At 39.9% G+C, this 248481-nt stretch overlaps 1 protein-coding gene and 1 non-coding gene across 2 annotated transcripts; one reads left to right on the top strand and one right to left on the bottom strand.

The window, feature by feature from the left end:
• Positions 1 to 61642: 61642 nt before the first annotated feature.
• On the bottom strand, positions 61643 to 227578 carry LOC124777298 (nuclear fragile X mental retardation-interacting protein 1). The gene is made up of 7 exons (XM_047252650.1): positions 227002 to 227578; positions 159142 to 159389; positions 148398 to 148540; positions 143294 to 143473; positions 107801 to 107989; positions 75780 to 76192; positions 61643 to 62639 (listed from the first exon to the last, which is right to left on the bottom strand). The coding sequence occupies exons 1-7, from the start codon at positions 227485 to 227487 to the stop codon at positions 62394 to 62396; spliced, it is 1905 nt and encodes a 634-aa protein (XP_047108606.1). The 5' UTR covers positions 227488 to 227578; the 3' UTR covers positions 61643 to 62393.
• On the top strand, positions 155637 to 155711 carry Trnas-cga. The gene has a single exon. It is a non-coding gene; the product is annotated as a tRNA-Ser (tRNA).
• Positions 227579 to 248481: the final 20903 nt, after the last annotated feature.

Here is a 248481-nt window from a genome sequence, read left to right as displayed (position 1 = left end):
TGAGAAGTTTGAGACAATTACACAGATCATTTTAGATAAGACAAAGGAACAAGTAAAGGGAGAAACAGATAATATTCAGAAAGAGGTACATAAACTTAAAGAGAATGTAACACCAAGTTCGTCAGTGATACCAAAACCCATAACAGACAACCAAAACATAAATGAGAATCATAATAATGCTAGACCCAGCACACAGCCGAAAATAGAATTACCAATGAGTGATACAAATCCCAATGAACCATTTTCAATGCTACCACAAGATCAAAATTACTATCAGACATCACCACATACTATGCACAGTTTGACACAAAATACAGGACCCATAATACCATCGGGAGTAGCTGATGAAACATTAGTACGACATGGATACTTTCAGACATTTTCATGTGATGAGAAAGACAAAGTGCATCCGATTGTTTTCATCCGCTCTTTTGATGGTATTTTCCCGAGACATTGGGTAGAAGCCGATAAAATTCGATATGTTACAAATTTGTCACGTGGAAGAGCAGCTAAGAGGGGAGCAGCAATTAAAAGACGATGTTTAACATTTGAACAGTTTGAACAAGCATTTCTTGAGGAATTCTGGTCGATCACAGAACAGCAAAGTTTAAAACGAGAAGTATACAATCCAGATATTTACAACCCGAAGTAAGAGACTTTACGACAATACTTTGAACGCTACCTGGACAAAACATTATATTGGACAAAACCAGCAGATTTACCAGATGTAATTAGAACACTTAAAAGCCACTTACCATTTCCTTACCGTGATAAATTAATAGGAGTGTCCGAGGACAACATAAAGAATTTTTTCAGTTATGTTGATGAGATAGATGTTTACAGAGGTGAGATCAGGGATTTCAATCAATTGTATCCGATCCATCCAAGCAATTCACGTACGCACAACAGAAATGACAGAGGCTATTGGAATCCGCCTCCGACACCACAACAAAACACTCAAAGAAACAATTCACACTACACTGGGACAAATCCATTCAATATTAGGAGAAACAACTCGCAGCATTGGCAAGGAAACAGTAATTATTACTATAGTGGTTATCCGAACAGTAATTACAATCAGAACAATAACAGTTATATTCAAAATAACAACAACAGAAGAAGGAACCGAAATTATAGAGATCAAAGAAGAGAGGATAACAGGTACCATCCAAGATATTTTCAGAGAAACAACATCCAAACATGTATTGCAGGAATAACAGTAATGACAATATCAGTTACAGTCATGGGCGAAATAATGTATGGGGAAATCACAATGGACAACCGCCATGACACATGCAATACAGCAACCCTCAATTTGTACCTAACGGAACTCCCAATGCGATGCGGGGTAATGTCAACAACCAAACAGCTGATACTTGGGTGACGCGCGACAGAAATGTAAATATTATTGAGTTGGGCAATGAACCCAACCCGCAGCAACCGAATTTGCCGGAAAACGAACGACAACCGAGCTAAGCGCTCGAGTTACGGTCAATAGGGAGCAGAGCGGAACGGAACCGACGATTTGTTTTCTCCGATATGATGACAGTAAGAAAATAGAAAAAGAATTATATCAGGATGTAGATTTTAATAGTACCAGTAAAACAAACAAGATTATTCAGGGTATAACACGAGTTATGATTGGTAGTTATGAAGTGGAAGTAATGTTAGATACAGGAGCAGCAGCAAGTGTCATTTCAATGTCCTTATATAATGAACTCAAACAAATAATGAACATATAAACATTGCCAGTACAGAATTGTCACATTATAAGTGCCACCGGTAACAAATCAAAGATTGTGAAATTTCAAGTGCTAATTAACTTCACATTTTCAAATATACCACTCAATTACAGTTTTCTGGTAGTAGACAAATTAGTTATGCATTGCATATTAGGAATTGACTTTATGAATGAATATCAAGCAATCATAGATTTAGGTAAAGGGAAATGTCATTTAACCGTAAACCAACAACAACTGACAATAGAGTTAACACAGGGTAAAAACTTAAACAGTAAACAAGGTAAATTTGAAGTTACATTTTGTGTATCCACCAGCAATAAACATATGTGATTTAACTTTTAATGAAGCTGTATCTCAGGGAATTAAACCTAATGATTTATATGAGAAATGCACAGAATCTGAATATCTGACGAAGGAACAACAACTTGAATTACTTGAAGTTTTGCAGCAATTTGCTGAGGTATTTGTGGAGAAACCTGGAATTGTTAGAGGCTATACTTCTGAGATGGATGTTAAACCACACAAAACATACTGTAGAACATATTATAATATTCCTTGGTCAAAGAAACCCGCAGTTTTGAAAGAGATTGAAAAAATGCAAGTTTGGGGTATCATTGAAAGGTCACATTCACCATATTGCAGTCCGATCCTAGCAGTTAATAAAGAGGATGGTAGTGTAAGGTTAGTGCTGGATGCACGAGAAATTAAAGTTATAATCCCAGTCAACACACGACCTATTAATTTGGAAGAACAACTTTTAAAATTTCATAATGTACAGTATTCAACCAATATCGACCTCCGCTCATCATTTTGGCAGGTGAACCTCCATAAAAACAGTCGTAAATACACTGCATTTCTATGTGAGGGACGTAGTTATCAATTTTGTGTTCTACCCTTTGGTCTACGAGTGAGTGCTGGAGTATTTATTGAAGCCTTAGATGCTGTTCTTGGACCACAATTGTTATCACAAATCACAGTTTACGTTGACGACATTGTCATTGCCACCACTACTTGGGAAGAACATGTAAATCTTTTGAAGCAACTTCTGACTAAATTTTCTGACGCAGGTGTCACTATCAATTTATCAAAAACGAAATTAGGGAGGAGAGAAATCAAATTCCTTGGTCACATCATATCAACTGAAGGCATTTATCCAGACTCAAGAAAAATTGATGCAATAAAGAATTTTCCATCCCCACAGAATCGTAAACAACTCAAAGCCTTTCTTGGTCTATCTTCATTCTTCAGGAAATTCGTACCCTACCACCTTCTTAACAGTCCACATCCTCTATCTTTACTCAAAAGAAATAATATTTGGAAATGGACAGAGTTCTGTCAGACAGATTTTGAAGCGATTAAGAATGCTTTAGTTAATGCACCATTGTTATGTCATCCTGACACGACGTCAGACTTTTGCCTAGTAACAGATGCAAGTTCCTATGGGCTCGGAGCATTTTTATTCCAAATTCATGTAGAAGATGAACAAATAGTCATCAAACCTATAAGTTTTGCTAGCCGCACGCTCACCGAATGCGAAAAGTCATATTCAGGGACCGAGCGCGAAACACTTGCCATAGTATGGGCGTTTCGCAAGTATCGCTACTTTCTATGGGGAAAACATACTAAGCTTTATATTGATCATCAAGCTCTTTCTTTCCTGCTATCATGCAAGTTATTACATTCACGTCTTGCATGCTGGTGTGCATCACTACAAGAATATGATTTTGATATTATATATATAAAAGGAGAATCCAACATTATAGCCGATGCTCTATCTTGTTTGCCACAAGGCCTACAAGAATTTTCAGATGTGACAGAACAAACATCAGATTTCAAAATTTTACTCATGTGTGACGGTACATTTGCACCTTACTACAAAAACATGTGCAGGAAGTTAGCCACATTGCAGGACAATGATCCCAGGTGGATCCAGATAAAGAATAAATTACGTGCAGGAACAGACCCACATCTTGAAAAATATTACACGTTACACAAAGAAGTATTATTTCACCGACGAAACCCTGAATCACAGCATTGGTGTGTTTGCTTATCTGAAGCTCATGTTGATGATTTTATTTTATTTACACACAGAACTTGGGGACACTATGGTGTAACCAAATGTACAGATAAGATTATACAATATTGCTATTTTCCAAATTTAAGGCGAAGAGTATTGAGTAAAATTAGGAAATGCATCATATGTCAGAAAGCCAAATATTCTAATCGCACAAGCATGAATGAATTGCACCCAATCATACCTAAGAGGCCATTACAGCTAATTTCTTTAGATATTGCAGGACCCTATACACAAACACGTGGAGGAATGAAATACATCCTTGCTGTGTTAGATGTTTTCACAAAGTATTTAAAAATTATATGCTTTACGTTCAGTTTCTACCACTGCTATTACCAGACGTCTATTAACAGATTATTTTGTAAGAATAGGAAAACCTGAAGTTATGATCACGGATAATGCAGCATATTTTACCAGTTTAAAATTGAAGACATTTATTGAAGAACAGAATGTTAAACATATTTTAATTTCAAGATTTCACGCAGCAGGAAACCCAGTAGAAAGAACATTTCGAGAATTTGGACAGTTTATGAGAACACACACACCAGAGAAGCACACAAAATGGGTAGAATACCTAGCACCATTTGAACAAATAGTGAACAATTTAATTCACATTTCTACTGGATACACACCAACTGAATTAATTATGGATAAAACAGAAAGAAATGAATGGACAGACCCTCTACCTAAATTTACAGCAACAACAAATCATGTTAGTTTAGAAGAAAAGGTAAGACAAGCTTACACAACATTATGTGACAAAGCTAAGGAAAGAAAGCAGAAATATGACAGAGGTGTCAGGAAAGCACAAACATTTCAAGTTGATGAGTTAGTTTTACTAAGAACACATCCTAAACCCACAAAACAAACATTTAAACAGGAAATGGCAGATCTTATACTCTGGACCATACTGAATTGCAAATATTCCACACCCTGGCTGTTACTCATTAGAATATCCATTAACACATAAACCCAGAGGTCTACATCCACACAGACATTTGAAAAAATACATACAGTAAAATGTTAGCTACTGAGGAGAAGATAATATGATATACAGTTATGATGAGCCTACATTTAAGTTACACAGATACTTACAATCTAATGAATGCAGGTAAGTCTAGAAAGCAATGTGAACCATCCAATAGCTAATAAGATATTTGGTTATAAGAGGAGTTGCTATTGAGGCATATACACATTAGAGGAGGCATATACACATTAGAGGAGGCAGAGAACTGAACAGAATTATTTTCTTTAGGAGGCATGTGATAATAGTAATGCTGATATGAGTGATGTGAGTGACTGAATGAGATGAGTGAATGTAATTTTAGTTTAATAAGAGGACAAATAGTAATACAGAGAGAGGTAAATGGTATATAAGATGAGAAAATGGTATTATTATTATTATTATTGTTGAAGTAAAACGTAAGTGGTGATGAATAAGAGGAAAATATAAATATATAATGCTGAGGAATAAGTATGTGTTATTTTGTGAAGAATGAATAATGGATAGGTGAGAATGTTATGAGTAATTGAGAATATGTTGAGAGGAGAGAAACTAGATTTGAACGCTGTATCACATGTACTCATGGAATACAGAATGAAAGTAGTGGAAAGAATATTATTTATTGAAAGATTGGTATGCCTGAGATAATAACTTATGTGATGTCTTATATATTCTTGTAACTAAAGGTGAAAGTATAGATTTATGTGGAAAGAATTATTTACAGCAGCCACTGTTGGAAATATACCAGAAGATTTAAATCTATAACACTTTAACACTAATCTAATGGGAACTTGTAATGAAATTTTTGGAGTTTTGTAGGCTTGACACTTCAGATTGGAAGAATTATTTAAGAGAACATATTTAGCAGTCATCTAATGACATAATTAAAGCTCATCTACTGTACTGAACTAATGCGCCATTAAATAGAAAGGAGAAAACAAAATGTCAGTCCTCTGTTGCGGCTCATACTCTCATCCCTCCCTTAGAAAAATTTATACATGTTGATGAAATATTTGACATTATATAATTCGTGATTATCTGACAGTATGGAGAGACATACACACATTTATTTATGAATAGAATTTTACAGGTACCACAAGGTAAATACAGAATGGATATACAGCATGGAAAGCAGCAGCAATTATCTAAGAAGATTTATTTTTTATTAAGTAAAACATTTATTTATATTGCTTGATACTCATGAAAGGAAGGAGATGAACTACACAAACTTTATAGGAACATGATTGACTTGAACTAATATACATATATTGTTTAACATTTTAGAGGAACTTGGACTTGACTCCAAAACACTAAGGCTTATCAAAGAATCACTGACAGACACTGTATCTAAAGTTAAATTCAGGGGAGAAATCTCTGAACCTTTTCTCATAAAAACTGGAGTACGTCAAGATGACGGGCTATCTCCACTTCTGTTTAATATAGTCCTGGATAAAGTCATTAAGGAATGGGAAAAAGAATTAAAAAATCAATCCTACTGGAAACCAATCGATCTTGGTACAACAAAAGACAACGTGGAGATATCTTGTTTAGCATTCACGGACGACTTGGCCGTACTTGCAGATGATGAAGAAATCGCCACCAAATAAATAGAGATCCTTAAGGAATGCGCGGATAAAGTAGGTTTACAAATTTCGTTTCAAAAGACAGAATTTTTCTGTACGAAATTCCATATACACAGTTTGAACACAAAATATGGAAAAATAAATAGAGTAAAACATTTTAAATACTTAGGTGAAATTTTGGAGCCAACCGGAGGAGAGAAAGTTGCACAGAAGATCAGACAACAGAAAATGAAGAGAGCATATGGTATGACACATGAAATATACAATAAAAAATGCATCTCCTCGAATACAAAAATCAGACACTACTGCGCAGTAATTAAGCCAGCAGCACTATATGCTAGTGAAACGCTCACACTCCACACAAAATGTGATTTAGAAAAAATACTGAAAGAAGAACGCAAAATTATGAGAAAGATTTTAGGTCCAAAATTAACAGAAGAAGGATACCGGATACAATCAAGAAGAACCACAGAAACTATATCAAACCTGGCAGCAGACATAAGAAGGCGAAGATTAAAATTTTATGGACATGTCACTAGACTTCCCCCCACACGACTCACCAACAGAATTCTCACTTACATAGAAAAAGTCAAATCAACAACACCATGAATTATCCAAGTAAAATTAGATCTACAAAAAGCAAATATTGAACTTAAAGATGTCAAAGATAGAAAAACTGTCAGAAATAAGGTGGAAAAGTGGATTGTATTGTCGGAGAAGGAAGCACTAAAGAGACCAGGAACAAAATGGACAGAAGAAAGAAAAAGAAAACATGGAGAACGAATGAAAGAAGTATGGAAGAAACGACGTCAGAAAGCTTTGCGTGATCCTTCTGGGTCCACTCGCGATAAAAAAAAAAAAAAAAAAAAAAAAAAAAAAAAAAAAAAAAATTATATATATATATATATATATATATATATATATATATATATACACACACACACACACACACACACACACACCACACTGATGTACATACTTGTAGGATCCTAAGATATTTAGAGGGGCACCACTCTTAGAAACGGTAATAGAGGGGTACCACTCTTAGAAACAGCAATAGTGGGGACACCACACTTACAAGGGAACCTCCCCATCGCACCCCCGCCAGATTTAGTTATAAGTTGGTACAGTGGATAGGCCTTGAAAAACTGAACACAGATCAATCGAGAAAACAGGAAGAAGTTGTGTGGAAGTATGAAAAAAATAAGCAAAATATACAAACTGAATAGTCTATGCATATGATATACAACATCAAGGACAGCCTGATCTCACGAGCGCCGTGGTCCCGTGGTTAGCGTGAGCAGCTGCAGTGCGAGAGATCCTTGGTTCACATCTACCCTCGAATGAAAATTTTAATTTTTTATTTTCAGACAATTATTATCTGTCCGTCCGATGCGATCACTTTTTTGGGAGTGATTATCACATCCACAAGAAAACCTAAATCGGGCAAGGTAAAAGAATCTTTTTACCCATTCGCCAAGTGTACAAGTTAGGTGAGTCGACAACATATTCTTGTCATATGACGCACATGCCGTCGCCAGTGTCGTATAGAATATATCAGACGTGTTTTCCTGTGGAGGAATCGGTTGACCTATGACCTTGCGATCAAATGTTTTCGGTTCCCATTGGAGAGGAATGTCCTTTTGTCTACTAATCGCACTGTTTTGCGGTGCGGTCGCAAAACACAGACACTAAACTTATTACAGTGAACAGAGACGTCAATGAACGAACGGACAGATCATAACTTTGCGAAAATAAAGTAAGTAAAAATTTTCACCCGAGGAAAGACTTTAACCATGGACCTCTCATTCCGCAGCTGCTCACGCTAACCACGAGACCACGGCGCTCCTGAGCTCGCGCTACCCTTGACGTTGCTTATCTTGCACATGGACTACTCAGTTTGTATATTTTGCTTATTTTTTTCATAGTTCCACACAACTTCTTCCTGTTTTCTCGATTGATCTGTGTTCAGTTTTTCAAGGCCTATCGAATGTGCCAACCTATAACTAAATCTGAGGGGGGTGCGATGGGGAGGTTCCCTTGTTAGAAACAGTATTAGGTATAGGAACTTTTACGTTATATTAAGTTAACATGTATTTTATTTATCATATTTTATTTTGTGTAGTCCATTGTAGGGGATGACTTTACTAGTATTTATGAAGTAGTCAGCAACCATCCCATGAACCTATCCTCCTACAGAGGGCTGTCTTGAAGCTTGAAATATGTGTAAATTTTATTCCAGGAGGCAAGATGAATTTTAAGTTAATGTTCTAGCGAGTTGCCACAATTATCTTCAAATGTTGCAAGTGTAACGAAAAAAAAGAGAGAGCTAACAAATAAAATGTATATTTCAATCTGAATGTAATGTAATTCACATGTCAGCACAATGATACTTAATGTAACGTAAAAATTTACTATATTTTTTTCATTTAATTCTGTATATGCGCTATATGACAATGTAACTATCTCATGTAATGATTAATTGTAAATATTTGTATATTTATGTACTTTACGTAAGAAGTGTATTTTAAGGAGATGTCAATGAACTGCAAAGGGCTTGTGCATGTAGCACATGATTCATATAAATGGAACTGAAAATGCAAAGAAGAAACCAACGTGATGGAACACTGGTCAAGCAATATTTACGTAGTGTCAATATGCTTTGAAGTGTATGGTGTTGTGGAAGCCGGCAGGTCTTCAGGTTGGTGTAAAAGACAAGCTCATCACCTGTCGTAGGCAGTGAGGTGTTTCCTGTGCCCTCATTGACCATTTATACCCCGGTAGACGCCACCAAAATTCGACTGCTGGAGATCACAATTTCGTGTTGACACATTGAACAAACTTTGGATTTTCTTCAAGTCACACGCAAGAGATCCAGGCAGTACACACACACTCAGAATCCGATACTACGTTTAAAGACATTGGAGCAATATAATAGAAACATTTATTGTTTGAATTAATTCGATTGTAAACACGAATCATGTGAACTGAATTCAAACGCTGTGCTAAGCAACGATAATACGCTGCAATTCAAAGACATTAATGTTTCGACTCCTAAAGAAGATACACACCAAAAAGACTGTATACAAAGACTGATATGCAAAGAGCATTGTGCACAGAAATATTTTTTGTAATATGGAAATTTCTTATTTTCTCATATATATATATATATATATATATATATATATATATATATATATATATATATCTGTGTAAATTTGCTATACTGCCGCGCTCGCTTGCGGAGCGTGTCAGTAGAGGAGGCATTGTAATGATACTTTGACTTCCGCAAAGTTATAATTTACGATCGCGCACGCAGAAGAGCGCTGCGCCAGCGACCGATTTTATAAATAATTGTTTTTTTTTTACTTTTGCGTAGTTTTTTTGTTTTTAAGAACTAATGGATGTCTCTCTCTCTCTTGTCTTGATACGAAAGACGTGTATTTTTCCGCGATGTGTTGAGTGTGCTTTTGGTGAAAATTAAAGTTACATTACAAAGCGATGTTGTTTCAATAGCTAATGAGGAGAAGATAATAAAAGGTAACACTACAATTCTTGTCTTGATACGAAAGGCGTGTATTTTTCCGCGATGTGTTGAATGTGCTTTTGGTGAAAATTAAACTTACATTACAAAGCGATGTTGTTTCAATAGCTAATGAGGAGAAGATAATAAAAGGTAACACTACAGCGGCTAAAACTGAAATGTCGCACGCAGCGAGCAGGAAGGGTCAGGTTTTAAGAGTGAGAGAGAGATGAAGCTTACCGACGCTGTTCACTACGCTGTCTGTACTTACACTCTCGCCACATGTTCTTGGGCTCCTGCTCCAAATGAGTGTATTTATGTGCTTCAAAGTGACGAACATTAATGTCAAAAAGCGGAATAATGTCACAAAGTGGAATAGATGTACCTCATCAACATTTTTTTTTTTTTCAATGATGACCAGCAAAACAGAAGTGGGATTACGCGTGACAAAGCTAGATGAGTTGTTACAGTGGGTTCTGTTTAAAATTACATTAACATACATAAATATAGAAACGAAGCACACAAGTATCATATCAAATTGTTGCAAATACCATATCAATAACTAAAAAAAAGTTAAATGTCTCCTAGGGCTAACCATCCAAGTGTAATAACATTCACATTTTGAGAAGAATTTTGTCGTAACTCAATATATTTGCTGAACACCATTAAGTGAGAGTGACAAAGAAAAGTGACACCAGTTTGGTGCAGGTGGGACATAGATTGTGTCGTAGGATGTCAACGTTGTAGCTAACGAGAGGAGAGAAATAAAACTCGACGAGAATTTAGAGATTTCCACAGTGAACACAGAAAGCGTAAGGAATTGGATTAGAAAAGACTAAGTTGAGCATAATTTCTGAAGGACTGTCCCTTTATGAAGGTATAGTGCATGACGCATCGTTGACACGACGTTGTTGCCTACTTAACTGTGTAAATGACAATTCTGTGACTCCAAGAGAGCTGCTTCATACTTCTTCCTCAAACTCTACTTCTCTCACATAAAAAAAAACTTTACTGTGCGACCAAATTTGCCTTCTTTATCCTTTGAACATTTTGCGACTAATTTTGCTTTGCCACCAAATTCGCCGTCATCATCCTCTCAACATTTTGCGACTAAACTCGCCGTCTCTATAACTCCATGGTGCTGGCCTCCTCAGGCCCAGCTGGTTGCTTAAAACTCCATCTATCATTGGTTATCTCGCAGTGTCCTGGGACACGTCATACAGTTAAATGCTACTACTTCAATAGTCGGTATTCCTTCGGAAAATACAACGGCAAAGCAGTGTCAAAGAAGGCTCAAGGTTTTGAACAGAGATTTCCGCTTACTGGCGGTTTAGCTGCGGGCTAGATGCGGTTCGCGTCTGATGTTGCCTGATCAGCTGTCGTCAGAGAGCACGGAACACTGTTCTCGTGAATTCTTCTTCGACATGAAAGATTAAAGTCTGGGCTGAATAGTTTTGTGTCTGTTGAAAGTTGACAGATGAAAGTGAGTAGGATGGATTATGTCGCGAAATGGAAAAGTGAAGAAACGACACAGACAGCTAAGGGTCCGCGTGATCGCCAACCGCATCACGTAAGGTACGTGCCCTTGCGGGTGTGGTTCTCTTGTTCATCCAACAGACTAGGTATATGGCCAAAGCTTGCCCGTTCTGTGGGTGCGATTCACTCTGTTTACGTTATCTATCACGGGGGTAGGCATGTGGCATGTCCCTCCAGATAAACATTTAAATACAAATGAAAATAAAGCATGGTTACATCCTAAACTACTCTTCCAAAACAATTTATTATCTAAGACATCATTATTACTAAACAAATAATTGGCAGTACTCGGGAACTTACTCTAGCATACTTGAAATCCTACAAAATGATTATCCTCGTCAGTCTAGTAGCACAGTGACACATGGAAACACTAGGTTGATACAAACACTAAATTACTGGTGCTGGCAAACTCTAGCAAAATTCTCTAAATATTTGATAATAGCATCAGTAAGACATGGACAAAATGAACAGCAGTAAAAATAATACATCGACAAAAGTAATTAGACATGATCAATTGGACATAAGTAATTGGCAACTCGTCATAGTGATATAAGTGGTGGCAAAACCGCAACAAAAGCAAAAGTTTAAAATATTATTTCCTTCAAACAAAACTTCCTTATTCTCCAGTTACATTTGTAGCAAAATGAATGCAAGTATTCCTTGGTATTCCTTTATGCTCTCGTTTGCATCTCCATACCAACTGATCTTTGGTACTTCTACCCACAAGAAAACTGTCATTAAGTAATGGCAATGTTGTGTGTAATGCTGTGGAATAGTGTGATGTCACGTTAATACTTCCTTTAACAAGATTCTGATGAAAAGTGGTTGTGTGTCTCCTTCAATGAACAGACCAATAATTATTAAACATGTGATATACTGTTTGCTGTGTTGATTTGTTTTTGCAAATATGTGTGATTATCAGTCGCCCAGTCAATCATTCAAAGATATGATTGTTGTTCATTTTGTTAATTCTCTCACCTACCTGCTTCCATATAATCATTATCGGTGGCTCGACGAAGCTAGTTGCATCTCGGAAGACGTCGATATGACTTACCTGTCGGCGCTTTTGTTTTTAATAAAATTAGAGTTCATTTGCCATATAAAAAGTGTGTAGGGGGCAAAGTAAGTTCCTTACTATTGAAAGTGTGTGCAAAGTTATTCAAAGGGTTTGTTATATAATGGTTAAGAGTTTCTGTGTTGAGATTCAGTGTAGCTTGAGGTGCTAAGGTGCGACACGCGTCGCGCTCGTGAGATTGTAAGTTGCTGACAGCACAGCTGACAGTACGGCTGCGTCCGGTTTCACTGGCTCGGCGGCATAACTGGCGTTCACGCTTGGTCCCTCCTCTTGCTACGCGTGGAGTTAATCTCTCAGTACAGTTACAAAATTTCCTTCCAGAGTTATCTTATGTTGTTCACGACAGTTATGCATGGAGGATGTTCTTTTCTAAGGGACTCTAATAACTTCAATCGCTAGAGGTCACAAAACTATCGGGTTCCAATTATTTTACTTAAACACTCTGTTCTTCTAAAATTTAGGTAACTGACAGGTGTCAGGCTTCTAGATAAACTGTATTTTGCGATGGCATTCCAAACCCAACTCCTTGGCTAACGCGTTTCCCACACAGCGGTCGTTTACAGGACAGATATAGCGGCAGGTGCCGGCTTCCTTGACGCCATATAGATCCATTTATTAACCGTGGTAGTAATACAACATAGGCGGAGGTCGATCTGAAATTCCAACGTTTTGTATTCCTGATGGTTTAGACAATGCGTACCAGGAAAAGTTCTCTCACGATTTTTGTTCCATACTGAAAATTCAAATACACAATACACATAGATTCCCGTCTTCAGATAAGACTAATAAAATCTGTAGGGCAATATCAAGCTGGTGATTTTATTTCTATAACCATCCCTTTAGGTTTGCTGTTTAAACTGCAATGTACGAATGTGTAGCATGGCTGAGGCACGTGGCCTGCAGGGCGATGGTATGGAGGTGAGGAGGGGCGAGGGGAGAGGTGCAGATGCTGCACGCACCAAAGACAGAGGCGGTGGGTGGGGAAGGGGGAACTGCAATGGCCGCTCTCTCTATGCAGGCTGTAGGATGGTGAGGGAAGGAAAGGGAAGAGAAGGGGACCGCATCGCCAGCTGACAGAGAGGGGCAGGGCTCGGCGCATGTGGACAGCTGTAGACAACAGCGGCGGTATTTACGCGACTGCTTCCATGGTATTTGATATACAGAAATACGTGGTACCAAAAAACTTACTTTGTTGTCTGTTCAACATCGCATCATGAAAACAATAAAACAGCACTTGAGGAAGACTCCTTTTACTTTAGAGTAACATATTGGTTGTTTAACTTGGATGTATTTATTCATGTTATTATCGTTGTGTGATCATTTAGCAAAACATACATGTAATAGGGCGTATTTCAAAGGACAGGTAGACGGCAGCATGTAGTCATTGATCTACTGGCAGTTACGAAGGCATATTACTATCATGTTTTTATGGTAAAGCTTTAATACCTGTGTTCGTGCACTATTCACTAAATTAACAGGTGAAATGTGAATCCCTTTGATATATTCTAGATTAACTGATTCTTTCTCTAAGTTTTCTGCTGACAAGGACAACTTTCCCCTTAATTCCATGATTAAAGAATGTTTGTGTTTTTAATTTTCGACTGCTACGATAACATTACTGGAGACGTTAAATGACAAGACAAAATGATTACATAACTTCAATCACTTCCATTAACATGTGAGTCATAAATTCTATTACTAGTTACCAGTGGTTACCAATTCTTATGTCTACTTATAACTGACATTCACAACTTAATTGAAGGTATAGTAACGACGGTGTTTTCCGTCAATTGATTCTCTTGCTGCATGTAGGACTTTTCCAACTGTTTACATACCACCTCAGATCTACTCTCTGGAACGTAAATCATAGGGTTTGACCTTAGAGCATATCTACGTTGCTATCTAGGCGGTTGTATTACCTTCTTTCTTGCTTTTTTGGGTGGAACTACTGGCGTAATAGGCCGAGCTTCTCCGGTCGGAATTTCGTGCTGAACCAAATCCGTAGCTGGTAGAAACTGCCTCTCTTCAAATAACCACGAAAATTCCTCTAATACTGGCTGCAACATCCTTTTCTCCTCACTGTTTAAATGACCTGACTTCTCTGATAACTGACTCCTTGACGTCGAGGCGACATATCGCACTTCTCTAACTGAACATTTGTTTCCTCTCCTTCCTTTCTCATCTTTATCTCGCTGCTTCTCAGCTCCTCTTATTTCCTCAAAAACTTCTTGTCCACTGGCAACAATAGTACCCTTTGGTATCACAACATCTTTTACACCAAAATTATCTATACTTACGGGTATCGCAAAACCCTTCTGTCTCCTTTCCGGTCGGCAGATACTTCTCTTTGTATGGACTGACTGACGATCTAAAACATCATTGTGGGTGAGCGGGTCAACCAGAATGTCTGTCTTAGGCTGTTCTTGACTTTTGATATCTATCCAGAGAATCTTTCCACTTCCGCCTTTTATCCTCACAGGGTCAGTGGTTTTTATCGCCCACATCTGCGGTTTTATGGGAGACTGAACGGCGCCTTTCACAGCTCCCTCACGTCTGACGGGGGTGCGCACTGCCAAATCGGTGAATTGCTTCGCCGAACTGCACAGTTCGCGTTCGATAATCCACTATCCCCTGATAACGGTGCAGGAAGTCATTCCCCAGTATGACGTCAAATTCACCCTTCTTTAGCCTTACTACTTCCATCCTCTGACTGTATTTACCCTCGCCTATTTGCAGATTCACTACAAACGAACCTGCAGGGACAATTACTTCCTCTCCAAGGCCACTGATATGGTACCAGGGTGGCTGTAACGCCCTTTGATCATTTTTCTCCACAAACAGTACACTAACTTGAGCACCAGTATCAACTAAAATTCTAACTGATTTGTTCCCGAGTACGCCAACTAGACTAACGTGTTCCACCTCTTTACATTTTTCGGTACTAACCGGGTGTATTATTTTTGTGGGGGGCGCGGGTGGGTGGCGGAACCTGCCCCCCAAGCGTTTCCCTGATACGACCCCGCATTGTGGCGGTGGCCGCGCATTAGATTAGAAAATGGTGACTTTGTGGGGCAAACATTATTAGTATGACCGACTGTCTGGCAAATAGTGCAATACGGCGCGCGACAGCGCATTGCCGTATGGTTGGGCTTCCCACAACGCTGACAAAATACTTCTTTTGCTGGGACCGGTACTGGGTCCGGCGGGTGTGGTGCCGCAGCGCAAAAACGCAATACCTCTTTGCGTAACATTGCCAAACGAACAGCTTCAAACAGAGAAGTGGGGGAGGCTGCTTTGACTTCTCCTCCGATGCGGGGGGTCAATACCGCAAACAAATGCATCAATTGCACGTGCTTCGGCTTCTGAGCGCAAAATTCTGTTTTCACTGGCATTTTCGCCTAGCTTATAGGTACGACAAGACACTGCTCGTATGCGATCTGCAAAGGCATCAAAATTCTCATTAGGCTTCTGCCTAAGGGTTGAACATTGATCTCTGTAATATCCGGTACCTCTGGCATCGGAATAACGCATAGTCAATCCGCTGGTCAATACTTCAATATCGTGCGTGTCACGCAATTCGTCCACCGTCTCTATAAACATTCGGGCTTCCCCTGTCAACTTCAGTCTGGCTACATTGACCAATAGATCATCCGGCCAGGCACACGTGCGACCCACATCACGAATATTTTGTAAAAACATAGTCACATTTTCGTGGGACTTCCCAGAAAACGTGGGGATGAAATCAGCAGCAGGAAAATTGCTTACAGTCGCCATGTTAACAGAAATTGTGGCGTTTGTATTAGAGACAGAATTAGTGTTAGTTGCGTCTGTTTGATCATTTGTTACAGGGGTGGAGCTGGCCACAGGTATGGAAGTTCGCGCACTAGCTTCCAGCGTCTGTTTCAAGACGCGGTTTTGCTCAAGTAGCTCCTGATTTTGTGTGAATAACTGGCGCATTTGTGCATTTATGGCCTCGAGTGGGTCTTGTGAGGCAGGTGCCTCTGCGAGGGTATCCCGTTCCGTCGCTCGTGTTCCTATCGGCATGTTTACAATTTTATGGGACGCTAGTGACCAAAAAAAAGTAATGATTGTTACAAAAAAAGGACGGCCACAAAGATTCTCAATCCAGTGGCGGAAGATCGTCGAAGCTATTGTTGAAAGCATCGCGGCGACTTACATGGCGATGGAGGCGGTGCGATGCATTGGTGGTGGCGACAGCGTGGTGCAGTGGCTGCGGCAGGCGGTGGTCGGCGAGCGGCGGCGGCGGCGTCGTCCGGACCCTCGGGCGGCGGCAAATGTGTTGGCGGCGGACGGCGCTGGCTCGGCCGGTTGGCGATGGCGGCAGGCCCCTGGCGCGTCGGCTGACGGCGGCCCGGCCGGTCGCGCAGCGCAGGCCCCTCGAACTCAGGCAGCGGGCAGCACAGGCGTCTAAAGCTAGCGAAATGAGGGATGCTCAACTACCGGACCTACCGATAGATGGCTCTACCAGCTGATTACTGTCGTCTGTATTGCCCGCCATATTTGAATTTGCCAAGAAGTTTCTCTCGGTCTGTACGGTGTATAAGGAATTAAGGATTATCGAAATGGTGATTTCTTGTTCCGCTTTCAAATGCACGAAGCGATGGAGTAAGGAAAGTGACTTACCATTTCACAGGTAATAGGACTACCGATACAATACAACAACAATACAGACTTAGTGCGTTTGCTAATTGGATGTTTTCGAACAGGTTTCCTCTAAAGCACCCAGAGCTGCTAAAGAAGTGGATTACTTCCGTGAAGCGGAAAGATTTTAAACCTACGTCTTGCAGTTTTCTTTGCGGAAACCTTTTCCGGCAAGATGATTACGTAGTGGGCCCTGGAACGTGGAAGAAACGTCTCAGACACGAAGCAGTGCCATCAATTTTTTACTTTCCGACACATTTGATGCCACCAAATAAACAGCCACGACGACATGTTAGGATTTTGAGTGACAATGATGCTTCTCCATTTGAGGCAGCTAATTAATTTCCTTGCTATGTGTGTGGTTTTGACTTTTGTGAATTTATTTCGTACGGACACAAATGCGCTACATAGGTCTAAGCAATGTTGTAATACAGTTCCGTATTTTTGTTTTTAGCGTTCTGTCCTGGAATCCGTGCTTGATTTGCCCTCTGCAGAAGCTACTGATTGCGTGGAGAATGTTGTCAATGAGAATTCTTCCGTGGAAAGCATGTCCCATTTATACAATGCAGAAGCTGCGAATTGTGTCGAAATCGTTAGTATAAGGATGTTTTCACACCCCCAAAGTTTTCTTATAATATTTTTTCATCAAGCCTTGAGTTATTTCAATCATATATAACGAAATTATTTCTTTATTTCAGAGTGCAGTTGGTTCTCAAGTAATTGATTGTGGTATACAGTCGAAAGTAGAAATGGAAGACAAGGCGACCAAAACTTGCAATTTTTTCTCAGACATTGTGCACGAATTAAAACGTAAACTGAAGTGTGAAGTGTGTCCGTGAAAAACTTCAAAGAAGAGAGAAGAAAGTGTATTCCATGGATGACATCATAAGTTCATTGAAGGAGAAGGGGCATCTTCCTGAGAAGTTACATAACTTCCTCAATCATCAGAAAGGAACACAAGTGGAATTAGTGTGCAATTTAGTGGACAACTCTCTCTCGTCAAAGGGTAATAGATACACGACAAATGTGAAAATGTTTGCGATGACTGTGTACTTTTATTCACCAGCAGCATATGAATACCTGCAAAAATTAATGCCTCTGACCCATAAATCATTGATTTCCAAAGGGGTGGCAAGTGTCGACTGTGAAACTGGCTTCTTAAAAGATGTTTTTAAGTACGTTGATTCGAACCCAATCGTAAGGGACCAGTTCAGCAATTCATGTCTAATTGTAGACAGTGTGGCACTTAGGAAGCAAGTAGTTTGGGACCAAGGAACTAAGCAATACACAGGTTTTTTAGAGTTTGGTGGGGAAGTGCCTCAGTCAAAAGATGTAATAGAGGCATCTGAGGCTCTGGTTTTCATGCTTGTCTCTATTAAAGGCAAATTTATATGCCCGATTGCATATTTCTTTATCAATGGTGTACAGGCAAATAATCAGGCCACACTGATGAAATCCGCTTTAGAGAGGCTGCATAGTTCTGGCATTAGGGTTTGGTGTGTTACATGTGATGGCTGCAAGGTAAATATAAGCACTTTACATACACTTGGCTGTACTTTAAATTTTTCCAAGGGTGATTTTAAGAGCTACAATGTTTATTGTATGTTGGATATGTCATATGATGAAGTTTGCCAGAAATGCTCTAGCAGAAGTATCTGCTATTGAGTCTCCAACTGGCATTATTAGATGGCATTTCATTGAGCAATTGAACAGGGTACAACAAGAAGAAGGTATGACATTTGCCAACAAACTATCAGGACAACATATAAGTTACGTAAATAGAAAAATGAATGTTTCATTAGCTCCACAGACTTTGAGTTCTAGTGTGGCAGATAGTATAGAATTTTTGAGGAGGGTTGGTGATCCAAATATTAAAGGAAGTGAAGCAACAGTAGAATTTTTGTATAATATTGATAGGATTTTTGATATTCTGAACTCCAGAAATCCATTAGGTAAAGGGTATAAGAGCCCCCTGAGACTTGACAACAAATCTTATTGGCTTGGTATTTAAAAAAAAATTAAATTAAAAAAAAAATGGTTCAAATGGCTCTGAGCACTATGGAACTTAGCATCTATGATCATCAGTCCCCTAGAACTTAGAACTTCTTAAACCTAACTAACCTAAGGACATCACACAACACCTATTCAACACGTTGGTATTTTCAGACACACTGAAAATTATATCAAAAGCTTAAAAATCATTGGTGTTCCATTGCTGCTCCATGCAAGAAACACTTTTGCTTTTGGGATAATTTTCAATATGCAATCAGTAAGGTACAGAGCTCTGACAAGTATGCTTCGTGTTGAATCTCCTTTGAAGCATTTGCTAACATATAAACTGTCACAAGACCACATAGAGCTTTTTTTCCCCTGCATTCGGTCCAGATGTGGTTGGAACAACAATCCAAATGCATACCAGTTCAAATGTGCCATGAGAAAGTTGCTCTTGGGTAACAGTGTCACTGCAATGAATGGGAATTGCTCAAATTTTAATGTGTGTTGTTTGCCACCTGTTTATGATTTTCATGCAAGAAAGCATGTAGTAGAAAGTGATGAAAGTGCTGCAGAAAATGAAGTAGAGGAGTGGTGTGCACTTCTTGATGATAAGATTAAGTTCTCATTTCACAAGTAAAGCATACTCTATTATATTGCAGGGTGTGTGTCATTGCGCCTTTCAAGGCAGATCACATGCAAAGACTGTCTTCACATACTGAAGCCACCAGTAGTTAAATCTGCATTAGAATGTGATTCTCTCTATGCTTTTCCCAATATGGCCGATAAAAATGCATTTGTAAATTTTGTTATCTGGGGAAAACTGGTTAAAACAAGTGACTGCGTGTACTCTGTTGTAGAATACTCAGAAACTGTTTTAGATGTTTGTGACTGCTGGGGATACGTGACAGAAATATATACAGGCCAAGATTTTGCATTGTGTTAAAAAGAAATTTGTAGATTACCCATTTCCTGCTCTTGGTCATGATTACCGTTATGAAATTAGGATTGAGGACTTACATCAGACTCAACTTGTTTGTAAGATTGCATCCCTATACTCCTGCATACGCTTAAAAACATGTGGAAAAAAAGCCTGCTGAGAAAATTTTAAACAACAAATCAAGTATAAGGCAGAAGTTAAATAAACTCATATTGTTTAATCATGTATAGTGCTCAAATTGGAAAAATTATGTAATGGGACATTCCATGCAGATGGGTGTGACATTTTGACAGATTTTTTAAAACTATTTTGTCCATAGATTTGTTGTTGTGTAATGATGAACTTCAAAAGATGAATCACATTGAAGTAAAATTAAGTCTTTACATCCTGTGTAGATATTGTAACAAAATTATAATTGTTTATTATATAAGCTTATTTTAAGATGTTTGGTGTTACAGAATATGCACTTGCATTAAAAACGGGTGATTTGTGTGAAATTAATGAAAAAAAAAATGTTCTGAGACTTATTTGACAGATGGCTTTCAGTGTGAGAAAATATGTTCCTCAATAACTATGTTAACTTGAATTTTTCACTTTAAGAAAACAGTTGTTTTAATACTTCCTATAATGAACACAATGTTCCAGTTGATCATAAGCATTCTTATTACTTTATAACCATTCTAGAGTAAGGGGACCTGAGTCAGGCAAAACCTAATTTTCTGAATTTTGTCTTTATTTTGCTAGGATGTCTTTCTATTATATTTTCCTGTGTTGAGGGGGGGGGGGGGGAGAAGAGAATGCAAATAATCATATAGAATTATCTTTCTAGCACTACAAAGTGCAGAATACAGTGATTACAGGTACACGTGGAAATCTAGGAAATTTCAGTAATGTTACATGCCTAATTTTCATTAACATTTACCTTAATTATACGGTTACACTTTTTGCTGATTTGAACTGTGTACTACATGTTAAAAAGATTTTGTTTGGTCATAGTAATAAAAGCATTTCATTTTGTTAGTTCATATGTCCCATACGGAACTGAAATTATCGAGTTATGATGACAAAGGAAGGAAATAACATTAAGGAATCTTACTTCCCAGAAATTATGTAACAATGGTTACACTTTTTGCTAGTTAACTTTAACATAAACCATTTAGTTTTCCATTAAGAGTGAAAGCAGTTGCACGAGTCACGTAAAGAACAAAGTTTCCCATAGGAAACTAAAGTATTATATGTTTGAGTTACTGCAGACCCAAAGTATTGTGATCTTCATATTTCTATTTAAAAAAGTTTGTAACTCAAATTCACAGACATTCTGGAATCTGTACATACATGCGTGTAGCAAGGTACTTTTCATGTGCCATGTGGAACCTTTAATACCAGCACTGTCTGAATGCATTATTTACCATTTAGAAGAAGAAATATTAGTGTACAGAATAACAAACCTCATGAAAAATGCGAGAGATTGTTCTGTACAGAACTTGGAATGGCTCTTTATCAATAGCAGGTAAAAAAGAAGGCTTCTATTAAATGTTCAAAGAAACCAGTCAGTACCTTTTAATTCGCCATAGAGGTGATACAGTAATAAAACAATTTACTTTTTTCAGAATTTCTGCTAAGTATTAAAAGTGTGAAGACGTATTCAATTAGTATTTGCTTTACCAATAACTTGTAGTACAAGCACACGTACAAGCAAATAATTATGGGAGTCAAGAGTTATGTTAAAATTAAAGATACTGTTATTACTTGCTCACAAAGCATTGTAGTTGCTGTACAGTTTATGCTGCATGTGGTGTACCCAATGTGATTCCTGGAGGACATAATATTCTGTTATCCCATGGGAGTGCACTGGTACCACACCTATTGAAAGTACGTTTTGTTGTGGAATAGTTGTATCAGATGTCTGTACCAGAAAACAAATCTCCACTGTGACACCCTTATGTTCTTGGTATGCTATTAGCTATTATTACAGGAATACTCTTCACATGGAGGAGGAAGCATAGTGAGATTTTCTTTTTCATCATTTCCAACATTGTACACAACTTTCTTGCACTTTTATGTTATCACATTTTTTCCCTTGATAATCAAAAAGAGAGAGGGGGGGGAAAAAAAATTAAGCGAGCTTTCATAACTGAAAACTGCACTTGCATCATTTGTTATTTTCAAAATGTTACTCTCTTTCCAAATACTGTCCTATTTCTTCAAACCAATTTTGAATTTCTCAGGTTATTACATATTATTTACTGTACATTGTCCACCAATACTTCGGGTCTAGTGCAGCAGGGGATACAACCTGTCGGCTTTGGACAAGGACGTCACAAGCCGCCAGAGAGCAGTTTCCCATTTTCGCTTTTGCTGTTATGTTTCAGTTTTGTTTTTTTACTGATTGATTAATAAAGTGGATCTGTTTATTCTATCTCGTGAGATTTTTTTTTTTTTTAAAAAGCCAAAAAACACTTATCAGCCACTGAAGGGAGCTACAACACTAAGAAGAATCGCTTCTCGATTGGCCACTTGTGACGTCATTGTCCAAAGCCGACGGGTTGTATCCCCTGCTGCACTAGTCCCAATACTTCTGTTATTACCAGATAGTTTGTAATGTGGCACTACCTTTGTGCCACTGGTATGGGCTAGTGTACTTTTGAAGATAAGAAAATCGACTGGACTAGATTGTCCTGTCAGTATAGGACAAATTCAGACAATATGGAACTTTTTACACTAAATTTGCAATATAATGTCACCCTTGTCTCACACAGATTGTAGCAGCCATTGGGGTGCCTGTCTGGCCAGCTTCTGCAGCTTTCACTTTCAGGTTTGTTTTTTGCTTGGGCCGTATACTGACAACCAGTCATTCCAGTGATTGACACCATGTCAAAGACTGGAACCAAGATTCACAGAAATAGAATTCTATGGTTGTAATTCAAAGTGTAATTAATTTTGCTCACTGACATGTTTTGAATCAATTTTAAAATTGTTTGGGTGTCAGGCTGGAAAATTACAGTTTTAAGACACCCCAACCTTAAAATTAACAGCTGTGATTGAGGTTATTTTCAACAAGTTCCTTCACTTCCTACATCATCATGGATCAGTCCAATATAATATTATTACTAGACTTAACTTCCAAATGATACAAGTCAAGCATTTAAGAGGAGCCTTAACGTTGGGCTTTGTGATTATCTCATTTAAATGTATTTCTTGTCTCGTATCAAAGACTGTAGCACTGTTAAAAACTGGTGCTTCTACCATATCACTCAGTTTAAATACACCGTGTCATGTACAGGCGTTAATAAAATCATGGCATTTAAATTACTGATCAAAGAGAGTGCCAAATTCGTAAGTGCATGTTGCAATTACAGTGTCAGCATATATGCAGATCGGTAATGCATCACTTCAGATAAAGAAAAAATAACGATTTTTTCTGTTCATACGTAAGTAATACTTTAATAGTTCAGTTGTAATTTCTGTTGTCAGTAAAGATACCCCTAAGCACACGATGTCAATTTTTTTTCAAGAGACGTCTTCACTGTTGTCCACACTTGATTTTTCGAATTATTCCAGTAGTTAAAACCTTCGGCAAGTAAGGTAATCTGTTGACCTCCATTGAATCTTAAATAGTGTTTTAAAATGGGCAAATAAGTAAAGCACTCATAAAATAGTAAACAATTTATAGGTCAGCTTGTCAAACTTTCAAAACACACTCGAATTTAGGAATTTCATAGCAGAGCTGTCACTGTTTTTTCTTGCTAGATTAGAAACAGTTCATTATGTTGATGTGTAGATATCTAGAACATCCAATATAAAATACTTATGAGGGCGCAGAACGAAAAACATTTTCATCCGTGTTTTGACACTTCGTTTTTTTGCCAAATTCAGATATGGCGGACACTCAATGATATAATCTCTTGGCGGCACGTGCTAGAGCCATCTATTGGTAGGTCCGGTAGTTGAGCATCCCTCATTTCACTAGCTTTCGACGCCTGTGCGGGCAGCGCGGCGGCGGCGTCCGGCTCACGTGGCTGACTAGCGTGGGCTGCCTCACTGCAGCGCGCGCCCTGTGCGTGTTTAGTGGAGCAGCCACGGCCCACGTGGAGCAAACGTGGCAGCCGGTTGGCGCATTCCATGCGCGAAGTTCACGGCGTCTCGCCGGGAAAAATTTTGTGTAGTGACAAAGTCACTACAGGAACGTATCCGCACTTCTGACACCAATTGTACAGGATGGCGGGTATGGGCAGGCGGTGGGCGTTATGGAATAATAGAGTAATTTTTAAAGAAAGGCCATTTATTGGCTAAAGCATGTTGAAAGGGGATACATAGGCCTAGGGAGGTGAGGGTGAGCCAGAGCTTACAATTTGGCGAACATTGTTCGCAAAGCTACCGAAAGTGGTTGTCTGCCAAAACTAAGTACACAGTGCCGCAGCACCGGGAGAAGCGGGAGATGTTCAGTGCTACAGGGCACGCATCCGACTTGCGGGTGAGCAAGAATACAAGAGAGCGGGCCCGGCGACGGGCGGCCAGGTATGTTCGACGCACCACGCAGCTTCCTCCGCCCTGATTGGTCAGGACCGAGCAAACCGTGCGGGCGGCATGGAACTTTCCAGAGCGTTGCCTGCTAAGCGACGCCTGGGGTGGCGTTACCTCGTAAGCACATGAAAGAGGCGCGTGATCAAGGTGCCCTTCCTTGGTGCTGACTTCCTGTTAGTAGACCGTGGGACGAAAGAATCTACAGGCAGCTAACACTGCCAGCCGTGGCTTGACCGCAATGGAAAAATGAAGTTACCGGTTGGAGGCTCATATAATAAAGTAAAATCACCTTATTGTCTGGCTCATCCTTTACAGTTATCTACTACAATATTTTAGAAACTCCATAGAAAAGTTTTCTTCTTCTTCGGCTCGGTTGGAGGCTTCTTCTTCCTCCTCCTCCTCCATCTCCTAAGTAGAATGTTGTTCTCACTTGTAGGTACATACAATGTACTGTTTTCAACCATCCACAGTCTCCTTTGTATTTAACAGTGAAATCCTCTTTGCATCCACAATGTGGATGCTTATTCTTTTAAATTCACGGAAACCTATTTTGAGTTTTCTGCATATTGGATCTGTCCTTCCAAAGGTTATGTACTTTTCATTCTCTTCCTTTGTTTTCTCAAACCGCTTAAGCTTACTTGCATTTTAGTTTTATTACATTTCTAAGAGGTTTACATTGCTTTATTTATTTCTTTTCCTGTACATTTTTATATTTTCATGATCGACTGAAGTATTTCTTCCGTTATCCAAGGTTTCTTCACAGTTACTTTTCTTATGCACACAATTGTCTGTCTGACTTCCTTGATTGCTCTTTCTAGGGATTTCCAATCCTCTTCAGTTTCTCAAATAAATATTTCATTTCAAAATGGTATTTGGTTTTTTGTCAACATGGTAGCAGATGTGTTTTGACAAATTGCTACAGTTGTAACTGATTTCTCCGATAACTTGATGTTGTAGCAGTGTAAAAGATGAGACAATAGCCAACAAAAGACAGCAAATTAGGGGCTTGGAGGATCATAATAAGAGCTACCTTAAAATGTGACAAAATCTTTGATGTCGTAAGCAGTGATCTGCTCAAAAGCCAATTCACACTGGCTGTCATGTCATGTCATGATACCATCAAGATTTCTCTGGAGGAAAGAGTTGACAGCTGACATCATCTGTCTAATGCTGATCACAGGACCCAAAAGCTCATTCCCTCCTGATACACAGTGGTGGGCATATCTCCACATTTCATTTCAGCATGGTTTTTGTGGTTGGTATCTGTTGTTTCATTTCATTATTTCATTTCTTAATATTTATAATAAATGACAACAGATTAATTGAAGCTGTGAGACAGAAGCCTGAACTGTACGACATGAGCATACTAAATTACTTGCCCTCTACTACATTTATAAAGTGGATTTTTATGGATACTGTTATCGTATTTCATATTTTACAATGAAATAGATTGCAACATGGCAGCAGCTTGGAATGCTAAAGTACTGTGGGTAGAATCAGATTGATTAGTAGGTGGAATTTATTTGTATCTTGTCAAGAATTTTTAGAATTACATAAAGAAATGCACTGAAATCTTTACACATTATATAAGTTGTTTGTTTGAATGTGTAATGGTGGCAGGCCTATTTATTGTTAAGCAGCTCTCTGAATTGTCTATGAAACATTTCAGCAAGCATCAGTTGTCAATATTTACGAACTTCCAATAGCTGACCCCAGTATAAATAAGGCATTTGAATTACTAAAAGCCAAATACATTATGCAAAGAAAACCTATATATCTTGAAGGGAAAGGTATTGAGGGAGATATGACCAATGCACAAAAATTTGCACTGGACTAGCAACTACCTTAAACCAAGTTTTCACAGGATGTGATGGCAGCACATAACACTGTGTTCCTTTTAGTAATTCTCAGTACAATTTGACATAACAAATGAAAAAACCAATGCTTCCACTTCCCAAAAATATAAAATGCAGATTCCTCTTCGTCATGCTCCTTGTACAATGTGTGAAATTCCCCTTTTGTACCATATAATGACATTTTTCTGGACCTACACACTTTCTTTGTGCTGTTTTACACTTCTGCCTCCCTTCTCTAACACACAAGCTATCCCACAAGCTGCAAACCATTTGGCTCCAATAAATGTCATTTTCATACAAATGTGGACTCCAGCATCCATGCATATAAGCTACCACATTGTGTATGTGCACTTCATGCACAAAAACAGTTGAAAATAATATTGCAAAGATAGCAATTCCTCCAAAAAGAACAGTTGAGGACAACAATGCCTTTTGAGATCATGAGACTTGAACTGACTTGACATGCATGACATGATGGCCAATGTGAATACACCTTTACGTGACAGTGCCTTGATGTGATGGTGCTGTGGTGGACAGTGTGAATTGGCCTTAAGCTAGAAGAAAGTGAACAAAATTATGAAACTGATCTTGCAAAATGGAGTGAGGCTAATGCAAAAGCAAGGACATGACTAATTCTATTGATTGACTCCAAGTCTTTACTTCATGATAAGTTACATAAAATTTATGATGTTCACTCAGCTGAAAACAGTGATCTGCTTTGACACAAATTTCATAACATTGTTGGGAAGCATCTGATGGTATACAAGGCCATTTAGCCAAATTTGATGAAGTACAAACTCAACTTTCATTGTTAGACAACCGATTGAACATGGTGACCTCTCTGCATGATTTTTGCAAACTTTGCCCAAAGAGTTCAATTACATTTATATTACATGGCACAGTTTACCTGCTGAAGAGAAGATGTGAAATAAATTACAAAAACAGTGTTTAAATTATGAACTGAGAATAACAGATCATGAAAACAAAAATGTTGCTACATTAGTGAGGTCGAAAATGAAGATTAACAAACAGCTACCAAGGCACAAACAATCTTAATCTGAAGCTGATACATTAAAAAATGTCTCATTATAAAAGGAATAAAAACACCAAATGCTTTTCACGTAGTAAATCAAAACACTTATCAAAACAATGTAAAACAGGGTTGATTTGTTTCAAATGTAAGATAAAGGGCCATCAGTCAAATGCATGTACTACCACAGACAAGAGAGAAGCCTGCTATATTGTCAAAGGTGTAGCATCAGTGGGACATTCAGGAAGTTGTAGTTGCACTGATAGGCCTACATTAAAAACTGCAAAAAGAAGTTTTAATGGCGGGATGCAACAATTTTTCTGTAGATGTAAATTCACAAGACTGTGATGAGTGGTACATTGACAGTGGTGCAACACATCACATAAGGGCCTACATGACTGGTACACTTTGTATGAACTATTTGAAACTCTGAGTAAGATAATAGTGCCACAAATGATGTGCAAATTGAAGCACATGATACAAAAATGGTTCAAACGGCTCTAAGCACTGTGGGACTTAACATCTGAGGTCGTCATTTCCAGACTGAAGCGCCTAGAACTGCTCAACCACTGCGGCTGGCTGCACATGGTATGGGTTGAATTGATGTACAGGTATTCAATGGACAAAAATGGACAGAACGATATTTTAAAGATGTTTGGTTTTGTTCTGATGGATCCCGTAACCTATTTTCTGCTTTATATATATATATATATATATATATATATATAAAGGAGACATGTCTGCTTGTGTCTGTATATGTGTGGATGGATATGTGTGTGTGTGTGTGTGTGTGCGAGTGTATACCCGTCCTTTTTTCCCCCTAAGGTAAGTCTTTCCGCTCCCGGGATTGGAATGACTCCTTACTCTCTCCCTTAAAACCCACTTCCTTTCGTCTTTCCCTCTCCTTCCCTCTTTTCTGATGAGGCAACAGTTTGTTGCGAAAGCTTGAATTTTGTGTGTATGTTTGTGTTTGTTTGTGTGTCTGTTGACCTACCAGCACTTTCATTTGGTAAGTCACATCATCTTTGTTTTTATATATATATATATATATATATATATATATATATATATATATATATATATATATGATGTCAATATAATAGAGGGAAACATTCCACGTGGGAAAAATTATATATAAAAACAAAGATGAGGTGACTTACCGAACGAAAGCGCTGGCAGGTTGATAGACACACAAGCAAACACAAACATACACACAAAATTCTAGCTTTCGCAACCAACGGTTGCCTCATCAGGAAAGAGGGAAGGAGAGGGAAAGATGAAAGGATGTGGGTTTTAAGGGAGAGGGTAAGGAGTCATTCCAATCCCGGGAGCGGAAAGACTTACCTTATTGGGAAAAAAGGACAGGTATACACTTGCACACACACACATATCCATCCACACATACAGACACAAGCAGACATATTTAAAGACTCTCCCTTAAAACCCACATCCTTTCATCTTTCCCTCTCCTTCCCTCTTTCCTGATGAGGCAACCGTTGGTTGCGAAAGCTAGAATTTTGTGTATGTTTGTGTTTGCTTGTGTGTCTATCGATCTGCCAGCGCTTTCGTTCGGTAAGTCACCTCATCTTTGTTTTTCTGCCCAAATAAGGATAAATCAAAAAATTGAAAATGAGGCCAGCCCTGATTATTTTTCAAAAACAATGCTCCAAATGCTGTTGCTACATCCAGTGGTGAAAATGAGCTTTAGTTTTTGGCTGTGAAGCTTGTTCATCAAGAAAAGTCTTGTGTTGTTGGTGAAACTGATGACACTTTACACAGACGGCATGAAAAAATAGGTCATCAAAATAAATGCTTTGTGCATCAGTATTTGAAGGATTGTGGTATACAAACAAAGACTGACAGAAGCTTTTGTGAGGGATGAGTCTATGGAAAACATTGGCTAGCATCTCATGAAAGAGTGCAGAAACCCACTAAACCTGGGGAATTACTTAATCTAGATGTTTGTGGACCAATGGAAGAAAATGATTTGCAGGGTCATTGATACTTTGCTTTTTTTAAGGATTATTTTTCCAGTTTCAGTGTAACATACTTTTGTGACACAAAGATGAAATTAAATAAAAATTACCACTGTTCATTGAAATGTTAAGATTCAAGCTGATGGTACTGTGAAAGAATTATGCACAGGAGGTGGCTAGGAGTTCCATAATAAAGATGTACATAAGTTTTCTGACTCAACTGGAGTGAAACATTGGATTACTGCACCATATACTCAGCAGAATGGAGTTCCTGAGCGGGAAAATAGAATACTTTGTGAGATGGGGTGTTGTTCTTGGCTTTGCTCTGTTGAATACCTACCAAAAGTATTGGGGGGGGGGGGGGGGTGAGGCTGTTATGGCTGCAACATACTCTTCGAATCAATCTGGTGCAATCGAAATATTTTTGAAGAAAGAAAGTTGTTTGGATAATTTTGTGATAATTGGAATGGAATGCTATGCTTGGATTCCTACACAAAAATGGAAGAATTTTGATGCTAAATCTTTAATAGGACATGTGGCTGGTTATGATGATTGTGGATGCTGTGTTTATTTTCCTGGAAAGGTGTGCATACATGTGCAGAGATGTAAAATTCAACTGCAAACAATTACAGAAGCTCAAGAGACTAAAAGGATTATTGATATATCAGATGGAGATGAAAATGAAAATGTTACAGAAAATAAAGATGAAAATGTTGATTTTGAAGAAGAAGGGATTGTATGAACCAAGAAGTAGCAATAAGTGATGAAAGAGTTACTAATCATCTGATGACATTGAAAGACAAGCTGAGTGCAACTTATAAACAAGAAATGAAGACATAGGAAGTTATAATTTACATGAATGGTGAAATTTGAAGAAACCATCATGTTGCTATGAAGATTCAGCCCACCAACCAAGACAAATCCTTCTTTGTGAGACACCATGAAACTATAATGAAGCAGTACAGTCAGAAAATTCTGAAGAATGGAGGAAAAAGTGAGTGCTCTAAAAGGAAATAAAACATGGGACTCGTTCACAAAACTAAAATGAACAAGACAATTGAAAATTGATGGTCTTTGCTGCAAAATTAAATGAAAATAATGAAGTAGTTTGATATAAGGCTACATTGATGGCAAAAGGATACACTCAACATTTTGTAAAATATTATGTTGACATGTTTAACTCTCTTGCCAAATTTGAGATGATGAGAGCCATGTTGAGTGTTGGAATTCAGAATGATTGGTGTATAAGGCAATTTAATGTAAGGACAGCATTTCTCAATGGTATTCTGTAGAAGAAAATATACATGTATCTGCATGAGGACATGGATGTACTCATAAGTAACTAAAGAATCTGTATGGTTTAAAGCAAATCTCAAAATGCTGGTATGAATGTCTTGTCAAATTTCTTAATGAATGTAATTTAAGGGAGAGTTGTTCAGATCCATGTATGTTCTATGATGAAAATCTGATACTGCTGTTTTATGTTGATGATGGATTGGCCATAGGCTGACATGCTTCTACAGTTTTTCGAATAAATGTTTTTATTTCAAAATGAAATTTGGTGTTTTGTCAACACTTGTGAATCTGAAGGTTGGTGTCTTCCCTTGTTCCCAGTCTTTTGCCAGGTGTAACTTCTCCCCTTGTGACTTTGGAGCAGTATGTTTTTTATAACTAGCTGAAATTTATTGCAGAAATAAAGCAGACTCCCTTCTCACTCGTTTGTGCTACTGAGCTCACATTCTCTTGAAACTGTGCCTTCTATTCCTTCCCCTGCTACAATATTCCAGTATCCCATGATTATTATGATTTTCATCTCCCTTTACAAACTGAGTACCCCTATCATTCACTCAGATACTCATTGTCTGCAGCTTGTGACAATGGCATATATACTCTAGTTTACATCGATTAGTTCAGCAACTGCCTCCACAGCCAAGGCTACTAACACAATTGTGCAGTGACACTCAGCTTAGGAGTTACATCTTCAAATTCTGGTGGTGAAATAAATTCTTATCATCAGCACTTGGCCAAAGAGGAGAAGAGGTAATGGAATAATGTCTATAATTGCTGCACTTTATGCCAATATCCTGGTTTAAATTCCAAGCATATCCACAGCATCTCATGAATTGAGGACATAGAACACTGTTGACAGTGATTTACCTGCTGGATGGGGTTGTTAAGTTCTGTGGTCTACTTTGTGCTATTTCAGACCAGTAGATTATGTGCCAGCACTGGGTTTCACACTCTCCCTTCCCTTTTATCAGTGATTACTAAAACAACAACAACAACAAACTCAACAACAGCACGCCACTGTATTCCCCCCCCCCCCCCCCCCACACACACACACACACTGTGCATGACTGACAGAAAATATAGGAAATTACCACCATCTCTCTCTTCTTACACCGTTTTGGAAGCGTTTGAAAAACTCACAAAATTCTATATGGTAATTTATTATGTCCAAGATGGCATAATAAATACAATGTTTACATAAATGGTTCCAGCACTTGATTTCCTGATTCAGATACTACTAGTGTGCTAACAGTTTCATTAAGGCATACAGCAATTCAAATTAAGCATTCTGAACAGCATGAAGTCTTATAAAATACATCAATGAATTACAAACCATATCATCAAAAATTAAGAGAGACAAAAATTAAAATATTGTCATGTGCTATTTAAATGGCTCTAAGCACTATGGGACTTAGCATCTGAGATCATCAGTCCCCTCATGTGCTATTTATATACAGATTATGGAAGATAGTATTATGGCAAATGAGAGAAAAGGGAAGAAAACTGAGGCCATAGGCAAACTGGGGCAGATAGCAGCATACTCTATGTCCACTTACACTGAGGTGACAAGCGACATGGGATACTTCCTAATGTCATATCAGAGCACTTCTTGCCTGGTGTAGTGCAGCAACTCAATGTGGTATGGACTCAACAAGTCACTGGAAGTCCCCTGCAGAAATATTGAGCCATGCTGCCTCTATAGCCATCCATAATCGTGAAAGTGTTGTCGGTGCACGATTTTGTGTGTGAACTGATCTCTCGATTATGTCCCATTAATATCTGATGGGATTCATGTCAAGCAGTCTGTGTGGCCAAATCATTTGCTTTAATTGTGCAGAATGTTCTTCAGAAACTGTGACCCAGTGCACTGTCTTTGATAAAAATTTCATTGTTGTTTGGGAACATGAAGTCCATGAATGGCTGCAAATGATCTCTAAGTAGTCAAACATAATCATTTCCAATCAATGATCAGTTCAGTTGAACCAGAGGGCCCAGTCCAGTCCATGTAAAAACAGCCCACATCATGATGGAGCTGCCATCAGATTGCTCAGTGCCTTGTTGATAACTTGGGTCCATGGCTTTGTGGATTGTGCTCCAAACACTAACACTATCAGCTCTTATCAACCAAAATAGGAGCTTGTCTGATCAGGTCTTGGTTTTTCAGTCACCTAGGTTCCAACTAATATGGTCAAAAGCCCAGGAGAGGACTGTAGGTGATGTCCCACTGTTAGCAAAGGTACATGTGTCAGTTGTCTGCTGCCATTCAAATTTCATCACACTGTTCTAAGGGATACATTCATTGTATGTCCCAAACTGATTTCCATGGTTATTTCACACAGTCCTGCTTGTCTGTTAGCAATGACAACTCTCTGCTAGCAGTGACTGCTCTCGGTCATTAAGTGAAGGCCGTTAGCCACTCCATTGTCCATGGTGAGAATTAATGCCTGAAATTTCACTATCCCACAACTTGTCACATCAGCATATGTTTGCTATATGCATTTAAAAAAAAAATAAATCTTAAAACATTGCTGTTGTTGTTGTGGTCTTCAGTCCTGAGACTGGTTTGATGCAGCTCTCCATGCTACTCTATCCTGTGGAAGCATCTTCATCTCTGAGTAACTAATGCAACCTACATCCTTCTGAATCTGTTTAATGTGTTCAGCTCTTGGTCTCCCTCTACGATTTTTTCCCCTCCACGCTGCCCTCCAATACTAAATTGGTGATCCCTTGATGCCTCAGAACATGTCCTACCAACCGATCCCTTCTTCTTGTCAAGTTGTGCCACAAACTCCTCTCTCCCCAATTCTATTCAATACCTCCTCATTAGTTATGTGATCTACCCATATAATCCTCAGCATTCTTCTGTAGCACCACATTTCAAAAGCTTCTATTCTCTTCTTGTCCAAACTATTTATAGTCCATGTTTCACTTCCAAACATGACTACACTCCATACAAATACTTTCAGAAACGACTTCCTGACACTCGATGTTAACAAATTTCTCTTCTTCAGAAACGCTTTCCTTGCCATTGCCAGCCTACATTTTATATCCTCTCTACTTTGACCATCATCAGTTATTTTCCTCCCCAAATAGCAAAACTCCTTTACTACTTTAAGTGTCTCATTTCCTAATCTAATTCCCTCAGCATCACCCGACTTAATTCGACGACATTCCATTATCCTCATTTTGATTTTGTTGATGTTCATCTTATATCCTCCTTTCAAGACACTGTCCATTCCGTTCAACTGCTCTTCCAAGTCCTTTGCTGTCTCTGACAGAATTACAATGTCATCGGCAAACCTCAAAGTTTTTATTTCTTCTCCATGGATTTTAATACCTACTCCGAATTTTTATTTTGTTTCCTTTACTGCTTGCTCAATATACAGATTGAACAACATCAGGGAGAGGCTACAACCCTGTCTTACTCCCTTCCCAACCACTGCTTCCCTTTCATGTCCCTCGACTCTTATAACTGCCATCTGGTTTCTGTACAAATTGTAAATAGCCTTTCACTCCCTGTATTTTACCCCTGGCAACTTCAGAATTTGAAAGAGAGTATTCCAGTCAACATTGTCAAAAGCTTTCTCTAAGTCTACAAATGCTAGGAAAGCAGGTTTGCCTTTGCTTAATCTTTCTTCTAAGACAAGTCGTAGGGTCAGTATTACCTCATGTGTTCCAATATTTCTGCAGGATCCAAACTGATCTTACCCGAGGTTGGCTTCTACCAGTTTTTCCATTTGTCTGTAAAGAATTTGTGTTAGTATTTTGCAGCCGTGCCTTATTAAACTGATAGTTCGGTAATTTTCACATCTGTCAACACCTGCTTTCTTTGGGATTGGAATTATTATATTCTTCTTGAAGTCTGTAGGTATTGTGCCTGTCTCATACATCTTCTTCACCAGATGGTAGAGTTTTGTCAGGACTGGCTCTCCCAAGGCTGTCAGTAGTTCTAATGGAATGTTGTGTACTCCCGGAGCCTTGTTTCGACTCCGATCTTTCAGTGCTCTGTCAAACTCTTCACGCAGTATCCTATCTCCCATTTCATCTTCATCTACATCTTTTTCCATTTCCATTATATTGTCCTCAAGTACATTGCCCTTGTATAGACCCTCTATATACTCCTTCCACCTTTCTGCTTTCCCTTCTTTGCTTAGAACTGGGTTTCCATCTGAGCTCTTGATATTCATGCAAGTGGTTCTATTTTCTCCAAAGGTCTCTAGTGAGATAACCCTCTACATCCTTACATTTGTCTTCTAGCCATCCCTGCTTAGCCATTTTGCACTTCCTGTCTCTCATTTTTGAGACATTTGTATTGCTTTTTGCCTGCTTCATTTATTGGATTTTTATATTTTCTCCTTTCATCAATTAAATTCAATATTTTTCTGTTACCCAAGGATTTCTACAAGCCCTCGCCTTGTTACCTACTTGATCCTTTGCTGCCTTCACTACTTCATCCCTCAAAGCTACCCATTCTTCTGCTACTGTATTTCTTTCCCCCATTCCTGTAAATTGTTCCCTTATGCTCTCTCTGAAACTCTGTACAACCTTTGGTTTAGTCAGTTTATCCAGGTCCCATCTCCTTAAATTAACACCTTTTTGCAGTTTCTTCAGTTTTAATCTACAGGTCATAACCAATAGATTGTGGTCAGAGTCCACATCTGCCCCTGGGAATGTCTTACAATTTAAAACCTGGTTCCTAAATCTCTGTCTTACCATTATATAATCTATCTGATGCCTTCTAGTATCTCCAGGATTCTTCCATGTATGCAACCTTCTATCATGATTCTTGAACGAAGTGTTAGCTATGATTAAGTTATGCTCTGTGCAAAATTCTACCAGGCAGCTTCCTCTTTCATTTCTTAGCCCCAATCCATATTCACCTACTATATTTCCTTCTGTCCCTTTTCCTACTATCGAATTCCAGTCACCCATGACTATTAAATTTTCATCTCCTATAACTACCTGAATAATTTCTTTTATGTCATCATATGTTTCATCAATTTCTTCATCATCTGCAGAGCTAGTTGGCACATAAACTTGTACTACTGTAGTAGGTGTGGGCTTCGTGTCTATCTTGGCCACAATAATGCATTCACTATGCTGTTTTTAGTAGCTTACCCGCACTCCTATTTTTTTATTCATTATTAAACCTACTCCTGCATTACCCCTATTTGATTTTGTATTTATAACCCTGTATTCCCCCCCCATGAACCATGGACCTTGCCGTTGGTGGGGAGGCTTGCGTGCCTCAGCGATACAGATAGCCGTACCGTAGGTGCAACCACAACGGAGGGGTATCTGTTGAGAGGCCAGACAAACGTGTGGTTCCTGAAGAGGGGCAGCAGCCTTTTCAGTAGTTGCAAGGGCAACAGTCTGGATGATTGACTGATCTGGCCTTGTAACAATAACCAAAACGGCCTTGCTGTGCTGGTACTGCGAACGGCTGAAAGCAATGGGAAACTACAGCCGTAATTTTTCCCGAGGGCATGCAGCTTTACTGTATGATTACATGATGATGGCGTCCTCTTGGGTAAAATATTCCGGAGGTAAAATAGTCCCCCATTCGGATCTCCGGGCGGGGACTACTCAAGAGGATGTCGTTATCAGGAGAAAGAAAACTGGCGTTCTACGGATCGGAGCGTGGAATGTCAGATCCCTTAATCGGGCAGGTAGGTTAGAAAATTTAAAAAGGGAAATGGATAGGTTGAAGTTAGATATAGTAGGAATTAGTGAAGTTCGGTGGCAGGAGGAACAAGACTTCTGGTCAGGTGACTACAGGGTTATAAACACAAAATCAAATAGGGGTAATGCAGGAGTAGGTTTAATAATGAATAGGAAAATAGGAATGCGGGTAAGCTACTAAAAACAGCATAGTGAACTCATTATTGTGGCCAAGGTAGATACGAAGCCCACACCTACTACAGTAGTACAAGTTTATATGCCAACTAGCTCTGCAGATGACGAAGAAATTGAAGAAATGTATGATGAAATAAAAGAAATTATTCAGATTGTGAAGGGAGACGAAAATTTAATAGTCATGGGTGACTGGAATTCGAGTGTAGGAAAAGGGAGAGAAGGAAACATAGTAGGTGAATATGGATTGGGGGACAGAAATGAAAGAGGAAGCCGGCTGGTAGAATTTTGCACAGAGCACAACATAATCATAACTAACACTTGGTTTAAGAATCATGAAAGAAGGTTGTATACATGGAAGAACCCTGGAGATACTAAAAGGTATCAGATAGATTATATAATGGTAAGACAGAGATTTAGGAACCAGGTTTTAAATTGTAAGACATTTCCAGGGGCAGATGTGGACTCTGACCACAATCTATTGGTTATGACCTGTAGATTAAAACTGAAGAAACTGCAAAAAGGTGGGAATTTAAGGAGATGGGACCTGGATAAACTAAAAGAACCAGAGGTTGTACAGAGATTCAGGGAGAGCATAAGGGAGCAATTGACAGGAATGGGGGAAATAAATACAGTAGAAGAAGAATGGGTAGCTTTGAGGGATGAAGTAGTGAAGGCAGCAGAGGATCAAGTAGGTAAAAAGACGAGGGCTAGTAGAAATCCTTGAGTAACAGAAGAAATATTGAATTTAATTGATGAAAGGAGAAAATATAAAAATGTAGTAAGTGAAACAGGCAAAAAGGAATACAAACGTCTCAAAAATGAGATCGACAGGAAGTGCAAAATGGCTAAGCAGGGATGGCTAGAGGACAAATGTAAGGATGTAGAGGCTTGTCTCACTAGGGGTAAGATAGATACTGCCTACAGGAAAATTAAAGAGACCTTTGGAGATAAGAGAACGACTTGTATGAATATCAAGAGCTCGGATGGAAACCCAGTTCTAAGCAAAGAAGGGAAAGCAGAAAGGTGGAAGGAGTATATAGAGGGTCTATACAAGGGCGATGTACTTGAGGACAATATTATGGAAATGGAAGAGGATGTAGATGAAGATGAAATGGGAGATACGATACTGCGTGAAGAGTTTGACAGAGCACTGAAAGACCTGAGTCGAAACAAGGCCCCCGGAGTAGACAATATTCCATTGGAACTACTGACAGCCTTGGGAGAGCCAGTCCTGACAAAACTCTACCAGCTGGTGAGCAAGATGTATGAAACAGGCGAAATACCCTCAGACTTCAAGAAGAATATAATAATTCCAATCCCAAAGAAAGCAGGTGTTGACAGATGTGAAAATTACCGAACTATCAGCTTAATAAGTCACAGCTGCAAAATACTAACACGAATTCTCTACAGACGAATGGAAAAACTAGTAGAAGCCAACCTCGGGGAAGATCAGTTTGGATTCCGTAGAAACACTGGAACACGTGAGGCAATACTGACCTTACGACTTATCTTAGAAGAAAGATTAAGGAAAGGCAAACCTACGTTTCTAGCATTTGTAGACTTAGAGAAAGCTTTTGACAATGTTGACTGGAATACTCTCTTTCAAATTCTAAAGGTGGCAGGGGTAAAATACAGGGAGCGAAAGGCTATTTACAATTTGTACAGAAACCAGATGGCAGTTATAAGAGTCGAGGGACATGAAAAGGAAGCAGTGGTTGGGAAGGGAGTAAGACAGGGTTGTAGCCTCTCCCCGATGTTGTTCAATCTGTATATTGAGCAAGCAGTAAAGGAAACAAAAGAAAAATTCGGAGTAGGTATTAAAATTCATGGAGAAGAAATAAAAACTTTGAGGTTCGCCGATGACATTGTAATTCTGTCAGAGACAGCAAAGGACTTGGAAGAGCAGTTGAATGGAATGGACAGTGTCTTGAAAGGAGGATATAAGATGAACGTCAACAAAAGCAAAACAAGGATAATGCAATGTAGTCTAATTAAGTCGGGTGATGCTGAGGGAATTAGATTAGGAAATGAGGCACTTAAAGTAGTTAAGGAGTTTTGCTATTTGGGGAGCAAAATAACTGATGATGGTCGAAGTAGAGAGGATATAAAATGTAGGCTGGCAATGGCAAGGAAAGCGATCCTGAAGAAGAGAAATTTGTTAACATCCAGTATTGATTTAAGTGTCAGGAAGTCATTTCTGAAAGTATTCGTATGGAGTGTAGCCATGTATGGAAGTGAAACATGGACGATAAATAGTTTGGACAAGAAGAGAATAGAAGCTTTCGAAATGTGGTGCTATAGCAGAATGCTGAAGATTAGATGGGTAGATCACATAACCAATGAGGAAGTATTGAATAGGATTGGGGAGAAGAGAAGTTTGTGGCACAACTTGACCAGAAGAAGGGATCGGTTGGTAGGACATGTTCTGAGGCATCAAGGGATCACCAATTTAGTATTGGAGGGCAGCATGGAGGGTAAAAATCGTAGAGGGAGACCAAGAGATGAATACACCAAGCAGATTCAGAAGGATGTAGGTTGCAGTAGGTACTGGGAGATGAAAAAGCTTGCACAGGATAGAGTAGCATGGAGAGCTGCATCAAACCAGTCTCAGGACTGAAGACCACAACAACAACAACAACAACAACAACCCTGTATTCACCTGAGCAAAAGTATTGTTCCTCCTGCCACCAAACTTCACTAATTCACACCATATCTAACTTTAACCTATCCATTTTCCTTTTTAAATTTTCTAACCAACCTGCCCGATTAAGGGATCTGACATTCCACGCTCCAATCCGTAGAACACCAGTTTTCTTTCTCCTGATAACGATCTCCTCCTGAGTAGTCCACACCCGGAGATCCGAATGGGGGACTATTTTACCTCCGGAATATTTTACCCAAGAGGACGCCATCATCATTTAATCATACAGTTAAACTGCATGCCCTTGGGAAAAATTACGGCTGTAGTTTCCCCTTGCTTTCAGCTATTCACAGTACCAGCACAGCAAGACTGTTTTGGCTACTGTTACAAGGCCAGATCAGTCAATCATCCACTGTTGCCTCTGCAACTACTGAAAAGGCTGCTGCCCCTCTTCAGGAACCACACGTTTGTCTGGCCTCTCAACAGATACCCCTCCATTCTGATTGCACCTACGGTACGGCCATCTGTATCGCTGAGGCACGCAAGCCTCCCCACCAACGGCAAGGTCCATTGTTCATGGAGGGGGTGGGGGGACATAGCAAGAAGTGAAAAAAAAAGTGTCACATTATTTTTTTTTAAACATAGCAAGTAGTGAAAAATAAATAATGTGACATTGCATATTTTACTTGTATGCTGTCAGATTCCAAAAACATGCAAACCACAAATCTCTCTCTGTTACTTTTTGAGTCAGTTATTCATGATGTAATGTTACGGCAGAATGTAACAGGTCTCACCAGGCTATTAGTAATGTAAAATAAAATAATTAAGTACATATGTATTGCCAAGCAAAGGATGTAAATTCATTCACTGGTAGAAAATGTAATCCATCCATTTCTTGTATATTTATAAGGTCTTTATTTTTCCACATAAAAAGTAACACACATTTCAAACTGTTTCCTGAACAATTACTGCACTCAACATAAAGAGAATTTTAAACTTTCTAGTACACTTTTTAAATCTCTATGCCCCAACATCAGAGTACCATATATGGTGTTAAAAACTTACAGTAAACTAATAGCAGGAATATATTACACAAGCAGAAGGAGGCACTGAAAAGGTGACACTTTCTCTTCTAGTGGAAAAGGGCTGATATTCTATTGAATTCATGGATGACAAACTCACAGCCGGAACAACGGAATTCTACAGTGTTTTTCAAAAATATTGATCCGATTTCACAACACTATATCTTCTACAAGAATGAACATAGGAACTTGGAGTAAATTTTAGCTCATGAAGCAAAACTAAAAGTTTACCTTGGTGGCAGTTGTAAGTTGCTGGTTCATGTGAGTGCAAGTAGGGTCTTCTTAGTGAATCTCACTGGTTCATTGTCCAATTTGCATCAAGTTAATATGTGATAGGCCAAAAACAAAAGAAATTTTGCTTTCACCATTTCAACATATGCAATTCAATTTTAAATGTGCAGTATGATTTTCATCAAGAGCATGGCACTGCAAATCCTACAGCTCAAAGCTTTCAACAGTGTCACCAGCAATGTCAAGACATTGGTTGTTCATGTACAAGGAAATCCACAGGTAAGTCCCAAAGTCCACCTTTGTACCTCCCATCAAACGACTGTGAATGAACTATGACAACACATAGAAACAGCAATGGATGCAGTAACTTCACACATGCTCACAAAATCAGGGGATGAGTTTTATTATAGTCTGGATGTTTGCTGTGCATACAGTAGAGGGCAAATGGGACATATGTGAAAGGTAAATGAAAACATTGATCCTAAATATAATTGAAAAAAGCATTCTGAAGTTGTATTTGCATGCATGTGACAGGTATACCGTTGTAATACTGGATGGCTCTTTTGGAAATGGAAACTTTATATATCTAGGAATAAGTTACAGTTTACTCCAGGTTCAGATCATAATATAGAAGATACATAATCTTGACAAGTCAGATGAATATTTTTGAAAGACACTGTATATTTTTTTGAAGACTGTGACACCTAAAGTAAGTACTGCACAGCTGAAATTTATGTAAAATAATGTTAAACTAACAAAAATTTTCATTGTAAATCTTTACATATCCTCTGTACAATAAATCAAATGATTTGAAAATTGTATGTGATGAAATGAGTAAATCACAATTCAGTATGAAGATTCTAGCAGAATGTACATAATTTAGGAGTAAAGAAGACCACACCCTCCACCTAATACTTCCCCCTTCCTCTGTCCTATCGCCTCATCCCAGCTCACATCTCCATGTCACCATCATGTGTTGCTCTCCATGGGCTCTGACACCTGTGCATCATATGCCTGGTCTGTGCATCTGCCACCCCTCTCTCCCATAATCCCTGCCAGCAAACTTCCTGCTGCACCCCAAGCCAATAGTTACCCATTCCAAACCCCTCTTGACTGCCTCACTCCTAGCTGACCAGCTGAAATGCACTCCCACCATTGTGTATACAGCTGGCACAATGCATAACTCAACACTTCTGCTTATGCTCTCTTCTACTCAAAACTTATTAAGCAAGCACGTCTCATGCACACACGATCATCAACTCCAGCATCTCTTGGGCCAAAATGCCACCTGGAGTTTCCATAGTTTGATTAAATCACATTTCACCAACATCAAACAGGCACAAGAAAGATACAAGATTCAGGCTGCATATCTGTCCAATAGGTGTGAATAAAAATACTAGTACCATTATCAACTGTTGATAAACCTCCATATCAGCTGTAATTTTTCTGATTTTATTGTTATACTCTTTTTACAATGGAACTGCTGATAGCAAAGAAGTTAGTGTGATGTGGGGTGTGTATAATATGGATTGCTGACAAATTCACTATTTGCAGACTTATAAAAGTTGAAACTTTATGCCAAAAGTTACATGACGTTTTGTGGTCACAATAACAACATGAACAACAAGAATTTAAATATGGCCCTCCACCATTTGAGATGAAACTATTTCTACAAATTGACTGAACTGAAAAAGTGAAGAACTGTTCATTAATTTAGAGATGACACATTGTTACGAAAAATGTTCGTGAAATTTACATAACTTGTAGATCTCCATTCTTGAGGTGTAGCTTCACTGCAAATACTTCTTAGCTCTTCTGCTGTGCCGCTGTACATGCAAAACTAATCGTGTAACGTACAAAATAAATTAGAGGTACAGATTTTCCACAAAATTGCTTTATTCATGTGCTAGATATTCGGTGGTGAAAAATATGTAGTCTCTTCAGAGGGTGGCAAAGGATCCCCCAGTGGTTGTTTTATTAAAATTTTATTAGATGTATATGGGAGGTAGTTGAAAGTTCCCTGTCTTCTTGAAATGTCAACAGTAAATCTCTCCATGAAGCAAAGTGTCACTTGTAGTTTTTGCAAAGGGAATTTGTTGTACAGCTCCACACATCTCACACTTAATGAACTAGCCAGTGATTAAGTACACCACTCTACAATGGCTCTTCTCTCTCTTGCATAAATCCAATTAGGTAAGTGTTCCATACAGATGACTTCTTTCATGAATGAATTACATTGCCTTAATAGCCTCCCAATGAACCTCAGCCTGGTATCTTTCTTTTCCTACTTCTTTTACATATTCATTCTACTTTAGGTTGTTCCAGATGGTTACTCCCAACGTATTTAAGGTAGTTACCGTTTCCAGTGTTTTCTTGCCAATAGTGTAAAAGAACAGTGGATATCTTTAGCTATTTATGATCAACAGATTCTATTTATTTACATTCCAGGTCAACTGCCAGGCCCTGCACCAACTGTTGATCCTTTGCAAGTCTTCCTGCTTTTTGCTAGTCTTCTGGCCTTGCAACATTCCTACAGACAACAGCATTGTCTGCAAATAGCCTCACAGAGCCCCCAACATTATTCACTAGATCATTAACATAAAATGTAAACAGTAATGTCCCTACAATACCCGTTCATATATTCCCAAAATTACGTTTACATCTACTGATTTTGTTCATTCTGTGTTTTATCTGCAAGGAAATCCTGACTCCAATCACTAAGATGATTCAGTGCTTGGTAAGCGCATATTTTGTTAACTAAAATGGCAAAGTGGAACTGTATTGAATGCATTCCAGAAGTCAAGGAGCACAGTACCAACCTATGTCTTTGGTGCTCAGGATATCTCGGACGAAGGGAGCAAGCCATGTTTTGCAAGATCTCCTTATGTGGAATCCCTACCGATTTTTACAAGAGAATTTTGTTCTTGAAAAAATCAATGTATGAGCATAAAACATGTTCCACAACTCTAAAAAAACAGGCTAATGGCAGTGATATGGCCTACAATTATGTGCATCTGTTCAATGACCCTTCTTGTAACAGGAATGACCAGCACTTTTTGCCGCACTGATCTTCACTAAACTACTGCTAGAAGGATAGCAAGTTCTTTCACATAATCTCTGTAGAACCTCACAGGTATCTCAGCGAGACCCATTGTGCCTTAATCAATCAATCAATCAATCAATCAATCATACATTGTGTTCTTGAATGTCATTGTAAAAGACAGCCTTCATTGAGGTGGAATGAGTTGAATTACAAGCTTGTGGATAGATATTTTTTCAGATAGGATGAATCATTTCATGGCAAAAACATACATTTACCTCTTGTATGACCTTTCAAATAAATCACTATCAAAGGCTCTTCTTTGATAGTAAAATTATTAATCATCATCCTCACAAAAATTAGCAACTGAGCAGCATCCATTGCATAACTGGACTCATCTAATTACATTGAAAAAGAATACTGCTCATCCAAGTCCATTTTCAATTGAGAAAAAGCATCAATAGACATTGTTTCAACTCTTCTTTCAACTGTTCTTAATGAAACTTGAAGAAATTCAATGGCAGCCGCCATTTCAGATTTGCTTTTGAAATTCTGAAACAACCAATCAGCAGCTTCTGGAAATGCTTCTTTTTACAAATTTATCACCTTCAAATGGTTTCTTTCTTTTTTCCGAAAGATTCAAAACATAAGAAGCAAGAGTGTCAAGAACAATTTTGTCAACCGATTTTGCAAACAGATTTTGCTCAAAACTTAATTGATTTTTATATTTTTTTCCTCAGTTCACTGTATGAAGAAAACTCTGCATTCACACTTCAGTGCACAGTTTCAAAATGTAACATAATAAACAAATACATGTGCCATTTCTTTCTGTTCTGAAAAATTCATGTTCCATCAGAACAAAAATGATAGATTTTACATTTTTTTAAGACACAACTCATTATGTGTGGTGTCATTGCCCTATGTATTATTTTATTGATACAAGATCACATTTGAAGATCTTAGTTACAAAATCTGCCTGATGACCAAACACATACTTTAAGATAACATTCACTTTCTCACGGTGAATTGTGAAATAGTTCCTGCAAAGAGCATCAGCATATGTGAATGCTCATTGCTGATAGCACACACACAATATTTACAGTGTTCTGTCTACACCCATTACATCGCAGTAGTTGGTGGTGCACAGTAATGGGATGATTTCTCTCGATACGTACCAAACCAATAATTCACAAAGATACAAGGTGTACAACTTTGCTTCCACCATTTTTCCCCAACATTTGAGGCTTTAATGAAAAAAAAATTGGTTACACATGTATCACTGTATCATTCAGTGTATTTTCCATTGCTGGCCACTACTTTTTCCCATCTTTTGGGCAGTGTACAAATCCCGCGTCAAAAAAATTTTTCATCTTTTGAAGCAAACCACGAATCAATCCAATTTGTGACTTCATGAGATTGGAAGTGTTGCTCAGCCAGGCCATGTGCCATTGATCTAAACAGTTGATAGTCAGGGGGAGCAATGTCTGGAGAATACAGCGGGTGGGGTAGGACTTCCCATTTTAACACTTCCAATTGAGTTTTGACCTCTTTTGCAACTTGGGATCGAGTAGTGTTGTGCTGCAAAATCACTTTATCATGCCTCTCGCTGTATTGTGGCCGTTTGTCTTTTAATGCTCTGCTCAAACACATTAATTGCATTTGATAATGAGCACCTGTGATTGTTTCACTTGGTTCTTAACACCTCATAGTGCACAACACCGAGCTGGTCCCACCAAATGCATAGCATGATCTTGGAACCATGAATATTGGACTTGGCCGTCAACGTGGAAGCATGGCTGGGATATCCCCATGATTTTTTACATTTAGGGTTATCGTAATGAACCCATTTTCCGTTCCTGGTCACAATGCGATGCAGAAATCCCTTCCATTTTTGCCTCTGAAGCAACTGTTCACAAACACACAAATGCCGTTCAACGTCTCTTGGTTTCAGCTCACACAGAACCCCAAGTTCCTTCTTTCTGAATCATGCCCATAGCCTTGAGACATTTTGATGCCAATTCTTCTTCAGTTTGACGTTAGTCTTCACTCAGCAGTGTCTCCAATTCTGCATCTTCGAAAACATTTTCTTCCACCACTATGCTGGTCTACGGCGTTAAAATCACAGTTCTTGAAGCATTGAAACCACTCACAACACGTTATTTCACTAATACCATCCTTACCATATGTACTTGAGAGCATTTGATGAGACTTGGCCACTGTTTTCCTCATAATGAAACAAAACAGTAACACCTGCCATAAATTACAAGAATTACGCTCGTAAACTGACATTTTCAATCAAGAACAACTTTATGATGCAGATACAAATTGACTAATGATTGCGTCTGCGATCTGTTTCTTTCAACTGCTACCTACTGTTGTCGCCACCTAGTGGCAAATGGCGGAAGCAAAGTTGTACACCTTGTAGATGAAATAATGTAGCAACGAGTGGCACGCTGGTGGCAGCTGATTGAACTAATACAAGAAACAAGATTCGGTATGATTAACATGGTTTTCATGCAGGTCACTCCAGTCTATCAGAAGGGTAAGAGAACACATTGCAAAATTACAGACCAAAGTCCTTATCATTGGTTTGCTGCAGGAATCTTGAACATATTCTGAGTTCAAATACAATAAATTTCCTTGAGATAGAAAAGCTTCTGTCCACAAATCAGCACAGATTTAGAAAGCATCACTCATACAAAACTCAGCTTGTCTGTATCTCACATGATCCTGCAAACCATGGATAAAGGGCAATAGGCTGATTTCATATTTCTATATTTTCATAAGGCATTTGACCCGGTGCCCCACAGCAAACTGTTAATGAAGTTCCAAGCATACAGATTAGGTTCCCAGATATATGAAGGGCTCGAAGACTTCTTAGTAATAGATTCCAATATGTTGTCCTCAACAGTAAGTGTCGATCACAGACAAGGGTATCATCAGGAATGCTACAGCGAAGTGTGATAAGGGTTGCTCTTATTCTCAATATACATAAATGATCTGATGGACAAGGTGAGCAGCATCTGTGGCTGTTTGCTGATGCTGGTGACGGTGTGGTTTATGAGAAAGTCTTGTCATTGAGTGACTGAAGGAGGATACAAGATGTCTTCAAGAGTCTTTCTAGTTTGTGTTATGAATGGCAGCTTGCTCAAAATCTAGAAAAATGAAACTTAATGTGGATGAGTTGGTATACCAGTCTTGTAATGTTCAAATACAGCATTAGTAGTGTGCTGCTTGACACAGTCACATTAATTAAATATCTAGGCACAATGCTGCAAAGTGATATGAAATGGAATGAGCATGTAAGGATGGTGATATGGAAGATGAATGCTCAACATTGGGTTGTTGGGAGAATTTTGGGAAAGTGTGACTAATCTGTAAAGCACCACAAATAGAACACAAATGAAACCCATTCGTGAGTACTGCTTGAGTGTTTGGGATCCCTACAAGGATGGATTAAAGGAAGACACTGAAGCAATTCAGAGGCACATTGCTAGATTTGTTACCAGTAAGTTCGATCAGCATGCGATTGTTATAGGGATGCTTCATTAACTCAAATGGGAAGTCCTGGAGGGAAGGCAATATTCTTTTTGCAAAATACCATTGATAAAATATAGAGAACCAGTGTTTAAAGCTGACTGCAGTACGATTCAACTGTTCCAGTGCACAATTCGTGTAAGGAGCCTTACATAGAGGCATACAGACAGTCATTTTTCCTTTGATCTTTTTGCAAATAGAACAGAAAAGGAAATGACTAGTAGGGGTATGAGGTACCCTCCACTGTGCCCCATATTCTGGCTTGTAGAGTATGTATGTAGACGTACATCCTGTACATGTCTGTTAGGAGGAAAACAGCTACTTTGAAAATAGCCACTGGACTTGCTTATACATTACTCAGCTGTTGTTTTAAGGAAATATTTCATACAAAGCAACTTTACACTGGCCACTACAGCTGTCTATATACTGGCAAAGTCAGTACCCAAATAACACAAATATTAACAATACACAGCATGATACATAACTACCCACCACATAGAGGTGGTTCTGAGCAGCCAGCAGACAGGCAAATTGAAAGAAGACTGATAGGTATTATAAGCTATCTGACTGAGTACTTCCTCAGAATATAATCCAGGCACCTATGCCCAATTGTGGTGAGCAGAAATCTTGGCTGGGATGAATACTGGGGGTAAAGAAGAGGCATGGGCTGGGCCAGGAGGAGGATAGCAATATAGAAGTGGGGGGAAATGCTGTAGTGCTGCCTGTGGGAATGTACAGGGGCACTGCAGAACAGGATGGTAGCCTGTTAAGTGCTGGTCACAAGGCATTTGCCTGGACCAATTTTGGGAAATCACAGAAAAACTAAGGCTGGCTGGATGCAGAATTGAAAGGTCATCCTGCTGAATACAAGTGTGGTGTTCTAACCACTGCACCACCTCACTCAGTACCATGGATGGGAAGGATTGTGGTTAGGGTGTTCCTCATTTCTGGGAATAATTATAAATTATCAAAGCCCTGATCAAGGTTATGGTTCAGCTGTGCCAGTCCGGGATTACAGAGTGATGCAAGAGGTGCCCCACTGCTGCGCCGAAAGTAGTACCTTCAGGTAGTTTTAAAGACGCGAGACCATTAAAGAGCGTTAAATGTCCATTACACATCTGCCTCTCAAATAAACGTAACATTTCCATGAACACTTTGATCTGGTCATGGATGTCAATGCCCTGCAATGACAGATTTAAATTATTCAGATGCATAGTTATGTCGGCTAGGAATGCTAGGGCTGATATCCATTTTATATCTTTCACACAACGCATTCTTCCCCTTTCATTTAAAGAAAAAGGGATATTTCCTCACAAATGGCAAAGAAAACATCAAGAGCTTTTCCCCGACTCAGCCAACGAACAGTACTGTGGTAAGGTATATCCCCATACTCCACTTCCATATCTTCCGGAATCCTTCGAATTGGCGATGATTCATACCGTGACGCTGCTAAAATTCACACACTTCACGACATCTTTCATTATGCCACCTAGCTCTACTGTTTCAGCACAGAGTGCCTCTTGGTGAATAAAACAATGAAGAGTCAAAATGTCTTTCCCGAATTCTGAGTTTATTTTTCCAATGAGAAGCAAAACCTTTGTGACACCTGATCATTTGTGATGCACCATCTGTCACTACAGAATGGAGCTTATCCCATGGCAAATTCATATTGTCCACTGACTCACAAACAGCTTCAAAAATGTCACGTCCTGTTGTGGTGTAATCGAGTTGTACCACATCCAAGAGTTCTTCAGTTACTTGCAGTTCCATGTTGACACCACGCACAACGACTGTAAGATGAGCACAGTCTGATGTGTCGGTGCTTTCGTCAAGCGCTAGCGAAAATGCAACACAGCTCTCCGCCTTTTTCCTGAGCTGTGTCTCTAAATCCGCTGCCATGTCCAGGATTCAACGAGACATTGTTTGCTTCGACAGGCAAACCCCTTCAATTGCCTGCACTTCCCTTGGAAACAAACATTCTGCAACTGCTACCATGCACGATTTTATGAGTGGTCCCACCGAAAACGGCTTGCCACTTGTTGCAATGATGTGAGCGACCCTGTAGCTTGCTCAAACTGCAGATTCAGTAGTGTTTTCTCCACTCTCATTCACCTGAAAATTATAAACGCATTACAGACACGAACTATGTTGCATGTTTTGATACCCTCCGTATTACGAAACCATTTTTAATCTTACGTCTCCTCGTATGTCGTTCTTAAGCCTGGCTACCAGTTCTCTGCGTGCAATGCCTTCTACCTGATCGGAGTGCGCTGCGTGAAGATGTGTATAATGTCGTCGTATATTGTACCTCTTCGCATAATTAAATACTTTATGACATACAAGACACTGAGGACGACCATCCCTCTCAATGAATAGAAAAGTATCCTCCAATAGAGGTGCAGGGCTTCCGCGGCTAGTCATAGCTGTAATTGAACACGGATTATTGCGTCAGTTGTGGCTGCATGCGGCCAGGGGGCAGTGAGTTCGCTTTCCCCCTCCATGCAGGCTCCGAGCTGTTGCAGTGAGCGCTCTGGAGCACTCCAGCTCCCTGGAGCTTGGTTGGAACAACCTGCTGTAGTGAGACCTTCAGCATATTGGACTAGGGAATTATAGTCAATGCAGATGTGCCATCCCCAGGTGGCCACAATAGATGGAAGTGATTTTTAGTTGTGGAAGGGATGACACCTGTCAAAATGCCAGTACTCTTTAGGCTTAGTGGTCTCAATATCAACAGAAATATGGAGGGGGCCATCAGGAGGTGGAGATCAACGCCAAGGAAAGTAGTACATTGGATTGAGGAGGACCAGGTGAAGTAAACAGGAGAGAAGATACTGAGGTTGTGGAGTAATCAGGATAGGGTGAGTTGGTCCAAGTCATGAAAATATCATTGGTCAACCTAAACAGATGAAGGTTTTGGGGTTTTGGAAAGCTAGAAAAGTGTTCCCCCAGATGGCACACAAATGAGGTGGCATAGACCCCATGCAGGTGCCCATTACTGTATGCAAATTTGTTTGTATATTTTCTTCTTAAAGAAGAGGTAGTTACGTCTGAGGATGTAGATAGATATATAAGGAATGAGGTGGTGTGTTTGGAATCAGAAGGGTGTTGTGGGAGGTGTGTTCAATAGACTGAAGGCCTTAAGAATGAACAAGGAGGATGCTGATACACAGGGAGGTACTGTAAACAGTGGTGAGTAGGGATCCAGATTATACTGGTGTGGAGGTGACTGCAAGTCAGTGAAATTAGTAGTTCGTATCTGTAATATGGGAGGTAGGCTGCGGCCCATTGATTGGAAGTGTTGGTTGACAAGAGTGGTCGGAAGGAGGGAAGGACAGATGGAAGGAAGATTATGGTTTAACATTCCGTTGAACTGATGTCATTACAGATGGAGCTCAAGCTCAGATTGTTTCAAGGATGAGAAAGGAAATTGGACTTTTCCAAGGAACCATAGTGGTATTCGCTTGGAGCAAGTTAGTGAAATCACAGAAAACCTAAATCACGATGGCCAGACATGGATTTAAACCATCATCCTTCCTAATGCGAGCTGAATGTGCTAACCACTGTACCACCTCACTCGGTGATAGGAGTGGAGATTCTTTGGGTGAGTGCTTGGATCAATGGGTCTGCGGGTTTTGGGGATGTAAGTTTGTGGGATTTCAGGGGGGGGGGGGAGGGGGAGAGAGAGAGGGAGGGGGGGGAGAGAGAGAGAGAGAGGAGAGAGAGAGTGTGTGTGAGTGTGAGTGTGTGTGTGTGTGTGTGTGTGTGTGTGTGTGTGTGTGTGTGTGTGTGTGTGTGTGTGTGTGTGTGCGTGCACTTTGGTGACTTGTTTCTAAATCAGAACTTTCTGTACCACAGTAGTGTTACATTTTAGAAGCTGTTTACAATATTTTTTTAATTGAGCAGGTGTTACCTTTGCTTGGGGTGGATTTGTCCTGTGTGTTCAGTGATATGACATTTATATCAGGAATATGACAAATGGGGCTACAGATGAGTCTAACAAAGGTCAAATATCTGATAGCGAATAGTGACACTAAAAGGCAGGCAGAAAAACATAAATATCTAGGGATATATACTTACAAAAGTGGATATGGTAATAATAATAAAAAAAAAGTAATAGGGCATATGAATTATTTTTGGTGGGACAAGAGCATTTCTAACACCAATAAGAAAAAGAGTGGGAAAGGTAATGATAGGATCTATCCTATGTTCTGGATCAGAACTATGGATTTTAATTGCTGCCTCAAAAGAAGATTATTTATGAAGCAGCATGAGAATATCATGAATGAGAGAGGAAAACAAACTCATGGTAAAGTAAGAGCTAAGCCAAACAAAACAGTGATACACAGAATTGGAAGAAAGTCATTAAAATGGTTTGGTCATTTGTTGGGAATGTCAAATAATCTGTGGCAAAAGAATTTTTTTTAACAAAAACCATCTGAGACTAAGATTCCTGGAACATCCACATCAATGAAATAATTGAGCATTGTGACATACACAAGGAGGATTCCCTGAATAGCGTGTCTTGGCAGAAGAGAAACGGAAAACAGCAAAATGTTATTACACTCCAAGACAAAAAACAATGCAGCATGAAGGAATTATCTGAATGGGACAGAATTTGGTAGGTATGATGAACATGTACAGACAAACAAATGATTACAATTTAGGAAAAAATTGGATGATCTATTTAAGAGAAAGTGCTTCACAAATAGAGCAAGTCAATAATGTGTTGGTCCACCTCTGACCCTTATGCCAGAAGTTATTCAGCTTGGAATTGGTTGACTAAGTTGTTGGATGTACTCAAGAATATTGTGCCAAATTCTGTCAAATTGGCACATTAGATCGTCAAAATCCCAAGTTGACTGCAGGGCCCTACCCATAATGTTCAAAAGTTCCAATAACGAAAGATTTGGCGACCTTGCTAACATTGTTAGGCAAGCACGAAGACAAGCAGTAGATGCTCTCGCCATACAGGGCTGGGCATTATCTTGCTGAAATGCAAGCCCAGTACAGCTAGCCATGAAGAGCAACAAAACAGGGCATGGAAGATCGTCGGCATATCATTGTGCTGTAAGGATGCCACAGATGACCTGAAATGGCACCAGACAGTCAGGTTGGCATCCCACTGCTGTCCAGGGTGCCTCCAGACACATCTTTGCTAGGGCTCAGTTGAAAGCAGGACTCTCACTGAATACAATTCTACTCCAATCAATGAGATTCCAGGCTGAATAACTGGTAGCATATGGGCCAGAGGCGCATCAACGCATTACTGACTTGCTCAATTTGTGAAGCTCTTTCTCTTGAATATATGATAGAATTTTTCTGAAACTGTAAACATTTGTTTGCTTAAACATGTTCATCACATTCTGTACCATTTGGATAATTCCTTCACAAGAGTGTAATTAATCTCTGTATTAATTAGTCTTGTAATAATAATAATAATAATAATAATAATAATAATAATAATGTTCAATCTGCTTACAGCTAGCTAGGTCCATGTTAAACTGACCAAAACAGTTCTTACATTTAACAGAGTACTATTAAAATGCAGTTAAATCATTTATTGCCCAAAACTAAGTCAAATCATTAAAAATTAAGGAAATAAGTAGAAAAATGGCATTTAAGTTTATATTTATTTCAACAACCACTAGAAACATAGTTCACAGGATAAAGCACTCTGTCTGCTCTTTTGGGCCTTGAACAATACAACACAACAGACCATAGTTATCTTCATAATTCTTCAAGGATGCTTAAAAATTTATCACAAAATCATTAATGGCCTGTATTTGGGGTTCCCTTTCTCTGTGGAAATAAAATCAACTGATCTAAATTTGCACTCCTCTGGCACTGCAAATATTTCATTGATATCAGCTGACTGTCATGCAAATAATCAGGATCATTATCTTCAGAAGAGTTTTGTCTCATATTTGGAGGTATAACTATGGCCATCGTGGTTCCCAGGCTAGCATGTCAAGTGAAGCCACCTTCTCTTCCTCCACACCCTATACCGCCCACCTGCCGGACTACTCATACACCCCCCCCCCCCCCCCCCCCCACACACACACACACATTGTATCTCACAGCCTGACCATTACTTGACATACAAATACTTAAATTAGCTATTTATCTCTAAATAAAGAATACTGTATACAACCCAAGGTAACTGAGTAAGGAGGAGCATGTGTTAAGACACTATGTTCGCATTCAGTAAGATAGCAATTCTGATCCATCTGGCCATCCAGATTTTGGTTTCCATAGTTTCCCTAAATTGAGTAATGCAAATGACAACACGATCATGGTTGCCACAAGTTTTCCCAAGTGAACTTCCCTGATATTTCCTCGATTTCCAGACAAGTTTTACCATTTTCCCCTGACAAATTTTGAGATTTCAAGGGTAAGTTACGATGTAATTTGACAATCTGTCTTTGTAGCTATGGTACAAGAAAGAATAGTGCAAATGAGGAAATATCTAAAAAAAACTTGCATGAAGATGGAGTTTCCTGATGTGAGCAAAAATCTTAAATACTAACATCGACGTCTTTTGTAATGAACTACTTCAGATGGAGAAAGCATGCCAAATGGTATGTGTGTTTCATAAAAACCACTGATCTTATTTTATTTCAATAAAACGAAAAACATTTGGTGACAAAAACACTCATTTCCTTGGAGTTGCAAGACAGATTTAAAATACCCTCACTGATTTCAGAAATAACCTCAGAAAAAAGTAGGCCTCTTGAAAGAAGTGTACAAGGCGGGGAAAAATTGTGTAAACCAACACTGTAGGCGACTGGCAATAAAATGTTGGTTGTCCTATGTTCGTTATTGTCAGTTATTGCCCACTATGTTATATCTATTATTTTACAGGTATTGAGTGATTTTTCTTCTGATAAATATATGAGTACATAGCGTACAAACCGCCAGTAACTGACACAATTTTCTTCTTCTTATCATCCATACTCCCTTAACACATAACCTGCTTCAAAGTGCCAAAATGTACTAGTACAAATAAAATGTTTATAAAATGCCACCCAGTACAATGTACTTGCGGTGAGACAGTCGCAATTCCTGAAATCCATCATCCATGGCCTCTGGCCTGCTGGGGAGCACTGCAGTCCTGGAGCCATGGATAAACCATGAAAATCCATTGCATTAAACCACACCACAAACAGACTTGGCCTGCAGGCAGACTGGTGAGATTATATGTGACGGGCAGGGTATGTGCATTAGCGGGAACCGAATGGCTCCAGATCGGCAGGTCCTATCCATTACAGATACCTGCAGTAATGGCCTGTGGTTTTCGCCCATCATGGAAATCCACTCACGTGGCCGGGAATTCATGAGCCATAGACAGCATGTTGATGAAATGAGGCCATAGTGATCAATCTATGCATCAGAAAACTTGTTCAAATACTTTGAGAATCAATAATGAGAATAGTCCCCCATTCGGATCTCTGGGCAGGGGCTACTCAAAAGGACGTTGGTATCAGGAGACAGAAAACTGGCGTTCTATGGATCGGAGAGTGGAATGTCAGATCCCTTAATCGGGCAGGTAGGTTAGAAAATTTAAAAAGGGAAATGGATAGGCTAAAGTTAGATATAGTGGGAATTAGTGAAGTTCGGTGGCAGGAGGAACAAGATTTTTGGTCAGGTGAATACAGGGTTATAAATACAAAATCAAATAGGGGTCATGCAGGAGTAGGTTTAATAATGAATAAAAAAATAGGAGTGCAGGTAAGCTACTACAAACAGCATAGTGAACGCATTACTGTGGCCAAGATAGACACGAAGCCCACGCCTACTACAGTAGTACAAGTTTATATGCCAACCAGCTCTGCAGATGATGAAGAAATTGATGAAACATATGATGACATAAAAGAAATTATTCAGGTAGTGAAGGGAGACAAAAATTTAATAGTCATAGGTGACTGGAATTCGAGAGTAGGAAAACGGACAGAAGGAAACATAGTAGGTGAATATGGATTGGGGGTAAGAAATGAAAGAGGAAGCCGTCTGGTAGAATTTTGCACAGAGCATAACTTAATCATAGCTAACACTTTGTTCAAGAATCATGAAAGAAGGTTGTATACATGGAAGAATCCTGGAGATACTAGAAGGTATCAGATGGATTATATAATGGTAAGACAGAGATTTAGGAACCAGGTTTTAAATTGTAAGACATTTCCAGGGGCAGATGTGAACTCTGACCACAGTCTATTGGTTATGAAATGTAGATTAAAACTGAAGAAACTGCAAAAAGGTGGGAATTTAAGGAGATGGGACCTGGATAAACTGAAAGAACCAGAAGTTGTACAGAGTTTCAGGGAGAGCATAAGGGAACAATTGACAGGAATGGGGGAAAGAAATACAGTAGAAGAAAAATTGGGTAGCTTTGAGGGACGAAGTAGTGAAGGCAGCAGAGGACCAAGTAGGTAAAAAGACGAGGGCTAGTAGAAATCCTTGGGTAACAGAAGAAATATTGAATTTAATTGATGAAAGGAGAAAATATAAAAATGCAGTAAATTAAGCAGACAGAGAGGAATACAAACGTCTCAAAAATGAGATCGACAGGAAGTGCAAAATGGCTAAGCAGGGATGGCTAGAGGACAAATGTAAGGATGTAGCGGCTTATCTCACTAGGGACAAGATAGATGCTGCCTACAGGAAAATCAAAGAGACCTTTGGAGAAAAGAGAGCAACTTGTATGAATATCAAGACCTCAGATGGAAACCCAGTTCTAAGCAAAGAAGGGAAAGCAGAAAGGTGGAAGGAGTATATAGAGGGTCTATACAAGGGTGATGTACTTGAGGACAATATTATGGAAATGGAAGAGGATGTAGATGAAGATGAAATGGGAGATACGATACTGCGTGAAGAGTTTGACAGAGCAGTGAAAAGACCTAAGTCGAAACAAGGCCCCGGGAGTAGACAACATTCCATTAGAACTAATGACGGCCTTAGGAGAGCCAGTCCTGACAAAACTCTACCACCTGGTGAGCAAGATGTATGAGACAGTCGAAATACCCTCAGACTTCAAGAAGAATACAATTACTCCAATCCCAAAGAAAGCAGGTGTTGATAGATGTGAAAATTACCGAAGTATCAGTTTAATAAGTCACAGCTGCAAAATACTAACGCGAATTCTTTACAGACGAATGGAAAACTGGTAGAAGCCGACCTCGCGGAAGATCAGTTTGGATTCCGTAGAAATGTTGGAACACGTGAGGCAATACTGACCTTACGACTTATCTTAGAAGAAAGATTAAGGAAAGGCAAACCTACATTTCTAGCATTTGTAGACTTAGAGAAAGCTTTTGACAATGTTGACTGGAATACTCTCTTTCAAATTCTAAAGGCAGCACGGGTAAAATACAGGGAGCAAAAGGCTATTTACAATTTGTACAGAAAACAGATGGCAGTTATAAGAATTGAGGGACATGAAAGGGAAGCAGTGGTTGGGAAGGGTGTGAGACAGGGTTGTAGCCTCTCCCCGATGTTATTCAATCTGTATATTGAGCAAGCAGTAAAGGAAACAAAAGAAAATTGGAGTATAAATTAAAATCCATGGAGAAGAAATAAAAACTTTGAGGTTCGCCAATGACATTGTAATTCTGTCATTGATAGCAAAGGAGTTGGAAGAGCAGTTGAACGGAATGGACAGTGTCTTGAAAGGAGGATATAAGATGAACATCAACAAAAGCAAAACGAGGATAATGGAATGTAGTCTAATTAAGTCGGGTGATGCTGAGGGAATTAGATTAGGAAATGAGACACTTAAAGTAGTAAAGGAGTTTTGCCATTTGGGGAGGAAAATAACTGATGACAGTCGAAGTAGAGAGGATATAAAATGTAGAATGGCAATGGCAAGGAAAGTGTTTCTGAAGAAGAGTAATTTGTTAACATCGAGTATAGATTTAAGTGTCAGGAAGTTGTTTCTGAAAGTATTTGTATGGAGTGTAGCCATGTATGGAAGTGAAACATGAACGATAAATAGTTTGGATAAGAAGAGAATAGAAGCTTTCGAAATGTGGTGCTACAGAAGAATGCTGAAGATTAGATGGGTAGATCACATAACTAATGAGGAGGTATTGTATAGAATTGGGGAGAAGAGGAGTTTGTGGCACAACTTGACAAGAAGAAGGGACCGGTTGGTAAGACACGTTCTGAGGCATCAGGGAATCAACAATTTAGCATTGGAGGGCAGCGTGGAGGGTGAAAGTCGTAGAGGGAGACCAAGAGATGAATACACTAAGCAGATTCAGTAGGATGTAGGTTGCAGTAAGTATTGGGAGATGAAGAAGCTTGCACAGGATAAAGTAGCATGGAGAGCTGCATCAAACCAGTCTCAGGACTGAAGACCACAACAACAGCAACAACAACAACAATGATAATAGGTAGCAACTCACCATAAAGATGATTGCTGAGCTGCAGACAGGCATGTAGAAAAGACAATCACACTTTCACAACTAAATTTCCAGCCAAAGCTTTTGTCAGAAAATGAGAGCACAGACACATTCACAGAGTCACTCAGACACAACTCATACACACATGACCTCCATCTCTGGTTGTTAAATTTCCAGCGAAAGCTTTTGTCAGAAAATGAGCGCAAAGACACATTCACACAATCACTCAGACACAACTCATACGCACGACCTCCATCTCTGGTTGCTGCATCTATTGTCTCTGAGAATCAGATCCAAACAAACCACTTCTCACACTTCCCTGTCTCTCATCGGCAGTTGCCAGGCTAGAAGCAGGAAGTGGTGGCAGCACTGACAGCAAGCTGAAGGAGTGGTAGGGAGGAGCTAAGCAGTAGAGTTGAGGGAGTAGGGAAGAGGTGAACGTATTCAGCTGCACCCAGCCAGTGACACTGTATGACACCCTAGTAAACAAACCATTTCATCTACTGAGACAAAAACGAGATTTTTCCAGTGTTTTTTCTTTTTCAAATTTCCCTGACGTGTTTGAAATTCTCTGATATTCCCCGATTTCCAGAACCTGTGGCAGCCCTGATGATTCAATTCCTTCCCCATTCTTCCACTATGCAAGCTTTTGCTGTCTCCACTTTGTCATCAAAAGGGCATTAAGCCCTTATGTTCTTTTCCTTCCTTACTGCTCAAGGCAAATTTTAATGAACTACATAAAAATTTTTATGAACTCTGTGTTTAACAAATAAGGTAAACTTCTTACATTCCGAATGAGAAGACTGAAATTAATTACTGACAACACACACTGTCATCAAAAACAAGTTTAATAACATACAAGACAGTACTGCAACTCTAAACAAACAAAAAAGTTAATTTGAAAGAAGTGTATATGAAAATCCATGTTAAAATAAAAATTGATAATGAAATGTATGTGGTTAATTCTTTGGTTTTGTACCTGCAAAGTGGTCAACTGTTTTAGAAAAATCGATATTTTTTAACTCTTTCATTTCTATTGTCACATCAGATAATCATTCCTGACTTACTATAGAAAGCAAATTGATTTTATTATTATTTTTAGCTTAAAAATGTTCAGTTTTTGCATCAGGCACAGGAACTGTTAGGCATATCAGGACTGCTATGCAAATGTCAGGGTAACTGAACATTAGTGAGCCATGTTTTACTAAAAATTACTATGCAAAGTCTTATACACCAGACAGTTCTTACATTCAACATTAGGTGTTTAGAAATAGAGAAGAAACAAACCCAAAATGTCATTTTCAAAATCATCATCACAGGTGACAGACATGAACAAATGTGTTATTGCTCAGTATGCATATACTAATTTGTCTGATTTCTTGAAACTGCCTATGAAGCAGAAAACAAATTGTTTTAATCATTGCGTAAAAAAGTATCACTTTTTTTTTATCACAGTTTGTGATGAAGCACTTCTATACTGTTTATGTTTATATGTCAGGTAAATTACACCCAATGTTCCATCTTGTATAGAGGCTGAAAGGTTCACTGAATGTTTTGTAGGAAATGCTTGACAGGGCTGTATTATAAATTTGTATCTATTCCAAGTGGTTTCGGTCCTTTATCATAATCCAGGAAGAAATAAAAACAATAAAACCTTTGTGTGTTATACATCATGCAACATGAAAATACCATCCTTATTACAACCATAATTATTATGCACAATAGAATAACAAAGCTTTGCAATGAGATGATGTTCCCATTCAATGGCAAAGGACAAACTGCTGTTAATTGTTGCCCAAAAAAATACTTCATCAAGCATTTTGACACATGATCCTTTGATGCTAGCCATTCTGAACAAGTGGACTGATAATGTATGCCACAAGGAGGTTCTCTGCAAAATCTGCGAGGAAAGGAATATATGGAAAACACTGACAAGAAGAAGGGACAGGATGGTAGCACACCTGTTGAGGCATCACAGAATAACTTCCGTGGTACTGGAGGGAGCTGCAGAGGGTAAAAACTGAAGAGGAACACAGAGATTGGAAAACATCCAGCAGATAACTGAGGATGTAGGTTGGGAGTGCCACTCTGATAGGAAGAGGTTGGCAAGGGAAAATTCTGAAAGTGCTGTTCCTCAGAGATCATATGCACCTGCAATGTCCATACTCTCAGACTGTAAGGCCTTAGATTATTATCATCAATTTTTCCTAGTACTCTGCACTGATTTATTAGAAGCTAATGGATCTATAGACCTAATGACATTCATCACTCATGTGAATTACATACAGGCTTAACAACTTTAGTGCAATTCTCTTTAAAACTGAGTTATACCTCCTAGCGAATTTAAGTGACCTTATTCTTACATTCATTAATGGAACAATGTTTAAATCCTGGTACCATAGCATACTATATAAATGTTCTTAACTGTTTCAAAAAACTGGGCTCTCTCTTGATTACTCTCTGCAGTGACCTTCAAAGACTAAATTTAAATTGTGACTTTTACAATGGACAAAATTATGCACAAGCCTCTTATTTCTTTATTCTGTTTTATACATCACTGATGATGGATGTTCCAAGATAGCTTTGGTCATGGAATTCATTCAGATCTAGCCCCTTTCATTCTAAACATTTAATGAGCTGATGTTTGAGGCCTAATGCAGACTGATGATTGACTTTAAGTGCCTTGGAAGGATTTCCTGGATCATCTTTGATTTTAATATAGCAAATGACTTCACTTAACTGGTATCATGTTATATTTCCATGGCTAGTGAGCAAATTTATATTTACTTATTTACTTGACACTTATCAATTTGTTTACAAGTTACGTGAAGCATTTTTACATCTTATAACAATTTTTTTTTAAAATGTTTTAGCTAATCTACACATCATTACTCATAAAAGTTTCTTTACTTACTCTCCATGATTATATTACATTACATGTATCCAAAATTCATAATTGAGTCATTCATTAATAAACAGATTTTGTTTATGTTTGATTGTCACTTTTTTACAAGCAAGCAAGCATGAGTAAGGGATTGGCTTTCTCAGCAGAAGCACGTGTTGTTTTCTCCCTTAGCAAACTCTCATCACCATTTTAAATTTGTCCAGTGTTTTGCAACTCAATTGTTAAGTTAGTTTAGATACTTCCATTTTCACTTTGCTTGGTAATGTTTACTCTATACCTTGGCAAATGAGATGAAAAACCAATGATCATGACACTACAGCATATTATAACTATTGGTTCTCTCTATAAGATGGCACCTGCATCATTTTCTGAGAATTTAAATTGTCTGGTTTTCAGTTATATCAAAGAATTATAGTATTATGTTTGAAAACTCTGCAACTATGGTATCTTTTTGGCTTATACTGTCGGAAAGGAAAAAATGCATGTTGTTTCAAAAGACTAACCAGATTTTACAACACTACATCTTCTAAACGAATGAAAACAGAAACTTTGAGATTTTAACTTACATACGACTAAAATGACAGTACTTTCAAAAGAACCATCCAATTTTACAAGAGTACATCTTTCACGTGCACAACTGTGTCTGAATTCCAACTCATGCAAAGATAAACTTTTGATTTCAATGGGCAAGTTAAAATCTACTCCAAGTTTCTATCTTCATTCATACAGAAGATGTAGTCTTCTGAAATATGATGAATCATTTTGAAACACCCTGCTTATGAAATATGATGCATATGCTTCAACCATCTCAGATTTTGGATTTTTATATAAATAGTTAGGTCATCAAAATATCATAAATGAATTATCCACAACTAATATTTTATTTTTCTTGTGGTAGAAGTGTCAGTAGATATATTATAGCCAGAAGAATCTTCTTTGATGAAACAAGGCAATCTGATGACATTTGATTAAATAAGAATGTGTGGGGGATTCTATTGTCATACGGAGAAAGTGTCAATAAAAACTTATTCCTATACTTAATAGGAAACATCCATTCTTTAAGTATATTTCACAACCAAAATGGAGGGTGGGGAATAGGAAAAGGGACAGGTCTAACACATAAGAGATTAAGTGATCAAACTGCCAATTTGATATATCATAGTTATGTTCATTGATCTTTTTTTAAAAATCAACCAACAATTATTCCTTTATGACCACTAACAAAGCCATTCGAAAATCATAATGGTTATTTAGCTGGATGATTTTTCAGTGCAGTGTGTTTGATTATACAGCTAGTTTAAATAATCTTTTGATCTACTACATTTCGAATAGAAGTAAAACTAAAAATGAGAATATTATTCTACCTAGGAACAAAATCTGACAATCACATTTGAACTCAACAGAATGTTCTATTAAAAACGAAAATGAAAATAACAACATCTGTCATTTTAGCAAACTTTGTGCAAGATGCAGCCTTAAATTTTCACTTTGGCATCACAAGGATTCATAACAAGGGATTACACGTCAATAAAGCATTATACAATGAAGATCAACAGGTACGTAGCACAAATAACAAAGTTCACTTGATGGAAAGTGTAAAATCTGTATTGACAATATAGCACTCATGTAGATAATTTACTCATTCACATCAACATTCAGTTTCTACTGCTACTTCACTTTGCAAATATGTATATAAATATATCACAATAACACACAGTGACTTAGCACATTGTTACAGGAAAACAATTATAGATATCTGCAAGTTTTCAAGCAAACAATTTTCAGCTGTTACTAGCACAAAAAAAACACAATCACCATGTAAAAATCAATAACAGGCAAAATAACACAAAACTAACAAAACTTCTATTTTTATAGTACATTTAGTGTAACAAATTACTTCAATCATCTTTATCTTCATCACATTTAATGCCTTCACTGCATGGAACACCAAAAAAGTTTTTTTCCACCACATAATGATTACATTGCCTTACAGTTTCTAATTTGCCAAGTATTCTGTCATAAATCATCTGTTTTTCTTCATCCTGTGTGTACTCAGCTGGTACATCAAAGAAATTTTCATTCACCACATACCTGACGCACTGCAAGATAACATTCCTTTCATGGCGAATTTCACTGTTAAGGAGCTGAAAAATGAGACATTATATTTTATTAGAAAACTATGACAGTAAGGTGTAGTGTTTTTTACTTGCTTTTAGTAAATGATGTAACTAGGGGACTACGACTCCTCGACATCACCAATTTAGACCAAAGTTAAGGTGGATTCAAAAATGAATGAGACAAAAGTGGAAGCTCCAGATGGGCAACTGCTTTGAAAAAAATAGCATTTTTGGTGCAGGTTGGCAAGGCATGAGCCATTAATGTTAGTGTTGTTTCCATGCAGCAGTTGGTGGAGAGGAAACAATACAGAACGGTAATCTAGGGTCAGGGGTCAAGTCCTATGAAAAGGAAACCCAAAGAAAACTTTTTGATTCCAAATAAATTTCCAAGAAGTGACTGTAAGATGCACATGAGAACTTTGCACATAAAATATGTTAATTTTGTTATTCTACAGTTGATGATTTACACATGGCACAATGATATTCACCGTAAAAACATAGGACGCACTTTTGTAAACATTATGAATGGCACACTTTTATCCCACAGTTTGGCAGTGAACCACGTACAAGACAAACTTTTGCCAAATGTTGGCGATCATAGCTAGTGATGTACAATGTAATGTATTTTGATGCAGTCTCCTCCAAGGTCAAAATGAAACTAATGAAATAAGATGTCCTGAGCCTTTTAATTGCAGTCCTTTCTTTAAATGCTATTTGCAGATTACTTACGGGTGGCGTAAGAGCAATCCTTTTTTGGAAATCAATTTGCAATCCCAAATTTTCCTTTGCCTCTGTTTTTCATGCTTGTTATGAAAGTATTAATAAATACAATATATTGAGCATTATTTCAATTTATTTCCATTGTAAGTAACATAAAAATTGAAGCTAAAAAATAATTTCCACTCGGGGACTCGACCCCATGCGCTTCAGGTTACTGATCTGTAATCTTTCCACTGCGCCAACCACTGCCTAGAAACTGCAATTAACATAACTGGCTCCTCCCTTGCTTGAACCATGCCAAAAATGCTATATTTTTCAGAATGCTTGGAGATCTGGGGCACACACTTCTGTCACTTTCATTTGGACAAAATTAATGATGACGGGTAGGTGAAGTTCCCTTGTAAGTTAAAAAAGTTTGCAAATATAATACAACAATCTATCAATATAGAAAAAAGAAATCACTAAGAATACTCTACTAGTGTGATGACTGAGCCATTCTTCAAGCAACATGATAAGATTTGGATGTAGCAAAATGTTGATCATGATGTGTAGTGTTTGTGAAGTAACTCAGGAGACCAGAGAGTTCACACAGCAGTGTGCATAATGCCTCATGCCTCTGTCTACATGTATCATCTGAGCTGTTCCTTGCACCAATTATTATCAAAGTGCTCAGTATATCTTGTGAAAGTTTTGTGTAACATTAAAGGTTTTCAAAGTTTAAAATCAGCATTTGATAGGAAAATGTTTTCTAATGCAATATCTGTAGATCAGCTACAGGTACTGCCAAAACAGCTACTCACTTGCAAATTAAATAGAAGAAGCTGCAATGTTGGAAACACAGTTGCTTCTGTTACACATCAGTGGATTTAACCATTTAAGTTGAACAACTGTTACAAGTTCAGGGATTGTCAATAATGAGAATCACCTTTCTTTGATAGATGTCAACAAAGAAATACATAATAAGCACAAAAAGGAAATGTATTATTTTGAACTGCTGGGTATGATAATAGTAAACTTCTCAACAAAATGTTCAAATGTGCGCGAATTCTTAAGGGACCAAACTGCTTAGATCATCGGTCCTTAGACTTACACACTACTTAAACTAACTTATGCTAAGAACACACACACCATGCCTGAGGGAGGACTCGAACCTCAGGCGGGAGGGACTTCTCAACAAATTCAAGGATACTCATACATAAAACTCTTCTCATACATTACACTAACAAAATTAGGAGGCGATGAAACTAAAAACGTTTGAAAGGAACATTTTAAGAACAATTAGAGGAATTCAGAGAAGAATAAAGAAAGCCAACAAAAACAAAAGTCTTATGATTCATATGAAGAGACAGACATCACATCCTCAATTAAAGCCAGGAGTCTCCATTGGATCAGGTATGTACTTTAAGTTCCAGCATAAAGTGAAAAAAATCCACCAAGGGTGTACAGAGCACTTTTGAGAACAAAATCCTCTTGGCAGACCTTTGACAACATCAGAGAAGATATGAAAGTCATACACATGAGGAATTGGGAAATTAAATGCCAAGATAGAACACCTAGCACAGCACTGTGAAATCTGCAATGAACCTTGTTTCTATTATGTTATTATCATTACTTTGTGAATTGAAATATTCCCGGTGTAATAAGATTTTGAATCTTTCTAGGGTATTCAGTTAGGTAATGTAATCAAGAAGGTGTGATACTTCAACAAATTGATTTCTTGCCATCTTCAGGCAACCCCCCCCCCCCCCCCCCCGAACCCCCACCCACCCATCCATCCATCCTTGAGGTGGATGGGCAGGATGGTTGACACCTCTCAAGCTCTTGCGGCCTTTCTTCTTATATTTATTTTGTTTTGACACTGTTTATTTGTGGTTTGGGTGGGATGATTTGGGTGGGCTCATTTTCATAATATTGTCTTGGACTTTATTGCCTCCCCCCCCCCCCCCACCCCCACCTCCTCTGCCTGGCCATCTGGGGGATGGGCCTGGTGCAATAGTGGAGAAAGCAGTGATGATACATTCTCATCTTCCACAGCTACCATGACAGAAGTAGATTTCCACACAGACTGCCACTGTGTTTTGACCATACTCAAGCTTGGGGTGCATGCCTCACTTAAATGCTCTGCCACAATGGACTCTGTCAGTTGTTCGTTTTGTGTATAGAATTTATGGTCAGTGCATCTCTCCTATACCATCCAGGTAGTCTGGCCTGCCTACACACATTTTTCCACACTGGCAAATTATGAGATAGATTCCCAGTTTACAGAGACCTGCGTCATCCGTGACCGACCTCAACAAGGCTTTCATCATGGCTGATGGGTGGAACCTGCACTGTGTTATGTTTCTGCCGTAATTTTCTGACTTTTACAGATGTCTTCCCACAGCCTGCCAAAGATGAAGAGAAACCTATTGTGGCAGCAATTATCCTGTCTGTTGGGAACATACAGGATAATTGCTGTCACAGTAGGTTTCTCATCTTTGGCAGGCTGCAGCCTAGGCTTCTTCGGTCTTAGAACATTTTATCTGGTGGTTGCCATAACTGTTCATAAGCAACACAGCCTTCAGTTGCAGCAATTCGGCTGCTAGACTGTCTTGGTCTGAGATTTCATATGCTCTGTGCACTAGTGTCCTCCTCATTGTGAAGTGTCATAATAGCTGGAGCTATGCAAGTACAAATCCAGATGCACGAATTTAAGGTAAATGCAGTGTCCAAGTGTGTCATATGGCCTTGACATGCACATCAAGAAATGATTATTTTCTTCCATCTCCATCATTAAATGATGTTTTGGTGCAGAAAATTCAGGTGATGTCATATGCATGGCCAGATTATAAGTGTATCATCTACATGTAAATAAAGCACAAGGGCATGCAGATTACTGACTACAGGGTTTCTTCAACAAATGCCTCCATAAACATATTGGCCACAACGGGCCGCCCATTGCTGCCTCATCTGTTTGTTCATGGTAATTGCAGTTGAATAGAAATTAGGCTGATGTAAGCAGAAACCCAAGCAGTTTTGTCATCAGTGGCCCAAACTTTTCTCCTAGGAGGTTTAGGCTATCTCTTAAAAGGTATCATTGTGAAGAGAGAGACCACATTGAAGCTCACCACAAGGTCATCTTAGCCCAGTCAGAAGTTAAGATCCTGCTGGATGAAATGCATCAAATTTTGTATGTGGTACTGGTATTTGCCCACAAAGGGGCTTAGCATCACTGTCGAGTGTTTTCTAATATGACAATCAATCGACAGGAAAGCCTGAAGATGGCTTGCCAAAATATCAAACCCTCTGAATGGTGTCACCCTGCTGAGTACCAGAGAAATATGCAGAATTATTAATTAGACTCACTTATTAAAGAAACATCAAAATGGGAACTCAAAATAAGTTAAAACAAGCCTGTAGATGGAAATCACTTAATGGTCAACACCCAAACCACCTGGGCAACTTCAATATTGACACAGATATGATGCACCTACGGCATAGAATACTAAGACTGAGGGTGAAATCACAAGCTCTAATAGTAACCGCCCTAGATCAAGGCCTCAAGGATAAAGAACTTCAAAAAAAGTTATAACAAAACTGCCCAAGATGATGGTAGTCAACTTAATGGGGTACTCTCCAAGGCTGTACATGAATATCTCGAGATACAGAATGAAGTGTGCACATACCTTCACTGGCAAATATTAGGAGCTCTAGCAACATCAGATCTTTTCAAGAAAATGGTACAAGCACACAGCAAAAGCAGTCACAACAGCTGGATGTAGCACTATTCTGTATGACCAATACACACATTTCGACTTAATAGTTGCAGCTAACTAGCCTGACATTGTTGTACATCAGCCACATCCAAGAGCATGCCTCCTAATTGATTTATCAGCATTGTATGAAGAGAATATTAGCGATGAAGTGGTGCAGAAGGAACTGAGCATCAGGGACAGTCATATGTAGAGTGAAGGAACTAATGTCATCACCACTGTCACGGGTGCCATGGGATCTATACCACAAAACCTGAAGATGCTCTGTCTAGAATCTTAGGATATGTAAACACAGTGAAATACAAGATATAGTGCTGTTTGGAATCACCCATATCTTGCACAAAGTATTGTAAAACTGTTTAAGTCACCAGTTGTACTCCTACGGTAGATGGATATAACCTGAAATAGACCTGACTGTATCCAGAAATGTAATCTATGATGTGAAAAATAAAGATAAGGATGGTGGTGGTGGTGCTGGTATTAACAGTCCCCATTGTTCTTGTAAGCCACACTCTGTTTCCACAATAGCCAGAAATAGTCTGCAGCATCCTAGTTCGACAATTTGTGAAGGAATTTTGTGGGAATGATGTCTTTGCAGTCATAGAAAAAGGTTTCAATGTTTCTCCCTGGGGAAAGATGTGTTTTGAAGTTCACAGCACATGGCATGGCATGGCATGCCTCCACAATATGATATTCATTACTTTTATCTTAGGAATGAAGTGATGGCTTAGTATTCTCTAACCAGTAACTTGAAAAAATGAGCCTCTCATTGAAATTCTTTCTGTAGAGTCTGAAAAATGAGGTCAGTTCAACAACTCCATACCAATAATGATGAATTTTCTCATGTTGGCTATAAGAGAATGGGCCAGTACATACTAATGTGAACAAATGAAGCTCTTCTCTATATTTGTATAGGGTATCCAGAAATGTAATCTATAATGTGAAAAATAAAGATATAAGAATATAACTAAATAATGGAAAGAAAAAGAGAAAGAGAACACAGAAAATGAGCAACAAACAGTACACAAAAAATAAAAAAGGTACTTCTAGTTACCTAGCAGCAAAAATAGGCAGAAAACGAAGTGATTTGATAAAAGAAAGGGCAAACAGATGGAAATGAGTGATGAGAATTAACTTCGATACATCTGCTTAACCCAATCACAAACAGAACAAGAGGTATATGAAAACCAAAATGTTAGCAAAAGAAACAATCTGAAAATACAGGAAGTTACAAGTCTCAGAAAAATTAGCAAGAGCAAAAACATGGAAAGGACACCAGACGAAATTGGAAGGAAATACCAGTTGAAACAGCAAATAGTGAAGAGAAAGCGTCCAAGGACAGGAAAGGCAGGAAAATCCAGACAAAGAGATGGAAATGAAAAATAAAGTAAAATTATGACACTGATGAATAGAAAAAGTTAATGAATAGATACATCATCAAAGGTCACATTATTTCACGATGTATATTTTACCTTCTGCCATGCACTTCAATGTGGTGTGCAGAAGTTTTTTTAAATTGTTTCACTCTGCAAAAACAAGAGCATCTTCAGTTGCTTGTTGTGCTAATGGAAACATGGTGAAGTTTCAACGTTCTGGTCTGTATCATCGTCAACACAAAGCAGCGTATGTTAATGACTATGGTGAACAGACCTTTAAACCTTCAGTGTGATGATATCATGACAATAAGCATTTGAACATGCTCTCTTTTCTAGAGTCGAACTAATAATAGAGCAAATAATATACTTGTGGGAATCTATATGCACAAAAATTCCTAATGGTTGCTGCGCAGTTTGTGAACAGAAAAAAAAAAAAAAAAAAAAAAAAAAAAAAAGGTTCATACATATTCAAGCTGAATACAATGAAACACCTGTTTTACTTTTTCGTGCAGTCCACACTTAAAAAACACAAAATGGAGGAAAATGTACATTGGAAAAATGTTAAAGCCACCCAAAACACAAGCAAAAACACACGTAATTGGCATATATGACTAAAAATCACAATCCTGTCCAATACTTTGTATAAAATCTGTCTAAGTGAAGGAAATGAATTATACAATACAGTGTTTACAGTTCTTAAAAAGTCGGGTACAAGGTAATTCGGCTGTTTTTCAACATGCTACGACCAGAAATTATATGTTCAAAGCATGCATTTTTGAGAGATCATCCTTTGCGTTGACTCAGAAAAAAACAGAAATAAATGGACATGTTAAATTAAACCAAAAACATCACAGCAGTTACGCGGTTAAACCATAAGCATAAATGCAAACATCTGTTTAATGACAATTTTTGTCACCACTGCTGTTTTTGTTTAATGTTTTTCTTATGAGCCGCACTTCGAAAGCTCACTACCATTAAAGCATTATTTTAGGCTTGATGAGAAACAGAGACACCAAAAAAAATGGGTTTACTTCCCTAATTGGCATTACAACTTATTAAAAGTCAGCTCAGTTAATTTCTGTGCACTGTGTAAAATGTAAATTTGAAAGAAAGCTCAGGTGCTAAAGTTCCGTTTCATGCCCTCTATCACTACTGCCACTCTTTACGATCTATAGTTTGTGGTGTGTGTGGTACAAAGTATATATGTGAGCAATGTATGTAGTTCTTGTAACTGTATCATGTCAGATTTGAAGACAAAAGTCTTTAAAATGTGCTATCACAGAATCCTTCTTCTATTCCCACGTGACATCTCTCATAAAACATCATCAGCACGAAAAGTGTATTTTCAGCACTTCACAAAATGGTTTCACCCTTACCTGCACTCCTGTAGTTGAAGGGCCACTTGCCCTCTCCAGACATCCAGTAGGTGAGCTCATTTCATGTGTGTGTGTGTGTGTGTGTGTGTGTGTGTGTGTGTGTGTGTGTGTGTGTGTGGCTTCCTCAATTATGACTGAGCATATTCTTCAAGACTCAGTGTTTGAACTTAAAAGGTTGATGACTGATACTGATGCTGGATACACTAAATCAGAAATACATGCAAAAAGATGAGACTCAGTTGTGAGTGTACAAGAAACAGTGGTGGGGTGTGCCCCTTTGTCACGTACTGGTTCGGTCCAGAACACTTTGCGCTGACTGTCTTGGTTTTCTATTACCACTGCAGCCTAGCAGTAGTTGTATCATAACTGAGCAGTGGAGCTACATATTGCAAGCTGTGTTGGCAACACCAATTGTGGATTACATTAGCACTTTCTCTCTCATGTCTCCCCTCTCCACAACAGCGTAAAATATTTCCTTAACTCCACCACCACCTGAGATGTGAACCATTTGTGTTTTGTGCCACTTATAACTGCCCTCCCCCCCTCTCTTGGACCATGAACCTTGCCGTTGGTGGTGGTGGTGGTGGGGGGGGGGGGGCCTTGCATGCGTCAGTGATACAGATAGCCATACCATAGGTGCAACCAGAACAGAGATGTGTCTGTAGACAGGCTAGACAAACATGTGTTTCCTGAAGAGGAGCAGCAGCCTTTTCAGTAGTTGCAAGGGCAACAGTCTGGATGATTGACTGATCTGGCCATGTAACTTCAACCAAAACAGCCTTGCTGTGCTGGTACTGCGAACAGCTGAAAGATAGGGGACACTACAGCAGTAATTTTTCCCAAGGGCATGCCGCTCTACTGTACGGTTTAATGATGATGGCATCCTCTTGGGTAAAATATTCCCGAATTAAAATAGTCGCCCATTCGGATCTCCGGGAGGGGACTACTCACTAGGATGTTGTTACCAGGAGTAACAAAACTGGCGCTCTATGGATCAGAGCATGGAATGTCAGATTCCTTAATCGGGCAGGTAGGTTAGAAAATTTAAAAAGGGATTTGAATAGGTTACAGTTAGATAAAGTGGAAATTAGTGAATTTTGGTGTCAGGAGGAACAGGACTTCTGGTCAGGTGAATACAGGGTTATAAATACAAAATCAAATAGGGGTAACGCAGGAATAGGCTTAACCCCTCACCGCATACTGGGTCAGATATGGCACATACCATTTTCCTAATTGTGGAGCTCATATTTGAAAATCTATTTTGTAAACGCACATTGGGACAGTTATGGTATGCTGTTAAGAATATCTGTGCAAACAATGAATGCCATCTGTCGAGAAAGTAAGGAGCTATTAGTAAGAATCTTTGCTTTGCACTGCGAGCTGTTTATATCAAGTTTGGTCATACGAAAAGTTGTATTTGACGCAGTAAACATTTGAGTTCGGAGTTTGTATAATTTCTAGGGGTGAAAGGACATATGTGGATAATTGTAAAGATATAAGTTCATATATTTGTCAATTAAAATACAAATAATATTGAAACTCGGTAAGTGACACATATGGCACAGCATGCATTATTGGTGGCATAGAGTAAACATTCATCATAACATAACTTCTGTAGTAAGCTATATCTTTTCTTATCAGCTACGTTAGGGCAACGAATGTAACAAAGTTTTACTGCTTTTTTGCCACAATAAGAGTTATTGAGGATGGAAATGTTAGTGGAGACCCGGATATGTCAGCTAACAAAACATTTTCTACAGAACGATATTTTCAAAATGAAGATGACGTGCTTTGTTCAGAGTCAGATAGTGATGATGATATCAGACCTAAGAGCTATAATATAACAAAGAAAAGAACTGTGGTACCAGAAACGGAATCAGAGTCAGAAGATAACATTCAGATGAGGCTTACTGCTGATTGTAATCTTGATGATAATCGTGTTGAAGATAGGGTTAGAGCAAAGCAACGAATTTCAAAACCTGGTGCTTTGGAACTAGGAGTTAGCAACAATGCTGTTGTGTGTCTTACGCTAACAGTCCCACAACGTGTGAATCACAAGCTTTTTTTTTTTTTTTTTTTTTTTTTACTCGGTTCACTAGTATACCTTTGGAAGTGTATTTGCATAAGGAATGAATACAGTAACTAGGAACAGTCCGTGCCAATCGTGTACCAGGTTGCATTTTTCCTGAAGAGGCAGAAATGAAGAAGAATGGCCGAGGTAGCATGAAGGAGAAGGTAGCAACAGTAGATGGTGTACTATTGTCAGTAGTATCCTGCTTTGACAACAGAGTAGTCAACACTTTGTCCACATATGTTGGATGCAAGCCAGAAGGCGAAAATAAGAGGCTTTTCAGAAAGGAAAAGATGTACAAAATGATACCTTGTCCACGCTCTGTGATGATCTACTACATGGGTGGTGTCGATCTGTTAGATTCTATGCTTGGATATTACATAATTGAAATCAGATCAAAAAATTGCATCTGAAGATATTCTTTCATGTAATTGATCAAGCTTGTGTTAACAGCTGGCTACTATGGAGAAGGAGAAATACATACTACATGCCCCTAGTGGATTTCGAGGTAGCAGTTGCAGATGCCTTCTGTAAAAAGGGCAAAACATTATCCAAGAAACAAAGTAGGCCAAGCAACGAAGTCCAAAAACAGCAGGACAGTAATAAAAGACATTATTCAGATAATTAAGGGTTCTGAAAATGTAATAGTCATGGGGGACTGGAATTCGATAGTCGGAAAAGGAAGAGAAGGAAAAGCAGCAGGTGCATATGGATTGCAGGAAAGGAATGAAAGAGGAAGCTGCCTGATAGAATTTTGCACAGAGAATAATTTAATCACACCTAACACTTTGTTTAAGAATCATAAGAGGAGGTTGTATATGTGGAAGAGACCTGCAGACACTGGAAGGTTTCAGATTGATTATATAATGGTTAGACAGTGATTTAGGAACCAGATTTTTAATTGTAAGACATTGCCATGGGCAGATGTGAACTCTGCCCACAATTTATTGGTTATGAACAGCAGATTAAAACAGAAAAAAACTGCAAAAAGGCAGGAATTTAAGGATATGGGACCCGGATAAACTGAAAGAACGAGACTATGTAGGGGGGGGGGATGATCATCACAATAAAATACAGGAAATCAGAGCCGGCACGGAAAGATATAGGTGTTTGTTTTTTCTGTGCACTGTACGAGATGGGAATATTAGTGTCACATTGTGAAGGTGGTTTGATGAAATCTCTGTCAGGCACTTAAATGCGATTTGCACAGTATCCCTGCAGATGCAGGTGTAGATGTAGCAAGCAGTAAAGGAAACAAAAGAAGAATTTTGAGTAGGAATTAAAGTCCAGGGAGAAAAAATAAAAACTTTGAGGTTTGCTGATGACATTTTAATTCTGTCAGAGACAGCAGAGAAGTTGGAAGAGCAGTTGAACGTAATGGACAGTATCTTGAAAGGAGGATATAAGATGATGATGAACAAAAGCAAAACAAGAATAACGGAATGTAGTCAAATTAAATCAGGCAATGCTGAGGGAATTAGAGTAGGAAATGAGACACTTAAAGTACTAAATGAGTTTTGCTATTTGGGAAGCAAAAAACTGATGATGGATGAAGTAAAGAGGGTATAAAATGTAGACTGGCAATGGGAAGAAAAGCATTTCTGAAGAAGAGAAATTTGTTGACAGAGTATAGATTTAAGTGTCAGGGAGTATTTGTATGGAGAGTAGCCATGTATGAAAGTGAAACATGGATAATAAACAATTTAGACAAGATGAGAATAGAAGAAGTTGAAATGTCGTGCTACAGAAGGATGCTGAAGACTAGATGGGTAGATCATGTAACTAATGAGGTGGTACTGAACAGAAATGGGGAGAAGAGAAATTTGTGGTACAACCTAACTACAAGAAAGGATCAGCTGATAGGACACTTCTGAGGCATCAAGGAATCACCAATTTAGTACTGGAGGGAAGAATGTGTGTGTGTGTGTGTGTGTGTGTGTGTGTGTGTGTGTGTGTGTGTGTGTGTGTGTGTGTGTGTGTAAGGGGGGGGGGGGGGGGAACCAAGTGATTAGAGCAGATTCAGAGGGATGGAGGTTGCAGTAATTACTCAGAGATGAAGAGGCTTGCACAGGATAGAGTAGTATGGAGAGCTGCATCAAACCAGTCCTTGGACTGAAAAAAACAACAACAACAACAACAACGTAACTCATTCAGTCACATCAAATTTCAATAGGGAGAAAATGGGATGGAGTGAAGCGAGACATCGAGTAAGAACTTAGAAACAAGGCAAATCTATGAAGAAATGTAAAAATCAGGGAACTTTTAGCATTGATCCTATGAGTTCATCACAGGGGCTATGAATTTATAGTATACCATAAATTCATAGACCCTGTGATGAACCCATAAAATCAATCCTAAAAGTTCCCCAATTTTACATTTCTTCCTAGATTCGCCTCGATTCTGCAAAAAATGTAAAATTGGAGAACATAAAATCAAAGTTCTACTATAGTGGATGGCAAGAACCAGATACTTTAGAACACGTTCCTATTTTCATAGTTCTCAGGTATCAATGCTGCGAAAAAAAACTTAAAATGCCTGCAAGATGAAGCAGGGACCAACGTAACTGTCACTATATTACAGGCTCTGTGACAGCATAATGTGTGTTAACAATGCAGCCTGTCATAAGCACACTTTCCTCACTAATGGCAGAGAAAGACAAAGTGGTGACACTGAATTTGGGTACATGCGGCAAATCACTGAACAAACACATTAAAAGAATGGCAAGCCTCCACAACAGGGAGGCATCACACTGTCATAAATATGTGGACAATGTCTGTACCTCAGCTTGTCCCATAGAATGCTTTCCTCTTTATGAAGTCAAGAGACTGAGCGGTGGTGGGACTAGAGTAGATGGTGGTAGGTCAAATTTGTCAATGTCTGCAGTCATAGCAATAGCCACATGGTATGAATGCTAAGGCATGACTCTCATTGAGAGACTACCTCAGAAATAATAGGCCCGACACAGATATTTGATAGTGTGCCTGTGAATGAAGCTGGTGCATTGCTGTGAAAAGTGGTGACACTATAAAAATCTTGAATGCAAAAATCTTGAAAATTCTTGGTGTTCCACAGCTTTTAAATATTTCTTAAAGGATGTCTTCTAAATACCGCGAACTTCACTTGAAACGCTTATTAGTCAAATCAGTATTCAGGTTTACAGCCCATCACTATGACATATTATCTATCTCTTTATCAATGACATGAGTGTCAATTATAAATTCTTTGTGATTTTCAATTGACACCATTCCTGCCACTGACAATGAGTTATAGAGATGAATACCAGTTTAGCTAATAAATGTTTCAAGTGCCGCTCATGATGTTTAGATGTCGTTCAGCAAATGGTGACGTCATGTTCATGTAGTGAAGTATTGGACTGACAGACATTTCAAAAGAATGTCAATACCCTACGGAAGGAACTGCTGCCTATACAAAAAAGGTAGAGAACAAATATTATTTTTTATTGCTCCATATAACTTGCAATGAAATAATGAATTTACCATAAATTAGACAGAATCAACAATGAGGAATGTGGTATGAGATTCATAGATGAATTAACACAGTTGTCCTAGGAATTTCAGCAATTTCCTCTCAGCATGTATGAGAATGTCAAAGCATCAGAAAGCTGACAAAGGAAGCACTCTTCATGCAATGCACTGAAAGAAACGCTTAAGAGGGATTGGTTCTGGTTTTCACAGCTATATCCTTCATCTGTCTGTTTATTTCAAAATTCATTGCAAATTTTTCCCTGCTGTGTTACCAAGCTGTTCCTCTCATCCTGTAGTGTCCTGAGTGACTAAATGCTTCAAGAGATATAGCATTTCACAGTTAAAACTTTTTATACATAAAGATCGAATGGGAATGAAGATCATTACCTTTTCGAGAAGTGTTAGACGTCTTCGGTGTAAATGTATCTTCCGTTGAGGAGCTTGGGGCTGTCCAGTTTTCTCTGCACTCTGACCATTTTCTCCTTTTCCCTCAAACTTCCGTTTGCTAACCCGCTGCCTGTGAAAACGTTTTCTTTTTCGGCCAGTTGACCGTACAGGTGGTTGCTGCTGTTCTTCACTTTCAGACTGGTTTTCTGTGGGCTGAGTAGTTTCCAGAGCCTTCACTACAGGAACTTCTTCTGGTCCACTGCCTTCACTGTCATTTGAAACTGATGGCTTGCAAACTTTATTACTGGCAGGGGATTTACTTTTACTTTCAGCAGATATAGCTACAGCTGTTTCTGTATTTGTTTTCTTTGCATTGTTTTCAACTCCTTTAACATTGCTGTGGGATTCTTCTCCTGGAACAAAAAACAACAACAAATCAAACAACATTTTCCATAACAGTTTCGTTCAAACCTTTTGTTCAAAACTGATGCAATTGAGAGTTATTTGTTTGCATACACCATAAATATCAAATATTTAATAGAAATGCAAAGGCTTTTTACCATACAATTATGAAAAATGTTTATATAAAATAGTTGACTATGGGATTTGCAATGTTACACTGACACTGATAAGAATGGATGTCTTTAGTTTAATGTCATTTAATAAACCTTCAAAGGCAGTAGGTATAATTTAGACATTTAGAGCTACTTTTGTTTGGCAGGTAACTTGATGGAGCACTTCATTTACATATTGCTAAAAATATCATTTTTACGCAAAGCTTTACACATGAATCAGTTGGTTGGATGCAAAATAGTAGCTTCCCAGATTAGAAGTCATCTTTTAATAAACCTACTTTTGTCCACTCAATGGTTATAAAACTGCAACTACAAATATATGAATGAAGGTGAGCTACAATTTAATTAATATAGAATTGATCACACTTAAATAATTTCTACCAAGCTTTCTGAGCATGGATTTAAAATGAAGCACTATATAAGAAATACAGGCTGATGGAGTATGCCACTCATGATCATTTTCCATGAACAAAGACCAAATTTTTGGACAAGGCACTGCATTAATTACGATGACGATGATGATGATTGCTTTGATAATCTCAGGTAAATTTTCTTTGTTTCATGCTATGTTTCATGCTATGTTCATGGCTATGTTGCAATAAAAAAAATATGCTTCAGAGGGGGAAAAAGGGTGAGCTTATTTAAAAAGAGAAGAAGAAGAAGAAGAAGAAGAAGAAGAAGAAGAAGAAGAAGAAGAAGAAGATCAAGAAGACAACATTACTACCGCTAGTGGAAATGTGCAGGTCTACAACTGCTCATCTGTTCACAAAATTATTACATTCAGAGTTTAAAAATTTTAATGCACGATTATTTTCCACATCAGATTCCAAGTAATATCTCTATAATACAGAGCAGTTACATTTAACCACAGGGTAACTGAAATTTTTCAGAAATAGTGAAACAAGTTGTATTTTGTGTGTCAGGAGACACTGCTAACATTATCCGATGCTAAAATACATAGGGTAACTTGGACCAGATGGACGAAGGGAGACATTAGCAATAGATATACACAAGGAGGTTGGCTGATGTTCAGTAACTACTTTCAGAAGCAAGATGTGCAGGAATGGGAGAAAAAGCTACTCTATAACAATTTGGAGACAAGCCTGAGCATAGCTTGGGGCACAACTCAGTGTTAAAAAGACTGCACCTGAGTACAGGTTGGGCCATGATGAACTCAACTGTGAGCCATCTATCACTCAAAAATTGGACTCCTTCCATATGCGAACAATGTATGGTCATCTTGTGACCTGCCCATTGACTGGTGCTGCTTCTGTTGTCAACTTCCAGAATTATTAAAAACCACTAGCGAACGTGATAGCTGCTGTCATGAATGGCTCTGGCAGTATGATTGCATTGACATAATTTTGTGATGTACTCGCTAAGTTTTGCAGTTGGCTGTAATTCTGCTACAAATATGTCACGTCTGTTGAGTGAGCAAAAAATTTTGAAAACTCAAGAGGAGCAAATAAATTCTCCTTCCAATTTTGTCTTGAGCAGTAACTACTTTAAAATTTGTAATTTATCAATGAACTAAAGTAAATACAAATTTTTAAAAAAAATCTTGAAGCTTGGGCATTTTTGGTGTGTATTATTCTTGGTGATATATCAATATACATATGTACCAGTAAGACTTTAACTAACACCACAAATGGCCTGTTTCCTAGGCCCAAAATTCTTCTAAGTGGCTGGTCTCCAAAGTGTTAATGGAGGCTGAATGGTGAACATACGAATTAACTGTAACAGTGTGAAAATTGTATATGGTTTATAGTTATAATTGGATGGGACATGATAACGATATATCAGCTGTATCACTCACACTTACAAATAGATGGGCAAACCATCAGTAATGAATGTTGTCAGACATTTGTAGTTGGCAGTAAATTTTCCCAGTTAATTCACAAAATAAATAAAATGAAATGAAAAATTTACACTCACAACAGCAATTACAGGTAAAACTATCCTACTACTTTGAAGTGGTTTATGAGACCAAGAACCAGATTTTTGCATTTCTCTCTGAGCATTGTCACAAGAAATTCATTGTCACCATTTCTCAGCATTGTCACAATCTTTATGCCCATTATTCAATATTAAGCATGACTTCTAAGTTCTGGACACATTCATAACATTGCCATACTTGATTACCATGGTGAATGCCTGTAAAAAGTGAACAGTGCCTTACATTTCACACTTGAATGGAACTTCAATAGCATATCTGACTGTCATAACTTGTTCTGCTTTTGTAACTATGCTCACTGCATAAACCATACTGTTGTTGTTGTTGTTGTTGTTTTGGTCTTCAGTCCTGAGACTGGTTTGATGCAGCTCTCCATGCTACTCTATCCTGTGCAAGCTTTTTCATCTCCCAGTACCTACTGCAACCTACATCCTTCTGAATCTGCTAAGTGTATTCATCTCTTGGTATCCCTCTACGATTTTTACCCTCCACGCTGCCCTCCAATACTAGGGAGCTCTAAATGTCACAATATAACTGCTTAAACATTTATTTTCCAAATGAATTTCACATATTTCTAATGAAAATTTCATGTTAGCCAAACAATTAGATGTCTTCCTGAATAATAAATGACAAATGCAAGATGTATTCATCTTTTTGATCAGCCTCTTTTTTACATAAGTTAGTTGTGCTTTGTGTGAACACTTGTGGCAGCAAAAATTACTCAAGATTCTATTGTACAGTACTTTATTTCTTAATTCATCCAAGGAACACCTTAAGATAATATAGGATTTGTCATCATAATACAATGAAAACAGATAGATCAAAACAAGTATAATCATATATCAGTCACTTATCCATTAACACATATTTGTGACCATATGATACATTGTTATTCTATGAACCACAGTATGTAGTAGTTGAACTGTACTTTGTAATCTTGTTCACTGATTTATGTTAGGTAACCAACATACCTTTCTTTGCCCTTTTTTATTCTTCAAAATGGTTCAAATGGCTCTGAGCACTATGGGACTCAACTGCTGTGGTCATTAGTCCTCTAGAACTTAGAGCTACTTAAACCTAACTAACCTAAGGACATCACACACATCCATGCCCGAGGCAGGATTCGAACCTGCGACCGTAGCAGTCGCACGGTTCCAGACTGCGCGCCTAGAACCGCGAGACCACCGCGGCCGGCTTTTATTCTTCTTTCACCGTCAACCTTTCCTTCTTTTATCAACAGTAGAAATATACACACATCAAAAAAGTTTTGCATTACCTCAGTTTTGAGAATTCTGGAACCTGTACCGGAAATTGGAATAGAGATCAACATAAACATCATTTCTGCCCTTTTTACTGATCATGAAAACCACACATTGCTTGTTGCACAACCATACAGTGAGACCTTCCGAGGTGTTGGTCCAGATTGCTGTACACACTGGTGCCTCTAATACACAGTAGCATGTCCTCTTGCATTGATGCATGCCTGTATTCGTCATGGCATACTATCCACACGTTCATCAAAGCACTGTTAGTCCAGATTGTCCAACTCCTCAATGGCAATTCAGTGTAGATCCCTCAGAGTGGTTGGTAGGTCAAGTCATCCATACACAGCCCTTTTCAATCTACCCCAGGCATGTTCGATAGGGTTCATGTCTGGAGAACATGCTGGCCATCTAGTCGAGCAATGTTGTTATCCTGAAGGAAGTCATTCACAAGATGTACATAATGGGGGCGCGAACTGTCGCCTATGAAGATGAATGCCTCGCCAATATGCTGCCGATATGGTTGGACTAATTGGTCAGACGATGGCTTTCACATATCATATAGCCATTACTGCACCTTCCCTGACCACCAGCGGCGTATGTCAGCCCCACATAATGTCGCCCCAAGACAGCGGGAACCTCCACCTTGCTGTGCACTCGCTGGACAGTGTCTCTAAGGCATTCAGCCTGACCGGGTTGCCTCCAAACAAATCTCCGACGATTGATTGGTTGAAGACATATGCGACACTCATCAGTGAAGAGAACGTAATGACAATCCTGAGCAGTCCATTCAGCATGTTGCTGGGCCCATCAGTACCGCGCTGCATGGTCTTGTGGTTGCAAAAATGGAACTCGGTATGGACGACGGGAGTGAAGTGGTGCATCATGCAGCCTATGGCACACAGTTTGAGTCGTAACATGACATCCTGTGGCTGCACGAAAAGCGTTATTCAATATGGTGGCATTGCGGTCATGGTTCCTATGAGCAATAATCCACAGATAGTGGTTATCTACTGCAGTAGTAACCCTTGGGCAGCCTGTGTGAGGTATGTCATTGACAGTCCCTGTGTGTCTGTATCTCCTCTATGTCCGAACAACATCGCTTTGGTTCATTCCAAGATGCCTGGAAACTTCCCTTGTTGAGAGCCGTTCCTGGTACAAAGTAACAATGCGGACACGGTCGAACCACAGTATTGACCGTCTAGGCATGGTTGGAGTACAGACAACACGAGCCATGTACCTCCTTCCTGGTGAAATGACTGGAACTGATCGGCTGTCAGACCCTCTGCGTCTAATAGATACTGTTCATGCATAGTTCTTTACATCCTTGGGTGGGTTTAATAACATCTCTGAACAGTCAAAGGGACTGTGTCTGTGATACAATATCCACAGTCAACGTCAATCTTCAGGAGTTCTGGGAACTAGGGTGATGCAAAACTTTTTTTTGATGTGTGTATATTTGACATTCCAAAAGATATATCATCTTTTTAAAAGTTACTAACATTTCTCTGTTTACATATTCTTTGCAATACTTTGGTGCTGGATACTTTTGCTGTCCAAAGTATTTTAAGCACTCTGTGGCAAATTCACATTTCAAACAAATCGATCTTCCTTGCTACTTTTAAATGTAGCACCCATCCTTCAAAATTGCATAGAAGTGATGATGAAGTCCCATACTCCGTGATGGAGCGTAGGGGAACAATGCGGGAGACCCGCACCGCCGTACTAGGCAAGGTCCTAGTGGAGGTGGCTTGCCATTGCCTTCCTCTGACCGTAATGGGGATGAATGATGATGATGAAGATGACACTACAACACCCAGTCATCTTGAGGCAGGAAAAATCCCTGACCCCGCCAGGAATCGAACCCGGGACCCCGTGCTCGGGAAGCGAGAACGCTACCGTGAGACCACGAGCAGCGGACTGCATAGAAGTACAGACCAAATATAGGATCTGACAAACTGAACTTTAGATCTAGGTCTGTATTTCTGAGAATTTTCTCAAATTTTATGAAAGCAGCATGGGCATTCTCTATGTGACATTTTATCTCTGTATCTGATCTCCAGTCTTTCCAGAGCCTTGTTCCAAGGTACTTAAACTTGTCAACTCTTTGTATTAAGAAGCCATTGAATCATAGATCTGCATTTTTAAAGGAGTTGGGCTGTCATGTGTCTTTTTGATATTAATAGTGAGACCTAGATTACTACTTCAATCTCCTACTATTTCAACAAGTTGTTGAAGATCACCTGAGTTATCAGCAATCAATATTGTATCATCACTACAGCAAAATGATGCTGATAAAGACTACATTAACCTTTATGCCTTTTTCTATATCACCAAGTGCTTCCTGAAAAATAGTCCGAGTACAGATTGAATAACAGGATTGAAAGAACACATCCTTGTTGTACTCCACTACAGGTGTTAACCAAGTTGGTGACCTCATTATCAAACTTAACCTATGCTGTCCAATTCCAATACAAATTCTCTATACAGCTGATGCATTTATGATCTATGTCCATTCTTTTGAGGATTTCCATAATTTTTATGACATTACACTCTACTGAAGGCTTTTCCATGATCAATAAAACAAAAGCCAACATTTTTATCCTGGTACAGCAGTTTTGCAGTAGAACTTTGAATGCCACTATTGCATGTCTTTTATCTAAAGATTTCCCCAACCCAAATTCTGTCTCTCTAATCATTTTTTCAAATTTTTCATATGACCTTTGGTGGATGACTTCCAGAAATATTTTCAAGGCATGGATTATAAGACTAATGAGTCCATGACCTTCTGATTTTCTTGTATTATTCTTTTCTCATAAGGGAATGAATGATAATAGCCATCGGGCAGGATAATGCTCTGTATCGTAAATCTGTGTAAGACTCTGATACCTTCTTCACCAAGAAGTTGAATGAACTCCACTGGAATTTCATTAAGTCCTATTGCTTCATTGTCTTTTGGGTATTGTATAGCTTTCTCAATTTCTTTTTCCATAATTCCAGGTCCTGTTAGATTTTTGTTCCCAGAAATCTCAACATTTAGTCTATCATCCAAAAACACATTTTAGTATAGTCTTCCCATGTCTCTATCTTTTCCATAGCATTAACAGCTATTTCATTAACTTTGATGATTATCAAGGAGACATATTTTCTTCTATATATCTCTGTGGTTTCTTTTAGGTTTTTATGTAAGTTATCATTATGATGTGGAGCTTGCAGGCTTTCAATTTCTTCACATTAATGCTTCAAGCATTTATTTTTTGTTGCTCTAACCTTTGACTTTACGTGTTTCTGATAACCACATTACTGTAATGTAAGAAAAATTAGTGGATTGCAGCCATAGCAGCAATAATAAATGGTAACATAAAAATCGAATGTGAAAAACTGAGTTAAATCTGTTCAGGATCTATGCTTTTGGCGTTCATCAATCAATGAAATAATTTCATTATTCAACCATCTCTCTCTCTCTCTCTCTCTCTCTCTCTCTCTCTCTCTCTCTCTCCCCCCCCCCCCAACCCCCCCCCCCCCCCCCCCCCCCGCTCCTTCTGCCCCCCAGACAAGATTTCGTTTTATATCCAAGTTTATCTTGAGCAGTGGTTATCACAATGTTTTTCATCTCTTCCCATACTTTAGTACAGTTTTCTTGACCAGAGACGTCATTGTTATTACCACCTTACAGTTGATATCCATATCCATGCCCACTTCGCTTCTCAATTCAGGCTGTTTGTTTTTTCATAAGCCATATTTTTTTGCCGAGTTCATTTCCTGTGTTTTACTTGTTTTGTTTTTAGAGAGCTGCAAGTAGGTATGTGTCAGATGCAGTCAAACGGTATATCTGCTCTACGATAAGTGGATGCTCTTGTGATTTGAGTTTCAAAACACTTGTTGATCACAATATACCCTATATGACGATGATGATGATGATGATGATCATGGAGCTGGTTATAATGCTTGAAAGTCTGCCTAGCAATTATTAAAAAAAAAACCACCACCATGACGCACTACACTATGACATCGAAAAACAATTAATAAAAATGTGAAACTGCCTGGGTAAGCTATCCATCAGAACATACTGATTTCCCTTCCCCAGAACTTTAGGCACAAGGCCACACAGTACACAACACTTCAAAACTCGTGTTACACTGGTGTCAGTATCAATGAGGATGTGACAGATCTCTTGTCAAACTAATGGCTGCCCTAAATGTCGGAAAATAGAACACACTTAGCCAAAACATGCTAAATTGAATGTGACATATCACAAACTTCACAGAATGGGGAATCCTCCCAACACAGGAGGAAACCGTGCATTAGTGGGCAACACCCTATGTGCAGTCTCATGAGCAGCTCTTCATTCCATCAGTGTGGTTGGTATTAAGCCGACCATGCCTGTGTGGTCAATTTGAGTGACCACAGTTTATTGATTGCCACTTCCAATCTTTTATTTGCCACTGATACCGGATTATTCTGTCAGACAATGAGATAACAGCATTCCAGGGAACAGCATATAAATCCACACCACCATTCTTACATTCTCCTTTGGCTGCTTTGTCAGCTTTGGCATTTGCCTATACCCCAACATGCCCCGGTATCCCGCATAATACCACCTCCTTGCCTTGGTGTCAGATCTGTAGGGTGTCATGGATGATATGAGTCAACTGGCCAGTTTGATACATGTGGTGGACCACTTGTAGTGCACTGAGTCAGTCAAGAGTAGTTGAGGAACTTCATACTGCAATACTTTTGAATTCACTTCAGTACTGACATCATATTCTGGAAGCCGTACTTGGAAAATACTATCATGGAAAACAGCTGAAGAACCTAGTGCATTCCCTTGCTGGGAGCCATCCACAAACATAATGATAAAATTGAAGAAAATGGATTTGTAAAACCATGAACTGGTGTTTTCGTGTCCTGTGTCAGGCATAAAATCACTTTCGGCCTCTCAAGATACCAGGGTTCCACACCTGGCTGCATATTCAAAGATCTGACATATCCCGATCCACGAGACAGTTGGTAGCACGTGTCCCAAATGACTCCGTCACATAGGACCAATTCCTAAATAGCCATTCACAGTTGGGGTGGGCCACTGCATTAAATGCCAATGACTGAGGCAATGCTAGGATTTTCAGGGCTTGCTGAGACAGAAGGGTGCACTGTCGAATCTGGAGTGTTGGCTCATCACCCCCTGTACATATACTCTGAACTGGGTCAGTCTAATAGTATCCAGTTGATATATGAATGCCCTCATGGTGGACAGCATCAAACATTTCGAGGTAGGATGGATGTACTGATCTGTGAATCATGCAGCCACATTTTAATCATGCTTTGACAAACATCCTGTAACACTGCGGGACGTGGGCCTGTCAGCTCCCTGCACCTTTCCACTGACGCGTTTCAAAATATCCAATATCCAGAATGGGTAGACTTGAAACAGGGTTCAAACATGGAGCAGAAATAGATATACAGTTGGAATTATTAGATGACAAGGCAGAGGATCAGTTACAATGCATACAGTCCATTAAGACAACCCAAGACATTATGAAATGGCTCCGAACAGTAGAAACCACGGTTTTTTCTTTTTCTTTCTTTCGTCATGAGTCTTCTAACTGGTTTGATGTGGCCCGATATGAATTCCTCTCCTGTGCTAACTTCTCCATCCCAGACTAGCACTTGCAACCTACATCCTCAATTATTTGCTGGATGTATTCCAATCTCTGTCTTCCTCTACAGTTTTTGCCATCTACAGCTCCCTCTAGAACCATGGAAGTCAGTCCCTGATGTCTTAACAGATGCCCTATCAACCTGTCCCTTCTCCTTATCAGTGTTTTCCACATGTTCCTTTCCTCTCCGTTTATGTCCAGAATCTCTTCATTCCTTACCTTATCAGTCCACCTAACTTTCAACATCCGTCTGTAGCACCACATCTCAAATGCTTCAATTCTCTTCTGTTCCGGTTTTCCCACAGTCCATGTTTCACTACCATACAATGCTGTACTCCAGATGTACATTCTCAGAAATTTCTTCCTCAAATTAAGGCCGATATTTGATATTAGTAGACTTCTATTGGTCAGGAATGCCCTTTTTGCCATTGCTAGTCTGCTTTTGATGTCCTTCTTGCTCCGTCTGTCATAGGTTATTTTACTGACTAGGTAGCAGAATTCATTAACTTCATCTATGCCTTACTAGAGGCTAAAACGAGTGTGCAAAAATTGACAAATAGAGATACAGAAACAATATCATTCATAACTGATGAAACTGAAGTTTGTTTACAAATGCTGGAATGCCATAATGAACACAAAGAAACTACATTACATTCAAAGCTGAATCATACCTGCAACACAAAAGATGTCCCCTATTCAGATATTGTAGAAAGAACAGGAAACGTCAATGCCTAGTAACAATAACAACGGGCTCCTGCAATTATTGTCCAATATTGACAATACATCCACTCAATACTGCCCAAAACCAGAAAGAAAGAGTAGGGATGAGAAATCAATTAAGAGCAATCAACACAGTAGTGTATGTAATGGTTTATGTCAACACTTAGTAAAGTAATCAACAGTAAATTTCCTCAATTTACACTAGGTGGACATATACATCCGGTGCTATTTCTCAAGGCATTTCAAGGTATGTTACCCAGTACCTGGTGGGACCACAGCAAAATCAAATTCGCCGTAAGCCATTCATCAGGAAATGCTGCACAATGGCGTATGTCAAGGCTACACGATTTCAAGTCTTTTATTGATTTTGAAACAGAATTCAAAGCTACACACTGGAGTGTGGGAGCACAAAAGAACTGCACTTGAAATTATTGGGGTCGAAACCATACAACAGTGATGAATGGACATGATACAGAGGTTCTGTTGAATTCAACTAAATAAAACCAAATACCCTGATGATCCAATTCGTGAGGAGCACTTGTTAGAAGTTATGATCAGCTGCATACCATGGAGTGTATGTGATGAGTTATTAGGGAAGGGTTGGGGAAAAGCTGACAGCCTTTTAGAATATTTGGAACAGCCAGATATAACAAAAAGCCAATTGGAACATTAGGACAATAATTGTACAAACACAGTTAGGGACAGTAGACAAGTCCAAACTAACAGGCAGTTTATGGGACAAAGAGAACAGAGAAATGAATATGAAAAACAACATAACAATAGATTGAGATGTACATGGAGAGATGGTAGGTGACATACACCTGGTAGAGGTCAGGACATTTGAAAATTTCATAATAACATGCAGGGGGAAAACGAAGTTTCGGAAGAGAGGCTTGATCTTCTGAAGCAGTTTCAACTGAGCCAGTATCACAGGAAACCGAAATGATTAGGTATGACAAAGGTGATATGATGGATGATTTACTACATGTCAACAAATGTATACCTGAAAATTACATCCTATCAAAGTTATGTGGCACAATAGGAGAGGTACCAGTAGCTATAGTAATTCATTTGGGCAGTGTCATTTGTCCTTTGGTCCAGAATTTTTTAATGATTTATAATCTGATGTGTATATTCCCGGTGCTGATGGTCACTAGAGTGATGTTGATGGGAATTACAGGAAAAGCAGTAAATTGGAACAGGCAGGAATATTAATTTACTTCTCTATTGGCACATATAAGTTCATTTACCTGATGTTCCTTGTATCTGATTTAAACATCCCTATCCTTCTCAGAATGGGCTATTCTAATACTTCTATTACATTTTAATACTTAGACTAAAAAGGTTCACACAATTAAAGCTTTCAGCCATAAAGGCCTTTGTCAGCAGTACACACACACACACACACACACACACACACACACACACACACCTGCAGTCTCAGAGAGCTGAGACCACACTGCAAACAGCAGCACAGGTGCATGATGGGAGTGGTGACTGGGTGGGAGTAAGGAGGACGCTGGGGCAGGGAGGGGGAGGGATAGTATAGTGGGAGTGGTGGACAGTCAAGTGTTGCAGTTTAGATGAAGGGCAGGAGAGAAGGTGCAGAGAGGGGAGGGGGTAAGTAGCGGAAAGTAGAGAAATAAAAGAAATTAAAAGACTGGCTGCGGCGGTGAAATGATGGCTGTGTAGTGCTGGAATGGGAAGAGGGAGGGGCTGGATGGTTGAGGACAGTTACTAACGAAGGTTGAGGCCAGGAGGGTTACGGGAACATAGAATGTATTGCAAGGGAAGTTCCCAACTGCGCAGAAAAGCTGGTGTTGGTGGGAAGGATCCATATGGCTATGCCCTATGGACGCACCTGGTGGCCAGTGGGAATTTGTGATATGCACCCTTAGTGCTGATTTGAGATTGCGAGATCGTGTGTGTGTGTGTGTGTGTGTGTGTGTGTGTGTGTGTGTGTGTGTGTGTGTGTGTGTGTGCGCGCGCGCACACATGTGTTTATACAGAAATACATGTAAGGCTGAGAACTGAATTGCTAAAGACTAGGTTTAAGTAATAATAGTTTACAGGTAAAAGGAAATTAGATTCTGTTTATATTGGTGTGGTGATTTATGTTGGAGATCTTCCAGGGACACCAGATGGCTGCTCATGATGTCAGACAAGGCAGGGGCTCAGATTTGCAGAGCAGTGTGGTGTGCCATGACACTCCATCCATGGAAAAGTTCTGTAATCATGGAACTTGGAAACTATGGAAATCTATGTATAACACAAAACTGAACTTGACTCAGAACTGTACTGAGAGTCTATTCTTATTATTGCTTGTAAGAAATTATTGTTATTGGAAGTTAAATCAATCTGTAATTGGGCTAATAAACCTTGCTTGTGTACCTACCAGTGCTTGTTACTACATAATAGTAGTCATTTTACAGGAAAAATCTGGTGGAAGGCGGGCACCTCTGAAACGAGTGAGAAGATCGCATCAAGGAGGAGAGAATTCTCACACCTTCCAGGAGTTCAAATGGCTCTGAGCACCATGGGACTCAACATCTATGGTCATCAGTCCCCTAGAACTTAGAACTACTTAAACCTAACTAACCTAAGGACATCACACAACACCCAGTCATCACGAGGCAGAGAAAATCCCTGACCCCGCCGGGAATCGAACCCGGGATTCCAGGAGTTCCTCTTCCATTCTTTTATCAGTCACCTCATTTGTGCTCTCACTAACATGAAGGAAATGGCATTATCTGTAGTTGGATGGTATTTGAACTTGCACAAAGCTGCACACATGAGTGTGATTGCTGAGTGACATTCTTCATTTCATTGGCCATTACCAGTGGTGAGGAATGGGATCAGTGGCAGTTTGGTGGATCACACAGATGATATGGTCCCCCATCTACAGTCCATATTCCTGTTTGAAGATGGCCTGCTGACTGTCACAACCAAGTCAACAGGTTCCACACCGGAAGATGTTCCCTACAATATAGATTAACAGCCATCATCGGCGCTTTCAACGTGTATGTTCCCTGAGTAATAACACTGTCTTAAACAGTTTAGGACAGTGTTATTACTCAGGGAACATACACGTTGAAAGCACTGATGATGGCTGTTAATCAGTTGAAATCGATATGCAAAAGTAAATAAAGAAAAAATGATCTTGCGACTGGTTGCTGCTTATTTGGTAATTTTTAAGTACCTTACAATACTGTATGTAATGGGCTACTGTAGCTTGATTGTGACTACTTCTAACATTTTTATATAATTCCCACTTTGTTCTACATGATATCCTTATCCCACTAGTCAGCCACCCGGGCTGCCTATTACCACTAGTACCCCATTTAGAGCGTCCTAAAGGAAAGCAACTCTCAAATAACATGAGAAATGTGTTAAGGAAAGCATTATACTTATCTATGTTATCGGCACTATAAACATCCTGCCACTCTTGTTCCTTGACAAGGTTTAAAAAAACACTCTATTGCTGTTGGATTAACTTTCCTACATAGTTTGTAATAATATGTGACATTTGTTTGAGTATAAGAGCCTTTTAGTGTTAAAATTTGTGCATCATGATCTGAAAGGCCTTTCACCCTCTTACTAACAGAAGCCCATCTAGTAATGAAGAATGAATAAAATTATTGTCTATGGCTGTGCTACTGTTCCCCTGCACCCTAGTTGGAAAAAACACAGTTTGCATCAGATCATATGAATTTAGGAGATCTACCAACATTCTTTTTCTTGCACCATCATATAAAAAATTTATATTGAAGTCACCACATATAACTAATTTCTGGTACTTTCTATAAAGGGAATCAAGAATCCTCCCTAGCTTGAGCATAAATGCTCTGAAGTCAGAGTTTGGAGACCTATAAACAACAACAATTAGAAGTTTAGTTTCACTAAATTCAACTGCCCCTGCACAAGATTCAAATATCTGCTCAGTGCAGTGCCGTGATATGTCAATGGACTCAAATGGAATACTGTTTTTTTATATTCATAGCCACTTCCCCATCCCACAAGGAACTCCTTGAAAAACAGCCAGCTAATCTGTATCCTGGTAAAGGGAGCCTCTGAATTGTCAAATTATTTAAGTGGTGGTCCGATATACCAATAATTTCAGAGTCAACATCTATAAGCAGTTCACTAACTTTATCCCTATATATTCCATTGGAACTACTGACGGCCGTGGGAGAGCCAGTCCTGACAAAACTCTACCATCTGGTGAGCAAGATGTATGAAACAGGCGAAATACCCTCAGACTTCAAGAAGAATATAATAATTCCAATCCCAAAGAAAGCAGGTGTTGACAGATGTGAAAATTACCGAACTATCAGCTTAATAAGTCACAGCTGCAAAATACTAACACGAATTCTTTACAGACGAATGGAAAAACTAGTAGGAGCCAACCTCGGGGAAGATCAGTTTGGATTCCGTAGAAACACTGGAACACGTGAGGCAATACTGACCTTACGACTTATCTTAGAAGAAAGATTAAGGAAAGGCAAACCTACATTTCTAGCATTTGTAGACTTAGAGAAAGCTTTTGACAATGTTGACTGGAATACTCTCTTTCAAATTCTAAAGGTGGCAGGGGTAAAATACAGGGAGCGAAAGGCTATTTACAATTTGTACAGAAACCAGATGGCAGTTATAAGAGTCGAGGGACATGAAAGGGAAGCAGTGGTTGGGAAGGAAGTAAGACAGGGTTGTAGCCTCTCCCCGATGTTGTTCAATCTGTATATTGAGCAAGCAGTAAAGGAAACAAAAGAAAAATTCGGAGTAGGTATTAAAATTCATGGAGAAGAAATAAAAACTTTGAGGTTCGCCGATGACATTGTAATTCTGTCAGAGACAGCAAAGGACTTGGAAGAGCAGTTGAATGGAATGGACAGTGTCTTGAAAGGAGGATATAAGATGAACATCAACAAAAGCAAAACAAGGATAATGGAATGTAGTCTAATTAAGTCGGGTGATGTGGAGGGAATTAGATTAGGAAATGAGGCACTTAAAGTAGTAAAGGAGTTTTGCTATTTGGGGAGCAAAATAACTGATGATGGTCGAAGTAGAGAGGATATAAAATGTAGGCTGGCAATGGCAAGGAAAGCGTTTCTGAAGAAGAGAAATTTGTTAACATCCAGTATTGATTTAAGTGTCAGGAAGTCATTTCTGAAAGTATTCGTATGGAGTGTAGCCATGTATGGAAGTGAAACATGGACGATAAATAGTTTGGACAAGAAGAGAATAGAATCTTTCGAAATGTGGTGCTACAGAAGAATGCTGAAGATTAGATGGGTAGATCACATAACTAATGAGGAAGTATTGAATAGGATTGGGGAGAAGAGAAGTTTGTGGCACAACTTGACCAGAAGAAGGGATCGGTTGGTAGGACATGTTCTGAGGCATCAAGGGATCACCAATTTAGTATTGGAGGGCAGCGTGGAGGGTAAAAATCATAGAGGGAGACCAAGAGATGAATACACTAAGCAGATTCAGAAGGATGTAGGTTGCAGTAGGTACTGGTAGATGAAGAAGCTTGCACAGGATAGAGTAGCATCGAGAGCTGCATCAAACCAGTCTCAGGACTGAAGACCACAACAACAACATCCCTAATGCCTCTTACATTTTGATGAAATATGCTAATTCCTTCTCTACTTGGAAACATGATGTCCCTTGAAGGTAAGCCCTTAGTTAGAGGGACTTCCTTTAAGCAGGCATGCCTATCAGCTGACTTCAATCTAAAACAGGTGCAGCTCTAACACCAACTACTACAGGAGTTTTTCCATGAGTTTTCCCACCACCACCCACTACACTGTCACCTATAAGCTTTGCCAGCCTCCCCTTCCCATATCTATTGAGGTGCAGGTCTTGCCTAGAGAAACTCGATCTACTGATAGACTCAACTGGCACCACTGAAATGTGACCCATGCCCTCTGCCATCAGTGCCCCCTCCAGCCTCATGTTAATGCGTCTAACAGCTGCGTTAAGATGAGGCCGATCATGATGTTGAAACAGCTGCACAAAATGCACATTAGTGCCACCAGTTTGAGTAGCTATCTTTACCAGATCACCACCTACATCATACTCCCCATCCCTATCAAGACTGCTCCCTGCTCTACCCACTATCACTACCCGATACTCCATAAAATTCCTCCATAACTCCCCTATGCTGTCAGTCACCTGAGCCAACCCTGCACTAGGCTTCACAATGCTGGTGAACTGCTACTCACTCTCTAGCACTTCCTGCAACTGCTGGCCCACACCTCTACCATGCGAACTACCTAGCAGCAGAACCTCCTCCTTTCGGTTAGACATTGCAAACCTAGGCCTCCTAACTGCTGAGGACTGCTGCATGTTCCCAACATCTACATCTACAATAGGCTCCTCTCCACTCAATTCTGACAGTTGGTCAAATCTATTGCATATATGCAAAGTATAACTGTCTGAATACCTCCTCCTTCTAGCTGCCTTCTTGCCAACTGCCAGTCCCCATTCCAGTTTCTTGCCATAATGAAAAACTAAAAACTAAATCAAAATATTATGAATATGAAAATTAGCTGCATGTGAAATAACAACACAAACAAAAATAAAGTCTTTCAGGGACTCAGCTAACAAAATAACACTCATAACCACCCACTCTAAAAATTTATGCTGATTACAAAAATGTTGAATAATACACAAAAGCAAATCCAAACAGAAAACAATACTGAGCAATACAAGTAAGGCCTATGCATCCTAGAAAATGTGCAGGAAAGAGGAAAAATAATGATAGATACAGCACACATGACTTCCTGATTTTTAAAAACATTGATACTTATGTTGATTAGAACGTACTACTGAGCAAACCGAAATGGTGGGTTTTCAAAACAAATGTCTTCAGTTAGACGACAATAACCAAAAATTGGGAAAATAATGGAACAATAGAGAGGCGGAAGAAAAAGTGGAAAATTGGGAGTTTCCCACCAAAACTGGTAGAGTTAGCTGGTATGGACAAATGCATATACTTTTACTTTAATCTGTGGTCTGTGTTCATGTTGAGGTATCACACTTCACAACTGGCTTCTTAAAAGCAGATGAACAAGGTGTAGTTAACAATGGAGGTTGTGTAGCTTTGAAAGCTTTATTAGCTCCGCCATTGGGTACGTACTATATCTTACATCATAAGATGTCTAAGAGACAACACACTCCAGACCAACAACAGAAAGGTTTATTCACAAAACAACAGGGTACTGACAAAACAAAAACTTCTTTCCACATAAATTAATGCAAAACCCTCTCAGTCTTCTATCAGGTGTGCATCAGGAAAACAGAAAAGTGAATTAAGATGCAAGGACTTAAAGACTAATCCAATGAAGTTTCCCATCGGAATGAAGTAGAGTGTACTAGGCGGAAGCTGGCCAGATACCTTCAGGGGAGAGGTCCGAAGTCCCACTGCAGTGGCTCCTACTGGCCTCCAATTGAAGGGCTAGGATTAGCTGGCACATGAGTGGTCCAGCGCATCAGCAGAGAACTGCTGATGATTGAAATTGTACCACTATAAATAGCCACTGTACAGAGGTACACTTACAAATCTCTTTCCGCATACGTGACTCAGTGGAGGGAAGTATCCCCAGTGAGAAGTATCCCCAGTGAGAAGGACCTCCAGTGAGAATTATCCCCAGTGAGAACTATCCCCAGTGAGAAGGACCTCCAGTGAGAAGGACCTCCAGTGACTCTAGGCCTGTTGTCTACCAGTTTCAATATGACTGACGCTGGTGACCACAGTCCTGGGAGGTGACGCCCTGGAGTTACATGTGTAAGAATGTGATGCTGCTCCACTCAAAAGGTTGCCCATCCTACAGACGTACTGCTGATATATGACATCTCTCCCTGCAGGAAGAGAGATGGATAGAGAGGGGGGTAAGAGAGATAGATAGAGAGAGGGGGGGAGAGGAGGAGGGGGAGGGGGAGGGGGAGGGGGAGGGGGAGGGAGAGGGAGAGAGAGAGAGAGAGAGAGAGAGAGAGAAACTAGTCTCGAAGTCTGGGTCATCCTCCCTAGTGTCAGCAGGTCCCCCTGGCATGTGATGGTCCAGGGCACTCTGACCTACGTCCATCGGGGTTGACCAGAGGGTGTGTGCTGGATGGCCCCTGTGTGCTGTTAATGGCAGAGGGGCTGCCATAGGAGGCACTTGGGCAAAGCTTCTGGCTATTGACTAGATCAATCTGGTACAAAAGACAGGTGCCGAGCCTGCATTGGGATCCAATTGTGCATTCCAGTGATGGACTCGGTTCAGTCGTTTTCAGTTGCAGGAACCATCCGAAAGATGGACCTCTACCATTGCCTGTCCGAAGAATCACATTGTTACTGCCAGAGTCCAACAGTAACTGCGTTGAGAGAACATCAGGACCCACATATCATCACAGAAGGAAAAACAGTGCAAACAACCCCATGATGGTGGCACCGTTGGCTGTTATGCATGTAGATGGGAGAAGTGTGATAGCTGTGGCCACCCATTGAATCGTTCAACTGGACATGTCCCCTCCTGCAGGGTTGTCTGAGGCCAAAATGATGGAGAGTGCATCATCCAGTGAGTGGTGACTGTGGAGCTTCAACTATTGATCCTTAAACATTTGGATGAAATGCTCTGCCAGACCATTGGATGCAAGGCGGAAAGGTGTTGTGTGATGAGAGCAATTTCACTGGAAGCACAGAAGGATGTAACTTTGTGGATAAAATCGAGGCCCATTATCCATGACAATTGTTTTGGGAAGACCTTCAATAACAAAAATTCATGTCAAGGCTTGGATCACACATGTAGAGGACAGAGAAGACATCCAGCAGACATACGAAAAACCAGACCCAGCACTGACCATGACAAACCGTGAATGGCCCAAGAAAGGGCCCACAAAATTTGGATGAAGCTGCAACCAGTGTCAACGCCTCCTGCCATAGGCCACTAGAACCACTTGTTTGCTTTTGTAGGATGTGCAGGCTGCCACCATGGCAGCAATGTCAACATCCATCCCTTTTCGACACCTAATGCTGACATGCAAAGAATTTCGTTAGCATGATGCACCAACGACCACGGAGAAGTATTCACCTGCTTCACCGTGGTCGTGGGGGATGGAGAAGGAATGACCACCCTAGCTCGGCCTTTTATGGTCTGGAGCAGCAGAACACCATTGCAGTCAGAGAATTGGTGCCTACAATGCCAATAACTTTGAACTTCTGGGTTGAGCACCATCTGGTGATCCAATGGCAATTTCTACAGGACCATGAGCAGCAGCTCACAAAGAATGAGGTCTTCTGCCAAATGCTGGACCACTAGTTTGACATCTATAGGGAGCAAGGTGGCGACTACTTCGTAACTGACAACCAAGTAATAGCATATTTCTGGATCAGTCTAAAAGGAGGAGTCATGATCTATTGGCACTCATGAGAGTAAGTCAGATTTGTCATGGTCAGTCACAGAACAGAATGGTACTAGATATCATAGGAATAACTGTTGAGAAACAAAGCCCATCACTGAAGTTGGTGAGCCAATTTTGTGGGAATGTTCCCAGGGTAGCAAAGATTTGTGGTCTGTCAACAGGGTAAAATGGCGACCATACACTTAGTCATGGAAATTTTTAAAGCAAAGATATGGCCACACACTCCTTTTCTATTTGTCCATAACTGAACTGTGTCATTGTCACTATTTTTGAGGCAAAAGTGAGTGGTTGTTCCAGTCTGTCGAAGATGTGCGCAAATACAGCTGTTAATCCGTAATCAGATGTGTCTGACGAGACAAGCACAGGCAACGAGGGATCATAAGCTATCAGATGTTATTCCTCAGGGTACATCCCCATTATATTGGAGCAGTTAACAAAGACTTTACAGAAGTTACAGGTGTTATGCCATTCAGTCACTACAGGATCATTAGTTAAAAATCTTACATACCAGGAAGTTCAGGTATTTGGTGTGATGTGACAGTTTCAACTAGAGGTGTACCATTACAAAGTACTTTCAAATAACTTCTGGGAATTCAGCCTGGTAACACTTTCGGCAGGAGAACACCCCACCATTTTCAAGGCAAACTGCAACAGACAGCTGATGTACATGCAAATTCTCACACCAAAATATCGGCAGTCGCTGAATTCCCAGAGGTTATTTGAAAGTTGTATATGCCAGGAGAAACTCAGGTCTCACATTACAAAGTAATTTAACACTTTTTAAAGACCCAATTATCCCTTCGATCCAATGTGAATACAGAAAGGGGAGATCATTTCAAATGTTCCCTCCAATCTGTTGATTATAATGAAAGTATTATGGTAGATCAGTAATTCCGAGACTACTACTTGGGTGGATTGACCATCCAAGCTCTCTTCGTTGTTTAGTAAATTTCGTCTTTGAAACATACATAATAATGCTTGCCTCCAAAAGATTTCGTGCTCATTGGTCCATTTACATCCGCGTGGATTAATTCACCAGTACTGGTAGCGCGTATTGTTCGTGTTTTGAATGGCAGCCTATGCATCTTTCCAACGGCACAGCCGTCACAAAATTCACTCTTGGCATCTTCCTGGAGGCTGCCTCGACATTTCCACTAATTCTGATAGCAGACGACGTAACCAAACTAACTCTTTTGCTCCTTCACTAGCTGCAATTATTTCCGCCTCGGTTGTTGATGTGGCCACTACTTTCTGCAACTGACTTGTCCATGACACTGCACCACCTGAGTACTTTGCAAGAATTCCAGTTGTTGAGCGCCTTGTCCGGTTATCACCTGTGAAATCTGCATCAGCGTAAATCTTTAACTCTTCTTTTTTATTATATACAATTCCAAAATTTAAGGTCCCTTTCAAATACCGGAAAATGCGCTTTGATCTATTCCAGTCTTCAGTGGTTGGTTTCTCCATAGCTCGAGCAGCTTTATTGACTGCAAAAGTGATGTCTGGACGAGTTACTGTTGAAAGGTACATGAGACAACCAATTGCTTCACAGTAGGGTACAGATGACGAAACTTCTTCCTTTTGATTATTGTCCTCACGTCCAATAGGAGTTGAGATTGTATTCCATTCTGCCATTCGAAATCTTTGCAGAATTTCTTCTGTGTATTTCTCTTGACTTATCATTATTGCTCCATCTTCATATTGCTTTATTTTTATGCCAAGAAAATTGTCAAGACTGCCAGTTGTTATTTTGAATTCATGTTGTAAAACATCCATAAAAACAGCAATTTCTTTCTTGTTACTGCCGACAATCAGGCCATCATCAACGTAGATTACCACATAAAGGCTATTTCCATTTTGTCTATGATAAAATAGGCATGGATCTGCATCACTGTTTGAAAAACCAGCTTTCTTCATGAACTCAACAAAACGTTTGTTCCAGCAACGTGGCGCTTGCTTCAACCCATAAAGACCTTTTTTTAAGAAACATACTCGGCCTGTACCATCTTCGAAACCTTCTGGTTGTTCCATATATACTTCATCTTCAAGTATTCCATTCAAAAAAGCTGTCTTTACATCGAATTGTTCTAGCAGCATTTTCTTTGAAGCAGCTACAGCCAACAGAGTTCGTATGGTGTCTAACGTGCCACAGGGCTAAAGGCGTCGTCATAATCAATTCCTGCTTTCTGAACACAGCCTTTTGCAACCAATCTGGCTTTAAAGCGAGTACCTCCATTGACTGCGACCTTTCGCCGTAGAACCCAGCGGTTTTGCAATACTTTGGCATTCTTCGGACGGTCAACCAGCACCCAGGTATTGTTTTCCTTAAGTGATTGAAGTTCTTCACTAATAGCTTGCATCCATTCTTCCTTCTTGTTTGACTGCAATATTTCTGAAAAACAGTTTGGATCTTTGTATCCAAGTGCATGAACTTTTGTTGCCATACAAAATTCACCACTTTCCATCCAGGTTGGTTTTCTTCGTTGTCTTTTATTCTTCTGTTTCTCTCCATTAGAAGATTCAGCAGCTTCTGCTTTTAGAAATTCTGTTAATTCTTTATTTTCATCAGATTCACTTGACTCTTGACTTTCTCTAGAATCGAGAATGCCAATCTTTTCTTGAGTTTGACTTCCTCCAGAAGTGCACAGTCTAGGAGATTTACTTTGGTCATCTTCAGATGAATTCGGATCATTAAATTCTTCCTGAGGGACTTCAAATTCAACATGATCACTATGTAAATCACAAACAATTTCTGGCTTAAATTTCACATCGTGACTCAACACCACTTTTCTTTTAGATGGAATCCAAACTCTGAACCCATCTTTGTCATTAACATATCCAACAAGTCGTCCAAAAGCTGCCTTATCATCAAACTTGGAACGGAATTGTTTGTTAATGTGAACATAGCAGCCTGTACCAAAAATTCTGAGATGATCAAGTCGTCCTACTGGTCGATTAAACCATAGTTCATAAGGGGTTTTATTTTCAACTGAAGATTTTCCAGTACGATTTATTAGGTAGACTGCTGTGTTACATGCCTCTGCCCACAACCCTTTAGGTAATTTACTCGGATTTAGCATTGACCGGGCAGCTTCAACAATGGTCCTATTTTCCCGTTCAGCCACACCATTTTGTTCAGGAGTGTAAGGAGGAGGAATCAGTAGCTCTATTCCCCTGTCTGCAAGCAGTTCACTGACATTCTTATTGTTAAATTCTTTGCCACCATCACATCTAAATTGTTTGACAACATGTCCATTAGTTCGTGCTTCATTTAAAAACTGCTTAAGCACAGTACACACTTCACTTTTGTGTCTTAAAAAGAAAATTCGACGAAATTTACTAAAATCATCTTTGAAACATACATAATAATGCTTGCCTCCAAAAGATTTCGTGCTCATTGGTCCATTTACGTCCGCGTGGATTAATTCACCAGTACTGGTAGCGCGTATTGTTCGTGTTTTGAATGGCAGCCTATGCATCTTTCCAACCGCACAGCCGTCACAAAATTCACTCTTGGCATCTTCCACATTAATGTTCATTCCTTTTAAAATATTCTTCATATGTTGTTTATTCTGATGACCAAACCTTTCATGGTACACTTGCAATGTTTCGGATGAAGTCATCAAGCTCATACGATTCATTTTTGCATTTCTAACAACACGCATGTTCAACACATAAAGTCCATTTTTCACATAACCTGTCATAACAATATTGCCACTGACTTGTTTTCAAACACAGACATTATTATAACTAAAATTAGTACTGTAGCCTCTGCAGGCAATGGCTCTCACAGAGAACAGATTAGCACTTGCATAAGGGACGTATAAAACATTGTCCATTCTAGCATTGTACCATTTATTGTTTTGTCGGATTTGGATGTAAACTGTTCCTTGACCGTATGCACACATTTTCACATTTTGTTTTCCCAATGAAATTACTTGAGGAACATCAAATTCACTATACGAAACAAAATACTGTTTGTTGGGAGTGATATGATTTGTAGCGCCACTGTCGCAATACCATTTATTCGGGTCACTGTGATTACTGGTACACACACCCATAGCGTACGAAGTAAATGCAGCGTGTTCACTGTCTCGCTTCTTCTCTTTTCTTTTATTGCTTTCACGAGTGTTCTGTGGACACTCTGCTGTCCAGTGACCTAATTGTTTGCATTTATTACACGGAAACTTCTGTTTTAATTGTGACTTCGTCATCTTTACTTGCTGATTACTTGTTTGCCGTTTTCTTGTTTTAGAAACGACAAAAGCTGCACTTCCATTAACATCTTGTTCCCGCAGTTCAATAGTACAGAGTTTTTCAATCAATAAATTCAAGCTTTGCTTTTCTGTCGGTATCGTATCCCAGAGATCCTTAAAATTGTCGTAGTCTTTTCCCAGTGTACACAAAATTCGACCATTTAAGATTCTTTCAGATAGCGTATTTTCTTCATGTTTTGATAATTCATCGTTCAGGTCCACAAATAAGTTTTGCAGTTTGGCCACATGTGCACTAATATCTTCCGATTCATCAAGTTTAACACGGAAAAATGTTTCAATCAACATATTCAAACGCTGAGTACTGCTACGTTCAAATCGGGCGCGTAATTTGTCCCAGATTTCTTTAGCATTCTTGCACGTTAAGACGTGTTCTGCAACAGGTTTACTTAGCACACTAGCTATAAGACTTGCTGCCTTTGCGTCGTCCTTGAGCCATTCCACATACGCTTCTTTTTGTTCACTTGTCGCATCTTGCGGCAACTCTACACGTTCACGTGTACCGTTAATAATATCTTCTAGTCCATATGAACGTAGCACTATAGAAATATGCCATTTCCATTTCGCCCAGTCGTCAGGTCCTTCAAGCTTATCAATGCTGACCTTATAATCGCCACTAGCAGTCATGTTTCTTTACAGACATACGCTCATTTCAAATATTGTTTTAATGAAACTGTGTTGTTTGCCTTTACACGTGTACTGGGCCCATAACCTGATGAAAAATATTATTTAAAGGGAAGAAAACATTTAATTAGCTTTGTAATTACACCCTGGATACGAAAAAAACACATTTACTGTAAGAAAAAACACAGAAGTTACACACAAGCCAAGAATAAAGATATTGACAGCAGAGTCATGGAGCAGCACATAAATATAGACGTCAAGGAATTTTTTCTTTTCTTTTAACAGTTCGGAATAGGTGCATGACTGCACACCCATCCCAACAGGAGTAGATTTGAGTTTAAGTTGCTCTATATGAATCCCAGGAGTCACTAGGAAAACAAATTTTGACTTAGTCAGAGCCTCACATGTCTTATACAATATGGAGGCAGCAGGCTGCCGACTAGAGGTTGCCTTACTCAACAGCCATTCACCTCCCTCAACACATAGCACACCTCGAGGCTGAGTGGTTTTTTAAAGAGGTGTGTACCTTCCTTATGGTCTAGGCATCGAAGCCAAGGCCTCTGTTCAATGAAACAAGCAACGTTCCATTGCCTGAAGTACACACAAAGTTTACGGTAGAAGAGGTCTGGCAGCGCTGACCAGTTCAAGGCTCAGAAGTCTGGAGTCACTGGGCCCATAGCCAACTGCCGCTGGCAGAATTCCTTGGGAAAAACAACAGCCCTCCTTCCCTTCTTCAGGCTACTTCATTGAAGCCCCTCCAGCTTGGGTGGCCCTGCCGGTAGTTAAGCTACCGCATGCGTAGCTCTCAATGTCACTGTGGCACGCAAACCCTCTCATCCAGCACCGAAGGTGCCTATGCTAAGGCAGCATCCCCAGGCAGTGTAGCCTCTCCGGTTATGAACTATGTTTTCTTGGTTGTATGTTGGGGATTTCCATGTATACAGTCACTGAGGTGGTAATTTGAACTTAATACTAGTGCATTTAAATTTTTCTTCTTGGCAGAATTTAATGCGCCTAAGCCAAAAGGCCATGCCAGATCTCCATATCTGCCATTTCCCTGTCACCCATTATTATATTAAATTTGTAATGTTTCATCAGAATAAGTACTTCCTTGATGTGGTCGTAGAAAGTGTCCACTTCTTGCTCATTTGTATCTGCTGTTGGGGCATACACTTTAATAATGTTCAGTTTCACTGGCTTGGCACTAAGTTTTTAACAATACAAATCTAGGACAGCAGGGAAAAATGTGTAACACTCTCAGAAATGCACTCTCAGACTGCCAGGTGCACTGGTATCAAATGAGCGTTAAGATACAAATGTGTCGATAGGGAACATTTGTTGTGAATGAGCCTTATTTTTTTTTTGTTTGGTTGGTATGACACCTGTCAAAGATATTTTGTATACATCAAGTCATGGGACAAACAACATCATATGTTTTCATCGTGGTAACAATGTCGAATTTTGTACCAGAAAGTGATGATTTGCGGAAAGCATTAATTTTTTGTTTTCATTTGAAAAAAAGTGCTGCAGAGTCACATAGAATGCTTGTTGAAGCATACGGTGATCACGCTCTGTCAGAAGCAACATGCAAAAGATAGTTTCAACGGTTCAGAAATAATGATTTTGATGTAAGAAATGAAGAATGTGGACCATCAAAAAAGTTCAAAGACGCCGAATTGCAAGCAATATTGGATGAAGATGATACTTTGAGTCTGAAGCAAATGGCAGCAATGCTAAATGTTGCACAACAAACAATTTCTGACCGTTTGAAAGCTATGGGAAAGATCCAAAAGTGTAGAAAATGGGTGCCACATGAATTGAATGAAAGACAGATGGAAAACCGAAAAACCATTCGTCAAATTTTGCTTCAAAGACATGAAAGAAAATCAATTTTGCATTGAATTGTTACTGGCGATGAAAAATTGATTTATTTTAAGAATCCTAAATGGGAAAAATCATGGGTTAATCCGGGACAACCATCAACATTGACTGCAAAACCAGATTGATTCGGCAAGAAGACAATGCTCTGTGTTTGGTGGGATCAGAAAGGTGTGGTGTATCATGAGCTTCTAAAACCCGGTGAAACTGTGAATACTAATCGCTACAGACAACAAATGATCAATTTGAACTATGCATTGATTGAAAAAAGACCAGGATGGGCCAGAAGAGATGGTAAAGTAATTTTTTTACATGACAATGCACCTGCACACAGAGCAAAACTGGTTCAGGATACAATCAAAACACTTGGCTGTGAGCTGCTACCGCACCCGCCATATTCACCAGACTTGGCCCCTTTGTTTTCTTCAATGGGACACACATTGGCTGAGGAACACTTTGATTCCTATGAAGAAGTCGAAAATTGGGTGTGCGATTGGTTTGCTTCAAAAGACAAACATTTCTATTGGCATGGTGTCCACAAATTGCCAGAAAGGTGGTCAAAATGTATAAAAAGCAATGGTCAGTACTTTGAATAAAATGTTTTTACTTTTCAATTCAAAATTAGTGTTTCATTTTCACAAAAAACCGCTCATTCATACCGGTACACCTGGTATAACAGCCATTCCTGATTTTGGTCCTGATTCCCAGAATAAAAGAGATTACCTCCAACAGTAGAAACCACTCCACTGTCACACCACTACATTTCTATTATACCTGGGATATCAGTATTTAGCCTTGTTATTTCCTGGATAACATCTATTTTTCTGCTTCATATACACTTCAAGTAGTCTGTGTTCCAACACTGATTTTCTTCCTTGTATTTCACTTTAATGTAGATCCACTCAAAACTTTTCCCCTTGAAGTTCCAGTTGGGGAACTATTTAAAATTCCCAAATGTCTAGAGATGAATGCATCCATGTGGTTCTCTTGGAATTCTGTTGTGGTAGTATCCTATTGCATTCCCACACAATGTCAGCTGTTCTTAACATGGAGGCAGATGCTGTAAGCAGCTGCAAGCTTTGGACCAGATTCTGCTGCTGCTGCTGCTGTCGGTCTGCAGGAGGTATTAGATTTTCCTACTTTCCAGCATATCAAGGAGGGATCCCCAGATGATGGAAAACAGACATAGAATACATAAGAACATTTTAACCCTGCTGTTCTGTTCACTTTTACTTGACATATATACTGTTCGGGTCAATATGACCCGACATATCAAAATGCTTTAGAAACATAAATTTTGGTACAGTTTTAGCTATCGACATTGTTGTTCTATTCCAGTACCTTGTTAGTAATAATAATAATAATAATAATAATAATAATAATGGTAATAATAATAATAATAACAATGCATACAACTTTATTGAGGGATATTTTTCATTTAAATATGCACATAAATTTGAAACAACAGACAGTTTCCATTACAGGCATTCAACTTAGAAAGCACTACAGTTTTTCCATACTTCTATTCTTATTGTTGACAGTTTAGACGTAAGTATTGACATTTTCTAACAACAGACAGTTGTCATTACAGATATTCATCTTAGAGCACACTACAGTACAGAACACACTACAGTTTTTTTATTACATTCCAACATAGAAAGCACTACAACTTTAGAATCCTCTCTTCTTACTGATTGTAGTTTAGGCACAAGTATTCACATAAATTTGAAACAACAGAATTTTCAATACAATCATCTTATAAAATACTACAGTTCTTTTCTTACTGCTTGCACTGTGGACACAAGTAGGTTACATGTTTCTTGCAAATATGTTTACTACATTTTCCACACACCATGTTTGTTTTATTGTCATTACTTGATGGACAGAACTTACAGCGTGCACGTTTTGTAGATTTTCTTGTTGTTACCGATTCTGACACACCACCCACATCATTCGGGTTTTGGATGCTTGTGACCATTCTCAAAGAATCTTCTGTTCTTGGGAAATGCGTTCTTGATGCAATATGTTCTTTTATCAGTGACTTTCCAAGTTCCTCCAAGAATATTCTCCTTCTAGTCAATTTGCTTGCATTCCAATTAGGGTCAACCGAAATCCACAAAACGTATGCATTATAAGCAGAAACATCAAGAATATTGTAGAAAACTATCATTGGCCACCTATTACTTTTTCGTTTGCATGTATATGTACCTAATAACTGATCAAGCGTGTCTACAGCACCTTTGGTTGAATTATAGTCCAAAATCATTTTTGGCTTCTTATCAGCCCTGTCACTGATTTCCGCATCATGGTGGAGAGTGCTCATAAGTACAACATTCTTGTGTCTCTTAGGAATATAATTAACCACAGTAGTGTCATTTGTGAAGTAAAATGAAGAGCTGTGTACCTCCTTGTTGGTCATTTTGTGTGGAAGCTCCGGCTTATTTTTCCGTATAGTTCCCAACATAGTCAATTTCCTTTTCAGAAGCAGCTGCCCCAAATTGTACGACGTAAAAAAGTTGTCACACGTGATATTCTGACCACGTAACTCAGAAGTGAGATCAGATACCACCCTCATTCCCTGATTTCTTTCTGGTGCCGCTCCACTCACCTTTCCTGTATAAATTTGGGCTTTCAGTACGTATGAAGTTTTGCTGTCACACATGGTCCATATTTTGATCCCATATTTTGCCGGTTTACTTGGGATATACTGCTTGAATGGACAGCGACCTCTAAATGCTACTAACTGCTCGTCAACAGTAACATTTTCTCCTGGATTATACAGTTTAGGAAGGACCTCTACCCACTTCTCCCAAATACTACGAATTGCGGCAAGTTTGTCAGTACGTCGTCTTTCCTCTCTAGTAGATTTCTTGTCAAATCGCAGGACACGTGATATCTTACAGAATGTTTCATGAGACATGGTTGCTCGAAATATGTTTCGCCCAGTATCTTTATCCCACAAACTTTTTGTAGACTCCCCATGAGATCGATATACACCCGCTAGGAGTAAGAGTCCTAAGTATGCATGGAAAACAGAACCATCAATATCTGTCCACTGTTCACCATAAACTCGCTGCCCTTCAATATTTGTCATCTCTATTATTTCATTTTGAAGCGCTGTGTGAAATACTGCTTCAAATGAACATTTTACATCAGATATTCTGCTGACTGCATACCTGGTAACTCCTGGGGTACTCTTGATGATGTTCGAAGCTGGTAGGCGACCATGTTGTGCTGGTGGATGCAACTGCCATTCTATATTCCCATTTTTAGAAAGAAAAGTCTCTACACTATTTTGTATGGGCTGTGGACTGTCGTAACTGTCATCGGAACACTCGCTTTCAGATGCATTGCTGATGTGATCTTCAAACTCAGAAAGTGATCCTTCATCTGGTGAGGCATTTACTATTTCTTCCAACTCACGATCATTCAATGGTCTCATCGCCATGGTGTCACAAGTCAAACTGGGCAGAAACAAAGCATTCCAATTATTGAGAACTGCCAATTATTATTTCCTGGGGAAAGCAACAAACAAGCCCATTGTTGTGAACGCATGGAGCTTTAGGTGATTGTTGAGAGTAAGTTGGAATGATGCAGTCACTATTCCCACACAACACAACAAAAATAATTTTCGCCATTTCCAGATTTTAGAAATAAATACGAGTTACACTAAACATATTTGTGTCGGGTCATTATGACCCGAACATTACATATGCAACTATTACAGTTGAAGCCCAAACTTCTTAAACTTTTTTAAAACCTTTTAAAACACATGCTGCTCATCCATTTTCAGACAAAGTCACAAAGTTTCATAAATATATATTGGTATTTACATAATGTAAAATAACGTTCATATTCGTTTCGGGTCATATAGACCCGAACAGAACAGCAGGGTTAAGAGGAAAGGACAGGTGGCTGGCCATGACATTGGTCAAGGCATCATCCTGAAATTTACCTGATTTTTTTTTTTAGGAAAAGTACAGAAAATAAAACTATGATCGCAGGACAGAGATAGTTTCCACTCTCCCACATACCAGGTCACTGACTTAACAATTACACTGCCTCATTCAGTTGGTCGCTAATGTTCAACAGCTATGCTTGCCTCTACCAGGTCCTTTAAATGGCATATCTACAAAATATTTCATAATTTTGAGGTAAGGTGTCGGAGGCAAAAAAGAAAAGATGATAAATAAAAATTTGTAGAGGTAGGAGGTTTTTTAATTCTATCTATAAAGGAAGGAAATGTCACACATTAACAGCTGGTTATACATAAAATTATCTTCCTGTAAGCAATTACTTTTCTTCTGGCATGGTGTAGACTATTCTAATTATTTCTGAGAAAATAAAACTGTGGGTTGGGTCTGTACCCAAATACAAATGTGCCGGTACTTTAATTAACATTTCACCTAACATTAGAGTTGGATCGTAATAATAATTTCAAGGGATCAATGGCCTGGTGCAAGTCTTTCAATGCCACGTCAATGACTTTAATGTCCCTAACCTATCCCACTAACGCTACTAAGGAAAGGTTTAATAAGGAATCTGAACTATGTGTCATTCCTGCTAAATCTTCACATCACTGAGAAGTTAAAGGCACAATGAAACAATTCGTGGACCCAGATTCAATTCTGCAACCTTTCGGTTTTCAGGCCCACCCTCTACTGCAAGACCACCCGACCCAAACTGAGATGGATTGACTGAAAGATTCATTTGAACATTGAGTCAACTAATTAGAGCTGAAATTCGATAGATGCTGTAGAACTTTACAAATAACTATTATTTATGGATTGGGTTATGTTTTGTGTTCATAAATATATAACAGGCAATATTAGCAGTGGCTTGGTCTTTGCTGTATGTCTCAGTTCAAGCTTGATCGTTTTGTGCTGTTTATGTAGGATGTCTTTTTAAGAATTCTGCCTGCTTCTCAGGACAAAATGAAATGGCCTCATACGATGATACTTAATGTATTGAGATCAGCTCCCTTTTGTATGATCTCCACAACATGATTGGATTTATGCAGTGTGATGTGTGAATTATCCCCATTCCTTTGTCATCCATCCCCATGTTTCTCCTGAACTGTCCAGTTTTCTGTATGATCTCCAATCCCAAGAACAGTAGCTGATGGCAAGACATATTGTTCAGGACAGATTTATTTGTTTCCGGACTTGAGAGTGTTTGTTTCCAACCTTTCAATGATTTTAAGGCAGGATTTCACAACTTCCTTAACTTAAGCAAGCATCTCTTCTGACAGAGTTGAAATTGGTAATATTTTCCAAATTGCTGCATATATGCCAATATTTTTGTTTTACTGTAACTCATGGTGTGCCCAAGCAGTAGACAGTGTTCAGTGACAGCTGACTTTCTCACTTTGTCTTTTTCAGAATCTTTCGATACATTTTCAGGAATAAATTTTAACAGCATAAATGAGATCTGTTAATTTCCACGATCCGCTGAAAGTTTGTTGGTAATAATGATCATAGTTAATAACATTTACTCAAGCATCATGTGCACCTTAGCTTCCCCCCCCCCCCCCCCCCCCAGTGTTTATTATGATGGTTAAATATCTCACTTTAAATAAACTTATTTAAGAGAGTTCACGAAACATAATGTACAAAATATCCTAGCATTTTTCTGGTGTAAATGAGAGGCAAAATGGAGAGTCTGCATACCTTCAGAATCAGATGCTCCAGATGCATACATTCCCATTATATTGCTGAGAGCTGTACTCACAGTCACAATAGGACCTGTAAAATCCTTTGTTTCAGCTTTGTTCTCCTGGTTTGCATCCCACTCATCATCACTAAACTTCTTTTCTTCTTTCTCATTTTCAGGCTCTTCATTTTCATGACTGAAAGCAACTAAAAAATCACAATTTGTTCAAGCTTTATTTCAACTGAGAGTCAAAAAATGAACTAAAATTTTTTGACGAGTAACAAGAGTATCTAAAGCACTTAAAACAAAGACTATAAAAAAGAACATAATTAGTTATAAGAATAGTGCTCTGCGAATGTATTAATGTATTAAGCCACAAAGTGGTCAATACTTTGTGTAATACCAGGAAACTACTTGGCAATATCATATTCAGTACAACAAGGATTCCCTGTTTAAGATGACAAAAATAGAACAACAAAGCAATTATTACTCCAGTCTTGATTACATACATAGACAGATGACCCACTACAGTACATTATGTTGTACATTTTGTTGCGATATGAAGATGGTCATAATAAATGGAAACCAGTTATTAAATTATCAGAAAAATGAATCCAGTAAAGTTTCTAAAATCTCCTTGTTAAAATCCCCAAGTATATATAAAACAATGAATGTCAAAACTGAAGAGTATTCAGGATACAACAAGACAGCACTACGAGAAAATGTTGATGACTGCACCACAGAGGCCTTCATAGAACATTTTTAGTATGACATGTAGTAAAGAAACCGATGAGTCAATAGAAGCAATGAATTTAGCTAAAATGTGTAATTAATTTTCCTTAAGGAATATAGCAATTTGATGTACTGAAAACAGCCTCAAAGCTCAAGTTACAATCATCTAGTGTGTTGACTGACATATAATCCCAATTCCTTGAAGAATCCAGAAATGAATTAATAAAACTATTAACACAAAGAAGAAAAACCAAAGTAGATTTATCGTACCCTCCAAAAGGGTTATTTGAATAAATAAATAATAAAAATACTGAAATAGTTAATAAACAGTTCAATTGGCCAGCGAACTTTTCCTGACCTTTTAAAAAACACTGAAATATGGCCAAGTTATAAAAAGGGAGCAAACACTAATAATAATACCAAGCAATGTTTTCCATGAATCTGAAAAATTCAGTACTTTTATGCATGTTAGAAAGTTGCAGTATAAAAGGAGTGGCACGAAAGTTTCTTAATTTCTTATCTCTGTGATAGAACACTGTATAAAGCTTCATTTTAAGAATAAAGGAAATTCTAACAGTAAAATAAACATACAAGTTTCTCAACTGTAGTGTCATACACAGAGATAATACTGAACATTTTTGTTTCTTATATGTTCTTGTGACACAAAGTGGTGATCTAGAATATCAGGGGATTAGCAAAAGAAGAAGAAAACTTAGCAGACTTCTTGAAAAATATTTGATCAGACATCACTGCTATAAATGAAACAAAGAAGAAATTATGAGGAAATAAATATAATGGCAACTATCTGACGCTCTACAGTGGAACAGCTCCACAAGAGGTCCAATACAGGTGTAGCAATTTATATTCACAACAACTGGGGAGAGAAAATAAGACAACTACATTAATAATACAATCATAGTGTTGAACATCCTGGAGGAAAGAAGAAATCGGTCAGTGACTGGAGTCTATGCCCCTAAGGAGTCAAAAATTGCTGAGTCCACATATTTTCATAACATCCTCCAAGAAATGCTACATAGATATAATAATAAACACCAAACAACACTTCTGTGGGATCAAAGGCCAGAGTGGGAGATATCTTCATCTCATAAGTAATGAGAAGAATGGAGGAGAAAACTGTCAACAAAAACAAGAGGTAGCAGAGAGATTTTGCTGTTTCTAATACATTAAAAAAATAGCAAACATATTCTTTCAGAATAAAGACATTCACAAATTTTACAATGCCAGGAAGAAGATACAGGTTATCATAGAATATGCGATAACACATGATAAACTTGAGGGAATAGTAAGACACACAAGAGTTTTTACAGGATATGACGTGGGGTCATATCATTTTATAGTAATATCCCAAATAGACAGGTTCATAAAACTGAAGAAAAAACAAACAAAGTTTACATACAGTTTACAGACAAATGCGGTAGAACATATTGGGCAGGAATCGAACAATATAAGAAAAGCAATAATGAAGGCTGCTGATGAAGCACTGGGTAAGTAGAAAATTATACGATGGAAATGGGACCTCAAAATCTGAACACTAGCCCTTGAATTACCAATAAATCTCAAACAAAATTATCTTCGTTATTTTAACAACATTGGAGAAGAAAATCATTGGATTTACAAACAGAAGAGGAACATTACTAAAAAGGCAGCAAAAGATGGGGACAGTTTGTAAGTACAATCAAAGATGACATCCACAAAAAGATGAGCACTAGCCTACAAGAAAATGAAAATGCTTTACAAAAAAGACAGATAAAAAATAGAAATAAGTAACACAGAAAAACACTACAAATACTTTTGGTATGCAGCCAGGCAGATAGGAAATGGGGAAATGGAATAAACAGGCTTGCAAAGTGTGGATGATTTATGCACAGATATGGATGATGGAGGCTATGGTGGCCTTGAAAAACAGGAAAACTACAGGCATGGACAGCATGAACAATGAATTCGTAAAATATGGTGGAATCTTTCTCCACGAGACTGCTAAATCCATTCAACCTATTTCGGAAAAGAAGTGTCACACCAAGAACAAGGCAACAAGCAAAAGTTGTGTCATGTATAAAAAGGAGAGGGAAATAACTGCCAAAGACTACCAGAAGCAGCACACAAGGTTTACATTAGGGTCCTGAATAGCGGATTAAAAGTAATATCAGAGTGCTTATTACATGAAGATCGGCAGCAGAAAGATCGGCAACAGATACAGTATTTATAATAAAGTAGATAACTGAGAAACACACAGAATTTAATCGAGACACCCATTTAGCATCTGATGATTTAGAATAGACCCTTCATGAATTTAACACAGATGAACTGAGAAGCACCATGAAGAAAAAAGGTTCCATTTAATGAACACTTTAAGAAGGCTAGTACAATAATCATGTTACATACAAATGGAAAGCTGAATGAGATTTTCACTCTGCAGTGGAGTATGCACTGATATGAAACTTCCAGGCAGATTAAAACTGTGTGTCGGAGCGAGACTCTAACTCAAGTAGGAAGGAGACGAGGTACTGGCAGAATTGAAGCTGTGAGGGCAGGTTGTGAGTCATGCTTGGGTAGTTCAGTTGGTAGAGCACTTGCCCACGGAAGGCAAAGGTCCCGAGTTCGAGTCTTGGTCCGGCACAAATAATCTGCCAAGAAGTTACAAATGGAAATCTCTAATACAGAGGTGGAGGGGGGAGGGGGGGGGGGGGGTAAAAAAAATGGCTTTTATAAAATAGGACCCCATAAGAATGTAAATAGTGCTGAGCAATATAGCAGTAAAACAGGTCAGCCATTTCAATTATCTGGAATCTGATATCATACCTTATGAAAAAGATGGTGATTTCATACTTGATCAAATCATAGCTGGAGAGGAGATTTGGGTCAAACATATGGACTGCAAGATCAAATTGAAGTTTATGGACTGGAGCACACAAATTCCCTCCAAAAACAAAGAAAATGCTGCAAAAATTATCTACAAGAATGGTTATGGTGACTGTTTTTTTGGGACAGGAAAGATGCACTTCTTGTTAATTTTCTTGAGTGTGCACAACAATAAATTCTGGAAGTTATTGTCAAACTTTGGAAAACTTATGAAGAGCAATTTAGAATAAACACAGAGGAAAGTTGAACTCCAAAATTTTTTTCTTGGGTGACAACACTTGACCGCACACAGCAAATCGCTCTCGAGAAGTGTTCGATGCTTTCAAGTGGGAGGTATTTCCTCATTCCCCGTATAGTCCGTATCTTGCACCCAGTGACTACCACCTGTTTACAATGATGAAGATTTGGCTCACAACAGATGCAGAAGTGAAGGGAGGGGATTGACTACCCAGTTAAAGTCTCAGGTGGCTGAATTTTATGACAACAGAATTTCAAATGTCTTCCGCCGCTATGATAAGTGCATAAATTTGCATGAAGACTATGCTGAAAGGTAGTATATAAGTGTCGCTTTCAAATGAATACAACAATTTTTTCCTGTATTACTTCTTTTTTGTTTTGCAACACCAAAATATATTCTGGACAGCCCTTGTAGAATCCTGCCCATAGTAGACACTGACTATGAAGTTATTCTGGTGTTAGATTTACTGGTTGCCCATCATGACAAAGTTGACTTGAATGTTATTTAGTGGAATTAGATGGAGCACTTTTTCACCTTGGCTCCACAGTCAGAAAACTATTACTGTCACAAGGAATACCCAAGATGTTGGGTGGACTGCCTAAACTCCATACTAGATTCCTTAAAGTCAACTTGCAGGATGATATAACTGAAGAAACTGGAAAGTTAATTTAGGCTGAAGTAGGAGCTGACATGCTGCTGAATTCATTGCATATGGTTGAACCTTTGTCTGACAATGAAGAAGTGGGTAAAGTGAAATGTTTTGCACAGTGTAGTTTATGCTAAATACAGGAAACTGAAGGAACCAAAATAATGCCTGTCAGTGCAGATAACTTTAGCACGGAAGAAGTACAGCTATCATGTGGTATTCTGATAGCTAATTTGGAAATATTAGACAAAGAAGAATTGGACAATGTTTCCATGTAAAACCACGCAACACCAAGACAGTCTGTCAATTTGACTGCACCAAGGAGAAAAGTAGCACATCTAAAGAGACCGGACGATGAGGACAGGAAAGGCTTTAAGAAGAATATATAGGATTGTTTAATTCTCCTGGCCTATTGTCTGCCTCGTCACTAATTCAACATCATATCCTCAAGGCAAATGAAGTTCCTATCTATAAGAAACCATATAGAGACCCACAGCAACTATATATAGCCTGTCATGAAAGAATTTATAATACAGTGACTTCAAGATGGAATCACTGCAACAAGCAACAGCCCCTAGTCAGCACCCGTTGTCACAGTCCTAAAGCAATCACCAGGTGGCAGCAAAGCATACAAGTTCTCTTTCGACTACCAGTATTTAAAGCAGCAGATGCCTAGCCTATGCCAAATACTGAGTGTATCAAAGAGGTCTTTCCTATTTTTAAAATTCATCCAAACTTATTCATATGCCTTACGAACTTAGTCTTGGTGTCATCTTGAAGGAATATAGATCAAGTTTTGACTCACTTGGTACGTTAGTATACCAGTGTGCCATCTGCTACCGATAATTGCAGCAAGGATTGCTGCCTTTACCGATCCCAAGCATGCTCAGCATTTGTTTTGGTTTAATGAATTGAGTTCTATGACAACTGTGCAATGTAATTTTTGTACAGAGTATGGCAAGATCCAGTATGCCCACTATTTATGAGTGGCATAAGTGATTTATGGAAACTGGATGTTTAGTAAGACATAAATTCTCAGGTCATCCCTGTCTGACAGTACCATAAAACAAGTGAGACAAAGCTTTGTAAATAGTCTTACATCGACCCAGTGTGCTTCTTGAGAGTTGGGTGTCCCACATATGACAGTTTGGAGTCTTTTACAAAAAATCCCACTTCTCAAACCATAGAAGTTACAATAGTGCAAGAACTAAGAGACACTGATACGACTGTTCATAAGGTTTTTTGTGTGGAAATCTTACATCAGTTGGACGATGATGATTTCATTTGAGAGGTTATCTTTAATGATGAATCACCTTTCAACTTAAGAGGAAAGTCAATAAACATAATTAAGATTTGGGGCAGTGAAAATCCACAAAAATCTCTGGAACATGAACGTAATAGCCAAAAACGGAACGTATTTTTTGCATTGAGCAAGAGCAAAATTTACTGACCTTTCTTTTCATGAGAGAAAACTATCAATAAAATAATGTACTTAAGACATGCTGGAAAAAATTCAGACTGAAGTTGAGATCAAGTACGCAATGTAGTTTATGCAAGATAACACACCACCACACTACCTCCCTGACATCAGGAATTCCCTAAATGTCTACTACCCATGCAAAAAGCACACCATGGCCCATTCATTCACTATGGTAAATGAATGGGCAAAAGAGTGATAACTGCATGGGTCCCATGTTCACCAGACCTCACACCTCTTGATTTTTTCATTTGGGGATTTATCAAGGATGCTGTGTTTGTTCCAACACTGAGCTGCAATTCACCTCACAATTGAACAAGCCACGCCTGAGATGGCACAACAAGTTTGGCAAGAAATTGACTTCACATGAGATGTGTGCCACATGACCAGTGGAAATCACATTGAAGCTGTTTGCATTTAAGGTAAAAAACTTCATATATTTTGCTATAAAATGACACCAAAACCATATCCGTAAGTTAAATGAACAAATCATCATTAGTTTTCAAATTTCAAAATTCAAATGGCTCTGAGCACTATGGGACTCAACTGCTGAGGTCATTAGTCCCCTAGAACTTAGAATTAGTTAAACCTAACTAACCTAAGGACATCACACACATCCATGCCCGAGGCAGGATTCGAACCTGCGACTGTAGCGGTCTCGTGGTTCCTGACTGCAGCGCCAGAACCGCGCGGCCACTTCGGCCGGCAGTTTTCAAATTTGTAAAGTTCTTTTTGATACAATCATTACAACAGAAACCCTAGATAAACTGGGTCACTTGCTATTTCACAACTATGGACCTATGAATTGTGCACCATCAGTTAGAGGTAGTGCCTGGAGATCGTTCGAAAACAGCATTCTTAAATCCCTCTTAAATTCCAGCTAATTTCCAACAAATTATTAGATGATTTATTGCAAGATTAAAACCAACGCAATGCAGGGTCTATTTGGATGATTTATTCTTCAAAGCTATCCAGGATTTTTTATTTACGTTTTGGTTTACATGTAGCACAGTTAACACAGTCTGGAAAATCCACTTGTTTTGCAAGAAGTCCATTATTTACAACATATAATTAGCCAAAATAGTGTACATACCTATTAACAATTTGTTGATTCCATAAAAAAAACTTCCAACACCCACCACTGTAAAAGAATTAGTCATTCTAAGGCCTTGCAAATTTTCAGTGAAAACAGTTTCCAAGATTCACTGAAATTGCCAGACACCTCACCCAACTATTGAAAAAAAAGGAATAAAGTTTCATCGGTCATCTGATCATGGAGCAGCATTTCTGAAGCTAAAAGGTCTATTAACAAGTACCTCAGTTCTCACTTTCCCTGACTATCACAAACATTGCAGGAACAAGAACTCGATGGACGAAAACACCCCTAGTGTGCACAACAAGGCAACTTCAATAACTGAGAAAGAAATTCCTGCATTAATATAAGGAACAACTTATCTCCAAAGTTATTTACACAAATAATGTTTTAAAGTAATAACAGATCATGCAGCACTCAAGTGCTTATTTAGACTTAAAGATCCATCTAGTAATTCATTGCCCAGGGAAGTCGTGAGCAACCACAGGTATTCTCAGCTGTAAAATACTCACTGTGGAAAGCATTGGCACAAATGAGGACGAATGGAAAGAAGAAAAAGATTGTCAGCAGTTTGCCAGACAGCCGCAATTCACCACAAAGATAGAGTGCTGTACAAAAAGATGGGTTAAAGATTATGCATAGAAATACCAGTGGAAGTTAAGACCTGAGGTACTGACATGCACCCATGATTCAATTTTTGCCAGACACCTTGGTCAAAGGTACATTACCACAACATTACTGGTGAGTACTACACTGACAAGATGTCAATCTTCGAAGGTACTCCTTGCGAGCAAAGTGTGGAGCTCAGTCAAAAAAGGATTATGTTAGAAAGATTACTCAAGGCAGATAAGCAACTTCAAATAATTGGTATGGACATCCTCATGTCACTTGCACTAACACCAGCAGGAAGCTGTTATGTATTGTAATAATCAATCATTTTTCATGTTTCGTTTCTGTGACAGTTATACCAAACCAGCAGCCAGAAACAGTAGCCATAAGATAGTGAACCAGTGGATACTAAAATTCAGATTGCTGAAACAGTAATTTCTGAACAAGGAACAAATTTGAAATCTGATTTAATGAAGCACTTCTGCCAGTTATTGCACATTAAGACACTTTGGACTAGTGCTTCACACCCACAGCCAAACAGTCAACAGAGAGAGTCCATCATACCACTGCAGAAATGCTAAACTATTATGTTAACTCACATCATAATGACTGGGATGATCTACTTCTGTACATCACAAGGGTGTATAATTCCAAAATCCATGAAAGCACAGGGCTATCACTTAATGAGGTGATTTTGGGCCACAGGATATCTTCCCCTTTTGAGTTTTGTAAGCTTGCCCCAGGAAATGATATTTTGTCACTGAAAAATTTCTGTAGAAGCATAAAAACTATTTGGCAACAGTTGAAAGAGATGAACACCAAAGCTTTAGAACGACAAGCAGAACCTATAATAAGAAAGAAGTGTTACATAGGCCAATGGGTTATGATGACGAACCTATGTGTACCCCAGGAAAGACTAAGAGTTTGTGACACATTATCATGGTCCATCTTAAGTGACAGAAATTACATCACCAGTTAACATCAAATGCAGCTTCCAACCTGCCCCACAACTATTCACTTCAGTTGCATTCATCGCTATAAGGGAGCCTTCACTGTTGGTAATATTTTCAGAAGAGGGGAGGGGACATGAGCAGGAATAATAAACTAGGAATAATACACTAACAACAGGATTTTCTCTTCCTTTAGGCACATGGTTCTTCCCCGCAACAAGAAGCAGCAGTTCCAGCACGAGGTATTGGGCTTTGAACAAAGAGGAAAAGGAATATAGGAATCTTCGGCGTAATACATGTACTATGTTGTAGGAGGGGGGCAGAAGCCTTCAAGGTACCTCCTCTAACATGTGGTGTTTTGTCTATATGACAACCAGACAAGTTAATGCCAGGTCATAAGTGGACCCTAAGTTTAGGCTGCAATCTTCGGGCCTATGAGAATAAAATTCAGTGGTTGGGAGACACATTTGACAAAGTACAATGCCTGATAAACAACCAAACAATACTCAGTGATGTGCATGAAGAGTGTCAGCTGCTGTGATCAGCTTTTGCACAACTACATACTTAGTCCTGAAAGCAGAAAAAGAGTTTGGCTGGGCACAGGCTGTCATATATTGAAAACTGCCACCATTCACAGATCATGTGAACTTATCTTGTTTTGCCACCAAAATCTATGACAGAACGCCCAAAAGAAATAATTACAGACAAAACAACATTGTTCTGAAGGTTAGCCCTGCACTATTATACTCTGTAGCAAACCAGTCAGTCATTGTTTGTACTCGTTACAAGCAAGGTCGACAAAGTGCAACCCAGCAACAGAAGGTTAGGGCTTATTACTCAGTGGTGTCCAATGTGATGTATCTGGACTGGCCTTCCGATTCCTTGCCACCATAAAAGGAACTAACCCCCCGAATGTAACTTGCATGCTGATTTATGTATCTGACCTACCCCTAGAAACTCTACCCACAGAAAATCCAAATTACCTAAATGACATATTACATCTGACTCTCCTTGCCTCCTGAGACCTAATGTTAACTGAAAAATTGTCGCATACCTCAATGGAACACCTTTTAGACAGCGTACAAAAGTATTATACTGAACATCAACAACAACTAGCAACTATAGAACCCTCAACCTCAGCTGCCTGTATGAATTTAGCAGCAACAGAAACTGTATGCTATCAATTCAAGTACAAATCAGTCCAAATCCCATCTTTGCCTGTCTTCAACCTAAGTGTTCAAACAACTCATAACACCATCAATAAGAAGCAGTTCAATGATGGACAAAGTGAACCATGAACAAAGATCTCTTTAGAGAGCCAAGTGCTAGTGAAGTCAGGCAGAAAGTGTAAATAGTGCAAAGGATAAAGTGACACTGTGAGTGAAGGTGGGAGTGTGAAGTCTAAGTAGTTGTAAATAAACCAGTGTCTATGTTCCAGCAAAATCCAAGAGCAGATTTTTTTCCTTAGGGGGTAGGGATTGTAAAGGGAAAAAGTTATATCAGGACTTGGATGATGATGATGATGATGATGATGATTGGTTTGTGGGGTGCTCAACTGCGCAGTCAGCAGCACCCGAACAAAGTCTCAAGTTTTTCACAGTCCAATTTCTTTCACAGTCCAATCTATCCACTGTCATGTATGATGACAATGATGATGATGATGATGATGATGATGATGAAATGATGAGGACAACACAAACATCCAGTCCTCAGGCAGAGAAAATCCCCAACCCGGACGGTAATCGAACCCTATCAGGACTTGGACCCATAGATGAAGCACTAGGACAGTAATCAGACCATGCTGGAATCAGCTTGCGACTACCACAAGGTCAATGTGGTGCAACAACATTTAAGACCACCCAAACCAGCCCATCAGCACTCTAACAGAAAGGCAGTTATATGATGAGGAGCCTGTGCCACTTAGCACTGTGCCGATGATGCAGACATGTCTGCCACCACCAGGATGCAAACCACTGACTGCTGCGTCAGCATCTGGACACCAGGGCAGCCCCACACTTTGCTGTCATCCCAGGAGAACTGCATGAGGGTCCAGCCATCCCTGCCCCTGCTGGGGTATCAACAGAAGACATCTATGCTCTGGGCACTGGTGTGTGATGCTAACACACATTTTCGCAGCAGCCGCAGTCAGCTGCACCTCACCTGACTGGGAAATCCAAGAATCCAGCAATGCTGCAGCAACGATGTGTGATGTCTGTACTCATGGGCCGAAAAACTGAGAAATGCCATGACATTCAATATGCCCACCACTGTTACTTGCAGTTCCATGCTAATGATTATAAACAAGCTGCAATAACAAAGTTATTGCAACCCTGATCAGACTTCCTTTGGCTGCACGCCTAATCCTTTTCAGCAGAGAACCAGAGCCCACAACTAGCCATCCAGGAAATCCCATTGTACGCAAAGGTGCAGGAGCCAACCACATTCTGCACTATTATAAAGGGTGATAAAAACTTGAGTCCCATGAGGCACATTCGGTATTAGTGGATATAGGGAAAACTACAATGAACAGAGTGACCCACAATCACCACAACATCAAAATGATTAGTTGCGTGCAGTGGGTAGTACCATATGGCTGGTTGTCTATGAGGCAACCGATTAACATAGTCTGATAGAATGTTCTTAAAGGGGTGCCAGTTACCACAGCTGTGCAGTGTGGTGCTGTTCTGCAGTGTAGTGATTCATACAGTGATGTGCACAAGTACACCCATCAGGAGAAGGCAGAAATGGTTCTCACCCATGCGACAAGCATGAGTCAATGGGAAGCAGCAGCAGGATGTCAGAAGTGACATCCAAACCGACGTAAATCTAATCACAGAATGATCGGCCATTTATTGGTACAGTTCAAGTCTACAGGCAGGTTCACAAGAGACAATCTGAATGACCACACACAGCAAACAACAGGTAAATAATCAGCAGCCATACTAGCTAAGGCAATAGTAAGTCCGACTTTGTCAACAAGGAAGTTGGCACAGGAATGCAATGATACTGACAGGTGGGAGCAATTCTGTGAATGGTTTGAAGAAAGATGAGAGTGGCTACTCAAATTTGGAGAGAAAAAAAAAATCCCTGAGAATTCCAGGTATTTCCGGCCAAGTATTACAAATTTCCACATGAATATATAAATTTCTTTCTCATGTATCACCACTACAGAAATTAATAAGTAATGGTCCTCGCCTACAAGGGAACGGAAATTTATAGCATACAAAAACGTTTGAAGTGTTGTGTATATCTATAATTCAGGGAAAACCTATATTATAGGTGATTACAATAAAGTGGCTAAAAATTGCTGATAAAAGGCCACTCACAACAAAACCAAAAATATTAAATCTATTTTAAATTAAGCAGGGTTACACAACATAACACAATTTTCAGCAAAAGTATCACATACTTTAAATACTACTTTCAATAACAAATAATGTGCATTTACACAGTACTAATAATTTAAATGTTTCATTTATGCTAGTCCCAAGGATTTCATGAAACATTCAACCCCCAACTCAAAACAAATAAAATGTCTATTTATAAATTTGGTAGGGGATCAAAATTTTGAATTTTTCAGATAATTTCACTATTTATGAAGCAAATACAGTCACAATGCAGTTATTTAATATTTTAAAGCCTTCATTTGTCCTTCAAATGCTAATATTTCTGTTGTAGCATTTTCTAAAATTTTCAAATGCTCTGTTTCCGACTCTTGCACTTCCAAGTCTTTTTTTTTTCCTTTTTTCTGAAATGGTTTTTCCTTCTGCAGAGTGTTGTTCTTTGAGTTGATCACAATATTCTACATAATGTGAGTGTGGATTCCCTGTGCTGAGAACAAGGGATTTTGGAATATCGAAGTTGTAAATGCCTCCTATACTGGACACAGCGTCATATATTTGCCTATGTGTAACAACTGATTTCTCACTCATGTTTTCAAAGAGGCATTCACCACTAACTGAAAAGGCCGTTTCAATGTTAGCTTTTCTATGGGAAACACTGCAAACTAATTTCTCGAAAAGCATCAAATTTTGGTATTCATTACTATGGACATCCCACTGGAAATGATCAACTCTTTTTTCAGAATGGCTGTATTTTTTAACAGAATTGGTTACATGTGGTGGGGAAGTAAGCACCTTGAATTCACCAATTACATTATCTGCTGCAGTTCCACTTATGAGATTACTTTCTATGAGAACACAAAGCAGCTTATCAGGATGTCATTCTGCCAAACTGGTGTTTGACACAATCAAACCTGGGTCACGACACGTAATGGCAAGTGTCAACAGGTAGTTTGAGGGTGATCTGTTATTAAGTTTCATGACAAATGTTTGACGACCTGTTTTACATTCTTGTTGGAACTTAAGAATATCAACGTCTGAACTGTTTATTTTATTTTATTTCATTTTTTTATTTTTTACTGGTATCAAAACCTAGAATTATGTTTTTTGCAGGTAACGGATTTTTCCTTCCTTGGCAGCAGCTAACCTGATTGATGTGCTTTTTTTCTAATATCTTTGGCTTCATAAAATGTCCTAATACTGTTTTTACTGTACAGCAGGTACCAAATCTGTGTGGAGAAATGGAGTTAACAGAGGATCTGTCTGGAACTGTGGTTGGAAATGTTCGAAATAGCAGGCTAAAGACTTGAAAAAAGCAAGTTTGGCTTACAGCAATCGGTCATTAATAAACTTACTCATCAACATGAAACTTTCGCTCTTTGATACTCACCAACATCAAACTTTCACTCTTTGGTTCTCACCCTAGAGAAATTTCTTTGTTTCTGGTGTTATATCAATTGCTCTTTGAGCAACTGAGGAATTCTCCAGCCATCTGATACAACAAGTATTTTGGAAAAATAAATACTTAATATACAATGCTCTCCTGGCTGGAACAGTCTTGAACAAATTATATGAGGCTCTCAACATTGAAATTTAGAGAATCTTTCCCTTTTGTATGTCTTTTGTCACATAAAAGGTCAGCAGCTCACAAATGCCCAAGAAAACAGGGATTAATGTATCTTGTTGTTCTCTCTCTTTTATCTTCATCAAAACCTTGTATTTACATTCATTTGTGTGTGTCCCACAATTTTATTCAGTGTTTCATAAAAACCAAGAACAATAAAAATGTTGATTAAAATAAGACACAATTCCGAACATAAGAACATATCCTATCTTATCTCACTTGAGTTGCATCTTGTTACCTACGGCACTATCTTCACACATTCTTGAGATTACAGCAACATCCTTTTCAGTGACTTGTGTGTCATAACTATTTCAACACACCAGAGAATTTCTACTATTGTTACATCATCTTTTAATACAAATTCCACAACTCTGCGTGGATGGTGGTGGTTGTTGGTATGTTTAAGGGGGACTAAACAGCGAAGGTCATCAGTCCCCCATTCCAAAATCAGGCGAGCCCAAAATCGACGGAGCAGGTAAAAACCAAAGGGGGAGGAGACGTCCCCCCAGGCGCTAAAAGAACACAAATGCAGCAACAAACACTACAAACAAGAACAGGACAGAGGAACACCAGACAGAAAGAAACAGAAGAAAGGAAGATGGCCGGAGACTGGTTGACTGACCACGAGAACAAAAATGGGAAAGAGTCAACCATCTCACGGCACACCAGAACAGCAACAGACACAAGGACAAAAGACACAGAAAGGGAAAGGTGCAGGACCTCCCTAAATCGAACCATAAAACGGACTACCACGGATAAAATTTAAAACGTCATCAGCCATGGAGGCATTGTCAGATAAAACCAAAGCCAAAGTGCCCGGGAGATTAAAAGATTGCCGGAGTGTGCACAGTCGAGGACACTCCAGCAAAATGTGGCCGACCGTCAGCCGGGACCCACACTGACACAGGGGGGGATCCTCCTGACGCAAGAGATGGCCGTGCGTCAGGTACGTATGGCCGATGCGCAGCCGACACAGGACCACCGAGTCCCTGCGAGAAGCCCGCAGGGAGGAACGCCACACGGCGGTCGTCTCCTTGACAGCCCGCAGTTTATTCGGGGCTGTCATGCCACGCCACTCAGCAGCCCACAGCCCAATCAGCTTACGGCGCAACACCATCTGCTGGTCGCGAGCCGTAAGGCCGACCTCCAAAGCCGGGGCGTCGATCGCCCCTTTGGCCAGCCTGTCTACACGTTCGTTCCCTGGGATGCCAACATGACCGGGCGTCCAAACCAAGACCACCGAACGACCAGAACGGGCAATGGCGGAAACAGACTCCTGAATGGAGGACACCAGAGGAGAGGAGGGATAGCAGCGGTCGATGGCCTGAAGGCTGCTCAGGGAGTCACTGCAGATGACGATGGACCCACCTGAGCAGAAACGCAGATGCTCAAGAGCACGCATGATTGCCACCAGCTCTGCAGTAAAAATACTGCAGCCAGCCGGCAAGGAGCGTTGCTCAACATGGGCAGCGTGAGCAAAAGCGTAGGCAGTGCGACCATCAACCAGGGAACCATCCGTGTAGACAGGCTCACAGCCCGGAAATGATTCGAGGAGCGCAAGAAAACGACGACGGAGGGCCACAGGCGGAACCGAGTCCTTAGGTCCCTGTGCCAAATCCAGACGGACGGACGGCCGGGACAAACACCAGGGAGGCGTAGGTGTACGGACCCGGAAGGGAGGCAGAAGAGGGAATGACCCCAGTTCTGACAGCAGGGACTGGACACGGACAGCTATGGAAAGCCCAGACCTAGGTCGCCGTTCGGGCAGATGGAGGACCATAGCAGGGAAAAGCAGGCGACGATTGGGATGATCTGGCGAGCAATGAACGTGGACAGCATAGTCGACGAGCAGACGATGGCGGCGAATCCGCAGCGGGGGAACCCCGGCCTCCACCAGTAGACTATCCACGGGGCTGGTGCGAAAAGCGCCAGTGGCAAGCCTAACCCCACAGTGGTGTAAGGGGTCTAACAACTTCAACACGGAGGGGGACGCAGACCCATAGGCCAGGCTCCCATAATCAAGCCGGGACTGCACAAGGGCTCGGTACAACCGCAGCAGCGTGCAGCGATCTGCACCCCAAGACGTGTGGCTAAGGCAGCGGAGGGCGTTGAGGTGCCGCCAGCATTTTTGCTTCAGCTGAGTAACATGAGGAACCCATGTGAGCCGGGCATCAAACACGAGTCCCAAGAAGCGGCAAGTGTCCACCACTTCAAGCAGGTGGCCGTCGAGGTAAAGTGCAGGATGAGGGTGGACCGTCCGATGCCTGCAGAAGTGCATTACTCGAGTCTTGGCAGCAGAGAACTGAAAGCCATGAGTCAGAGCCCATGATGCTGCCTTGCGAACGGCCACTTGCAGCCTGCGTTCGGCGACTCCCGTAGTCGTGGAGCTAAATGAGATGCAGAAGTCGTCGGCATACAAGGAAGGAGACACCGACGACCCCACTGCTGCTGCCAGACCATTAATGGCCACTAAAAATAAGGAGACGCTCAACACCGAGCCCTGCGGGACCCCATTTTCCTGTATATAAGAGGAACTAGAGGTGGCACCGACTTGCACCCGGAAAGAGTGGCGCAATAAAAAGTTTTGAAGAAAAGCCGGGAGCCGACCACGAAGACCCCACCCATGCAACGTGGCGAGGATGTGATGCCTCCATGTGGTGTCATACGCCTTCCGCAGATCGAAAAATACAGCAACAAGATGCTGACGTCGGGCAAAAGCCGTACGGACAGCAGATTCCAGCCGCACCAAATTGTCCACTGCAGACCGGCCCCGACGGAAGCCACCCTGGGATGGAGCGAGGAGACCGCGCGACTCAAGGACCCAACACAAACGCCGCCCCACCATACGTTCGAGCAATTTGCACAAAACGTTGGTGAGGGTAATGGGACGATAGCTGTCCACCGCCAGTGGGTCCGCACCGGGCTTCACGATGGGGACAATAAGACCCTCTCGCCATTGCGACGGGAACACGCCCTCGCTCCAAATGCGGTTAAAGATGGTGAGGATGTGCCTCTGGCAGTCCCTGGAGAGATGCTTCAGCATCTGCGCGTGGATGCAGTCCGGTCCTGGTGCTGTATCAGGGCAATCGGCGAGGGCAGCGAGGAATTCCCTCTTGCTGAAAGGAGCATTGTATGTTTCATAATGACGCGTGTGGAATGAGAACGGCGTCCGCTCGGCTCGCTCCTTTAGAGTGAAAGGCGGGGGGATAGGATGCAGTCGCAGAGCTCTGAGCAAAGTGCGCGGCTAGCCGTTCAGCAATGGCGGCAGCGTCCGTGCAGACAGCGCCGTCCAAGGAGAGCCCAGGGACACCCATAGGGAGCGAGGAGGAGACACAGGAGCCCAGGGAGGAGACGTACCTCTCCCAGCACTCCTGCTTACGCCGTGCAATAAGACGACGGGTGAAGGCACGGAGCCTCTTAAAGGCGATGAGGGCCTCCAGAGACGGGTGCCGCCTATGAAGCTGGAGAACCCGCCTACGGTCGCGAATAGCCTCAGCAATCTCTGGCGACCACCAGGGGACAGCCTTCCTCCGAGGGAGGCCAGAAGAACGGGGGATGGTAGCCTCGGCCGCTGAAATGATGGACGTGGTTAAAACACGGACCACCTCGTCAATGTCACCCTGTGGGGGAGACGCAATGGTTGCAGCGGAAGTAAAAGCCTGCCAGTCAGCCCTATGGAGAGCCCAGCGGGGCAGGCGCCCAGAAGTATGGCACTGTGGCAGTGACAAATATATGGGAAAATGGTCACTACCACACAGGTCAGGATGCACTCGCCAGTGGAGGGATGGGACAAGTCCAGGGCTGCAAATAGAGAGATCGATGGCCGAGAACGAGCCATGGGCCACACTGAAATGCGTGGGAGCACCGGTGTTCAAGAGGCTAAGGTCAAGCTGAGCCAACACATGCTCCACGGCCCGACCACGGCCATCGGAGACAGTCCCACCCCATAGAGGGTTGTGGGCACTGAAATCGCCCAGCAGCAAAAAAGGCGGCGGCAGTTGGTTTATCAGATCAGCCAGGACATGCTGCGCGACAGCACCATCAGGTGGAAGGTAAATACTGCAGACGGTAATAGCCTGTGGCGTCCACACCCTAACAGCGACAGCCTCTAAAGCTGTTTGTAGAGGTACAAACTCGCTGTGAAGAGAGTTAAGGACATATATGCAGACGCCACCAGACACCCTTTCATAAGCTGCCCGGTTCTTAAAATAACCCCGATAGCCACGGAGGGCAGGGGTTCGCATTGCTGGAAACCAAGTTTCCTGCAGAGCAATGCAAAGGAAAGGATGACGGCTGATAAGTTGGCGGAGCTCAGCTAGATGGTGGAAAAAACCGCTGCAGTTCCACTGGAGGATGGTATGAGCCATGGATGGGAAAGGCGTGAAGGGATTGGGGAGGCAGATTACGCCTCCGGGGCCCCTGCTGCTACTGAGGCACCACCTGGACAACAGCCATCTACTGCATCCGAGGGACCGGCGAGATCCATGTCCTCAGCGGACGCCAGAATCTCCACCTCATCCTCAGACGCAGAGCTTGTAGGAAGCGGTGGAATGGGTGCCACCGCAATGTCGGTAGCCTTGGGGAGTTTCTTCTTCTTCTGCTTCTCGCGCTGCGCCTTGGGTGGTTCAGGCTGAGAGGGCGTCACCGGGTCAGTCTCAGGGACAGACGATGACCGTGTGTCCCGACGACCAGGGACTGGCGGTTGTTTGAGCCACTTGCGGCCATCGGCTTTGGAACCGGTCGGAGCGTGCGAAGGAAGGTCCCCAAGGGACCCCTTCCCTACGAGAGTAGCCGAAGAAGTCTTACGCTTCTCCGGCTGGGAAGGGGGGACTGATGTCCCCGATGGTTGGGGGGGTGTTGCTCCTGAAGTAGATGGAGCAGGAGCAACAGGAGGTTTAGTGCCCCCCACCATCAAGGGGGCAGGTGTGGGACTTCGACTCTGAGAGCTGCCGGGAGCGGAGGGAATTGTAGAAGGAGTGACAGTTGCGGCATAAGAAGTTGTCATGCGCACCGGATGAAGCCGATCATATTTCCGCTTCGCCTCAGTGTACGTCAGGCGGTCGAGAGTCTTTATTTCCATGATCTTCCGCTCCTTCTGCAGAATCGGACAGTCTGGCGAGCAAGGCAGATGGTGCGCACCACAGTTCACACAGATTGGAGGCAGCGCACAGGGATGATCAGGATGGGAAGGTCGACTGCAATCGCGACAGACGAGGTCGGACGCACAGCGTGAAGACATGTGGCCGAACTTCCAACACTTGAAGCACCGCATCGGGGGAGGGATATACGGCTTGACATCACAACGGTACACCATCACCTTGACCTTCTCAGGTAACGTGTCACCCTCGAAGGCCAAGATGAAGGCACCGGTGGCAACTTGACGGTCCCTCGGACCCCGGTGGACGCGCCGGACGAAATGGACACCTCGGCGCTCCAAGTTGGCGCGCAGCTCGTCGTCGGACTGTAAAAGGAGATCCCTGTGAAAGATAATGCCCTGGACCATGTTCAGACTCTTATGGGGCGTGATAGTGACAGAGACATCCCCCAGCTTAGTACAAGCGAGCAAGGCCCGCGACTGGGCGGAGGATGCCGTTTTGATCAACACCGATCCGGACCGCATCTTGGACAAGCCCTCCACCTCCCCAAACTTGTCCTCTAAATGCTCTACAAAGAACTGAGGCTTCACGGACATAAAAGATTCCCCGTCAGCTCTGGTACAGACGAGATACCGGGGCGAGTATCTTTCGCTCTCATTCATAGCCCTTCGTTCCTCCCATGGTGTGGCCAGGGAGGGGAACGATTTGGGGTCATACACATTAGCCTTGAATTGAGCTTTGGAACGCTTAGAGACTGCTGACGGCTGGCCGCCAGCGAGAGATGATGTACCACGCTTCATTGCGGGTCATCCGCCCTGATGCCACCTACTCCGACCAAGGGCCCTCCCCACGGGCGCCACCCAGCCACAGCAAAGGCCACCTGGCAGGATGGCCATTGCCGGGAGTCCCGATGCCCCAGGGCGATGGGCATCTACTCCTTGGCATACGTGGGGAGTTAACGGCGCAGGCATCAGTAGAGCGATCCCTGTGTTGTCAGGGGGCTACAACCAAGAGGGTACATGGCGGCCCCACCACAACGGACTGGCTACCGTGCTGGATCTTAGGTGCAAAAACGGCCAAGGTCGTCGTCGCAGATAAAAGAAACACTGCAGAGTGCAGCGTGGTAATCGCCCAAGAGATCGAAAACGAGCGGGACACCATTGCAACGACGAGAAAGACGGCTAAAGGTCTAATTGCACGACGGATACAGTGCACCATGTAAGGCGCCCTTCCCCAATTGGCTCGCTCTTCGGAAAAATTTTGAGATATGTAGGTCAAACCCGAGAGGGGACCATCACATAAGGCCGAAACGTTGGAGACTCCTTTTAGTCGCCTCTTACGACAGGCAGGAATACCGCGGGCCTATTCTAACCCCCGAACCCGCAGGGGGGTCTGCGTGGATGATTTACTATTAAAACTAGCAGAGGCACTTAAGATTCTGAAAACGATGAGACTGGAGTGTGTAGTTCAGAATTATTAGGTGACAGAATAACAGCTGACTTTTTCAGCTGAAAAAAACACTTGAACTTGAGACATGTTCTCTCACTTAAAGGATGTTGTGTATTGTTTTTCCCCTTCATATGGCTAAAAAGCATGTGATGTGCCATGTGCCATGTTACTTAAAGATATTTGGCTATAGCAGTAACTATAATAAGCTAAAGCAAGTTAACCAGGCACAGGTTCAAGCCAGTCCTCTAAATTTGTGTGACTTCCCGAAATATCTTGATAAAATGTCTTGAAATTAGACACTGTAAAATTATTAATTTGTAAAAGAAGAACAAAATACTTACACCATTTTCACACACACACACACACACACACACACACACACACACTTCATTACTGTGTTTAAGTTGCTTACACACTTTCACAGGAAACATATTAGTATTCAAAATATGTTTTCTGTGGCATTTTGTGACACGTTTACATCTTTCTTTCTGGTTTCTGTCCACACTGGTGACAGTAATTTCTTACAATGTATTCCCATCATCTGTAATGCTGTTTGTCTTACAGTTTTTGTATTATCTGCTATGTTATGTCTATTGATGAAGAAACTGTAATTATACATGGTGCTAAACTATTAATACTCTAAGTAAGTTCTTGTAAACAAAGTTAAAGGTCTTATCATCGGTGGACGAACAAATACTAGAGAAGAGTGTTGTGACAGTGCCACGACATTTAACAGTGCCGCCACGACAGTACGCGCAAACGGCAATAGAGGCATTACGCAACTCGGCTGAGCACGGGAGTGCCACCTAGCTACGAACGGCGCTGGCCGCATGTCATGGCACGGCAGTCGAATAAGAGATACTGAGTTGTTATCATGTAACAAGCTATTGTTCCTAAGTGAGTGTGTTTGAATATCCACGCAATTATTGGTGATTAAAGGTTATAACATTTTTTGGCGACGAGGTCGGATATTTTCACTGCGTTGTGGATTTGTGTGTTCGTGACGGGGCAGACATGGAACAGCTTATGCAAGAGCTCATTGAACAACAAACACAGCTGACAGCTGCTACTCAGGCACAACAAACACAGCTGACAGCTGCTATTCAGGCGTTGTCGATGTCGCTTACTCATCGTCTGTCTTCCTCTTCTCCGCCTCCATTCCCTCCTTACGACGAGGCCGCTGAAGACTGGAAGGATTATGAGAAGCGTTTGCGGCAACAGTTCTTGGCTTTCGGCGTTGTCGACGCTCCTGTGTGTAAGTAGTTATTTCTGTCTTGGATTTCCCCATGGATCTATCAGCTGCTATCTCAGTTAGCCCCTCTGTGGGAACCTGCCTCTCTGTCCTTCCAAGAAATGTGTGATTATAGTCTAACTATTACCGAAAAAACACCCACGTCGCTGCCGCCCGTGTAAACAGCCCCATCAATCTTACCGGGCTTGGGCGGCAGAACTACATGGTCTGAGTAGGAAATGTCAGTTTGTCACGGACACTCATCATGAGTCTTATGCTGATTCAATGGTTAGGGATGCTATTCTATGGCTTGCTCCTGATAAAGAAGTTCGGCAACATGCCCTACAACTGCCAAACCCGTCGTTGTCGGAAGTTCTAAGCATCGCTCAATCCTTTGAAGTGTCTCATGCTGCTGGCGCACAAATAGACGCGTGGTGTGATGTAGGCACTGTACAGTCAACTTTCGACCTGGACAATTTGCCTGTTTCACAGGAGAACGAAGATGTGGCGGTGGTTCACTCGTGTAAACAACGTCGCGTTGGGCCGCAACGCTCGCACTGAAAACAGCAACCACAGAAGCAGGTTCGTTCCGCACTTCCTTCTTGTCCACATTGTTTCGTACAGCATGACAGGGCCGCATGTCCAAAATGTTGGGCCACGTGTAATTCATGTAGGAAAAAAGGCCACATTGCTTCCATGTGTCAGTCCCCTAAAGTTCCTGTCGATGAGGACGAGGCATCGGACATGGATGTTAACTGTGTGCTTTCTCAAACAAATAAGTTGTTTGTTACTGTTCATGTTCTGGATAAAGACATTCGCATGCAAGTGGACACTGGCTCTGCAGTAACTCTCGCACGTATTTGGAGTTGGGTTCCCCTCCCTTGTCTCCAGTTACGCGAAATCTGAGAACTTATAATAAACAGAAAATTCCTATCATTGGCCAGTTTGATGCTTCCACTGCCTACAAGTCTGTTGTTAGGACCCTCACGTCTTATGTGGTGGATCATGCGGGCACTGAAAACCTGTTCGGTTATGATGCTTTCCAGTTGTTCAGGTCCTCCATTGATGATGATGTGCACCTCATATCTGAGGATATTCCGTATCAACAGCTGGATGGATTGTGTTCTGAATTTTCGTCCATGTTTTCTGCTGCTCTGGGTCGTGCCAAGGATTTTGAAGCCCACATTACTCTTAAACCTACAGCTCGCACTAAGTTTTTCCAGGCACGCCCTATTCCGGTGGCGTTGCGTGCACCTGTCAAGGCTGAGATAGACAGATTAACAGCTTCAGGGATTCTCCTTCCTGTTACCTCCAGCAAATGGGCATCGCCAATCGTGGTGGTTTCTAAACCAAACAGGAGTTTGCGATTGTGTGGTGATTTTAAAGCCACTGTCAACGCTCAGAGCCTCATTGACACTTATCCTCTTCCCCGTCCTGAGGAGTTATTTACTAAGCTCGCTGGGGGCCAGTTCTTTTCCAAACTTGACTTATCGGAGGAGTACCATCCGTTGCCGTTGGATGCTTCTTCCAAGGAATTTCTGTGGGTTGTATCAGTACCAGCGGTTACCATTTGGTGTCGCCAGCACGCCAGCCATTTTTCAGCGGTATTTGGAACAGCTCACGGCTTCCGTTCCCGGCTGCATAAACTATCTGGATGACATTGTTGTCACGGGGGCCTCCACTGAGGAGCACCTTCGCAATTTGCGTTCACTATTTTGGGTTTTGCATTTGGCTGGGTTGAGGTGCAATCTGGAAAGGTCACAGTTCTTCCAACCCTCCATTGTGTATCTTGGTTTCCACTTGTCCCGTGAGGGTATATGTCCTCTACGTCTGCACGTTGCGGCCATTAACGCTCTACCCCGGCCGTCTACGGTCAAAGAACTTCAGGCATTTCTAGGCAAGATTGCTTATTATCACAAATTCATACCATCCGCGGCGGCGGTAGCTCATCCTCTGCATCAGCTGTTACGCAAAAACGTCCCTTTCTGTTGGTCCGACGAGTGTGAGCAGGCTTTTGTCCGCCTGAAGGCTCATTTGCAGTCGGCGCCTTGTCTTGCCACATTCCGTCTGGGTCAGCACTTGGTTCTGGCGACTGATGTGTCACAGTATGGCCTAGGGGCTGTTCTTGCCCATCGGTATGAGGATGGGTCGGAACGACCCATTGCCTATGCTTCCAAGACCCTCAACGATGTGATTACTCTCAAATCGAAAAGGAGGCGGTCGCTATCATTTATGCTCTAAAAAAGTTCAGCGTTTTTTTGTATGGTTCTAAGTTTCACCTCATCATCGACCACAAGCCGCTGGTCTCTCTGTTCAGCCCATCGGCATCGCTTCCGGATAAGGCAGCTCACCGCCTGAAATGTTGGGCCTTATACTTGTCTCGTTTTCACTATGAGATTCACTATCGCCCCACGGCCCAGCACGCCAATGCTGATGCATTGTCGCGATTGCCAATGGGCCCCGACCCGGTTTTCGATCGTGATGAACTACTCTGTTTCCACATTGATGAGGAAGAACGTTGTGCGGTCAAGGGTTTTCCACTTACAGGTTCGCAGGTCGCGTTGGCTACTGCGCGGGACCCGGTCCTGCATCAGGTGATCGGTTTTGTTCAACAGGGTTGGCCGGACAGGACCAAGGGCCGGGCATCGGATCCCCTTCACAACTACCATGCCTTGCGCCTTCGTCTGTCTGTTCCCTATGGTGTTGTTGTTCTGGCCACAGATGGCGCATCTCCACGGGTCGTGGTGCCAGCCTCTCTTCGCAAAGATGTTCTCAAACTGTTGCATGAAGGCCATTGGGGTATTTCTCGGACTAAGTCCCTGGCCCGCAGGCACGTTTATTGGCCCGTTATTGATTCGGACATCGCCCACATGGTTGCTGCATGTGGTCAATGTGCTCAACAACTGGCTGCACCTCGTACACTGCCCTCTCCGTGGCCTGATCCGGCGCAGCCATGGGAACGGGTGCACGCTGACTTTGCCGGCCCCTTCCTCAGTACTTATTGGCTACTGTTGATTGACGGCTTCTCGAAGTTTCCGTTTGTTGTTCGATGTCCGTCGCCCACCACTGCGGTGATGACGCTGGCTTTGTCCAAAATCTTTGCGCTAGAAGGTCTTCCATCCACAATCATCACAGACAATGGCCCTCAGTTCTCTTCGCAGGCCTTCCGTGATTTTTGTACTGGGCAAGGGATTCATCATGTTACAGCACCGCCTTTCCATCCGCAATCGAATGGGGAGGTTGAGCGCCTTGTCAGCACTTTCAAAAGCCAGACGAAAAAATTCCTTAGTGATTTTTCCACAGATGACGCTCTGCTGCAATTTCTGAGTTCTTATCGCTTCACGCCTCTGGGTGATCGCAGCCCTGCTGAACTCTTGCATGGCCGCCAACTGCGCACTCTGCTGCACCTGCTTCACCCTGTCAGGCCTTGTGCTGTGTCCCCTAGTGCGGGAAAATACTCGGTGGGCGCCGACATGTGGGCACGAGGGTATGATCTCGCCCTAAATGTATTCCAGGGGTGGTCAAGGCTCTTCGAGGCCCAGGTCCAAGACACCTATGGATGCTGCTCCGGAGTTTTCACCCATCATCTCGTCCAGGAGGCACGTTCCACGCACGAGCTTCCGTCCTGGACATTTTCGACCATACTCTCGTGTCTCTCCGCGGGATCTTCTCGGGGCCTCACAAGAGGCCATGGATGTCTCCGCACTGTCCATGTCTCCAAGGAAGTGAGAGATTTTTTTTCAAGAGGGGAAAAGTGTTGTGACAGTGCCACGACATTTAACAGTGCCGCCACGACAGTACGCACAAACGGCGATAGAGGCGCTCCGCAACTCGGCTGAGTGCGGAAGCGCCACCTAGCTATGAACGGCGCTGGCCGCATGTCACGGCACGGCAGTCGAATAAGAGATACTGAGTTGTTATCATGTAACGAGCTATTGTTCCTAAGTGAGTGTGTTTGAATATCCACGCAATTTTTGGTGATTAAAGGTTATAACAAAGAGCTGGCAGCAATAACTTGTTACAGGAGCTGAATATGGATGAAGCCACTGGTTTTCACAACTTCGTTTGGATGTCATCTACTGATTTTGAATACCAAATAGTGCCTGAAATTATGGAGGGGAGGGATTGTTGGTGGAAGTCCTGAAGGTTTGTGTACCTGTAACTAAATGAAAAACCTCATTAAATATGCATATTATCTAATTCTTATTCAGTTGGTATGATTTCGCATAAATCATCAACAATTACTTTCTTAAAAGTGTCGCTACTTTCCATGTTGCTTACGAATGTAACAAGAGAACGAACATAGCAGCAATTCACTGAAGAGCATCTTTTTTGTGCTGTTCTTTTACTGGTTAGTTCACATATTTAACAAGCAGATCTCAATGTGGTACAGTCTTCTGCAATGACCACTTCATTTTCTCAGAAAAACTCACTACAATGAGTGAAAAAACAACACAGATCAACTATGTACACCAGACAAAAAGCGACATACACTGAAGAGCCAAAGAAACTGGTAGACCTGCCTAATATCATGTAGGACCCCTGCAAGCACACAGAAGTGCCACAACATGACGTGGCATGGAATCAACTAATGTCTGAAGTAGTGTTTGAGGGAATTAAGGCCACGAATACCACAGGGCTGTCTATAAATTTGTAAGAGTATGAGCAGGTGGAGAGCTCTTCCAACAGCACATCGCAAGGCATCCCAGATATGCTCGATAATGTTCATGTATGGGGAGTTTGGTGGCCAGTGGAAGTGTTTAAACTCAGAAGAGCATTCCTAGAGCCACTCTTTAGCAATTCTGGACCTGTGGGTGTCGCATTGTCCTGCGGCAATCGTCCAAGTCTGTTGGAACACATAATGGACATGAATGGATGCAGGGGATCAGACAGGATGCTTACATATGTGTCACCTGTCAGAGTCATATATAGATGTATCAGGGGAACTATATCACTCCAACTGCACATGCCCCACACCATTACAGAGCCTCCACCAGATTGAACAGTCCCCTGCTGACATGCAGGGTCCACAGATTCATGATGTTGTCTCCATACCCATACACGTCCATCTGCTTGATACAATTTGAAACAAGACTCACCTGACCAAGTAACATGTTTCCAGTCATCAGCAGCCCAATGTCAGTGTTGACCGGCCCAGGCAAGGCGTAAAGCTTTGTGTCATGTAGTCATCAAGGGCACACAAGTGGGCCTTAAGCTCCAAAAGCCCATATCAATGACATTCTGTAGAATGATTTGCACGCTGACACTTGCTGATGGCCCAGCATTGTAATCTGCAGCAATCTGCGGAAGGATTGCACTTCTGTCGTGTTGAACAATTCTCTTCAGTTATCGTTGGTCTCGCTCATGCAGGATGTTTTTCCGGCCACAGTGTTTTGGAGATCTGCTATTCTACTGGATTCCTGATATTCATGGTACACTCATGAAATGGTTGATGGGAATATCCCATTTCACTGCTACCTAGGAGACGCTGTGTCCTATCGCTCGTGCGCCGACTATAACACCTTGTTCAAACTCATTTAAACCTTGATAACCAGCCATTGTAGCAGCACTAACCGATCTTACAGCTGCGCCAGACACTTGTCTTATATAGGCATTTACAACCATAGTGTCCCATTCTGCCCGTTTGCATATCTCTGTATTTGAATACACATGCCTACACCAGTTTCTTTGGCGCTTCAGTGTATAAACATGCATTAGTGCCATGGAGCAGTGAACTGGTACATTGTATTAGCTGCCTTAAAAATTGTTTCCTTCAATCCATACCAACATTGCTACAGATATTTGTTTCCGTATGTTTCAAAACAGTGTCCACACGCAGCAACTGGATATATATTTTGAAAAATGTTTCAAGCTCAGTGTACATGTAGCTTCACAACTCATAATGGCCTCGAACCCTATCTACCTCCCTTTCATTAACGCAGAACAATAACGATATTTTAACAACAACAATTTAAATAAACTTTTCCAAAAACATAAACCACAAGCAGAGAACATACTACAGGATAACAAATTAAATGCTGAAAATAAATGAATAAACAAATAAATAAAAATGTAAAATAAGTTCCAATCAGCATGACGGAGATTTAAACACACGTGTTGAGAAATCATGTGAACGTGGATCATGTTTATATGCAGTACCCTGCTTTATCAGTTTTAGTTCACATGAGATGCATAATGTATTTTGTTGACTTCATATAATATTTTGAAAATGCATATTTGGTAAAGTTGGCTGTGAAAACACCTTGTAACCATGTAATAAATGTTATGCTGAAAACAATATTTTTACCTCACTTTTCTTGTAACAATTTAAATATGACAAAATGTAATCATTGGAGCATGTTACCTTTAAGAAAACCATTATTTAACGGTACACTTGTTACCCATCAAACAATGCTGCAACGCAAGTCTCTGTTCCCTTCGAATGCACACTGCAGCCAATACTGGCCAATATACACACATCAAAAAAAGTTCTGCATCATCCGATTCCCAGAACTCCTGAAGATAGATGTCAACTGTGGATATTATGTCACAGACACAGTCCCTTCAACTGTTCAGAGATGTTACTAAGCCCACCAAAAGATGTAAACAACCATGCTTGAGTAGTGCCTATCAGACGGAGGGGGTCCAACAGCTGATCAATTCCAGTCATTTCACCAGGAAGGAGGTACATGGCTCGTGTTGTCTGTACTTCAACCACACCTAGATGGTCAATACCACGGTTTGACCGTGTCCGCATTGTTAATTTGTACCAGGAAGGGCTCTCAACAATGCAAGTGTCCAGGCGTCTCGGAGTGAACCAAAGCGATGTTGTTTGGACAGAGAGACAGGAACTGTCGATGACATGCCTCGCTCAGGATGCCCAAGGGCTACTACTGCAGTGGATGACTACTACCTACAGATTATTGCTCGGAAGAACCATGACAGCAACGCCACCGTGTTAAATAATGCTTTTCGTACAGCCACAGGACACTGTGTTACAACTCAAACTGTGCACAATAGGCTGCATGATGTGCAACTTCACTCACGATGTCCATGGTGAGGTCCATCTTTGCAACCACGATACCATACAGAGCGGTACTGATGGGTCCAACAACATGCCGAATGGACTGCTCAGAATTGGCATTACATTCTCTTCACTGATGAGTGTCGCATCGCCTTCAACCAGACAATCGTCAGAGATGTGTTTGGCGGCAACCCGGTCAGGCTGAATGCCTTAGACACACTGTCCAGCAAGTGCAGCAAGGTAGAGGTTCCCTGCTGTTTTGGGGTGACATTATGTGGGGGCTGACATATGCCACTGGTGGTCATGGAAGGCACAGTAACGGCTGTTCGATATGTGAATGCCGTGCTCCAACCGATAGTCCAACAGTATCAGCAGCATACTGGCGAGGCATTCAACTTCATGTACAACAATTTGCGCTCCCATTATGCACATCTTGTGAATGACTTCCTTCAGAATAATATCTGTCTACTAGGGTGGCCAGACGTGGAGAACATGCCTGGGATAGGTTGAAAAGGGTTGTTTATGGACAACGTGACCCATCAACCACTCTGAGGGATCTACGCCGAATCGTTGTTGAGGAGTAGGACAATCTGGACCAACAGTGCCTCGATGAACTTGTGGATAGTGTGCCACAATGAATACAAGCATGCATCAATGCAAGAGGATGTGCAACTGGGTATTAGAAGTACCGGTGTGTACAGCAATTTGGATCACCACGTCTGAAGGTCTCACTGCATGGTGGTAAAACATGTAATGTGTGGTTTTCATGAGCAATAATAAGAGCAGAAATGATGTTTATGTTGATCTCTATTCCAATTTTCTGTACATGTTCCGGAACCGAGGTGATGCTAATACTTTTTTTCATGGGTGTAATAAAGAACGATGTCGACACATTCGAGACAACTTTCAGTTTAACTCATTTACAGCAAACGTAAGCATATGTGACAAATGGATTGCAGGTGGGCATTTGTGATTCTGAGCATTAATAATTATATTTTGTCACTGCAAAACAAAAAGAAGGAAAACACACAAAAGGAGTTGGTGGGCTGTAAGACTGCAAATATTTTTAAATCAGTAAGTTTTAAATAAGGCATAACATCACATGCATTTCTTCCTGCTAAAGTTCCATAAACTCAAGAACTCCACTAATCCTGAGATGGTAATTTGAAGAATCCTGCCTTGAAGTACAAGCAATATGTAGCCAATCTAGGGTTCTGAAACGAGAACCAAAACTACATTGGGAACAATATGTGGTCACCTTATCAATACTGGCTACAATGCCCACTGATGTTTGCTTAAAATACCAACAAGAAATGGAGTTGTACTAAGACTGGGCCAATATTCAAATAAGTAGTACACTTTGAAATACACTGAAGCGCCAAAGAAACTGGTATAGGTGTGCGTATTCAAGTACAGAGATATGCAAACAGGCAGAATACAGTGCTGTAGTTAGCAACACCTATATAAGATGACAAGTGTCTGGCGCAGTTGTTACATCAGTTACTGCTGCTGCAATGGCTGGTTATCAAGATTTAAGTGACTTGGAACGTGGTGTTATAGTTGGCACATGAGCGATGGGACACAGCATCTCCGAGGTAGCGATGAAGTAGGAATTTTCCCATACAACCATTTCACATGTGTTCTGTGAATATCAGGAAACCGATAAAACATCACGAGCCGTGGTAAAAAAAAATTGCTGTTTTGAAGAGCGCGCCGCAGTGCGTAGTGTAAAGCAGTCGCCCTCTGTTTCTGGTGGTGGTGGTGCTGTGGCAATCACAGCTTTGGTGTCTCCCTCTGATGGGAAACGGGAAAGGTTGATGTTCATATGTATTTAAGGGGCGCTATGAGCTCGTCAGTGGGTCATTCTGGAGTCAGTCTGGGGTCAGTTTCTCATCCCCAGCTTGTTAGTCTGTCTCGCGTCCGAATTTGTGGCACAGTGAGAGAACTCAACGAGTGGTCGCCCGGTCGGCGGCTTAGTTCCTGCATCAAGAGTCTGTGCGTTAGGCCACCAGTCTGCTCGAGTTGCTTAGGCAACGGTCATTGGCAGTTGGATGATCGGTTGGTCGGTCACACACTGAGACACAAGATGACTTGTCCGCCTTGAACGTCGGTGCATGTGAGGTTGCCACGTGAGTCCAGTGGGCTGCTCCGTATAGCGAGGGGTAGTGGCTTCATGGCCGACACGAGAGCAACAGGAGTCAACCCACGACATCGGTCTGGCCGGTGCGAGCTGCAATGCTGTGAGACGGGAGATCGGTGCGCCATCCTGCGTCCGTTGAAGCAGCTGGCAGCGGATGGTTCGGGAGAGCGTTTTGGGGGTGCTGCGCCAGGTCTTCGCCAGAAATCGCCGTTTATTAGAAGTTAAGTGATTGGTGATATGTTGTGCCATTTACTTGTTAAATTCTACTTGTTTTCTTGGTGAGGTCACCAGCGCCGCTTTGTTTTGGGGTCGTCCTACCATTCTTCTCCGTTTGCCCACCCGCGGGAAGGTGGTTATTTATGAATTGGGTGATCGGTTTTTCCCTTGTGGAGTAGGAGCGGGTTAGAGCAACCTGCAGTTTGGGTTGTTCGGTAATCTCCCTATCAATAGCTGCCTCTGTCATGTTTGTCGGATTCGGTGTGTTAACGAATTTATTGCTCGAAGTGTAACGGCCTAATTCCTGAAATAAGTTTTTATCTTGCCTATCATCTTGAGAGGCGGTATATGTGTACTGTAGAGCATGTTTGGCCTACCTTGTATAATTCTATGTAAGATTGCATTTCATGGGCTTTAATTTAAATGTTCATTTTAGTATATAAAGTTGCCACCCTTCCACCATAAGACTTTTCTTAGAAGTTAAAATCAAGTTGCACCTCTTTTAATTTTAGTGTTTTGTACCATTTCCATCCCTTCTACGGGGTGCATAGTTTGTGTGCTTGTGCGAATTGTTAAAACTTTTACTTTAAGGTAATTTGGTGTGTTGCAGAGTTGCACCTGTGTAGTCTTTCAGAGGTTGTTGTGAGTGGTCGTGACTACGGCCGTGTCAAAAGGGAGTGGCAAGGTTCTCAGCCTGAAAGCTCATACATTCAAAAATTTGTTTCTTTCTGCCTCTGAATAAATTGTAACTTGATATTTAGAGGGTGCTTTCTGCTTATAATTTTAAATCTGGTTTTTTAACTTTTAGGAATAAAATTCCTATTTGTTAAAAGCAATTTCATTTTGATTTCATCAGTTACTCCCTGGCAACTACTTTCACGCTCACATAGTGTGATTAAATGTGTTAATGTTCTCGACAAATCGCTAGTAAATAAAGTAAATTCTCAAGAAAAAGTTTTGAAAGTAAATTCACGGTTCCCATCAAATCTCAGATATCGCTGCAGTTGGAAAAACATCCTGCATGAATGGGACCAGCGATGACTGGAGAGAATCATTCAATTTGACAGAAGTGCAACCCTTCTGCAAATTGCTGCAGATTTCAATGCTGTGCCATCAACAAGTGTCAGCGTGCGAATAATTCATCAAAACATCATCGATATGGGCTTTTGGAGATGAAGGCCCACTCGTGTACCCTTGACGACTGCACGACACAAAGCTTTACACCTCACCTGAGCCCATCAACACCGACATTGGACTGTTGATAACTGGAAACATGTTGCCTGATCAGGCGAGTCTTGTTTCAAATTGTATCAAGCGGACGGACATGTAAGGGTGTGCAGACAACCTCATGAATCAGCATGTCAGCAGAGGACTATTCAAGCTGGTGGATGCTCTGTAAGGGTGTGGGGCGTGTGCAGTTGGAGTGATATGGAACCCCTCATACGTCTAAATACGACTCTAACAGGTGACAAGTACATACGTGTCCTGTCTAATCACCTGCATCCATTCATGTCCATTGTGCATTCCGGCGGACTTGGGCAATTGCAGCAGGACAATGCGACACCCGCCTCGTCCATTATTGCTACAGTGTGGCTCCAGGAACACTCTCTTGAGTTTAAATACTTCCACTGGCCACCAAACTCCCCAGACATTAACATTATTGCGCCTATCTGGGATGCCTTAAGATGTGCTGTTCAGAAAACATCTCAACCCCCTTGTACTCTTATGGATTTATGAACAGCCCTGCAGGATTCGTGGTGTCAGTTCCCTCAAGCACTACTTCAGACATTAGTCGAGTTTATGCCCTGTTGTGCTGCGGCACTTCTGTGCGTTCGCGGGGGCCCTACAAGATATTAAGCAGGTGTACCAGTTTTTTTGGCCCCTTAGTGTTTTAGATACTTTGAAATCTGTGATTTATATAGCTAAATAAAATTAATTTACAATGCTAAGTAAAAAAACACAGAATCCCCTGAGATTTTACGAAATTTCTGAAATTCATTGAGACTTCCCTGATTTTTCCAGGTAAAACATAATTCTCTGAGAATTCCAGGTTTTCCAGAAGAATTGCCACCCTGAAGATGCACACACCAGCAGCAACTTGGAGCCAACGTCTTCTTCAGTGATTAAGTTTGTTTCCATTTAAACAGGAGTGCGAATTGACATAACACCATTCACTGGACAAACAACAATCCGCATCTCACTGTCGAGGCATATGGTCTGACTAATTCTAGGATAAACATGTGGTGTGGCAAACAGAGGGATGCCGTTATTGATCCAACATTGTTCAACAGTATTCTCAATGCTGCACTACCCTATTTGGACAATCCGCCTTTTGAATGGAAATGTAGTTTTACTTTCAGCATGATGGTGCACCCATACACTTCAGACAAAATGTATGCTGAACCCTAAATAAGTTTCTCTTTGGGTGTTGGACAGGTAGACGGGTTCTGGTGGAATGTCCACCTAGGTCACTAGACCCGACACCACTGGACTGTTTCCTTTGGTGCACCTCAAGTCTACAGTGTACACCAACACACCAAGAACATTAACTGACCTGCAGAAGAAAATCATTAAAGCCTGTACAGAGGTTTTGAAGGTAGGAGAAAAGGTACCGGTGGAAGTAAAGCTGTGAGGACGGGTCATGAGTGATGCTTGGGTAGCTCAACTGGTAGAGCACTGGCCCGCAAAAGGCAAAGGTCCCGAGTTTGAGTCGCGGTCCGGCACACAGTTTTGATCTTCCAGGAAGTCATGTGCTCTTGTGATGATATGAAGATTCACATTCAATAAACACCCAAAAATATTGAAAATGAAACATCATGCAAATCAGTGAATCATTGTCTTCATTTTTAAGTGTTTAAAAGCTACTACCAATGAGAACTTTAATAATAATAATAATAATAATAATAATAATCCACTATCCAACATGCTAAATAATACAAATTATGGATACAATATTACTGGAACATACCCACACAAAATCACACATTTGCTATACATGGATGATCTAAAACTACTGGCAGCAACAAATCAACAACTCAACCAATTACTAAAGATAACAGAAGTATTCAGCAATGATATAAATATGGCTTTTGGAACAGACAAATGTAAGAAAAATAGCATAGTCAAGGGAAAACACACTAAACAGGAAGATTACATATTGGATAACCACAGCGACTGCATAGAAGTGATGGAAAAAACAGATGCCTACAAATATCTAGGATACAGACAAAAAATAGGAATAGATAATACAAATATTAAAGAAGAACTAAAAGAAAAATATAGACAAAGACTAACAAAAATACTGAAAACAGAATTGACAGCAAGAAACAACACAAAAGCTATAAATACTTATGCTATACCAATATTGACCTACTCATTTGGAGTAGTGAAATGGAGTAACACAGACCTAGAAGCACTCAATACACTTACACGATCACAATGCCACAAATATAGAATACATCACATACATTCAGCAACTGAAAGATTCACATTAAGCAGAAAGGAAGGAGGAAGGGGATTTAACGACATAACAAACCTACATTAGGGACAGGTAGACAATTTAAGAAAATTCTTTCTAGAACGAGCATAAACTAGCAAAATACACAAAGCAAGCACTCATATAAATACATCGGCTACACCACTGCAATTTCATAACCACTTCTACAACCCTTTAGCTCACATAACATCAACAGATACGAAGAAAGTAAATTGGAAAAAGAAAACACTATATGGCAAGCACCCGTATCATCTAACACAGCCACACATCGATCAAGACACATCCAACACATGGCTAAGAAAAGGCAATATATACAGTGAGACGGAAGGATTCATGATTGCAATACAGGATCAAACAATAAACACTAGATATTACAGTAAGCATATTATTGAAGAACCAAAGACCACAACAGATAAATGCAGACTTTGTAAACAACAAATAGAAACAGTAGATCACATCACAAGCGGGTGTACAATACTAGCAAATACAGAATACCCCGGAAGACATGACAATGTAGCAAAAATAATACATCAACAGCTTGCCTTACAACATAAACTTATAAAACAACACGTTCCCACATACAAGTATGCACCACAAAATGTACTGGAGAATGATGAATACAAATTATACTGGAACAGAACCATTATAACAGATAAAACAACACCACATAACAAACCTGACATCATACTTACCAATAAAAAGAAGAAATTAACACAACTAATCAAAATATCCATACCCAATACAACAAATATACAAAAGAAAACAGGAGAAAAAATTGAAAAGTACATCCAACTGGCTGAGGAAGTCAAGGACATGTGGCATCAGCATAAAGTTGACATTATACCAATTATACTATCAACTACAGGAGTCATACCACACAATATCCACCAGTACATCAATGCAATACAGCTACATCCAAACTTATATATACAACTACAGAAATCCGTAATTATTGATACATGTTCAATTACCCGAAAGTTCCTAAATGCAATATAACATATACCATACAGTTAAAAGGAAGTCACGCTTGATCAAGGTCCACGTCACTTTCCATTTTTGACCAGACATAACGTCTGAGAAAAGAAAGAAATAATAATAACGTACTGTACTGTACTGTAACATGTACTGTACTGTAACATATACCGTACAGTTGAAAGGAAGTCATGCTTGATCAAGGTTCGCATCACTTTCCATTTTTAAACAGACCTAAGGTCTGAGAAAGGAAATAAGATAATAATAATAATAATAAAATTAAAATAAGACTGTACCTGTGCCAAGAAATGCAGGTAGTTTGCCTCTGCAGTTTCTATTCTCTTCTTCATCTGAATGATATGTTGTCGAGATCTGCTGTCGTGTCTTTCGAGGGGCTCTGTTCATTTTTGCTGGTTTTGTATTGATAGTATTATCAGCTCTGCTTGCTGATCTTTTTCCTCTCATATGTAGTGACCCTTTTTTACATTGAAAAGAAAGAATTAATTAATTAAAACAGTTCAGGAACAACTGATGTTAAAATAATGTGTTTAATGTTATTTGTTCTGCAATGGTGCCATTCTAAGTTCACGTATCATGAATCCCTCAGACATGCCCCGACTGAAATAATACACACAGAAAGCAAAAATTAAAAATCTTTAAAAGGAAGGTGAGACATACCTAGAGCCCAGATTTTTATGTAATATCAACACACAAAATACATTCATATTTTTGTAATGATAATGGATAACATATGCCAGGTAATATTGCTATCATGAACATATTTCATAAATATTTAACATAAAGCAATAATTTCAAGTGAAATAAACTTTTGAAAAACACTACATCCTACTGTTTTATCTTAATGCACATTTTAACATGCCAGAAACACAAAATGTACATTAAGAAGGTGCATTCTACATTTTATATATATGAGGGAAACATTCCACGTGGGAAAAATATATCTAAAAACAAAGATGATGTAACTTACCAAACGAAAGTGCTGGCATGTTGATAGACACACAAACAAACACAAACATACACACAAAATTCAAGCTTTCGCAACCAACGGTTGCTTCATCAGGAAAGAGGGAAGGAGAGGGAAAGTCGAAAGGATGTGGGTTTTAAGGGAGAGGGTAAGTAGTCATTCCAATCCCGGGAGCGGAAAGACTTACCTTAGGGTGAAAAAAGGACAGGTATACACTCGCACACACACACATATCCATCCGCACGTACACAGGCACAAGCAGACATATGGATGTATGCCAGATTTCTGATTTTAGGTTCGGTGAAAGCATTTTGTGGCTCTCATAAGGAAACTGATGATTCTCTTGGAAATGAATCAATCATAGATATGACAGCATAAAAATGTTCATTAAAAGAGCCAACAGCTTCGATCCACGCACCCCATCACATTACCATAGAGTAGGGCAACAAAGCTAGGTTTGGGAGCAATTTTTGAAAGAGACACACACAAATCAGGGCTTTGAGAAAGACTTTCTCTGTGCATGAAATTATCTTATTTACTTCTGGGTAGGTGCCTCACACTTCTTCAATGATCTGTTTCACTACATAGGCCAGACAATGAACTGGATTAAATGTGAACAGAATACATGTAGGGTACTTGCCACCTTTGACAAGTTGGTTGCAGCATCTGAATAGATAACAACTTTCTTCTTCTTCTTCTTCTTCTTCTTCTTCTTCTTTTTGTACTCCCTCAGACCCCGGCATTGAGACTGCCCATTCACAAAATGAGCTACTGTTGAATTATGTTTTGCATTCCAACACTTTGCAGGAAAGCAGTAATGGCTTTGAGGGTTATTTTCTGGAGAGTTTCCAAACAATGAAACGCAATAAAGTAGCCACATACGTCCATGTTTCATTGATGACTAGCCATACATGGTGGTTACTTATGCAGGGTGATTTTGATAAATGGGCACAAACTGCAGGAAATGATCCTTGATGGATAGGGGTAAAATGAGGCACATTGACATATGGACAGAAATGCATTCAAGCTGAGGAACACCCACTTGAAGGTGAAGACAGAAGATCTTTTACTGTGACTAGGTATCAGCACCGGGCAGTGACCCCTCAGCATGGGGTAAGCTGAACAACCATCTGGAATAGTCTCCTTGTCATCTGTCACTATCTGTATCACTTACAATGTGTGCAGGCCTTATTCCAGTGGATTTAGCTCTGTGATGATTATTTTGTTGCTGGTTTGTCTCGTAGGCCGCCACAATGCTTGGAGTTCTGTCATCCACCCTATTCACAGGTGAAACTATCTTTATGAGGGGCATTACCATTAATGTTCACAACACTCATCTGTGGGCTACAAAGAATCTCCTTCATATTATGGCAGTGAACCATTAGTACTGGTTCAGCTTCAATATGTGGGCAGGGATTTGGCAACCGCCTTGTGGGACCAGTCATTCTTTCACAAAGCCTCAAAGGTGAAGTATATCTGACTTCCTACAGGTGGTCCTGCCTCCCCACTGGAAGACATGTCTTAGGTGATACAAAGGGTAATGTGGTTGCTACACAATTGTGTTAGAACTCACTGCCCTCTTGAGTGTGATGTTAGAACACTAGTACAGACTGGCAGTAAGTCCATATGATCTTTTTTTCTCCTTATCCTCTCAGAGGCAGTTTCTTGCGGTTTGCTTCCAATTAGCAAAATCACTGTTTTGTGCCACACACTTTTCAGAGCCTCTTGGTAACAAAAATGGAAACAGTTTTTCCTTAATGTCAATTCATCAGGAATCAGCTGGCTGCAGTACTTTTGTAGAAATGTGCAATATTCAGGCATTTCTAGTTTGTACAGTGTTATGTTTGCAGCAACAACAGTGGAGAACATATAATGGAAATATACATTTGTGGAGTTTGGTGTCTTTGGTATCCATATCAAAAACATTTGATTCTTACCATTGTACTGCTTTGTTCTTGGTGTGAACATCACCACGTATAAGTTACTGAAGTTGCGACCTCATGAAGCAACTGATATGCTTACTGCATGCTTGATAGTGATCAATCTCTCCATCAGTAGTGGAAAGTGTTGTCTATCATAATCCAAGATCTTAATTTTGATGCAGCAGGAGGCATCAGGAACACACACACACACACACACACACACACACACACAGTCATGAACTCATTATTTTTGTATACAATTTACTTCCTGTCTTTAGCTGTTATGGTACGTTAGATTTGGATATTTTTCAAAGGGGCCGTCTACTAGGAGTGTGAGTAAATAAGAATGGCAAAAAAGCAATAATATGCAATTTTATGAGGTATAATGTGTAAATACATAATTATGTAAGTCTTGTGAAACATGTAAAAAATATGTAACAATAATATGAAACATATCAAAACTGGTAACATAATTACTGATCATTTACACTTTTCACCTTCGCTTGATAAAGAACTGAATTTCTTTTACTGTGCATCATATTTACTGCACTGCATCAAATGAAGTAAAATGTTGCACAAAATTTTAAAGAGGCTGCAGAGGTAAAAAAAGCATTGCGTAAACTTTGTGTATGACTGATTTTAGCTCATACATTGCAGTATATGAAATGTAATAAGGTACTGAAATTTTATTTAAACTTTTTTATTTAAACTATTTACTTAAACTTGAGTTACTGATGTTTATATCCAATGGACGGTTGGGAACAAAGCACCCTTTTACAACCTTTGAATAGGTTATTATGGGGTCATAACAATCATCATATTTGATATACAGTTCAAAATAGTAAAACATGGTTTTTGCAAATGATAGAAGGCACATATGTTGGTAAATTCTCATTTTTGTTATTAACCGAGATACGTAAGTAACTTGTCTGCAACACTAAGAGGTCAGCAGTTAAGGGTGTATACATACATTAATAGCACTGTACGAAAATGCAAGTGGAGCACCTATACACGTCAACCGCAGTGAAAAAGTTAACATAAAGAAGTAAATGGATAATAATGATAACTATGACAACAGCAACAACAACAACAACAACAATAATAATAATAATAAAGGACGACATCTGCAAAATAAAGGAAACATTGTGGGCTGATTATGAAGTCAGTGCTGTACAGTGCAATTTTTTCCATTGATCTTCTTTGAAAGATGCAAAGAAGGTGAGAACAAAGAGAAGAGAAGATGGTTGGAAAAGGTTGTGGTAATAGGATTAGAGAGGGAGTGGGGAGGAAGGGGAGGTTACAGAGAGGGGAGAGAGATGGGAGTGAGAAACATAAAAAGGTAATTGAAAAGAGGATGTGTGACAACAGGGCAAGGGGGATGATATCTGAGAGGATATTCAGGGGGAAGGTGGCTAAAACATGGAGAGACAAGAGACAGTTGGGGGGGCAGAGAGACAAAACGGTAAGAACGTGACGAGGGGTGGAGATCCAAGGGAGGCAGGGAAGAGAAGAGAGCAATGGCACATCATGTAGTGAGGCACCATCACAGGAAGCAAAAGTGGAAGGACCACATGGCAGAGTGGAAGCTGTGGAGAGGCAATACGATTGGGTGGGGGTGGGGTAAATGGTTTGTAATATAAGAAATGGGAAAACTGGAAAACAAATAAATAAAAAAATAAGCAGTATGTGGACAGACTATAATTGATTTACGGCATAAAATCCAAGACATGTTATTAGAATGGACAGTTTTGAGGATTTAAACTTTTTCTTTCACTCAAAAACTCCGCATGCAATTTTAACTACTTTTTGTTGACCCTTTACTTCTGGTCAGTGCAGCAGTAACACAAAAAATTAATGTGGTGATATTATCACATGTCTATTGTCCCATGTCTAATACTCCACATACAATAAGCTGTCAACACTGAAGATAAACATTTCCAGACATTTAAAACAACAGGAGATACGACAAACATGTTACACATTCAGGGGAAATTGAGATTTAGAGTACTGCAAACAAACCATCCTCAGTCACAGAAGACCTACAATTTAAAGTGTATCCATATTCTCAAAACCAGATTCAATTCACTGACTTCAATAAACTTAATGAAAGATAATACACTCAGTAATCATTAAAATAACTTAGTACTAAGATGTCATGACTGCAAAAGAACATATACAATGTCAGAGTTATAATTATTAAGCATTTTCAAATTTTCTGTTTTTGTTTACAATGTAACATTCACATCAACCAAATGACTAGATTTTGTGTATGAAGAAAATATATTTTTCTATGAAATAAAAAAGTTGATATAATTGTAATATCATTTTTACTCCACATCTGAACCACTCCTGTAACATTTTTTCATTTATCGACACATTAATTTTGACAAGACAGAGGTCTATCTTTTATTTAATTATATGGAAATTGTGATTCAGTGCTCTGAATTTGAATGTCTGCACTAACAAGAAGAAAAGCTCTGTACGTGTAACTACCTCTCGATTCATTACGTCTTCCTCTTCTTACTGAAAAATCAGGGTTAAACCTAGTTTTCTGATCCTCTAACCTTTCACCTCGTTTCATTTTCTCCTCACGCTCCTTCTTCTGTTTCTCAATGTTTTCTTTAGTTGGATAACGTCTGTAAGAATAATGATCATAAAATGAGATAATTATATCATTATTAAACTTAATCTAGCAGGAGATAACTTTCCACAATGACAGCTATATTTGTATGAATTTGGCACTATATTTTGCATCAAAATATCTCTTCTTAAAGGTTACTCACAAGTCGGGTACCTTTAAAATGACCATTTTTTTAATTATACTGATTTATTAGCTAATAACACAACATGAAAATATTGCCTAGAAAAACTTTTACAGTGATCCAACAATGGTGGCCTGTTACCCGGTTTATATTTATAGACATCTCTTACACATAGATATGAAAATCAGAAGGTAATGTTCTAGAACAGTGTTCTGGGTAACTATGACCATTAATTTGCTAGGAGAGCACTGAGGAAAAAGAAGCACATGAAACAGTCCTTTATCCATGCTACCATTCTTCATCTGCTACAAAGCCTTCAGGATGACATACAACTTAGTGCTGTATGCAGTAAGCTGGCTTGAAAAGCAAATGATGATGAAATAGGCTGGTAATATGACTGACAAGGAGGCCTTACAGACTATATTAACTGCTAGCACTATAATGTTATTCTTGGAAATAAATAAATAAAACACTAAAAAATGTTTTTGAAGAGTGGATAATTTCCGAGCACTGTGAAGTACAAAGCATTTACAACACCTAAACTTACCTCTACATCTGTTGGTGACTCTACTTTCAAGATAATATGCTACATCCTCAATCCAGCCACATATTACCCGATTCAACTGTACTTTAGATAATAAGTGTACATGTGGTACCGAGTCAAATGCTTTCTGGAAATCAAGAAATACTGCAGCTACCCAGCTGTCTTGATCCATGGCTTTCAGGATGTCATGTGAGAAAAGTGCAGTTTGGCTTTCACACGATCTATGTTTTCGAAATTCACACTGGCTGGCAAGGATGAGGTCATTCTGTTCAAGATACCTCATAATGTTTGAGCTAAGGCCATCTAACACACTACAACAAATAGATGTCAAACCTGTACTTTCTTCCAGCTACTGGACACTGTTTTTTATTCGAGAGATTTACGATAGATTATTGTTAACAGAGGGGCTAACTCGGCCATGAATTGAGTATAGAATCTGATAGGGACTCCACTGGGCCCTGGGGCTTTGTTCAGTTTCAGCGATTTCAACTGTTTCTCAATGCCACTGACACTAATAGCTATATCACTCATATTTTTTGTGGTATGAAATTAAATTTGGGGACTACTCCTGGTTTTCCCTTTGTAAAGGAACATTTGAAAACAAGAGTTAAGCATTTCAACTTTTGCTTTGCTACCCTCAGTTACAGTTCCTGTCTCATCCATGATAGCCTGGACACTAACTTTGGTGCCTCTAAGAGAATTTACACACGACCTGAATTTCTATGGGTTTTGTGAAAGATCATTTGACAATATTCTGCAACAGTAGTCACTGAAGACTTCATGGATTGCTCTCTTCACTGCCAAACACGTTTCATTCAGCATCTCTGTATCTATAGCCCTGTGCTTTGTTTTATACTATTATATAGTAGTCTATGTTTCTTTAGAAGTTTTTTTACAGTGACCGTACACCATGGAGGATCTCTCCCATTATAAATTATTCTACTGGGTATATATCTATACAGTGTATGGTCAACTATTCTTTCTAACTTGAGCCGTAGTTCCTCTACATGCTCATGTCTTGAGCTAAAAGTTTCAAGTTCCTCTTTGAGGCATGACACTATCAATTCTCTGTCTAGTTTGCTGAACATATAAATCTTTCTACTTGTTTTAGATGTCCTTTGTGTTTTGGTATTCATTGTTGCTGTAACTGCCTCATGGTCACCAATACCACCTCCGATGTGGTCTTCCTCAAAGAGGGCAGTTCTGTGTGTTGTCATTAGACCTAATATATTTCCATTACAAGTTGAGTTCTGAACTACCTGTTCTAGGTAGTTTCCAGGGAAGGCATTTAGAAATTTTTCACATGATGTCTTGTTACCCTCACCACTAACAAAACTACAATTACCTCAATCAATTGCTGGATGATTAAAGTCTCCTTAATGATTACGGTATGATTAGAAAACTCACGTACAAGTGAAATGAAGTTTTCTCTAAAGTGTTTGGTTACTTTAGGAGGAGAATCCAGTTGTTGATAAAATGATCCTATTATAATTTTATGCATGTCCTTGGTACTGAGTGCTGCCAAAACAAACGGTTCAATTTCTATCTTGCTGGATTTAAATTCCTAGTCTACTACGACAAATACACCATGTCCATTTCCAGGTTCCCTATCCATTTTCCCCCAATTATCTCACTACTGTAAACTTCTTTCTGTGTTTATATTATGTGAGTTTCAGAGCTTTTCAGAAGCACTTCAAATTCTGGCACTTTGTTGCAAATGCTTCGACAATTGATCACTAGGATTTTGACACACTCATCTGCGGGAGGCAATTCTTTAGATCTTACGCTGGTACTTTTGGGTTTCCCACAGCTACTGTTAACTGGATTGATGGAGAGTTATGTAATCTAAATAAACCATTGTTTGCATCCCACACACTGTCAGCTAGCCTCAGATGTACAGTGCACACTTGACCTGTTTAGGGCAGGCATCTAACTCTCAACCATATGGTGCAAATCTAGGAAGTCTCAGCCTAGTTTGTCACAGAACCCTCAGAGTCTCTGGATAGAGCCTTCCAATCAGTTCAGCACCTGGGAGCCACAATCTGTTCTGGGGACAATGCTGCAGATTGTGAGCTTTGTTGAAATTGTATGAGGAAGGTTGGTACTCTCAACCCTCTCTCTAGTCACTGGAAAGATCCAAGTACGACCTTGGATCACAGATAAAAGGCATTGTTTGTTTCAATGTGTACCACAATATTCAGTTGGTCCCAATCTGTTCCCCCAGTGGCTGCCAGAACAGCCTCTTCAACATTGTGAATGAGGCCTCCAGGCATAAACACTAAGTGTACCTGGTTGTCCTTCCCATCTTTTGCTGCCATTTTCCTAAAGGATATACAATTAATAGACCCGACCCTTTTGTGTTTGCATTTTCCTGACACGGGACAAAGTGGGTTTCCCCAAAACAAGTGAAAGGCAGCACCTCAAACTTGTTTGTTAGTGGGATTGGTGTAACGCCCTGAGTACTCCCTGGTCCCTGTCTACCTTGTACAGGATGCCTAGATCCACCACCGACATGCCACTTGCAGTCAGTAATGATGAGGCTTATATTTCCTGCAGGGAAGACTTTGTCCACAGGAGAGGATAGTACTTCAGGTAACTTTTGCACCTCTAGTACACAACTCTTGGTAGTCCTCCCAACAAACAAATTCACTGCAGCTTCCAATCGCTTGACAGTAGTCAGGGTGATTCCGAGCTGCTTATTAATAGGAACCAGCTCATTTCCTGCCTGAGAACAATAAGCACAGTGGGTTTGCGTTATGCCTGGTGCAATATTTTACAGAACAGTAAACAATTTATGCTAGTGCAGTGTTCTATGGAATAGTAAACAAATAACTTTATATTAAGTTTGCTGATTCTCTTTTAATTTATGAGTTTGATACATGACAGATGTTCTCAGTAGCCTTGTATAATTTAATTTATGGTAAAAAAAATAGATATCTATTAAAACAACAGTAAACTTGGTACAAGTTTCACTACTTCTGTGAAGTGTTTTTCAGGTTAAGCATTAATTTATGATAAAGGTAGACAATATACACCCCTGTTAAAAGAGAAAACGAATATGACATGATACTTTACTTATTCACAGTTTGTTGTCTCTTAACCGAAAACTTTTTTGGGTACCGAACAGTATTAAACAGTGACAGACCTGCAGTGCGGTAAACACAGTTTTTACTCACAACAACCAAAGAAATTAATTGAGATATTTCACAGTGCCTACTGTTAACAAGAGAAATGACAGGAACAAGTGAATTCTTGGAGATATGATTGTTCACAGAATTTATACATTACGTTGCAGCACTTGATCCAGATGAGGACAAACTTGAGTTCACATGTTAACAGAGTACTTTCTAGGTACCAACTTCACTGCATAATTGTGGATACTGATAGAGAGAAGTTAACATGAAGACTGCAGCAAGTGCACTCATTACACAGAAGTTAACATGATAATGGCTAGCCATGGATGGAAGATTTTTGGGTGGGGTGGGATATTTAGATACTTTAATGTAAGTGGTTTTGGTTTTTGGAAAACACACATTTGTTTATGAAACTGTATGGTTGACATTTACTAGAGTACATGAGCTACAGATTCAAGCAATAATCTGGTTTATGTAATAAGTAGTTAGTTAACAAATTACAACAGGTTGCAGAACTATTTAGTGTATCCACAGGAATTACATGTTTACAAGTACAGTTTTCATATTAGAAATCATGATATTTTCTGCAAATTCCTAATTATTGGCTTTATTGATTAAATATGGGTGACATTTGGTCCAGAAAAATAAGGGACCTGAAGTATGAGGGTAAACGTGGAAATTAGAAAGGCATACTGGCACAAAGCCAAAGTTAATTTTAGTTGCATCTAGACTTCAATATGAATTATCTGTTAAGTTAATTAGTTTCTGGAGAATTAAATTAGGTTACTGTAAAGTTTTTCTAGTGGTATGTGTTGAAACCACTGATCAGTTCAGTCAAAGTTTGAGATTTGATGTCATTATGATCATTTCATTTATTCATTACTTTTAATCAATATGATTTCCAGTAAAACTAAACACATCACAAATCAGCATACTGAGAGTTATCATCTGAATAATGAATTTGTATGGAATATGGTGTAAATAACATTTTGACACATGTGGGCATACATTACATATATTTTTTGGAAATAATTTCATTTATTCATCTACATTAATGTTATCTACTTCAAAGCAGTCACCAATAGATACTATATACACTTATGCCAGCACTTCTTCCAATCCCCGAAACTCTATCTTTTAATCTCATCTATGCTTGTAAAACAATGGGCCTTCAAAGGTCTCTATAATATACAGAAAAAAGTCACAGGGCCATATGTGCCGAACATGGAGGTGGGGCATCATTGCAGTGTTGTTTTTCAGTAAAAATTCACAAACAAGCAACAGAGGCATTTGGCACAAATTCGCCGTCACACATTTCATTGCCAAAACATCCCAAACAATTTCATGGCACGAGCCAATTGATACACCAATGTCATCAGCAACTTCTCTGACTGATTCTGTTATCATTCATAATCATTTCTTTCACTTTTCCATGTTTTCATCAGTAGTTAATGTTCCAGAGCATACAGAACACTCTTTATCTTCAACATCTTCACAGCCATTTTGGAAAAGTTTATATCACTCGTAAACCCTCATTTTACCCACAGCAGACTCACCAGTAGCAATATTCAAAATAGTTAAATTTTATTTCATTTCTATAGAAAAATTCTTTGATCTATTTTTAAACCATGTTAATAATCACCACTTTTAAGCAAATATATGTAACTTTCTTGACAAGTAACTGAACATACAATATGGCTACCAGTGTACACATACATTTCACCCAAGTTTACCAACACAACGAAAAATCACGTACATCTGACGAAAACCTCATGAAAACACAAAAGTCCCAATACTTCTGAATACACCTACTTCATGATATGGATAACTAGAGAAAATGGAAAATTAGAAAAAAAAAATATTAATAGGAGTACAACATAGGCGGTTGGATAGTTCTAGCACACACTGTTTCACATCCACTACCAGGTTTTCCCAAATCAAATCAGCTACCGAGTTCAACATTTTGTTGACTACTTGGAAAAGTATGTTCCTTCATATCTCGGAGAGAGAGAGAGAGAGAGAGAGAGAGAGAGAGAGAGAGAGAGAGAGAGAGAGAAATACACTGTTTGCTGTAGGTTGGAAATTGAACCGTTGGTGCCATCAGATAAAAGAGCAAGAATTATTTCCTTTTGTAGTTTGTAACAAATATTAGAAGTAATAAATACAGTCATATTAAAATAATATAACTTTTACTGAAACATAACTTATAGAATAGTTTTGTGCATCACCATGTCTATCTCGCAAACAAAAAACGTAGATTGTGCAATACTTTTTTCCAGAAACAATAATGCTCATATATCGTGAGGCCTCATAACATTTTGTCTGCTTGCTAAAGAGTTAACATAAATATTATGTCCCAAGTTAAGTAAGTTAATACCTCAGATTTCCCAAGAATTATACTCTCAATTCAGTGTTAAATACTGGTACTTTCATCTTTCTAATTAACAAAAAACTGGTGTCTGTTCAAGAAAAATAAATTAAAAAGCAGTAATTTTTCTAGGATACTCTTATGTACATTTCTTCACATCAGTGATAATGTTGTCAGTTCAGGTGATGGTCAGTTTATAAATTGCTTCATATTTCCCTAGTATTTTTGTACCTGTTAAAGACTACCCTCCTCCTACGATTACTTCGATCTGGAAGTCAGTTTCTTAGTTGTGCTTACTCCAGTCTCATAACAATGAATTTGGTAACACCCTAAAATGATTTTCACTGGCAGACTGAACTAATGAAAGCAATGATACATATATGTCATCTTACAATCACCATTAAGTTCCTGTGTTTGTGTGAAAGTACCTTAAGCAAGAACATGTTTGTACCATACGAGGATATGTGTATTTGATAGGGAAACAACATTCAGTAATAGCAGTTACCTCATTTGGCACACAGGAACACGGGTTAGTTTTAGTACTAATGTGATGCGGTGTTTCAGTTTGGTCACGCGTACTAACATTGGAACATTTTCGATGGCATTCTTTCCTTAGTGAATCGTGTTCTGAGTCCCTTAACTTCAAGTAATGATGGAAACTATACCACAATTCTAACACTGAATATTACAGATGATTCAATACATAATACATGTCTAAAAGATATCTGGTGCCATGATAAAGTTTGCGACTTATCATATGTAGGTGAAACAGGTGGCAGATTTCAGTTCATAATACAGGGAAAATATGAGATTTTCACTCTGCAGCGGAGTGTGTGCTGATATGAAACTTCCTGGCAGATTAAAACTGTGTGCCGGGCCGAGACTCGAACTCGGAACCTTTGCCTTTCGCGGGCAAGTGAGTCGTGCTTGGGTAGCTCAGTTGGTAGAGCACTTGCCCGCGAAAGGCAAAGGTCCTGAGTTCGAGTCTCAGCCCGGCACACGGTTTTAATCTGCCAGGAAGTTTCATATCAGCGCACACTCCAGTGCAGAGTGAAAATCTCATTCTGGAAACATCACCCAGGCTGTGGCTAAGCCATGTCTCCACAATATCCTTTCTTCCAGGAGTGCTAGTTCTGCAAGGTTCGCAGGAAAGCTTCTGTAAAGTTTGGAAGGTAGGAGACGAGGTACTGGCAGAAGTAAAGCTGTGAGGGCGGGGCGTGAGTCGTGCTTGTGTAGCTCAGTTGGTAGAGCACTTGCCCGCGAAAGGCAAAGGTCCCGAGTTTGAGTCTCGGCCCGGCATACAGTTTTAATCTGCCAGCAAGTTTCAGGGGAAATATGGTTATCTACAAAGGAGACTACATACAGAACACTCTTAAATCCCATCCCACGCTCAGGTGCATGCAGTCCATACAAAACAGAACTAATAGGAGATTTTGAAAGATGAAGAAGGGCAACATATATGGTCATAGATTTGTTTGAAAAATGGGAGAGCATCATGGAAATAATGAAAAATTAGAACTCTTAGATGCTTTAAGATAGGCACCAAGTAGCCCATGAAAGCCTAATTAAAAAGTCTCAAGAACCAGTATGAAGTGAGGAATATAGGAATATACTACAACAGGGTGTATACCTGGACAAGAAAAAAAATTCCCGGATTTCTCGGTTGAAAACACACTTTCTCCCGGGTGAAAATACATTTTTCCCCGTGTTATGTGACAGTATACTTTTCCTCAGCACTGTAAAACTTATTGGTCTTTTGAATGTTTATGGTTTCATACACCGACGTAGAATTTCCTGGCACTTTAGAAAATGAAACTAGGGAGGGGGGACACGTTTTGGAAAGATCTTTGATGTGCAGCGGCAAAATGTGCGCTGCATATATTTGTGTTACGAAGATATAAATTCGAATTCCACCAAAAAATGCATGTTACTTTCCAAGGCATTGAAATCGAGATTGTGACGTGCTTTTGTAAGCCAGTTATAGCTCATGTCATGTGATCTCGCCAGCTGATGACAGCATAGGACACGTGACATAGTCAGCCAACAGCAAGATCACTCTTAAGTAGCGCGAACACACAACTAAGAAAAGTTGATGGTTTAAATTAATATACATAGTGTTGCTACAAGAAAAACAGAGGTTTCACATATAATCGTAGTCTCGAAAATTAATAAGCTGCAAGAGGAGCTAAGCTTACACATATAATGTCGATATTTTTTGCGCGTGTTACACTTTAAGATATATCACACAAATGTGCCAGTAAAATTTTTAATAACGACGGAAATGTCTGATCTTCTGGGCTCGAAATTCTTCTAGATGGTCGTCCTCAAAGAGTTGATTTTTAACTGAGAGTCAAACGCTCTGTGATTTAAGAAATTCATCGTACATTCTCGCATATAGTTCATCTTGCGTAGAAGGAAATTTACTTAGAAAGTAACGCTTTTCAAACCACCATCCGCAATGTTTTCCCGTGACCTGTTAGAAACTGATTCGTTTCAGCAGTTGCCAGAGAGTGCCAGATAACAGGCGCCACCGCTCTTGTGCAGCTACGATGACACAGGAAGGCCGTATGTCACAAAAGAAACAAGACATCAGAGGGCACTTCAAGTTCATAGGAATTTCATGAACCATACTAAAATGCATAATTGGACTTATAGTGCACATTCGTATGTCCAGATTCGGATGTAAATTTTCTTGAGTACCAGTACTGTATTATCTCATGTTTGGTTCTCTATTATGGCATAATGCCATGCTAGCTAGAAGATGGGAAACATGCAGCGAACAGTTGAAACTAGCCAACAGTGTGAAATTAAACACTTTGTTTCAAATAAATTGACTGCCTCAGCCCAAAAGATTAATAAAAACCAAATCTCTTTAGCAAAGCGACAAAAATAACTTCACTGTTCTGCAAGTCGATTAATGCTTGACTGTCAGAAAGGTGGAAATAAAACCTGAAAATAATAACATATTTTAGCCTTCCATAATTATGTGAATGTATTTTAATTCATTTGATAGCTCCCAGGCACAGAAATCCATTTTGTTTTCATTTGATGTGAGAGTAATAAATGAAGAGGAAACTGCAAAATCACTAAACGTAAACACAGGTCACGTGAAGACTACCCACCTCCACACCACAACTCAGACTGCTCTGTGCATCAGCCCCTGATCTACGATATTTCCAAACCGGGGCAATACTAGATAGTGGCGCCCAGCCACTCATCCGTAGCCAGAAGCGGGAGAAGGTACTACCCATCCGCGACTCAACCGCGCATGCACAATAGCCCGCCCACAACTGCTCAAACAAATCTAATGTCAGCAGCTGTCACGTCATGCTCATCGGAGGCAATTTTTCATTATGAATGATTGCATAGTCTTTCTAAAGCCTTTGACACACTTTGCTGTTGGCAGACGCTTGTATGACCACTGTGTTTTGTTGTTGTATATTGCGGATTTCCTTTGCGACTTAAGTTTTATTTTCGTTTTTTCTTCCTCTTGTTAATGTTTTGTTACTGCAGTATTATCCTGCAGACGCAGGATAAAGTAATATCCTTTGTTGGAGTATTGGTTGTTACCAATCAAAATCACAAAAATTTAACTGGAAACTAAAACAATGAAACATTCCCGGAATTCTAAAAAAGTCCCGGGTTTTTCCCGGTTTTCTCCCCGATGAAAAAATTCCTGGGTTTTTCCCCGATCTCCCGGGTCGTATACACCCTGTACAGTAACCATATGCATTCCTGCCCTGAGAGACCATGAAGACAACATTAACTACAGCCCACACAGGGGCATTATGTTAGTGTAGTTAACAACAAAATACAGTGCATTCTTATTCTGAGAATAAGCCCAGTAATGAAGTAGAAAGAAACTCTAATATGAGGTACAATGGGAAATCTTCCTTTACCCCCCACCCTGGTTACCTATTTCACCATGGTTTCCAGCAAATCAAGTATTTTATATGCAGCTCACCACACATTATTGTTGATGTAGGGTAGGTCAAGCTCAAAAATTAGGAGGAGGGAGAGAGAGGTAAAATGCAAGGTGTAATTCTTGAAGATGCACAAGAAAATTTGTTACAGGTATGTTAAACACACAAAAATAATTATTTGTGTTTGTTACATCCAAAGATGCACAATGGGAATGAATTAACTCTTTCACCACAAAAAGCATAATTAACTGAACACATGAAAATCTCAAAAGCTAAACCTGGGCTCTAAGACCAGTAATGCATTATATTTTCTTATTAACTACACAAACAAAACATGCTGATATGAATAACTTTGTGCCATGATAAAGCAAATTCGAACATGCAATTCCCTACAGTTATTTTATTTGCAATGATCAATTCTCATTGACATATCTGCTGTTTTAATTCAACACCAGCAAATAAGAAATTCATTGACTTTATGGTGGACCGTATAAAATGTAACTTACTTTTTGCGTTCAGAAATCCATTTTGCTATGTCTTCAGGTTTGTCTGTGATGGCACTGATCTTACTGTACAGTCCTGTTGCATGCTGCATCTCAACATGACGCATGACGACTGCTGCATGTGCGGTGAACTGACAGCCTTCCAAACCACAAGTCTGATGCTGTGACAGATGTTCTGTCAGAGTTTCTTCAGAGCGAAAACTTCGATCACATGTCTCACAGTAATGGCTGCCATCTTTAGAACAGGTACCCTGTAGAGATAATAAAGGATGTTATCAGTTATTTAATAGAGACCATTTCTTATTATCCTCTTCATTTACATTATTCAACAAGATGCACACAATACATCCATTTTCACCATTCTAACCTTAAATGCATGCGTACCGGTAACTCTTTTACCTGTAGGTATTTCACAAAGAAGTAACTTATTTCTACGTGCTAACTTCTTTCTATGTACTTTCTATGTAACAAGGAAATCCAGCTACATTTCTGATAATCTTTGAGAAAAATGTCCTTTAACAAACACATGCTCTTAAACTACTTACTAAACTTTCCATTCTGATGTGTGTGCCCTCAGAGAAGTTACCTAGAAAACGTTCAAATAACCTACTGGAATACACACACTTGAATTATCGTTAATGTTTTGGGAAAATGTGTTTTAAGAATCATATAAATTATTATCCACATGCAAAAAATGTTAAATATTTGGTGTAAACATAAATACTGAATGAATGCAATTTCAAACAACTTTAACACACACAACACTGCAGAGTATCTGTACTCACTTCCTGCTGAAAAAATCAAAATATTTCACTGTCATCATGAAGTAACTCAACTGAATATCACACTGGAATAATTTCAGTTCCCCTATCAATTATGCACATAAATTACATTTCAAACATTTCATTTATAATGAGAATGACAATTACATTGACATGAGCTCTGGTGCCATCAATGTCGTGTAATGGTTACTGTTGCTGGTTGGCATTGCTGCAGGTCAGCAGTTCAAACCTGACAACCAGCAATTATTTGCTGTTTCGCATTTATCATTTCTGGTAAGGTTCTTGAAATATCTTATGTTTGTAAAATTTGTATACCTGGAATATTCAATGTTTGTATAAATAACTGCATGATGGTGTTCTTAATGAAGGTGCCTTCATTGATAAGTGTTCTATTTCACTGATGAGCCAGTTTTTGGATTTGGACTTGAGTGTGGCTATGATGTGACATTGTTTGGTAGAGATACTGGCTACTTTGAAACATCTACATCACCATGTCTCCAATTAGGCAATGTAAAACCCATCGCCTACAAGGACAGGAACCAAAACACAAGCAGTACATCATTCCTACAGTATAAACATTGAGGAGACCAATGGATTCAAAGCCAGCAGTAAGTCAGCAGCACATCTTGCACTGATCAGTGTTCTCTAGAGATGCTGCTCAAGACAAAGAAATTGCTGAAAGGATTCAACTGAGTCACCATATACAACATGTGGGATGACATGATTTGCTTGGCAAATGTTTACTTTTACTTGGATGGTAAAGCCCAGCAGCAGACCAAGAACAACATGGCTCAGACAAATTTCAGGCCAAATTACAGAAACTGTTTGGCAAGAAGCAGCACATTCATACATACTGAATGTTTTGGCACAGTAAAACATAGTGAAACCGAATATGACAGAAGCTGACTTAATCTCACATTTGATGAAAGGAGTCACAGAAGACATGTACCTTCATCTTCTAGTAAATGGTGTCACAAAAACAGGGAAATTCATTGAGTGGCACCAATGAATCAAGGAAATACAACAGAAGAGAATTGGATGAAAGAGATATGCCCACCTGCCAATTATGGTCCATGTAGCAGTTATAAAAGACCACTGTGAGCTCACCTCTCTCATACACCAGATAGTATGAGAAGCAATACATGACAGCCAGAAATGTCAAACCAATTATACAAGAGATATTGGCCTTGAATGTTAAGCTGATGTCAGCAGGTGATAGAGAGTGTTGAGGACGAGATATATTGGTCTCTAGCACCAATCACCATTACTGCTTGAACACCCAATCAAGAATGATCTCTGCCAATCCGTGTTGCTACCACTATCAAACAACAATCCAAAATCCGACTAACACAGGTAGAACCAACTCTTTAACCAAGTAAAATGTCCTGCAGAAGAACAGACATTTGGAGGACAGAGGACAATATGACACTCTGTTTTCACTGTGGACATCTTGGACACATTGTGCACTATTGAAAAAAACACTTAAGTTCAACAACTATTACCCACAAGACATCAACTATCACAACAGTCCCATTCATGCAAGTTATCTGTAGATGATTATAGTCGATCTGTGTGTTGAAGCTCATCACTATACTCAGGATGAAGTCACACCCCAACACGATGTAGTCATCTGCCATCACCGTACAGAGGTCCCAACTGCTCGCTTAGCTGTCAAATTCGAGAAAACTGAGGTAAGCTAACACCTATGGATGAGAGGCAGCCACAGATGAAAAACCTTCTTAGATGAAAGCTACAAATGGGACAGGAAATCTTACTGACGTTGTCATTGATGGCCAACCAGTCAGGGCCTAGCCAAGTTGATGGTCTTCTTTTTATAATGTAGAATGCTTATCAACACCAGCTGACAGGAACAGGGACTGCAAGAATAGCTATTACTCACAGAACAAGGCCCTTTGAAATTGTCATTTGAACAGAATGTAGCCATAATGTTATTCTGGGTTGGAACTTCTTGGAGACATCACAAGCAGTCACAGACCGTGGAAGATCAGAGCATCAGACTGACGAAGCTGTTCCAATGTATCAACAGTGTTGATACGAATTCCATCCAATAGATGAGCTTATATTACGCTCAGCAACCTCTTCTAAACACTCCTTTTCACTCCATACTCAGCTTTAAAACAAAGCTAACACAACAAGCCATTTTCTATTGTCAACCACACAATAAAAGAAAGAGTCAGTAAATGTATATCCATTCCCCTTCCTATCTGATGCACAATGCACCTGCAGGTATAATATAAGAAGAATAAGGACAGAGCCAAAAGGATAAATGCCCCTCCCCCATCTTAGGCTAAATTGGTGATGTGGCAACAAGGAGGGTGCTCAAATAAACGTTAAAGAGGTTTAACATTCCACCGGCACTGAAATTATCAGAGGCAGAACAGGCTCAGTTGTTCAAGCATGGCGTACAAAACCAATTAACTCACTAAAGGAAACAGTTACAATCCTTAATCAGGGTGCCCAGCTAGGCATTTTAACCTATGGCGAATCCCTTTATTCACCTCCACTGATAGCAATAGACAACATGTCACACTGGCGAAAAGCACTCAATCAGCGAAGCACCTGCCGGCAAATACGTCATTGCATTTCTCCAACAACCACGTCGGTCACTTCCATCGCAGGTAGATCTTTTGACCACCTCACATTCCAGGAGACAAGTGCCCCCACTGGCACTTGCCCAGTCCCGTTCCTGTTTCAACGAGGTAACATCTCCTGAGTATGCCTTGCGTAACGCCATGTGGTTTTGTCATTATGCACTACACATCATCAGAGTTCACACTAACAGCAGGGGTTTCATGCCAGTATTCAATTTCTGTATTTCTTCATAGTTTGGTAAACATGAGAGGTTGCACTCCATATCCCGCACCCCATCCTGAAGCTGTGTTTCCATAATGGAGTTGTGTCACGATTCTGGAAAGTCTGATACCAGACACCGTGCAGTGAAGTGGGTTCAGTGCAGTGAGTGCCGAAGTACCAGGTGACTTACATTACTATTTCATATCCAGCTGCTCTGTTATCCCTTTACCGTCAAGTGCACCCAGAAACAAGTTTCTTTTGTCCAACCACTCTGGCTTCCTTCACCACCAAGCGAGGCCACCTTTCTCCTAATCCACCACTCCCCCCCCCCTTTTTTTGTGTATACGTACACTGTGTGGTCAGAAGTACATGGACACCTGGCTGAAAAGAACTTGCTAGTTCGTGGCACCCTCCATCAGTAACGCTGGAATTCAATATGGTGTTGGCCCACCCTTAACCTTAACGATAGCTTCCACTCACACAGGCATACATTCAATCAGATGCTGGAAGGTTTCTTGGGGAATGGCAGCCCATTCTTCACGGAGTGCTGCACTGGGGAGAGGTACTGATGTCGGTCGGTGAGGTCTGGCATGAAGTCGGCATTCCAAAACATCCCAAAGGTGTTCTATTGGTTTCAGGTCTGGACTCTGTGGAGGCTAGTCCACTACAGGGAAGTTATTGTCGTGTAACCACTCTGTCACAGGCCGTGCATTATGAACAGGTGCTCCATCACATTGAAAAATGCAAATGTTATCCATGAATTGCTCTTCACCAGTGGGAAGCAAGAAAGTGCTTAAAACATCAATGTAGGCCCATGCAAAACAACAAGAGGGTGCAAGCCCCCTCCACGAAAAACTCGACCACACCATAACACCAACGCCTCCGAATTTGACTGTTGGCACTACACACGTTAGCAGATGATGATCACAGCCCATTCCTCATACCCACACCCTACTGGCGGATTGCCACATTGTGTACTGTGATTCGTCACTCTGCACAATTTTTTTCCACTGTTCTATCATCCAATGTTTATGCTCCTTACACCAAGCACGGTGTCATTTGGCATTTACCGGCGTGATGTGTGGCTTATGAGCAGCCACTCAACCATGAAATCCAAGTTTTCTCACCTCCCGCCTAACTGGCATAGTACTTGCAGTGGATCCAGACGCAGTTTGGAATTCCTGTGTGATGATCTGGATAGATATCTCCCCATTACACATTACGAACCTCTTCAACTGTCAGTGGTCTCTGTCAGTCAACAGATGAGGTTGGCCTGTACGCTTTTGTGCTGTAAATGTCCCTTCACATTTCCACTTCACTATCACATTGGAAACAGTTGACCTAGGGATGTTTAGAAGTGTGGAAATCTCGTGTACAGACATATGACCCAAGTGACACCCAATCACCTGACTACATTCAAAGTCCATGATTTCCGCATAGTGTCCCATTCTGCTATCTCACAATGTCTAATAACTGCTGAGGGCACTGATATGGAGTACCTGGCAGTAGGTGGCAGTGCAATGCACTTAATATGAAAGAATCTGTTTTCGGGGACATCCGGATACCTTTGATCACATAGTGTATTTCATGTGTGTGAATGTTATTTCAGTGGTACATTGCAGTAATGTCTCCCATTCCATGTTTGTTTGTTTGTTCAAGTCACCAGATGTTGCTGTGTCTAATACTGTAACCTCTGAATTGCTTTGTCTTGTTTAAAAGACTCTGCCTCGAGTGAGTGCTCCTCTTAACTCCAAAAATGCAAATTCATTATGCTTTCTTGTAATAGTTAGTCTTTAGGAACAAGTATCATGCAAACCAGCTCATGTGTTTCCTTCAGTACTTTTCATTAATCTTTTTTTTTCCAAATTTCTGTAAGCCCAGAAACTTACAAGCCCTTAAGAGTGAAGGAGGAAACAATGTCATTCCTTCAAACCTAACTAAACTCTGGTGTCTTAAGTAGTTTGTCAGATAGGAGCACCTAGACAAAGGACAGTCGGGTTCAGCGAGGGCACAGAGGCTCATATACAACACCTAAACAAACAATAGTGTCAAACTTACAAAGAGAACATCTTTTAAAAATTTCTCAAAACCCAAATAACTCCAGAAGGATTTCTTCTGTATACAATATGCAGTCCATGATTACAAAAACCACGTGTTCTAGTGACTGGTGTTTCACATAATGTTACTTTAAAAGACAAGGCAATAAACAGAAATACATATGAGGTGTCTGCTTTCTGGAAGTAACAAACATAATTGAGCTAGATGAAATTTTGTTTCAACGCTATACCTTTGTAAATTAAAACATTGCCTACTCCAAATCAGGTGATTATTCCCACACCAAGTTTTGTAAAAATGTATTTAGCGAACAGAGTTTGGAGAGTGAAATGAGTACACATTACCTTTATTCCAGCAACTGGTATTTTATTTATTGAGTCAGTGCATAAATTCTTAGTCGTTTTCCATTCATTTAATAAACACAACAGATACACATAACAGAGACTTTAGTCATCAATAATACAGGGTGATCAAAAAGTCAGTATAAATTTGAAAACTTAATAAATCACGGAAAAATGTAAATAGAGAGGTACAAATTGACACACATGCTTGAAATGACATGGGGTTTTATTAGAACCAAAAAAAATACAAACATTCAAAAAATGTGCAACAGATGGCGCTTCATCTGATCAGAATAGCAATAACTAGCATAACAAAGTAAGACAAAGCAAAGATGATGTTCTTTACAGGAAATGCTCAATATGTCCACCATCATTCCTCAACAATAGCTGTAGTTGAGGAATACTATTGTGAACAGCATTGTAAAGCATGTCCGGAGTTATGGTGAGGCATTGGCGTCGGATGTTGTCTTTCAGCATCCCTAGAGATGTCGGCCGATCATGATACATTTGCAACTTCAGGTAACCCCAAAGCCAATAATCGCACGGACTGAGGTCTGGGGACCTGGGAGGCCAAGCATGACAAAAGTGGTGGCTGAGCACACGATAATCACCAAACGGTACGTGCAAGAGATCTTTCACGCATCTAGCAATATGGGGTGGTTCTAATAAAACTCCATGTCATTCCAAGCATGTGTGTCAATTTTTACCTCTCTATCTATGTTATTCTGTGGTTTATTAAGTTTTCAAATTTATACTGACCTTTTTGATCACCCGGTATATTCTCCTTCACTATTTACAGCAGTCTGCCATTGCTGGCAAAACTTTTCAATTCCAAAACTGTAGAAATCATGTGGTTTTGAGACAAAGAACTCATCAAGTCATGTTCAAAGTGCATTTTCATCTGGAAAGGAAGTTTTCAGAAGGTTGTTCGACAGGGAAAGGTGGAAATCTGAGGGCGCAATATCATGTGAATATGGTGGATATGGAATGACTTCCCAACCAAACTACTGTATAGTGTTTTTTTGTGAGTCCAGCAGAATGCAAGTAGGCATTATTGTGGAGTAGCATCGCCATGCAGTCTTTCTGGCCATCATTCCTGGACTGCATCTGCAAGAAGTCTCAGTTGTTGACAATAAATGTCAGCAGTGATATTTACATGTCAGGGAAGTAAATCGCAGTACCACACTGTAACTGTTCCACCGAATGCCTAACATTATCTTTTGTGGGTACAAGCAGGTCTTCATACAGCGAGTTGCTGCTTTGTTTCAACTCAACCATTCCTTTCTTTTCCTTCTGTTAGCATGAAGACACCATTTCTCATCACCAGTAATAATACAGGATAGGAATGGTTGGTGTTGCTTGTAAGCCAACTAGTAGCGAGCAAGCAAGGATGCACATATGGCCACTCACTGATTTCTGTTATTTTGGCTCAGAGCATGTGGTACCCACATGCCTGATTTTTGAATCTTCCCCATTTCATGCAAATGTCGCATGATGATGGAATGATCACAGTTCATAACATTTGCCAGTTCTCAAATACAGTGACAAGGATCACAGTGGACTAATGTGTTCAAATGACCTTCATAAAATGCCGAAGGTCTTCTTGAATGTGGAGAGTTCCTAATGTCAAAATGATCCTCCCCAAAACAAGAAAATCATTTTCTTCTGTGCACTGTCCAATGGCATTATCCCCATACACACTGCAAATGTTTCTGGCTGTCACCACTGTTGTCATCCCTCTATTGAACTCAAACAGAAGAATATGTTGAAAATGTTATGATTTTTCCACTTGATACTCCATTTTCTAGCACCCACAGCTCCACTCACTATCCCCGAATGACAAAATGACCATATTTAAAATCAAATACCAACCGTGTACCACAATTAAAAAATGATTATAGATAAATAAACCGATACCACCCATAATACCAAGAAGCAAAACAAAAATGCTACGAACTTATACACCAACCTAATATAATGGCTCTGAATTACAAAACGCATTTTAATCAAGAGTTACCAGTACAAAAGAAATGAAAATACAGCTGTCATAAAGCAAATATTTTAAGTGGAGCAATGTGTGAGTACACATATTGGCAACTTTTCTAAATAAGTTTATGGTTTTTATTGCTATTTCAATGTGTTTCGTGTAATTCTAACGCCAATAAAATTACTTCATACAAACAACCCTCTATGTGAACAAGTCACAATTTTGACTTAATATACTTCATACAAAGCACAAAAGATGGCTGCAGCCTGAATGTGAGCTGCATTCTATTTTACATAAAAGCTAAGCCAATTACAGCATGCACAGTTCTCCTCATTCAAATAATAAGAATTGATGATGGTGACATATCTTAAATTGCGGAGTAAGGATGAATTCACTTCACACCTGTAATAGGCACTTATTGTCATCAGGTCCAGAGCACAACACAGGTAAGGAATACTGGAGCTACCAGTATAATGTCCAGGTAGATTGGTGGTCACATCTAAAGGCTGTAAAATGGGAATATGTTTCCATTTGGTTCAAATGCTACTTGTTGCAGACAGACAACAAAAGTTTGTAAAGCAAAGAGATTGCCATTCCTAACATATTTCCAACCGTTAAAATGGCACAGCATATGGTTTCTTAAAAACTTAATCTCTCCATAAAAGGTCTGCGATTTCAATGAACGTATACATGCCATGAGAAAGGCAGTCTATGAGTTAGGCAACTAATCTGATTTTTGCCTGGTTTCTCCACACAGTTAAATGTCTTATTCCCTTATTCCGACTTGTCTGATTCAGTCCGATTTGGAAAGATGCTTTATCACCCTAATAATAATGTACTCACAGTCACATGCAATTGCCCTGAAGTGCACCAGACATTTTTCATTGCATTTCATATAAAATGAAGACGCAGTTAACTGTTATTGCTGATCACATCTAGGTATCAGCTTCAGCACTTTTTCAGACAGCAAAATGAACTAAGTTCTTAGGTGTAAGACATCTGAATGGCAAGTGCTGCCAAAGATCACACTGTAAAATATGGTTGAGGAATCTATCTTTGTATCACGACATATGAGACAAACATACTAACTCACAGAATAAGATGAACTGCTTCCTGTTGTCTCCTGGGGCAGTAGGCCTATATTAGTGAAGACATAAGACCAACAATCCAAACCTTATCTCTGTATCTTTAGGAAGGGTCAGACCAAAAGGTGTCAATGAAGTTGAGGTCTGCTGAAGGATATCTATTAAGAAGAGCAATCTAGTTCTGTCCAGCAAACTGTTCCAGCATATTCGTGTTGGAAACATTACACCCTCAAGATACAGTAGTCATACAGCCTATATCATGGTATTACTCGTAACATGGACATACTGGGTAGCTCCATCAAGCTGATTATCTACCTGTGAAGTTTGCCTGTCCATGGGGAAAGATCCAGCCTTATTTTGCCATAAATACAGTGTCAATGCAATGGTGGAATATTTGTTCTGGAACAGATACCTTATAGCCAGTAAACCCATGTCTGAACATATTCCACTGACATGAGTTTCATTTTGCAAGAAAATACAGCATTTCATCATTTGCAAGTGACATTTTCTTACACAAGTGCTAGCAAATGTTGATCATTAAGCCTCTAATTGAATGCTCATTACATTCCTTATCTTGTCTCCCGAAGACAGTGCCACACTTTGTCGGCTGATCTGAGAAATTTTGTATTGTCTCTCAACTGCATTACATTTTAAACTAGATTTTTCTACTGATTACTTTAGTATCCTGAGCTGCTGTTATAACACGAAATTCTTTACTTTACATACAACCATTGTATTATCTAATTTCCTGATACTGTTTTATCCACCATCAAACAGGCCTCTCAGGAATATATCACACTCAGGCCACTAATGGCAAAAATTTCCCTTCAATCACAAGAGCTACACTGTCATCACAAATACAATATTTCAATGGCTGTGTTAATCTGATGACAGTGCGCAGTTCCTGGGCACTACAGCAACCACAGCCATAACAAAATGTATCAAATTCTACAGCTGATGGTAGTCCCTGTTCGCAATTGCAAAATCATTTGATATGTAATCACAAATGGCTTTATGACAAATAGTTATGGCCCAGGAAAAGGTGACTAGATTCCAAGCACAGAGGTGCAAGTGTGTGATATTTAGTTTTATGTTGTCACTGGTTACCATAGGACAAACGATACACGTAACATGTCACACGTAACATGTCAGAATAGAGCCACCACATACTGGATGTCTAAAATGCAAAACTATTCTTCTAAATGATGACCAGATCCTAACCATTTGGGACTGTTTAGTGAAGTAGCTGGACATAACTAAAGCAGTGGTACACAACCATTACCACAAGATGCTGAAATGATGTTACCAGAAGGCTTTTAAATCATATTCAAAATTGCAGGTCACATGAAAATCTCTGAGTTGATAAACCTTTAATAACCAAAAGCTAGTGAGAGAGAGATGAATTTTATCGTTTGCATAGCTCATTACAAAGGCATCAACCATGGTCTTCAATTATCAGTTAGAATACTAAATGCAAAGGCAAACCAATCACAATTAGTCAAGCACGCATTTGTAGCTGTCTGTAGCAGTGAATACAGGAATTTATATTTTGTTATGGCTATGAATTGATGGGAGTGATTGAAATGTATCTTACCACACAAATATTTTAAAAAGAGCAGCTTTTACTAAAAGAGTCTAATGTTTTACCACAACAGTAGTGAGAGTTATAGTAAAGGCAAGAAGTTCACAACATAAAACATAACATAACATCTGTTGTAACCTACACAAAAAACAAAGTTTAATTTGTGTCAAGTTTATGACTTTTTTTTAGATAAGATACCTGAGTAAGGTATCTGTGAGATCTGCAAAAGTAATGACAACTTATGATGCAGCTAATATCCTGGCATTCCTTGATAAGCCTACATAAGAGCACCATGGTGGGTTTCCGCTCTAATCATCATGTTTCTTGTTGAGTGGAAACTGCCTACATGACATTGGCTATCCATCACTGTATCAGGCTACTTGTATAGAACTGAAATTCAGAGAAGAAACAAGTTACTCATACCTTTTTTAATCTGTGTGTTGCTGCTTCATTCTTCAGGGAGTAAAGAGAAGTTTGGTTGGAAGGGAGTTAAGTGGTGAAGGTCAATTACACTGTTAGGTTGAGAAGGACCAACCCTTGTTACTGTGAAAGAATAATACCTCCTTTCAAGCTAGGAGGGGAAAATATGTGGGATTTTAAAGTGAAGAGGCAAGGGAAAGTTTGCAAAGCGTGTAGGCAGGGTCCAGGTGAACTGTCCCTTTCCTACCATTTCTCTTTCCTCTCTTTAGAACAAATTCCAGGAGTATTATTTAGTGTTTCCATAAAGGATATTTCACTGTACTGCTCAACAAAAACAAAATATTCTGTTAAAGTAATAGGCAGGAGATAGGTGTGTGTGAATAATTTTAAAATTTCTAGCCTGATTAAAACACTTCATGCAATTATTCAAAGCACATCTCTCCACTTTCTTCAGCTTCATATCTCGACCCTTCCTTTTAATACGAGAATCCACATAATTTTAAACACTAAATTAATGTATCTTTTAAAATGCATAGAGATTTTTAAGTACATTCTACACTGCCAGGCAGAAAAAAAATTAGTACACCACCAGAGTATAGTAAATATACTGATAATCATTTCAGCGTCCTCCACCAACAGGTAGGGGAGTGCCATAGCTATCAGAACACCATTTGTGTCTATCCTTTAATAGCAAATGCTCACAGCCAGAAGTCTCAGTGGGGCAACGTGTGAAGCAAACAGGCAATGATGCCATCGAGACTCAGCACAGATCCCCAACTGTATCGTCGTATTGTAAGAACAGCAATGGCAGATCTTACAGCTACCATAGCACAGGCAAGAGAGCTTATACACCCAGACGTGTCAACATAAACTGTTGTGAACCAATTACTGGCAGTGGGACTATGAACATGAACACTTCAATCCCATCTTCCACTCACATCACAGCATCAATGTGTATGGTTCAGCTGGTGCTCTCAGAGGATCACTTAGATGATGGAATGGTGAACTGTGGTCTTCCGTGATGAAAGTAGATTCTACCTGCATGCAAGAGATTGTCATTTGCATGTACAATGTAGATGTAGTGAGCACTGTCTTGTAGCAAGCATTCATCCAAGACGCACTGTTCCCAACCCAGGCCTTAGGGTCTGGGATGTGATTAGCTACCTTTGCTGTTTTTGGAGGGGATGCTAACCTGCACTCACTGTTAGACCAGTTATTTGGCCATTCTTGCAACAGGAAGGTGATGTGTTGTTCCAAAAGGATAATGCTCAACCACACACTGTCCATGAAACTCAACATGTGTTGCAAGACATGCAGCAACTTCCCCGGCCAGCATGATCATCAGACTTGTCTCCAAATAAGCACATATGGGACATGATGGAATGAGAAATGACTTATGTGACTCCTCAACCAAAACTTCTTACAGAATGATGTGCACAGGTTGAATAGGTGTGACATAACATACCAGGACAGTATTTGCTATCTGTGCAATAAACTTGATGCCAGAGTCAGTGACTGTATTGCCACTCGTGGAGGCTACACCCCATCCTAACATGGGTGTTTCAGCATAGGTTGATACCTAGTACCTCAAAATCACTTGTGCTATTGATCTGTAAATGTAGTAATTTTGTAATGGCCTATACAAATGACACATTACATTACAAGGCAACAATTTTAATATAGTTACAGTGGAATCAGCAAAAAAAAAAATAGTGTGTTCTCACTGATCAAGAATGGGATTCTTTGTAAAGGTAACACCTATTTTCACTTTGTAACCTTATTGAGTCTCAGCATGTGCTTCATGTAATTACTACTGTCCACAATGAATTATTCCCATTCTTCTTTCCAAGATACGAGATACTGTTTGCTTAAAACCAGAGAGAATTGAAAGATGCCAACAATGTTGGCTAGACACTAGTGTACTGATTATTTGGAAAGTAGTCTTAACATGTAGGGAAGAGACAGTGACTGACCCCATGTGTTAAGTATAATAAATAACAGCATACGTATCAATTTTTTTTCTGCTGTACTTAGGAGGAATGATGATTGGGTTTCTACATTACTCAACATCATGATTAGTCCCTTAATCCTCATAATCAGTTAAAAATATACTCACACAGTAAAAGACCAGTTTGGATCAAGACCTGTGATTCTATCAGAGAAAATGACTTGCAGAGTACAGTGAACTGTTAATACTGATAAAGAATGATGTACATGCACCAACACCAGAAGAGGATACCATAAAAAAAGAATAAGTCATTGACTATATTATGGGGGCTGAAGATAAATAATGTAACGATGGATTTGAAGTTTAAGGAGGTAAAATTTGGCAATTATGACTGAGCAGGGGTGGAACCAAGTGAGGAACCCTCTGGCACAGAATTTGTGGAAGGTTGTGACCTCACCCCACGCCTGTCCCATGTCTTTTAAGTAAATTACTAAAATGAGTGTTTTGAATCAGGTGGTAATATCAAATTCCCACAAGAAGATTAAAACATGGGCTGCTTTCATTGCATCATCAACTAAGATCGCTGGCAAGAACTGCAATGATACATTGTGAAGGTTTGTCTTCCCATCGTTTGGTGTCATGGGTAAGATTGATAGACCAATATGGATGTGACACTACACCTTCTCTTCAAGAGGGGCAATGCGATATTCCCCACAATTCACTGGGGGCTTTTATCATTGAGAGTTCATTGAGTTGGACTTTTTCATTTCCTCTTCTTGCCACTATTGTAAGATATGGTATCCAAGATGTGCCCATAAGACAGTTTCTGGGATTTTTATTGCCAACAGTTCAATTTTGAGACTACTTTAGCTAATGTATCAGCATCATCATTGCCTGTAATGCCTATGTAACTCAGCATCCAGAGAAATATCATTAAAGTTATGGAAGTTGTATAAAAGTTCATGAATGAGGAAACTAAAGGATGAGTCAATCACCTTTTAACTATTGAGGAAATCACTGCAGAGGAATCTTTTTTTTTTTTTTGGGGGGGGGGGGGGGGGGGGTTATAAGTTTGTGAGATTTCTGTGTACTAACTCTGCACTCAGTGCGATTGACTGGTGTTCATAAAAATTTTTATTTGTAAATGCATAAAGAACTCTCTCATCATCCTTTTTGCCATAAAGTATACATCAAAACAAAGATTGTACAGCCATGGAGAACATAACATAATCTACAGTTATGGATAGGGTCATTCCACGTCAAGTGTCCCAGTTTATAAGATGCTTCCAGCTCTACCATCTTCAATTTTGATGAAATTTGTACAGTGTGTAACTAAGAGCCCTACATGAACTTATGCAACATTTTCAGGCTCACCTGTAACATTGTTGAGGTGCTAGAGCCACTTTTGTGAAGACCACTTTTACTGAGACCGAAAAGTTGCAAGGAAATCTTCAAATTTGGCATTCCACTGTTGCTAATGTAAGAGCTAGACCCTTGCTTCTGGGTATAGTGGTACAACTTTTTGTGCTCAACACACAAATGATGGGAGTAGAGTTCAGAAAGGAATGCTTTTGGCATAATCTCAGTTCAAAGTGGGCAACAAATCAAATCATACCATGAGAAATTTGTTCCATACTTTGACGAGGCTAAAGTAGTGAGGAAAGTGCGCAATGGACCTGGTATTTTGTCAAACTACTGTCTGTCTGGGTTTTTAGTGTATCAAAAATTTGGGCCTGACTTGTGTGTTTAATTACTGTGGTACAATTCTGTAAATTTGATAAAAAATATGAATGTGTCAAAATATACCCGTGTTCAAAGTCATGTGTCTCAAAATCGACACCTACCACATTGCAGTCATTAACACCGTTCAACAGAGCACATTTCTTTCTATTAGAAAAACTTATTTTCATTTTGGTGGGTCTTTCGGTAAGGTGCAAAAATTGTGCCTTAAATTTGAAATTTTGTTGATTATGTCTGCAGTGTTTAAATATTCATTTTGCTGTTTATTTGGTGATTTTAAATCTGTTTGTGACAGGTTCATTGCTAAATTTAACCATTTAACTGTGCTATAGACCGCTACATAATTTTTGTGAAGTTGAATGCTTATTAATTTTGCTTCTTTTCTTTATTTTCAACTTTACAATTTCAGTTTGGTGCCTGAAGCATATCAAGTTGTTTCTAAATGGAAAAGCAAGATTAAGTTAATGTATGCAGTTTTGGAAATACTGATTCCCCTTGCCATTTAATGACATACAGTGCCTTAAAAGGGCTAAAAGCTGTAAAGGAACTTTTCCAGGATAAAACGACTGTATTACTTACTAGACGGAGTGGTTTACACTCTACTGAAAATACTCAACTATGCTTCCACCACTAAGCTTTACTTCTACAAAGATTTGAATTTTTCCAAAGAACATGCTGCAACCCATTTGGTAAGAAAAATCATGTGATTATGTAGGCTTTCCCGGCGTAATAAGTCACGAAAGTCTCTTCGGGTTTGCTGCCAGATCCTAAAATCAACTTGACTTGATATTTCGGTGATCCAACTGGTCGCCATCTTCAAGAAAATGCTGCTTCTGCTGATGAGACCCACTGAGAACTGAAGATGGCAACCAGTTGGATCGCCAAAATATCGAGTCAAGTTGATTTTAGGATCCGGCAGCAAACCCAAAGAGACTTTCAAGAAAAATCATACTGCATGAAAAAGTTTGCACTCAATCAACATAAACAGCTGACCTACAAAAAGGATAACCATGTCTGATATCAAACCAGGCCAAAAAATGTGCCCTTCCTGTAGGAAAGAATTTGATACAGTGAAATATTCACAAATGGAAGTTACATCTCAGTCAGATGAAGATGATGAGACCAATGTTGCTCACAATTTGAATACAAGCTTAACAGCTGTTGGAATATCACCATTAAAAATTCAACAAACTGGTGCAAGGGATACAAAATGATATGCAAAGTGCATAATACATCTAAGTTGAAGGTGCAATTATTAAGAACTTGATTCCAGTGAACTGGAGCAACCATCCAAAAAGAGCAAGCAATGCTTGGTTTGTTCAGATTACAGTAAGCTGATCCAAGAACTGAAAGACAAATTACATATATCAAATCATAGTGAGAAAATTCAAATTTTGACCTTAGTTTCCCAAAGATGGTCTATAAAAAAGTTTATAGAACAATTGTGTGTTTCAGAAAAAATGATAAGGAAGGCTAGAAAGTTAAAAGCTGAACAGGGAATATTGGCACAGCCTGAAGGTAAATGTGGGGAAAAGTTTTCTGAGGCTGTGAAGGCAAGAGTCATAGAACATTTTTATGATGAGTTTAGTTGGATTTGTCCGGGAAAAAAAGGACTGTCTTACTGTTTGGATCGATGGAGAAAATGTTCAAAAACAAAAATACTTATTACTGAGCAACTTACAAGAAATGTCTGTTGCTTACTGCAATAAAAATGGATTGGAAATTGGATTGGAAATTGGATTTTCCAAATTTTGTGAATTAAGGCCAAAGCGGTGTGTGACTGTAGGCACAGCTGGTGAACATTCATTCAGTTTGTCTCTCTGCACAATACATCAGAAAGTGAAACTAATGTTGGCACATAGCTCAATAAAAGAAGATCACAAAATACAGGGCTATTACAAATGATTGAAGCGATTTCATAAATTCACTGTAGCTCCATTCATTGAGATATGGTCACGACACACTACAGATACTTAGAAAAACTCAAAGTTTTGTTCGGCTGAAGCCGCACTTCAGGTTTCTGCCACCAGAGCACTCGAGAGCGCAGTGAGACAAAATGGCGACAGGAGCCGAGAAAGCGTATGTCGTGCTTAAAATGCACTCACATCAGTCAGTCATAACAGTGCAACGACACTTCAGGACGAAGTTCAACAAAGATCCACCAACTGCTAACTCCATTCGGCAATGGTATGCGCAGTTTAAAGCTTCTGGATGCCTCTGTAAGGGGAAATCAACAGGTCGGCCTGCAGTGAGCGAGGAAACGGTTGAGCGCGTGCGGGCAAGTTTCACGCGTAGCCCGCGGAAGTCTATGAATAAAGCAAGCAGGGAGCTATTTTCATCTTTCAACAGGATGGTGCTCCACCGCACTTCCATCATGATGTTCGGCATTTCTTAAACAGGAGATTGGAAAACCGATGGATCGGTCGTGGTGGAGATCATGATCAGCAGTTCATGTCATGGCCTCCATGCTCTCCCGACTTAACCCCATGCAATTTCTTTCTGTGGGGTTATGTGAAAGATTCAGTGTTTAAACCTCCTCTACCGAGAAATGTGCCAGAACTGCGAGCTCGCATCAACGATGCTTTCGAACTCATCTATGGGGACATGCTGCGCCGAGTGTGGGAGGAACTTGATTATCGGCTTGATGTCTGCCGAATCACTAAAGGGGCACATATCGAACATTTGTGAATGCCTAAAAAAACTTTTTGAGTTTTTGTATGTGTGTGCAAAGCATTGTGAAAATATCTCAAATAATAAAGTTATTGTAGAGCTGTGAAATCGCTTCAATCATTTGTAATAACCCTGTATTACTGAGCAAAATTGTCTGTAATTTGGAAACAAAAAATTGCAAGCTTCATCGCTGTGAAGTATGCCCAGGAACAGAAGCTCCAAAGGAATATTTGGAAAGCGCTTTTGTAGATATTGATCCTGAGGATACAGTTCAGTTCAAACAATGGACTCACATTGGCAGAGATACACTCAAAACCAGAGAAATGACAGTTGAATTCATTGAACTATTAGTTACAAAACTTTTGGCCCTTTCTACTCACCACTGCATTACAAAACACCAGAGCAAGCATTTGCAGTTCACTAAAGGACTCAAACCACGAGAATTGATTATGTTAATGGATTGTGCTGAAAATTACTCCTTTATTGTCCAGTACACAGTTCAAGGATTCCATCGGGAAAATAGTCATTCTACAATACATCCATTTGTCATTTAGTACAAAGATAATGAAGACTTAAAAAGCATCAGCTACTGCATAAACAGTGATTGCCTCTGACGTGACACAGTTGCAGTGCATGTGTTTTTAACTTACTTTATCAAATCCCTGAAGTGCATTTTTAAATAAATTAAGCATATTCATTATTTCAGTGATGGTTCTGTCGCATAGTACACAAATTTTAAGATCTTCCTTAATCTTTGCCAAAGATTTTGGCATTACCACAGAATGGATTTTTTTCGGAACAAACCATGGGAAATCACCATGTGACAGAATTGGGGGCACAGTTAAGCATTTAGCAGCTTTCAGCACCAATTTGCCAACCAAACCTTAATGTCAACGGATATTTTTGAATATTGCCAAAAAAATGTGCATGGCATTGAATTTATCTACATTAAAAAAGAAATTATTGAAGATGCAAAAATTGATCAATAAAAATGTTCTGAGGATGGATGTACAGTGTCTGGTACAAGAGAGCATCACCATTTTGTGCCAATTGGTGAAAAGCAACTTCACATTCATCGAGTATCAAGTGATACTTCGTCCTTTATAGCAAATGTTAACCGATATGCTAGAGTTGCTACTACACATGTCACCATCACTGAACTACATCCTGGCTAGTATGTCACTTGCATTTATGATGGAAAATGGTGGATAGGAAATATCTGTGAACTTTCATGCATCCTCATGGAGCTGCTCAATCATTTCACTGGCCAACTAGAAGAGACATATGCTGGATTCCAGAACAATGGATAGTTGCAGTCATACCAGTTCCAGCTGCTTCAATGATGGGATGGCAATACAGTTTGCCAGAAGCAATAATTTTGGATATCAGCAACAAATTTAAAGCATTTAACAACTGAAGAATTCTGCATTACGGCTTGGGAACCACAAAGAGACCCAAACACGGCTTGGGAACCTGCTAGATACCCACATTCTGGCTTGGGAACCTGCAGTAAAGAAACCCACCCGTGGCTGAACTTGCATGGCTATCAGGTGTGGCCTGTTGGCGATGGGGCTACCAGTCACTGAAATTGGTAGTGGCATAGTCACCATGGACCAATGCATGGATTTTTCTCTAATTACAAAAAAATTCAATAGTTTTAGCACAATTTTTGCACCTCACCCAAAAATACACCAAAATGAAAATAAGCTTTTTCTAATAGAATGATATGTAATCTGTTGAATGGTGTTAATGAATGTAATGTGGTAAGTGTCCATTTTGAGACAAGTGACTGAATATGGGTGTATTTTGATACATTCACATTTTTTAGCAAATTTGCAGGATAGTGTCACAGTAATTAAACACACAAGCCAGGCCCACATTTGTGCCATATTAAACATCCAGGCAGACAGTAGTTTGCCAAAAGACCAAGCCCATAGTCCACTTTTTTCCATTACTTATGCCTCGTTAATGCAGGTGACAAATTTCTCGCAACATGATTCATTGCCCACTTTGAACTGAGATCGTACCAAATGCATTGCTTTCTGAACTCTACTTCCATCATGTGTGTGTTGAGCACAAAAAGTTGTACCACTATTTCCACACGCAAGAGTCTAGCTCTTTTAAATTACGAACAGTGGAATGGCAAATTTGAAGATTTCCTTGCTACTTTTCGCTCTCAGTAAAAGTGGTCTTCACAAAAGTGGCTCTAGCACCTCAACTGAGTTACAGGTGAGCCTGAAACTTTGCATAAGTTCCTGTAGGGCCCTCAGGTACATATTGTACAAAATTCATCAAAATTGAAGGTGATTGAGCTGGGAGCCCTAGGACACTTCATGTGGAATAACCCAATATCAGGGTGTGTATGATCATTAAAGCCACACTACAGCTCTGTTCCTACAGCAGATCAGAGTGTACACTGCAGAGTAAACTACTCTTTGGGGTAGAAAGGCAAGCTGTCTTGAGGATAAAGAGCACTTAATGCATGTCTTAGTCTAAACATTGTTCTCCTTGTTTCAAGTGATTCACAAGGAGACTGATGGATTCCTTTAAAAGTATCTTGCAAAATGGACGTTCGGGCATAATTATGAGTTGTTAGTGGTGTGTGTTCAGAGATTGAATACCTGGTTCCACATGGAAACCATTGACAGAGCTCATGCGGGAATCTCTAGATGCAAGGCGGATTCCACTGAGGTGCACAGGTTTCATTCACTTGGCTTTACGTTACACACCAGAGTCTCACCAAGTTAAAATAAGTGACTAATGAATTTTTTTTCTAGATCCTGTAAATCATCTCCCCATAAAGTGTAGGTTATTTAATTTCCACATACAAGTTGCCTTCAGCTGCTTTGTGTACATTAAGCATGTCATTTTATGGCCAAAGAGCAGCAGACCTAAAAAGTGAAGGTCATCAAACACTTCCAGTAGATGGCTATCCAGATAATTCAGAGTGTGGAGAGACAAATAGAAACCTGTAGAAGTATATGACCCATGATTTGATAGGCAAAAAACTGTACCCATAACTCTGGGCCCATCTCTGGGTCTTTTCAATGGCCATTTGAATACAAAGTTCTCAAGAATAGTGATGTAGAACTATACTGCAGACAGACATTGTCAACATATATGGCCTCCTATACATTTAGTACCCAGAATGGTGCCAATTCCATTTACGGCAACTGCAAAGGAGATATCACTTAAGGTTGAACCCACTGGACCCCTTTTTTCTTGTACGTGTTATGCCAACTCAGAACTCAAAAATGCCAATAATGCACGGTTTTTTAAATTTAAATTGTTATACTGCCTCAAAAGCCCCAAACATGTATTGTACCCAAGATGTAGTGTTACCAATGTGTATCATATACCTTTTATTAAGTGAGGAAAACTGCTAATCAGGTGTCAACAAAATACAAATGTCCTCCTTACAGTGGACTCCCATTATAACAGCTGGTTGCACAGAAATCATAAGAAAATTTCTTGCTTACCATAGCAACTGTCAGATGCAAATAGAGATTAAAGGCTTGAGTTGGCAAGCTTCCATAAAGTAGCATTTGGATGCCTATCAGATGATGAACCCCATATCTAGCAATGTGTAGCACCACTCTTCACCCTGATGACAACAATTAAGTCTTGTGGCCTTGGCATAAAATTGCTGAACTGAGTTGCAGATGTGACTAATAAAATTAGATGACCTTATACCCTCACATTTGTGTTTAACTGTGTGTACTGCAGCTCATCAGTAAAGGCCACTCTTTTGCATGGTACAAGTATTCAATGGTGATGTTCCTCTTTCCACACTGATCTCTGCACCATGTGATGGGCAGTAACCAGAGATACGCTTTAGAGGACGTGCCTTTAGTAACCTGCTGCTACATGTTAGTCCTGTTGATGGGTCTACTCACTGGTTCTTTTAGTTTAGTATTTAATTGTAGAGTTATATGCTGCACTGTAGCTCACCTATCCACTGTTACAATCTGAGACAAGTCTATGATGATTTATCATTAACAAATTGTTACTCACAGCATTTGAATCTAGTAGTGGCTGTCTTCCTGAATATAAGAATTCACATACACCTTTGGCACAGTGGCATTATGAGATTCCAATGATTGTATGTCTTCATACTAATGGGTAGTAAAAGTTCTGGTGACTTCTCACTAAAGTAAAATTTCAAATTATATTTCTATTGCACTGGTCACAGCAACAAGAGTGATCTCACCAGCACAGCAGTTGTTTCTTGTTCTATTGTTCACAAATGCATTTGATTTGGTTAGTAACTCTTCCATTTAGACAAACAAATTAAATATCACCTTTTTCTAATTAAACTCTGCAGGCCTGAATGGGAGGGAAGGGAAGGGAGGGACAAAATAGCGTTTACAAGTAGTTAAATATTTTTCTTATTGTATCATCTCCTCCTCATATCATATCATATATCATATCATATCATCTATCATATCATCTATCATCATCATCATCATCATCATCATCATCTCGTATCGTCATATCACCATCATCACATCATCATCCAAACTTCCATTGTTTTAAAAATGGAACTACTGAAATTGTAAGCAACTCTATTATTGAGCAAATGGTTTCAGAGTTACTAGTTATATCATCTACAGGGAATATGTTTCAATTCCACCTTTGGAGGGAAGAAAGGCGAGATCCATCTCTATTCCATTCCAGATGGTTTATACTCATCACTTCTGTCTGACAAAGCACACTTTTAGGTTGTCTATTAACGAAGCACTGAACTGAGTAACAACCTTTCTAATTTGGTCATTTAATGAAGCTTTGACTACAGTGTAATGATGAGGGTGAACACAGAGATAGGAAATAGAAATTATTTCCATCAAAAACTGTTTAATGTATTTACAGGCCCCTTGCACTGCACATCAGAGAATAGCTACCCAGAAATAACGCTATGGACGACTAACATACTTCTTTTGTGACACAATCACCAAAAACCAACCAAATAGAAAATAAATGGGCACATGTTATTAAGCAATTACCATGTAGACTGATTGATGTTAATAATCTTTGGACAAATAATTAAACAACATTGTGGGAAAGGAATGCGTCATTTATGCATTTTTTATTTAATATCTTCAACCAGTCTTAGAGGTGGGTGGGTTGGCTATCAGCAACAAAATAAGATTTGCTCTTATCAAAGTGTATATATTTTCCCCAAAAGCCACTTTACCTTCTGATAGGTACTTAACTGCTGCTTCATGACAGCTCTATGCCTTGTCAACTTTTTTGTACAGCACCTGTCTTCTATCTGTTACAGTGGAAATTTGGGATCTACGACTACCCATTTTCAGCTTAACATCTGGATGTTCTTTTTAAGACATTGCACCTATAACCTACTTCACAGTGTCAAATTTCTGACTAATAAATTTTTTTTTAATTAAGAAAACAAACAAATTAATACTAAAGCTAATTAAGAAAACACGTTTCAATGGCAAATAAAAATAATGTGCTTTTCAATTATTTTTTGTCCCCTGCACATTATGTTAAGAAAATACTTCAAAAATTACTTTCGAGTTGATTAATCCATTAAAGCATTGCCTTAAAAAGGAAGAAGTAGTAGTAGTAGTAGTAGTAGTAGTAGTAGAAGAAGAAGAAGAAGAAGAATTAACAGTATTGAATGGCATGTTTATGTAACAGAGGGACATTGGAGTAGATTCAGTATGTAAAAGGAAAAATAGTTGGTGGTCTTGATTGTTAACCTAGTATGCACTCTTCATAGTCTACTAGAACCCATAAACTGTGCCCCTGTTCACAGTCCTGCTGCAACAATTAAAACCAGTGTTACAAAGTAACTCAAATATCTGAAGATGAAAGGTCATCATTTTGAGAAGTAATGAGAAACTATCACAGAAAGTAAGAACAGACTCCAACAAAATGCAGAAAAAGAATCTATGAACTATCAACCTTTAAAGCCATTTGTAAGTAAATATGTTTTCCAATGAGCAGTTAATACATCTCTCCCTGCCGCAGAGTAAAACATAACAGTGGCTGATAGGAGACAGCTGAATGGTTACAAGCTGAAGGGTTACAAGCTGCATGTACTATGCAGGCACTGGCACCTTTCCCTAATTGCCAAACTTGCATTACACTGTTAGAAACCAGTACTGAGGTTACAAGTCATCTGCTTTTGTAATGAAAGCTTTGTTAACAGTACAGTGAAGAAAACACTGAATAGTAACAATAACGCCAGTGTACACTTCATTGTATGCTGGGTAACCATGGCAGTGTCCCCCAACAAGTGAATATTGATCTAAAGTCCCTCATCATCTAGCAACTTGACAATTCTACTTCATCAGTCACTGCACTGAGTGTCTTCCTGTACTGTGTGCTTAATGTACACTCACAACTTTGTAGTTTAATGTGTCATGCAATACGACATGTTCCTGGCTCAGAAAACTGTATATTCAGTATGTTGTAAAAGACTGGACTACTTACCTACCTATTAACTGAATAGTTCTCATGCAAGCTACACTAAGAGCAGTCTCGTTGTGATGTGTTGCGGTGTAACCATGTCCATGGTTCTCTTAGTCACTGTTCACAAATCGTCACTAACATAGCAGTTACACCAGAAGAACAAAGATGACCACAGCATTTATGAAAAGACTATGTAATATCAGTATGACCTTATTGTAAAGTTGTTTTTGTAATGCCATTTAACCCGAAGATGAGGTTTAACCCTCGAAACATGTTGCTACATAAATAAGTAATACAATAGTTGACAAAGTTTGTGACTGGTAGCAGTAATTAAAAAAAAAAAAAAAAAAAAAACCTTTGCATATCTCTTGAGATAGTCACAGTCGAAAAATAGTCAAAATAGCTTCAAAAAGCTAAAATCAGTTTCAAAATTATTGTGTCCATCCTGCTATAATTGTATATATTGATTTTTCTGCATTTGATAATCATCAAATTCTTTTAAAGATGACATCTTTTCATTAAGATATTATTAATAATATTTTTCTTACTCAGGTCGAGCTATTATGCTTAGACTAACTCAGAAGTTGCTGCTATTGAATTTCAAGTTTCATATTTAATCATACCTGCCACTGAAAATGCCTTACGTTTTATGGCTATCACTTCTACTGTAGAAAATTAACTGCATATCATCACACTCAAGATATTTATTTCATGTGTCACAGTGAGCTCATCCTAGATACATACTTGTAAAGCCCAAAAAATTAGTATATAAATAAACAAATATATAAACTATCTGGTGTTGTATTTTAGATACTATCTATATAAAATTTTGTTGTTGGCAATTCAATAAGAGTAGAGTATTGTGTGTGCCCCTACTCAGTTACTATGCAGTGTATTTTGAGAATGACAGCATATTATATTCATAGAGAAGATTGTCTCTTCTTGGACTGGGCCTTTATACTGATTCGACTCTTACTTGAAGCTTTTCAGAAATATTTTCTTATTTGTGACATGGACTGAAAAACTGATATGTTGCATTAAATTAAGGCCACCATTTCTGTGAGCTAATTTTTGCACTTTACTTGTACATGAACTAAGGTGGAAGAATTTTGAATAAATAAGAGTGCACATTCAAACAACCAACAAGTCAGTGTGCTCCCTGCCGCCGTTGGATAAGCAGCTGAGCAGCAAGTCGTATACTCCTAGCTCACTCGTTTGTTACATAGTTTAATTCTTAATTTCTTTGCGTGTTTTTGGTACTTGCATTGTTTAATTCATAAATTTCGGGCGTATTATAGTATTTGAGAATGTAGCATCGCGTTTTAGTACCTGAATAGTGTAATTTCGCTTAGTCTCCTTCCGCCGCCGAGCAGTGTCAGCAGTGCGCAAGTAGCAGCATTACTGCATTTACTAGGCAATCTTGTATTTTAATAACCGTTTAAATTTTGTCGATTTGTTTGCGCTCTCTGTAGATTAGTTCAGACGTTCTTTGCAAAACAGTTTTTAGCATGGATAGGGACTGCAACTGCTGTGTTCGGATGCAGGCTGAGTTGGCATCCCTTCGCTCCCAGCTTCGGGCAGTGTTGGCTTCGGTCACACAGCTTGAGGCTGTTGCCAATGGGCATCACTGTGGGGGTCCGGATGGGGGTTTGTCGGGGACGGCCAGCTCGTCCCACGCATCCCCTGATCGGACTACGACTGTGGTTGCCCGGGATACTGCCCGCATTGAGGCTGATCCCTCACCTGTGGTAGAGTGGGAGGTCGTTTCAAGGTGTGGCAGGGGGCGAAAGACATTCCGGAGGGCTGAACGGAAAGCCTCTCCAGTTTGTCTGACGAACCGGTTTCAGGCTCTGTCTCAGGCTGATACTGATCTTCGGCCTGACACGGCTGGTTGTCCTGCTCCAGAGGTTGCCCCTCAGTCTGCAAGATCCGGGCAGTTGCAGAGGGTGCGCTTACTGGTAGTTGGGAGCGCCAACGTCAGGCGCATAATGGGGCCCCTTAGGGAAATGGCAGCAAGAGAGGGGAAGAAAACCAATGTGCACTCCGTGTGCATACCGGGGGGAGTCATTCCAGATGTGGAAAGGGTCCTTCCGGATGCCATGAAGGGTACAGGGTGCACCCATCTGCAGGTGGTCGCTCATGTCGGCACCAATGACGTGTATCGCTATGGATCGGAGGAAATCCTCTCTGGCTTCCGGCGGCTATCTGATTTGGTGAAGACTGCCAGCCTCGCTAGCGGGATGAAAGCAGAGCTCACCATCTGCAGCATCGTCGACAGGACTGACTGCGGACCTTTGGTACAGAGCCGAGTTGAGGGTCTGAATCAGAGGCTGAGACAGTTCTGCGACCGTGTGGGCTGCAGATTCCTCGACTTGCGCCATAGGGTGGTGGGGTTTCGGGTTCCGCTGGATAGATCAGGAGTCCACTACACGCAACAAGCAGCTACACGGGTAGCAGGGGTTGTGTGGCGTGGGCTGGGCGGTTTTTTAGGTTAGATGGCCTTGGGCAAGTACAGAAAGGGCAACAGCCTCAACGGGTGCGGGGCAAAGTCAGGACATGCGGGGACCAAGCAGCAATCGGTATTGTAATTGTCAACTGTCGAAGCTCCGTTGGTAAAGTACCGGAACTTCAAGCGCTGATAGAAAGCACCGAAGCTGAAATCGTTATAGGTACAGAAAGCTGGCTTAAGCCAGAGATAAATTCTGCCGAAATTTTTACAAAGGTACAGACGGTGTTTAGAAAGGATAGATTGCATGCAACCGGTGGTGGAGTGTTCGTCGCTGTTAGTAGTAGTTTATCCTGTAGTGAAGTAGAAGTGGATAGTTCCTGTGAATTATTATGGGTGGAGGTTACACTCGACAACCGAACTAGGTTAATAATTGGCTCCTTTTACCGACCTCCCGACTCAGCAGCATTAGTGGCAGAACAACTGGGAGAAAATTTGGAATACATTTCACATAAATTTTCTCATCATGTTATAGTCTTAGGTGGAGATTTCAATTTACCAGATATAGACTGGGACACTCAGATGTTTAGGACGGGTGGTAGGGACAGAGCATCGAGTGACATTATACTGAGTGCACTATCCGAAAATTACCTCGAGCAATTAAACAGAGAACCGACTCGTGGAGATAACATCTTGGACCTACTGATAACAAACAGACCCGAACTTTTCGACTCTGTATGTACAGAACAGGGAATCAGTGATCATAAGGCCGTTGCAGCATCCCTGAATATGGAAGTTAATAGGAATATAAAAAAAGGGAGGAAGGTTTATCTGTTTAGCAAGAGTAATAGAAGGCAGATTTCAGACTACCTAACAGATCAAAACGAAAATTTCTGTTCCGACACTGACAATGTTGAGTGTTTATGGAAAAAGTTCAAGGCAATCTTAAAATGCGTTTTAGACAGGTACGTGCCGAGTAAAACTGTGAGGGACGGGAAAAACCCACCGTGGTACAACAACAAAGTTAGGAAACTACTGCGAAAGCAAAGAGAGCTCCACTCCAAGTTCAAACGCAGCCAAAACCTCTCAGACAAACAGAAGCTAAACGATGTCAAAGTTAGCGTAAGGAGGGCTATGCGTGAAGCGTTCATTGAATTCGAAAGTAAAATTCTATGTACAATTCTATGTACCGACTTGACAGAAAATCCTAGGAAGTTCTGGTCTTACGTTAAATCAGTAAGTGGCTCGAAACAGCATATCCAGACACTACAGGATGATGATGGCATTGAAACAGAGGATGACAGGTGTAAAGCTGAAATACTAAACACCTTTTTCCAAAGCTGTTTCACGGAGGAAGACCGCACTGCAGTTCCTTCTCTAAATCCTCGCACAAACGAAAAAATGGCTGACATCGAAATAAGTGTCCAAGGAATAGAAAAGCAACTGGAATCACTCAATAGAGGAAAGTCCACTGGACCTGACGGGATACCAATTCGATTCTACACAGAGTACGCGAAAGAACTTGCCCCCCTTCTAACAGCCGTGTACCGCAAGTCTCTAGAGGAACGGAGAGTTCCAAATGATTGGAAAAGAGCACAGATAGTCCCAGTCTTCAAGAAGGGTCGTCGAGCAGATGCGCAAAACTATAGACCTATATCTCTTACGTCGATCTCTTGTAGAATTTTAGAACATGTTTTTTGCTCGCGTATCATGTCATTTCTGGAAACCCAGAATCTACTATGTAGGAATCAACATGGATTCCGGAAACAGCGATCGTGTGAGACCCAACTCGCCTTATTTGTTCATGAGACCCAGAAAATATTAGATACAGGCTCCCAGGTAGATGCTATTTTTCTTGACTTCCGGAAGGCGTTCGATACAGTTCCGCACTGTCGCCTGATAAACAAAGTAAGAGCCTACGGAATATCAGACCAGCTGTGTGGCTGGATTGAAGAGTTTTTAGCAAACAGAACACAGCATGTTGTTATCAATGGAGAGACGTCTACAGACGTTAAAGTAACCTCTGGCGTGCCACTGGGGAGTGTTATGGGACCATTGCTTTTCACAATATATATAAATGACTTAGTAGATAGTGTCGGAAGTTCCATGCGGCTTTTCGCGAATGATGCTGTAGTATACAGAGAAGTTGCAGCATTAGAAAATTGTAGCGAAATGCAGGAAGATCTGCAGCGGATAGGCACTTGGTGCAGGGAGTGGCAACTGACCCTTAACATAGACAAATGTAATGTATTGCGAATACATAGAAAGAAGGATCCTTTATTGTATGATTATATGATAGCGGAACAAACACTGGTAGCAGTTACTTCTGTAAAATATCTGGGAGTATGCGTGCGGAACGATTTGAAGTGGAATGATCACATAAAATTAATTGTTGGTAAGGCGGGTACCAGGTTGAGATTCATTGGGAGAGTGCTTAGAAAATGTAGTCCATCAACAAAGGAGGTGGCTTAGAAAACACTCCTTCGACCTATACTTGAGTATTGCTCATCAGTGTGGGATCCGTACCAGATCGGTCTGACGGAGGAAATAGAGAAGATCCAAAGAAGAGCGGCGCGTTTCGTCACAGGGTTATTTGGTAACCGTGATAGCGTTACGGAGATGTTTAATAAACTCAAGTGGCAGACTCTGCAAGAGAGGCGCTCTGCATTGCGGTGTAGCTTGCTCGCCAGGTTTCGAGAGGGTGCGCTTCTGGATGAGGTATCAAATATATTGCTTCCCCCTACTTATACCTCCCGAGGAGATCACGAATGTAAAATTAGAGAGATTAGAGCGCGCACGGAGACTTTCAGACAGTCGTTCTTCCTGCGAACCATACGCGACTGGAACAGGAAAGGGAGGTAATGACAGTGGCACGTAAAGTGCCCTCCGCCACACACCGTTGGGTGGCTTGCGGAGTATCAATGTAGATGTAGATGTAGAAGTTAAACTTTTTTTTTATCAATAGTAGTTGGGGACTTGTTCACACACAGACCTAATGCAACCGTTTGTGCTGCAACATAAATTGTTCCCACAAATGCCAACTTTGGCAAAATATCAGCTTTCCCTATGCAATAATCAGAAATGAACAATGGAGCTATAACATCCAGCTATGCATTTCATGCAGCTATTTTCTTCATATCGTTTTTACAGTAATTAATGGTTAAAGTAGCCCTTCTTTAATAGTAACAATTAGCCAATTCTATATAGTTTTTTTACACATATGCATAACATTAATTAGAAAAAGAAACAAAAATTATGAAGCACATTAATTAGAATCAGCTGGAAACCAAACTAGGGTGAGTCAAACAAGGAAGAAAAAGTTTCACTATCTGTTTTATTTATTGACATAATTGCAATTTTTAAAAATGACAAGCATAAAATCATTTTACAGATTAATTTAGAAAACATTAATAAATTTATTTACTAAAATACATACATAGTAATGTAATTGACTACTTTTTCAGGTACTTCTTTAAAAATTTTACATTTCTCAGCTGCCTGGGAAACTAAAAATATTTACAAACATGATCGAGTATGTACTCGCAGTGTAGGGTATGTGACACAGCAACCAAACACAAATTTTTTTGTAACTGGTTGAGATTATTTATTAAGAATTGTAATTTCTGTATCTCAGCAAAGGAAATGAATTTAAATTATGTCTGTAAGTGCTTTCCAGCTGAAAAATTTTGTAGTTTCATAAGTGAATATAAAACTCAATCAATACAAAAATGTTCTACTAAAGTTGTTTCAATATAAATATGCTGAAAATTTATGTCAAATTTGCATAACCTGCAGGAAAGCTGAGAGTTAACTGCTTACATTCAGTTATGTGGGACTTTTCGTAACATAAGCACAAATGGAGTTGCAGCTTCATCATACAACTGGCTGTTTTAACTGAGACACTGTAAAGAAAAAACTATTCACCAATATTTTAATTTCTTGCCTTTGGGAAACAAAATTTCCTCTTAGGTCTGGGTGTAACATAAAAATAGTTCTGAATTTAGGCACAGGTACCAGAAAATGTATAATATTAAGCATATAACTTTTACCATATCTGGTATGGTATGTTGCACTTAGCAATGACAATTTCATCTTTTAAAAAGAATTTTGCTTAAATAGTGAATGACGCAAAATTTCTTGCACAGTTATTGAATCAGTACATGGGCTCCATCTGTTTAATTGTATGTACTTTCTTCCCCTTTCACAATCACAAATTTTGTAATCAGCACAAAATTATGGAACTGCCATTAGATGGCCGACTTTTCCATAAAACCTTGTGTGCTGCTTCACAACAAATTTAGTAATAACACAAAGTAGATGGAGGAATTTAAATTCACCTTATTTGTACATGATCAGGACATCTTTTCCTTCAAACATATGCAATCTTACTCAATTCAGTCAATGAATACATCCTCACTCTTAGAAACCAACAATCTTATCCACTTTTAGCCAACATCATATATCAAAAGCAAAAAGATGAATTGTTGATTAAATACAAAATACCAGTACTGAAACCAATATCTCTACAATACAATGAAAAATCTGGAACTACAGATAAATGGGAAAGTTTCATTGGAGTGATTTTTGGTTTGACCAAAATCCACACAAACTAAAATTAATTTTTCTTTGGGATTTCTTAATGAAATAATCCAGCAAAAAAGCTTATGTACTACAAATACTGACAGGTATTACCTTTATATGAATTACTTGACCCTATGTGTTAACAGTTTCACTACACCTTTGATACAATAGCGTTTCATTCAAACATTAACAACATCAGACAACTAATAAGCAAGAGAACTGATCTCTGAATACGTACAAAAGAGCTCTCTCTATACATTTATAAGTAAATAAATACATGGACAATGACTAAATACTTTCTAAGTATTTCAGGTAATGTCTGCCTACTTTACAAACTATTATTTAGTGGCACAGTTAAATAAATCAGTGGGATATCTGAACTAATATACAATGCACACCAATTATTCTGCAAAAACACAGACATTCACATACAAAATCACAGTTAACCACAGAAATGTGATAGATGAATATCAAAGAGGGTGTATTGCCGGACTCAGGAGAAATTACATCAGCTGCCCTCTCACTTCTTTTCTTTACTGTTGACCTCTGCCATGATTTTATCAACATCCTGTAATTAAATCCCAGGAATAATGTTATCAATCATTTCTCTCTAATAGTATGAAATTGATAATTGAAAAAGTCTGTGGTTTTTTCAGTCATTATCACTCGGTAAACTGAAAAAATGTATGGGAGTGACAAATTAATTTGACTATACAGTATTAATCAAGAAAATTTTATGATGAACTCTGCAGTTAGCAATGAAACAATGGGGCATATATATTTTAATTTTTTGCTTTTAATCTGGGTTACTCATTATTACAGAGTTTTGACAAATATGATTCCTAAGCATTAGAATGTCTCTTTGGATTAACTGAAAGTAATTGTTTTGATTTTCTATACAAAAGAGCCACAGACATGATATCTGCAGTCCTCAAGCATTTTGCCAAATTCCACTTTCACTAGCTGGGATAGTAAAGTCAACATTTAAACATAAAAGAAATACAGAATGGTCATGTAAAATATATCTCTGCAGTTACCGTACTTCAGATCAATAACTTGCATAGATGTCACTGTCATTCTAGTATCACCTTGTGGTTGTCAACTCTAAACCTGTGTTGATTTTATTATATGAACACGTGTTCCACATCCATGAAAAATTCACTACAGATCCATGGATTGAAGAATTCATCTAATCCAATCTGTTCTAACATAAGATTTTTAAAATGTGTATGGCTAATATAATAGCCGAGTTGTGCTTAATGCCTCTACAGTCTCTCAAACAAATATATTTAGCACATATAGATAACTGGTTATCATTAACATATCACCATAACTGAAACAGATACCAACTTAACAGAGGTAATTAGAGAGTGCCTTCTTTCACTTCATACATCGGACACAATTTTACACTTGCTTGAAAATGACATATGAGCTGCTACTTCACTACTAAGCAAGCCATCATTTTGATCAGGAGGAAAAGAAAAAGAAAATTCACCTTCATATTAATCACAACTGAACATGCTAGACAGATGTTTCCATAGTGTCAGACAAATAATTACCACATTGAAATCAAATAGCAACAAATCACAAACTGAGCAAAGTACAATGGAGGTTTTAATCAAAACATAACTGTGCTTAACACACATCTGACAAACATGCAATTTCAGTAAAGAGATTGATAAAGGCAAACAAAAACATCTAGCTCATTTCCATTCTTCATGCACACTATCTAAATAAGTGTAGCAGAAAACTTTACTAAGAAACTCTATCCCTGATGGAGATCCTGGTATTTCCTACATCAGATGAGGGCTACATATAAAAGCTTCTGTCTCATTTACCAGTTTCATCAAAACCTATTCACACAGATTTACATAAATACAATCAAAAATAAACTAGAAATCCAGATGAATGACTGCTGCCTGTCTGTGGTCAAGGGGGGCAGAAGCACACACATGCACACCAGCAGCCCCTTTAAGGAAAGGACTGTCTTTAACATGGGAATTACTGATCCATCATTAACATCATTACATGTCACATTACTTTTTTTGTAAATTTATTTTTAAACTATATCTTTATTACCATAATTTCCCATAACTATGGTTCGATATGTGACTGGTCAATGCTTCCAGTCTCAAATCATATTATTGTGTCAACACACACGATTACTGTCTGCCTTTCTTTTCCACTACATTTGGAAGTTCGATACGTGACGTTCTCAATGAAACCACCAAATTACTATATCAGCAGATCTGGAAAGCATCAGTATCAATTGCTTCCTAGAGAAGGAAGTGTAATTTTGATTTTGTTCCAAACTTTTGTGTGTGGCCAGAAAAAGGTAACCAATTTTAAATAATGCTGTATAATATTCTTACTTCTCATTATTTAGCAATGCTCTGCCATGGATATTTTTAACAAATTTCCATTGCATGATATTTTACATAAAACTTAAATCTGAGACTAAAATTTCTATCTACATGGAGTTCATGTTAAATTATTTTACATTACTGGTATAGTACTTTAATACCTGCAATCAAAATACGGGCTCTAACCCTCTGATACAAATAAAGATGTTACTCTCAGGTTTTCAAATCTCGTCTGGTGCTATCCCCAACAGCCAAGTTTTTCCATCTCATCCCATCTGCTAAGTCTTCTCTGACACGGTGTTCTGAGCAACTTTTTTAAACTATCCCCATTTCCTACACCACCAGTCATTTTTCTTCACCCCTCTTCCTTCCACTTCAACTGTTCTGCCAAAAGGAGGAGCCACTGGCTCCAGAAGTTTGCAAATTTAAATACTTTTATATTTGTGTTTTGCCACTGCTTGGTGGCTAGACTTTTTATCTATTACAGTATACTTTCAAAAATTAATTTCCTTTGACTTAGGTACACCACAGTTAGGAAATCAGCCTCTGACTATGGTCCAACTTTTAATTATTTATAACTTCTTTGTTAATACTTGAAATGAAAAAAATCGAATAATAGTTAGTTCCATCAATAGAGTAATTTGACTGTCATATACATGCTCTCCAGACGAAATGGAAATTGGACCACAGTTATGGGAAGTTACACTACCTATTTCGCAAATGACTTACTTCCGCTGGATCATTTCAGGTACCCACAACAAAAACAGTTTCAGAGCTCACCACATTTTATTTAAATGTAACAATTTCAATGTAAGGAAAATTACTTTATGGGATGTAGGGAAATTACAAACAGTCACAATGATGAGAAAACTTATACAAGATTAGTACATGCCACAATCTACTAACTACACTACAGGCCGTTTCAAAAAACTGCTATTATTACCAAATTAAGCAGTTTGGCAGACACTGATTAGTGTCAACTAATTTATATTATGTCCTGTTTTAGATGCAGAGCATGTTGAAGTCATTGCTATTTTCAAACCAGGAATAGAGCTATGTACTTAATAAACAACAAAAACTGGAGTACATAACAATGAGAAGAACAGTATAATGTCTATACAAGTAGAAGAAAATAAAAATTTTCAAAAAACCTAAGGTTCACAAAAGCCACATTTAAGTTTTGGTACTCACACAAACTGTCAGTAGTCACTTCTGATGCACATCAAAGATGTTACTTTGAGAAAGAATGATTGTCACATAAGTATCGAATTTTGCCTTTCATGTGTTTTACATACACAAAGCAGAAATGACTAGTTATTTATCCTTTTACACCATTTGGTAATATAAGACAGCAGACAAAATTAAGTGGAATACTGGTAAATCATGAGTCCTTTAAGGCAACTGTTCTCTTGGCATATCTAACTTTTATCACCTTTTAAACTAACCGTGTCAGGAGGCACTGCATACTTGACAGGATTTTGTAATGGGTCAGTTGTATGTATGTATAAGTGAAATCGTACATCACAAACTACCCCAATAATGTTAAGATTTCTCTTCTGTTACCTTCCCTCATACTTTATTTACACAGCAACTTAGGAGCATACATAATGTGTGCTGGTCACTTCACACTGTAACATGTATTAAATGCTGTCAATAATCCATGTACTGTGGATTGTATTCTCTTTTACATTGTGCAGTAATTTTAAATCAACTGTTGTTTGGTTCTGTGTATTTTATATAGCTCTCAAATGACCCTACCTATACTTTATGGACTTTTTTATCCCTTATCTCAAAGGGGAAAACTTATTTTAATACTCAATACAAAAGAAACTGGACAGGGTTTGTTTTGTTTCATTTTTTTAGAACACAAAAACAACTAGAGTCATACGTGTTAATGTTAGAACTGTAGAACACAAAAACAAAGAGGAGTTAAAAATGATTACACCTTAATCCCAAAAAAATGGAAGATTGTTTTGTTTTGTTTTAAGGCGCAGAAACAAGTAGGGTCAAATGTGCCCATATCAAAACTGTAGAACACAAAGACAAAGAGGAGTTACAACTACATGTCAATCCCAATCGACAGAAGAGAAGACGGCTTAAAACATGGACATGGAGAAAGATCTGTAAAATATGCCATGGAGAAACACAGGTCCACAACTAAAAATTAAACGGCCATACTGCTACGACAGATAAAAAGTAAAATGCGGTCGACAGTCTGTGTGTTTGCTAAAATGGGGGGTAACTCAGACGGCAAACAGAAACAGGAGTGTAAGTGGTTAAAAACGGGTATTCTGTCAGGAAATGGCAAACAGTCAAAAGTTGTGCGCAATTTGCACAAAGTGGTGGAGGAGCATCACTTAATAAATGCAATGGCTGAAAAGACAGTGCCCAATACACAACCAAGTTAGAATGATCTCCTCACAGTGAGAGGGCTGAGAGGAGGTCATCCAAGCCGCTTATAACCCAGAGCTTCCTCCCATACCAAAGTGACACCACCAGCTGACAGACAGCAACACTGAGATCATCAAAGGAAATTTTAGAACTAGCAGGCTGAGGTAAGAGGACTGCAGCCTTTGCAGCAGCGTCAGTGGCCTCATTTCCTGTCAGATCAACATGACCAGAAACCCACATAAACATCACAGTGACTCCATCAAGAGAGCAATAGACAGCTTTCCTGAACCTGTTGCACTATGGGATGGACAGTGTACAGCACACAGAGGCTTTGAAAGGCACTGAAAGAGTCTGAGCAGATGACACTTGTCGCCAGATGTACTGCATGGCCTGATACAGGGCGAAGAGCTCTGTTGTAAATACTGAACAGTGTACACTGAATCAAACATTCCACCACCTTGCAAACACAGCTCGTGAGAGAAATGGGGTGGTAGCTAGAATGAAGGTGTTTGTCCTTACCAGGCTTAGGTACAGTGACAGTGGCTTCACGTCAACATCAGGAAAATATGCCCTCTGCCCAGATGTGGTGGTACGTATGAAGTGGAAAGTGCTTGACCCCAAGAGAAACGTACTACATCTGAATGAATGTCGTCCCACCCTGGGGCTGAGGATCAGTATGAAGTGAGAGCACAATCTAGCTCTCTCATAATAAAGGTGACATTGTAGCACTCATGACTGTGAGAATAGATGGGTATTGCTCGAGCCTCCTCCACTCGTTTCCAATGGAGGAAGGTATGATGATAGTGGTAGGAGCTCAAAATGTTCACAAAATGGCAGGCCAAGGTTTTGGAGATAGCAATAGGGTCCACTATGACATTTTCTGCTACTGTCAGGACAGAAATTGAGAAACGGATATAGGTCCCAGAGAGCTGCCAGAGATTGGCCCACATGACAGATCAGGAAGTGAAACTGTTAAAAGAACTAGCGAATGAAATCCAGCTAGTATTTTTGCTATCCCGAAAAATGTGACAATAGTGTGCACGCAACTGTTTATAAGGATGCAGTTTTACATTGTAAGATGACAGTTGTAAATGCGGCATGCCTCAGTCGACCAAGGGACCAGGACATAGTGTGGTAAAGAGGAAGTGTGAGGAATGGAACGTTCTGCGGTGGCAAGGATAACTTTTGTAAGATATTCCACCTTGTCATCACAACTGGAGAAATGTTGTTCATTGAATGTTGCCAGGGAGGAGTAAAGCCTCCAGTCAGCCTTAGTAAGCTGCCATTTGGATGTGCATGTAATCTGGGATAGGAGTCAGTAAACATATAGCACATGGGAAATGGTTGCTCAAGTATGTGTCAGAGACCAAACCACTCGAGGTGATTGTCAAGCTGACCAGTGCAAAAGGATAGGTCCAAATGGTAAATAGATCTGTGAGGAGTCTGAAAGGAATGTGGGTTCTCTTATGTTAAGGCAGAGGAGGTTAAGTTGACTGAGAAGGTCAGCCAAGAGGGCACCTCTTTGAAAGGTTCTAGGAGAAATCCAAAGTGCATTAAAGTCGCCAAGCAGCAGAAAGAGGTGAGGTGGCTGCCCAATAAGCTGCAGGAATTTGGCCCTGGTGACATTGAATGACAGAGGGATTCAAATGGTACAAAGAGAAAAGGTCAAGTGAGGAAGGAAAAGGCAAACTGCAACAGCTTGAAGGTGAGTAGTCTGGCAGATCGGTTGACTATGAATGTCATCCCATATGAGTAGCGTGACTCTCCCAAGACATGGAATGCCATTCTCAGGGAGAAGATCAAAACAGACCGGGCAGAAATGCAAGAGCTCAAAGTGGTCACGAGGATGCAATTTTGTTTCCTGGAGGCAGAGAACAAATAGATGCTGGAATTCTCAGAGCAGCTGTAAATCCTCTTTGATAGAATGTCACAAATTTTCCAATGAAGGAGAACCATTATGAGGAAAGGGGAGGAGGGGGGGAAATGAATGGGTGTCACCTCACATGTCTGTGTGGCCATGTCTTTCATGCATCGAGATGTAGCAAGAACAGTACTGTAAGTGCCAGACATTGGAACACAGAGTTTGTAACTAGCAAATTACTTGCAAGCGACTGGGTACGGCACTTTTTCCTTCATCTGGATCTACTGGAGAGCCTGCTCATCGAGATACACGGGCAATCTTGAGAGGAGGCAGCACAGTCACCATTGCAGTTGATACAGCATGGAGGAGGAGGCGGACAATTGCCCTTGTGCACATCCCTACCTCAGGTCACACATTTGGCTGAGTGTCGGCAAAACATTCAAGTGTGGTTGAAACGATGACACTGATAACAGCGCATCAGGTTCGGAATGTGCAGTCAGACTTTGATAACTTCATACTTGATTTGATCTTTGACAGAAGTACCACTATCTAACGTGAGAAAGAAGGTACGCGTGGGTACTAAGGATGCATCTACCTTTCTCGTCACCAGATGGACAGCAATGACACCTTGATCAGAGAGGTATGTTTGGATTTCTGCCTCGGTCAGACCATTGAGCAGCCTAGTGTAAATTCATAGTTCTATGGGCATAATCATGAACAGGATAAGCGTGGAGAAGCAAAGCTGCAAGCTGCTGTTGTGCCTGAGAATCAGAAGTAGTCTCCAAAAGCAAGATGCCATTGCATAAACGAGAGCAGGCAACTGCAGCAACAACTTTCTGAATTAGAAACAGGTTTACCATTGAAAAAGGACTGACTGTCTTCAGTATGTGAAACCACGGAGCCATGGTGCAGCTGGAAGGGTCTTTGAATTGGGAGCTTCATTCCATTTAAGTTTGGTACATATGGACTGCAAAGAAGATGATTGGCTCACTGTGAGAAAATCCCCCACGATTGCCAGTGCCTCTGAGGGTGTGCTTTTTGCAACTGGGTGCCCCCCTCAGAGGGGGGAGGGGGGCATCTGTCTTAGGGGGTTGTTCACATGTCAGGTCACATTTCCTGGACATCTGACAGAGGGACCAATTGGAAAATTGGGAAGGTAGCAACTCCAGCAATCACCCCCTCTGTGAGCTGGGCCTGTACTAGGGGCTATATTGGAATCCTGTCTGATGACTTGGGGCTGGGAATTACATGTTACCCAGTCACCTGATATGCGTCACACGCACAGACCAGCCTTCATGAGCACACAGGGAGGAAGAAGAAAAAGAGGAGCCTCAAACATTGAAGTGGAGGAAGGATAGGAAAAGGTGAACGAAGGAAGTAAAAAAAATAAACAAAAATCAATGGCAAAACTGTTCTTAAGTCAGCTACAGAAAATGCGAAATATTACCAAAAACATCCAGACATGTTCCCCAAGGGAGGGGAAAAAGAATACCAAGAGGACAGACATGCAGCACGGAAGAGGGGAAAGATGATGTGAAGGCTGGGGCTCCGTGGTAGCCAAGCACGAACCCACCAAAGGGTTAATCACCTACAACTTGCACCACAAATATTGCAAAAATGGGAAGTGCTATTGATACATAGTTTTCACAGAATGGGTTGTAGTCAGGGGCTCGTACCCTTAGCCAATCAACAGATTGTAATGATCCTTAGGTGTATTTTTTGCGCAAACATACATCTTTTTAAGTGGAACAATGCCTACTGATATTAACAAACTAATGTACAGTAAATTAGAATGTCAAAGGTGTTTGTTGCAGGAGTCTTTTTTACAGAATCCCTTTCTTGGCGTACTAAATTATAAATAACCAACTACTACATTAGCATGCGAAACAATACTTTTTATACCATTCACAGACAATGTTACCAAAATTAATGCACTTCAAGAAAATATATTACTTCTGCATTTGCAACAATGTGTCAAAATCACAAGAACTATAAAGAGCTCCTTTACATGGCAGCACGATACAAGTCAAACTTCATGCGACACAGTAATGATCAGTCACACAAAAATGCAAACAAAACTGAATTAACTGAGGGGACGGCAGGATGAAGATCAGTTTCTCTCCCTTTCAATATGATTTTAACACAGACGTAAAAGTAGTGAGCTAACTATTCTTTCCACCACGAAAATAAACTGACACCCTGAGCATTTTAAAGTTAGTGCCATATCCTATTGGAAATTGAAGCTTACTCTGTAATGCCATTTCTCAATTAGCTAGCAAACCTTACAGAGATAATTTGCACTGTGAAATCAGTTGTCACCCTTAAATCCATTTATTTCAACACGAGAACTGTTTTATTGCTGTTTTGTGAAAGCTACAGACAATATATTTGGTGAAATGTGACAATTTAGAGTATGCAAACTAATTTCTGTGAAGGGTGTTGTATCTAAAACAATCTTTAAAAAATATGAATCAAATGGAACAGTGTCAATCTCATACTTAATGGATATCCAATACTTGGAAGAAAGAATGACATGGCATGAAATACTTGAGGACTTGCAGATCTATTTAGAAATAACTGACATTTAATTATATTCCAAAAGTAGACTTTGCTTTGTTTCAAAATAAATCACAAAGTTACTATGGGATGCATTTTGATAGTCTAGAGTAAGCTTTTCTCATACCTCCTCAGGGTGACTGCCAATGTATTCAAGTTTTGCCTCCCTGATCATTGTTGTTACACGGTTTCTTTGTTCTTTGAATTCATCCCAGTCATTCTGGGCATTACTTTTTTTTGCCTTCTGAAATAATTTGTGTTTCTTCTGGATTTCAGCTTTCATAGCTTCTGTTACCCAAGGTTTGTTGATTTCAGAATCCTAAATAAGAAAGAACTCTAGAGGTATGAAATTTACTCTTTATGGGTACAATCCATAATGTTATTTATTTCTCACAAGTTCTGATAAAGTATGACTTCTTGGCCGTTGCAATAAATGTGTAGCTCGAAGGAGTACTACTCTCACTGCAAAATTCTAGTTTATACAGTTATGTCAACAGTACAAGAGTACTTATGCAAGCAAAAGTAAAGGCATCATAATTTACTACACTGGGCCACACAATTTATGTAGTTCTCTCATCACAATGTCAAAATAGTAATAAGCATTATTTTAACTATCTTTCCATTTAAAAACTGTTGGTCTAAAATGATAAATATTGTTGTGCAAGAAGGGATGTACAGTATCTACTAATTAATGTCAGAGTTATGCCTTTTCCTCTGTGCTGCGAATATCTCAGGGTTATTCACATGCAGTAATGATTGGAAAAACAACACACCACCATTAACATATCTTTCATTACTACGAACTATGATGCATAGATAAATGCTGGTAATGCAATGCATCTTTATTTTACACAGCTTGAAATTATCCTGTAACTTTACCTCTGAAAATAAGTTTAAAGGCAACTGATGTAGTACATTATACTAATGAGCCCCTAAATTAATGTGCACATATCTGACAATGCTTAGTCTCAGTATGCTAATGGACATTTTTGCATTTTTTGCTGATAAACACTTTGTTAAGTTAGTTTACTTCCCCTCACCTACAAAGCTACAGTTATATAAGAAAGAAGAGTTATAGTGTATATAGTCAAAATTGATTACCTAGCATACCAGTTGAGATTAAGTATGATATCCTAAATGTGGCAGTCATTATATGTGTGAAAAAGTGCAACTCCAAGGAGTATACATGTGACCAAAATGGAATTTATACCTTCAATTACATACAGCACAGTATACAAATATCACTAATCTCTTGACTGAAAATTCAGTATGGTGAAAGCCTCCTTGTGCTGCAACCACAGCCCCTAATCATTGTTACTGAGAATATGACTATGTTCCTGAGAGGTCTCCTGCCATACAGCCTGTACACAAATGTACACGACAATAAAAGTGGTTGTTTAAGAGTCATGATGAAAGAGTTGGTAACCAACCATATTCCAGACTTATTTAACAGGCAATATATCAATTTAATGACAAGGAAGAGTCACCAGTTCTCTAAAGAAAGCTTGCTCGTTCCTCATCAAACATGGAAAGTCCAAATTACAAAGTTCAGGTAAGTGCAAAATACACTATTGTTGGTCACCAGAGGTTCAGCAAAGGCATATGTAGGTCTAGAGCTCACAGTGGAGTTTTATGAAGGGCATCACACAATTTAAAAAAGAAAAGCAAGTTGCAAATTTTCTTTAATTAAAGAAAAAAAAAAAGAAAAAAAGGAAAAAAAGTGCTTTGCATAGAATCAAACACCGGCAGAAAGGATAAAGTTTTTCCATAAGCTGGAGCACATGCAGACCTACAGGAATTCCATGCATTGAATTAGCAGTCATTATGTTACCATTATGAATTATTTTAAATCATATCAAACTCCAAGATAAAACTTTCGCAGAGAATCATTTCACCAGCTACATAATACTGCTGATAGGAATGTGTGCTTGGGATGCCCAGCTCAGGTTCTCATTTAGGATGCTGAAGACCCAACACCTTCGAAGGTGGGTAAGGGTTACATCCACATTAGTATTTGTAGTAATTGGTTCAGAAGATGAACATTACAAGCCTTATATACGGCATTTCAGAGAAAAACTGTTTCCATGCTGTTAGAACTATCCGTGTCTTTGGTTTCAAGCAGTGAGGAGGCTCAGGTTCAGACACATTGGCTATAGAGTGATAACCAAAATTGTGACAGCTCACATACCACCATAAGATCAAGGATATGACTGTACACCTTCCACATGACCACATGTGAACTAAACAGTGCATCAAAACACTTATCAGACCTACAGAAGTACCACTATTAACATATCCACTATGAACTGGTAAAAATTAGTTTAACAAAATCCTGCTTTTAAGAAAACTCGTGAAAAATGATTAGTATACAATACTTGGAACAGAACTTGTTCTTCAACTTAAAATCATACCAGAACAACTGAGTAATTAAAATTGGAGATGGCATATCTGCAGTGGACAAAATGCTCACAATCACTCAATAGATATTTAATCTGCTGACAAATGCACAGCCAAGTTTGTATCTCAAGTGCCAATTAAAACTCAGTTATAAGCATTTTTTCATGTGACCGCAACCAAAAGTGAATACAACATTAAGCTACATTTCTTTTTACATCTGTCCACACGCCATCATTCATTACAGACCCTCCAATTATCATTAAACCCATCTCTATTCGTTTTGCTGACAGTGCACAGGTAGAACAACTTTATAACACTTTTTTTTATAATCTCTACATCACTACACTTTCTTTATATACAGCAACCAGTTTCAACTGTAATTTGAGGTCATCTCCAGGCATAACAATAAAAAGAAAATCGTGAAAGTCCAGTGGGTTAAAATAATACATAAAATACAATATTTTTCATGTATCACATGATATATTCATTACCATATTATCTTCTCAATTCATTACATCACAATTTGCACACTGAACGCTGTACAAACCTTTTCAGACTGTGGTTGTAAGCTGCTCAAACCTGCACACCATCACGTGGAAGCACAGTCCTACAATAATGTGTGAGGTTCAGTCAGCATTCAATATAGAAAGTTGCAATTTAGCGAATTGCTGCAATGACTGTATGATTGAGTTTATTTTATTCTATACAGTATTTTAATCCAGTTACCTTTACTTATTATTACTCTGTTTATCATTAGAACTGAAGAGGATGACAATGTGTAGCTGAAAGTGGTTGCTTACATACAAAAACTGTACCAATCTATGTGTTACAATAAAAAGTTTTATAAATTACTAAGAATGCATGTTCCACAACTTAGCTATATTAAATTTTGTAACACTTATTGGTGCGATGATATTTCACTGTTGTAGAGACATCATGTTTCGTTGTCTCAGAATTCTGCTCCCTGGAACTTTGGGGGTGGGGGTAGGGTCTTGAGTGATGCTGTACCTCTTTTAACAAGTTACATGCATGGCTGAAAAACACCTGTGCTGGCTAATACTGTAATTAATTACCTATCCAGAGGATAGATAAGTTTCCTAATATATACCAGTCCTAATTACTTTAACCGCAAAATTTAAAATTTTGTTTACAGGTGGACAAAAACTACGGTACAATAGTCATACTGCAGCTACTTATCCCAAAACCTTAGGAAACTCTGCTCTTATGTTGTATCCATCGACAGTTCACAAATTAATGTTGGGACACTCATTAATGCCACAAAGACAGAAACTGAAAAAGAGTAAATCAAAATTTGAAGTGCTAAAGAAACAAACCAAAATAGCATTTTCTATTTGGGGAAAAAATGGACTGTATGGTACATTTTGGCAAGGAGACCCTACCTGGGATTGTTCAGCTGCCTAGTGCAAGTCTTTATTTGATGCCACTTCAGAGATTTGCATATCGATGATGAGGATTGTTTTGTTTTGCTTTGTTTTAGGACGTAAAAAACAACTGGGCTCATACACACCCAAGTCAAAACTATAGAACACGAACACAGAGAGGAGTTAAACGACTATACGTCAGTCTCAATGGACAGAATAGGAGACAGCTAAAAACAGGCATGTGGGAAAAGGGCTAAAAAACAACAAACAGCAATGGAGGTCCAGAACTAAAAATTAAATGGCCTTCGCCACATTGCTTCGTTGGATAAAAGTAAAACACAGTCGACAGCCCGCACGTCGTTTGATAAAACGGCTGATAAATCAGACGGCAAACCCAAGCTGGAACATAAATTGTTAAAAAAAGGTCATTCCAGCAGGAAGTGGTGGGCAGTTAAAACCTGAGCGTAATGTGTAGAAAGTGATGGGGTAGCACCACTTATCAAATGACGATGGCTAAAAACACAGTAACCAATACACAGCCAAGACAAAATAATCTCCTCCCATCTCCTCCCAGCGGGAGTGCCGATAGGAGGTTGTCCAAGGTGCTGGGAGAGGCTTAATAAGCTGAAGCTTATTCCTGTGAAGGGAGGACCATTAGTGATGCCAAAGGGACACCACCTCCTGACAGATGCCAATGCAGAGATCATCACAGGGAATATAGGTACACGCAGGCTGAGGTACGAGGACTGCAGCCTTGGCAGCCGTGTCAGCAACCTCATTTCCTGGCAGACCGATGTGACCAGGGACCCACAGAAACATGACACTGGCTCCACCAAGAGTGAGCAAGTGACAGGTTTCCTGGACCCGTTGCACTAAGGGATGAGCACTGTACAGCCCACGTAGACTTTGGAGGGCATTGAGTGAGTCTGAGCAGAGGACACAATTGGAAAAGTGGTGCCACCAGATGTACTCCGTGGCCTGGTACAAGGCGAAGAGCTCAGCTGTAAATACTGAGGAGTGTGCTGGAAGCCAATACTAAAAGACACGGGTACCAATGACAAAGGCACATCCGACACCATGGTCAGTTCGAGAGCCATCAGCATATACAAAGGTACTATCGTGAAGTTCCATACATAGGCTGTGAAATGGAGGCGACAGACCGAGGTTGGAGTAGTGTCCTTAGGAAGCGAATTAAGGCCAAGGTTAACATGGTCCGCTTCATGAAGCCAAGGTGGTGAAGAGTACACACCAGCTGGGAAAGTTGCAGGTAGTGTGAAGTTAAGCCGCCGTAGCAAGTGGTGAAAGCGGACTCAAGGAGGTAACACAGAAGTGGAGCAAGCCCCATACTGACAATCAAAAGAATCATCAAAGGAGTCATAAGAAGGGTGGCCACACATGGCAGACAAACAGTATGCATACCTGCTGAAGAGAAATTCAAGGTGGTAGGACAGTGGTAATTCAGCAGCTTCAGCATGCAGACTATCAAAAAGATGCCCATGGCCGAACAGATGCCATGATGGTGGATAGTGTCGAGACGGATGGGATAGATGGGCGTGTAGATTCACAAACAAAGCACCCATAGTTGAGTTTCAAATGGACAAGGGACTGATACAAAGGGAGGAAGGTGGATCAATCGGCACCCCAGGAAGTACCATTGAGGACATGTAGGAGATTGAGGGACCACGTACAGCGGGCTGCCATGTAAGACACGTGGGAGGACCAACAGAGCTTCCTATCTAGCATGAGCCACAGAAATCTCAGTTTCAATGAATGGAAGGGCAACAGGCTCAAGATGTAGAGGTGGTGGGAGAAACCATTTGTGCCGCCAGAAATTCATACAGACGGTTTTGTCAGGGCAAAATCTGAAGTCATTGACGATGCTACAGGAATAAAGGCGATCAATACACCACTGAAGACGCCGCTCTGTTAGACAGGTCCATGGAGAACTGCAATAGATGGCAAAATCGTCAACAAAAAAAAGAGCTGGAGAAGCCCGGCAAGAGACAGGTCATTATAGGGTTAATGGCAACAGCAAAGAGGACGCCGCTAAGGATTGAACACAAAGGCACACCATTTTCCTGGATAAAGGTGCCCAACAAGTGAGGGGGATGGAACATTCTGCAGCAGTAAGGATAACGTTTGTCAGATGACCATGTCATCACAACTGGGGAAATCGTGTTTTTTGAAGGTCGTCAGGGAGGAGTAAAGCTGCCTGTCAGCCGTAGGAGGCTGCCATTTAGGCGTGCAAGCAGATGGGGTAGGAGTCAGCAAATGGATAGCATGCAGGAAATGGTCGGTCAAGTAGGTGACAGAAAGAACGAACCACTGAAGATGATGAGCAAGCTGGGCAGTGCAGAAGGATAGGTCCAAATGGGAATAGGTGTGCGAGGAATCGGAAAGGAAAGTGGTTGCTCCGGTGTTAAGGCAGAAGAGGTTAACTTGGTTAAGAAGGTCAGCGAAAAGGCCACCTCTCTGACAGGTCCTGGGAGAACCCCAAAGAGGATGATGTGCATTACAGTAAAGTCACCGAGTAGCGAAAATGGGGGAGGTAGCTGCCTAATAAGTTGAAGGAAGTCTAAACTGGTGACAGCGAATGATGGAGGGACATATACAGTACGGAGGGAAAAAGTCAGGTGGGGAAAGAAAATGAACTGCAACAGATTGAAGATTGGTAGTCAGGGAGATGGGTTGACTATGAATTTCATCCTGTATGATCAACATGACGCCCCCAAGAAATGGAATGCTGACCTCAGGGGGAAGGTCAAAATGAATCGGTAAGAAATGTGAAAGCTCAAAGCGTTTGTGAGGGTGCAATTTCAATTCCTGAAGGCAGAGTACAAGGGGACACTGTGACGTTAAAAGCAGCTGTAAATCCTCTTTGTGGGACCATGTTTCATTAGAGGAGAGTCATGATGAGGAAGAGATGTAGGGGTATCACTTCGGTGGCTGCCAAGTGACAGTTGGAAAAGAGGCATAACTACAGGTCACAGAAGCAGGAGGATCCTGCTCCATGGGGTCCACAGAAGCATCAGCTTGCTTGTACGGTCAGTCTGTGAGTCCCATGCCAAAAAATGGTTGGTGGTGCACACTGGCAACACGGAAGCCGGGAGGGCTATGGTATCATGTGCGGTCACCATCGAAGAGGATCGTCGAGGTGGCAGAGGAGAAGACCGTTTAGCTTTGATGGACTTCAAGCCTTTCCAGTTAGGTCAAGTCTCGGGTGTTCTTTGGCTGGAGGGACAAAGGAAGTCTTCACAGGAGTACTCCTTCTGTCCCTTCTGGCTGACCAGTTGTGTAGCTGGTGGTTTCTCCCCTTGAGGAGAGTGTTTGATGGCTTGTTGCAAAACTGGATGGCGACATGGTGATGCTACCTTGACACTGGGCGATTTCATAACCTCAGAGCTGAATTGGAGGTCGCACGTCTACGTGGCCATGTCCTTCATGGAGCGAGGAGTAACAAGAACAGAACTATAGGTACCAGTCGGAAGATCACAGGGTTTGCGACTAGCCAGTAACATGCGAGCAATTGGATAAGGCACCATTTTCTTTACCCAGATATCTTTAACAGCCCGCTCATCAAGCTATGTGGGACACTCCAGAGAGGAGGCAGCATGGCCACCATTGCAGTCGATACAGTAGGGAGAAGGAGGTGGACAATCGCCCTCATGCGCATCCCTACCACAGGTGACATATTTGGCTAGGTGTCGACAAGACATTCTAGTGTGGTTAAAACGATGACACTGGTTGCAGCACATTGGGTTTGGAATGTATGGCCGGACGGTGATAATTTCATAGTCTGCTTTGATCTTGGACGAAAGCACCACTCTATCATAGGTGAGAAAGAGTGCGGGAGGGCACTAAGGAGGAATCTACCTTTTTCATTACATGATGAATGGTAATGACAACCTGATCAGAGAGGTAAGATTGTATTTCGGCCTCTGTTAGACCGTCGAGCAGCATGATGTAAATTACACCATGGGAACACTTCGAAGTTCTACGGGCCTCGACTCGAATAGGGTAGCTGCGGAGAAGCAAGGCAGCAAGCAGTTGCTGTGCTTGAGAATCAGAAGTGGTCTCCAAAAGCAAAGTGCAATTCCTTAAATGAGAGCAGGATGTCACAGGGCCAGCAATTGCATCTACACCTTTCTGAATAATAAATGGATTTACCGTGGTGAAGCACTGACCACCTTCAGTATGTGAGACCACGAGGAACCTTGCTGCAGTGGGAAGGGTCTTTAATCATTAACCTTGTTCCATTTATGTTTGGTAGACATTGAGTGGGAAGATGATTGACTCATTGCAAGGAAATCCCCCATGATTGTCAGCATCTTCGATGGTGCGCTCCTTCCAACTGTTGGCCCCCTGCACAAGGGGGCACACTCACCTTAGGTGATTGTTCACACCTCCCGAACATCTGACGGAGGGCCCAATCTGCAATTTGGGAAGGTTATAGCTCAGACAATCACCCCACTCTGGGCCTGACCTGTACCAGGGGTTACGTGCAAACCCTACCTGTCGACCCGGGGCTGGGAATTACGTGTTACCCAGTCACCTGTTGCGCATCAGATGTGTGGGTCAGCCTTCAAGAGTACACAGGGAGGAAGAAGAAGAAAGAGGATGTTTTAACAGCGAAGCAGAGGAACGAGAGAAGGGAAACAAAGAAAGGAAAAGGGAGTGATAAAGGTGAGACAGTTCGCACGTCAGTGACAGAATGCACAGCATTCCCAATAATACCCCAGACGTGCTCCCCAAGGGAGGGGGAAAAAGATTATCAAGAGGATAGACATGCAGCACGGAGGGGGGAAAATGCTGCAAAGGCCGGGGCCCCCTGGCAGCCAAGCACGAACACACCGAAGAGTGGCAAGCCTCTTGAGAGGGGGGGGGGGGGGGGGGATGAAAAGACGATTAGAAAAACACAATACTCAGTCGCCAAAAAAGCAGATAAAATCTCCACCTGGCTGGGAAATGAACCTGTGCTTCCCCACATGGCAGTCATCCACACTGACCACTCAGTTGTGGAGGCAGACTTCTATAAGAGAACAAAACTGTATAATAAATTTCCCAAGGATATGAAAAAGATTACTCAAATACATCTGTCCAAAATGGAACCAAAAACATTCTTTATAAATAATGCACACCACACAATTAAAGATTGCTTCAAGAACTCAAAGTACTGGGTAATAATGAAAGGGATTAACTCTGTCACAGTTAAATAACTGATCACAGTACTGCTTTTACAAGAAAACCATGTATCAGGATCTAAAGAGCTGGATAGTAATGTCTTGTCCTTCTCCTGACTTCAACATCCCACTGTGTAATTAAATGTTGATGACCATGGAATCAGTTTTCCAAAGAGACTTGGCCCAGAAGTCATCAGTAGGTATACTCAGTGTGTGTACAGCAATAAAGAGCAGAACTATGTTTTATATTATAAGTTACCTGAAGCAAATTGTATAATAGGGACCAACCAAATGAGGATGTGCTTTGAGACGCTACCTTTTAAGAATTCTTGGGTCGGACAACATCTCAGTCATAAGTATGAAGAACATTCCAAAAGTTTCTACAAATATCATAAGTTTTATAACCAATTTGTTGCGCCTATAATTTCTAAATATATCATGATTATTTTTAATATTATGTTAACACAAAAATAAAAAATGAAATGCTTTCCTGCTGTATATGTTTGCAATTTAAATGTAAAATGAACTTTCAAATGAACATTTACAGGCAATATAAAAATTCCATTCGAAGTTCAGATAAAAAATAGTGAAAAATCTTGAAGACAATATCCAACAGTAACATGATGGCTGTTTCAAATTTCTGAATGCATATTTTGCATTGCTGTTTGCTGCTTTCTGTAGTTCTTCACTGTCCACCTCTTTTTCAGACAATTCAATAATTTGACCAACTTTTACATATGTTCACTTTTTTTTAAGTTCTCTTTTCACTAAGATCATGGAAGTTCTATTTCTTTCTTCAGCATACTACAGATTTTTTCAGCAAATGAGTTGCTGGTAGGAACTGAAAATATGTATGACCTTAAACTCAGATGCTAGAAATGCTGGATGTCAATTGTGGTCTGCTGTTTTAAGCAACCTACCAAAATTTGGTCTTCTGCTTTACTTTTATCAAAGTCTTGCATACGCATTACAGAAATCATATATTTCATTGTATAACTCATCTTCATCCAAGTCGAAATTCATTTTGTTAGTAACCAAACATACTGCCATTGTAAACAGAAATCATTTTGTTGTTTAAGCAAAAAACTTTTATGCAGATTGGATGCGCTGTTTTCAGAAAAATTCAGTTATGGGCCAAAAAGTCAATGCAATGTGACAAAGATTGTCATTTTCAAAACACAGCCTCTGTGATTTTGGTATTTCATGAACTTCCTGTACTAAGAATTTATCTTGTTTGCTGCTCCATAGCTTGCTCTTAAGGTCACTTATTATTCTGTCCAACTCAACAGAAGATAACTGAAGTGTTTTCTAGCAAGCAGTTTCAAGCAGGGGAAAAATATGCTAGAGAAAATATACCAGTAGATAGTATTCAGAACTGAACATTCAGTTTCTTCAGCATAATTTGAAGTCACAAACTGCAAAATCAATCTTTAATGATCTTCTTAGCCCTTTGAAATAAAATCCAACTTTATGGCAGGCCAGCAGTTTACAATTATGTCAACTGCAGGAAGTAGCGAGAACCATCTTGTACAGACATGTCATAATATTTTTTGAAACTGTCTCCACAAACTCTGAAAATTCCCTTAGTGAATAAACATTTGATGCAGAGAAACTAAATCCAGCGTAGAGTTTGAAGCCTCTGCATCATGAAGAAATTGTTTTAGCAACATGTTTTACAGCATTACTTATGACATGGAAGTTGCAGTTAGCTCGCCAAATGGACAGATTCTTGTTTTTCTGTTAAATAAAAACTGACTTTTTTTGCAATATCTGACTGGAGCATTATCAGCACTGTATGCAGTTACTTGATTCGGATGGAAGCCAGTAGATTCTGTAATGTTCTTTATTACACAGAAAATGTCTGTATTTCTTCAGAGTCTTTATAAAAATCTAGCCCTCTCTGATGTACCCCATGGTTAACATCAAAGTACTTACCTACATCAGGAAAAGTTTTCATATTTTGTCAGTTTGAAGTATCCAAGGCCACAGGAAAATAAAAATGTTTATGAAGCTAACCTATGACTACATATTTACACTATGTGTCAAGAATAGTTTCCAAGATAGTCATTGCCTTAGTTCTTCCACACAAAATCTCCAATGCAATACTAATGTCTGGAAACAAGGAATGATGCAATTTCATTTAACAATCCAATGACTTTTTGTCATGGCCATGTTTTACATTGTAATAAAGAGATGCACCTTCTTCAGATATATGTTTCTTTACAAAGGAAGTTGAAATTGTTTTATTTTTTTAGTGTTAGTGTTGTGGCGCAGAGAGAGAGAGAGAGAGAGAGAGAGAGAGAGAGAGAGAGAGAGAGAGAGAGAGAGAGAGAGTGTGTGTGTGTGTGTGTGCGTGTGCGCGCCTCCTGATAACCCACTAGGCCTACAGCTTTTCTTTCTTCAAATTTTATCAAAAAACATGGCAAGGGGAGTAACAAACTTTGCTGTGAAGTTTTTTCTTTAATCAGCCAAGTGAAAAAAAAATCTTGGTTTTCCCATCAGTCTTTGTCGAAAGCAGTATATTTTAACTTTCTTCTTTAGAACACATGAATTTGACAAATAGGCATCACTGGAGGAAGAATGAAACATCTTTTCCGAATACTGAACATTCCCAATTTTAAAATTCTCAAACTGTACGTGAAACATACTGGAAACCTAAATACCCAGTAATCCCTAATTTAATGGACAAATGTGTATTTTGAATTGTGAACAGTGATTGGTGGAGAAAATTCATACTTAATTCCTGCCTTCACTTGCATGATTCCTCAAATTCAGCAGAAGGCGAGATAAAAGTGTCTCCCGAGTCCCATTACCCAGTATCTGGAAGTGTGATTTCCAGGGCAATCCAGATGAAAACTGGACAGGTGGGAACACTAGACAATGCTGTTGCTAAGATACTGATCTCATATTTGGGATAATAGGGTTCACTCTGTCTGGCCATCCTGGTCTAGGTTTTCCTTAATCACTTCAGGTAACTGTGGGTACAGTTCCTTCATCAAGGTCACAATCCACCACCTGACCTATCCTTATAGACCATACTTATCTATTCTCTCTCTCTCTGCATATGTGTGTGTGTGTGGGGGGGGGGGCGGGGGGGGGGGGGGGGGGGGGGGCACGGAACACACGCACACGTGCTTATTCCAAGCTGCTGATTTTTATTGTGTTGCCATGACAATTTCTATATCATTGTGATATTATCCTTGGATGAATAAAAATAAACTACTTCCAAATATTCCTTCAAAATGAAAGTAAGTGTCATCTTCTCCCACACCCAGTCAACAGTGGTACTGAAAAGCTTCTTAAACACAGCAGATTTCTACTAAAAAATACGTAGTACCTCTGAATTTATATGTATTAATAAATTAAAGTCCTCTCTTGCATTCTTCTTTCAGTATAAGCAGACTAATCTCTGAAGTTCTTGCAGTGATTTTGATACTGGTGTCATTCTGTGTCAAGTCAGTAAGTGCTACAACTTGATCCTCTTGGATTCATTTAAAGGTAAGTATGCACATAGTATACATAAATAGTAACAAAATAATTTCAAAATTTTCTGATTAATGGCCGTTGGGTAATATGTGCTCAAACATGTGAAAAAATATCAAATTGTTGACTTGCAAAACAATATTGATTTGTTCACAACTTGTGTTCTATTTGAGCTCACTTGAAAGCTACCTCAAAGGGCTTTAATATGACAAAACATAATTAGCTGAAAATATATATTTATTTCTTATAAAATCATGATTATTGAGCTCTGAAATACTTTATTTTTAAAATTCTCAAAAAAATGTGCGAAAAATACTATTTTCTTCTACATATTCTGGAAGGGGATGAGCATACAAAACTATCAAAAGTAATTGTATGTTTAAGATGGTGCCGGGAAACACCTTCAAAAACTAATTTATTTTAAATATTAGGCCTACTTCTCATTAACTGTGTGTTATTGTATAATAAATGCTGACATTAAGATAAAATAGCTTAGAACAGGTAGCAGGAAAAAATATTTGTCTCATCAGTATTGAATTAAGAAAAATAAGCTGCAAACCTAGCTTAACGGTAATATCAGAGAGATACCTAAAATCTGTTATTAGTTCTTGTTACCTATTGAGATGAGCCATATCAGTCCAACTCATCATGCTTCTTGTCAATTGGTTTGTTGCAACTATTTCTGCACAGAATAATGTATATGTTTGCCCTATAGCAGTTTGAAGGTTCAAGATTGTCTTTAGATCGCTGTTGCTTATGGAAGGAGTGTGAATGGCTGAAGAATGTGAAAGATGTGAATGGTCCACATGGCTGTAAGACACTAACTGCTATTTCATCCCTTTCCTGATTTTTTCCAACTACACATGTTAACCACTAGAGTCCATTATATTCACAAGCAACACCTCTATAAACTGTCACAAAATCCCCCAATGAATTTATTGATTCTTTTCTGACAAATTAAAATAATTTACTTGACATTTCTTTGAGGACAAGTCAGCAATCGGCATTCCCAAAAAAGACTGAAAACCAAGCTTAAAGAAGGCAAATTTTTGGTGATTTTACTGAGAACTGTACCTTTGCTGTATAGGATGAAGTTCAAGGTTACCACTGGACCACCATACAAGCAAAAGTTCATCCCGTTATAGCTCATTAAGAGGATATGACAAACTTGAGCACACAAGTCGTGTCATTATATCTGAGTGCCTCACACACAACAATGTTGCTGTGCATCTGTTCCAATCCTACTTTATTGACTTTCTGGCCAAAAATTTAATAAAAAAAGCCAATAAAATTATATTATGTCTCTGACGCCCAGTACAAACGTAAAAAGAACTTCATCAACTTGTGCTATCATGAAATACATTTCTATATCGAAACCCAGTGATATTTTTCAGCCTGCTCTTCTCATAGTACAAAAGCTAGCGATGGTGTTGGTGGAACAGTCACGTAACTGACTAACCAAGCAAGTCTGCAGCACCCATACACAGATCAAATCCTAATACCTAAGCAACTTATGCATTTGCTAAGGCAACTATATGCATTTGCTAACAATAGTGTAGAAGAGGTCAGTTTCAAGTATGCTATTATGGAAGATCACGGAAATCAAGAATGAAACTTATGGATATATTTGAGAAATGTTCGCAACTGTAGGGACACAATAACTCCATGCCTTTATTCACTTAAGCAAGAACGAAGCAACAACAAAAGTATCTGGATTCTACTGAAAGCAAAATTGAATTGGTGACAGTTGTTGACGGTGATCAAGTACCATTTGATGACATCAAAGGTCACTGTTTGTGAATATAAACAACAATGGTGGTTAGCCTGTGAAATTGGGAAAAAAAAATCAGGAAAAGGATTAAATTACAGATAGCTCCATACATCCACATGGACCATCCAAATCTTTCACATTCCCCACTCAAAGACATTCTTTTAATTAGTAGCAGGGAACTAAAGGTAATTTTTAACCCTCAAACTGCCACAGGGTGAACATATCTCAAGAAGTAATAAATGACTGATTTTAGGCATAACTCTGGTATTCAGCTGCATTTAACTACACAATAACATACAGCTAATGAGAAGTAGGCCTAACAATTAAGATATATTAATTTTGAAGATGTTTTGGAGCAACATCTTAAACATAAAATTACATTTGATAGTTATCCCACACTCATCCCAACTTGAAACTTCCAAAACATATAAAGAAAAACTATCTTTTGTTTTTTTTCTTAGAATTTTAAAAAAGCAGTTTTCCCAAATCCAATAAATTTAATAATGATGTTTTAATACAAAATGAATACATATTTTCAGGTAATTATAAAAGAGCTTTCAAATGAACTCATTAGAACATAAGTTGTGAGCAAATCAGTGATGTTGCCCAAGTAAAAAATTTATTATTATTGTTGTTGTTGTTATTCATCATCACATTACTTAGTAAACTTTCATCAGGAAAAGAAAAAAAATTGTTTTGTGTTACTATTTATGAATATTGCATGCATACTTAATTTAAAATAAATCTAATACAATCAGGCTGAAAATCATATTTTCATTTGTTGATCTGATGTGGAATGATCCATTGTTTTCTTTAACAGACTGATTCACAAGGAAACCATTACACCATACAAGTCATCTAGCCTTAGACACTTAGTGATACTTGTCCGAATCTGGAGTAGATTGCTTGTAAACAATAAACTAATGCCTAAGTAATTCCAATAATTATCCATGTCCGTATGTTAGCATCAGTCACAATTTTTTGGTAGTAATACTTAGCTGAGGCCAACAGCCTTGCCACCGTGGTAACACTGGTTCCCATCAGATCATCTAAGCTGCCGGGCTGGCCTAACACTGGGACGGGTGACCATCCGGTCTGCCAAGCGCTGTCGGCAAGCAAGGTGCAATCAGCCCTTGTGAGGCAAGCTGAGGAGCTACTTGATTGAGAAGTAGCGGTTCCGGTCTTGGAAACTGACATACGGCCGCAGGAGTGGTGTGCTGAACACATGCCCCTCCATATCCACATCCAGTGACACCTATGAGCTGAGGATGACACAGAGGCAGGTCAGTGCCATTGGGCCTTCAGGGCCTGTTCGGGAGGAGTTTAGTTTTTTAATACTTTACAAATGTGGCCTGAATTGGGTGTTTCTGCTAACTGATGTATAATTTGACTGGCTCCATATAACATGATGGGATTTGTGGAAGTTCACAGACTCCACATGCTTTTGAGCAGAGGACACTTTGCGTAAGTAATAGTCACACTCATACTAGCCCCTTCCTCCCAGTAGGCTCTTTCTGACTGAACATTAAAAGTAAGGGCTGAAATATGATAGCAGACACACACACACACACACACACACACACACACACACACACACACACACACACACACTATCTTGTGGTGACAGACTGACCTGTACTGTAGCCTAATGTCTAGGTTAGGTTGAAGCCTGATAATCTATTTATTGGTTGGTACAGCCAAACAACGTGAATGTGAATGGGAAATAAAGGCTGTGGTAATACAATGACCTGTCACGTAGCCTGATGTCTACATTGTTGACATATTTAACAACTTTTCATAACAAAACAAACTTTTTGTTATAAAAAACTGCAAGGTGAATTCAAAATATGCCTACATTATACAACAGACAAGTCTCCAACAAATATTTAAACCTTTATACTCACTTTTTTAATGTATATTCATGTATATAACTTTATATGCCAACATTGACAGAATACAGTTTCTGCCCCTTCAGCTGGAATCCCTGCCTTAAAGTATTTAAATGTAATCTCAGCCAGTGACTATTCATTTTGACATCATTTGAGTTTCAGTCTTATTGTAAATTGATCTTCACCCTGTGTCTCACAATCATCTTCAATGCAACAATTTATCCCAGTACACAACCGAAAAGGAGTGAAAGGAGTTTCTTACCTTGCCCAGCAGAAATCTAGCTCAAATTATATCTCATCCACGAAATTCATCATGCATACTATGATAGAAATGTCTATCTTGATACATATTATCTCAAAATTTCCCCAAAAGACTAAAAATGCTTCCACATCAGTCGTATGTTGCTCCCCTGCAATTTCTATCCAGCTCTTCAGGTCCCTACACCAATATATAGGATGAAGGTTTCGAAAGTCCATTACAAATTTTCATTTTCTCAATTTTTATTTTTTCTTCCTAAAGTTTTCCATATAGGTTACCCAATCACCATAGCAAAATACTGACTGAAAATGAAATTTACACGCAGGTTTCTCCATTTGATCAATCTCTTCCTTTAGAAGAATCGAATGGGCGAACATACCTTGCATTTACCTGCATTTAACAATGATGATTGTAAATAGTGAACACAGCAACCAGCAAACCAACTGATATAACATTGGCACTTTCACGAGTCATATCTATAATTCACCTTAGTTTCTGATAACCATTCACTTACCAAAACAACATACTTGTCACATCAGTCACAATTTCTTTATGGCAATACTGTGTATAATCAGATTTACTACAGAAATGAGATTATCAACAAGTGTGAAACTGCAGTTAAGTCCAAACACTTTGTAAATGATTCAGTTACTTATAACTAAATATTTTCTGGGGGAGAAAAATCCTGCACACCAATCTATCAGATCTTCATAACTTTTCAGACTTTTCAAAGTGATGGAAAGATGAGTAACTTGTTTTAAATGTTTAGAAATGTAAAATGGTGCACCTGAGAAAATGTGAAACCATAGTACCATATCAATGAGTCACTACAGCAATTAGTCAACTTCTACAAATGCATGCATGTACAAATTTGTGGGGACATAAAATTGAATGGTGACATGAGTCCAGTTCAATCTTAAGTAAAGAAGGTGGTACACTTCTGTTCACTTGTGGGATACTACAGTCAGTCTACAAAGGAGATTGCTTTCGAAACTCTCTCGCAATCCATTGTTGAATACAGCTGAAGACTGTAGAACCCATAACAAATAGGACTAATAGGGGATATTTAAGATACACACAGAATGGCAGCCCATACAGTCACACATTTATTTCAATCATGAGAGAGCATCAAGGAAGTAATTAAAATCCTGAATTGGCAGACACTCATCTTAAGTGAGAAAACTAGGAATATTTTACAGCCCCTATTTACCACTCTTGTGAGGTCCACAAAGACAAGATTAGTCTAACAGTAAGGGTAGATGCATTTAAACTGCATTGCTTCCAACTTTTTAAGCAAATTTTGATGTTAGCCACGAGTGGAAGCAACACCCAGATAAAAGTGTAATTTTGGATTTACTCCAGTAAATCTGTTCCCTTCACAAATTACAGCAGTTTTTCAGTGCATGACAAAGAAATCACTAAGATAAGTAGTGTCACATACGTTCAGTCATGGATAGTGCATGTTGAATGCTTCACTCAAATATTAGTCCCCAGGAAACAGGAGAGTGCATGTTTAAGCAGTTATTTATCAAACATTTATACAACATAAACTGTGATGTCATGTGACTAAGGGAACTATTTGAAGTCTGCCTAAAAGCGCAGAGTGAGTATGATAACAGCTTGTCTGACACAGAAAAATGAAATGGTAAGGATGCCCAAATATCCCAATTATTTTGCAAAAGAATGTTACGTCTTACATTTTACCAGTGTTGATATAATGGCCCCTCATGCTCTCACGGGTACAGTGCCCGAGTGTTGTGTTCATGGAACAATATTTTGATAAATTAACTTCTTAGCATTGTGTGTTCACTGAACCTGATGAGTTTAAGTGATGTGGGAACTGCTCTCACTTTTATATACAAGCAATTACTCCATCTCTCCACACTCTTTGCTTCAGTGATCCATATTCATCTGCACCCAAACATGTTTTTTCCTGTCTGAAGCATTTAACGTAGGCCTAGAGAACATGCTGTGAGATAATTATGTAAAAATTTAATTTTGTAAGAAATTCTATATTAAAGTTGGATTAGGACCTTCTTAAAGTGTATCAATAGAGTTTTTTATAGTTGGGTCCACAGCCACTGCTGATTTGTTGAGGAAGTCAGTTTCCTGCATAGGCTGCTTTTCTTTATTTTTATCAATAATCACTTTATTTCACACTTTAGCTGTTAGTTACTATCATTCCTTTGCATGTTTTCAAGCTACCTCTGTTGCTTGTGCCACAGTGAAAAAACTGTAATTGTATGACATTTTATATTCCATACATCTGTGTGGAGAAAGCAACATCTGACAGCATCCTTAATAAAGATATCTTATAATTGTGGTCATTATGGGCACAACCTGTATAAACATCACAGCTCGCACGCATGAGAGACATGACAAAATATAGTTTGGGCTATAACTACCACAACTGTGATACATCTTTATTAAGGATGCCATGATACGTTGCTTACTTCACTCAGATGTGTGGAATATAAGATGACGTACAGTTACAGCGTTTCATGGTGATTTAAGTAACAGAGGCATGTCAAATCAGCCAATTTTAAAAATTATTCCCACCTGACTATCTCCAATTTTGTTCAAACTCTTACCATTGTTGCAGGCACAGCTCAAAGGAAGTTCTGTAAAGTTTTAGATAAACATGTGCTGAATTTGGAGGTCTCTCAGTCAATGTGCATATTATCACGAATAAGTAATCATGTTTAATAACACTTTATAAGCTGACTACTGTAGTGAGAAATCTGAAAATTGGTATTTCTACTCGCCTTTTGGTGTCAAGTTCAAATATAATATGGACAACGTCAGTGAGGTAGTAAATTTTCTAGAGCTGCTGCTCAAAGTGGCAAAGTGGGCAAGAAAATTATCGTATGCGTGCCACCCCAGTTTCAACCATTGACATCTCCAGCTTAAATCATTTATATTTCACCGTATTTGTTCCTTTTTATTAAGAAAGCTGACATAAGATAACATGATAAATACTAACTTTAAAGTTTGTTTAGTATATGAGACATATGGACCCAGACCAGGTGTTTTAAATATTACCATCAACTTTGACCAATGTTCTGGGTCAAGTACCTCACAATGGCAGTCAGTCAATTTTTTCTGACTAGTTCCATTAGAAAGAGCAAATTTTTATCTATCAGGTATTAGTATGTATATTTTGTATGAGGAATAACACGTAAACAACTTTCGAGTGGTAAACATGTATCTGACGTAAATGGATGCATGATAAATTATTTTTAAGACCATATAAACGGGAAACTTTCACTGGTCCATGGTGGTAGTCAAGTAATCAATTTAGAAAGAAAAAAAATGGTAGCAGCTCTGCTATTAGCAGTTTAATGAAATCAGCGAGTGTCACCATGGGGCCATATCTGATAGCCACACAAGAACAGCAACAGGTGGGTCTCCTCATACAGGTTGCCAAGCCTCAATCTGGTTGCTCTGCCATGTTCCCAAGTCTGTTACACGGTTCTTAATCAGGTACCCAAGATTGAGTTGCTCCTTACTATTGCCTGGACATAAATGTTTCTTCAGTATTGAATAAATTTCACCCAGGAAGCTTGTACTGCCATCCCATCAGTGCTGCAGATGGGGCTGACATTTTGGTTACAATATGCTGCACTGGAACTTAGCAATAGTCTTTTCTATCTGGCCAATAGAACAAATGTACAGGACCTTCAGAATGCACGAAGTCTATTAACACATCATCTTGTTCAAGTGATACGTCACTGATATTTCCAATCCACCATTTACTGTCACAAATACAGGCTATACTCTATTGTCCAGGTTGGAGATTCAAAACCTTTTCCCCAAAGCAGCTTGTGACCGACTGGCCAACATTAATTATAAAAGATGCTGTATCATTCGAAACTTTGCTAATATGAATTCCTTTTTCTTCACACGACACAAATTGGTGACTGCCTCTTGTCCCAGAACTGGTTTTGGCATTTTCAAATCTTTCTTCTTGAGGCAATCTTGCAATTTCAGCTTCAACCTTTTCAATGAAAAAGAAGTTAATTCCACCATTCACATTCTCATCTCATCACAAAAATTATTTCCACCATTTACATGGTGATTTGCCATGGCTTGTCCCAAAGAAGTTCCAATCAGTCTTGCTTCCAAAATCATGTTCATAAATGCATAAGTCTATGAAGTTCTTGAAATTTTTGTACTGAGCACCAAAACAGTCATTGAAGTAATAGAAGCAGTTGGTTTTCACTATTTTATTCTTTAGGTGCTCAATCAGCAACAGTGTCATGCCTGAGGGAATCACCAATTATACAAATGTTAAAATTTTGGAGGTCTTCAGCACCTGTGTAATGAACTATGAATGGGGGTCTGGCTATTTTGCCGATGGAAGGATTGCACACCATCTTGCACCACAAATGTATAGCTTTCTGGAAGATCCATTGAAAAAACAATTTGTCCCATTTTCAAATTGTTTATCATCTTCCAATGGTGGTGCTGATGCTTCATAGTGCAGTGGTAGCATGAAAGGTTCAGTATTTTTTTTCTGTCAATTCTGAAATAAAATCTTCAGTTGTCAGCTGCTTTGTGTCCAATGTTTCTTTGTCAGTGTGGACCCACTGCTTGCATTCAGTACCTTCTGCATCACTATCCTTGAAAGAATCTGTCAAAAAATAATTCTAATACTTCTTCCCCATGGCATTTTTCACAATGATGGAGCATGCAGACTCTTGATTCTAAGCTAGACACAGTTTTTAAAGCAGGCAATGGACTGGACTTCTATCATTAGCTTAACATTATGATGTATTGTACATACACAAATTTAATGAGTTCCAGAAGAAATGACAGACACACCATTTGGACATAATTCACTGAATTTAGATAATTCAGTTTTAGCTCCATTGTGAGCTCGATATATTATAAATAGGTCTTTCAGGAAGCAAAATGAGTTATTCCTGCACCTTTCTCTTCTGTCCTTCATTTCTAACAGAAACACACTTCAGTTCTAACAGAAACACAATCTAACTCCATAACACAGCGTGCTATAGTCATCATCTCCATAAAATTGTTAAACTTTTGATTTTAGTTGGTCCAAAATCTTGTTTCCTTGCTCCCTTCCAAACAGAGCAAGAATTTCATATTCTTTTTCCAACTTTCTGGGAATATGAACTATGGGGTCGACCGAAGCATCCGATCCCAACCATCAGCTTTGACCTGTGACGTAAGGCTGTTGTGGTGTGTGACGTCACAATGGCGCGGAATTTAGTTTGTGAGAGTGGCGTGTTTGTAGGTGTCATTTTGATGCGATCGGTGGTGCTCTCTGGTGGTGTGTTTCTGGTTTAGTTTGCGAGTGTGGCGTCATGTGTGAATTTTGGTAAATTGCTTTTTTTCTGTCTCTGGTAGGTATGGATATGACTGACAGGGGCAACAGTTTTCGGTTGTCGGCTATGATGGGGGGACAGTGAATTGTCTCTAATAAATTTTCTTCAACTATTTGGATTTTTCGATGAAGTCGTGAAGTGTTCAGTACGTCATGAAGAAACAAAGTTTACTTAAAGTTCCGGCGTCTTGGACCACGGATGGCTGTATGTGGAGATGTCGTAAGGATAACAGGTCAAGGGAAGTGTTCGATCCCAATGTGTGTATTGATATCGTGAGCTGCTGTTGAGCTATATAGGTCAAGAGAAGTGTTCGATCCCAATGTGTGTATTGGGATCGGGAGCTGCTGTTGAGCTATATAGGTCAAGGGAAGTGTTCGATCCCAATTTATGGGATCAGGAGTTGCTGTTGAGCTATATAGGTCACGGGAAGTGTCCGATTCCAGATGATATTGTGTTTAGTGGTATTTGGGGAGTTTTGTGATGTCGGTTTCTTTCATCGTTTTGCGTGGTTTTGTATAGGGGTGGGTGTCTAAATTTGTTTATATTTAGTTTGTCCCCACCTAAAAACCCCCTATTTCCCGCGCTTGTCCCGTTAGTGTCATTAGGCTTTTTGTGGAACATGTGTGTGTGTTTTTCGATGTATTTTCGTCCTCATAATGTGTATGTGACGACTTTATTTGCGCCATATTGGAATCGTGGTTTATGGTCGTTTCCGCCATATCTGTGACGTCATGGGTCAATGGAGATGGACGGGATCGGACGCTTCCATATTTCCGAACTATGTTGCCCCCTGGCAATAGGGTTAAGAATTCTTTTAAAAATTTGTACCCATTTTTCTAAATTTTTATCACATGGTTTTATTTCAGCACCACAATTTATGAAAAAAAATGACAAAAATGTTTTATGCTTAAGACACAAATGGTTCGAAACATGTGGCACACGTGTAGTAAGTCTCCCCCCCCCCCCCCCCCCCCACACACACACACACACACACACACACACACTTTTAGTAAATGAGCTACTGTGTTGACCTTGCCCACGTTGTATTTGAATGTAGTGCCAAAAGGTGAAACTAAATATCAATTTGCAGAATTATCCTTGAATTCAGTCAGCTTATACAGTGCTGTGAAACATCATGATTTATTTGTGATGATATACAGACTGACTGGATGACTTCCAATCTGATGGCTCTGGAGTCCAAAGTGCCGCACACGCTGAGCTAAAACTTTACAGAACTTCCTTTGAGATATGCCTGCAGCTGTGGTAAAAGTTTTAACAAAACTGGAGATGGTTCATTAGGGACCTCTGGTTGACTTGACATGGAATGACACAGAGATAGCTTGAATATTCTCAAAGGGATGAAATTAGCTAATGGCTAATGCATGAAATAAAGTGTATTTCAAAAAGCAGCCAAAACAGGAATATGACTTCCCTCAAAAAATACTTAAGTGCTCGCAAAAAGTTGTGGTCAGTCCTTCCTAAAAAAATGTTGCATTTAAGAAGTAACTTGAGCATTACACTTTTAGTATTCTTTAGCTCAGGAATACAAGATATACAGTTAGTTTCAGCCATCAAGGATTATATAACCATTCTGAAGAATCAAAAAATGTTAGTGCACACTTGTATGCTAACTGAATGTTGTGAGTGGTACAATATCCAAAAGAAAACAGAAACCTACAGGGAACAAATACAATTTAGTATTCTCTTCTGCTATGATACATTCTACCATACCTTTGTGAACTGTTAAACTAAAGGTCACTTCCTCATTCCTATGAAATTTAAATGAGCATATAAACTCATCTCTAGACGAGTATGAATTGTGCTGTATTTCTTGATTTCCTAAGGGCATTTGACTTAGTACCACAGCTACGCTCATTGTCAAAAGCGCAATCATATGCGGCATAAAGTGAAATTTGTGACTCGGTTGAGGACTTCTTGGCTGGCAAGTCATCGTCAGATGTAGTTAAGTAACTTGGGTTGTGCCCAAGTGAAGTGTGTTGCGACCCTTGCTGTTCATGTTGTAAATGACCCCCAGAACAATATTAATAATAAGTCTTTTTGCAGATGATGCATTTTTCTAACTGAAAGAATGCTGCATAAATATTTATTCAGATCTTGATAAGATTTCAAAATGGTGCAGAGGCATACAACTTGCTTTAAATGTTCACAAATGTAAAATTATGCACTTCACAAAACAAAAAAAACACAGTATCCTATGACTATAATGAATCACAGCTGCAGTCTGCCAACTGGTACAAATATCTGGGCATAACACTTTTAGGCACATGAAATGGAGTGCTCATATAGGTTCAGTCATGAGTAAAGCAAGTGGTAGACCTTGGTTTAATGGCAGAGTACTGTGGAAGTGCAATCAGTTCTACAAATGAGGTTGCTTACATATGACTTATGCGACTGCTCCTGTAAGCACATCCGACGATGACTCGCCATCCAAGATAACATGCTGCATCCTCCCAGCCAAGAAATACAGAAGTGTCCGATTCCACATGTCTACTTTGATCCATGATGTCACAAATACGTCAGAAACGACCATACACCACGACTCCAATATGGTGCCTGTGGTGTCATTACATAAACATGACCACAAACACGAAAATACATTGAAAAACCAACAAACACACGTTCCACAAAAAACCCAATGAAACTAACAAGACAAGTGTGGGAAATTGGGGGTTTTTGGGTGGGAACAAAGTAAATATAAACAAATTTAGACACACACCATCATACGAAACCACACAAAACGGCGAAAAAAAAACCGACAACACAAAACTTTCCAAATTCCACTGAACACAATAACCTCTGGAATCGGACACTTCCCTTGACCTATATAGCTCAACAGCAGCTCCCGATACTGGGACACCCACAGCCATAACCACACATTGGATTTGAACAGTTCTCTAGACCTATATAGGTCAACAGAAACTACCTATACCAAATCATAAAACCCAAAACTACAACCACGTCCACAATCATCACTAACTCAAAAAACACAACAAACCAACAAAATTGGAATCAAACACTTCCCTTGACCTTTTATCCTTACGACATCCCCACATACAGCCGTCCCTGGTCCGAGACAGCGGAACTTTAATACGCCTAATTTCTTCACGACATACTGAACACTTCACGACTTCTTCGAAAAATCGAAATAGTTGAAGAAATTTTATTAGAGACAATGCACTGTCACCCATCATCGCTGAGAACCGAAAACTGTTGACCTTGTCAGTCATATCAATACCTACCAAAGACATAAAAAAAGCAATTTACCAAAATTCATGCATGACGAACAGAAGAAAACTACAATAATGTCAAAATAACAAAACTAAAATCATTAACTCATTGAAAAATATTCCGCTGAAGGCACAATCTCGATACCACACACGTGCAACGCTATCGCGCAAATGAACCCCCATACACCACGTACCACGCTACCCATAAACACACCACCAGAGAGCACCACCGATCACATCATAACAACACCTACAAACAGGCCACTTTCACGAAGTAAATGCCACACCTTCATGACGTCACACACCAGAAAAGCCTTACGTCACAGGCCAAAGCCGACGGGTGGGATCGTACGCTTCAGTCGACTCTGCTCAAGCGTATGAGACCCGCATAAAATAGGACTAAAAAGGGTACTGAATGTATACAGAGAAGGGCAGCACAAATGGTCACAGGTTTATTTAATCTATGGGAGAGCATCACGGAGCTACTGAAGGAACTGAACTGGAAGACTTTTGAAGATAGACAAACTACCCAGAGAAACTCTGAACCAAGTTTCAAGAACCAGCTTTAAATGATTGTCCTAGAAATATACTAAAACCTACTTAGTATCACTCACATAGCGTCTGTGAGGATAAGATCACAATAATCACTGAATGCACAGAGGTATTCAAAGAATCATTCTTCCATTTGTGAATTGAGTGGGAAGAGACCCCAATAACTTGTACAATGGGATGCACCCTCTGCCATGCACCTCACGGTGGTTTGCAGTATACACATGTAGATATGTATTTACTTTACCTTTACATGTGTAACTATTCAACTAATTTGGGGTCATAAATGATCTTTATGTAAGTTTTTGATACACATATTTCTTCAATTACAATGTAATTTGGGTATGAGTAAACCAACGTCCCTGGTAAATGGGCCAACCACTGAAGACAAACCTAAAATGAGGAACATGGGGGAAATAAAATGCTTTTATATAAAAGAACTTAGTAAACATACATAAGCAATGCACAGCAGTCTCCACCCAAATGTGGTTGGTTTTCTATTGTCTCTATTTACTTATAAAATACTCTCATATCGATGAGTTATTTCCTTAATTTTAATCATGTTCTGTGGACAATAGTACGGAGCCAAATAGTAAACTACTATGGGAACAAACAAGATATATGTCAAACTGGGAAATGTTACTTTTAAATAAATGAGGGAATCAAATGCACATTCCACCAACTATTAGTGTAGCAATAATTATGATGCTTCAGGTCAAAGCTACATTTGGTATCTTATTGATTTATTAGTGAACTGATGACACTTGCCAGTTACCTAAGAAACCCTCCAGCACAACTGTGCTTAAACAATTCCAAATGGCAAACAGCCTTATGGACTCAGTTTCAAAAATTATTGATTTCTACATTTCACAAATGATTAATAGCTATTTTATGATAGTATGTTGATTGGTATTATATGAGCTGATGGCCAAATCATATTTTTCAAAACATTTTGGGAATAAACAGCAACAGATTTGTAATTAGCGAAATAGTCTAGATCATACAGATCACATTTATTGGTGTTGGCCAGTTGACAGCATCTGGAGGCTTCTGCAGTTCATGACACACAGATCCATCTCCGCACACAAACTTTGGAGTATGATCTGTCCACCTTTGGACTGAAACCAGTCACCAATAAATGTGATTTGTGTGATCTAGACTTTTCCAAGTACAACTATTAGCCAAGTAATGCAAAGTATGGAAACGTCTAAAAGTTAGCTAAGTGCAACAGACAGCAACATCAGAATGTATTGGAAAGAAACCAAATATAAGATACACGAACAAATGGAAAACTTTGACTATGAGTTCACTTTAGAGTTGACAGAAGTCAGAGTGGTGTTCACATCTAGTATCTAATGAAGTAATTATCCACAAAAGGAATGAGAGTAACCTTGCTTTTATGAAAAGTGCAGCAGTAGTGGTTAGCACCTGTGATTTCACCTGGAACTAGATCATCACTCATTTCACAGGAAAGAAAGACAGGACAATTCAGTATCCAAAGACTGTGACAAAGTTATTGCAATCAGTGGATTTGTTATTTTATCTTTCAATTTCCACTGATTCAGAAAGACAACTGGGTGCTCGGCACCAGTAAACTACTAGTACAGCACTCAAGGAAATGAGGAAAAAAATATGCAAAATTACGGTTAGATGCTGCAGTGAAGATCAGGAGTCATAGCAACAGAGCCAAAGAAAATGAATTAATAATATACTGTGGTATCGGTAGCTGAAAAATAACAGTGCCTGTCTCATAACTTTTTACTACCAACTTCAATATGAGCCGCAGATGATCTTAGGTACTGTTAGTTTCACACCACTACTGGGGCGCTGATTGAAACTGCCAGTCGGCAATAACAAGTTATGATTCAGATGGTGCTTGTTTATCATCACAGAGAGATTAAGTCTCCCAACACATGGCGTCAATTATGAGGATTAATATGAGGGAATACTGTTGCCTTATGCAACGTAACTGTTCTTGAGAACATAATTCATTACATATTTGGAAATAATATATAAAAATAAGGCGACTTGAATAAGTTGTACTTATTCCACAACGAAATTTGAAAAAAAAAAGAAAAAAAGAAACCCTAAGCTACAACAACGCCTTACAAACGTCTCCTGAAGGTACTAGTCGTCCATAGAGCGCTGTGTAGCAACACAAGGATTTTACATTTGATAAACAAAAACAAAAAAAAGAACTGCATTACGCTATCAAAAGTTTATATATTTTATTTGTTAAATATTGTAGCTCCAGGCAAATGATGAACAAATAGTAAATAACATCTTGCACAAACCTCAAACTCGTTCTTCTTGCCTTTTCCTTTAAGTTTGCCTCCTTTTGGAATATTTACTCGTACTCCTCCTCTTTTTCCACCGAATTTACCACGTGATGACATTGGTGCAGGATAAGTACCACTATGCATAGGTAAAGGTCCTCTTGATCTTATAAGCGATGGTGGTGGCATGGGAGGCCGTAATGGCATGAGCGGTGAAACATGGGGCGGAGGTATTGGATGGAAGGGGGGATGGATTGGTCTCCCAGGACCTAACATTGGTAGTGGTGCAGTTGGCATACCCCGGGAAGGCCTCAATCCAGGAGGGGGAGGTCTCATCCGTGGGAGCAACGGCGGAACCGGCAAACCTCGCGGACGCAACGCCATCGGCGGGGCAGGAGCAGGGCGCCCAAGCAACGGTGGTGGTTTCACAGCAATCCCACGACTTTTCGGTTTCACAACACCGCCTCTGCCTTTTCCTCTACCTCTACCACGCGCCAAACCCATGCGGTTCTTACACTGCGCGTACTCCCTCCCTTATCCTCCAAACGTCAACTACGGCTACTATTCTGTCTCCTGACTCTCAAACACCACAGTATCAAAGATATTCAACTTTCAAGTAATCACCGCGGATCACATTTAACAAACGCAAAGATCGACAGAAGCAAAGAGACAAAACTAAACTTGCAGTTGCGTACAAAGTTATTAAAACAACAGCAGAGTCAAGTAGGCTATGGAAGTGAACGAACCAGACAAATTAATTTCTTTATGAAACTACAACGAGTAGTAGGATAAGCTGTGATGATTTCACTGCACTATTCTCGTTATTATAGTCTTCACAGTTCTAATTACACCAGACGTAGTCACAGATATTCAATCTCATTCTTTAGATTTTCACAATTTATTTACCTAGGCCTATCTATGTACACTAACTAAACTATCATTACATTACTGCAAATACCTTACTGTGTACGCTGTCATTCACCTAACGTTCTGTTTCGAACAAATATTGTTTCGTTGAACTCTTTAAATGCTCAGTCAATTAAATTCCTTACACAGATACCTCAGTGAGCTACAGGTTATAGGCTTGAAGTTTGTACATAGTAAGGCATTCAAGTGAAGCACAAAAAAACGTACTGTCAAATTTCAGCAATTATGGCGCAGGGTTATTGCACAGCCTAGTATCAATTCATTGCCATAGAATTATGTATAGCAGGAGGAGAGAATTACACGTATGATATTATTTATTGCTAGCGTTAAAATAGCACATGGAGGAGAAGAAGAAAGTTCATTTTCGAAATGAGGAATCCACATCAGACCACATTTTAATAACTGGCATTTTTCTGTATACAGAGAGGTGTGCAGGTGGTTCCTGACAGCTGCCACTTCAGCATCATATAGACAAGGTATCTAAAATTATACATAGTGTTCTTCATGATTTGCATAAACAATGTTTGATGATAAATATAGGTATAGGAAGGGGAAGCGGGCCTCGCCGCCGCAAAGAAGACGACAACGATAGTTTCCGCAAATTGCTACAGAAAGCCACAGACGAAGTAGTTGCCTCGCTCAAATCCACCATGGCGGAGGAAATGGCGGCCCTGAGGGCGGAATTGGAAGAGGCGCGCCGTCAGGTGTGGCAACTGACGGAGGCCTTGACCCTTGCGACTCGCAAAGAAGAGGCGCAAAAGCAGGCTGCCAGATACGGCAAACATGACCACCTGCCGCTGCCACACAAGCCGCGAGTGGCTGAGCTGGTAATCGACATGCTAGCAGAGTCGCTGCGAGATGGTACATATCCATACCTTTACCGTCCATCTCTAAAAAAGACCTATCTCTGATTAATTCCCATTCGAACTGCACACCCCGGGATTGGCAATGCATCATAGATGTGTTGCAAAGAGCCAGGACCAAGAAGAAACATCGCTAGATCTACTAGCACATACAAGTTATTTTATCCTGCCTTGTTCAGGCAATTCCAGTTTTTCCTTTGTCCCAATTATAACCTCCAACCCATCATTTTGGAGTAAATGTCATAGGAAAAAGACTTCTCTTTTTTAGGCAATCTCTTGGAGGCTGTCATTCACAGTGAGAGAAGAGTGGTTTAATCTCTTAAAAGTTAGTAGGCGGTCATACTGGATACCTAGACACCTCAACAATTTCATAACGTGTACCCACTGTAGGAAAAGCACAAATAAATGCTGAGACAAAGTTCAGTATGTTTCGCTACATAAATTTTCATAAGGCTTTTAGAATCATACATATTTTTACCAAGGTAGTGGTAGCACTAACTCATATGTCAACGTGGTAAAAACAAGAGAGTGGTTAGTTATAGTGCATATAGTATAATAGTTGTGCTTTGCGAATAAACATTAGCACCCAGTAAAAAAATATTTCTATTGTCATGATAGACATAACTAATATGAAAGAAAATGTAAAAAAAAAAGACTCTTCATGGTTGTGTATTACATGTAATGTGTATAGTAACTTAAGACTCTAATGTAAGAACAGTTTTCAAGTTTGTATGCATAGATGTCCATGAACCAGAACACAGTAGTATTATAACTGTAGCGGCTTTCAACAATATACTGTGATACTGACACTATTTAGTAGTTAGGAAATTCTTATTCCTGTCGTTCTTGAGTTCTAGGTTACTTTTTCTTTTCCTGTTTATTGGAATCTACTTCTCGTATTTTGATGTAGGTGCAGTAAACACAGAGACTTATGAATAATAGACAGTAAATGAACAAATATACAAATTATACAGTTCTATGAACATTGAACAGACTTGCAAACTGAAAAGAAAATCGGGTCCCTAATAAAATCATGGATCTAATTAATGTATTAAAGTAACTAACAATTTGTTTCTGTCTTACATGAATTTGTGTATGAAATGATTAGAATTTTGTTTCAGACCAACCTAATGTAGGTCTTATGTTACATTTTATGGGTACAAATGTGCAGCCATTTCATATTATCTGTCTCTGACGAGCTGACATGTCCCTGAAATAAAACCAACCTGTCCTGAGTAGCGTGTTGTGATGTAGCTAGGCACTATGGACCTGAAGTGGAGTTTTAACTCGTTGTCCTGAGCTCATCAACCCAACAAAAATGTTAATTTTTGTTTCAGGGAATAAATTTTTGTTGCAAGTGGTTAAATAAGTAATGTATAACGTTACTATATTCTGAACTGTTTTCATAATTCGAAACAAAATAAGTGTGATATTTTTCTAAATAATATACTATAATTAATTATTAATAAAGCAGTACAAAGAACCGAAAGTCTTCTTACTGATAGGTGACTTTAACATGTACCATAGAATATCTTCCTTACAACTTTTTCTGCTGAAAATTTTGCAATTGTGACATCAATATATCATTAGCTACATTAATTTCCACCAACAAAATTAAAAAAACTGGAGAGTCATGCTTGACTCATAGTTAATTCTTTATTAGCATGAGTGTTGACATACATCTTTCATATGATGCTACCGAAACACACAAAATTTAAAAAAAATAACGCCATAATGAAGTTTGGAACAGATTTGGAAAATTTATATTCATCCACGAACTGTAGGAATCGTACATATGTCCAACAAAGAGACAATTCATTTAGAGCTTCGGCAGCTTGTAGAAATCTTCTTAGGCGTGATAGAGTACCTTCTTCAGAAATCTTGTAATTGTCAACCAAAATTTTTACAATTGTGGGAAGTTCCGTTTCTGAGGTTTTGGTTGGATTACTGCGCTCTATCAAAACAATTTGACATATATGTTTTGGTTTTGCAACGTGTCTCAGTTTCTTGTAGAAACTTACTGATGTCCTCCAACATCGACATTCTTAGTTCTTGATATGAATGCAGCACCTCATTTGCAGCCTTCTCTCTAGGCAACATTTTCTTCTTGCTGGTCGTTCTACATTTTCCACAAAAATGTCCATCTCTTCCTTTGCAAATTGAAATTCTTCATGGACAAGATCATTTCTCTTTTCTTTCAAAAAGAGTTTTAAACTGAACATCTTCATTATATACATCCCAAAACAGCTCGAAGGGTCTGCAAATACTTTAGAGCATGGTTGACTTCTTTAAAGACATTCCTCCATAAATACAAAAAGAGAAATTACACATGTAAGCAACAGAATTTGAGGAGCTCCTCTCGTTTCTATGGTTACTAAAGTAACCAAGAGTTCCTCAGTGGCATCAACAATCTTCTTAAAGCCCTGAAATATCAATTTCAGAGTTTTGTAGTGAATACTCTATCGTGTATCTGAAAGTCTCTTAAGTGTAACTCTTGAAACTGTAAGTCTTGCTACAAAATCGTCTATCAGTGACCCCAAAAAGTCACACAAAATGGAACTATTCCAAACGTGTGTAATCCGCACAGATCGAGAGACTTGTTCGCGCAGGGTACAAACAATGTCTTAGGATCAAGTTCACACATTCTAGCCTGAAATGCTGTTTGCACTGCAGCCATTGTAAGAAGCGCTGTTGTATAACTGTCCACAGCACATCGTTCCATACAGACGATTCCATTCAGTAACCTGTAAGTTACCCTCCATTAAGTAATGGATTTCTTGCCAGTTTGCATGATCTTGAAGGAATTCATAATTTAATACATTTCCATCATGACATATATTCATTTACACGTTTTGTTGGGAAACCCTTTCTGAATCCAGGAGATCCTCTATCCACAACCTCGATGTCTTTACGATCACAGTATGTTTGCTAATAAAGAATTGGTTTTTGTTATTTTACAATGCAAAATACCTATGTACCACAAAATAATAACAGAATGAAAACCTTCACAGCAGAACCAGATCATGCAAACAGTTTAATGAAAGAGAAACTATGTTAACAATGCGTCCTGTACAAAAAAAGATACCGAACTAAGATAGTTGACATCCCTATCTCCAATAATGTGCAAGAATAATATTTGTTTAGATGCTATTTTAGCGATGAAATATGTGAATGTATGCAAAAACGTTGTGCCCACTCCATAAGCTTTCTAGGTGCCAGCCCTCTCCCACAAGTGTCAGGAATAAAACGACAAAAAAAATTTAGTATTCATGCCACAGAACTTGCCAGGTTGTGCCACCCCCATAGAGATGGTACCTGGTGAGGACAACACCCTCGCCACCCTATTGCTACGCCACTGTGCCTGTGACTATCCATCTACCTACTGATCATCGCCTTTTCTGTCCAATCCCCATTTCTCCACAATGGGTTCTGACGTTGACAACCGAAGCTTCCTTTCTATCTGGAGTCCAGTTAATCTTATTTCAATATGTAAGATCATAAATCGGCAGTAACCATTCAAAATGTCCAAGCTTCTCAAATAAAATTGTTCTCCCACATGCTAACAAAACTGTGTGAGTTTTGTAAATGATCTAACGAACTCTAAAGAACAGAAGTATACCTTCACTTCTCAAAGACAAAATCTGAGTTCCGTTGAACGCTGTATTTGCAATATCTGTACTTTTACTAATCCAGTTTAGAGTAAACGAACTTTGTCCAAAAGCTATATACTTTTACTAATTTACGAATATTTCTAATTCATTGTATGTGATGTAAATTCCAAACTTAATTTGGCATGTACCTCCTGATCCGTACTATTTGTAATTATGAATAATGTTAAAGGCTGAAGGCTCTGTTCCGGTTTAGCTGAGGTTTCTTATGGAGAGGTGGGGGGGGGGGGGGAAGGGGTGGCGGCAAACATGCTGAATATGATCCAGAGCTTTGATGATAAAGTATCCAGACTTTAAGCAGATGCTATGATCTCTAATTATCTAGCAAAAATTAGATCAGATCTCTAACTAATTTAGTGAGGTGGTTACCATCCCACATAAGGAAGCACAACGTTAGAGGTGCAAGCAAGTGGAACACTGTTAAAAACGTCCACAGAGGCGTGGATGGTGGAATCAGCGTAAGACTTACGCTCCTGCTTTAAACGAAACAGTGAGTGATGTGGTCACTATGTACTGCTCCCAGTAAGTTTAACTACTGGACACCCTAGTGCAAAATCAGTGGCAGGCATTTATCTTGTAATTTAAAGAGAATTCGTGTAAGTTCTTGTTGGATACAGGTCTGCAGATATCTTTGAGTAGCCAGGGTATATTGAGTGCAGTGAATTTGAACTCACCACACTGTAACTTGAGTAGTGTGTGTGGTAAAAGTTTGAATTCTATCTGTTCCATGTTGTTGAGTTTCCGAGTGGTAGGGAGAAACTTCCGGATATGTGTGGAAGTTCTTCCATCCGTGGGTATTAGCTAAGATGTCTTCCTGGGTATGGGCTGCCATCTCAGTTTTAGAGGTGAAAGAGTCGAACAGTTAAACTGTGTACACAGTCTCTTGGACTTGACTCACGGGATACAATACCAAAAGGTACAGGGAAGGTTGATGTGGATGAACATAGATATGATCTGCCAGTTAAAACTGTGTGTGTGTGGTAGAAGCCTTGCCAGATAGCAGGCAACTGGATCAGGCACAATGTTTTGTACAACGAAGTTTGTCATACATGTAAGAGTTAGACCATAGCCAAATAGTACCTGTTGGTGTAGATAAATTTTGGTTCAGAGGAGGCGAGACTATCAAAAGGAAGCATGATAGCTAACTTAGAGGCTTTAGGGGATGAATTTGGAAGGGATTTCAATGCTGACTATCGAAAGTCTGGACAGTCTGTCGATATAACTGCACTGAGAGGAATAGTCCAGAGGATGTGAGAGAGTAGACATGGAGAAGCTATTAAAAGAATATGCAGTACTGTTTAACCTGCCTGGGCCACTACCATTTACACTTCTGGTACAACACAGAGTTCCCACAGGGAACAAGCCCCCAATTTATAAGAAACAATACTTTGTCCTCCACTACTTGCAACCAGTAATGGAGGATTTTACAGACCAATAGCTTCAGGATGGAATCATAGAAGAGAGTAGTAGCCCCTGGTCAACGCCAGTAGTAACTGTGCCCAAGAAGTCATCAGACAACAAAAACCCTTATCGGTTCCACTGCAGTTACAGTCTTCTAAATCGGCTAATGGTCACTGATACATACCTCATACCTAATTATAGAGACATTAGACAGTCTGGAGCAATGTCGTTACTTCACCAGCTTAGATTTACATAGTCGCTTTCACTAATTAGAAGTTGCACCGGAGGATCGGCCTAAGACAACATTTTCAGTTCCATTTGGAAACTTCCGGTATTGTCGGATGATTTTCAATCTGAAAAACGCGCCGTAGACTTCCCAACAGTTATTATACGGAGTTCTATGAGGCCTGAAACCAAAACAATGCCTAGTATATCTAGATGACAAAATAGTACACTCCAAGGACATCCACGAGCATATGGTGCATTTGCAGGAAGTATTTGAACGGTTGTGTGCAGCACCGCTGACCCTCAGCTTAGAAAAGTGTCATTCTGTATTACAGGAGGTCCGCTATCTAGTTCACATTATTGGCCAGGATGGGGTACATACCGTCCCTTGGCTGCATCAAAAGTACATGCCATAGAATCCGCTAGGAGCACAGAAGAATGGTGAAGAGCTCAAGGCACTAACCCTGATCGTCAGTAATAAGCATAACATTCCCAGTTCCGCTCTGATGACGAAGTGTTTTTCAAGGAAACACGATGCCGCCGACGTATCTTTGTGCCAAACTGTTTATAGGACGAAATGTTGAAGCAAGTCCATGACTCCATCTTAGCTGAGCACAACAGATGACGAGCTATGGACCACTGCATCTCTGAATGGTGGCGTCAAAGGCAACAATATGTGGAGCCCTACGTAAGGAACTGCATCCTTTCTGCTCAAAGAGCCACGTTGAGTCGTCAGTGAATATCACTGCAAGGACTGCCTGAGGCAGAGAACCTTTCTAATAAATTAACCTCAACGTCCTTGACCTTTCTGCATAAACCCCAGCAGGAACCCGACATGTACTAACCATGACTGATCATTTTTCGCGCAACTTGGCCATGGTAGACATTACAAACAAACAAGCAAACACAGTGACTCATGCTTTTGTTAACCGTTGGCTGTTGAAATTCGCCACACCAGAAGCAATAATAACAGACTTAAAGCATGAACTTTATGTCTGAATTGTTTAAACAGCTATGTCGACTACTGCATGTTAAGAAATTACAAATTAGTGTCCTTCAGCCACAATCAAATGGTAGAACAGAGAGAGTGCATAGGATCTTGAGAAAAATGCTAAGTTGTGCGAATAGCAGTCATAATAATTGGGACACGCTGTTAAATATGTCGTGAGGGCATACAATTCAAAAATCCGTGAAAACACGGTCTTTCATCCTATGAGAGTGTTTTTGATAGAAAAATGTCCTCACCTTTTGAATTATGTCAGTCTACTTTAGTGGAGAGAGTGTCCTCCGTTTGGGACTTCACTGAAAGGCTAAAAGGGATATGGTATCAGCTGAAAAAAAATGAATACAAAGGCTCTAGAAAAATAAGAAAACACTCGCAATAAAAAGCGAATTTACAAGCATCACGTCAGGCAGTGGTTTATGTGATCTAACACTCACATTCCAAAGGGGGAGACAAACATGTTCATTCCGCAGTACAAAGGACTCTATTAGGTAATATAAACGACATTTCTAGTTATGCTAAAACACAACTCCCCACCATAACCACAGTTGGCCATATGAGTAGAATCTGCACGTTTCAAGGTGAACCAGAAGCACTGCTTCAATTGAGGGCAGCTTCTTCCAAACGGAAGAAAAATAGAAATAAGCCAGTGATACAGAGTGTACCTGAGATTGTTGGAACACGTCCATACACCTTAAGACAACAAAATGGCCAGACAAGTTTAGTGTTTGTAATTATTTATCGGGTATAAATCTGGCTACTGGGCCAAGTCTGATGTAATTAATTATCAGTTATATATTGTGGTGATATTCATGTTGTGTTATTTCTATCAGAAAGGTTCAGGAGGAACATTCATGCATAGACCATACACCCTCACTCTCATTTGTGTCTATGCGATAGTTTAGACAACGATTAATAGAACAGTAGCATGTCTATTTCAGATCAACTGTTTGTTTGAAATTTAGTTGATACAGAAATAGATAAGCAGTTAGATCCTAAGTTGACAGTAAATGACAATGAGTGAGTATATGTGTGACATGCTTTGGCACGTAACTTTTAAGATTGGAGATTATTATAACGGGTGTTTTATAGGGAATTTTAGTTCACAAAGATAATAAATTTGAGTAATCTTCCGAACGTGAGAGGGAGAGGTAATCTGACATGGAAAAACCGCTTCATTCAGAAATAATGCCATACCTCGATTCATAAGCCACATATAGTTTTTAACATGGATATCGTTAGCGATACATATGAACACATGTAGAAACAAGACCATTTGTGACAGTAAGATAGCCGTTGCAATCGTGTTTTTAACATCTGACAGCTTGTAAGACGATTACGCCTCTCTTTCTAAGACACCATGTGCAAGAAAAAAACATATGAGACATGTCTACCCATCGCTGATATTCGCTCAGTGTTGTTTCCAATCGCCAGCATTCAGTTATTAGTCAAGTATTATACTTAGTAGTAGGGGATGCGTGATACGCCTTGAGCAGCAGGCTTATAAAGTATGTGTATGTTGCGACATCTGCAAAGTAAATAACTATGTCCTGTCATAAGAGAAGGTACGGATCTGATGTGGAAAACGGCGATAGTCGTAAGGGGAAGAGAGATCTTTTTTACGCTGCTTATGAAGGAACAATACAGGAACCCTCTCATGTGATTGATAGTCTGCTAGATATTGCCTTCCTGCAGTACAGACGACAAAAGTTTGTGCATATTTGCGCAAAAGACTTCGAGCACTGGCCTTCAGCTCCAATGGAGCGTTACAGTATATGTAATACGCTCAATGACAACACGCAAACCTACTGAGCCGGTGCGTCTGACTGGTGTGGCGGTCGGCAGCAGACTGGACGTGAGCGCACCTGATGGCGTTTTAAGATACAGCGCGGTCGCCCAGAGCCACTGGCGCTGGCGCCTGCTAACGAGACACGCTATGGAGTGTGTAAACACTAGTGGGCGGCTTTGCCTTTCTCCTAGCGGTTGTCGCAGCCACTTCCTAGCACTGTTATTGTCTTCACTCACTGCCTGCGGCTACCCACATAAACAACCCACTGCAGAAGCATTTCAACAGCCTGGTTATTGTTAAATGCTACCGACAAAGCAGGAATGCTTCTGCTCTCTCAAACACTCAACAACCAGTTTTTCTGTGCACACAGACAAAGGCATTCCTTGTCTTTCCGCATGTATTCTGTACGTGAGTGGCCCTAAAGGATGTGAAAAATGGCGGACGTGTCTGAACTTGCTGACCAGGATTTTCCCCCACCTGGAAATTGGTAGGAGACTAGACCACAAAACTGTAACCAAAGGGAGCTAGAAACTGTGATGTCACGGATTTCCCCCCATTTGGGTATTGGTGGGAAACTAGTTCTCAATATAGCTATCAGAGGGTGTCCTTCCTGGAGAAAATCCCCACCCCTCCCCTCTAGGAAAATCCCCCACCTCTCCCCACCCCTCAGCTCTCCCCACCCCTCCAAATGCAATCCCTGTATTTTCCCTGTGGTTGTGTCCCCATCATTGTCAGTGATCTTATCCAGTGCAATGAAGCTAGAAGCAAGGAGCAGTAGTAACAGCAGCACCAGTGGCAGTGACAAACATCCGAAGCAGTAAAAATGGTTCAAACGGCTCTGAGCACTATGGGACTTAACTGCTGTGGTCATCAGTCCCCTAGAACTTAGAACTACTTAACCCTAACTAACCAAAGGACGTCACGCACATCCATGCCCGAGGCAGGATTCGAACCCGCGACCGTAGCAGTCACGCGGTTCCAGACTGTAGCGCCTAGAACCGCACGGCCACTACGGCCGGCTCCGAAGCAGTACTTGGAGGTTGTTACGTAAGCACACTATGTGATCAAAAGTATCCAGACACTCCAAAAACATACTTTTTTCATATTAGATGCATTGTGCTGCCAACTACTGCCAGGTACTCCATATCAGCGACCTCAGTATCTTTAGACGTCGTGAGAGAGCAGAATGGGATGCTCCATGGAACTCCCGGATTTCCAGTGTGGTCAGGTGATTCGGTGTCACTTCTGTCATATGTCTGTATGTGAGATTTTCACACTCCTAAACATCCCTAGGTCCACTGTTTCCGATGTGTCAGTGAAGTGGAAATGTAAAGGGACACGACCTCGTTTGTTGACTGAGAGAGACCGCCGACAGCGGAAGAGGGTCGTAATGTGTAATAGGCAGACACCTACCCAGACCATCACAAAGGAATTCCAAACTGCATCAGGAGCCACTGCAAGTACTATGCAAGTTTGGCGGGAGATTAAAAAACTTGGATTTTATGGTCAAGCGTCTGCTCATAAGCCACGCATCACACTGGTAAAAGCCAAACGACACCTCGCTTGTAAGTCATTTTCAGCCTGGCGTCTGGATACTTTTGATCACATAGAGTACAAATTTTCATACCATGTGTCCTGAATGGTGTGTGCGTGTATAAGTGTGTGTGTGTGTGTGTGTGTGTGTGTGTGTGTGTATGTGTGCAAGTTCCACTGCCAGACTGGGCCAATATTCATGTAAGTAGTACACTTTGAAATACACTGAAGCGTCAAAGAAACTGGTATGGAGATGCGTATTCAAATACAGAGATACGTAAACAGACAGAAGACGGCGCTACGGTCGGCAACGCCTATATAATTACGGGTATGGAGACAAGCTCATGAATGGATGCTGAGGAGCTTCACACACACACACACACACACACACACACACACACACACACACAACACACACACACACACACACCTGCCTGTCTGCAGGGGACTGTTCAAACTGGTGGAGGCTCTGTAATGGTGTGCGGTGTGTGCAGTTGGAGTGACACGGGACCCCTGATATGTCTAGATACGACTCTGACAGGTGATACCTACATAAGTATACTATCTGATCATCTGCATCCATTAATGTGCATTGTGCATTCTGACGGACTTGGGCAATCCAGGTTGGACAATGCGACACCCCACAAGTCCAGAATTGCTAAAGAGTGGCTCCAGGAACACTCTTCTGAGTTTAAATACTTTCCCTGGCCACTAAACTCCCAGAACATGAACATTATTGAGCATATATGGGATGCCTTGCAACGTGCTGCTCAGAAGAGATATCCACTCCGTTGTACATTTACAGATTTATGGACACCCATGCAGGGTTCATGGTGTCAGTTCTCTTCAGACAGTAGTCGAGTCCATACCACGTCATGTTGCCGCACCTCTGCGTGCTCGTGGTGGCCCCACACGATATTAGCAGGTCCACCAGTTTCTTTGGCTCTTCAATGTATTTCACTTGTAGCCTGGTATGAGGCAACTTTCTACACTTCAGTGATAGTTCGCTGTCCTATCCTTTCATACCACGTGTGTAAGTATGTTTGAATGTGTGTGTGTGTGTGTGTGTGTGTGTGTGAAGCTCCTCAGCATCTATTCATTTGTAGATCAGTAGGAGGCAAGTTCCTCAGCATCTGTTCACTTGTAGATCGATACGAGGCGTTTCTTCCTACACTCTAGTGGTAGTCTGCTTCTCTGTCCTTTCATACTGTGTATGTATATGTGTGTGATCGGTTTTGATATTATCTTCTCGTAGTTCGTGTTTGTAATAAGATTTCGTAATATATTTTTGTAGTTTGTGTTCAGATTTTGTCGCATATTTTCGCAGTTTTTGTCCAGACTCTGCAGCAGGAGGCAACTCTCCTTCTTGCTGTAGCATACATACTCCATATGCTGGCTGAACTTGACCAGCAACTGTAGGCTGAGAGAGAGCAGCAGTGCAGGTCAAGCCATCGCAGCTGGAGCCATGTAAGTACATTTTCTTGTTTACATTTTTTCTTTGCAATTTGTATGTGTTTCCCTCTGTTGTATAGATTTTTTCCTAAGTCAGTCTGTAGTTTCTGCATTAATAGATGACTGTGAACAGCTTGAAAATTGGATCTATGCCAACTCTGACACTGTTTTGCCGAAATAGGCGGAAGAGATGGAGTAGGAGTTGCAGTCATGTGATGCTGAATCACCAGTGCCTGAATGGGTGAAGGTGGTTGCCGATGCAGAGCTTTAGAAACGAAATCGTTGTGGAGGCAGGAAGATTTCAGTAATTCGGACACCCACCTTTATTGTTATTTTGTAGTGCATATTGAAACGCCCGCTAAACCCGCTGGGCAGAAGAGATGATTAGGATTGTGGAAAGTGCCAAATAATGTTGGGGTCAGTTTCACTTCAAAATTGAAATTTATTGTAATTTAATAACACCTTTAAACCAAAACAGCACATAGCCGAACCTTTAGAACTACGAGTTTCAAAAGGCAATTATTTCGCGATTGAAGGCCTCCAAACAAGAAATCTTAAAGCAACAAGAGAAATCTCAAGTGGTAGAAACATGCAGTTAAAATTGCAAATAAAATAATTAACATATACATACACAGCGAGGCTGAGAACCTCAAGGTAAGGGTGAATAGGCAAACATAAACAAGAAAACAAGATGCAATACAAACGGCTGAAGGCCCACAATGAAATTTTCAAGATTTTAAGATAAATTACCATAACCTTTCAATGACAAAAGGCCGCATTTTTTTTTTTTTTTTTAGGATAAGGATTGAAGTGGCTGAAGGGGCTCGCAATTGATTTTCCAAAATTCAGAAATACATAAATCCAGTAAAAGAAAGAATTTTTTAAATCATTGGTTATGATAGATTATAAACAGACAATTAAACACCGGTGAGCAGGACAGTAAGGAAAACGACACTCAGAAGCCTTCAGGGAGGTCGGTCTGCCCTCGATCACTTAGGTGAGACAGGTGGTGAGCCCAACTACACTTGATCCGTCGGAACCCAACCATGGGACAGCCACGGACCGACAGACAAAACTACTTGCTTGCCACCAATCGGTACATGAGAACTTAAACACAAATTACGAACGTGATTATCCACAATGAAATTGTATTAGCTGTCAAAACTACACACCATGTTGGACAGTGACAACAGGTGAAGAAAGGATGCTGCCTGAAATTATATTAGTGGCCAGGACAGGTAACCGGAACACTAACGGTCACAAGGCAGAAAATTCCGCTGGTACACTTGAATTTGAAATACGTTAATATAGTTAACTTCACCCAAAAGGAACACTGCCTGAATTTACGTCAGTGGCCAGGGCAGGTAACCGAAACACTAACGGCCACAAGGCAGAAAATTCCGCTGGTGCACTAGAATTGTAGTCAACCAATATAGTTAATTGCACCACATGGCGGCTAAATTTCAGCAATAGAAACACTCGATATTGCTCACAGGAAAACCTCCCCAACAGCGATCCACCGAAACGAACCACACAACATGAATGGACGTGGCTTGGGTAGTTGACACCACTACTCAACCTTTACGTCCTGGGTCGGTGAACCACGAAGCTCATAGCGATCGGACAGTCCATACATGCTCCAACACTGTGCAGGGACCGCCAGTGAACCCAGCCAACTGCACCGCGCGGAGACGACTTCCCTGTTCCGCAGCAACCGACCGGCTGCCCTCAGAATGCCGACATTTAAAATAGGCGTCAGTGAAAAGAATACCAACTACACACACAACCTGACAAACACTGCACGAAGACCTGAACGATACCCAACAGTAATTAAGCACGCACCAAGACAAATCGGGAGTCGATGCACACACACACAGCCGACTCAAGGACGATTGGCGAGCCAAAACGCGTCGTCCGGTAGAACGACCGACCGATGATCCACCGTGGCCCGGCTCAAGTGATGCGTGGCGGCAATGGTCGGGCAAGCCATGTCGACGGAGACCTCACTGCTCCAACCCGACTGCACTAGTGCCGCATTGCAACTCCCCGAATGGCAGGTCCGGACTGTGCTCCAGACGCATTCTAATGACTCGCAGACCCGAACTTGCGACCCGAACTGGCTTGCGACAGACAACAACCGGGAAGTAACAGCAGTCAAGCAAAGATACTACTAGAGGGGATATATCGATACGCGCTGCTAGCGCCGGTCACGGTCAGGCAAAGCAGCAACTCAGTGACAGTAGTAATTCAAATAACGTAGTGAGGTGAAACTACGTTAAAAACAGGGTGTAAAATACATGATGGCGGGAACACGAGCAACACACGACTCACATATAATCAGTGTTCTTTCTTTCTTTGCGGTAGTTGGAGGGTTTATAACATGTTTGTACCAATTCTTGTTCTCTCTCTCTCTCTCACACTCTCTACAGCTACTCCTTCACAACACTATGCTGTGGCACGATTGTAAGGAGCAGTGAAGGCTTTGCCAAAACGTGGTCCCACTCACTAGAATGAGGCTTGTGGCTGCATGAGCCACTGCCTCAGCCACCTCTACCACTATCACCCACACTGCCCTACCCTCACCCCCACTGTGGTATCTCTCTGGTGGGTGAGGGCTGGGAGCTGCTCGTGCTCCTGTCTGGGAGCCATCCCCACAGCCAGGCTGCTCCCACTGACTGGCTCCAGCGTCATCCTGCCGCCACCACCTGAGTGTCACCACCCTCCTTGCCACAGTCAACATCACTCACAAGCTGGATGCAGTTTAGTCATAGTGATAGTTTTAGTGATCCTGTGACTGACAGTGTTCTTCTCTCCCATCCTCCCAGCAGGAAAGCAGAGAGACCCATTCGGATTTCTGAAAGAGTGTCTTCCTACCCTGGCTAAAGAGCTCCTCAAGGTTGTCAATGATCCACAGTAACCCGTCATAAAGTGCTCCTTGGTGCTGTGTTGTGAACTCATGCATCCCCCCAAACAAGACCCCAGTGTTGAGGAGATGAGTATAGTCTATATTTGGGGGAAACTGGCGTGATATCACAGAGCACCACAATCACTAAGTGGTTTGATCATTCCGTGTTGAGTGCTATGCAGGCTAAGTTTTTTGAGCTGAAAATTAAGGACTCAAGAAAAACACTCAGCTGAGTATTATACCTCGACATTTCTACATATGTCTATGTTCCAGTAAATTGGTGTTCCAGCTATATCGAGCTTCCTGATGATATAGCAGCTAAGTAAATATGTACTGATGTCCAAAACAAAAAATGTGGATTTTTTTGTGTCGTTAATCCTCGCTTGGGAAGGAAATTACAGTTATAATGATCGTCCATATTTCCAATCTCAATATAGCAGAGATGTTGATGTTTGTGGATTTTATAACTTTGATGGCATCAAGATCCCCCTCAAAATCCACGACATTCCTAAATTTGAGAGACACGGTACCGATATAGCAGCATGTTTATGGCCTGGATGAGAAGAAGCAAGATAAAGATGGTACAGTTACAGACAAAGTTGTCAGACCCTGCTACTCTTCCAGGTGCCACAGTTCCCTTTCCACAAGCGAGTTATTAGCAAAGCTTATTGTGGATTGCTCTACCATCAAACTGGTACGTGTTGTAATGTCCACTGACGAAAACGAAATCTTAAAGTTTAAGAATGCCTACCATCAGGAGTAATGCCCTTTTACAATGTGTGATGACTCTGAGTGCCTCTTCACCCCCGTGATACGCTGTGAAGGAGACCCTACAGCCTCATCTACATCTACATGGATACCCTGCAAATCACATTTAAGTGCCTGACTGAGGATTCATCGAACCACCTTCACAATTTTTGTTTTGTCCAATTTCGTATAGCGCGCGGAAAGGACGAACACCTATATCTTTCCGTATGAGCTCTGATTTCCCTTATTTTATCGTGGTGATCGTTTCTCCCTATTTAGGGTGGCGTCAACAAAATATTTTCGCATTCGGAGGAGAAAGTTGAGATTGGAATTTCGTGAGAAGATTCCGTCGCAACTAAAAAAGCCTTTCTATTAATAATGTCCAGCCCAAATCCTGTATCATTTCTGTGACACTCTTTTCCATATTTCGCGATAATACAAAACGTGCTGTCCTTCTTTGAACTTTTTCGATGTACTCCGTCAGTCCCATCTGGTAAGGATCCCACACTGCGCAGCAGTAGTCTTAAAAGAGGACAGACAAGCGTAGTGTAGGCAGTCTCTTTAGTAGATCTGTTACATTTTCTAAGTGTCCTGCCAACAAAACGAAGTCTTTGGTTAGCCTTCCCTTCTGTGTGTTCCTTCCAATTTAAGTTTTTCGTAATTGTAATACCTAGGTATTTAGTTGAATTTACGGCTTTTAAAGTAGACTGATTTATCGTGTAACCGAAGTTTAACGAATTCTTTTTAGCACTCACGTGGATGACATCACACTTTTCGTTATTTAGCGTCAACTGCCAATTTTCGCCCCATTCAGACATCTTTTCTAAATCGTTTTTGCAATTTGTTTTGATCTTCTCATGACTTTATTAGTAGATAAACGATAGCGTCATCTGCAAACAATCTAAGACGGCTGCATAGATTGTCCCCCAAATCGTTTATACAGATAAGAAACAGCAAAGGGCCTATAACACTACCTTGGGGAACGCCAGAAATCACTTCTGTTTTACTCAATGACTTTTCGTCAGTTATTACGAACTGTGACCTATCTGGCAGAAAATCACAAACCCAGTCACATAACTGAGACGATATTCCATAAGCACACAATTTCACTACAAGCCGCTTTTGTGGTACAGTGTCAAAAGCCTCCTGGAAATCCATAAATACGGAATCGATCTGAAATCCCTTGTCAATAGCATTCAAACATCATGTGAATAAAGAGCTAATTATGTTTCACATGAGCGATGTTTTCTAAACCCATGTTTACTGTGTGTCAATAGACAGTTTTCTTCGAGGTAATTCATAATGTTAGAACACAATATATGTTCTAAAATCCTGCTGCATATCGACGTTAACGATATGGGGATTTAATTTAGTGGATTACTCCTACTACCTTTCTCGAATATTGGAGTGATCTGTGCAACTTTCCAGTCTTTGGGTATGGATCTTTTGTCGAGCGAACGGTTGTATATGATTGTTAAGTACGGAGCTAATGCATCAGTATACTCTGAAAGGAACCTAGTTGGTATACAGTCTGGACCAGAAGACTTGCCTTTATTAAGTGATTTAAGCTGCTTCACTACTCCGAGGATATTCACTTCTACGTTATGCATGTTGGCAGCTGTTCTCGATTCGAATTCTGGGATATTTACTTCTTTTATGAAGGCATTTCGGAAGGCTGTGTTTAGTATCTCTGCTTTGGCAGCACTGTGTTCGATAGTATCTTCATTGCTATCGCGCAGAGAAGGCATTGATTGTTTCTTGCCGCTAACATACTTCACATACGACCAGAATCTCTTTGGATTTTTCGCCAGGTTTCGAGACAAAGTTTCGTTGTGTAAACTGTTATAAGTATCTCGCATTGAAGTCTGCGCTATATTTCGAGCTTCTGTAAAAGACCGCCAATCTTGGGGATTTCGCGTCTGTTTAAATATGGCATGTTTGTTTCGTTGTTTCTGCAACAGTGTTCTAACCCGTTTTGTGTACCAAGGAGGATCAGCTCTGTCGTTTATTAATTTATTTGGTATAAATCTCTCAATTGCTGCCGATACTATTTCTTTGAATTCAAGCCATATTTGGTCTACACTTGTATTATTAACTTGGAATGAGTGGAGATTGTCTCTCAGGAAGGAATCAAGTGAATTTTTATCTATTTTTGGATAGGTATACTTTTCGCTTATTTTTGGAGTATTTGGGAATTACAATATTCAATCTCGCTACGAAAACCCTGTGTTCACTGCTCCCTGGATGGTTTCGATGCTCGTTATTACCTCAGGATTATTTGTTGCTAAGAGGTCAAGTGTGTTTTCACAACCGTTTACTATTCACGTGGGCTCACGAACTAACTGCTCGAAATAATTTTCAGAGAATGCGTTTAGCACAATTTCGGATGATATTTTATGCGTACCTCCGGAATTAAACATAAATTTTCGCCAACATATCGAGGGTAAATTAAAGTCACCACCAACTATTATCGTATGAGTCGGGTACGTGTTTGAAATCAAACTCAGGTTTTCTTTGAACCTTTCAGCAACTGTATCATCTGAATTAGGAGGTCGGTAGAAGGATTCTATTATCATTTTGCCAACAATGACCTCTGCCCATACTAACTCACAGGAAGTATCTCTCACAGTACCTTTACAGAAAACCGCACACCATATGCAGAAACATATTTGGTTGTATGAACAGTACGACCACAATAATCTGGCACTTGATAATCCAGCAGATCCAATAATCTTGCATACTATCGGAGAAAAGCTGACTGTCGAATTGATATTAAAAGTATTTCTAACCCTCAGGAGGCACCAGAAAGAGTTGCGATGAAGAAACGCCTGCTGAGGATTCAGAAACCTTAAGTACTTTATGAAATTGCAGAGAGTAGCCTACAGTGCAAAACATCTGAAGTTATAAATCTGCACGTGATACAAAACAATTTTCGTCAAAAAGAGCTCAATCCAAGAAATAAGTTAACACTTTTGGAATGTTCGGAGGGCTCCAAAAAAAATTTCAGCTAAACTATCAGTGTTAAGATACCAGTCCCACATATTTCATACCCTGGACAACGTTAGCGATTGTGGCGCTCTGTGATATCACGCCGCCGGCCGGGGTGGCCGAGTGGTTCTCGGCGCTACAGTCTGGAACCGAGCGACCGCTACGGTCGCAGGTTCGAATCCTGCCTCGGGCATGGATGTGTGTGAGGTCCTTAGGTTAGTTAGGTTTAAGTAGTTCTAAGTTCTAGGGGACTGATGACCACAGCAGTTAAGTCCCATAGTGCTCAGAGTCATTTGAACCATTTGATATCACGCCATTTCCCCCCAAATATAGATTATACTCATCTCCTCAACACTGGGGTCTTGTTTGGGGGGATGCATGAGTCCACAACACAGCACCAAGGAGCACTTTATGACAGGTTACTGTGGATCGCTGACAACCTTGAGGAGCTCTCTCTCCAGGGTAGGAAGACACTCTTTCAGAAATCCGAATGGGTCTCTTTGCTTTCCTGCTGGGAGGATGGGAGAGAAGAACACTGTCAGTCACAGGATCACTAAAACTATCACTATGACTAAACTGCATCCAGCTTGTGAGTGATGTTGACTGTGGCAAGGAGGGTGGTGACACTCAGGTGGTGGCGGCAGGATGACGCTGGAGCCAGTCAGTGAGAGCAGCCTGGCTGTGGGGATGGCTCCCAGACAGGAGCACGAGCAGCTCCCAGCCCTCACCCACCAGAGAGATACCACAGTGGGGGTGAGGGTAGGGCAGTGTGGGTGATAGTGGTAGAGGTGGCTGAGGCAGTGGCTCATGCAGCCACAAGCCTCATTCTAGTGAGTGGGACCACGTTTTGGCAAAGCCTTCACTGCTCCTTACAATCGTGCCACAGCATAGTGTTGTAAAGGAGTAGCTGTAGAGAGCGAGAGAGAGAGAGAGAGAACATGAATAGGTACAAACATGTTATAAACCCTCCAGCTACCGCAAAGAAAGAAAGAGCTCTGATTTTATGTGAGCCGTGCGTGGCTCGTGTTCCCGCCATCATGTATTTTACACCCTGTTTTTAACGTACTTCCATCTGACTACGTTATTTAAGTTATTACTGGCACTGAGTTGCTGCTTTGCCTGACCGTGACCGTAGTATCTTTGCTCGACTTCTGTTACTCCCCGGTCGTTGTTTGTCGTAAGCCAGTTCGAGTCGCGAGTTCGGGTCTGCCAGTCAGTTGGAACGTGTCTGGAGCGCAGTCCGGACCTGCCAGTCAGGGAGTTGCAATGCAGCACTAGTGCAGGCGGGTTGGATCAATAATTAATACAACTTATAACTATCCAATGAAATGCGATTTATATGGCCTATTTTAGTTTTCTGGATAGTAGGCTGTAATTATGAAGCATAAATAAATAAATATCGTATCTTAAACACAGTTGAGATCAGCAGTCTGTGCCTTTTCCTTTACCAGGTTCTGATTTCTTTGTCTGCATAATATGGAAGCATTGATGAGTATTTTCGAATGTTCGGAGTAGATCAGAAGAATTTATTTCCCTCAGAAATAGCCATACCATCCTTCCAATTTATGCCCCTTTCATCTCAGTTTCAGCTCCAGGAGATGTCCACTAAAATACCATACAGCAAATCCTGTGCCTTTCCAGTCTTTCTTATTGCCCATTAAAACAGCATGCCGCTAACTGTGAGCTTTGCCTTTTTTCTGTTTTAATCAATTGGCTAGCCGAGAGGTGTCACCCCTCCCCTTGTTAAGAGAGAGAGAGAGAAAGAAAAAAATGAGGTGCTGTCCTTAACGAATGAGCAGAGGCTGGTATTTTTGGGACATTTTTCCTGCAGAGTCCGATGTGTGAGGAAGGTTGTTCATTTGGAACAGGGTCTTAGTATACAGTAAGTCGAGTTGCGTTGTGTGAGTTAAGGCGGTGTTGATTTGAATGTATCAGCACTTTCACGTTTCGTTACTGATCAATTATCCTTTTCCGTCAAATTCACATGTGGATACCAA

Source organism: Schistocerca piceifrons, chromosome 2, assembly GCF_021461385.2.
Source record: "Schistocerca piceifrons isolate TAMUIC-IGC-003096 chromosome 2, iqSchPice1.1, whole genome shotgun sequence".
NCBI lineage: Eukaryota > Metazoa > Arthropoda > Insecta > Orthoptera > Acrididae > Schistocerca > Schistocerca piceifrons.
The sequence above is the reverse complement of the archived record's forward strand: the minus strand, read 5'-3'. Positions and strand labels throughout refer to the sequence as shown.

What these genes read in the sequence shown, in the direction of transcription:
- LOC124777298 (XM_047252650.1), bottom strand. Translation starts at nt 227,487, where the DNA reads ATGGGTTTGGCGCGTGGTAGAGGTAGAGGAAAAGGCAGAGGCGGTGTT. An exon ending in GCAAGAAGAACGAGTTTGAG is followed by an intron (nt 159,390 to 227,001) that starts GTTTGTGCAAGA and finishes TTATCTCTACAG; the next exon opens with GGTACCTGTTCTAAAGATGG. An exon ending in TGGAGCATCTGATTCTGAAG is followed by an intron (nt 76,193 to 107,800) that starts GTATGCAGACTC and finishes TTTTTGTTCCAG; the next exon opens with GAGAAGAATCCCACAGCAAT.